The sequence below is a fragment of the Phalacrocorax aristotelis genome, chromosome 6 (assembly GCF_949628215.1).
Source record: "Phalacrocorax aristotelis chromosome 6, bGulAri2.1, whole genome shotgun sequence".
NCBI lineage: Eukaryota > Metazoa > Chordata > Aves > Suliformes > Phalacrocoracidae > Phalacrocorax > Phalacrocorax aristotelis.
The window spans coordinates 51,987,170-52,275,527 of record NC_134281.1 but is presented as its reverse complement, the minus strand read 5'-3'; the positions used below and the strand labels follow the sequence as shown (position 1 = coordinate 52,275,527).

General features: G+C 38.7%; 2 protein-coding genes across 5 annotated transcripts; both read right to left on the bottom strand.

Moving 5' to 3' along the window:
* Window positions 1-53,079: 53,079 nt before the first annotated feature.
* On the bottom strand, window positions 53,080-280,227 carry ST6GALNAC3 (ST6 N-acetylgalactosaminide alpha-2,6-sialyltransferase 3). 4 transcript variants are annotated; one of them, XM_075097885.1, is made up of 5 exons: window positions 279,959-280,222; window positions 176,294-176,488; window positions 130,824-131,233; window positions 62,381-62,488; window positions 53,080-60,772 (listed from the first exon to the last, which is right to left on the bottom strand). In XM_075097885.1, exons 1-5 carry the CDS (start codon window positions 279,974-279,976, stop codon window positions 60,586-60,588), a joined length of 918 nt encoding a protein of 305 aa, XP_074953986.1. In that variant the 5' UTR covers window positions 279,977-280,222; the 3' UTR covers window positions 53,080-60,585. The 4 variants fall into 4 exon arrangements, with proteins under 4 accessions (XP_074953986.1, XP_074953989.1, XP_074953988.1 ...); XM_075097888.1 differs by lacking the exons at window positions 53,080-60,772; window positions 62,381-62,488 and adding an exon at window positions 89,094-89,172 and having other exon boundaries at window positions 279,959-280,226; XM_075097887.1 differs by lacking the exons at window positions 53,080-60,772; window positions 62,381-62,488 and adding an exon at window positions 122,331-122,420 and having other exon boundaries at window positions 279,959-280,226.
* Window positions 194,694-195,814, bottom strand: RPS9 (ribosomal protein S9). The gene is given in 3 exon segments (XM_075095397.1): window positions 194,694-194,786; window positions 194,788-195,267; window positions 195,743-195,814. Coding segments are annotated over 3 exon segments (645 nt in total).
* Window positions 280,228-288,358: the final 8,131 nt, after the last annotated feature.

The window sequence follows — 288,358 nt, the reverse complement described above, 5'->3', positions numbered from 1 at the left end:
ACTGCCTTCTGATGATTTCATTGGTGGGAATTGCATTTGGCCTTTTGTTTTGCTGAATTTCTCCAGACACCAAAGCATTCCAATCAAACACTCAATCTATCTAATAGCTTTATTCTTCCTTTTTGTTTATGATTTCTTTCAGTTTAGAAAGGATTATTTTGATGTCTTCTATTTCTACAGTAGTTTTTGCTTGTATGGTAAGGATCTAATTTTATTTGTTACCAGAAGCCCTCAAATTCTGTAAGGTTTATTCAGTTTTTCTTGTGACCAGTACTTGAAACGTGAAGCTAAGCTCTGTAGGGCATGTGCTGTTCCTGTCCTGAGTTCAAATAAATGAGGCCTTAGGCCATTTATGGTTTAGACCATAAATTCAGATGTCAAAGGAACAGGTGGTAATGTGACACAAGCTGTTCTTGCTCATTGTATCAGTTTCCTCTGCTCAGTTTTCTACTGCTTCATCTCTGTCATAATCCTGAACCACTCTCCAACAATAGGTACTCCATTTTGGCGAGTTCAGTTTCTGTCCATTGATAAATGAAAGCTTCTCAGCTTCTAAACAATATCAGTCTGGAAAATGTGGAGCTTGGAATCCGAAAGTGTCTATACTGGCACATTAACTCAGGCACAGAACCGCATTACTGTGACTAAAGCCTTTTGGTATAAAGCTGGCTCACATTGCCCAGCTTGGAGTCTGTGCAGAGGAGCTCAGGTCCATCTGCACATCAGCTCCGGCTCACTAGCAGTCTACTAGGTTGAGGCACTGTGGGTTGTGGTTCAAGAACTTGCAAATAGTAAAGAACAAAGGCTTACCAGAGAAGTGAAAACAATGGGCATGATGCATTAGTATAAAATAGAATAGTTGCTAAATATTTGCTCAGTCACTGATTTTGGAGATACTTTTTCCAATATAATTCAATATCCTGCTGGTGAGCAAGTGAGGACAGTTGGACTTTCTTCATAAGTGAGGAGAGAAGGAATTATCTGCCAGTCTTGTTTGTGTAGCCTGCTTTATCATTTTAATCGAAGAAACTACTGACTTCGTCAGATTCTTTAGGATCCTCAGAAAATTTTATCCTAAGCACTCTTCATCTTCAAGCATTGCCTACACACTAACTAGTCCTCACAAGATCTATGTGACTTCATCCCTACTTACAGAAGACAGTGACGTAGTGAAGGTAAAGAATGCTGCTCACTCAGCTTCAGCTGTCACCTTGTATCTATGAATATTTAGTACCATGGGTATTGAAGTCCACAAAACCTAAAGTTTGGCATTGAAAATTAGAAGCCTCTTTTGGAAATCTGAACCTTCTTGACTTCTTAAAATCAAGAGTTCTTATTATTTCTCAGCATCACTTGAAGATTGCTGCGATAGCAACATCTCCCATCTCAGTTTGAAAAAGTTTCAGACAGAATTGGGTGGAAAGTGACCTCATGCAAATGCTGGCTTGGAACATTACTTGACCCTCTGATTCTGCACATTTCTAGCTACTGTAAGTTATGAAACCTCACAGTCTCTCCTGAATTACCATCAGCAGTTATCAAAAGCCGATGACATACGTTGCAGACTAATGGGTCACTGGAAAAAAAGCTGTTTTCTTCACTCTTTCCCAAAAGGCAAGATGGTCTATGCACAGGCTCGTTTCATGAGGAAAAGGGCCAGCCTCTATTAGCATATGTGGTAGACAGATGGTCCAGCTCTGGTTTTCAGTTTCTTCTCAGCTTCTGTAGGGGCTTTGCCTTTTTGCTTTGCATCACCTCTCCAACCAGCAATGCACAAGGACCTACAAGAAACTATGCAGAACTGACCCAGAAATGTCCGGGAGCCCATCATCAGAGCAATACTTTCAAATTACCCTGTACTGATTATCCCAACATATTACACCTACAACTAACACAAACCTTTCTCAAATCCCCCCACTCTCAACTAGAACCATCTGCACTAATTTCTTTCTTCCTTTCTTTATTTTTTTTTCCTTCTATCCCTTGTCCAGTCATTGAGTAGCTGGACTGGGTCCTCCTCGGCTACTTTTTCCTACAACCTACTCCACCATGTACTTATGCAACCCACGCAGAGCTCCATGATGTAACTGGCTAATGATGGGTCTGCTTGGCAAGTTGCTTTTCAACAGAGCACGGGGTGATTGCTGGAACAGCTACTTATCTGTAGCTATATTATTACAGCATGTCTTTTTGATTAATTAGAAATGCAGCACTGTAAGTTTTAGTTTCACAGTCTGAGTATTATTAACTAACATGTGGAAGAAAGAGTGCCCTATTCACAGCTTCACATATTTGAAGGTGAGAGAGGAAGAGGGAGGGATTAGAGCAGGGCAGAAAGAGTATATGCAGTAAATACGGATACAGTACAGGATGGGAAGCACTTTGAGGGATATGCCAGGGATAAACAAGGTCTTAGACATGCTCACAGACAGTCAAGAAGTCAAAAGAGATATTAAGAAAAGTGTTAAGTCTGATTTGCACAGTTTTACTCACACAAACAGAAAAGAAAGCTTTGGGGCCTAAAGGCTGCCTTGGGCTGCTGAAATTTCAAGCCAGCTAATTAGGATTTAGCAAAGGAAGTAGAAGATGGTACACAGAGAAAGCATGGTATGTAATGGCTGCTCTCTGACAATACCAAATATAAAGGAAATATAATTTCTAAATCTTAATAACGAGGTGGTGTAAAGGGAAATAACATCTCTGCCCCACCCTGCTTGAACTTCAAGATCCATGAAGAGGGAGACTATGTATTCAAATCTGGGTGATTAAATCCAAATTTAAATATTTCTATATAAGGAAGTTACTTCTCAGCATGCAGTGCCATCTTGAAAAATACAGCTCTAGATCTAAGCTGGATCTTTGTCTTATCTTTCATCTCACCCCAAGCTGCTTACTCTGTGTACACGTGGGCTGACCTTTCACTTTTCTAGTCTATTGCTACTGAATTGTTCATAAATCTTGTAATCATTAGACAAGGTTAGCCTCCACATTTCAGAAAGGGAACATCTTTTTTTTTTGCAAGCTGATGTTGGCTGTTTTTGTGTCTTTGTAAGACTAGATTATGCAAACCAGGTGCTGACCAGCAGATACTTCGCAGGCTGCAGGGTGCTGATTGTGGCAACATTGAAACAGACTAAAACCTATAAGAATATGTGTTACATAGATCCATTTTATTCCTAAATGCAGGTATTAACAAAATGGCAAAGTCATTGGCCAATTGACTCAAAGTATAAGCATTAAAATAATTCATCTTGAACAATGCATGGTTTTATTTTATGTTTATAACAGTAGGCTCACCTGCACGAATTTGCTGTGCTTATTTAATATCCTCTTTAAGATGAAAAATGATGCCAGTCCTGTGGTAATAGCATCTTTTGACGCTGAGAAAGCATTTCACTGGATTGAATGGCACTTTCTCTTTACTATGATGGACATTTTAAAATTTGCTGTAAATGTATTGCATCAGTTACACTGTTCTGAGCAAGGATGCATACTAATGTCACAATACTATCTCAATTTTGACTTTCGAGGGAGACTAGTCAAGGGTGCCCACTTTCAGTGCTATTTTTGCTAATGGAAGCAAACCAATGTTTAAAAGACTAGGGAGGTTGGGTGGAGACTCTAAAATAGAACACATTAGAGCTGACTGCTTGTATTTGCAGAGCTGCCCTTAAAATGGTGTCCCATTTGGTTATGTTAGTAACCCTTTGGAGACACTAAAACAGTTTCTGCAGGGAGCTACAGTGCCTAAATGACTTCCCAGATATGCAGTGGATTAGGATTCAGCCAAAGATTTTGGAGCTGAAATGATGATAGCTGTGGAATGGCTGCAAGTCCCTCGCTACTCATTAAACTGAAAAACTTGTGAATTTCAGTCTGAGGACCTTCACAGCGGCCTGCATGGGGTACAGTGGGGCTTCAAGTGAGAAGATACTTTACTCCAGGCTTGGGTTTTCACATGATTTTATGAAGGAATAATTCTTTAGAAGCGTTATGGACTGTTCTCCCACGTTGTCTGCGATCACGGGGCTGATGTAAGGAAGAAGTGTCTCCTTCCCTTGAAGTAAAGCACATCACCATGAAGGAAAAGGGAAAATCCTTCAGAATTCTCAAAAGACCATACAATTTCTTTATTACTTTTCCTCATTGTTCTCAAAGAGTCAGACAGAAGTACACCAGCAGTATTAGAATGAATAACCTCTGCCTCTACAGAGAGTAAATACCTTCCGTCAAACCATGAGCAACTGTGGTACAAGCTCTTCCTCCATTTCCTGGCTTCCTGCTTCCCCCACGTTAAATGTCAGAACCCTCTTCTATGATATTTTGTGCTTTTCTTGTACTGCTTTCCTGCATTATAGTCATATTAATAATGCTGAGAGAACATCCTCCCACACTGGTGCTCTTCAGTACACATCAACTCTTACCTAAGTCTTTTCCATCCCTAGTTTCTATTACCATTCTCTCATGCACCAGATGAGCTTAGAGCTTCTTGCAGATAGGTGTTGACAAGGATCCTTCCACTGCCAGCTCACTTAGAGCCATAACCTGCAACCTCCACACCAGTCTCAGTGCTACAGATTTGGGAAGCTAGAAATAGTCCCTATGGCAACAGAGAAATCAGTGAGGTACAGGTGAAGTGTTGAGAGGTACCTGATGAAACTAACTGAACAGCTGGTTCCAATTTATCACAGGCTTCTGCAATTAAGTGTAATCAGATCATCATTCCCACTATAAAGAAGATTGCAGATAACACTGCATAGCCAAGGAAATAAATTTCTTGGGTGGTATGTGATCCTTATGGTTGGATACAGGAGAACCAGAGAAGGTGATGGGACTAGTTAGCCCTGAAATCAGCAATGTCTAACTGCCAATAATTCTTGGCAACCCTTGTCTTTCAGTAGCTTGGTAAACTGAGTCATCTACAGGGCAAAACCAATCTAAAATCCTTAAATACTAATTTTCCATTCTCAGACCAGAAAGAATGTTGCAGCTGAAGGAACTCCTTGAAAATTCATTACTCTTACTTTCCTCTTAAGTTATTTATATTTATGGACTTGTAACAGCTTTAAATATATGGTAATGCAAATTAAATACCCATCAGTTCAAACATTTAGGAATAAAGCCCTCTAGTTACAAAAATTGAGGTTTCACTAAGTGCTTAGAAGTTAAATATAAGATAATAAATAAAGTTTAACAAAGGTAAATTAAAAAGCAAAATTAACCCACTCTGATGAGTTAATGTAATTCCCTTATGGAATGCTAGTTTCCCTACTATAATTAATTTTAAATACTAAACCAGTATGTCTGTTTTTTGATAATTATAAAAATGCATTCATCCGTGTCCTTGCAAATTATTAATATTTATTATAAGGAATATCCTGTAGACATTAAGAATCAAGGGAGACAGAGTTTTCAGCAAATTCTTACACAGCTTTACTAAATAATGGAGTTTTAAACACCTGTGAGTCCAGATCAAAGAGACATATAGAGCTAAATCCTCAAGCCTCCTTCCCAGCATCTACCTCGCAAATCACTCAAGCAAAACTTGCACTGAACCTCAAAATCAAAGGTTTCAGGACTCTGTGTGTGTGATGCTGCCAACTATCCTATGTGCTCACTTCATTTGTGTTCCAATCCTGGGAGCCAAGAGTATCAAGTGTTCTAAAGGGATGAGGCCATAATGATGTTATAAAGAGATTATGAAAGCCCCTGTAGTTCTCTTCCATTTCAGGGATAACTTCAGTGATAAGGAAACTGCATCATGACACTTTTGAGTTACTTTTTTGACATTTCAGTAACACTGATTATCAGTAGTTCTGTTCATGGATATTTTTAAGCCTCTTGGCACATTTGGACCTAAAGCTTCACACTTGTAGGAAGTCAAACTCATCATCAGTAGCAATAAGAAGCTTCCCTTAAGTCAGCAGGAGTCAACGGAGGTTTTGCTTGCATAGAAGCTGCTGGATCAGATGCCTGAGATCTAATTATATGTTGGCTTACTGGTTATGATAAACCTGAAAGGCAGAGACTGGAACGAAATATGAGGCATAACATTTTGCAGTTTCAAGAACTTAGGTTCCATCTAACTTTCTTTTCCATTAAAAGAACCCCAAACCCACATATTTCACTAATTTCTGAAATGAAATTTAACCAGACTGTGCTTTCCTTCAAAATATGCCCCAACCCAGAGGCAGCAAACAGAGCAATTTAATAGAGTAGCTGATTCTAACATACACACTGATATATATACACATATGTGAGTACACACATTAAAACTTCCTCGGTTGATAGGTTAGCTCTTAAATTTTAGATAATTTGTTATTTAAAGGAAGGAGAAACTTACCCACAGTAGCAGTGAGGATTATAATAGCAGTGGTCAATAAAACCCATTGTCCCCTTCCAAAATGATAGGCAAACATCAGTTTACACGTTCATGAATTAGTGGACAAGTGTCATCTCCACAGATTAGGAAAAGGTTGCTGAATATTGGTGGGAATATTGGGAAATCTTTGCAACCCTTTTGTGGCTAGTTCCTGCAACAGACTGAAGGTGTTGGGTTTTCAGAAGATACCCTGAGTTTTTCTCTTTTCATTTTGCTGAAGCAGAGCAGCTCAGCTGTGTTTGTGACGGGGACTGTGACAACACAAAGGAGCAGATGAGACAGAGCTAGATAAGAAAAGACAGAAGTGTATTCCCTTGTCCTATCCCTACTCAATAACTACAGGAGGCAGGACCACAGCAATGTCAGTACGGGCAGATGTGCTTTACTCTCTGGGCACAGTGATGATGCAGCAACCTGCGCTCCTACAATGCAAATCAACTTACTGCTGTTTCATGTACCAGTGGAAAGACTTAAACCAGCAAGTTAGCTAACACACTAAATATACCTATAGACTGAGGAAATAAACTATTCAATTTAGGCTAATCCAAAAGTATCAGAGCTGTGCAGGACAGCCATTGTGGTGTAAGGCAAATGGAACAGCTAATGATGTTTTAAGGATGAATAGTTCTTGCTTCTGAAAGTGAAGAGTTTTAAGTGGTTTGTGCTCACTCTCTTTGATCTGACATACCCAGTTTTGTTCACCTTGCTGACCACTGAGTGAGGAGTGAAAAGACTTAGAGTGTGTGATTGTAGGGTGCTATTTTTTATGTCAGCGTTCTTCATTATTGAGTTGGCTGTTTATGCTGCTGATGTGTAATGTTGTGAAGCAGATGAGCTGGTAAAGTATGAAGGGTATTCTCTAACCTTTGCTGTACTTTCAATTACCTTATAGTAACTTAGAATTCAGAAAGGCTGCTCTGAGCAAAATCAAAATACAATAAGATAAACTCCATTAGGAACTGAAGCACTAGGGCTGTTGTTGAAGGAGGGCAAAATGGTCTAATTAATAGTTATTGCATCAAACTCATGCAGCAGTTGCAGTAATGACACTGATGATATTGATGGCATTGAAGATGGAGTTTATTTCAGAATGGAAATGAGCAGAGTATTCATCTTCAACTGCGTATTGCTGTAGGCAGTGGAAGGCCTCAGAGCTTCTTTGTTTTGTTGCTCTGTTGTTCAGCTGGTTTTCTTTGATAGTGCAGCTCCAAGCAATTAATACATATATTTACACAAGATGGAGCACGTTCATTTCACTGGAGCCCCATGGCTGACAGTTGGCCATACTGAAGAATAAGAATTTATTGGTTTTTATTCCTGCTGTTTGGTTTTTCAGTGACAGCTAAATGTAGGTGGATAGTTATCTAAAGGAGTCTCCCAGCTTCTTTATAATTTTTATAAAACATTTCTCTCTCTTCTTTGGTTTGTGAAAGCTGTTGGCAGTGGGGAATGCCAACTCCTGCATCCTGAGATAAGGTTTCATTCTCATCAGTATTTGGTTTCCGTTCAGGCTCCCATTGATATGTTTTCTTTCTTTCACTTTACTGATGTATCTGTTTGGCTTGTGTTATTGTTCAGAAATAAACACATCACAAAGTCTTCCAGTATCCAAGCTGATTCATGTGGGTAGATGATGTCTTCATCAAATGTCAGGGTCAGTAAAGCTCCTACCCGCTCCCATATTAATGCCCACTGTCTCGCAAACACCAATTATTAATATGAAATGTCAAATCCCAGAACTGGAACAAAAATCACCAAATAGGACCAAAAGCTAACAAGGGAATCAAAAGCTTGGAATATACCTCAGGATTTCATCACAATACCTGACACACATAACAGCAGCACTGATTCTGAATGGGTCATGCCATACAAGTAAGCTCAAGAGAGCCCTGTGATCAAAAGAACTGAGTCAGAGTTACATATACTGGATAAAATCTTCTTCCAATACCATTGAATTTGATGGCAAAATTATTGACTTCAGCAGAAAGAAAGATTTATTTCCTTGCTTCTATCCAGACTTCACTCACCTGACATGTAAACTTCAAGGTTGCTAGTGCAATCCGGGTGGGACAGGGGTGCAACCGAGTGCCCTAGGAGTTAGAGTAAGCAACTCTCAGATACCCAGATGGACAAAAGTTTACTGCACAAAGAGTGTGCCAGGTCTTTGGATACACTGTACAAACCAGCTATAGCACCTCTTTAGCTAGACACCTGCAGATTCTGCTAATTAAAGCATAGTCCTCTGGTGAAGATCTGGTGTAACAGCTCTGAACTAGCCACTTCAGAAGAAACTATTAAGAAAATGGTATCCACTCTAAATACCTCCTTGGCTTCAGGAATGGCCACTTGTGATAGAGGCCAGCCTTTGGCTGTGTGCCGTACTTTCTGCCTTCTTCAGCAGCAGTAAAATGCTGGGTCACTTGGTGTTGAAACTTCTCTAAGTGAGTCTTATCTGTTGCCTCAAGGAGCAGACCTACTACGTGCTTTCTTTATGTTTTAATTTACTTTCCCTAAAGATAACACTTCAAAGCAGCAACTGATGCTCTGTAACCTCTTTATTGGTCCATCTTAACACCTGTTCATCCATTTACAAAGAGAAACTCTCTGTGCAGGAGGAAGAATGTAAATATGGGAAGTATTGTAGAGGCCTGGACATATTCCCAGGCTTTACCATTAATTTGTATGTTTAGCATTTAGAACAATCATAGGTCTCAGTCACCCTAAGTTGTGTATTTGTAGGATGCCTCACAAAAGTTATACAGCTTGCTCTTGATGCTGCATATCATAAAAGCTCCACAATCTTTTAGTCCAGAGTTGCTGATAGCACAGTTAACTGCTCCATTTCACTAGGTATACATGCCACAGAGCCTGAAAATTCACCTTTCCCAGGACCTTCCTCTGCCATTCCCTGGCTTTTGTCACGAAAACTTTTTCATGCATTTGCAAGGCTTGTCCAACTATTGGCACAGATCGAAAGCAGATACGATTGTTGCTGAGAACATAACACAACAGTAGAAACAGTGACGCTGAAAACTTTCATTTTCAAATAGCCATGATTTCCATGGTTGTCTTGGTTTGTAACCTCCAGTCCCAGATTACTGAGTACAGGAGAATCTCTATCCCAGATTCTCAGCAAATGTCAATCCACATAAGGCCATCAACTCCAGAGCAGCTACCAAAGCAAACCTTAGAGAGGATTCTGCTTGCTTTCCCCAAAATGGGCTTGTTTTTCATCAGCATTTTTGTCAGTACCTTGTCTCACTGTATATAGTCTTACACTGATATGTTAGTATGTGGTTGTTTATTCATGATTTGGATTAGGCTGGCAGGTGTTCAGTCTGGATTCCCCCATTCCTACTGAGAAAAAGTTATGTCGGCTTTGTTGTTCCACTAGATTTATAGGCTTACAGCTGAAATCAGACCTGGATCCAGGGAGTTTTATATTGTATCTGATCAATAACTAATGAACAGGGCTAATATTGTTCGTGTAATATGGGCACAATATGCCCATATGATAAGGGAACAGCATTCAAACAAGGAGTCCCAAGCCTAGTTTGCTGCGAAATATAATTTACTAAGGGAAAACTGAACTAAGACTCAGGAGTTTTCTGTTCAGTTCTTCAGCTCAACCAAACATTCAGTATCTGAGTGGGGACAAATCATGTTACCTGCCTTATATACATGGGAGTGGTATTTTGCTTGGTACAGGATTTACAGAATAATACCTTATACTGGCTAAGACAAAGTTTATGAAAGCCAAACAAGTATTTTATAGATAATGTTAGACCTTGAAAGATCTATGTTCTCCCTCAAGATCTGTGCAGAAGAAGTGGTGAAATTTGGCCTCCTGCCCTGACATGCTATGACTGAAGTAACCTTCAAACTCTCCAAAGCTTCCTCTTATGTGGAACTCAGCAGACGGGAAATATTCTTGCCTTTGTAACAGAAAGCTTCATTACACTAATTTTGTTAATTGGTTACTAAACCTAACCCTTCCTTTTGAGTTTACATCTGCTCTCATTTATCCCAGTGTCTTAGTATTTTACACAGTATTTTCTTTCTGGGTTTTTCTTTCTTTTTGTGGGTATCCAATGGACCTAAGGCTATTTTGCTGTACATGACCCTGCTTCACTGTTTTTTACCTTTCTGTGAACTACAGAACATTTGTGTGCAGAAAGCTTCATGGGTGAGTTGCTGCATTCAACAATATTTTTCCCCTCTTTTCTGCTACCACATGCAGGGTGGCCATTCTGTCTGGCCAAAGTAAATGCAGCAAAGCCAAGGCTGCCAAGCAATTTGTGTTCTGTTTGGCACTGCTGGAGCAAGTGGTGATGTGGCAGGCAGTGTGTGTGTTAGCTACATATTAAGAGCATCCTTCAGGGTCAAAAACTGTCTGTTAGAAAACAAGGATAAGTAAGAATGCACAAGTTACCCCAAAGTCAAATGCTTTCTAAAAGTGCATCAGCTTTAATAAGAAATGGCAGCTCCAGGCACCACACACATCTTTTTATACTGTCAAACATAAATGCACAGGAATGTATAGTACATCATTAGCAAGTGGAACCACCAGATCTGCCAAGTAATTGTGCACTTTGCCAAATAAATGCCAGTCAGGTTAGGCAGTACTGACACTGACTCTGGCCCTTACACCTCTGAGCAGTAAACCTTTGCCCTGCTAATAAATGGTAAAGCAAAAGAGTATTTTGGTTGACCAACATATGGTCAGGAACAGCAGTATCTCAGTCCTTGAAAAGAAGACTTACTCTTTTTTTTACTTCTCCATTCTTCTCCAATATTACCCTCAGTTTTTAGAATAATAACTTCATGTTCTCCTGTCTACCAAGCTAGTAGTATGCTCCTCTGTTACCAGTCACGAGCAATATTCTGTGCACGGGAGTGTACAACCCGTTTTAATGAGCTTTGGCAGAACATCAGATTCATTCCCCCTCCCCCTGTCTAATTACAGTGTGCCATTTGTGTCATTCTAGTTCAGGATCTATCAGCAGAACTATTAGAAATACCTATTTCTAGGGATTTATAAATAAGCAATCATAATGAGGTTAAAAATGACTGAAGAATGGCATGCAGCTGCAATATTTTTGGATTCTTTTTACACTGTTTACCCAGTTGGTTTAAGATGTTTTTGAGGTCTTACAGCCCTGTGTAAAGAGGAAAGTTTCCTGCAATTAACATATGTTGTAAATTAATTCATTTTTGTACTTGAAGGTGTTTCATAAACTCCTGTAATACAATTCAGTGACAAAACAATTTGTGAAGTTTCAACCATGGTTCAAAGCCCTTATCCTGCATGGACAAATACAGATATTTTACTTTCTGTAATTTAGCAGACATGTTTATATCTAAAGGATGACTGATGTGCTTAGAGTGAGGCCTGGTGAAAGTCTTCAGCAGACCTAGATCTGCAGCAACAGGCAGAACTACTTTGGCTTGTAAATATTGATAAATTACTCTAAAACAAAGTATTTGAACAATACTTTGAGTTTTACTCACTTGCCAGTCTTGGTTTTCTCAGGACTCAGATCCTGGCAGAAAGATAAAGGGTATATATAAGAGTTTTGCACATGGAGCAGCCAGGAACATAAATTGCTACAGTGCAATGTATGCTGTTCCCAATGAATTCCAGGTTTTATTAGCTGGGACAGCTATGTCCTGTTTTCTGCAGAACTGTCATTGTTTGATTAAAGGGACTGCAGGTGCTAAAAAGGTAGTGTTTCAAAATGAAGTTGAGATGTTGACAGAATCTGTTGATTTTGTCAACATTAATTTTTCAATTTCATTACAATTTTCAGTAGAAACCACCTGCTGCTTCTTGTGGGGACAGAAGTAGGATCCACAGTGGCACATCCAATTAATTTTTTTTGTTACATGTAAAAGCTACTTAATTTAAATTTATCTTCAGGTATTTTGTCTCTCAATAATCTGAAATCACATAAAAAGTATTGGATCTGTCATCGCTTTGTGACTGTCAGTTAGGGTTCCTATAGACCTGGGATAGCAAACCTTTATGACTTCAAGCATGACATTTACCTGGCACTCAATTTTCCTATTTAGAAAGCAATAACAGTGGCTTCATGGGAATGGTGTGTGGAAAGGCATATCTAATGGCTGTGAGACACTCCAGTACTGTTGAGAGGTAGCCACAGGTAAAATCTCTAATACCAATGGAGTGATCCAGTGAGGGTATAGTAACCATAAATACACTTCAAGCTGGCCAAACACTTCTGGATGACTAGTGCGAATTAATGACAGCCTTGATTCTCCATTTGGTTCTTCGATTTCTGTTCATTTGAGAAACAGAGTGTGAAAAATGCAAAGAGGGGTTCACAGTTTCCCTGTTTGTTAGCTGGCTGTGGACTCTGTCTTCATATTGCTTTAACTTGAATCCTATTACCCACATCAACAAAATAGTGACAGCTAAAATGAGCTGCAGTGTGGTTTTGGAACATCTCTCTCCTGACCTTCTCTATATGCAGGTAATATTTTCTAGGGCTTGGTTGTAGTTCCTGAATATATAGAGAAGGCTATATAGGGCCTGGATATAGCTCCTTTGTATTTGCAAGGTGGCAAAAATAATTAAAAAACCAGCCTTATGTAGTTTGACTCTGAATCTGAAAATTAAATTACACAAAAGACAATTTCATGAGTCATAAAAGTAAAGATTCTAGACAAAGAATGTTCATCATGGATCTAACTTTCATTACTACAATTTTTCATACTATGAACTGCTTTTAAATAATAGGGATGCTCCCTGGTAGTGCCCATTAGTCCTTTGGTGCATGCTAAAGAACGGATTCACAGAGCGTTGAAGTTCAAGGATGCTTTCTGACACAAAAATGCAAGAAGCCCTTAGACTCCTGAAAGGCATCAGAATACAATAGAATCCTGCTGATAAAGAAAGGGAAATGCCAGGCAGCCAGTACAGCTTCCCAAATGCCTACTCAAAGAATGGAGGGCAGCGAGAATGTTCCGGAAATGGAGAGAATTATATATAAATGAGCAGAGCTGGACAAAGATAAGAGCAACCAAATGTGCACTGAGGTAGTTTTAGTTAAAGAAGAAAGAGTGAATATAAGAATGTTTGAAGATGTCAAGAAGAAAAAATACACTAATGAGAAATTAGACGAGGTAAAAAATGATCAGGAGGATTTCCTTACTAATAATTCAAATAATGACTGAGCTGCCTGCACTGTGGGTTTGTTTTGGTTTCGTTTTTTTAAAGTTTGGTCAGTAAAAAAGAGAAATAAGAAAAGGTTATATGGACAGTTAAGTAGAAAAGAAAACTGTTCTCTCTGTTATCTCTGGGCTGGCTCAGGAGCCCAAACCTTTTACCATCCATCCCTAGGGCAGACTCACCTGGAGGCAGGTGTGTTTTCCCCAGATCTCTACCTTCACTTCAGAGCACGTTTGCTGAACCCAAAAAGTTTCAATGAACTGTTGCTATCAATTAAATTTGACTTCACTGTATTTCTACAACAAGCTACACTAACATTTGCAAGAGCAGTCCTGAACCTGGCTGGGGCATAAAATAAGGAGTTTACATCAAGTCAGACCTCTCTGGCAGTTTGGATTTCTTTAATTCTGGGAAGTGGAAACAGAACTGCACATAGAGAAATATGAGGATATGGAGCTAGACAAGACCTTAGGAGGAGTGCTGCTTGCTCTGAGACAGAATCAGGAACAGTTAGCCAATTTTCCTTTTCCCAAAATCCTGTGGAAAAAGCTTTCAAAACTTCCAGAGGTAGCCTGCTCCCGACCTTTCAACCTATAAATCAAAAGGTTTTCCTAACGTCAGAACAACAATATGAGTTTCAAACAGACCCACTTCTTTCTTTTTATTGTAAGTAGACACAGGGAAGTAAAAACCCTCTATCACTGTCCTCTTCCTTACAACATCTCTCGCAGGTGATTATTACATCCAGCTGCCTTCTTTAGCAATCACTTCTGTCAACCTTTCATTTCTAAACCTTGTAATGCTTTTGCTGGCATTCTCTCAGCTTTCTCAGAATTGTCCACATATTTAAGTTTGAGGTTGCAAATGGAGTACAGTGGTCCTGGAGAGCCCCAGCAGAACTAACAATCATGGCATAACTAGATCACACTCCTGTTACACGCTTCAGAATGGTATTTGTTTTTTTACATCCAGCATCACATCTGTGCAGTGACTCCTATTCAGTTTATGGGCAGATGATTATCTTCACAGTGTGTTTGTGTTTCCGTCTAGAGTTCTGTCTGTATCGGATGTCATCTTACTGATTTCAGAATATTTTCCCAATTTATCATCACTATTTTCAATTCTAATGTTCCTCTTGCAGACCCTCCCAACCTTTTGGTCTCATCTACATTTCTATTTTACCCTCGGTTTCACAGCCTCAATCAACAGTGAAATGCTTATACAACTGGACATAGGAAAGTTACTTGTGGGATTTCACTTGCTATGTCTTCATAGTTTGACATACCAGCAGACTTAGCAAAACACCTCTTACCAAATCTTATTTGAAACGTATTGAAATTATCTTGGATATGATCACTGTCTTAGCAACAGGATGCAAGCAAAAATTGCTATGAACAGGAGGCTATCATGCTTTATCTACAACAGTGGCAATTCAAAGAAAGCAGAAAATACATATTTCATACATCAGCATACAATTCTATAATACATTTGGCACTTTTATATTCTAGACAAAAACAGAGAAATAATTAAAAAACCTTCCTAGATATTAGAAATAAAAGTAAAAATAACTAGAATTAAATTCCTCCAAAAATCAAAGTAATTATTTTGTTACACTGTGAAGCACTGCAATTCTTTAGAAAGGACATACTGGGAAGTCCAAAGACACAGCCAAACATGGCAAATTAAAGCTTACAGTGAAGGGCTGAAGCAGCCAAAACAGCAACTGACTCTGGGTTGTAGAAATACTGTATCACAGCCCAAGGAGGTGATCAGCTTTCTCCTTGTGATTTTGGTGAGACTGCACATAGAATTCTGTACATAGCTTTTCTAGTACTCTGTACTGGAAAATGTCAGTGAACTAAACATAATTCAGAAAAAACCCTGAGAGATTATGCGTAGATTAGAGAGGATGCTGTTGAAGAAGGATTAAAATAACTAAATTAAGATTTGCTAAGGAATGACTATAGGGAATATTATAACATCTACAAATACTTGACAAGGAAGAAGTAAAACTTTTCAGAGTTATGCAATGGATCATAATAATGAGTTACAAAATGAAGGAAAAACCCCAGATATAACCAGAATACTAGGAGACACTTCCTAACTCCATGTCAAAGGTTCACATCTACCGGGAATTTATGTCCCCTTTGTTGGCAGTAGCAGAACTTGCCTGAGAAATTCTACAAAAGGTAGGAAACGGATATCATCTTAATGAACTTTCTGACCATATGACAGAGTGTTATCTAACTTCCATCTAACTTTCTATCTCACTTAACTGTATCAGAAACCAGACTCCAGATTCAATTTGGAGTATGGAGTTTGAAAAATAGGATTTCTTCGTAAACCTTTCTGGAAGGCAGTGAATGATGATCAAGTCAGGCAAAACTGCTATTAAAGATATCTCTCAGGCTTAATGAATAATCACTGCTTGCTACTGTTAATGGATAAATGGAATGCTTAGTTCTGTTCTTGTCTGAGCAGCTGACCAGCAAGGGGAGGAAATTAGTAAAGGGAAAAAGGAATGTCCTGCTCACATGGATGACAAGATTAGATCAGATTCAGTTAGACTACTGGGAATCATAGAAATCTCAGAGCCCCTCTCTTAGATGACTCCCACAGCTGCATTCATAGTAATGATCCTGCTTTTTGTACTTCACTGAGAATGTCTCTGAACATCATCCTTCTTTAGGAGATGTCCTATTTTCAAAATATCTTATTTACCTGGATCTACAGTTTGTACTGTTAACAAGCATCCTGCGCCAGTGGAATTAAAACCTGCTGGAATTTCTACATGCAGAATTTATACATTTAGCTTGTGAAGTATTCCACTCATTTGAGGCAAATGCTGCAAATGGTACTTTCACTGGAAGAGAACCAAGGTCATATTCATACCAGGTGAGCTCACCTGCTTCAACTTGAAATAAGAACACCCTACCAAATAAATGAGAAATGGAACTATGCATTATTAAAGCTATGCATTATACCCCATTCCTTCATTATACCCCATTCCTTCATTATACCCCATTCCTTCATCCAAAAGTGATTCTGCCTTGTAAGTGAATGTCAGCTGGTGTATGCCAGGTATTTTGATATCCATTATGTCTTTAATTATTACACCCTAAAAGTGTCAGGTGCTTTGTAAACAAATAAGAGGACAAGGCCTGAGGAACTGACAATCTAAATAGGTTACAAATGTTAACATGATCCCTAGCAAAGCATCCTGAGCTCCTGAGTAGGGAGATTGGCCACAGCTGATACAACACAACATAGCCCAGTATCTGCCACAGGGATTTTTGGAAGAGAAAGAATGAACTCTACATGAGTATGCAAATAGTTGGTATCACTGTCATTTTAGTCTGGGTAATAGGATGCAGTTTGTTGGACCATTTTCACTGAGATGAAAAGATTTGCAAGTGTTCCTTGCCTTTAAGATTTCACCTTTTGTAAAAGAAGCAATGACTTAAGTAACGGATGCAGGACTTAAACAGAGGCTCGGAGAATGTATATAAAATGGTTAAACAAAGGAAAAGCACTACCCTTTTAATAATGCACATTAACCCTTTCTTCTCTGAAGAAAGTAACTTCCAAGTATTTCCATTGTTTCTACCACAATGTGTTCTTTCAAAAATACTGCCCGTTTTTAAAACCTAAATCAGACTATGAAAATGTGTGTGTTTAAGTACACTGTAATTACAGTGTAAGTACAGTGAACTGCAGACCATACATATTTATTGATTTTTTTAAAAAAACAAACCTGTAATTTTTTTAAAATAACCAGCTTCAATCTTAGTTCTGTAGAAGCTCACACAACTTACTGGTGGACGTTTTCCTGAAAAACCTATATGTCTCTTTCTGGACTTCATCAACCACTGTTGATACAGAGAACAAGTGGAAACAAAACAGAGAGAAAGAATGGAAGTTGTGCGTTTTGGCAGATAGATCTGTATTACCTTATACATTATTATTAATATTCATATTGTGCCCTGGGAAGTCACACAATGCATCAAGAAAAATTTAAAAGGCATAACTTATCAGAGTTTTTTAATCTGTTTAAGAGATTTCAGTGAGTTATATTAAATTGGCAATGTCAAAATCCAGAGATTGCTCCCTGTCTCTGATGCAGTTATCAAAATCAGATGAAAGAAATCTGTGCTACAATTGTTAGGCAGGAAGCATGGCCAGGTTTTCTGCCATATTTGCTGATGAAACAAAAGCTATAACTTGTAAAGAACAATTGAATATTTCCATGTGTTATGCCCGTAATAGCTTTCCCTGTAGAGAAGTGTCTCTTGCTTCCAGCTAACAGCAATGCTAGCTACCTAAAATCTGACAAATGGACTCTGTTCAAAGTTGGCTAATTGGAATCTCAGTAGTGTGGACGTGACTTTTGTTGCTTAAAGCAACAGTTCATCTGTTCCCAATGGTAATTTAATAGAAAGCACAGGTTCTCCTTTTGTCATCCATTGCTATACAGTCACAAGTGCTTGCTGTCACAATTATCAATATACTTAAAACAGAATTATTGTGAAAATAGTTTATATGGATTCTTGAAGAATTTGAGCTGATTCAAAAAAGCCTCTCAAACATGAAGATAAAATAGTGCTAAAGCAACTTGTATAATGTTGTACTTGAAGCCTTAAAAGAAGATAAAATTGAATCTAATTTTGGAAAGTTTAGTATTTGGGATTGTCAGAAGTATGCATTAATTTCAATTTATTTTTGATTCTTAAAATAAATACCTTTCTGCAAAAGTACAAGATGTAAGATGTGGAGGAGCCACGCTTAATTACTCCATTTAACAGTACATTTACTTCTAAAATATGTGATAAATGTTGTCAATAACTGATTGTTTACATTGATTTTAGACTAGGCCCACTCTTCACATCCCTGACTGCTTTCAGATGGCAATGTATAATGGCAAATTAGCAGACAGCACTCTCATCTGGATTATGCCCATTGCACATGACAAGGAATCCTCATTAACATTTGGGAAAAGCATATTCACAGTCTACCACCCAATAAACACTGAAAAAACACCCCAGTAAGCTTAATTCTATTCTTACTATTAAGCAGTGTACTCAGATAGCACATAGTTTACGCAGGTAAGTAAGCAATGTCTTTGAATTCGGGGCTCCATTTGAATGCCTGCAGTTTGTTGTTTGCTTACATCAGACTTAGAACAAGAAGATGTAGGAAACATCTGTAGGAATCATATAGACAACGTTTGGACTTCAGATAGTCTGATCAGTAATAAACTAACAATATTAGATCATGGGTACTTATGTTTTCAGGATCAGCATCTTTTTATTGGTTAACTCCACTGCAATCAATAGCATTGAAGCAACCAAAGTGAAAATGTGAACAGGTATTTTCTTTGTGTAGCTTACATGGGTTTCTTTAGTAAATATCAGATGCCAGTCTGTTAAATTCAGAGCGTTCAGAAAATGGAAAAAACCCTCCAACCTTCCTTTAAATGTAATTTTTACAACCATTTAAAGTGTTCTACAAATTAGTTATAGCAGACTTCCCAAAACTTTGGAAGAAAAGATGCAATACATGTGTCAAGAGACTCTCTACTGTCTATTCAAACTGAGCTCCCACTCAGTCACCTTACAAATCTTTTCCATAAATTCATTTTTATCCAATGCTGTGGCAAATCATTGCTGAATGTATTAACAATTCCAGTAACCACTTACATAGGCGAGTTCTTTTTCATATGACTCATCACTATCAATATAACTCAAAAATGAAAGAGAATTAAAAAAATGAGTTGATTTGTAATTCATAAGTCAGTGAGAAATAACTTTTTTAAAAACAGATTGTGAAACAGTAGAATTTGTCATAGTCTCAAACAAAAAAATCCTTCACCTCGTTCTAAAAAGCATAAGCAAAATAAAAATAAATTTTTCATATTTTAAAGAATTATCTTGGCAAGGAGTGACTGCATAAAATAACCTTATTTTACTAAGTCTTCACTATTTCAAGGCAGTAATATCCACTCTATGTTCAGCCACCTCTGACTGCAGAACTAGTCAAAAACAAATCAGTCCAGGGATTTGACAAAAAGGGTACAGCATTATTTCCTCCAGTTTCTCTGAGCTGGCTTGGAGTAGTCTGAAGTACTGTTAGGTCTGAACGTGACCTAATACATAGCAAGACAGGTCTTTTTATCTTACCTCCTTATTCTTCTTGCACATCCAGATGGAAGTAAGACTAAGACTCGATTCACTTCTAGAGTAGTCCATCTTCCCTCAGCATCTCCCAAGAAGCCAAACCACTGGTGATAGAAACGCCATGTGAGGCAAAGCAATACATCTAGGCTGCTTGTGAGTGTGTTTGAGTCGCATGCTTGAGAAGCATTGCAAAAGTGAGCTGGCAAAGCTGCTAAGGATTATCATAACCCTTGTGCATCTATGCTGATTAACTTCTGACAGGCTCTCATGTTTGCAGAAGGCTCAGCCCTGTATGTATGCATGTACGTATGTGTGTGTATATATATGGGGATTCATTCCAGAGACCACCGGCATATAAAATATAAGTTTATATTAATTGTCCACTCTCTTATAGCATGCATACGCATTTACACCTACGATGCTAGGATCTGAAATAAAGATATGTGACAGCAGTGAGTCAGATCCTAATTTGCACTAAGGTAACCGTACCTGCTTTTGACCACATTATGGGGCTCCAAATGGGGGGTAAATCTCAGCTAAGTAGATCTTTTTAAAAACTCCTTTTCATTGCTCTACAGGTGTCCAAGATTTTATGTGAATTAGAATTGGGCCCCACCAAAAATCAAGACAGTACAAATTCAGGCGACTAATAACCAGGGTTTCAATGCGTGTCAACATCCATATGGAGATCAATTCATAATGTAACCAAAACAGTTCAGAAATTCAGAAAGTGAAACACTATATTTGCAGTTGGATTCACAGAAAGCCAGATTAAATAGTGTTATTTTTCTCATCTATAGAGAACGTTATTTACGTGTTTTTTGAAGATGTGTCTACATAAGCATCTTTTTTGTATAGTTCATGAAAATAACACCATCCCTGGAGTTGTTCAAAAAACGTGTAGACATTGTACTTCAAGGCATGGTTTAGGAGGCATGAGGGTGTTTGGCTGATGGTTGGACTTGATTATCCTAGAGGTCTTTTCCAACCTTAATGATCCTATGATTAAGGCCATTTATTAACTGGAACCTGACAGCATGTACACATGTGGTCTTATGTGCATAATAATTCAATTTAACTTCTGTGGAACTACAGACATGAGCAAGCAACTCATGTCTTTAACAGTTCATAAGATCCAGCTGTGTCTGTTTTCCTCCTTCAGTATTAAATTTGGCCCAGTGTAACCACATGTCAGTACTGGGCTGCATCATTTAACTAGTACTATCACAGAAACTTTTTAGGTCTGGATGAAAAATCACATCTCAGTGACTTTACAGAATGTCAAGAACTGGTAGGTTAATGTAACAGATTTTTAGCTGCTTGCTTTTGTTCTCCTGTGTATAGCTCTCACTACCCCTATTTTCCTTCATTTGATCATAACACTAGAAATAAAACTTCACTTCACCTTAATAAAATGGAGTCAAAGCACCTCATTTCATATATTTCTATTTTATTTTAAATAGACACTGATTACTGATCTGAAAACATACTATCCTATACTGTTGTACCTTTCTGCCTCATTTTTCCTTTTATAGCCATTGTTGACTGTGATGGAATTATACTAGCAAAACAATATGATCCCAGCCTTGAGAAGATGTCTCTCTGCTAGGTCAAACAATTTGCCGTAATGAAAATTGCAAAAAGAAAATAAGTGCATTCACCAAACAGTCAAGAACAACGGCCTTTCTTCTCCATGCCTCATGATAACAGATTGACCTTGCCAACTTCCATCACAAAAACATTTTCATCTGTAGAAGATCTTATAATTCTTGTTTTGAGTGATTGCTTTTAGATGACACATAGCAATAAATATGAACTTTATTTTATTTAGTGACCAGTGCTTCTGAAAGACTGCAAGCCAACTAGAGGAGCAGAATATTGAATACATAAAACTGCTATTAAAGAAGGTTAAGGCTGTGTCATAAACTATCTAAAATGTTATTATTATTTCAAGCTCAAGCTGATATGTTGGTGTATGGTTGGGGAAAAGGATACAATAGCAGGAGTGAAAGCACAGTCACAGTCAGAAAAAGTTGCTGTAATGACTTTGGGATAACTTCAATACAAACATGAGCAGATCCACTGTGGGTTACAGTCTACACCAATGATACTGTATCAAAGCCATTCAACTTCCACGTCACAGGAGATTTATTTTTCTTCAACTAACGGTGTAGAAGATGCAAGGATTGTCCTCATTTGCAATGAATACGATGTGAACAAGAGCCATAATTCAGAAACTAAAAGTTAAACTAAATTTCTTCTCTTTTCTCTCTCCATCACTAATGATTTTACAACTGGAATGTAGTTGATGGTGTTCATGCAGAACAGAAAGCAGAAAGCTCTGGTTAAGTCCACAGATATGTAATTCAGTTGTATTAACAAGTACAACTTGTTATACAACTTTACCATTCAACTAACATAAAGCCTATGTACACATGCACTCCTCTCCCACTCCCCAGCAGCCTGCTAACACACAGCCTTTTCAGGGTTCTTTGGCTCTTAAAGCCTTAAAAATGGTGTTGGGCAACCATCAGTGTCATACAAGCATGTTCCCAGACCACTGCCATGTGTGTCTTCATCTGCCCCCATGAAAGTAGGCTCAGCTCTGCCTTTTAGTACTAATTTCAGCACTGGATGGTAGAAAAATATGCATTGTTTACCTCATCCACGAAGTCGAGGAGAAGAATTTTCCACAGGCAGAAACCTTCATACTTTCACAGAGCTTGGCCAGAATAGAGCCTACCCAAGACAATTTTTCTAGCACATTTTAAAGATCATGATATTCCAAATCCCCATCCAGGACTGAAATCCCAAAGGTACAGCACTCTGGTCCTCACCTTAGGTAGAAAGGTGAGGCCTTCACGTTTCACTTTGCCTTCACATTTAGCTTGTGAATGGTCCTACTTTTTCAGAGAAATTTGACCTATGAACTGTACACTCAAGCCTTAAGAGAAATTTTTTAATTAACGTGAAAAAACGGTGCAAAAGACTTGCCATACTTTTCAGATTATGCTACAAACTAATCTCCCAACCTCATAAGCCTACCTACCACTTCTTACAGGTGTTAGGAAAAGCCTAAAGAGCATGGGCAGGTTTATGGGCTGCACAGCCAGCCAGGAGGAGTTTCAGAGTGTGCAGCCTTTTCTTGATAGCACTGCTGAGTTCGGCATACATATGACTCTATTAAGAGTTAAAAAAACAAAGTAGGTAATTGCACATAGGACTGGGAAAGTGCTATCCCCTTTTTTTGAGCATTCATAGTCATTACCTTATGGATAACACGAGAAGTTTGCTATTCTCAAAGGACATCAACAAGAATTAAACTTTTAACAGCTAGACAGCTTTCTGGGTTTTTCAGCAAAGAGGAGGCACCATTCTTGGGTGGATACATGGAGGAAAGAAGCCTCACATTTTGACCTTGAAGTAGAGTCAGATATGGCTGCACCCAGCTTTCTTGATCAGGAACCATATTCTCAGCTTGTTTGTTTTTCTGCTTTGTTGCAGCTTTTGAGTTCAATTCCATTCCCTGTCACTTGTGAGGATGCCCGACAGCGAAACAGCAGAAGAAAAGCCAGTATTCAAAGGCTGGGTTTTCAAAAATGGATTATACTTGTAAAAAATCCAAAGACATTGATCAGGCGACTGCAGTTAATATTACACAATTAATGAACACAACAGTGAAGGCCACCTGTACCAAGTTATTTAATCTAATTATGCAATCTTATGCTGGCAAGGAGAAAAAGTGTCTCCTTTTCCTTAGTTAGCTTTGGTCATTAATGTAATTTAATGTAATGTAACTTAAAACAATCTCATGGGCTTTATTTAGTCACTTTATCATCTCTGGAGTCCAAGCAGAGTGAAGCCATTGCACTCAGAGTTCCCAGATATACCTTGGTGAGGTGTCTACTATTTCTAGAAACCGCTCCATACAGCTGGAATACATAGCTGAACTCCTTGTCCTCTGGGCTTGGTAATGACCCTTCAGGAGCATTTGTGATTTAATTAGCCTTCTCCTGAAATCCCCACGGGAAGATGTCCACTCATCCATTTTACCGAAAATTTACATGATAAATATAACTCACAAAGATTTTGTAAAACAATTCTGAAACCATTGTCTCTTTACTATTACAGCATAAGAAGTGTTCAGATTTATGCTCAAAAAGAATGATGTATGCACTTCATGGTCTTCGTTTTCTCAACACTGGCTGGGATAAAGCCCAACAGAGTAATCCATGGTCTTTCTATGACCATGGAGTTTTTTCAGACTATCTTGCTTAGTAGCCTTGGATGGACCTGCAGCTAAATCAGATCCTACTGTGGCACCTCTGTTCTTCATCTCTCCAGACACTATTTCTTAGATCTTCTTTTTAGATGAGTCTCCAAATCAGTAATTTATCCAAATTTTCTGTTTGGCAAATTTCCATTGCTCTAAACTCAAAATGCTTCCTTGCAATCTATCCCTGTCAAACAACTTTGTCAGCTGCCTTGTTCCCAACACCTTTCCACCTTAATAATCTTCTCATTAAGCATTAACTAACATTGGCTACCTGTGTTAAGGGAACAATGTGCTAAAACCTATTTTAGCAATTTGCTTTACTCATTCATACTGCCAAATAAAATATAGCAATTTTATACCTTCACTATATCTTTGAAACTACATAATTCTCCAACCAGTCATATATACAACTTCTCAGTTAATATCAATGGGCATTGGCTCTAACCTTGAAAGATCACTGAAAGAATCAATCAAACTACTGAACAGATGATTTCGGCACAAACCTGCTGTTGTAGCCATGATGGTTTTTGGGTATAAGAGAGAAGATGATGATACTTATAACTACTGTAATGACAAATGTAAATGGGAACTATTTCTAGCCTGTGTGAAATACAAACTATATTTATTAACTAAGTTATATGGCTTGCAGAAGGACTTATGGTTTATATGTGAATTGCACATCTGGTTGAAATATCTGAAATTCACAATCTGATAATCTGCTGACTGTGAAACTCTGTTTTGGCTTGGATTGTGAATTAAGAATATGTTTCATTTTTCTTCCACCCAATGCCCCAAAGAGCTGAAAACAGGGTAAAATTAATTAATTAAATATTTTCTGCTACCTATTTGCTTACATTAACACTAATTACATTGTAAAATACTTTTTTTATCTTCCAATTTTCTACCTGGTTGATTTTTTTTTCCTTTCTGCTTTTATATCTCCTTGAGTTTTTCAATCCAGGGATCCTGGAAAGTGAAGCCTGTTCTGTAGCTGTAAAACTGACATTTACAGTAGAAATATGCTACATCTACTTCGCTCAAAAGGAACTCCCCCACAAGAGAACAGGCATCTTCAACACCTTGGCATATCTAGTATAAATGTAATCAAGTGCCAGACACTGAAAGAATTAATTACCCAGTACCTTGGTACTGAAAACATGATTATAACAAGCAGATAAATGTCATGTACACAGACATGATGTGGTAACCACTTTCTACTTTGATAATGATGTAGATTTGATCTGCAGTCTAGAAGTAGAGATGATGAGGGTTTCTCTGCCTTCCTCTGTGGCAATTCTGCCTCCATTCAGAAAAAAACAAGCTAATTTTTTTTTTGTGACCTCTTTTCTTTCTGTTTCTATCATCAGTATATTTTCTACAATATGGGAAGGAATGTGGATGAGAAAAATGTTTCTCTTTAAAAGTACTGAAATAAAAAAATCTCTGTGTTTTGTAAATCAAATATCTTTACCACTATATCATGTTATTTTTGTTATAATGTATGAGGTAGAAGATATGAAACACTGCATGCACTGATACAAAATGCTGCAATTTTAGATTAATCACTGAAAAAAATTATAGATTGACAATGAGGTTAAGAATGAAAATGTGGTATATAAAAAACCTTATGTGATATACATTTCAAATGCAGTTTTAATCAACCCCTGATGGAGGAGTGTGAAATGTAAGTAATAAAAATGACATACTGCCTATGAGAGTTTTAAAGTGACATGAAGTTATATACTAAAAAGAGGGTGGATAACCTCACAAATAGGGTTATTGGGCACAGTGTATCAGCTTTCCCAGGAAACTTATTGGGGCTGATAATTGTTGGTACTAGCAATTTCCAAAACAGCTCCTCCATGCTTCTCAGCAACATAAACTAATGCAAGTGTTAGCATAGGTGTCTCGAATCCATTTTTCAGTGTCATTATAAAAAGACTTATTAAGACCAAATAACACATGCAAACTATATAGATCATGAGTGTCTTATGAAAGAAAGACAATTCCTGATGATAATAGAGTGATAATTGTAAAGGCTTTCCCTTATTTTTACTAAAGCTTACGTATCAGGTCCAAATGTAACATTTCAAAACAAAAAGTCCCTCTCACACAAATAGGAAGTAAACCCTAGCATACTTATTAACTTATCTAGAAATGTCAAGTAATGAAGCAAGGGGCATTAAATAGATTGTTTTATTATGACTGTAGCTGACACGAGGAGCTAGGCTTCTTTTGCAACAAAGAAAAACCCCAACAAATTTAACATGACAAAAGATAAATCAGTGCTCTTGAAAAGCTATTAAGCCATAAGTGTTAATTTCCCTTAGTTAAATCTTTGCTCCATCACCTTGTTATATATGAATCATTTCATAAAATTGAAAAAATGGTGCTTTAGGAATATTAAAGTCACAGCTTTATGTCTTCCTGAATAGGTCAAGTTCTTAAACTTTTAGTAAAGGATACCTAAATGCAGCTATCTTTGAAAAAGCTAAAAAAAGATGACACACATAGTGCAGTGGAGAGAACCTGTGAAAAATCAAGAATACAGACATATCTCAAATAGATCTCATTGACTTTTAGAAACACTTTGAACAACAGCTGTAGCCACTGGGGTGCTGTAATGACATACCCCATTATAAAATGTAACACTAAGTAAATGTAGGAGTGGAAATTTAACAATTGGACATTTAATGGCTGCAATTATGGCAAAAGAATAATGAACCTATTAGACAGAAGAACTGGCAATTACTCTAAGGCTTATTGCAATACAGCTGTGAAAAAAGTAATACAGAAGCATGCTTAAAAATGGTTATTAAGAGGGGATAATGCATTCTGTTTACCTTGACAGAAGCAATTTTTCTTCTGAAATGAAATGGAGCTTTTTGGCTATCAGACATGGGAGCTCAGATGTGATGGATCCCGCTATTTAAAGGTAATGTATTTTCAGATATGCTTTTCTAGGTATAAATGATGTCTACACTAAGACTATAACGGCTAGATTTATCAGCCAACAAACAGACAGAGGAAGATGTTTAAGAACACACATAAGTGAAAAATAAATAGCATGCAAAAATTTAAGATACCCTCTAAGCAGTCTAAGTAGCTACTCTTCATGAATGGAAATGTTAAATGTTAGTTGTCTCATATCAAGACAGATTAGGTGCCGGACCCATTAGGTATGTTACAAAATTTCCCACACTGGGATTCAGATATAGTTTATTTGGCTTGCTCAATTTTCAGCTGTACACATCCCAGTGAGGGTATAAGTGAATGGAAAGAAATAAAGTGTGGTACAGAAGAAACAAGGAAAACTGTAGAAGAAAACCTCAATGGTGTTGTATGGAAGTATAATATTTGATTGTAGTAGTATATAATTTTTAAAATTTCAGTTTCCTTTAAGTAGCCAGAGTCAACAAGTAGGGGTAGAAAATCCATGAAAGTGTTAGGAAATGATGCAGGATGCATTGCTTGTCCACATAATTAGCAGATAGAAATTCAGAGGATAGTCCCATCAAACTTGCCCATGTCAATGATTTAACTGGTGATTCTATGTTGAGCATTGTGGAAAGTTAAATGTTCCACACCAAGTCATGGCAGTGTTCCTAAAACATATATCTCAAGCCTGACTAATAATCAATCTGTGTTCATCAGCTTTTTACTTCATTCAGTGCTTCATAAGGGATTTACTAAATACACTGCAGCTCTCAGCCATACATTCCCATGAAAGAGCTCAAAACTTAAATATAGACTAAATTTGGATGGCAGTTAGTGCAACTAAAGAAAGGGCCTCAGGGCCCATATCTTATCATTTGGTGCAGACAGTTAGAAAGAAATGAAGACTTGCCCTCAAAAGGCAGTGAAAATAGGATCAACTAATTGAGAAATAGAATCTAAGACACAAACCACAGCGCCTTATGAATGGCTTCATAAGGCCAGGAACCAAAGTAATCAAAAAGTTATGCACTAGCAAAATTCTCATCAAGCGTTTTGCCCTAAGCTTGCTTACGTCACAAAAATGAATATGTACAAAAATAGGTTTACTCTTGGCTTAAAGAGCATGACTAGCAATCTGTGTGTATTTGATTCAGGTTCTGGGACTGGCTTTGGCTGCTTTATGTAGCTGTGGCTGCTCAAACCAGCTGGAAAACTGCTATAATGGGACATAAAAATGTTCCAGTTTGCTCTAAATTATTCAATAGGTCATTCAGGCCCAGGGCCAGTATGTGAACATGGGTACGGAAAAGTGGCTTTGAGCTATAGCTATCAGTTTCCTGGTATAGGAATTAATTTTGAGAATGAAAGGGATGATGTTGAAATTTGACCCACTGACTTTAAAAGGTTTCTGTTTAAGAGCAACATGAAATGAAAATCAAGCTATTCATAACGTGTGTCAAATATCCACCTTGCACTGTGGTACTTTTTTGTTACATACTTTGGCTACTCTATGGAACTAACTCATTAGTATAGAAATTCCCAGCATACTTTCCTCTGAAAGTGACCGTTCCTGAAAATAAGTCCCCAGATCACTGTGAGAGCAGGAGGGCTATCAGTCTAGAAGAAACAGGCTTTTGAAGCTTAGGAGTGGGGACAATATAGTTTATGGAGAAGCACAATACAGAGACAGAAGCAGAGAAGACCACTAAGGAGTTCTGAGGTAAGCATAACCTTGTATTACTTGTCCAGAGTCAGAGCTCCATTACTTCTGAAATGCAGGCTGTTTATTTATTCTTAAAATATATACATATATACATATATATTTACAGATGACTTTTGGGTGCTATAGTGTGAAAATACAGTAAATTATTCCACTGAAAAAGATACTCTTTTTACTTTAAAGTATACCCTGAAGTTAGTGGCACTTATAGCATCCCTCCCTAAGCGTGTCTGCCAGACAAAATGCCATGATACTATAAATGATGTCTCTTTCTCAGATATACTTCCTCCTTGTTTCCCTCATCTTTGCCCAAGATACTGCTGTAGAGGTTTTAGACCATGCTTACACTAGCAGTGTATTGCATCAGTGTGCAAATTATATTTATCAATGTGCAAGTGGCTGTTTTACCAGTGTCTAAACTGTCAGACTCCTCTTTAGACTGCAATGTATCAGTGGTTTCTCTGGCTGGAAAGGTAGTGTTTTCACACATTCAACCCAAGCGTGGCTAGAGAATGTAGCTTTAAAGACACAGCCTGTTTGATTAGTTTTGACGCATGCGTCAGAAACTAGTAACAAACAGAAAATCCAAGGAGGTGAGTATGAAGGAAAGCAGAAAATGCCATGAAAAACTGCCATTAAAGCAGGATGTTATCCTCACTTGTCATCTGCTGAGAATATATTTGTTCACCAAGTAATAAATAAACATATCCTCAGGTTCTCTGCTTTGAAATGATGCTACAGAAAAGCACATTGCTACTGTAATCAAGTTTAGGCTGTCATTTGGTTTATGGCAAATAGATGGTATTAGTTAACTATCTCTGGAAGGAATGATTCATTGCAGAAGTGGAGCGGTATTTTGAAGACCTCCCTTCAAACTTCTCAGCTCCCCAGAGATGAAACATTGCATGAGACTAGAGAAGAATAGAGACTATCTTTGAAGAAGCATTAACATGCAGTGCCATCTTTTAAATGTTTTAATTGCTCGTATTCAGTATTTGTATGAGTAAGACAGTCTGTTTATATAAAATTTCTCTTTCTTGTTAACTTCCTTGTTCCTCGGAAATTGCTGAAAGGAGTTTGTGCTTTTTCTCTACAGGCTGTACATATTCATCTGGGTGCCCCTGTGCTCAGCCTCCTTCAGAGAGAAAGCCCTTGCTTTTATACTTTCTGAAAGTTCTTACAATATATGTGCTTTTTGCAGCATGGTTATCTTTCAAGTAATACAGAAAGTCCCTATTAAAAAAATATAGGTACTGTACAGAACGATAAAGCCAGATTGGTTAATTTTGAATTTTCTTGAATGTGGTGACATAACTGATTTCCTGAATTCTAAAAGTGCCATTCAGATAGTCAATACACTAGGGACAGACAGTCAGGATAATGATTTTCCTATAAAGCTTCCCTTTTCTTTTTATTCCCCCCCCTTTTTTTCTTTTTTGATTCTCATGCTACATCAGACCTTTTTAAATGAGCTGTAGGTTGTCCTGGTTCATTTAGCTCCATCTGTCTGCTTCAAATATGGTTTTATTATGTGGTAGACTTTCTACAAGTGTCTTCTTTCTACAGTAACCTTTTAAATTAAATATGTTTGCAGAGTATGAGAGCTTGCTAACCAAAGATTTGCCCTATTTTCCTGAGAGGTTCCTCTCAAAGAAAAATTCTCTTTTCACAAAAAAATAAAAAGCAGAAATTCTGCTTACTGTGTCGGGGCTTGTCAGCTCCATGCAGTGAAATACAGGACAGGTCTCCATATCAGTGGCAATCCAAGGCTGGTAGCAGCACCATATAGACCCAGTAGCTTGGATCTGGAAGCAGAATAGTGTTGATCAAGTGGCCTGGCGACCAAGCTAAGAATCCCTGCTGTGATACTGAGGGGATGGGATGGTTTGGATCCACGCTGCTTTGTGTACGCCTATGTAGGTGTTTTTAAATTGTAAGATAGAAACTCTACAATGTAGGATACATCTGTCCACATGGTTAAAAATGGATCCAAAGGTGTATCTGTGAAGACCACAGTGCATAGTGAAGAAATGCTTTAAATGGGCTACGTGGAATATCCACAGCCTTCTTGTCATTAACTACTCAGTAAGATGCGTGGGAGACATCAGCTCAAACGGTGCTGACATTGTGACAGACACTCTCAAGTCTGGTCCACAAGAAGTTAAACATTCCCTGACACCAGGCTATAGCATCAAATTCCTAACTGGAATAATTTATAAAACCCTGAATTCTGACTAGCTGGGGGAAATAAATATGAATAATTTGGTCACATATATTTAATGACCATCTGGTTTTTTTCAGACAGTAAAAGGTAACTCTTTATGTACTGTTACGTTAAGAGTGCAACTAGGCTGTATTATTTATAAGACAAGGACATTACTTGCTTAGCTTTTGGAAATCTTCTATGTTTTAGAACTGGATTGGCATCTTTGTAGTTAGCACTGAGATGTTGTTGTTTAAAAGAGAAAAAACAAATCATGCCTCCCAAAGACTCACAAACTTGAAGTACATCTGCAAACATCAGAAAATGTTTAGAAAGTTTTGGTAAACTCAAATTTCATGAGAATTGTTCATCCCTAATTTGCATGCATGAGTCATGTAATTGTCAATGAGTGATGAAACAGGGAAGCAGGTGGTAATGTCTGCGCACTGGGTTATGAGTGCAGCGTTCTGAGGCAGGATGTGTTTCAGTCTGTAGGAGAGCTACTTGGAAATGTGACAGACTGAGTTCTTTTGGTTACTGGACAAACAGAATAGATCTGAAAAAGCAGTTTAACAGGCCAGGAAGATAAATGCTCTGGCTATGTTAGAAAGTCTGTTATAAGAACAGAAAAATGATTTCTCAGATGACAGATGTGAAAATATTGCAGGCTTAAAAAATGCAAAGCACTCTGAGGGCTCCTATTATAACTAGCTCATCCAAAGATATGAGAATAAGGAATATCATTTGCACTGAGGAAAAAAAAATTCACACCCTTTTTATTCTGCCCAATGACCTTGTTAAAAAAAACCAAACCACCTTGTTATAAAATTGAGATCCACTGTCTGTTCTTTCACTCTAGCACAGGCTGTCATATTGCATGACATTGGCATATTCCCATCAAATTGACACTGCTTGCAGATCTTTCTAAGCAGCATCATATGACAAAAAGTAATGTACTAAATATCCAGTAATACAGCACCCTTTGGACTAAAGACAAGTAAAGGAAAGAAAACCAGGTATACGTTCTTCCAAAATATTGTTTTGGAAACTGTTAGAATATGTAACTATGTTGTACTTCTGGAATGTTTCTAACCACTAGTTTTTACATGCTGCTATTTTGGCTGCTAGAAGAACAAAAAAACCTGAGACCAATAGATGGAATTTCAGCTTCTCCAGTTCAGCTCAGGATTGGTTCAGAAACAGCAGCCTGATAACTGGAAGTGGATACACATATGATGTAGTTGCAAATCCTGGGAAAGCACTGAACAGTATTTACAGTGTAAAATTCTCCACCTGTCACAAATTCAGTGATCATGTAGGCTTGTTGACAGCCATACGACATTTCAGATTACAGTGGATGGAATTAAAGTTCTCTTAATTGCTGGATCACTAATGCAGACTAATGAAATTTAGTAGAAGCATTGCTGACTGCAAAAAACATTCAGAAGTACTCTGACATTGAGATCAGCATTTCCGACTTGTCCATTTTGAAAAATGATAGTTCTATACTGAAAGCTAAAGGCAAATGTTTTGTCATGGGCTTGTTGCATTACAAGCTCCATTTAGGACTAAACCATCCGTGCTGTGCCAGGAGATAGAAACCATGTAAACCACTACAAACTTGAGAGTCATTGTGAGATCTCAACTGTATACATGTCTTCCTCACTGAAATAGTTTCCTAGTAGCAAAGCCTTTGAATGGACTCTGGAAAGAAACCTGTGTGAGAAATAAGTCAAATTATTCAGTGGTTTGCTCTGAAAGCTGCAGTTTGTCTACCTGAACACTTAGGTTGAGGAGCTATCTGAAAAGTGAAAGCCATTTTATTGCAACTAGTAAGCAGAACTATCTGGAAGAAGAAAGACAGGAGGTACCTACTTGGACCAAGGGTGCTAAGCAGAATGAGAATCAAAGGTGAAGCAAGATCTATCAAAGAGAATTTTCTTGGTTTCAGATTTTCGGTGCTCTAAGCTCTTTGAGAGAAAATGTCTCTAGGATTAAGAAATGCTTCACCAAGCATGTTTTTGTCATTATTGCCTTAGTACCAACCTATGAATGTACTAAAGTTGCCAGGCTTTCTGGTTCTGTCATGTATTCCAGTGCATTAGCTGATCAGTTCAAAGCAAATTAATTAAGTCCTGTTCTTTGCTTTATATGTTCTTACATCTGTTAGTGAAGAGGTTAACAAAGCCAATTCATATCCAACAAAGAACAGCCTTACAAATTCTAGCATTTGTGAAATGTCAAGTAAATTTGTGTGCTTACAGAATCCAGAGCGTTTTTCTAGACACAGTAATTCCTCCAGGCTTTGAAAATAAGTTGGATCACAACAGCAATAGGCTTTAAGCAAACAGACAAAAAACTCACACTCCTGTTGTGGTTATAAATCTCCAGTACCGTATGTGGCCAACCTAAGTAGAATTCTTCTGCCACCATTTGCTTAATTTATGCATACATTCATCTAAGAAATATGTCTGACCTACAAAATAATCTGGATGGAATGATAATTCATATAAAACACCAAATTATTATCAATGTTCAATCATCTGCTCTGATCCTTTATTTCTGATTTCTTCATGGATAGACTTCTGTGACCAACACATGTAAGTAAAAGCAATTGTAACTATGTCTGCAGGAAGAGCAGCACTCGGCAAATAAAACATTCCTTGAGACAAGGTGGTGGTAAAATTGCTCTTCGCTACTGCTTAGAAATAATTCTCTTTGGCTAAATTAATTTCTTAATGTCAATCAATTATGGTACTTGTTGCTGGTTTATATTACATTTTGCAGATTTCCAGTTTTGTGCCACTGAGATGTAAACTTCCTGACCTTCAATACATTAAGCTAATGTACTCCCACATTAATGTAATCAGACAATCACAGCACTTCCCACCATCTGCGATTTACTTTTATAGTGATCGGTGCAGAAGCCATCACGTTTCAGTTGTATTGTCTGCTATAATAACAATCTCCTTGCTATGTAGTTTTTCGCTCATTATTATAGTGCAGTCACACTTGCCACAAAAAAAGCTGGTGGCTATGAGAAAAATGTAGCTTGCTGAGTACAAAAGTCAGCTTTTATGAAAAATGTAAATTTGACATGTTAGGGAGAGGTGATATCTTTTATTATACGAGCAAATACAGTAAAGACAAACAGACCACCTTTGGCAGTGCAAGGCCTTCTTCACATGAGGGTTTTTTTCCCCTCCACGATTATAATAGGTGATGTAACAACGTATATGACTTTTTCTTGAACACCTTGCCTTAACTGTATTCTTAGACCATCACAGCAGCAACAAATTTTCACTCTATGTGTATCCAAAACTGAAACTCTAGGGATCTCAAAATTCTTTGTATTTTTTTCTGCTTGTTGTAGTGTTTATGCACCTTTAAACCATAAACAGTTCCTGCATAGAGGCATGGGTGTGCAACACTGAAATTGCATCACGAATTTTCAATACAGGAAATAAAGAAGCGTCCCTTGTTAGAACTAGCAGAAGGAATTAGGTTAGAATGCAATGATTACAAGAATTGAAAACTTCATATTTTTCCAAAACTATGCATGAGGTCACACAGGAGAGGAAATCCTAAAGAGGGCTCGCTGCATGTCAGCAGTGTAACAGAATCAAGTACTAGCTTCAAGAGTCTCTAGGCATCTAGGCTTGGTTTGGAGGCATGTGCTCTTTCCAGTAATGAAGGTGACAGAGCTAAGCAAACAGGAAATGCATAATAAATCTGCATACTTTGTAAAACTCATAAGCTTATCTTACAAGCTGGTTACATGATATATTCTCTTTGAAAATGTTATAGATAAACTTGTGCCAGCCACAGTCCATCAATTTTATGAAATGATATTTAATGAATGCAGCAGATTCCCATAGCATAGGAATAACTACCGAACCATCATGAATAATGAACATAATGAAAGAAATATACCTCCAAGCACAGAACAAACTACTGTCTGCATCATCAGATTAAAAAAAAAGAAAAGAGGGTGACTTAAATAGTTACTTGCAAATATTCTGTAAACAAATTTGAATATAAAAGCCACACAAAGTTAGTTATTCTTCAAATTTGTATAAAGGATTTGTCATCTCTGAAATGACAATCCATTCAAAGTACAAAGGCAAACGTGCTGAGGGTGCCAGTTTGATTTACCAGAAGTACCAGGAAATAGGGCAGAATACAGCTGAGCATAAATTCCTACCAAAAGTTATCCTCAGGTGAGTGATCACCAGGGAGTAAAATGCTTGTGCCTCCATTTCACAGAGATATTGAGGAACAATACTGCACTTATCTCCAATCAGTACCATTGCCACTGTACTCCAGAAAATTGTATTTACAGAGGTTTATTCTTTCCTTTATTTTACTGACCCCAAATATAAGACAGACTTGGATCAAAAATGGCCCTCCCCTTTCCCCAAGCAGAAATAAAAATACACAAACAATCCTCAAATCACTTGCCTCCCTGCTCAGACAACAGTACGAAAATAAAAAGAAATGGATTCTGCTTTGTTTTTCAGTGTGCTGCATACCATATTCAGGCCAGTATCACATATTGAAAGATTGGATAACTGACAGTGTGTCACCTGACAGAGTTGGCCCAAAGATAACTCTAAAGCCTGTATTTGCTACCCAGCTTGGGTTGTCCCCCTTTAGCTGTGTTCAAGCTGAGCCTAAGAAAGGGAGGGTCTGAGACTGCCAGTGCTTTCTTGGCAAAATGTAGATTTCTCTATCATCTTGCTGCATTTAGCATCTCTCTGCCTGCCTGCCTGGCTCCTCATTAAGGGAGAAAATGAACTCACAGCAAGGAGGAGGGAGAAACAAACATCCTAAATAGGATAACAGCTTTCAAAATACTTTACAGATAGGGGAGAGGCAGCTCCCACAGCAGAGACTGGGTTAGAGTAACCCTTAAACTCCATTCTGAAAGTTAGCTGTGTAGCCCCACCTTAGTGAGAATGTAAGTAACCACCAGGGCAGGGCACATGAAAGGAATCTGGATTTATCTCTCCATCTCCTGAACTAAACAGGAACTGTGCTTCAGTGAGAGTCTGGGATCCAGAAGTTCCTCCCTGCTGCATTATAACATCATAAATAGCAATTTTTATTATGTAAAAGCTGGTAAACAAAACAGTAAACACTTAGCCTGAAAATGCTGGATCTAACTGTACTGCTATTCTTAAAGATAATTAGTAAAAACTTGGCAAAAAAAGAAAAGGCACACATACGGTCCTGTGTCTGGTATGAATTTTATAGACAGTAGTTACATCTCGGTTAATGAGTCTCTTGACTCAGCTGATGCATGTATGCTCCTTAGTGACAAAAGTACACGTACTCTGGATAGCGTAGTGTTACCCCCAGTACAGACAGAAATGTTTTCAGCTGGTTATAGACATAGTAAGGGAAAAGAAACTGACTGACTTTATTTCAAAGCTACTGTCTCCTGTGCACAAGAAGTATCAAGAAGGTATGAACTGATGAGTGACATGAAGATAGAATGAAATAATTGGCAGAGAAGTTGAAGGAATACAAAGAGGAAAGTAGGAAGCAAAGTATTACTAAATGAGTGATGTGGATGCTAATTTGAATACAGAAATGTTTACGTTTTTAGGGTGACTAAGATGTGTTTTAAGGAATCTCAGAATTAATCAGAGGCTTATTCATGCAATGCAGCGGTATGCATGTGGCCTAGTATCAGTAAGTGCTTCTCACTGGCTTTTTTTTAATGTTTCAGGAAGCCAATTAAAAAAACCACAATTATAAGCAATCTGGTTATGTCATTGCATTTCCCGGATGGTAAGTCTGTAAAATGATGCTTGGACTTTGTATAATTGGGCCCACAGATGTCTCCCGGAGGAACTGAAATGGACATAGAAAAGATACATGCATTTTTGTTTGGGTTCTTTTGGAATGAAAAGGCACAGCCCTACTGCAAAGCATATTTGTGAAGCTGGGAAAAAAATAAATGTGGTTGTTGCCATCTGGCCCTTTCAAAATGATCCCTACAGAGATCTGTCTCTGTCTATTTATACCATATCCATTGTCATCATATCTGACCGTCCTCTGAGACGACACTCTGGGCAAGAAACATATAGGATAATATTCTGAAAATTATGGAGATGATTCTCAGTGAAAATCAGCATAGCAAGATTTATGAATGAAGTATGTAGTTTACACCAAATGGGAATCTGCCCTTATGAATAAATTGCCCATTGTTAAAAGAGTTTAGAAATACACTTGTATTAGTGCACTCATCCTGCCTCAGGGACCGGGGATAAGGTAAAATGGGTTTTTGCTTTCCTCTTCTGATAAGCATTTCTATGTATGAACAAATGTAGTCTCATTCACTCTAGTATTCATGGACCCTCTCTAAGTGTATTCACACACAAATACATATTATGTTAGAAAAGCTTACATATCCACCTATGACATTCTCTGTAAGAAGCAAGGCGAAGAGGAGCTTGGAGGGGCACTGAAGAGAGAACAATTAAAGATAAATATCTGTGAATTAAATACAACTATTATATAGCTAACAATGAGGGTAGGTAGGTAGGGTTCACTGTTTTATATCTAATATTCAGGCATACAAAGAGAATATTGTTTTCTTCTGGAAGCTCTTCTGTTTGTAGCTTTTGCCTGTGTAGTTCCAGCTGCCCTTCCCCTTCATACAGTTGCCTCTCCTTTTTTAAGGCAAAAAACCCCTAACAGGCCCTAGCAAGGCTCACTTTCTGATTAAAAGCGTGGTGGGCACCCACTCAAGGAACAGGGACAATACCATGTGATTTAGGCATCCATTCACACAATTCAAATTACTATTATTCACAGTAAAATGTCCACGAGGAAGCCACAGGAAAATGTGTTAAAAATATATTAACAACAAAAGTACTAATAAAAGATACTTACCTGATTTGCAGGAGGGAGCTGGTTTCAACAATTAAAAGGGGCCACATTCAGCCATCAGTTAATTTTATCCCACCCAGATAATAAAACTGTTCAAAATATTTGACCAGCTAAGGGGAAAAACCCACATGAACTCCACTGGGTTTCTTGGTTCTGCAGAAAAAATGCTATAAACATCAAGTGTTTATAAGCAGTGTTCTATCAGCCCTTGTAAACTGTACCACCACCACAAAAAAAAAAGCAACCCCAAACCCAACCCAATCTCAAAAAAACCCCAACCAACCAACAAAAAAAAAAAAACACAAAAAACCACCCTGGCATAATCTTTAAAGCTAAAAAAGGATTCTGAAATTTTGTTCTTTCTTATCAAATCCAGTCTAATCCTAGGCAGGGGGCACAGATAGTTGCAATAATTACATACAGCATATTTCTCCAGATCCTACCCCTCCAAAAAACAGTTGCTCAGCTTTTAACTGTTAACAATTTCTGAAAGGTTTCAAAGTGGTTTTCCATCTAATATCACAGATCTAGCATTACTGCTACTTAGGCCTGTAAAGACAGCATTAAAATTGCTAGGTGTTCAAATATGAAGGAGCACCTACAGCAATACAGCACTGAATAGATTAATTCTGCTCCTATTTAACTCAGCTGAGAGCAATGGGGAGTAGCTCAGTGCTGGTTTAAGTTTCCACAACTCTCTTAACCCCCTACTCACCCAGCACCACTGCTAGTTGTAGGCAAAATACTGCTATGGAAATCCTTGCTAAGATCCAGGAACTTGCAGTGGGGTGAAGGACTGGTGGGAATCCAAACACCGTAACAGCATTCTCACTGAACCCTTCCTGGGCTCCACCTCACAGGAAATGGCCTGATTCTGATGTCCTACTTAGTGTAAAAGGGTATGAAATTTAAATTGATATTCAGCCATAAGATTTTCTCCTAGTGGCAAATCCACTCAATCGTATTTGAAGTAGGAGGTATTCCTAATTCATCCACCAGGATTTTCACCCTAACCACAGCTGCTAATTTAAAAAAAACCAACCTAGTTCAGGGAGTATGAAATAACAGTGATAGCTGATAAAGGTGCACAGCAGGTTAGTGTTAAAACCTTCATGGAACCCACTCCTGCAAAGGCGGCGAGGTGTGAATATTTATCTGAGCCTGAATAGACAGCAAGTCTCTAGTATATTAATTTTTCTTCCTCATTTTGCTGTGAACAACTCCTCTAGAGAAGCCTGGTAGCTGATTCTTTCCCTACCTTTCAGCCACTTCTTAAAAGATCCACTCTTTAGGGATCACTTTTATAGCTTTTCTTCTAATCACATCTAGCTCCTTTGTTGGAGGTTGATTTTTCTTTCACAGTTTTGTCTTCAAGAGAAATATAATTTTTCCAAATACAACCTTTTGTCCCTTTCTCTTCAAGTCACACAACTATCTCTGCAGCATCCTCTAAAAAACCTATTTTATATAATTACTCATAGGTCAAAATAGCAGAGAATGTCTTTCCTACTGTAGCTTTTTAGACTGTTTCTGGTATCTCTATAATGAGAAAAGGCTTTGCACTATACTTGTCTTGTGTCCTAGTTGGATATTACTTGTATTTAGAACTGACTTAACAAGAGCTTGAAATTAATATTCATGAATATTTGTTGTAAAAAGAGGACACGTTTAAAATGATAATATTTAGATTCTATTACGGTGCAATCGATTGGTTTGCAGACAGCAAAACAGAGGCTCAGGAAGAAATTACATAAGATCCCTGTAGGACTCAACATTCAGGGCCAGATCCTCTGTTTGGCTTCAATGGAGCAATGCTGATGTACTCCCACACACAATCTGGCCTTGTTCTCTGCAGTGCTGTTGCACCCAATACTTTTTTTTAACAGGTTTGCCTTTGTCTGATTCAAAGATTTTTTTTTTATATTCGAGCAGCTTTTCTTTATTTAAAAAAACCTTCTGTCTTTAAAAGGCCTAAAATGCAACCAATGAACTCTGTCAGCCTCTTGGCTTGATAATTTTTGGTTCAGTCTCCGTGTGCAAACTCAAAGATCTTCAATACCCATTTCCTTTCTCATGCATCTCCCACAGATGCATAATATTCCCAGGAAACTCTTCCAGAGATGAATGTGCTGAAATTTCACTGTCTAGGGGTAAAATACCATATTACATAATATCAAATTTTAGTCTCATATCAGAGGTTTTAATCTGAAGATATTATAGCACTCAAAATGTAATATTCCAACATCTGTATTCAAGCGTCAAGTATTTAACTGCCAAATAAATGCTTTGTCAGCTGGACCCCTTGGGAGCTGCAGTGATATCTGGAGCTCATCAGACAATTCTTAGAAACTTTTTTTTCCAGGGAATTTCTTGGGGAAGTATCTCAGGGTAGACTGTGCCTATGTAAAGTCCAAATGGAAAACAGTCCTTGCATCCCACATGCCTAGATAAAACATCTTCACGGGTTTATTGTCCAACGTTCTTCTGTAACAGATATGAATGGCAAGCAAACCCCAGAAATTAATAAGATCCTTTCATGCATGTGTCTACAGGGAGTCCTCATTAACAATAAAGCTGAACCTCTGAAGAAATGGCTAGACATTTTGCATGGCACTTCTCCTAGCCCTTTACTTATGTATTTTATTAGCATCAACACTGAGATATTACTTACGTAATAAGAGTTTATGACAGCACAAGTGCTTGTATGAGAGGACTGCACTTCATTAGAACATATTTTCTGACATCGTGTATTCTTCATTAACTTTTAAACATTTCACTAATTAGATTTCACTTTGTGAAATGTACACTAAGTAGTATGGCTTTTATCCTGGCTCCTACTCAGTGAAAAATTATGGGATTGTGGGCAGCAAATGTTAATTGAATATACAGCGGTAGCTGAATTCTGCTGCTGCCCTCCTCTTCCTGCTGCCCTTTTCGAGACTGAAGGCTGCCATTATTGTTTCATTCCTTTGACCTCTTATAAGGGCAGCAGAGAAAGGTCAGGCTGCTTTTTTTTTTCCTCTCTTCCACATCAGCTGGCAGTCTGGACATCTCCAAATCTCTTCCCATAGTTTTCTATTATACAACATCTCCCTACACACCTTACTTCTATTCTTACCTCTGATTTATTGTGCTAGTACTAATACCTCAAAAATTAGGCACCTCCAGATCTCCAGGCACCTAGATAACCTCTTAAAAAACAAATGAGTAACGCTTGCTGTATGATCAGATAGGAGCAAGAAAGACACCTAAAGCAAAATGTGATACAGCCCTCTAACAGTTTCACCAAAATCCTCTTGCTGCCGCCTCTCAACCCATCTACCTCTGTGACCAAAGGGGAAACAAACAATCTGCCTTGCAACTGGTCCTGAAGGTTAACAAAGATGTCCATAGGGATGGTAAGTCACTGCCTCCTCCTTCCCACTTACTTTTGTTTAACCCTAATGTCCCAGTCTAATAAAAGCTTATGTGATCACAGATACTCTGCTTGTTTGCAAGTCTGCCTGCCTCTGCCTAGTAACTTTGGATTTCACTGGGTAATTTAAAACCAATTTCACAGAAAAACAAAAGTCTCAAATACAGGTGTGAGTTTCATGAAGCTCAGCAGCCAGCTAATAGGAAAGAGCCCTCCTAGCACTTTGAATGAAGGAAAGGCAGGAACGATTTAAATTGTCTCTCTTTTGTTCAGCTTGGCCAGAGGCTTGGAGGAAGTAGCAAACAGGTGAGTCACTACTCATGTTAGCCAGACCAGAAGTCTATATGTAACTTCAAACCAGCCAAAGTATGTTTTCTTTTGACCACCAGACAGGGCAGAGGTTGACAGAGAACATGGGAAGGCACTCTGAAGCCACCTTAAATTCAGAAGTTCCTGCAGTAGAAAGTGCATCTGGGGGCAGAAGAAAGGGGTAAGGGTAGTGTGGAAAAAAGCAGAGCTTGCAGAGTATGAGGATTTTTAAGAGACATGGGAGAATCTAGAGCCAAATCAATGGAGAAATGCAGACTATTAAGGGCAAATCCACTGCTAACAAGACTTCATTACTCCCAGAACTAATAGCATGGCTATTTCTTTTGTCCCTTCAGTGACAATAAGTACAGAAACCATATCAGACAGAGCATCTTCTAAGGGTTCACACAGATTATTTGGCTTGCTAGATCAAAGTCAACAGCTCCAAATGAATCTGGAAGACAATGGCATGAATGGCCTTATGAGGTAACAAGAAACTTCAGCTTTTATTGCTATCAGTGAAATGAGATCAATAACTGTAGTCACATAACCTTCAAAAGCTCAGGCAAATCTACTTAATTCATTATAAATGAGTGTATCAACACTTGCTCTGTTCAGGTGTGAACATTCTTAGGTTGAGATAATATACAGAATTTACTGGTAAAATTTTTACTGTTATCTTTCCAAGTAGCCTGACTACAGTATTCATGCTGTTCCCTGAAAGTGTAGGGCTTCCAGAAGACCCTTGCCCAGGACTGATAAAGGCATTTGTAAAACTGTCCATAGAAATCTCTGCATATGGAATCAGGCTGATCCTGGACAGCAATGGCAATGTCCTTATTAATTCAAACATTTTCTTATTATGAGATTTTAGTACTCTCATTAACATTAACAGCATGAGAGCAATATCTTGTTAAGAGGAAATACAGTAGTGGAAGGAATAATGCTTCAGAGAGGAAGATCTCCATGGAGCTTAAAGACCCTTAGCACAGGATACGAATGAGAGTGACTTCTGTGCCTCAGAAAAGTTACCTTGCTTTGCCCACAGAAGAAACGTGGCTGACTCTGGGTTCAATTAAATATTGCCCCCAGGCTTGATTCCCACAGCCAACGAGTTTGATCTTAACTATTCCTTAAACATTACAAGTTATCCATGTACAGATTTTGTATACCTTGAATGTAGGTACCACTGCTTTGGAAAATCCAAAGCAAACATGTTGTATGGATTTCTCAGGTACCTGAATACAATTTGCAAACTTGTTCAATAGAAACAGATAAATCTGGAATAAAGTTCAGGAGAAGTTACAGGCTGGTTACTTGCTCATCTCCCAGCTCATGTCTATTTTCAGGCAAAATATTATTGAGTTAGATTACACAAGCAAATTTGGATCACCAAAGTAAGAAGACAAGCTTAATCTATCCTGAAACATCTTTTTGTTACCAGAAATTTTAAACCTTCAATACTGGGGAAAAAAGGAAATTCAGCAATTCATACTGGGGCCTGACGCCATCTATTCTAGTGCCTGTTGTGCCTATACTGGTAACGCTGCTATGAAACTTGACTCTAGGCATACTCAAAGGTGTGGCATGGAAAGAATTAAACTGCTTCTTTCATGTCTTCATAGCTAATATCTTTTATCTAGTTATTACGTAGTCTGATCAGAGGAAGAGAGTTTAAATACTTGGTGACTTGTCTCACTGGGGCCTTCAACTGTTTGAAATAGATTATTTTCAGACAGTTGCTGCTGCTCAATTATGCAGTTTTGGTTTGTGATGCATATAATCAGTCACCACATTCACAAATTCAAGATTTCCCAGTGGGAAAAGTTTTAAAGATAGGACTTCTATTGTTTTCATGCCTTATCAAAATAGAGGCATGCAACACATGTTTTCAGCAACAAATATCTTGGGAAATACACTAAGGGCTCAATCCTGCCGTTCTCAGAAATTTTAGGATTTGCTGCTGTCGATAGAATGGTTAAGGCAGCATGCTAAGCCCAGATTTATTCTGCGTTCCAGACAGAAAACTGTTTTGAAGGAAAAAATAGGGAGGCTATCAAACTCCAGACCAAAAGGGTAATAATACATACATCAAAAAATTTACTCAATAGAATGAATCTTAGTCTTTGGTTTACATATTATCACATTGTCAGCCATTTTTGTGATGAAAACAAAACCAAAAACCTGTAACCAGTGCTAATAACTCTCTTCCCAAGCACTAGAAGAACCTTTTCCCAATCAGGAGGAACGGACACTTTTGCAGCTGTCCTTTGCAGCATCTGCATATCCAAGCCTGTGGCATAGCCCATCAGCACTAACTGCAGACACACAAAATGGCTGCATGCCTTCTCTGGGAAACAACTGACCTTGGTGCCTGCATACACCTTTTTTTGCCCCTGACAAAGGTTTTGCGTTTTATATGAAGTAAAAAGCAGACCGCGTGCAGGAAATCCACCTAGATTTGCCCCATGCATTCCGCCAGGATCTTAGATTCCTTTGATATATTAAAATGAGAAATACATCAAGTCACTGACAGACTGAAACATAATTCTTGATGTGGAGATGTACAGTGATGTCACACCACTGGGCCCCAGACAGTTTTGAAATGTGAGTGGGAATCATAGGCCTCTTAGCTCGCTAGGTGAAGTCAAAACAGTATCTAAGACTTCAAGTATTTCAAAATTTAAGGGAGAGGAATACCAAAATACAGATCCAAGCTTTGTCTGGTACATCTGCCCCTATTAATGTTGTGGGGGAATATTCCCACAGGATGAGGAGAATGTCAAAGATAGGACAGCCTTGCCTATGCATCATTGCCCAGAAGAGAAGGATATCAACACAGTTTTGCATTTCAAATCTTTGTTTTGCTTAACATCAGTTATTTCCAAAGCCCCCCTGTGAGAATCAAGACATCATTACTCTGGGTGCTGAACAGACAGTTGGTGTATAGCCTGATTCTGGCCTGAAGATTTTTCCCTTCCCAGACAAGATATATGGAGCCAACTTTGACAATAATATTTCATGCAATTCTTTTTGATTAGAAATGTGCTCAGAAAACAGTCCATTAAAACTGAACGAAAGGTCAAGTCTCCATTTGGGTAATTATGTTGTTTTCAAGAGTGATCAGAGAGAACTATGGCAACATATTGTGCATTAGTATCTGCCACCATATGGCACTTCAAAATGACAAATAGACACAATGCATATACTTTGTTAAAGTAGCAAATTGTAAGCAATTTTAAAATCTATTTTATAAAATCAACCCTTGGTATTAGGTACAGGAAACCTGTAGAATATTTTGTTGTGCTCATTGCTGTTCAGGTACAGAAATATCCGAGACCACTAAGTCCTGGGCAATTCTTTTTTTCCTTCTGATTATTTTAGACTTTTTCATTTGTACTATCTAAAAAATGCATAAGGTGTCTCTAGGAAACTTGTTTAAAAGGCAAAGGAAAGGCACCCAAGTGCAAAGGTTGAGTACTCAGTCCTATTAAAATCAACAGGAAAAAAAAGTCCTAGAAATTTACAGGGGACAGAGGTTTCATATCAGTACTGCTGACAGAGAAAAAAACCCCAAATTTTTCCTCTTCCCCACTGCTTCCCCTTTCTGCAAATCATGAGATTGTCTTAAAAATTACAACTACAGAAAGAAAAAAAGTTTGGATTTTTTTACCTCTTTGCTTCAAACCACTGAAACATACACAGATCAGTTCTGAGGTTTTTCTGCAAGATGAGCTGCATTTTGTTTTCTTTTCAAAACGTGTTCTCATATGAACCAGGTCTTTAAGAAAAATCACAAAATCTTGTGAAACACAATATCTTCAAGAGCTCAGAGCAGTGTGCAATGGTGGGTCTTGGCAAACCTGGACAGCACCCACCTGGAAACTTTGCGCTCTGCTGCTGGAAGATGTTGAGCAGAGAGAGACAGCAGCCCTTTGGCACACAAGTTTGAAGAACAAGTTTTACAGGGGTGCTGTTTCCCCAGCACCATCCTTCCCAGCTATGCCCAGGCCAGGAAAGCTCTCGCTGGGCAACAGGGCAGCCCTTTGCCTGCAGCCACTCCACACGGAGCTCCAGGGTAGAAGTGGCTGGCTAGAACTCTCCAGAGCAATCCCTGCTGCCCGGTGGGCAGTAATGCACCCATAGCAGGTCCTGGGCACCACCCGGCCCACGTCGGCTGCCAGAGCTGGATCAGAGCTGCTGCCGCCACCCTCAGCCACCACAGCCCCCATCTTGTCTGCCCTCCGCTGAGGGATGTCTCTAGAGGCCAGTTACAGCCAACCCTTTGCTTCTCTTGGAAAGTGACACTCCCCTTCTCCAATGAAAGCCCACCTCTCTGTCAGGCGGGGAATGCCCCGCCCCAAAGCCGGCCGGCTGGGCCAGCTGAGGTGGCTGCCTCACGCCTCAGCCTTTCGGCAGGAATGCGTCTCCCTGCTTCGGGCTTCACCTCTAAGGCTGGGATGAAGTAGCTGAGACAGACAGAAACTTCCCCCAAACAAAACAAATGGAGCCATTTCGAGCAAAAACCTGCAGAAACAAACTGTGCAAACAATCACATAGAAATTGTGCAGTATCCCTCCTACCTTATCATTCCAATTACATTCTCCTAATCTACAAAATTGAAAGGTAATGAGCAGTATTTCCTTAAACCACATTAAATAACACTGTCAAAATGCAAATTTATTCATTAAGTATAAATGAGTGTGTTAAATATTCATGAATTGTTGCTTGCAGTATATAATTAATCCCATGGTCTGAGTGTCCAAAAGCATTTAGAAGATAAAGAGTCGAGAAAACGCTGCCGTAGAATGATAACATTTAAAGCATGTTTTTAAAAGCAAAGGTCACCAGCCCTTTGGATCCTAAACTATTACCAGTGCTTATAATTCATTGTAATACCTCTTCAGCATGTACACATGCTTTCATGATTCAAGGTTTGTATCCTCAACCCTTGCTGTCTAATAATCTATTCAAGGAAAGAAATACTTGAGAGCGGAAGGCACTGTTAAATTATCCCATTCACTACCGATGCACTCAAATTAATATGGTACTTTCCACATTTTAAAATTCCCAAGGATTGCAAAGCTGCCCTTGAAAAATGATGCAGTTTGACTCCCTGGCCCTCCGTTTTTTCTGGGAAGAAAAAAAAAAAAAAAAAAAGGTGTATTCTGAGTCTTGCTTGAACTGTCACTAAGGCTTGTTGCCATTTCAAGTATCATGAAAGATAAACCGGAAGCTTCAGCACCAGAACAAGACTGGCCTCTTTTTTTCTGTGCTTTATAGCCATTTGCAGGTATGAAGCACAAACCCTGAGTCCTGAACTAAGCTTTAAGTAGATGTTCCCATTGATGCCAATGAGAAGTATGGCACATAAAGCACTGGGATGTTATGCCTAAATGTCCTTAGCTTAAGTAGTCGCTCTTTTCTCTGCCTTTTTACATTCCCACTGCTTTCTTTCATGTAATTGAAACCGCTTTCAGAAATTCTTTGTCAGCCTTCTTCATAATTTTTTGTAAGAATCTTTGAGATACTGATGAAAAGAACTGTTTTTTTCAAGATAGCATGAAGTAATAACAAAAAATAAAATCATTATAGTGTTCATAGTTACTCCCTCCACAATCGCTTGATGATCTCAAGTTGCTTATTGTATACAGCTTTCAGCTACCGGTGCAAGGATAAACTCTGCATCTCCCCTTTCTTCCACAACATTTTCAGAAAAAAGTACTTGGCAGTGACTTGATCTATGACATTTTAGTGCATGAGATTGTTAATATGTCATTTTCTGTGTGTATGTGTGTGAATTAATCAACACAATACCAAAGGTGATTCACAGTTCCAAGTAACTCAACCTGGTGTTCGCAGCACAGGCCATAGAAACTATGTGTTTTTGAAGCTCTGTGAGGCTGTGCTCTGTCAAAGTTTTTTTCATGTTTTCCCTTGCAAAAAATGTAACAAATGGCATGTCATTTGTGTGCAGATATGTTTTGTTCATTCAGAGCTAGGAAGAGCATCTCTGCATGGCATGGGCTTGTACTGCACCATGTGGTCATACCCTGCAAAGTTAGGTGCTGGAGGATTTTCAGTTTCTGTACAGTATCTTCAGGGCACACATTTGCATAGGTCTCTTTCTAGTTCTGCAGAACTAATATATAGGACAAGGAAGCAATCAGACTTTTTGCTAGGTGACATCACCATACATCAAGTGTCTTTTATCAATCAAGTCACTAAGATGATAAAGCAATGCAACTTGTAGTGCATCAGAATGATGAAGTGAACATCTTTTCCGAAGTGCTGACAAAAAAAGGTGAAGTGAGACCAAATGGATTTGATTAGCCTTATTTCAAGGCCTGAGCAGTAGCACTTGATGAACTATACGCACTATAAGAATAGGTTGAAGGAAAAGTTGGTCACAGAAAGCAGGATAATGTTTCATCGTGTATTAAACAAGTAAGTCATCAAGCCCCACAGCCAGGCAGCTGCAATCCAAACACTGTTGACACTCAGTTTACAAAACATTTCTGATAAGTGCTTTTGTTGTAATTAAAAAGCTGTGCAAGTCTATCCAGATGTGTTGTAACCAGTACCTAATGTCCTGTGCCAAGATGAGGACAGACCTCACCTGTCAAAGACAATTTAGATAGCTCTCCTCTGGACAGGAGAAGAGTTAATCAGAAATTATCTAGTAGAATGTTTTGCTTTTTCCAGTGAAGAATGCTAGTTGGTTGCCATTTAAATCTCCCATAGAAAGATGCAGATTTTGATCAATCTTCTGACAAAACAAGCCAGTTCTTAATCTTTCATATTTTGACAGTTCCTCTGCTCACTTTACATACTGTCTCAGAACCTAGACTCTGTAGTTCCCAAATTCTGCCAATCCAGAGGCGAAATGGGAGGTGCTAACCCAGGGACTGGGCTGCCCATGGGGCTGTGGTTTTTTTGTATGACAATAAAAAGAAGGGCCCAAGCAGATGTGTTAGAACAGCTTATGTTTTCACTTGAAAACAGACAGCTTTCCCCCATCTCCCACTCACCACTGCCCAAATTTCAGAATCCTCCGGATGCAGAAGAGGTTTTCAAAAAAGGTCAGTTAGGGATTGTATGTAGACAAACCAATCTGGGGAAAAGGCTGGAGATATAAAGATGATTTGAAGGACTGTTTTTGCAAAAGGAAAAGTAGATAACAGTACAGTGTTCCTCCACAGCCTGAACTCGAGGTTTGTCTTTAAGATTGAACAGACATCCAGTGTCAGAGAGCAAGGATCATTGGTGATTTCACATTAAGCATCAGTGACTCTGCTTCACAGGGGGTTGTCTCACAGATCTTAGACAAGTTCAGGGAACCCTGAATGTTGCTGAAGGAGAAGAATGCCTACACAATCCTCTAGGATATTACCCTTGGCCGGCAAATCAAGGAAGACAGGAAAGAAAGATTCTGAACATGGAGCATCTGTCTTTCGATGCGGGTGAAAGGATGGCACAGTTTGGGTGGTCTCCTGTTCAGTAGAAAGGCAAACAGCCTGCTAGGGAAGAGGCTGAAAATGAGTGCTAAAAGGGGAATTGATTAAAAAAACACAAACCCAACCAAACAAAACCCCAAATGAGTCCTCATTCAGCATGAAATCAAGATGGCAAAACCAAAATTAATCAAGGATGTAGAGGTAGTAGATTTTCTATAAACCAGTACAAAAGAGTCTGGGTAAAAAAGAAAGGAATCAGAATTACGTACTTATGAAATTCAGTGTAGCTGGTATTACTGACACTAGATGGGAAAAGCTGCATAAGTGAAACATTAAAATCAATGGTTATAACCTATTTTGGAAAGATCAAGTAGAGAGAAGGGGGAGAAGAATGGAAGTCTACGGTAAAAAAGACACAGTCTGTTTTCAGGACACTGGCAGCTCAGAAGCAAATGATCTTGAATGCAATGGATCAATACTCTAACAGATAAAACACTAGATGGGATAGTAGCTGCTGCCTGCAAATCACCAAATCATAGAAGAGGGCAGGATGACTGGATGCTTTTGCACCTTCTGTAATGTGTAGGAGCAAAAAAGCTGTACTATCATCTGAGATTTCAGTCTGCCTGACATACGCTTAAAGTTTCATGATGCTGGTACTAAAACCTCTGCAGAATTTTTGAACATTATATAAGAGCATTTCTTAAACCAAAAAGGGAAACTCTCCAAAAATGAGAATTTTCTGTGAAATCTATTCTCACAAATAATGAAAAGAGATCAGAGGACTTGATAAGAGAACTAAATATTAGTGGCTGTGATGATAGCATGATTGCTTTTTAAGGGCATAAAGAGAATGAAGCCCAAACAGTAGTATGGATGGTGCAGACTTCTTACCAAACTAAAACTTATTGTAAAAGGAGAATCAGCTAGGAGAAAGAACTGATCAATAATTGGAAAATGCAAATATTTTATTTAATAGTTGCAAAATTAGGAAAGCTGTATGTGTTTAAAAATATCTCGCTCAAAGGGTTAATGAAAGTCTCTACATAATTGTAAATCAATGAAATGAAGAAAGAAAGTTGATAACAGTGAATATAGAGTAGAAGTAAGGAATTACATAAATAATTCCTTCAATAAGTGTAGCCAAGTTGTAAGGAGAAATTTATGGCCAGAGAATTAAGGACAATATTTTTCAAATACATTAGGGATCCTGACAATGGCACCAGTTCTTTATCAGATTGAAGTGGAAGATTTGTTAAGAGTAATGAAGACAAGAAAGAAGTGTTCAATAAGTATTTGTGTTCAGTATTTAAGGAAAAGACCGATAATTGGTGATGCCCTGTGAGGATGATGAACTACCAGGCAACAAAAACCCCAAAGAAAAACATTAAATGGAAGCTACTGAAGTAAGAAATATTTGCATAGGAAACTTCAGGTAACTTGTATCCAAGAGCTGTTAAAGAGCTGACAGGGATCTATATTGTTACTACTGCTTTTTGCTAAGTCTTGGAACAATTGGGAAAGTTCCAGAAAGCTGGAAGAATACTTATGTTGTGTTAATATTTAAGAAGGATAAACTTAATGACCTAGATAATTATAGTGCTGTCAGTCTGAAATTGATCTCGAGCAAAGTAATGGAATGGCTGACAGGGGACTCAATTACTAACTAATTAAAGAGGAGAAATATGGTAAATGCCAATCTAAGTGCAATATGGAAAATAGATACTGTCAAACACATTTGCTGGCTTTTTTTCCAATTGTGACTACAAGCAAAACACAACAGTGTTGACATACTTTGATTCTATATGACATTTGATGTGGTATTCTTGACATTTGAGTTAAGAAACCATGATAATACAAAATTGACATGTCGCACATTAAATGAATTGAAAACTGGTTAACTGACATTTCAAAATGTGAATTTAAATGGAGAATGATCACGGAATAGGTATTCTGCTGGGATAGCTTCCTGGGCATACTCTAGTTAACATTTTTATCAACAATTTGGAAGAAAACCCAAAGGTTTGCAGAAGACTCAGTCATTAAGGGAGAAGTAAGTAATAAAAAGAAAAGATCACTGAGACTAGTTGTCAAGAATTATTGTGTGATCTGGTGCAAACTAACAAAATAAGATCCAAATGTAAAGCCACAGGAGAAAAAGTCTTCAGGGGGATAGGCTGGCTATTCTATATGGATTTGAAAATGTCTAAGGTGGGTAATTCTTTTTACCTGAGTATCTGGTTCTATGACAAATAATCAAATAAATTCACATTCATATCCCATGCCACTACTATTATATGAGCCAGCAGCGTGCCCAAGTGGCCAAGGCGGCCAACAGTATCCTGGCTTGTATCAGGAATAGTGTGGCCAGCAGGAGCAGGGCAGTGATTGAGCCCCTGTACTCGGCACTGGTGAGGCTGCACCTTGAGCACTGTGTTCAGTTTTGGGCCCCTCAGTACAAGGAGGACATGGAGGTGCTGGGACATGTCCACAGAAGGGCAATGAAGCTGGTGAAGGGTCTGGAGAACAAGTCTTATGAGGAGTGTTAAGGGAGCTGGAGTTGTTTAGTCTGGAGAAGAGGAGGCTGAGGGGAGACCTTATCGCTCTCTACAGCTACCTGAAAGGAGGGTGTAGTGAGGTGGGTGTCGGTCTCTTCTCCCAGGTCACTAGCGAGAGAATAAAATGGCTGCAAGCTGCATCATGGGATGTTTAAATTGGATATTAGGAAAAATTTCTTCATAGAAAGAGTGGTCAGGCATTGGAACAGGCTGCCCAGAGAGGTGGTGGAGTCACCATCCCTGGAGATTTTTAAGATGTGTAGACGTGGCACTTTGGGACATGGTTTAGGAGGCACGGTGGTGTAGGGTTGATGGTTGGACTTGATGATCCTAGAGGTCTTTTCCAACCTTAATGATTCTATGAATGTACTTCAAGAGTAATATACAAACCCAAATGTCCTGCATGGAAAAAGGATGAAATGAATCCATATTACATCATGCTATTAATATGCATTCACAGCTCATGCTGTAATGGTTCTGAAGGGACCATTATAGTATATTCAGAGAGTACGTCTGAAAAATAACACACGAATTCTTAACAAGCCCCTTGGCAGCATATCAGATTTGAAGGACCCTCAAAGCTAAGCATGTGAATGGCATTTCTTCCCTTTATTTAGTTTTGGTCTTACCACAGAAATTAACTTTTTCCTTCCCCTCATTGCAGTGGCTGACAAAAGAGCCCAGTTTGTAAAGGAAACAAATTTCTGTGCCATGTGTACCTGAGTTCCAGAATCTGGTCCAAAATGAGACGGTAACTGTTGCTGCATTATATACACCAGTACTGACAAACACATCTGGAATCTCCAGTCCTTTCACAAACCCAGTCAGTCTCTATGTGTTTAATTTACCATGTAGAGACCAAGTTAAAATGTACACATTGAACCTGTTTCTTTTTAATCACGTTCTTAGCTGGGCAATAAAAAAGGAAAATCAGAGGCTAGTTAGAGGCTAGAGGAGTTCTAGTTCCTTTCCTCCCTTAGCTCCATTGCATGATGGAAGAGAAGTTATGTAGGTCCTCCTCATACTCTTGTCAGCATTGTAGCTGCAAGTAGGGGTTCGCACCTTTTCATGAGATGTGATCTCTCCCACAGCCGCTCAGTCTTACACAACTCTTTCAAGCATGTGCGGAATGTCCACTCCTAGGGGTTTTGATGACTTGACTTCTGAGTGCTCTGCTCTGAGAGAGTGCTTGAAGGACTTACCCTTTATGGATAGGATCCAATGTACCTTTCCTAACAATCCCCATTTCTGTGTGCACGTGTGCGCGCAACGTGTGTTTTAACACAAAGAAATAAACACGTGAGCTCTTGTAAGTGTAGGTTTTGTGGCTGAGTTTACCCGATATTACTGGATACATTTAGGATAGATACTTTAAAATGCCTCTAAAGTCAATTAAGAAATAATTTAGGCATAGTTTATGTTTGTGTGCGGCTGATTATAATACTTTCTAGAAGAGAGATCTTTGTTCTTCTGTGTTCAGTGAATTGTCAGGTATTATTATAGTGGCACATACGTAAACAAGAATAAAAGTGTTGAGGTATAAATCATGTTAGACAATTGGAAAATCATATACATTTATTAATATTTTAAAATAACCCAGGCACAATTTTGCAAGTACATAGAAGCACATTCTCCAAATGGGAGCAAAAACTAAGTAGCATATAGCAAGTAAACACATGGCAAAACATCTAAAATAAGTATAAATAGTATGAAAGTTTCCTAAGTCTACAGTGATATCTACTATGAATACACTTGTGAGCATTACAAAAAGGTAACCAAAGAATACATGTAATAAATAGCGTAACATGAACTTTCTAAATAAGTTTATGCTAGCAGCATATGGTAGCAACTCTCTGAGAATGGAATGCTTGTACACTGTATATACATGCACATATGCACACATATACAGATACAACTGGAAGGCCACAAGAACAGAAATACCCTGTGAAAATGATAAAGGGAATTTTTATGTGTGATGCAGTATATTAACCAATGCATGTGTTAGCAAGCATCCAGCGTGCTCATGATAAAATCACATCCACAACTGGAGTCACAGCTGACTCTTCATCAGACTAAGCACTTTCCGTGCTGTACCCATGCTGGATTACTCTGTCCTGTACCGCATTCCTGACTTACTGAGCACACTTGGATGCTAATCTTAGGAGGAGTTGGAAGCCCTTGATTCCCATGCTCTGACAGGAGGAATCAGATCTCAGCTATGAGAGAAAAATACCTATGGGGAAAAAAAAATACCCGTGCAAAGCCTGAGGGGGGAAAAACTCATTGAAGGACTCTATTTAGCCAAAAGATGGGCTAACAGGAGTTTTACTTTCCTGTGGGGCAGTCCAGCATAGAGGCCTCACTTAAAAAGCTTTAGTTTGCATGATGGAGTGGTCCTGAGGATGTGAACTAGATTACTTTTGGATGAAACTAAAAGATGTGCTGCAGTCACTAGTGGCATTCAGCCCGTGGGACCAAACTAGAGACTGCGCATGGCGTGGAGATCAGGTCCTTAGCACCAACAGTTTCAGGCTACAGATCTGATCCAGATGATCTAATTCCTCATTAATGTAGACATAAGCTTTGGAAATATACAGAATTAACATGAATCAACCAGTATTATAGCCCATATTTACCATGTAAGAGATTAGTCTTATTTGTCCTTATTTGCCACTGGAAAAAAAGACTTTCCCTATAGGCACTCTTTGTGACTGCAGCTGTGCATGCATGTGTCTGTGTATGAGGAGGGGACAGATGAACAGCCAAAAGAGCAGCAAGCACACAATTTTTTTTTTCTCCAGTCATCCTCAGAAATACTATTGTCAGCAGCAACAATACAAAAAAACTACAGGCATCTTAGCCAGTCTTCTACATGTGCAATTCCTGTTAAAAAGATACTCCCATAAATGTCAAAAATTTGTGATCGCTGCCCTGCCAACATCTTGACGCTCTCAGTCTCAATAAAGTAATTCTTGGTGTTACACTCAGGTATGAGATTTCCTTGTAATAGAACACAGAATCGTGACTGTGAGCACTAGAGTAAATTCACAAAAGCAAGTTTAACTATTTCTGATATTCCAGTGAAAAATGTCAAATTTAGTAAATATTTCCTGACTGGTTTCAGCAATTTATTTGCTGCCAGCTGCTAATGGCCCTTACAGAGCTCCAGCAAAGTGCACTGGGCAACGCAGGATATGAGAGACAGAAAAAGCACTACTTCCACTGCTTAAACTAAAGTTACACACAACTTACATTATTTATTATAGTGTGAGAATAAAATGTGTAACATGCTGTCATGCATAATACATGGTAAGAACATGCATTAGTTCAAGCTTACAGTCTCTTTATGGCCCGTAAATCAGAATGGCAGTGGCAGCTGCTGACAGCTGCATATCTTGAGGAATTCTCTGAAAGAGCAGCAAGCAATGCAAAAAAGACATGAAATCAGCTGTTTCAGACACCCATAAAATGGTGACTCTTTGTGAGTTAATCTTACAAACAGTAACAAAACCCAGTGATAACTTTCCCACCGCATTCAAAGAAGCCAAGTTCAGCACCTGAGGTGAGACTGTGCCCCAGGCGAGATCATGCTGCTGACTTGAGCGAGCATCCCTGCTCTGCCACCTGTCGTTCCTCACCCCCAAGTTAGCATCACCACTCCCCTGGCCCTACAGAAGGGGAGGATGGGGGACACTTATGAAGCTCACAGTCTGCATAAGTCAGCTGGAGAATGCACTTCATCTAGTGGGGCTGGAAAGGGCCCAAAGCTACGGCCGGGTGGGGAGCCTATGAAAGCTGCGGGAGCAGGCCCAGGGATGCCACGCAGATTATTACGGCATCTGCAGAAGCCCTGTCTTTTAATGGGGAGAGACCTTCTCTTTCTCCTTCAGCCCCTTCCTGGAGGGTTTGCCTAGGGAACTCCAACCCAGAACAGACACATGAGAGCTCTGTAGATAATGCAATACAAGGTTTTCAAAAAGCTTGCTTTTCTCTGTGTCATTAGCTAGTCATCATAGCGATAGCCAGAAAAATATATATGAATCTGGTTGTTGGCTGTTTACCATATCATTCTTTACTCCCCCATGATTAAGTCACATTCCTCTGCATCCTCTCAGGAAAGAGGGAACAGAATGAGACACATCTGCTGAAAATTAAACACTTTCTCCTCAAAAGAACTACGCCAAGTCAGGAAAACCAGGCCTTTTTTAGTAAAGACATGAGGCTGTTGTACGCAGTACATCACAATGCCCACAGACAGCTCTGGTGTCACCCTTTGGCACTAACACAGAGTTTCGCTCTTGCAGGAACCCTAAGGTTCATCATAAACAAACTTTACTGAAGCACAACTAAAGACATATGCTATTTCTGAGATACATGCAGAAAAAAAAGTCAGCAAGATATAGTCATCAGTATGTAAAGTGCTTCTGATTTTCTACTTGACTAAGGGCACAATCCAGTTATAATTCATGAGTGATTACTTATTTAATTCTTACTTACCTGGGACATATGGTCTGGTTGAGCACCTGTGCTCTGTTGCCAGCAATTTTTGTGTGGGGTCTTACTTTCGTCCAGCCCACGAGCAGGTGAATAAAGACCGTCTGCATCAGCCCTCCACTTGTTGGATGGGCTCCCCTTTACTAGCTGAGCACTGCATTACATGCACACGGCACTTCTCAGACAAAACACTGCTTACCTTAGTGCCTGGGAGTGCAAAATTTTACTGGGCTGGGTGCTCTGCTCATGAACTTGCCAAAGGGATTTCCATTAGTTTTGAATTAAGGCCTCAGAGATTCCTAAATCAGTGAGTCTTCAGATAATTTAAGTTGTGTCAGGCTGGCTTCTTCATCCCTGGTGGTGTTTATATAGAAATCTTTAACAGCACAGAATTTGCTTCTACTTTTTCCTCTAAAGGGCATGTTTTCCCATTGCTGGTGATTCCTACTGGAGAGAGTAGGACAATAGCTCTACATAGGAGTTAAAGGCATTTGAAGAAACAGAATACTTTGGAAAAGTATTTCCAGGAGAGATCAATGGGTACTCCTCTCCTAAAGCACTTTAGGGGCATTTTTTAGAAGTTGGAACACCATCTGCTCCTAAGTAGAGCTCTTCCTCAGTCCTTCCCACTTACTGATGTAACTGATACGAGCAGTCTGCAGATGGAGCCTCCCAGCCCAGATGGAAAGGGAATTTGGCTGGATACATAGGCTACTTTTTTCCTTCATGAAGAGGCCTTGGTATAAACAGAGGGATGTGATCTGGACACCTAGATGACGTTGGGAACATGTCTGCTGTGTCTGTTTGGAAAAACAAAACCGAGTTTTTTACATTATTCAGTTAAGTAGCTGTGAATTAGTAAACAGCCAGTCAAAAATAATTTTTTCTTAGGAAAATTTCTGCTCCTATTTAAAACTTTTTTTCCCCTTGAAAAAAAATTATATCAGATGGTAATGTAACATAAAACATAAAGTGTATTAAAATTTAAACATTTATTAAAACCAAGCCTACAGCACAGCAAGCCAAACAATGAACACCTTTGGTTTTCCTTCAAAAAGTATAGTTTAAAAAACTAAGAAAACATAAGAAAGAAAACGTTTGGTGACTACATAGCTGACTGATGGCAAAAAAAGAAGCCAAATTATTTGTGAGTATTCCTCTATTAGCAACAATGCGAAGATCTATTTTGAAAACCACAGGTAAACTCCCTGCTTGTTTTATACACATGAGTCGTTGATTAAAATAGGACTGCTTGAATGAATAAGCAATTAGGATCTGATTACATTCAGGTAAACTGTAGTTTATTCTTTATTTTAAAGGATTAATAAATGATTCTCAACTGATGTCTTAACTGCTCTCAGAAGGTGAATCACCAAGGCCTTTTACTACACAGCCAAGCACTGATATTCTTTTTTCAGTACCGCAATGCTGATTTTCAACAGATTTCTACAAAGTCATTTCTTTGTAGAATCATCTTTAACACAGCGGTCACAGTTCCTTACTCATATAATAAAAATCATGCAAATATGTGTTTAGTTTATGCTGAAGACAGGCTCATTTAAATATGGGAACTGATGTTCATTTACTCTAGTGTGAATGAAGCCTGCTGCAATGTTTCTAAAAGTGGATCTGCTCTTACTGCAAATCCAAGTAGAGAGCAACACTTTTACTTTGCTCTGTGACAACTGCACTCTAATGATGTTCTCAATTTTGCTGTACATTTAGCTGTTCTTAGAGATGTATTTTTTCTTAGCTAGCCTTTGCATGAGATATTGTTTCATACAGCATGCAAACACTCTACAAGAAGCTTCCGTAGGAAGCTCATATTTTGCAAAAGGTCTATGGTGATTTGCCAAGTCTTAATTATCTTAAAATTTTTCTCAGGCTTAAAAACAGTCTTGTATGTGAACACAACTCAGGCAGAATCCTTATTCTGTGCTTCTTGGGGAGAAAGACTGTGCTTCACGAGGACACTTCTCAGGTAAGTCTGTCCAGCCCAACTGCAATTCCATGTGCAGCACTTTCATAGTAACTCTCTATTAACCCAAAGACCTTCTAAATACAAGTTCAATTTGACTGATGTGCTTCTTTCCAGCTCCTCTTCCCACAAGGGAGCTATAGGTTTTCCCAGGCTGCCCTTTACAATATGTGTAGAACATTCTCCCTAGTTCTGTGTGTCCTGCATTTTTCAAATCCTGCATTACATTTTTTTATTAGCTTTCCATCTATCTAGCCATCCATCTGAACTGAGAAGATGCGTATGCATGTGGCGATAAATCTAGCTTACTGTATTTTGCTACTACAACTCTTCATCCATCCACGACCCTTCCCCTCTTGATTTCACCCCATGCTATATTAGCCTACAATTGGTTTTAAACTCCAGGGACGAGAAGCAGCCACTTTAATTTATCTGTATATTACAGCATTGCCTGTAGCCTTCAGACACTTTGGGCACCTCTTCCACAAGGCATTGTACAAATACATTGCAAATGAGAATATCCATCTGAAGAGCTTATAAGAAAGTCAGTCAAGACAAGGAGTAGGAAAATATTATTGTTCTCCATTTCCAAACAGGAAGGCAAGACATCAAGTCACACAGGAAGTCTGGGACAGAGCCTGTATTTGAATATAGATGTTTATCCAAGATCCTAAGCATGGCCCCAGCCTTTGTCTGACAACGAGCATGAACACTTACAGCACTAAAGTAAGCAGTGAAAGCTGAGCTATACTAAAAATAAAATCAGGAAGCTGCATTTACAGTAGAAAATAAAAGAGGCAAGAAGGGTGATACCCAGGCATCACCTACCAACAGGAACAAGAAACTAATGATGATGAGGAGGAACACTGGTGAAGAGATTTCCTCCACAACCTAAGAGTTGCAGCTGCTGCTGAGAGAATATATATGAAATCAACATATAAAATATAGATTTATATATACAAATATACAATAGGAAATAGTCAGTATACAAATACTTACATGTAAAAATAGCTTTTTACTTTCCCCTTTTCATGATTTACAAAAGCATACAAAGTTTCCTGTTGGTTAATGTTTAAGTAGTGTGAGTAAAACCTGTGTGTCATGTTCCACATGTAATTCTTTCAAGTGTTCACAGTATTGGCTATTACAGTGTTGAATCTGACGTTCCAGATGTTAAAATATTTGTAGGACACATTCTAAAATTAAAGCATTAATTTAAATACAGTTTAAATAAAACTCACTTGTGTAGTTGAATTATGGTCATATTACAGATGATCTGCTGCAGTTGAAAACTTTCCATGAGAGTAAGCTTGGAAATATATATTTCAACTAGAGATGAGTATATTTTAAAATTCTTGAACTGCCTCTTGATGTGCAGATAATACTGTGAGGTGGTGAGTTCTTTCAACTCCATCCGAAACCATGCAAGCTGAGAGAACTCAGTATTCCAAATTATCTTCTGCAGGAAGCAGATGAGCCAAACAATTCACCATCAGATCCATCCATACTGTCACTTCAGATACGGGGCAGACAAGAATAAATGACAGGTACCATTGTTTTTGTGTTAAGAATAAACGCTTTGTAACATTATTCATCAGGAAGGTGCTTTATGGACCTAAATTAATCCTCACAACTCCCTTGTGAATTAGATAGAGAGAAACTAGAGATTTAAAATAAATTACGATGGCTGCATGGGAAAGATTGTCAAAATACTGGTATTTGGATGTCGGAGCAACTCAAAGGCACAACTGGGGTAAATGGAGATGTTCATGAGACAACTTCATGTTAACCATCTTGGGTACTGAAAGCACGCTTGGTACAACAGCCGAAGGTTCAGCATGGGCCGCAAAATATAGTCTTTGCTAAGTGCCAAGCTGCTGGAGCTAAACTGTGGGACAACAGCCTCAAAAAGGACAAAACACATCATCCAAGATGGTGCAGCCTGACCAGGGTGGAAGGCAGCTGCATTTCAGAAGTTATGAACTAATCAGGAGCATTGAGTAAATAATATTTTCTCATGTGAGAGTTGTGTACGGTTCAAGAACCATATTTAGCTCATCTCTAATTTTACGATATATGCAAGTGCTCACATATCCATGTATTCAGGTGTTTTTAAAAATTTACTCACTCATAGACCTTAGAGGTCTCTATTTTTCCTCATATTTCTTTTGCGGAAAATTTTTACTAATGCCACAGATGGAACTAGTGCTGTAGTACTGCACATCAGTTGCAAATACTAATTTTAATTAACTAAGGTGATGGACAAGTTTTAAAGGACCACCATGTTCTCTGTGTACACCTGTATATACAGGAAATCTCATCTGTCTTTAACTGCTACTGCCTTGAAGTAAAATCCAGTTAAAGTATAAAGTGCATTGTGTGGAGTAAAACCCTAAGAAATAACAAACAATGTGTCTGCCTTCCACAGATTGATTAATTTTGCTTAACAGCTGAACCATCACCCTCTTTGTCTTCTAGTTTTTAGTTTAGTGTTACCTAGGCTGAGAAAGGCCAGCCATATGCAAGCAAAATTATTGTAAACTGAGACATTTTTGTAATATGCTGTTAAGGGAGAGTTAAGAAAACCAGTATCAAGACACTGTCCAGTTGGGGTGCGTAAATGTTATTGTGTGCTTCTTGGCCCATTTAGCAAATACTTTCTTTTCTGTGATAAACCTATGGCCTCCGTATGGAGCGTTTTCATGCAGAAAGTATTCTTCACACTCATCTCTTCCTGGCTCATAATAGTGGTAGGGAACTTTACGAAAGCCTTCTGACCTAGGGAGAAAAAAGATACACTTAAGAATTATTTCCAAGAAAAACATTAATCTATACTGAGCCTGAATTCCCTGAAATCCTTTCCATCTGTCAGCACCTGAGATCCTTTGCTAAATTGAGTAAGGGTTTTCATTACAGCATGATTTGTATGAATTTTCCAATAGAAAATGAAGCTATGTGTCTCTCAAAATATACTGATCTTCAACTTCTTCAACTTCAGTAAGAAATTGATGGGCTGGCTCTCATGGGTACTGCACATTTTGTGTAACCTGGGAGAACTCAGTCCATACGGCTCCATCTCTAAGCAAGTCTTCTCATTGGATAGTCCCAACTCTTGAAACTGGTTCTTGAACTGGCCGAATAAGGCAGTTATAAGAATAATATATGTTGTAAATAGGTAATGCAGTCAGAATTGCAGCTTTGAGAAAACCCATCCTTCTCTGCTGCCAATAGACTGAAGTGCTATCATACTGTTTACTGGTTTCACTTCAGGGCTATGTAGTGCCAGCTTGGCTGAACTGTGTGAGGACAACTTTAGTCCTGTCACCCCTCAACTCAGGGCACCTACTGTGTTTTCATAAACAAAGAACAACATATGTTCATTCCATCTGGATGACTCACTCAATCAGAGAGATCTGCAAGTTCTAAAAAGTCAACCTCTAATGTTAAGGCACCCTAATTAAACAGCTGTGACTCAAATTCCCCCTTTTTTTTCATAGGGTCTGCCAGGAATGTGTCCCACTCTGGAGTAACACAGAATGCAGAGTGAGAGTCTGCACAAAGACTTTACTCTAGGAGCTGGGGACCCAGTGGACTGGTTACATGCAAGACTTGAACCAGCCTAGGTACAGAAGAACAGATTTATACTAGTATCATACATTGTTTATGGTATTTCCTAATTTTCTGAATGAGAAATAGTTTCATTTTATATTTTGCTACCATATACTGTAGATTAAAGCATTTAACTTGGACCTTAAAAAAACTGCATTTAGAGTTATACTTCTGACAACAGGATTACTTCATTGTCACTGTAAGGTCACTAACAGTAGTTGTTTGGAATTTATGTCAGTTTACTGTGATAAAGCTCGCAGGACTTGTTTTATTATCTAATTAGAAACCCCCTACTACTCAAAACAAGCCATATATAACCTAGAAAGTTCAAGCAGGTTGCTCAATGGTGTTGAAATGTAATTTCAGGTAACTATCCTGGGCTAATCAGCTTCTTTCACTTCCAGGTGCATTTGGTATTCAGAGAACTAATATATTAGTATTTTCTCTATAGATTTGTTTTAGCCGTAGAAGTAAGTACATATTGTCAGAAGACTATGAATATACTTTGTTTCCAGCTAATTCAGAAACTGCAAAAGATCTTTGATTAGAAATAGTTCCTTATGGCATCTGATGTTAGATTTTGTAAATGTTTTGATTTTGTCAACAGCAAATGCTGTATCAGGACTACAGATGCTGACAGTAGTGTCACACCAATGCAAAACACTGGGAAATGACGGCCTGATCCATTCTTTGGATTTATGATATTAAAATCAATTGTGAAATTTTGACAAGACATCAGAATTGCAGATGCATGAAAATAATTTCCTGTGATCTTACTTGCAGTAGGTGTCATTTATCATCCCATAGACGTGAATTCCATAGCAGGCATCCATAGCCAAAATTAAGGTAAACCAACCCGTACTGAGATATGAACCTGACTGGACTCTGTAAAAATACAACATACACAAAACAAATTGCAATGAGAAATTATCAACATTTTATCAAAGACATATCATCTATTACCTGGGACAAAAGGCATTAAACAACTTGACAATCTGTCAAAACCATACAATTATTTTGAATTATTTATAGGTATGCTCTCGTTCTTGCCAGCTTGGGGCCTCAAGCTATTGTCCACAGAAAAAATACCGTGTTGAATATCCGAAGTCAAACAATTCATCTCCCATAAGGCAGAAAAGAATTTATTTTTACATCCGAAAGATAGCAATTAGCAGAGTGTGGAAAACGAGATAAAGCTCACCAAAAAGCAAACTACTGGTAGAGTTTGTGCTGTGTGCTTGTGAGTATGCACCTTCCTCTCCCACAGCAAAATCTTATTCTGCAGTGGGCTATCCTCAGCTTGGAAATTCACATAGTAATGAAAGTTTTAAGGACATTGTTGTAGAAAACCACCTAACACAAGGCTTTGAAAAACAAATTTCTGTGCACATCCCTTTACGAAAGTTTGTGTTATCATTCTTTAAGGTAATGTAGCAGAGAGAAAAATACAAGAGGACAGTGCCCAGATTGATAACCTTTGCTGAGTTAACTAGTTGCATTAAATCAGTCCAAAAGTATTACCTGCATGAGTGAGAACAAATGACATGGGTAAGGATTTGATTCACACATTGGTTATGTGAGCAAATGTATGCATTGTTAATTGCAGACCAGATACTGTTCACTCTACTCAGACAAGCATTACCAATGGGGGACTGGGAGTCAACAGAGCTACCCATATAACTTGGGCAAGTGAGACTTACTGCTTTAAAATCTCACAAATAATAAGAACACACTTAACCCTCACTGCTCACAGCCTGGTCAAGTCCAGCCTTGTGCATGTATTGCTTTCAGTTTGACTGAAATCAATGAAAATAATTACCTTAAAATTACAAGTAATATGTCAAATTTCCAAAGAAAAATATCACAAAAGTCATAAAACCATCTTAATAGAGCCTCAGCTTTGGCTCAGTTTGAGAGACTTGGGTGTGAGTGAGAGGAGGGGATAATTTAGCTTTATGCCACATCTTTTAGCTCTTAGCTTTTGGGTACAGCAGGGAGCAGTCTGTTCTCCGTCATTACTTAAAGTAGCCTAAGGTTTGCACACAATTAAGTTTTGCTGCAAAAGAACTCCCAAGTAGGCCTATGTGCGAATCGGTTATCCCCATCAACAAAATCTTCTGAAAACATTTTCGTCCTGGGGTAGAAATAAAGCTCCCAGCTGGAAGAAAAAATATCATATAGCAACATACCCAGCCTATAAAACCCAACTTTCCTGTGAGACAGAAGAACCAACCTCAGGTGTTTCCTCATGGTTCAATGCAAGAACGTACTACAGTCTCTTTCCTCCCAGGTAAATCTGCCCATCAGTGGCTTTTGGTTCACATTCTGTGTTACTTCCTTGCTCTTTCTTGTTGAAGTTTGACTAAATACTAATTAAGATGATGGGTGAAAAAGTAATTGTACAACCTTTATAATGACATTTACCTGACACATGCAGGACTTAGATTCAAATTCCTTCTGTGGTGAATACCTTTTATTATGGAGAACAGAAAAGGTCCAAGAGATTACATTCCTAAAGAAACTTCAGTACCTCAACTCTCCGAGAGTGTTATTGTACTTGAGAACACCCAAAATAATTTGGGCTTCACCTTGTCTTCCTTGTCCTTCATCATTTTTCTATCCCTAGCTTTCCTGAAGCATCCTTTTCCTTGGGGAAACTCCTAAGTGTCTGTTTAGCTGCTTTTGTAAAGGCTCATTCTGGAAACAATAAATAAAGGGTTAACTTAGTGCTGAAGAGTGACAAGCGGGAACAAAAGGCAGGGTGTCAAATACCCATGTTTCATTAGGTGAACAACAATTATAATTGTGCTTCTTTCCTTGACACCTTTATAGCCATGGAGCTGTACATCTGTTTATCTGCCCCGGTAGGATCTCCATTTCTTCAAATGGAATGTTCTGCTACTGTCTAGCAAAGAGAATTCCCAATCCGATTCATGTTCTTTCAGAGTACATTCTGCCATTATGAAAAGCTGCATTGCTTCTAACTTTCTTTCTGCTCTTACACCAGAACACCAGCCTTGAGCTTTTAAAGTCATTTAGAATCATAATAACCATTTATAAGAACACTATGAAGATCAGGACCCTTCCGATAATGGAGGTTTATCACAGAGTACTATATTGACAGTAGCATCTGAAATTTGCTATACTCAGGAGGAAAAAGGAATTTTAAAAAAGAATTAATCAATATTTCATGTCTTGTTTTAACACCATTGGACCTTAGTCCTCTCATCTATATACTACACTGGCAGGATAAATAAAAACAGCAGAGTGAGTTCCCAGGTACCTTCCTTGGGAGATGAAGTACATGACAGAATACAGATTATATACTTTAAAACAAAGCACTTACATTCCTCCCATTTTTTGCTCTGAAGATACATAGGGATATAAGGGAATATACTTAAGTGGTGGGGATTCTGGATGATTTGGTAACACCTTAGAATTCAATCTGATACCGTAAACACACTTTCAACATTCTAATGAAAGCAATATTAGAAATGTGAAAACAATTTTAGCTGTCCCTAAAATGTCATAAATCTCCGAATGCCTTTTAAAATATCATCCCATAAAACTGTAGTGCAAAGCAATGTCTCAGCCCTTGCTATTATGTTAACACGGTGCACTCAATTTCTTTCTCTACAGGAGAGTTTTACATGTTTTTTTGCCAGGGCTTTTTGAGACTCATTAGAAAGAGTTCCTCTTGTTACTGTAATTGCATACGAATGTCAAATTTTACACGCTGAAAATAAAAGAATCCTCTGTTTATGTGTAGCATAAGGCTATGTTACTGCACAAATCTGAGGGAAGGAGGACATTAATCCCAAAATAGGGAAAACAGGAGTGTGTTAAATATCATCTGTAGAACTACCATAGGCAAATCTATCGTGATATATGTGTGTGCAGCAAATCCAGAATTATTCCCTATGGCTCACAGTGACTTTTTTTTATACTCTGAAATTAATGGGGCACCAGATCTAGGCAGGAAATTGTCTCAACAGCTCAGGAGAAAATAATGCACTATTTTTCAAAAAAAGCATTTTAACAGAAGATGGTTTTGCTTTCAAGACATGATTTACAGCTGGATGCAGCAATAAAAAGGCAATGCTCACAAAAAGTTACTTTGTCTGTTTATCTTGAAAATGAAAGCTGGTTTTGCATACTTCTTACATTATTAGGATTCTTAAAGAAATGTTAGTTATTGGGATGTAATTCATTCTGCTAAATACCATCCAGCATTGCAGAAAAGTACAAAGGCATATGCTTAACATTAAACACACGGAAAGACCAATGGAATCAACTTAATTAAGATGCTTGAAACAAAGTATATGCTTGCCTATCTTGCTCTTAGTGAAGGTTTAAGAGCTTAAAATGTCATTATTTCATCTCACAATATAAAAATAAGCTCCAAGATTAATAGTTATTTGCACATTTCAAGCCTCAAAACACAGAATTTGCGTTTTTAGTAACACTTTCCATAAACTTCAGTAGAAAGAACTGACTATAGTTATTCACAACACCTTAAAAAGGAGACTCACCTTCTTTTAGAACGTGACATTTTAGAAGAAAATGGTAAAAAAAACATGTTTAGGAATGTTAGAATGTGTAATGTGAATTGCTAGAATTGTAATGAGTGATACATAAAGGTTTAATGAAAAATTAATTTAAAATAAAAGCAATTAGATAGGGTTCTTTAGCTTTAGCTTTCCAATGGTCTACAAAAAACATAAGAAATTGATATAAAGATGGAATAGAGAATGCGCCATAAAAGCGTTGGTGAGTGAAATTAATCTTCTTTGACATTTATAACCATGCTTTGATGTAGGCTAAATGAAGGAAAAACTAGTTCCTTCTTTCATCAGGGGAAAATGGAGGGACACCAAATGTTTCCTTAATGATCAGAGGCAGGTGAGTTCAAATTGGGCAGAAGTTTTGTTGGCACTTGAGTTCTGATTTTACCATGGAGTTCCAGGAAGTTCTTTTCTTTGTTCAATTGTTCCAGGATTTTTTATGTGCACAATCAATTCTAGCTCTATGGTTCAATGGACTGCCATTTCCAGCAGGGACTTCAGTGGTAAAACAAAAAGAATGAAAAAAAACAGGGAAAAAAAGGTTTCTTAAGGTGGAGATGATCCGTAGACAACCAATTTCAAGTCAATCTGATTGCAGAAAAGAATTTAGGAGGCTATTTTTTAATTCTTTACTGGGAGAAATTAGAGAGCGCAGAAGGTCAATTAAGAATGTTAATTAAGATGAGAAACGAAGAAGTTTAGGACTTCAAGAAGCTATTAAGTAACAGGGAATGTGCCAAAAGCATTAACTAGACACTTTTCCTTTTTTGCTTCATTTCAAAATATTGCAGTAAAATAAAATTCAACAATGACAGATTGATATGACAAGATTCTCCAGGCCAATTAATTGATTAAAAAAATTATCTTTTCATAAAGGCTGTTTACAGACTCTAATCCTCAGATGACCCTCCTACCAAACTACTGAATCTACCGCAGCTTTATTTGCAGCAGCTCATCAGGCCCCTTGATTAATAAATAAGTATAAATAAGGGTATTGGTCTAAACAAACTGAAAGACCTGTAACCCACAGAGTGGACGTCCTTCCAGCACACTAAAAGATTTGTAAAAGTGATTCAAAATAAATAGAAATATTTTCAAAAACTGTGCCAAGTTTAGCTTAGTCTGTGTTCAGGTAGACATGTCTCTGGTACTTCTTTGCATCCACAGTGCATTGAGATGCCAGTAATCTTCTGGGAGGGGGTTAGTATGCTCTGATTTTGCCTGGCACTCTACCACTTGCCATGTCAGCCTCGTCTGTGACTAACCCTCGAGAATGGGGATAGAAGGGACATGGTCCCTCTGCACTCCCTCGTTAAAGACAACCAGCTCTTTTTCTCCTTGGGTTACTGAAAGTTTAGGCATTGATGAATAACAGCATGTTTCCTTACAAGTGAAAATATGGAAAATTTATCTACCACCACAAACTGGTCATCTGTTACTTAACTCTATGCTAACCAAATTAATGCTACCATTGTACTTATGTTGGCTGAGATTTCTCCTTTATTTTTCTGGGGAAGCATCTCTGAATATAGCTGCTGAACAACTCTTCTTTGCCAAATTAAACGCCCACATTCCTCAAGTCACAGGTTTGGTCTATGCCTTCCTCTTCATATAAAAAGCAGACTCGTAAATGACAGATTAGAATGAGCTCAAAGAAAAATGCCCCCACCTCTGAGAGAAAGACAAGGCTCATTTTCCTAGCACCTCTCCTTTGAGGAGCACATATACTTCTCATGCCAGAAAGCTGTCTTCTTGAGAGGAAAAGGAAGTACATTTGGTGCAGGAGAAGGGCAAGACTCTAAATGCTGAAGTGTGTAAGCACTAGCCCAGATTTAGTTCTGTTTTCTGTAAGGTTCAGTGCTTCATTCCTAATAATTTCATTATATACTTTCTGCAGAAAAAAAATAGCACAAGAGCAGTGAAGGCGCAAGCACAGAGAATTGATTTCACATGGTAAAAATGGTTGCTATTTCTGCATTATAAAGATACCTGTTAGGCAGTTGTTTATCATAATTATTCATTCTTTTGTATGAGTGCGTGTGCACACGTGTGCTTGGTTTGCATTCCATAATGATGCAGGACCTCTAATAATAAACTCTCAAGCCCCTCTAGCAGTGAGCAGACTGTCTCACACATTCAAAAGCCCACGCGGTGCTTCAGGTCATCCTGAGAAGTGAAACGTTTATATATGGACAGATGTTTTATTATCCATCATGTATGGTTTTATGCAAAGCTTAAACAAGTGGAATGCATTATGAACAGCACAGACCACATTCCAGATTCAGACAGTGGCTGTGCCCAGCAAGATGTACCTGGGAATGGGGAGGTGAAGCACTCCCGCCAGCCCAAACTCTTGGTAGATCATCCTTGCTGTGGATCTTGAAAATAAACTGCAGTCAGGTGGCACACTGTCCAGTTAATCTCCAGAAATATAGGTTTTCTATCTGTATTAATACTGCACCAATGGAACAGAGGACAAGAGCCAATTTCAGTTGAATTTGCTACCAACCTACAGTAAAAGCTACGCCTAGGTCACAAACTAGCCCATGAGAATCTCCCCTCACAATCTGATTTAAAGAGAGATGTAACAATTAATAAACCTTATGTCAAAATACCCTTGAAAAAAGGGCAGGAAGGACACTTCTGAATGATCACAAAAGGGAACAGAGAAATGATATCTGTATTTTACTGCATCTAATTGAAAAAAACAAAAAACAACCAAAAACAAAACCCAAAAAATGCCAAACAATTATTTGACATACTACTTACAATTTTTGGCAAGACGGGAAAAACAATATTAGAAATAAGGAAGAATCTCTAACTGCAATTACTGAAATCCATGTGGCATCTGCTTGGGTATGTAATTTATGCATATAGTTCCAATCTTTGTGTTGCATACATATTTTTTTATTTCTTTCCTCTCTTTCTCTGCTCTATGCAATATACTCATGGAAACCTGAAACAAAGCGGGGTGGGCACGGGGAAAGTAGCTTAAAGAAATTCACTTCTGCTGCCCCACTTCTGTAGTTTCCTTATTTCTGATTCCTTGACCTGACTTTGATGCATCTCAGCTCGGTTGTGAACTCAGGCAACACGAAAAGGAAGTTATTTCATCCAGGCAGGGAGGGCTCCTTCATATGACTGTGCTGCTGAGCTCAGAGAAGAAAAAGAGAATTCCTGTTTATTGAGAGTAATCATAGAGGTCCAGCTTGCTGCAAAGCACACAGAAAAGAAGCAAGACTAAAGAATTATAATTAGAACCCCAGCCTTCCAGCCAGTTTGTGTATATATATGTATTATTTTGATGTGATTCTCATGCAGGAAAACCTGTGCTAATCTTTCCAAGTTGAATGGCATCCCCCATAGAGAACAAGAGTTGCTAGATAAATTTCTTACAGCTGTGGGGCTTCTGTAGCTTGCACTGACTCTTCAGATACAAATTGTCCTCTTGGTGCAAACCGTTTATAGAAGAGTAAATCCGAATCCCAGACTTTTTTGTTCCCCACTCTCTTCTCTAATCCTCCTGTTTCCAGAAATACATATTCTCTTGATTTCTCTTGAATCAAGAATTCTTTTTATCCCTTTCTTAAGTACAAGCTCTGGGCTGAGGCACAGCCCATGCTATTGCATGTGCTCAAGTTATTAGTAAAAGAAGCCTTTTGTAAGTGCCCTGGTTGCGGTTGCCACCTGGGATCTGAAGTCAAGCAGTTTATGCATGATTACCAATACCCTTGACCCACTGGAGGTGTATTGTGCAGAAAGAGAAGTGTATGGCTCCACACATCTCCATTTACACTTGGATTTCATTGATGAGCAAATGGATGTTTGAATCAAAAGAGGATCCACAGAAGTGTGGACCATTACAACCATGCACTTATGTTTGGAATTAAGGAAAACTAAATTCACATAAGCAGATTTTAGGGCTAAGCTGCTGGCATCTTTACACAGCCATTTTTCTCTTCAAAAATCACCTGAGTAAAATTCACTCCCCCCCTTAGAGAGACGGAGCTTATCAGGAAATGCAACTCCTCTGGTCTGTGCCAGCACTGTGCTTCCTCCACAGTACAATTACTTATGCTCGCAGCGATTGAAGCAAATGGGAGGTAATGCCAAATCTGCTTTCCCTGGACAGTACTCAAGCCTGCAAGTTAGTTGTGGCACCATGGTGTACTCCCATACCACCCCACTGTTCTCCACTTTCAAATGGCCCATGCTAGGCCAAAGACTTACTGCAGCCCCTGATGGCTGTGACAAAGGGAGCGACAGCTGAAACCTTGACACAGGTTTCACGATTTGTGCCACAGGCCTCTGTAGGGCAGCTTTATGTGCTCTTCTCTTCATCAGTAGCTGCATCCAGTTTTCTGAGTGCTGGCTCAACGTTTTCCCACAGCATGAAAGGGTGTAGAGAAGGATTTAGATTTTCATCCTTTGTAACCAAAAATAAATCAAAACTCAAAAGTGTGCCAAGTGGAAGAAAAAAGGACAACAGTGACTTTTTCCTGCATCTACATTTAAATCAATACTTGCTGTCTTGGGTCTGCACATTTTTCTCCAGGGAGGATGTAAACTAAACAGAGCTGCAGTTAATCCAGGATCCCTGAAGAGAACTAATTAAGCAGGCTTTCCCACCCCTTTCTTTTGGTATTAAAGGGCACTTCCTACTTCTAGCTGCATATTTTAGTGAAAACTATTGTAGTTGAATACAGAAGAAATTTCTTGATTAGCTCTTACCTTGTCAAGACAAGATACTGATGGGAGTTCATCTAACCTTGGCTGAAAGCAGCTTAAATTTTTCATACAAACATTTTCTATTAGGCTTTTTTTTAATGTTTAAAGCAAAAAATATGAGACAACTTTCTAAAGGTGCACATTGTGTGAAGTTGGGATGTGAACAGAGGCTTTTAAAAAGGTATTTTGTTCTACAGCTATGGTGAAAATGAAAGAGCAGCTAGCATGAGACTGTACCCTAACTCTGTTCATTTGAGTGGGGAGAACACTGGACCAGTTGCTCAGCTGATAGAAACCACACTGATGTACATCAGCTGATATCCTTTTACATATTCGACAATCTGCAGTCATTGTGTTAGTTCAGTCATTGCCTCTTTAATGTTAACATGGAAGGGAAGGCAGTGTTACATTTTTCTCCCTTCATTTCACATTTTTCTGACGACTTTGCCTTTCACCAGGATGGAAGCTCATCCAGAAAAAAAGCATATGGAACGCCAGACATATTATTAAAGGGAAGTTTCATTTCTGAAAGGAAAATATTCACTGAAAAAAGAGAAGTCAAACCCACAGATAAAGCCTTCATCAGTGCAGATCCCTCTATCAACCACTTGTCTCTCCCCAGCTGTGGTATTCATAAGAATGTTTCCAGGTATTCTAAAATTAATTCCTAATTTTTGCTAAATTAGTCGCTGATTATTTACATTACAGTAGCATGGCGAATTCTCACTCTGCAAGGCACTACACACCCAGTATATTGTGAGCATATGACAGTCCTTGACCCAAAGAGTTCAACTGTCAAATAATCAAGAGAAACAGATTCTTTAGAGAACATACATATCCTTACCCCTAGTTCTCACAGGGAACAGATGCATACTGAGACTTCCTCCCTTACATTTAAGGCGTGTATATAAGTAGTAATTTAACATGCATGTGAAAGTCTCTCAGCCAAGTATAGCAGGTAGAATGGAATAAAATAAATGCAAGACCTTCTACTACTGTTCCATAGAAACTTCCTAGAATAGTACATTGTGTTAGAAAGACACATTCTCTGAGATTGAATCCAGAGCCACAGTGCTCTTCACTACACTGCCTATTTGCACAAACCAAAAGTTCATTTTAGATTATGGAACATCAATATTTTTAGCAAAAATGAAATCTTAAATCCAGACAAATTATTCTGATGTGGAAAAAAGGAGGTAAAAATAGAACTTGCGTGGGTCTGAATTTTAATTCAAATGCAAGAGGCCATAATGTAACCCATCAGTCAAGCTTTGAAGATGAACTGCTAATTAACACAGATGTTGCCTTCTCTTTTACTACTGTAACTTTCTCCAGATTAACTTTTCCTTAAAGTAAAAAAGGAACAAAATATTTCTCTTTCCTTTTCTTTTTTTGACATGCAATTTCATGAAATACACATACATCTATAGATATCATATTACTGTTTAGTATAAATATGGTCTTGCTTAATCTCTATATTCCATCCAAATGTCTCCAGTTTTTCACTGCTTTCTTAATTAACCCACCTCTGTTCAACCATCTAGAAAGAAGCAAATAATCCTAGCCTCTGAGCTATTGAAACTTCCCCTACCTTCTCCATTGCTCTGTTTACATAGTAGCTGGCTTTCTGATGGGCACCTCTCACTGTGGACAGAAGAGGTTGAGGTCTAATTAACACCCCACTTGAAATATAGGGTCCCAAATCCTCAGGATATACAAGATTAGCTTTTGTCTTTCCCGTTCTGTTCACCAAGAGCCACTACATTTATGCAGCAGGGTCTTCTGAAGGCCAGATGCCTGCAGCCACTGACACTGAAGGCACCGCCTTGATTGCAGACAAATATATTTGGCAGAATGGACAAAGAATGGTGCATTTCTTTTCTCTCAGATGGAAACCTTTAGAAAAAAACACGATACAGCAAATAATTTAGAAAAGCAGAAGACTGCCACAGAGAAGCTCATAGGAAGAGGAACTATGGATCAGAGCAGATTCCCTTCCATCCCACTGCACAGTTCCTTCAACACTGGACAATTTCAGACTATTTTCTTCCCATATTCATTGAATAGACTGCAGGAGGGTAATCGTACAAATGGAAGCGGGGAGAAAAATCTCCATATTTATTAGAATAGCAGTGAAATACCCTAAAAGAGAATTTTTATGGCTTCCCTGCTATCAACTGAAGTAGCAAATTAGTTAATTTTCTGAGTCTTTCACAATCCAGCTTTTTGAGAATAGTAAACCCAATTATCAGAATAATCATCTAGCCAGCTCACTGTCAGTGTAAGGTACTGCCTAGGTACCAAGTACGGTGAAGAATTCATTTAGCTTCAGGGATTTGACACTTCCAGTGAACCAAAGTTATTAGAACACAATCATGAAGCAGGACAGTGGTCCTTTGCCTTATAAATAAATGCTCTGATTTCTCCTCCACATATTATGTTGTTCTTAGTCACATGATCTTCTGAGTGATTCCCAGTATCAGCTAGTTAAGACTTGGATATGTTGCCAATGAAGCTCTGCAGGCAAGCAGCTCTTTAGAAGGCCACGTACCCGACAGCATACATCAGAGGAGGCTGTTGCTGCTCAGTAGGCATCAAAATCCAGGACGTGACAGTTTACTGAATTCTTACCTATGAGATCTGCATAACAAACATTCAACAAGCTAATTAATTACAACTAGAAACTACAGCCCACTTGCTACAACTTAGATGACTGAAGACTACATCTTTTTGTCACCAAACTGTAAAACTTAAAACTGCCAAGAATCTGTTATAGTTACATTACAGAGAACCTCAGGTAACACTAGTGGCTACATTGCTGGAAGGAATACCACATTAAAAATTAGGAGTTCAATCACACACAATACCAGAGATAGTGTCACAATTAGCTTTACAAAACAACATCATTCTTTAGGAAGCTTTTTCTTTGCCTCTTCATGCTATTTGCCTGATAAGCCCTTGCCAACAAAGACATTATACTAATTACAATTAGTTATACAAAGTGTGGGACAACTGAAATGATTTATTGATCTTTCCTCACAAAATAAACCTTATTTTGAATTCCAAATATATGGTAAGAAAAGTAAAGAAGAAGCCCCAGATGGCATGTTTACTCCAGACATGTATGAATGTGAATATACCTATAGAGACAAAAAATCCATTTAAAACTTTAGTCTTACAGTAGTTGTTTGGAAAAATCAGTGCAGAGTAGGTTTTATGCAATTAAATTCCTTTTCCCCTGAGCAGAGACATTTAAGATACAAAGCCAAAAGCTGAGCTGTTTTCAAAAAGACTTAGAACTAAGAGGATCTTCCAACAAGTTTAAAAAAAAAAGGGTCCAGGCCCACAAATAAAAGTATGCACGTTTGTCATGCAATATTAATGCAACAGTGACTATGTTTGCATTTGATATAATCTGCATGCATGCAATCTGAAGGGATGAAAGAATAAGATGCTGTGTTTAATACCTTTCTGTGTTAAATATCAATCTGTGGTAACTACCACTTTATATCTAGGCATGGAATTAACAAAGGAATCTTCTTGCTTCAATTCTTTGGGATCTCATTCTAAACATTTCTACAAGACCTTCCTTTGTCCTCCATCCTGCAACGTCATGAATGCTCCTCAAATCATACTGAGAATTTGCTTATCCTGTGAGTAACCCCAGAGTTCAAATGTACTTCCATGAAGGATGTGCATGGACTGAGAGTCTGAGCAGAGTACCGCGCTTGATCCTTCATGGGGACCCTCCTCACAAGTCCGTATCTTAAATTCCTTTGAAGTTCCAAAAAAATACCTAGACTTACTAAGAAATGAATGGCTGACCCAGTTTTATGTTCTCCTAGTCCTTTTTATATGCCCCATCTCCAGAGCTCCAACTCACTCAAGCGCTTAGATATGAACTTTCCATAACAAAAACAATTAATATATACAAGTAAATAGGCTTAGAGGCAACAGCCACACTCACAAACCAGCAGGTTTACTCCCAGATCTCTACAGTGCCTTCTGCCATTACACTATCCATTTTGTCCTCAGTCTTGACAAGAGAAGGCATAGCACTTAGGCAAAATACATTTCTTCTCTTTTTTCTAGTCTGCAAGTCAGCATTATCTGATTAGGTCTACTTCCTACAGCTTGTTCAGTCTCGCTTATCAGACACACTGGAAAATATTTCCAATAATAAGCCACCAGAAATCTGCCTCATATCCGGTGTCAGGCTACATATAACAGAAGTCTTTTCATTTTAGTCTTAAAGTATTGCTTCATTCAACAAGCCGACTGCTGGCTGACACACAATCTAACCTAAAGGCTATGGATCAGCAGGTAAATGCAGAAATTCCATTAGTTTTCAGACCTGAGGTTTACGCCTTTCATTTCAAATGAAATCAAAATCCTACACATGAATAGGTAAAGCACAGAGTAAAGATCCTTTCTTAAAACCATCCATTACCTAATACATGAGTGCGAGGAAGAAAGCAGTTTCTGCATCTTGTAGATACTGAATTTCTTGTGCTCAATGACTGGCAAGGATGGTAAATAGCAGACATAAAAGATCCGTTTTGAGGAAAAATTAAAACCATGACAAACATTATATTAGGCAATGTGAAATCCTGCAATGGTACAAAGACAGGCATATCCAGATATGCTTGGTATTAACAAAGCCTCTCCAAGCTTGTGTAAATTGGCCTCCTTTGCCTAAATCTGAATCTAAAAGTCATCGGCAAATTTGTCTATGCTTTAGAGGTTTTGGAAATGAGCATACTCATTTAGCACCAGAGGAAGGAAAGAGTGCAAATGTGCGTATTACAAAGTATCCAGAATGTTTATGAAAATATTTCTTTTTCCAAACTGAAACAAAAAAATCAACAGAGATTTCATTCCTTTGTTCCTTCTGTAAGTGTACATACTCTTGATATGTAATCAGAATCAGATTTCCTATCCAGCTTTATATATAAATACAAGAGATTTATGAATGATTGACACCTGTCTTCATTTTACCATTTGCTCTAAAGAGATTTGTTCACTGGAAGGTCTCAGAACACGTGTCAGCATTTTGACACAGTATACAGACTGAAATTAATAGCAGTGCGTATAATTCACTTCTGGTGTGGTCAGGCCAAGTCAATGGAACCACTTCTGCCAGAGCTGAATTTCTCTGTGAGGTGGGTACATTGCCTGGTATATGGGCAGAAGTACCTTTTGGAGATAAGGCCCCCTAATTAGCCCCACCCTAAACCTGTGGAAAGGACACATCTAGATTCTAGCTTTATGACCTAGAGGTTTCTTTATTATATACACAGTTTCTGTATAATTATGCCACACACTGTTTTTCTTCAAAAAGGTGGATGATGATTGTCTTAGAGCAAGAAAACGAATTGTGATTACCTAATCACAATTATGATCACAGTAATAGTGGTATTTTGATGTATGTCTCATTCTGTGCATTCAGTTCAGGAAATTGTTCCATGGTTTTGCTATTTATTCAGGAAAAAATACAGAAAAAAAGCATGACTTTTTCTTCTTTGAAAAATTAGCTGAAATATTTATCTTTGGAGTATGGCATTAAACAGTAAAGAAGCTACTCAGCTTGCTGGGCTCCCTCTTTCTCGTTATACAAGCCTACTCATATCTTTCATTTGTATTTTGTGCTTATTTGTACTTAATCTGTATTTTCCTCTGGCAATAAATTTCATAGGCTCTTGTTTCATTTTGCGCTGATGCGATCTTATGGCTTGATGATTACACGTGAGTTGGTATCCTTTATCATAGCTCTTAGCTATTACAGTATTCGGTCTTCATGTATGGATTTCCCATACTTTTTCTCCAAGAGAGGTAGAACTGTAGCTGTTACACAAAACTGAGAAGAAACAGACGTCTACGCAGTGTGAGATTTCACTGTACGTGTTCAGTCGGATCAAGTAATGTTACGTCAACTGGCTTAGAGTAAAAGCAAACAGAAAACTCAAGATGCAATATCCAGGTCCAGCTCTCAGTTAAGTCCAATAAGCCAATTAAATCACAGTTTACAAAGGAATAAAAAGTAGCCATGATCATTCTGTTTTATCTCACAGAAGATGGTAATAGAAACGCTGGCTTATCTTGCCCTTCTGGCAGGTATATGCCAGCACTTCTGATTCTGCCTGAGAACTTTGGACAAGGAAACAGTGCTCTGTACTTTCCAGTCAAAGCCTGACCTAAATAGTTCTTCAGAATTAACATTCTGTTGGGAAACACTAAAACCAGGGCTGCAGAAGGCTAATATAAAATATAGCATCTGAGCTGGCACCATTGCTTATGTAGTATGTTTCATCCCAAAAGGTTCTTGGTAGACTGAACACACACCAACAAATGTGGGGGAGTGTGGAAGGTGTTTAACAGCATGGCAATGATAAAGGACAATTTAGGATGAGGATGAAGAGCCATGTACCAAGTAAACTCCCCAACAGCATGGGAGATGCTTGCTCAATGCTGGCAAGAGGGGATATGGAGCAGTTTCCTACTGCATTCTTGAATTACCTTGGAAATAGCTCATCTAAGTATTGACCAGATCTGACTACATTTAACTTGTTTGATCTGATGAGATCAGGTTGTATGACTGCAAGTTTGTGATAAGAAGCCAGTGTTAGAAATAAACTGCAGATCTCAGAAAAGCAAGGCAAGAAAACCCACAACCCTCAACAATTCATATGGAAATTATTCAATATAAACAGGTAATTTCTTCTTGAACTGCTCATATAATAGTCTATATCCATCTATCATTATGAAAACTACATGGAAACACAGATTATTACCATATGAAACAATGCAGATGCCTTACGTCTCCTCATAGGTTTACTAGCATTGCTCAGGGCTTTGCTATTTTAGAGTAATGCCATTATCCTTTATCTTTATGCTGTGTAGTATTGTCCTCCATCGAGCAGTATTCATTATTACACACTTTGTTATGCACCACCTCTGCAGATGTATATAATACACACAGATTAAGCTAACTGATTTACTGATAGCATAGATGTACATTGCACTTAGATCTATCACAGGTATTCCTTGTGCTTACAAGACAAAACAAATGCATTATCTTTTATATACTAGAGGTTCACTCTTTGTAAATGTTGAATGATTTTAGTGGTAACATTACGACTTTGTTTTCCTTCAATTCACTCCTAAAAGGATGTAAGAAATAAAAATATACTGGTGGGGAGAAAGAATATAAATCAAACTATTTTATGAAGACCATTTCTTAAAATGACTCAGACAATAAATTTCAGCAATTGTTCAAGAGCAAAAGCTTTCGTGAACACCTGAGAACAACAGTACAGGTGGAGGAAGAAGAGAGAACATCTTCAGCTGAGATCATTCAAGTTTGCCATTTACTTGTACAAGCATAATCAGAGAGCTGCTCTTGAAATAGGGAACTGTCACTTCTCCTCTGGGCCATGAGTGATGCTTTGCTCTTGTTTTACCTTTCTAGTTTTATGTGGTTTCTTTAAGTGCATTCAAAGGATTTGTTTGAAATGATGCTTGTTTTCACACACTGTGGAATGAGATGCCCGTTTCTAACTTGCAAACTACAATGTAGAATAGACAGCCTCTATAACATTTAAACAGAGTTTATAGAGGCTGTAAGAAGCAGCTGCAGTGGGAGTGTTTTGTAGAGAGCAGTGTTTGAAAAGGTGTTAGATATTATCTCCCTCAGTCCTCAAATACCACAGTAAATGAATGCATAAGACAGACCCTGTTTCTCCCAGGAAGGGGTTTTTAAACTTACTTTCCTAGAGATTTCTGCAGTTTCCCTTTAAGAAAAGAGTCTAAAATGAAGGTATAACAAATAAAAAATTATCTCCTCTTGATAACTTATTTCACTAGTGCATAAACTGCATGAAATGCAATTCTGTATTGCATAAATATGTGAAAATTAACCATGGGAAAAATGCATTTTACACTGCAGTCCAGAAATGAAATGTACATTCCCAACATGGTCCTTTCTAAGCAGTTTAATACTGCAAATAAACAAGAGCTCACAGTGCTATGCAAGGTATGCAAGGACAAATATTACCAACAAGCAGAAAAGCTAAGACTTGGTTCAACAAAGCTAGGTCTATACAGCTTGGTTAAATCTATGCTGAGCTTATGTACCACCCTCACTCATGCTCAGCAGCCTGTCAGACACCGCCTGACTCGAGCTGTGTGGTAGATAATGTTACTCTTCAACTGTTTATCGCCACCAAACAACTGGAGGTTACTGATCCCGCAGTTCTGGCAGCACATGATCCAGGTCTCTAACCTGCTTCAAGCAAAATAACCAGACTAGACCAACTCACATACATTGGAAGCATAACAGCAGATAGCTGAATTTCAATGGGCAGTTAGGAAGTGGCTGTGTCTTAAAGCAGTCCATCCAGGAATATGCATCTTGACCCTCTGGGAATGAGCATTCATGAGCCTTGATAGAGCAGCTTCCTAGAATTTTCTATTAATAGGAACATGGGAAAATAAACGCATCTGAGGAAAGCAAACTATCTGATATTTTGATTATTGACAGGTAAATAGCTTCAAAAAAATTTTGTGCCTATAAAGACAATTATTGGAACCACATCTTTTTCAAACCTGGATTGAAGCATGCCTAGTATCCATGTACAGAGATCATCGTTGTAATGGTAATTGCTTTGCCACTCCAGGAGTCCACTCCAGGAGCCTGAGTAGCAGACAGAGCTATGATTAAATATCATTCAGTTCACCTCTTTGTATCTTTTACCTGGCACCACACTGTTATTTACCTGAACAGTGGTTATGAAGCCCCACAATTCAAATATTATAAAATGCAACAGAATAGCACCAACTTGAGACAAGGCCACTAGTGAAACACTCCTCCCTAAGCAAATAATGGTGAGAGCTTTTCAGTACTTTGCCTTAGGTGCTTAACTTTGTTAAAAAATAATCATGTGGACAGGCAGAAAAGGTATTTGACAGAGTGGCTATGTGGGGTTTTACATTACTATAGATTATCATCCAGAAGCAGCAGGTAGAAGAGGAGTTCAATGCACCTTCTAGAAAATGATCTATCTGTTTCTTTCCTCCTGTTTGTTAAAAAAAATAAGTTTCAATCCAAACTATTTTTTTTCCCAAAATGCCATAAAAATTAAAGTGTAAAATTATTTATGTTCTTTGTGGTCTCTTTTGGTTTTTGGTCTGACATTACACTATACTGTGCTCATATCCCAGTGACTTTGTGGACAGAGGACCTCAGGTGCCCAAGTGCTAAGAATAGGCGTTTGCACGAAGTTGTACTGAATTACTAAGTAGCCTTCACATTTTGGAGTGCTCCAAAATAAATAGCAATCTTTCGGTTTCTGTTCAAAGTAATTCCCAAAAGCAAAATAAATTAAACTATTAGCACACCTGCAAATTAAGTAGGCATTCTGACTTATTAATTGAAGCACAAAGAAGCTATGCGACATATCCAGACAGCTTGCTCTTGCTCCCATTGAAACCACCAGCAGTACTCTCATTGTCTTCAGAGTCATAAGATCAAGCCCAGAGTAAGCAGCAAATTGACAAAAGATAAATCTAATTCTCAATCGATTGCATTAACAATGCATAGCAGACTATAGGAAAACAGGAAGACAGTGTGCTTGGCAAACACAAGTTGCACAAAGCAACAGCTAATACAGCATATCCCACAACGGGTGTGCAGGCATTTGCAACACAACTACCTGGATACAATTTGTCCCAGCAGTCCTTGAATGTCTCCCTTACAGGTGGGCAATGTGCCACTAATCACGCAATTGTGACGCAAAAGCAATTGGAGGCGATTTAAAACGTGAAAGTCCCTGTCTGCTTCTGCCCCTGAATCTCAAGCAGACCTGATAAACCTCATGACTCCCTATTAGGAAAAGCATATTCCACAAATTACCTTAAATAACTAAGTGGGATGTATGCTTAGTTTTTGCATGCAAAGAAAAACCTTCATCCTGGCTTGAATACATGCAGAACTTTTCAAAGAACAGAATTTCAAACGAGCTTAAACCCCAGTAAATCCTCTTTTTGTTGTGTCTCGCTGTGCAGGCTGTGCTTTCACTGAACACAGGTTTGAAATACGGGGAACTGATTTCCCAGAGTGCCATCCTACATTGGCTCAAATTCTCACAGAGGTTTGTTTTCACAGCCAACCCTGCGCATCCCTCCAACGGAGTGCAACTGTACTGCAAAACAGACATCAAAACAACTGCCATGCCACAGAATCCAGGCTCCTACAAACAAGAAATAGAAAAGAGCCAGATATTGTTCAACCCCAGCTCCTGAAAAGGTGAAGAATTCCCATCAATAAATTGACCTGATGTTCCTGGTGGTCTTATATTTCCTGTTGTCCACCTTTTCCAAAATGTCCTTATTAATAAGGTTTGAATAAATCTTCAAAAATTTAAATGAACTGCTCTGGAAAGGGCAAGCAATCAGGTTTGAAGCCAAAGGAAAATACCTATTTTTCATTATAGAACTTATATATCATTCAGACACTGTATCTTAATTTTAACCTATATGGCATCCACAAATGAGCTTGAGCCTCACCTGAAATAAACAAAATCTTGCTGAAAGAAAAAATGTACCAATACCCTTCTTCCAAGTTCTAACAAAAGACAGGAATTATTTAGAAGAAAAACAGTGCAAGTAGTGTCAATACTGCAAATATTTCTTTGGTAGGAAACAGAAATTATTTTATAGCTTTCCTGTGAAACCCATTTTCTTTTCCTGCAAAGAGAAGTAAAAATCTTCTGAAAGGCTATAACTGTTAGACTCTAAAATATGTATTAGGCACAGAGATAAACTCTCCTAAGAAAACAGTTAGAAGAAAATCTAGTCAAAATTTCGAGCCATGAAGCTGTATGACTTTACTCTTCTGGTTTCTTCTGGAATAAAAATGAGCATCACAGTGATTAAAAGCATGAACACCAACAATTAATTAATTGATTTGTCAGGGCAGGGGAATAAAATCCTTAAAGTCCCCGACATATTCCCAAGGGTTTTGCTGAGCCATTTTACACTCTCTGAGTCATCTGCCAAGAAACGGTCAGTTGAACTAATCCATGCTTACACCTTGGCATCTCCATTGAAACATGTCATCTCTCCACTGTAGAGTTATTACTTGCTGCCTATGACACTAAGTCTCAGAAACAGGCTAGACTTGATCTGAATGGAGGTGTGACTGATGTGTCTTTCATAAGCGAAAGAAATCTATACACTGGGTGTCTCGGGAGACTAATAGTCCAACTTCCTTTGGAGTATTTTCCTCTTCTGTCTGGCTTTCAGAGCACTCCTGTTCTTGATACAGTAAATACGGAGAGGAAAAGGAATCATCATCAATAAAAGTTCAACATCAAACAATTAACTTTGTGGGATAAAACTCAAAGGAAAGTCAATTTTATTTGCTTATGCTCATTTACCTGAAAACCAGGGCTTAAACATTCACTACTAGCTGTGAATTCATCTTCTCTAACTGTGAAACCACAGCTTCCCTGGTTGGTCTTACAGGCTTTTCCCACACAAAGCCATCCTAAAATCTCACAGTGAATGCCTGGCAGCAAACAAACAAATGAAACAACACATCACAGAATAAAAGCAGCCATAAAAAAACCCTCATGTATAAAAATTAGTTGTCAGATAGCTGACAACTCCATTCTGTCTTCCTGTAGCTTCTAATACCCAGGAAACAACCTCTTCACATTTATCACTCTTTACCAATACCACTCTTTCAGGTCTCAGAACTTGGACCAGCTAAAATTGCCACCCACTCCATATTCATGGAATCCATCTCCTTCTCATGCCATCTGTTCTTTGTCCTGGACTAATCATGATATATAGGGCAATATGATTGCTACCTGCTCTGAACGCTGTTCCTAGTAGCTTACCATAGGTTTCAGCAGAATCACAACCACGAGGCGATGTGCATCGTCTCTAAACCCCTGGTGTAAAACCGCTGGAGCAGAGAGGCAAGTTTTAGGACTAGTACTGCTTCTTACGCTGTTATCACTCCTTGTTCAGTGTTGGAAGAGAGATTCTCTCTGATTTCTTACCACTACTATCCTTCAAAGCTACATTTGGTGTAAACAAATCTAGCTGATAATGGCTTCTCTTGGATAACACAGGATCATGTTTTGAAATCGGACTTTGAAAGGACTCTAAGATTTACCTCTGAAAATTAGGCTTTGATTGGTCTGTTTGGGACTAAGGCAGGTTATCAGTGATAACATACGTATTTAGACTCTTAAAGAAACCTGACAGGTGCCAGACATAAGAAATTATCATTTTCCTCTGTGAGTCTGGCTCCATTACACACATGTTCAGATCCCATTTTTGTTAGCCAAAGCCCAGTTTAAAAAATCGTTTTACAGGTTTTAAAAAGCCTGTAGTAATTTAGTCAGAATTTTTCCTTTTTATTTCAGTCAGATATTAATAGAACAGCACAGAAAAATGTTCCTGTGGTTTAAATAACACATTTTTTTTTCTATATCTGCCTCTGCTTACATGTGAGGGGGAAAAGGCTCTGACAATCTACAGTACAAGCAGGAAAGGTGACAAGGGAAAACTTATCTTTTAAAACGCTTTCCTGTTTTACTTCAGGTGAAACTGGCAGTTAATACGCTAGAGGCTGTTTTCTGTGTCGCCTGGAAAACTAAAGAGAAGCAGCATGCTAAATATCATATGTAGAGCCTGCGTCATAACATAGCAGCTAACTTACCACAGGAAAATCTGTGACAACTTGAGACAGATGGACAGGAATAAAAGTTTAATCAGTTTTGAAGTAAAAACTTAAATACCAGTGAGAATGTTTCTTACTGTCTGTCCAATATTAAGAACCCTATATCGTTTGAAAAACTACAGTGAAGGTAATATATGCAGCAAACCATACAAGATGTTACTCTTGCAAACAAAGTTTGGGAGCATTTTTGTTCACAGGAAAAGCATCTTAGTTTGAATTTGTATGATAAGTAAATATTCCCACTTCTCTGCTGGTTTGGAAGAGAGGTTAATAGAGGTGAAACATTCAACCAACATCTCTAACATACACATTTTTCTGTGCAAGGAATCATTGTTACTCCCGCTTCATGATTTTATCAGCCTGGATGTAAAATCTGCAAAATTGAGAAAGGTTTACAAAATATTAGAATGACTTTTAGAGCAAAATAGAATTATATATGTATGTTCCTGGTCAGAAAGTAAGCTAGGGCAGTCATTTCATTGAACAAACAAAGACCAAGTCATCACCTCTCTCTTTGCTGTGGTCAAAACTGGGTTTGCAGATCTCATTCACCTAGACTTGGATCTTCAGACCTACCCAGGCTGGTAAGATTCAATCCAAGCAGTACTAACATTTAAGTGGATTCTATTTCTGTTCTGCTTGAATTAACTGTCTGAAAGATTCATTAGTTACATCGTTCAAGGCTCTGAACAAATCTGAATTAACTTCAGTGGTTCACTTTCATAGGACAGAGTTAGCACACAAGCGCAATCAGAATTTTATCAGTGACTTAGGCTGGTTTGATGTGGATGGGACAAAAAATCCTAAGGTACCTGAGTATGTTAGGACCTGATTTCCTTAATTCACATTAAAACCAACTGTACAGAGTATTGTAGTTTAAAAAATCGTTGATGTTAATAGCACAAGTGATAAAATATGGGTCTAATCAAAATGACTCAGTATTGCACATTAAACCCTGCAGTACCCAATTACTCATTGCTGTTTCCGGTGAGAAATGTGAGATTCAAGGGTATAACCTAACCTGCAGCCATAAATAACACATATATTAAAAAGAAGATTGATGGCAGGGCTACTAAATGCTGTTCTTTCACTGCATGATCTTAGCTTTGAATCTATCGGTTGTAGTAGTAGTACAGTAGTTGCATGGTACAGTCTTATTTAAAAGCAATCAGACCCACAGACTCAGCAAAACCATAAAGTAGTTGTGCTTGTCAGAAGGCAACATTAATAAGCTTGGGCTTGGTGTGGTGATGATCTTCCTTTTAAAAAAGGACTCATATTTCGTTTTGAACTTGTCATTTTGATTTGTCTGGGGGTCTCTTCTTGATTTGCCTTGAAAACCCTTATGAGGGACAAAGAGAGACCTTTTTGGGATGTCTTGTCACATGAAAAGGCTTTATCTTACTGTCCACCCAGTTTGCTAAATAAGCAACCTGTCATGCCTGTATTAAGTCACTTGCTGAAATTCATTTTGAGCTAGTATTTCAGCATTTTTCCTCTTGAATCTGTTGAGGTTGTTGTGTGCAAACACAAAGCTTTCTATCACAGAAAAGGAAACCAACCGAAAAAAAAAAAAAAAGAAAAAAACCCTGTCATATGCGCTGAGTTGGTTGTTCCCCTGTTTCAAACAAGTGTCTGTTTTGTGCTCCAGAGATTGGTACAACACCTCATCCATTGCAAAAGAGAGACTGCTTTATGAACTCATGGAAAACGGTTATTTTATACAGCAACTTGCAGATATGATCCTCTGACAAGCAGCGCTCATTAAAAGAGCATCAGCTGGCTCAAGCAGTAGCCTTGGTTGTTATTGAAGTAAGTCAGACCCTTGGGGATTTTAACACCATTTGTTCAACAAACAGTCTCATTCTGTCCAGCTGTAAAAAAAAATTCCAATTTAAAAATAAATCTTTTGTAATGGGCTCAAGGAAATGTATGTTATGGGAGGATTGAGAAGTTATCTATTATACAGACATTCTGTTCACATCCAGGATGATTCTGCCTTGATAAACGAACAGTGGCACTATTGGCAAACCTGGGATTTGAAGTAATGGTTCATTAATGCAACTGCACACTGAGTAATGTACTTGGGTGTCAGCATTCTGCTGGGTTTTCTTCCTCATTGTAATGCTTTTTTTCCTCCTGGATATGCTTAAAATATACCCTGGTACTCCTGTCAATATATTAGTTTGAAAAATGTCACCATGGGCCTGGAACTGCAGCGTGTATATGTAACTGTGCATTGACACATGCATTGGCTTGATGCATTCTGGTGATGCGAGTTCAGCCTCCTGTAGAGATCCAAATTATGATACGATTGCACTGAGCTTACAGACTTCTCTCATGCTGGGATGGAGATAGTGTGAGGAACGAAATTCACAACGCAGAGCAACATGCTCATATGCATGGTTTGAATAGCTCTTCCAGCTGCACGCAGTGCACATCTTCCTTTTCTTTAGAGGAGTATGGAGATTAGACATGGCTGAGCTGGGGATGTGAGGTATTCAGCTCTTCCTCTTCACTAACACGATCCTTCTCCTTCTCATCTGAGCTTCCACCATTCCTTCCTTCCCTCTTCTATTTTTTAAATCATATTCAACAGTTCCCACATCGACCTGTCAGGGAGCAAAGGTCTAATGCAATGGTTTGTATAGCCCATGGCTCTGTTCCAACAGGGTGAGTGCTCAAAGGCCCTGGCAACAATATTTTAATGCATCATGTAGGATTTAGGATCTATTTGAAATAGACAATTGGAATTGGTACTGTTAGTAAGGCAAGTTTTTAAAGTGCACATAGAGTAGGGAAGGATTCAATATCAAGGGGAATGACATCCAAAAGGGACAGACTTAGTAGTTCCTTCCACCTGTCACCCATAGATGACAGAAAGTTGATTAAGCCATCTTTGTGTGATCAGAGGGGAAAAACACATTTTCAGCACGATTATGTAGTATCATAATATTTGTCAGCATAATATTTGTCAGCAAGAATTGCTAGTCGTTGGATGGCTTATATAAATTTATTGTGCAAGGAACTCAGACAAGGTGTGTGCAATTGTTTCAAACATGTTTCATTAGATTTTAATTTGTAGACTGGTGTGGCTGGTGCAGAATAAAGTGACCTCATGCTTCCTGCCCCAGGGAATTCTTGGAAATGAGATATTTCAACTCAGTGGGATTCAAATTGCAATGTATTTTAAATTACAAGAAGTGAGTCTTTTGCTTGCTGTTGTCCATCTGCGTTATATTCTTTGATTTACTCCTATACACAGAATGTACAGATTTCTCCTTATCTACATAGCTTAGTGCATCTTACACAGAAAAATCAGGAAGGAAATCTCAAAGGCAATTATGTTGGAATTAAACAGCTGCAAGGAATCGTCAAATGCATTCTGGCCAGTCCCAGTGGGAGCGTTTGAAATAATTTGCGCTCATGTGAAAACTCACCTCACGCAGATTTTTTGAAGGAAGGTACAAGTCTCTGGTCAGGACTTTTCAAATTTTTACAGAATTGCTCCGTTTTCCCCAGCCCTATGAAGACATTACTAACAGTCAGCAGAGCTCGCCTTTGCTCGTGGCTACTGACTGTAATCCCTTTCCCCTGCCCCCACAGGTATCCACTGCAGTTAATGGGATCATCTTAAATCCTTCAGAGGCAACTATCCTACTCCATTAACCCACCGGGAACCGGTTGTAACGGAGGCCAGAGTGTGGTTCAGTTCCTAACCTATCTCAATTGCCACAATATTTCTTAGGGCACCATTTACCAATGCATCTTTTCACACAAATGAGGCCGAATGCACTGAACCAGTGAAGATTACCTACTGTTCAAACTGTAAAGCACATCAAGGAGCTTGCCTAACTAATTCCACCACTGGGCTAAGATCATGCTGTATATTTGACAGTAAGCACAGCCTTTCTGGCTTGCCCAGGGGAACCTCCACTCCTATCATTTTGGCTTTTGATGCGCAGCACCTACGGAACAAAAATACTTAGCAAGTTGCAGACATTAAGGGTGCACTTGAAAACTTCTTGTTCCAAGCCCAGATATCTGATAATGAATGTGCCCATGGCACAGTCCAAGCAAGAGCAATTTTAAAAACTAAACTGAACATATTATTATTGATCTGATTTTGTCTGCTGAGCAAGGTGCAGCCTTTCCCCTGAGGTACCTATGCAGTTCACACAGCTGAAGGCCACTGAACTAGAGAACAAGCTGATTGATTTCCTATTTGTGTCCAACAGCATTTTAGTGGCATTAAATATTATTTAATGGCACTGATTACGTTTTAATGAAATTACCAAAAAAACCTCAACCAAAAATAACACCAACCACCTCTCCCCTAACTGGTAGCACTGTTCTATCTCTGAAACAAGCGCACTGTCTGGTTGCATTGGAGGGTCACATCTTGATTAAGCAGAGTGTCAAGAGTATTGATAGTATCTTTTCAGCATTCTGGGGAGCAGCCATCAATAAAACCCTAACAGAGTACAATGACTTCTACTCTCTTTTTATTAATCATGAAAATATATTTACAGTTGGAGCAGAAGTGCATTGTACAGAAGCATCAGTCCTCTCTGCTCACATCCACATCACAATCCCCTTTCATTTTATAGGAATTGAAGTCTAAAATGGAAGTCAGTTCACATGAATCTTCCTGTTGCAAACAATTATTGTTACCAGAAATCTTCAAGGCAAATCAAAACAAAGCTCACAGGCAAATCAAAATGACAAGCTCAAAACAAAAGCACATTAAAGCTTAAAGAAAAAAAATAGATCTATTTCCTTTACCAACTCCAACTTAATAAAGAAGATTCTGACAAGCACAGTCCTGTTATATATACAGCTGCCTGAGAGTTCACATTCCTGATTGTTTTATATGAAACGGTGTCAAGAAACTACCCTTTCAATAGTACCAAATGGGAAACATCTCAAGTGTATTTACTTTAAAAATCAAATTCAGGTGAGCAGGACACCAGTTTAATTTCTTTTTTATGGTAAAATTCCCTTCTCATTTCTGGGCTGCAGCTGTCAGGTTTTTTTGCAGATTATTTGACTTGTCCAGAGGACGCAGAATGTGGACAGAATCTCAAATTTTCAGAGAAGAGCAGAGGGGAGAAGTTTCCTCCTGCAGACCAGCAGTATGTGGTGTGGGTCAGATGGGCACCTTTGCCTGTTCATGAAAACATGCAAATACATGTCTTTCCCCATACTATATGGAGAAAATCTTTCTGGACAGAATTCACTGCAACCACTCGCTGCCTGATCTCCAATTTACTTGTTTTACTAATGCCAGGAGCTGGTTGCAAATCGCCTCCTGGGATAAGTCAAACTGCTCATGTCCCACTAGGGCAGGCAGCTCCCCATGGGAGATATTCAGAGTCTCGTGATTTGGTCCTTAACGCACAGGCAAAAAAAAGAAGAATGATAAAACTAAAATAAAATACTTGCATGTGTCATGTGCATGAAACAAGGAATCCTCCTGAACACATACTGCAGAGGGTGAGCAGCTACTGAAGTGGGGCTCCTACCTGGAAAGGGAAAAAACCGTTCTATTCCCTGTCAATCCCATGGCAAATATTTGCAAGGACTAAGCAAGCATACTTAATTGGCTACTCTTTTTGTAAGCAGAAGACACAGAAGATGTTTATCTTCAAATCTGATTTCATACCTTAGCTGTCACTGAGGAAATTAAACATTCAGCAAGACACTCTCTCTGTCAAATATGGAGACAGTTGGCAAATGTAGGCCATAAAGGTAGAGACTAATTACTGGCTGTATGAATTGTTGCTGTTTTCCTCTGTCAGTTACGTTATGGTTAATCATGGAGTGAAGTCCTGAGAGTTTTGTATTATTCCTCCCTGCATTTTTCTCAAATCAAAAGTAAACAAATGTAACCACAGGTCATTCTAAGTTCTCTCTGTCCCCTGGCAGGAAAAAGTTCTGGGAGTTGCAACCTGTCCCTCCAAGAAGATGAATTTAAAAGTTTTAATGTCACAAGATGATTTAAAACCACCAGATCAAGATGTCTCATGATTTATTTTATAGATTTGAATATTATTTATACACACATTTTTCTTCTGGTAAATGAATTTTCTGGTTACTGTTTGTGGGCATTTCTTGCTCTTTTGGGCTCAGAATCGTTTACATTTGGGCTACATAAGGCTTGTCATAAATAGTCCAGAGCAAAGAGTGAAGGAAAAGAGGAGAATAAACGGAATGTATATATTGTAGGCCAGTAGTTTTAGTTGCAATTCCTGAGCTAAGCATTTCTCCCTGTGAGACCACTCTGGACTGGGTTTCCACTAGAAGGATCAGCTATACCAGATAAAGCTAAATTTAATAAAAAGGTAGAATGTGGTTTACTATTAAAAAACGCAATGTAGCTGCCTATTTTGGGCAGCCAGCAGCGTATCAGTATCCCTCTAGAGCTTTAGGAAAGACAGGCATCCCAGTTTGCTCCACAGTTTTTTTTAGAAAATGTGCTATTACAGTTGAATCTGTTAAATAAACCCAGATATCACCGTTAGCCAACATCTACACAGAATTTCCCACAGGAGACTAGATGACAAGACTATTGTAAAAACGTCATTAGGTACACAAAAAGGTGAGGGAAGGAAATGTTCACAAACACTGATGTAGGACACTAGAAGCACAGTTTGAGGTAAGTTTGCCTTGGATCACAAGGACAGTCTAATCCAATTCCTGTATTAATTAAGGGGTGTCCTTCTGTCAACTTTGACACATAGGACTAAATCCACCATAAGCAGATAGACAAGGGAACTAGTCACACCTGTTAGTGTTACCCATCAGTTCTTGCCTCCCTACAGATAGTTATGGTCACACTGTAATTAGCACAATGTCTACCAATGCTCCTGAAAGGACCCAGCAAGAGCAAACATTATTCTCACTTCTACCCTATGCATCCACAAATACCTTTACAGAGTATTTTCTTCCTTTCATCTGACACTATGGAATAAAAAAAAAATTAAAAAGAAAAACCCTGCTCTGGAATAAATGACAACACTTGCTGACAGAACCAAAGAAAGATCTCAGTAATGTTGACTTCAAGTAGAGGAAAGCCCTATGTACTACACTCTACTTTAAAAAATTGTTAAGACTGTACATAAGCAAAAACATATGAATGATTGCATCTAATTACAGGACCAAAATTATCTTTAAATGTAGTAGTTGATTATGGTTTAGCACTTGGCACTGCTCAGAGACATAGCATGGGTATAAGACAGCAGTCTTCACACAGTTCTGTGTCAGAACAAGCCATTTGTATAATTTGAATCATTAGAATTGACTAAGATAACAGCGTGTCAGTCCTATACTGGAAAGACTGGCAATGTGTGAGATAAACAAGAAATGCTGCTCAGATAAAGAATAAAAACTAGCAGTTATTGAGGGGTTGTCATTTGAGTTTGCTAGACATAGAGCTGATTAAGAACATCACCATCTTTCTCTTCTGCATCATAGAACCTGACTGGTGTAAGATCTCTTTTGTTTCTTGCCTACTGATCCAGGGATATTGCACTTCCAAACTGTTGCAGAAATAGAGGCCTGCGAATACATTTGCCTTCAGCTGGAAGGTGAATGTACTGGAATATGTTAAAGATGGAAGGCTGTCACAGAGGATATGCGAGTTCTGCTGCAGGGAGGAAGAGGTTATAGGAAAGAGGGGACTTTCGTTGTATAAACATAGAAGAAAGAGGCTCAAAAAGTAACAAAATATTTGCTAAGTTTAGACACAGATTTACCATAGTACACAGACCCCCATGTGTTTTGCTACCTGTGTTTCAGTTCAGCTCCTTATCATCTGGCTAGCAAGCTCCACTGCTGTGTGGGATCCAGCAAGATTACGGTTCTGGCACTTGTTTTCACTGAAGGGCATCATGATCTGACATGAACCTGCTTTTCATACCTACTCTCTTTATGTGATTACAATTAGATCTACACCTCCCTGCATCTGTTCTAGAAATTCAAACCTTGGCATAGATATTCAAAACTTATACACAATCTTTTGCTAAAGGCTGTAATTCCTGCCTATGTAGAGGTTGATAACCTCAATTTATAGATAGGTGTGTTATAAAGCACATAATTATTTTAATTCTTCACAGTTATTGAAAAGTAAACAAATAATGGGTAATAGTGCGTTTAGAGTAAAGAGTTTGTGTTCTGGGCTGTAAGTGATATCATGAAACCCATCCACTCCTGTGAACTATCCCCAGTTTGGCAGGGCAGGAAGTGTGTGTCATTCAGGCTACAGCCAAATGAAGACTGGAGCACTCCTGTGCATGCTGTTATGACTGTAAAAATAATTAATTGCTTATTAACCTACAAAGGATTATCTTGAACCAATAAGATTCTGCTAGTTGGACTTGAGCCATTTGGTTACTTACTACTTCTGTTTACTGGGAATTGGGGACTACCACTACTTGCCCTATCAGTCATTGTAAGAAAATTAGTTTTTCCAGCCAAGCTATTACGGTTACACGGTTTTACCTTTTCTATTTCCTGATAGCATGAATTACTATAATATTGACACAACTAGATTTTTTTTGTTGTTGTTGTTATCTTATTTTAACCATTGGGCAGCTTTTAGGCTTGGCCATAGGGCTGCTAAAATTAACTGCAGTATGACAATAGATGTCATGGATTTGGCATGACAATACAAAAAGCAAAACACGGTAATATTGGGTAATAAGGCTGAATTACTGTGGTAAATTTGCATCATATGCAATCTGAAAGTGATACCCGGCTGCTTAGATTCCTGATAGGCTTACGCATAACAAATGTTCAGTCCGTGGTGGACCTCCATTTCTGATATAACACTACAGCAAACTGCCTCCTCATACTTCTTATACACCATGGAACTGGTAATATTATAATATTTGGTAAGGTGCCTGTGTTTTAGCTAGAATTAATACTTGTGAAAAGGGAAAAGCTTGGGAAATGTCGCAGTAAGCAATGGCAGGTGAATTTGTCCCAAGGCTCATAAAAACTACACTACACACATTTGTACATGGATTCTTATAACTGCAATGAAGGTAAGCAGAACTATTTTGCAATTTTTCAGATTGTTTTTGTATACTTGTGCTTATTACCATTGGGCTCACAACTCTCTCTTATTCTGAGCAGATGCACTGAAGTAGGTTTAACTACCTGCAGGTTTCAGATAAGAGTTGTTCCTTTTTCCAACTCAGATTTGAATTCCCTCGACTCATGTAAAATTTCTGTCTGCAGTCATGGTAAAGACAAAGTGCAGGATGAAAGGAATAGCTGCCTGCAGAGTGGTCCTCGATAACTGCATACCACAGGATATTGTCGCCAGCTGGAACAGCATTCAGGATTCAGGTATCATTCATAAATGTGATTTTTAACAAAACGATAGTCAATAGAATTGCCATAACATTCAGTGGGGAGAGGGAGAAGATATGAAACATTCCAGAGCTGATCTATGCTGCAATATTAAATGAATTACTAACATTTTGCAGTAGGTTTGTCTCAAGGAATAAAAAAATAACTCGGCTTTGAAACATCCCAGTAGTTATTTAATAGGCGCAAAAGATCAACAGATAATTACAGTGTATTTTGGTAATTACAGTGGATATGATTTATGGTATATTTTAATTACCACAGAGAGACTAGCATGAAAGATGAACACTTAAAAGTCGAGATAAATATATGAATACATTGCCTATAAAAATAAATCCATTAAGTAACATGTACTTCACTGATATTTGCAAGAAACAGCAAAGTTGCATAAGAATAGCCCTTTTGCATTTGTTATGCAAATGGATGAGGTGTTACAGGGCCCTCTCTCACTCTTCACCCGACTCGGTAAGCCAAGTTATGCTCCCCATCATCAGCGTATACCTTTAAGAAGTCCAAAGGAAGGAAAACACCTTGTGCTTCAGTTTAAATAGGTGACACCAAATGCTATTTCCTTAGCATTATTTCAGCCTTATGCTAATGTATTCCAGCACTGTTGTAGGTGAGCCTCTCCTCAATTATGCAAACTTTGGTCTTTAGTATAGAGGTCATTATGTGACACACAAAAATTGTATAGTAATGAGGTTATTCACATTCTGTTACAGTGCATAAGAATGGAAAACCAAAAGTGAAATTAACTTTCTTCCTGGTCTTTTTTTTTTTTTTTTTTTTTGTCTTCATAGATTTAGGCTAATATTGTGGTATGGTATGACTGGGATACGAATATTTTAGAACACAGCATCATACCAATATCACAAAGTAAACATCGTAGTCGGGAGTATTACATTAACACCCTGTTTCTGAGCTCTAGCAGATGAATTTTGTATATAATACAGTGTGATGTTTACCAATTCATTACAATGACCTGGCTTGCTACTTCCTCAGAAAACTGCAAAAATGAAAATGTCACACATATTTGCATTCAGGAGGTTACTGTGTATCACTGTGCACTTCTCATGCTTTCTAAACAAAAGCCTGTTTGCTGCTGTCAGTCTAATGGCTCAGCTGCTGACCCAGTCTGAACTGCCTTTGGAGGCATCATGAGACTCTGGATACCGGTAGCTTGAGGCATGAATAAAATGAGGCATTTTGTTCCCTAAAGAAAGACAAAAGCTACTGGCAGGACAGCCAGTATCCCACAGGATCTTCCTCTGGAAGTTATTGGAATAGGCTGGAAGTGTGACTTAGAGGCAAGGAGAGGTGGCAGAGGGTGGCTGGCGTGGGAAGCTGGAACTAGCTTGTGTGTTGGAAAGGGGTTTGAATTGATGAGAACAGGATTTCAGATCAGGAAGTTGCCTTAGCTCAAGCTGATCCAGAATATATCTTCAAGGATAAAAGACCATATTTGGTACATATATGGATAGAGACATCCACATGCTGGTATCTTAGCTTAAACGCTCTGTTTCAACTCACTGTTTTGTTGGATCTTTTTATACCTAACAGAATAACTTTATAAAATGTGTGTGTAATGTACGGTCCTGGTGTCTTTAAAACACATCTTATTCGGTAGCTACCAGAGGAGCTGGATTAAGACAAAAATAGGTTTGGATTTTTCCCCCCCTAAATGTTCATTAAAAATCTGCTGAATTCTACAAAGCCAAGCAAAGATAGTAACGCTCCTTCTGAGTGGCATTCCAGTCTGGACAAGGCAAACTGCCCAGCACCCTGATTTTGTAGAGTATCGACAGTGATGTAGAACACTTAGTTCCCAAAAGAAAGAGAAGAGCTATGGCCTGGCCAGCTTACATCCCACGAAGTGTCTGGCAGCGCTGAGGATGTGCTGGAACAAAAAGACAGGGCTACAGCATGATGTCCATTTTTCACAGTCCAAAATTCAAGTTCACTGCAAACTAATAAAGATAATTTCCAAAGCAGAACTCTACAAGATGCATCAGCCATAATTTTATCCTTAAATTTCCATTTCAAAATGAATTTTGAATTTTCGTTTATTATTTTCCAGTAAAACAGCAATAATCTGTGTTATGTACTATTTTGGGTGTACTGCAAATATGACCTATAAGAATCATGCTGTGTTCAGAAAATGGACACAGCTGATTAATACTCAGTATTCCTCTGCTTTTCTGAATGAAGGATACACCTATGTAGCACAAAGTTGTGCAATACAAAATAGAGATATTCAACTTTAGCTAGAGGAACAAAGTGCAAACAAGTTCCGTTCCATGCCTCCTGTCTGCATAGTAATAAAAGAGTGCAAGAAATGTCTATCCAAGCGGCCTCACCTTCTAAAGTAATGAATGCCCAGCAGCTACCAGTGAAGTTGCTGTACCTCAGAATTCATTTAAACTAAAGCTATTTATTAAGGGGAGGATTTTCACAAGGAAAACATGAGTTATGGGAACGGAAATGCCGGGTGTACCTTGGGAAATCCCGTTGCTGTCAAACTCGAGAGTGAACGTCTAACTTCTGGTACCTAAGTGTAGAAATCTTAGTTATATTTTCACTGTGTTTTATACACAATGGATGACAAATTAAAAGTAATTATTAATTTGTGGTGACACTTAGCAACTCTTCTGAGCCATGCTGAAGTCAAAACTCCTAACCCAGCATTTATCCGCTCCCCGGTTCTCCCTTTGCTCCTTTTCCAGGAGAACTGTGGCTCTGCCAATATATGCAAAAAACATCACGACATAATGCTGTTACATAAAGTGTTCTTTAAAAATTAGTTCTTCCAAAACAATCTTTTTTGTGACTTTCTGTGGAGTCACAAGGGGAAGAATCCCATCATGTCTTAATGCACCTTCCAGAGTTTCTTAGCTTTTGGGAGATAATAGGCGTTCTCTGACTCCTTTGTGTGAAACGCCAACATATTTATGTTGAGATTCAGGGTCTGAGGTTGAAGCATTATTACAAAAGCAGCGAAGTAGCAACAAGTTCTAAATGCAATTTTCTGTGAAACAGAAGTACATTCTGTTCCACGTTTACATTCAATGATCTTTACATGCTGAATGCAATACCATTATCACATCTATTTGAATTCTTTTTCTGCTACAGCACAAAAGAAGTAGTTCTTAATCACACAGCCAACTTAGACTTGCAAGTCATTAGGAGACCAAAGTTTCCTTCCGAGCTGAAAGGGCTGCATCATAAGAGACGCAGAGGTGAAGGAGAGCTATTGTTTAGCTGCAGGACAAATCCTGTACTCTACACACTGCGGATTGGCAGAGTGCCCAGCACCGGGCCGCTCTGCTCACACGATCGGTTCAATACAGCTTCAACCTGAAAGAATAACTCTGGATCCAGAAAAAGAAACTTCTTGTGAAGACTCTGCCAATTGTTTAGCATCCTGCCAATGGTGCTGAACGAGCACTTGAGTGAGCACTTGAGGTCTGGAGCAACAGTGTGTAAAGGACGATACAAAATTAGTTGTCTCATTCGACTGCATTATTTGCCTTAACTTGGCCCAGGCAGGTTAGAGAAGGAGTTTACCTGTTGTATTTGCAAGAAAGGGTCACTCTCCCTTAAGGAATAATGTCTGACATCGGCTTAAGTGCAGGTGCAGCTGAAATTTGGAAATGAGAGAATGTGTTGTCATTGCATCCAACACTGAGGGAGGGTCTTCCAGGGAAACATCTGCCTGCACTCCTCGTTCTCATTGCTCTCATTCCTGGGGATTTTTGAGCACGAGTTTGAGAAGGGGTAGGTCCTCTTTTCTGCATAGAGGAGCAAACATAGCTTCACCGGGACAAAATCCTGGTATAAACATGCTGTGTTGTAAAAAGTAACTTGGATCAATGTGGCTTTCTGTATTGTCGAACACCAGCAGTACTGCATTGCACCATTTTCTCTGGGTGATCCAGCACAGGCCAGATGCTATTTCAGTACTACTAGAGGTAGAACTAAAGCTAATGGGCCATTCTGGTATTGTGGAGGGTGGTGAAACAGCAAGGATGGTGAGTTCCCATAATGAGTGCCCTCAGAACTCTGGACCTAAATGAGTCTTTCCCTGAAAATCCATGGGACTGGAGGTATAAAACTCATCTCTCCAGAAATGAAGGTACCTTCCTCATCACAGAACTGAGTTATATTTTAAATTACAGTTTTTGGGTGAATGGGTTTAGTGGCTCCTAAGCCTAAAAAATTCTTAGTTCAAACTATGTTTCAAATTTGCTAATCATTCACTTTGTCATTCAAATTCATATGAACGTATGAACATATGTAATCTGAAACATTTCTCCTTCAAATGACTGTGACATTTCCAGTATCTTCCTTACAATTAAAGAAACTTTTATTCCATCACACAAGAAGGGAAAGACTCTACACCCCAAACATGCACCCTCTTTTTTCAAGACCACGCTCGTGGGGCAGTTTCACTACATGGTTATAAGAGTGCAATCTTGAAACCTCTGAGAGGAACTCTTTCCCATAAATTCTGAATTCTACCCCACTAGTGGCATTAACATGCAAAGAATCTGCTGGAACATACAATTTTTATCACAACTATTAATGAAATGCAACATCATAAACAATAAAGTTTAATTAGTAACTAAAGTGTCTATGGCAATTAAATAAGAAGGAAGCGTTCTGGAACACAGCAGGATGGATTATACTTTGAGTCATTTACATTGCAAATGGATTTTAAAGATGTTATTGATGGAAGTTTGGGGGAAATTAAGATTTTTAGAAAATAAGACGTTGACTGTGACACTCATGCGTAACTTGGCTTAACATGAACTTGGTAACTGGAACAGCAGGTGGAACTAATGGGAGCAGCTAACAATATGAATTGCTCTGAAGAAACATTAAAAAAAAAGCTTAAGAGAATCTAGTGCAATGACATGACTCATTAGCGTCAGGGCAAAATAGCACTTAAAGAATACATGCTCAGTTATATAGCAAGGAAAAGATGTTAATGTATTTCATGCTTGAGTATCTGAAACTGAGCACAGCTGCTTATTATTTAGTCATAACTCCACCTGAAACACTGTAATCATTTCAGATTCAGAGCAAAGGTCCTATTTCAAGACTGTTTGTGAATAACTTAAGTGGACAAATGGTGGAACACTCTCTACTTGTTTCAACTCACAGTTCATTCCACCTAAATTATTCAACCTACAGCAGCAAAGTTGGATAATCGTCAGAAGGTTGGGTAAGAACAAAAATAAAGAGGAAAAGAGCCAGGCGGCCATGACTCGAGGCCAAGGTTTCTCTTCTGTGACATGAAGGTAAAGAAAGCATCGGTATCCGCTCTTCAGCAGGATAAGTCAGTGAAGGCTAGATGGAGGAAGAATTACCAATGACAGATTCACCAGGAAAGTGAGTTTTCAGTTTTGCACAGGCTGCCCTGAAAGCAAGCGAATTCCCCTGGGTTTGCAAGAGGACAGGTCACCTCCAAACCAGGCTTGTCCTCCTGTGCCTCGCTACACAGTCTGCATCAAGACTCGCTAACTCTGTGATCCGCCTGGGAATGGGCGCCCAAGCAGGCTGAAACGTTGCTGGTCTTGGTACAGTGACTGCCACTGTGTAAACAGCACCTGTGAGCCTCACAGTGGCTATCCAGCTTTTGAACTCTCCATGAGGATATATTTAGGAAGAGGCAATTTTGGGTCCTTCATCTGCAGGGTACAGGAATTTTAGTTGTTCCCACTGACAGTAGCCATAATGTGGGCAGTTGAAGATTAATTTTTGTGAGAGTAAGTGTGGAAAAATATTGGCTTTTGGTTCTTTTGTTTCACAGGTTATCATGAACTTGAAGTGGTTTACTTTTCAGACCAACCCAATCTTTAAAACACTGTTTGCCATCTGCAACTGCCCTGATGTTCAGGGTATTTTCCTGTTGTTTTCTCATGTCTCCTCCACTATCCCATGCTCAGCATATCAACCTTAGTAACATTTAAGAGACAAAATTCTAAGCCTTGGTGCTATATTAGAATTTCAGTTGATTTCATAAAGATCCTTGGCATTATCTGTTCTCTCCTTAAGGGAAGAAGTGAGCAAACAGAGCAAAAGGTATTTGTCAATAGCTTCATAAATAAAATCCCTTGACACTTCTGCTCCTACTCTTATCCCTCTTTGTTTGCATATTTACGAACAACCGAGCATCAAAAGATAGGATTTTCAAAAGCATTCAGGTGATTGCTTACTTTGCTGTTAGTGCAATAGGAAGTAAAAGTGCCCCTTACTGAATGGGACCCCTGACAAGCCTTTGCTGATAGTAAATCCCATCTCCAAGGTTTTATTCCCCAAGAATGTTTGTGGAATAAGCACCGTAAGAAGGTCTTAGCCACGGGGATGTCTGCTTTGCAGCATAGCTTCTGCCTGGAATATCTGCTGCTCTCCAGTGAACCGCAGAGAGGGCTGTTTCTGCTACACAGCTTTGGCAGGTGACAAACCTCTCTCTCTCTTGCTCCTCAGTATCACAGGAAGATACTGCCAGTAGTTGTCTTCTGTTCTGAGATACGGTGGGCAAAGTGAATAGCCACATATACTTCTGAGAACTGCTTTGCACTCTAACGCATCTGTGCGACATGAAAGAAATGCAAAGGCATGAAAACACCAAAAGCAAAAAATCCAAATGTGTTATTCAAAGGCTTGGAGTTTTTGCTTTATGCTTTTCTAATAGCTCTGAAATGAAATGACACTAGATCTTTTTAACTGCATGCAGAAAATCTGATCTTGCAAGCACTGGCTGCTCCCCTCCTGGTGCTGAGTGCTTCTGCGGTTGCTTTAGATCTCTGGTGCTCAGTGCACGTGCTTCGTACCTGTGGGACCAATCTCATAGTTTATATTTGTACTGTTGCAAGGTGAAAGCAAAAATGGACCTCTCAGAGTTTGTATTGTTAACGTGTGGAGCGGCCACAGAGCTGACTCTTGGAGCAAAGCTTAGCAACTGGAGGGCACGTGCAAATGTCTGCATACTAAGTGGCTGAGCTTGTTTTTCCTTGAGCCCAAACTTCAGTGAAATGACATGACATATGGAAATGGCTCCTTCAGGACTGGCTCATTAGTGCTCTTAAGACCTCTGATTCACCTACCATTTTAAATGCAAAAACTTCCACGTTTTGTATATATTAAACAAAATAATAGTGTGCGCACAAATATATAGGAAGGTTTTCAGACAGCTTGGGAAAAAAGTACTCTGTGTTTGTTGCCACAAAAAAAGCACCTTCTTTCCTCTGTGAATGTCAACTTGTTATGGGTGGTGGTGAATTCTGATAACCAGAGACCAGTATGTACTTTTTCAGCCCTGCGTGGACAAGGAAGGGCAGCAACATAAGAGATCTAACCCAGGGAACGTTGAAATTTTGCAAAAGGTTGCGGGTCTTTAAAATGAGCCAAAGCTAAATCCTGACTCTGAAAAACATTTACCTTTGAGATATTTGTTAACAGGTAGGCTCAGATCAGAGCTCTAGAGTTTGCATTTTTTTGTTCCCTGATACCTGTTTCTTCCCTACGCATAACAATGCAACAAATAGGGAAGAAAGGCTGCCTTATAATTAGAGCACAAGATGCAGCATGGGGAGAAAGGATATTCACACAGCTTAATTGAGACACTTTTCCCCAGGTTTTCTACAGCCATTGAAGAGAGAGAACTTCAGAAGGCAACTCAGGGCCCCTAAGTAGGCCTCTATTTTTAATCACCTCTCTCTCCGATGACTCCAGAAAGGACTCCAATAGCTGTGAAAAGAGGCTTTCTCTCCAATGAATAGGGAAGGAGCAAGAAATTAAAATCCCCTAACATAGGTTTCTGAGTAGGAGTTTAAATATCTTCAGTTCTGGTTTTGCTTATTCCGCAAGACTCTGTGCCTGACAAAAAGCAGGTGCCTCGGTTTTCTCATCTGCAAAATGGGAGAGCTGGTGCCCCTTCCATCCACCTGCTCCAGGGCTGTGAGAGTAGTGGCGAAGCCTGTAAAGCACTGCAGCTGTGCGATGGGAGTACAAGGGGCAGAACAGAGAGGATGTGATGCTTCACATTGCAGCACACTGGATTCTGTCTCTAACATCAGATCTCCACAGATAACCTAACTGGAAGGAAGGTGGCACTACCAGTCCTTAACTGCTACGTAGAGAAATGGGAATATGAAAAGAGGTGCTGATATAAATGCTGTGTGTTTTATTGAGAGGCAGTTTTCCAGACAGTAGTGCTATCGTGGATGTAGCGTAGGTATTTCAAAAATGTTTTATGATTTTAAAGCATCATAAAGGTCAAAGGTTAACAACTGTGGTGTATAATACCCTCTACCTTTAGCTCTACTTCTAGTGTTATTAACTTATCCACAGTCTGGACATAAAATGCAGTGCAGCAGTTCGAGCAATGCTCTGACAAGCTGACAGGATCAGCTTCTCAAGGGATGTAAGGGCAATTCACCCTCCAACTTTACTGAATCCTCTTTGGACCAAAACCTGCTAGTTGAACAAAAGTTGCCACAATGTGTCATATGCTGCAGCATATAACAGGCGTGAGATGTGGTGAACATTTGTAATTGAAAACACACAGTTGAGTGCAGAAGGAAGCTAGCTGTATTTCAGTAAATGAATGAGATTGTTCCACATGTATAAATAGCAGTTTTCAGTAACGTTATCCAGCTCCTAAGAATAAGAGGCTTGCTTTTGCTTCTACTGGAAGCAGATTCAGGCTCTAAATTGATTAAGGTAGCCACTTCTTGTGGATTACTAAGAGCAAAACATGGTTCAAGTCAACATGTCACTGTGGAGGAATCCACATTCTTACAGCATCAGCACAATCAGTGCCCCCAATTCAATTAAAAACACAATTTATTCAATGAACTTGGTCATTTTTCCTAGCTCTGGACTTTCTCAACTGCATCCATGAAGGACTGATCTAAAACACACCCAAGTCAATGAATGACTACTGCTGGCTTCAATGCATTTAGATCTGCACCTGTTTAAATGATCCTGGACACCCTTTTGCTCTAAGAATTGATCATAAATATTTAGTAACAAAAAGCCCAGCATTTTTAAGTCATTATGTAGCAAAAGTGATTTTTCACATAGGTCACAGAAACTTGTGTCTTGCCCACAACCAGGTGAGCATTAACATGAATTTTTGCACTTTCAGAATTAAAACTCTGTTCCTACAAAAACTCGTACATGAAATATTGAAATTTACTTTCTGCAAACGTTTATACCAGATGTGATTGCTTGACTGTTTGCAGAGTTAATGTGAGAGTGTGAAGTAGATTAATTCAAAAATTAAGATGAATATTCATAGAAGTTTTCAGTTCCCATTATTCATCCAGCTTTGTTTAATACAGAGGCCAAGGAACAAATGTGCATGGAGGCAAGAACGTAATACCACTCTCCTTTCATTTGCCCCATTCTTTTCCACTTTCTGAGCATAGCCTGCTGCTCTCCAGTTCTGGCAGTCAGCAAACCTTCATTAGTAATAACATTTATATCAAAAAGAAAGAAAATACCTTCATTTTGCTCATCACAAGACACGAATGTGGAAAAAAAAGTGGCATTTCTTAGCTGTAGAAACATTGAGAAACATAACAGAAAATGCTGTTCCTGTGCTTGAGTCTATCTTCAGAATTAGTATTAATGCTGTGACACCATGCAACAGACATATGGAAGTGTTATTTGTTTCTCATTTACCAAACAGATAAGAATATGGAAATAGTTGCAGTCCATTTGTTTGATGAGCTTCCTAAGCCAGTAATAAACAAATCAATACAATTAGTTTTGGCTCATCATCATTAGAAACCTTCACTACTGGGATACAATTTAATTATACCTCTTGTTCCACAGCAAAGGAAAGCCTTTGAAAATGGACTACTTTGCCAACTATCGAACCAGGAGGGAGGAGCGAGAGGATACATCAGTGATGGAGCAGTTATTATCTAAGCAGGGTGTACAACATATAAAGCATATTGTGCAATACAATTTCCCTGATTGCAAGTCTAAAATATTCCTGCCATTAAGTGCTTATGAGCAACCCAATGTGAAATCCAGCTGTAAAATGACTGTGTATATGACACGTTTCACGTGAATGTTGCAATTAATGCGGCATGCATCAATCACTCTTGGACTTGATTACCAACTGCACTAATCCTAATTGATTAATTAAGCTGCAAAGTTACATACAGCAATGTGGGTTAAAAAATCCTCACCATATGTGCGCTAATGTCCCAAAATACATTTTCATTGTGGAGATTAATGCTGTTGCTTTGCTCTCGGCTGTGCATCTAGAGTCTAACAAGAAGGGCTGCATTAAACACGGATATCCCCCAAACTAGAAATTCTTCAGTATAGGAACGCAGCGAGCTATAACAGAGGTAAGGGACATAAACATCCACATTCAAAACCTCAGAAATACTTTTGGGGGGTAAGGAGGAAAGGGCTGAGATCTAAACCTGACTTCCCTGAAGAACTCCTGAACCAGAATTCTGCTGTGGCAATGCCTGCTGCAGAACAGTCCTCACCTCGGGGTGACGCAGCAAATCTCGTGTTTTAGGTGCACTGAATGCACAGCTAGAGTGGCAACTCTCCAACACCGTCAATCAATGCCTCAAGACTTTAATTGGTATTTGCGCACCATCTCTTCATGCCACAGTTGCAGTCAATCTTCTCTAAACCACGTCTGACAGGCTTGAAAGCAAAGATCACTCCAGAGAGGGGGCAGCTGAGGTAGAACAGCGCCAACCTGCACAGGGAGAGGGGCCCAGATAACCTGTACCTGGAGATGAAAGAGCTACACAGGAGAGGAAAGAAACCTCTAGCAATCTCCCCAGCATGTCACCTTATCAAAGGCTAGGTTTGCCAGGCTTTTATTTGCCATGGTTTAAGCCCTCCAGGGAAAATATCTTTGTGAAATCTAAGGCGGCTCGAGACAGAAATAATGCAATTGGGATCACTCAAAAACCGTTACATTCACTGCACATCCCGTGCAAAGCTCACTATTGTGTTTATAATAATACATCTTTGGATGACACATTTTAGATTGACTTGTAGGAACTTTTTACACAATCAATAAAACGTTATCTCCAAACTAACTGCTTAGATGTTTAAAAGTCTATTTCTGCTCAGTACCCCGCACCAGGCACTGCTAATCAATGCATTCTACTGTATAATTATCATCCTAATTTTAATCTTATTTTTGAATGCTACTAAAAAGAAAAAAAACTCGTGTTTTTAAAATACAGGACCTGTTGCATGTGTACTTTGAAAAACTGGAGTATATTTTAGGTTTCTGTATGGAGGTTTAAGATGCTAACTTCATACAGCCTTTTTTAGGTTGCTGTAAACAGACATATAAAAATTACAGTAGGTTTTCTTAGCTGTCATTCAAGTGTCATAATGACAACGTGAGCACTGCGAGCCAGTGAGATGTAGTCCATCTAAGGCTCTGCTTTCAAAGCATGTGAGGTTCATTTTCAGTTTCAGCTGGTCTCCAGTGTCATCAGAAAGGACCGATTCATCCTGGAAGGTAGGTGTGAAAGGGAACTTACACAAAGCTTCCCCAGTAATGCCGAAGTGATGCTGTCAATGCAGTATATCAGCAGTGCAGTCCCAGAGTAAGCATCTGAAGATTTCCAGAAAATAACAGGATTTTTAAAAAGCCTCTTATACAGACCTCTACATTTTGCTTGGCAAAGTCTGCGAAAAATAATATGGTCTGATTTTTTTTATGGTTACGTTTGTCAGCAGGACATGATGCAGTAATGTATTTTTGACTGCATACATGTATACATTTGCCTTTCCTAAGGTTTAACACTTTAGCTTCTCTTTTGTCAGGTCCCTGGATCATAATCCAAAAGTAATGGTCTAGTATCACTTAAATTGTCATCTGAGTACAAAGCTATTAAACACAGCTGAGCTGATAAAAAGAAAGAAGCTACTACTGGTGAAATGTATTGATGGCTGAGCTCTGTAACAAATTTATCAGTCTCTTCTATAATGCATTATCACTAGTAACTGGTGTGGCAGAGTAGAGAGGGCACTGTGTTGTTGGAGCTATTAAAAGCCCATTTTTTCTGAGGAAGTTTGCACTGTTCGGATTGAAGTGTTCCATTTTGCTGTATTGTCTTTGTAACACCTTCCTCAGCCTCACAGGACATGACATTGGCTGCAAGCCAGTAAGGCATATCGTACAAGAGGCTACAGTTAAGATGAAAGGGATGTGAGCTTGGGGGAGGAAATGCAAGTTTATTAGCATAGTCATACCTGAAGAGCACAGGGAGTTGAACCTTTGGCACAGTTCAAGGATCTCTCAACAGACCTGTCCCTGCCTCACTCATTGCCTCTGCTGAGAGTCCAAGGGAAAAGCTGGCAGCAACCTTAACTCAAATGACTCTACAGCGAGAAAAGGAAAGTTAATCATGTATGGGCTGTTACATTAAAAACGTAGCAAGACCATTTTCCAGGATGTCTTATCCTCTACAGTGCAGTAAACCATCCAGATAAATATAGGAAAACTTGATCCAAACATCTTTTGCTTCTATGGCAAGACCCTCAAGCCGTGAGATTTCACAATTATATTGCAAAGTTTACAATATCTCTAATTCTTTGAGCCTTGCTTTCTGGAAACAATTGACTAGATGGGAGGTGTCACTTTTGCTAAAACAGAATAAATTTTCTAGGCATCATTAGTTCAGAGAACAGCTAGAAAACAAACTCAGGAAGCCCAAGAACAAGAACACAAATTAATAGAAGTCCATATTTATCCTCCTAAAATGTCACCAACTTGGGAGGCTCAGCTCCAGCCTTGAACACCTGGGAATGATGGCATTAAAACACTGACTGACACCTCAAACCAGCTCCTGTTCCCAGCCCAGAATCTACACCAGGACTCAGAGGAGAAGCTCCACAATATGTGTCAATGCAGATGTGATGACGAGCACATGTGGCATTTCCAAAGAGACTCCTTGCAGCACCTGGGTTTTTTTCCCAACAGTGCTGTTTCCCTGCACCAAAGAGCCGAAGTTCAAAAAGCAAGAAAACCAACACACTTTGGGACTTGAAGGTAAGACAGCTGACTGAAGCTGTGACCCTGCATGCCAGTGAAAAAACGTAAGGCTTGTTACTACAGGTCTAGAAACCCTTTCTGAAAAGAAAACACAAGCGCATTTATTTCAGTGGGCATGCATTCGATAGAGTGCACGCATTTTGCGCTTTTATCTCAACATCTGATTATATAAATGCAAACCAATATTTGATTCTGTCATCAAGTGGGTGATTTTGTTGTTTTATTTTTTCTTTTAAAACAGATGATAGCCACAAACAGTGAAAAATTAGGCTAAAAGCTTTAAATACACAAAAGCTTACCTATGCATTTTCTATGGTGCATCACTATCTGACAGCTCTTCACTGATCGGGTCATTGAGATCCACAGTTACAATGTCCATTAGGATCTCGCAGTGAATTCTACTGTCTGATGTTCTAACAGTTCTGCGAGGATAAAGCAGTATGGCCAAATTCTCTATTTCTAGAATGCAATTATAATAATAGGCCCATAACTCCTACAGCAACCACTTAGCAATACTCAAATGCTGTAAAATACCGTAGCTGTGAAATATAACAGTCCTAACTTTGAGACCCTTCAAAATCGCTCTGCTTTCCAAGATTTAGTTAAGCTTATCTGGGAAATTTATGCCAATGGGAATCATGCATGTTCATCTGCAGATGCTGGTTCAAAGGACAAGTCTTACGATTTCAGAATATATTCTTCCTCTTTAATTGAAGCCAGGATGTTGAAAGCATGCTGTAAAACTCAGTCCTTTTCCAGTGTCATTATTTCCTTCAAAACTGAGTGGTTTGAGTGGTTGATTGTTATGGAAATGAATGAAAAATGTCAAGAGATTCTGAATTTCGAGTGTTCTGCTCCTGATATCAGATCAGACTGCATTGTAATATGTAATTAATGGTGTATCTGCCCAGTGTACTCAATTACACTGCTTTTATAAATTGAAATAAATATTTCTTGTATGCATACACCCAGATGGTTGACTTACATTAGCCGTATGACCTATAACATTGAATATCTTTATATGCAGTTAAAATCTCAAGCATACTGTTCCATCACCATAGTTTCTTGAATTTAATAGGATATTAATTCAGCAAGTCTCTTAAAAAGCGTTTGAGATGAGATAAAACAAACAGTAAGAATTATACCTAATCTAAAGATCCAGTAACAAGGGAAAGCACTGGTTTTATAATCTTGCTTCATCAGAGAAAGTCTTTCACATAATCACTCAAAATTTTAATTTCTCTGCACAGAATGAAATTCCAAATGGTTTTTGACAGTCGTAACTCTTATGCAAACCTACTTCAGTTTAGTAGCTGAACATCAATTCATACCATAATGAAAAACAAATCTTCAAAGTTGTCTCTCTCTCTCCCCCCAGCATTTAATACAAATCAATGACACAACGTGACCGCTATCACAACATCTCTCCTTGCGGATTGTTTCCTTAGTTAGCTTCCCACATTTAGTCAATGATGCTAAGATACTAAAATCACTTTGCTGCCTTTTTTTCACTTTATCAAGACTCAACCTCCCTCCAACTTTCAGTCGACATGTAAGTTAAATAATCCTGGTTGAATGTGGATTGATTTGAGGGTAATAGTTATATGGAAAATAGCATACACTGTATTTAAATTTAGTGATCTAATTTAAGCAGAGGAAGTTTTGAGAATGTGTATCACAGATGGTAGTTTATCTTTCAATAGGTCTCCTGTTATAAACTGCAAACTTCACTCAGCAAGCTCCGTAAAACATTTTATATATATAAACTGACTCCTAATTGTGTGCTGACATTTGTAATAGTGCAACAATCCCACGGATCTTTCTATTTTATTTGGCAAAGTGCTCTTTACAATATCATCCGCTCTCTTTCTCTCTTGAGATATATAAAGGTTTAACTGGAGCTCCAGGATACACTGCACACGGTCAGAGAATTCATCAACAGCCAGCCAACCTCTTTATTACTCCTTCATTCCCTGGGTTTATGAAAAGGGCTGTTAATTCAGGAGGCAGCACTCTTACCTCTGTCCCGGTGCTGCTGGAGTGACGGCCCCGATTCCTCCTGCACTTGCACTGTTCTAAGGCTGCAATAACTCCAGTGAAATCATCAGTAAAACTGGTCTTTGTGAGAGGAAAATGAAGCCCTTTATCTTTCAGAGAGTAAGTGTTCTTTCTTACTGCAAAGTAAGTGCTTTTTCTGTATTGAAGCTATTAAAAATATCAGCACGCGTGCTGCAAGGCCAAAGGCATTTTCCTTTTATGACCAAATTCCAGTTTGAATAATTACAAGAGCCAGTTAAAAATACGTTGTCAACAAAAAGGGACAACATTTTTATGAAAACATTTTCCTTCCATGCCGCAGTTTCCCCACTGTGTCAAATGTACCTTTCGTCTTTCCCTTCTTTCTTAAATGCCTATGTGCTGTTTAGCAGCCATTGCATTTCATCCCAGAGGTGGCTGTATTTCACAGTGGATAGAAGAGAATCTTTTATAAATAGTAAAGTTAATTATTTCATCTTATTTCTTCATTTCCACCAAGATTAGCTGTTATAAATAAATACATTTACAGTCATCAAATACTACTGCCTAATTTCCCATTAGATTCATTCTCTACACTTCTTTTCCATAAAATCAGACTCAGCTTTTTTATACAAAGAGGGCACATGATTTTTAATTCCACTAGGATTATGTCTTTGGGTCAAAGCATAATTGCCTACAATAAATAGAAGCACAAAAGAGTGACTTGGAAATGGAGAGACAATATGCTGGACCTGTTTAAAAGACATCTGGTGCCCCAATTCACTGACAGCAATGCTGAAGGGCATTTGTTTTCCCCTGCTATGTGAAAATTCAATTTCCTTTGAACGAGGGGGAAATCATATTTTTATCGATTAAAGGGAATGAAAAAAAGCAGATAGATACCCGTTTTTGTGGGTATCACACAGAGCATCTCTGGCCCTGCATATGGTGTACTACTGCTTTAAATATAATATTGTTGGTCTTAATTTCTTTAGACAGTGGCCAGGTCTAGGGAGGCAAGTGTGCATCTGTGGGAAGGCCAACAGAGAAACAATTCTAAAACTTTACATTTAGAGTTAGCCCCAGGCTCTATTAGTCAGTAGAGCAGCTTGGCAGGGAAGGTATATAATGTTTTGTAAGGTAAGAAAGGGTCTCCATTCCCACCCTGGCACCAGATGGAACTAATGAACTACAATTAAAGTAATGTTTGCTCCATTCACAGATGAATTGACAGACTAAAAACCACAGGGGGTGTATGCTCGATATTGCTCTGGAAAAGGAGGTGCAAACAGAGCTTTTAAAATCCTAACAGTCATGTGCTAGGTACCCTCTGCACCCCTCTCACCAGCTCTAAATTCTCCTGAGTTGCTGCAGCTACCTGCCAGTCCCTAAAACACCACCAAGCAGCTCTTCTTAATGGCTCCTGGACACACATCTTGCACTGACTCTATGTGCTTTGAACAATTGACTTCCTGATCCTTTCTGAAGGTTATTCACATGAGGGGAGTAAATGCCTTTTCAATCAGCTATAGAGCAGCTGTGAACAGCTGGAACAAAGAAAGACAGCCTGCTAGAGCTGGATCCCATCCATTCAACTATCATACCACTGTGGCAACACCTGAAGCTCCCAAAAGCATGGGAAGGTGATGGAGATTCAAACAGCCCCAACTACTCTGGGGCAGCTGCCATCCACTGGGCTGCTGGAACCCAGCAATGGCTCTACACTGTGAGGGATGGGCAGTAGGGGATCCTGGGCCCACGTGCAGAGAAGGCAGCAATGTCATGAGGACTTACCGCAAGCCTTTCCCGAGGCCCCAGCCTGGATGGTGGGTGCACTCTTGTTAACAGCTTTAGCACTGTTGAGCAGCAGGAAACATTTGGAAGAGTAACATTCAGAGCTGAAACCTGCTCACGACAGATGGGAAAGTCAATTCACTCCTGGACGGCAGACGCCACAAAAGGTTAGTCACAGAGACATGGGCCTGAACAGGCACTGTAAATACAGTCGAGCATCAGCTTAAGGCATCTTACTCCTTTGCAAAGAGATTTGCTTTCCTATTATTCCCTCCAGCGGGTTCACTGCTGTGCCCTTGGTCCCACATCCCACGGGGGAACAGGTAACAACGCTAAGTGTTAGGTAGAGTCACACAACAGTCTACAGACAAGTCTGACCCACCTACAGCTCTACAGGTCCCACAGGGTAAGATTACGCGGTCAGGAGAGTATGTGCTATAGAGAAAGCGAGCTCTGTCTACACTCGTATTGCCAAATTATCAACCTACTGGTATACTAAAGGCTTACAATGTGAGTTCCTAAACAAACACGCACCTCTCAGTGCAGATACTTTGGTCTACCTGTTACAAAGAAAAGGCATTCCCCCAAACAAGCACAATTAACTTTTCCCCCTTCTCTTTGAAACGAAAATGCAAATTTAGTGAAAAATAGCCTGTGTCCAACCAATGCTCTAAGAACTGAGAAGACCAAACGTTACTGCACCAATGGGAGGAATGAATTTCAGAACAAAAGGCAGTCAACTAAAACTGCCAGCCATGCTCACATACGTAAGTCCACAGTACTGCTGGCCTGTATGTCCCAGCTGAGTTTAGTCACTACAGAACTAGAACGAAACAATTTCAGCCATTTCTAAACTAAGTTTTTGCACTGGAAGGATTCCAGATAACTTTGGACAGTAATCTCACTGAGTAGATATGTCAAGACTTTTCTATATCCAAGTGAACTCTAATACATCTAGGATGTTTGTAGGACTTCTCTATAACAATTAAAAGCTTCCCAATATTGTTCCCTATAGGCACTTCCATGAAAAAATACTTAAAAGTTATTATTCCTACACTTGGAAAAGGCACTCCAGCTATCTGGCCAAACTTCTATGGGTTTTTTTAGCCCTCTCACTCCCTTTTTCATGTCATTTTTTCCCTAGGTCCCAGTGTGGAATTACTTTTCAGACCCAGTTCTATGTTGCCAGAAATAAATAATTCTTAAGAACCAGGGTGGTAACCATCCCAAAAAGAGGGTGATATAGCAGACAGACTTTTTGCTGTACTAAGAACGTGAGAGATACCACCTCTCTTATGCCTTTTCTAAAACCTTGAACTAAGTACAACAGCGTGCTAAGATAACTGCACATACCTATTAGAAGATGTAATGCATAAACAGAATACACTTAACCACAATTTACCTCACCTTCCTTTGTGAATGAAGGGTTAAGTGTCTAGGTCAAGCTTCTAGACTCTCTTTAGTCAACAGAGAAGGGGCGGAAAATTTGTTTCACCTGTCTTCAGACAACTCTTTCAGAAAAATACTTTTCAGAGGCGCTTACTGAAAACTGCCTGAAGGGAGGTGAGGGAACTACCTAAACCAAATGCCTGTCCTCCACACTGCACAAGCGACCCACTGAAAGTCTACCTGCATTAGGGGTTTTACATCTCAACCTTAAGTCCTTTCAATGAAGTTCTCTATATTTTATATTTAACATGTTAAGAATACAAATTCAGTCAGTTAGTTAACTATGTTTAATGCAAGCCTTTGGTTTTTACTGGGTTGGGAACTCTTGCCTGCAGTAGCTGTCTCCTTTTACATTAGCATTCTGTGTCAAGAAGCTGCACCCTATGACATTAAGGGTCTAAAAGTTTTATGACTGTATTCTGTAGCACTAAAATCAGAGAATCCAAATCACTGCTACAGATGACAGAATGCATCATTGGGAGTTTCTCACCATTAAAAAAACATGTCTCACGATCCATGTTGTAAATACACACTCAATCAATTTTTAAAACTTGTATTGCTCTGAGTGTGTAGTGATGGTAATGGGGATGGCAGGGATGTCACCGAGATATTCCTGCCCAAATGTGTCCCCTGAGTGGAAGATGTTTTATTGAACTGATATGTGAAACTATCAAGACAGTTGTTACAAATACAGATACACACAGTTTGTTAGTTTCAGCCAGACTCTTTTGTAGAACTGACGACTAAAGTTATGGCCACTAATAATGCTAAAAACTGATTCTGTAAGCCAATACTTCTATAATCCATAACGGTGCGGATCACATGATGAGATACAACTTATCTTCATATAATCTTCCACACAGCGGCTGAGGCGCAGCACAGAGCACAGAGGCTACATTTTCCTCTGATAGATAAGGTAATGGTTGAGCAGAATTCTAACCTTTTCCTGAAAACTTATTCAAACAATGATGAAAATCAGGCTATTGTATTAGCCTTGATATTACATGGGTGATTACAGGTGATTTTTTAGGAATCATACAAGAAGGCAGAAAAGAAAAACCAACCCATAAGCCTGCCTGAATTGAAGCAAACCATAGCGTTTTGAAATCTCCTGTTCTGCTGCCATGCACAGCAATGTAAGAAATGAAAGCATCAGTTAAGTACAAGGCTGCTGATTAAGGAAAGGCTGCTGATTGGACTCCTTAGCATCCAAAGGGCATGAAACAAAGAAGTGAAAAGGGTCTAAACTTTGTGCATGCATCTGCACCCCACTCGGTACCGCTCAGTGCTAGGCTGATATGACTTCTTAAACTGTAACACTGTAAGGTAATTTGGAGTTCAATTGTACTTTAAATAGAGAGGGTTCCCCTAGGAATCAGAAGAATCAATTACTGCAGATTAGACGCAGCAGATATAACTTTTATGTGACCCTTTAATTTGAAACCAACAGGCTTGGTCCTCAGCATGCACTTTGTAACTTTGACTTTAAACAGTATTTTCTCAGAAGTTTTTCAGCTGAGGTTCTCTGTATCACATTGCCTACCTAGCCACTCCTTTCAATTCATTCCTTTTGCACATCAGAGACTGAGTTACACTTTGGAGTCTTTCACTTTTAACGCAATGATGGAACTGTATACTGCAGATTTCTTAAAAATGTTTAAAAATATTACTAAACAATAAACCTCTACATTCATTTACTATATGAGTCTTTCATCACAGAGCTTTAAGGTCAAGTCTAGATTAGACAAGCTGGTGTAACCTTGTAGTTTCACCAGTCTGTGGCAGTGCTTCATGTACATAGGAAAAGACCGGTTTACATTAGTTGGACCAGCGATCTTTGCTCAGGAGAGAAGCCAAAGCTGGGACTGCAGCATTACCATGAACTGGGTCTCATGCAAACTCACAGAATTGGAAAGGTTTTACCAGGTTGTGGTGCAGGGAATGTTCATTTCACAAAATTATCATGTCTCTCAACGTACACTTTGAAAAGGAATGAATGGGCAGAGAGACCAAGACATTAGAAACAAGGTTTTCTGCTTGAAACATAGTATCTAGATATTTGAATCTGCTGTGATGTTGGAGAACATTATTTTTAGACTTGGACAGGATACACTGCAAAACCTCAGTCTTCAGTATACTCCCAGCATCTTTTATTTACTACTACTACTACTAGCACATGATAATACTAAGATACCTGCAACACCAGGAATCATGCAGAACTTCTTAATCATGTTTAGGAAAAACAGCACAAGAGATTTAGACAAATGTTACCAGCAAATGTCCGCTTCTTCAACTAATGAAAACAGCCTACAGTAGTGGTCCCAGTTCTGCTTTCTAAATATTTCATGGGAATTCCAAATACTTGAGTAGAAAAAAAAGTCAAGACACTGAAATTACTCAGGGAACTGTTTCATTTTCAGATGTAATACAGGCTATTTGGTCAAGGAGGTGCTGTAGAAAATGTTTTTACCCGTATTTGTGCCATGTCCACTGATTATAAACAGTAGTTACTGATGATCAAGAAACGTAAACAGGAATAAAACACTGGCAAAACTTAGCTGACAGCTCTCAGATTTCCTAGAACTAATTGAAACATTTTGCTCACTTGAAGAGAGAAACCAGCTCCTGATGCAGCAAGAAGTGCAACACGGCTGACCTCCTGACTTTGGTGGGGGATGTGCATGTTGAGAACCAGATTAAAGATCTGCTGCTCAGACCAGGCTTGGATTTCCAGGGATTTGGTGGCAGAGAGGAGAGGAGAAGGTGGTAATGGCTGGCTGAGAAAGCTGTAACACTGTTCAATTCACAGTGCAGGTGAAGGGAAATCCATAGCACACAGCAAGCACAGCTTTTCCACCTTTCCTGAAATGAAGGTTTGCATCAGGTTCTGATAATGCTATCTGGATGCCACCACAAAGGCATCTCAACTCACAGGTTACTGTGTTGAGTAGGAAGAATAGCAGCATATTGTGGACTATTTTCATCAGGTTTGCTTCGGTTGATTTCATTCCTTTCATGCTATAAGATCACTCTTAGCAGCCCAGAAATGCCTAATGAAAAGAGAAATAGTGTATCTGATTCCAGTCCTGCTGTTCTAAGGAAATTAATCGGACTCATCATTATCTTAAACACTTCCATTCAGAGTGGGTTTTATGATGAGCTCAAGAAAAGTAAATGCTGTTTCAAATAGGTACCTCTATATATTAAATCAAATAAATGAATGATAAAGTGCTAGCACTTTTTGGCTGTAATCCTGTTATTGCTTAGAGCCATTTCTAATGCAAATGAAGAATGATGTAGCAGAGCTTTTTAGTGATTTTCTTTGATGGGCAGTGCTGACTGCTGGGAAGTGGCAGGAATGCAACTGCTCAAATGTGGAGTACTCCAGCATGTCTTGTAAGATTCCTTCCCAAATCTAATGATTGCCCCTCCCTCCTGCAAAGTGCGATCTTTAAACAAGGCTCAGCTAAACAATACAAGCCCATCTTTGCACAGAGGCCAGGACATAAAAGCTGAGTCTAGTCATAGAGAATTTCAGGAAATTCAAAATTTCTAGTGAATTCACTTAGGAAGTTCCACTTCTCCCTGTTTATAAAAATGCACTTGATATGGATTTGACCATCACTGGGTCAACCAGGTCTGCTTCCCAGGTAAGCATGAATTACATAGGCAAGAATACACTCTTGTGCTTTCTGAACATCAGGGGCCATTTGGGAACCCTGGCTGAAGGATATCTTCATAGCTCTGCCATAGGCTTGCAGGATGATACCTGTGCATAACTTGACAAATGATTCCCTGCATGAGTTTTACAATCAGGAAAATGGTGAAATTAAAGCTGATTTAACATCCTGCAGTGCTTTAAGGTCTGCAGATGACACGCATTATGCAATGCAAAATATTATTAATGAAATCAAACTGGAGGAAGAACACTGGCTTCAATCTTAGGAAGCAAGATGGGCTTGGGACCCGTCCCTCTATTTAATAAAACATTGCATTGCATAAGACCAACAGGAGGTTGTCATCAACTAAGAGCATACGTACGAAATGTGGTAGGTTGCATGTCTACTGTAAATTTAAGCACAGAAAACTTCTTCAGAAACTTGAAACTATCTGGACAATGTGAAATGGTGCATTAACATCAGCTTTACAATGGAATAGCATGGGTTCTCTTCAGGATATATATGGGAAAAGAATAAGCCACAACTAACCTCAATATCTTGGGTTTTTTTGATGTTGTGTCTCATGAGTGTGGGACATGGCACTAAATGGAAACCCCAAGCTATCAAGAAGCAACACTGCTGGTTGCAGCCCAGCTCCCAGCCCTTCAGACCCAATAACACAAGATCAGAAGAGGCAAAGTGTTACAAAGAGGTAGTGAGGAAGCAAGACAGGATCCCCATGTCTGCACTAGCCACCCCCAAAACACAGAACAGCCCTCTGGCTGACAATATCACAAAGCAGATGTAGTCCTTCATAGAGTGTGTGGCTGGGGGCACTCAGAGACCCAAACGTACCTTCCCCAGCCCTTAGCACACAGTGCTGCACACTTAGGGGAAGCAAAGCTATACTGCTCCATCCTAGGGAAAAGTGAGACATGGTTTTCTGAAGTGAAGGAAATCATCAATAAAACCACTTCTATTAGGATAGCAGAAGGTCTGGAAAACTGGACAGACCTTACTGAAGAAAATGGCCAGGAAAAAAACCCCTCAGAAAGTTGCTTTCCAGTCAAACTGACCAGGTCTGAAGGATGCTAACCAGTATTTTTGCAACAATATTTCACTACTTTTTTGTTCAGACTTTTCCACCTGAGGAGTGATTTCAGAATAGAGAAGCAGGGCTTGCTGAGATCCATATGTTGTGATGAGAAGAGATGTAACTCTGAGCTTTTTCCACAAGACTGGGCAGGGCAATCTGTCCTCAAAGGGCATATTTACAGGAAATCATCAAAGATAAATCTGTGGTTCCCACTTTCCTGATTGGGGCGGATGGTACTCTATGATTGCTGTTCCAGGTCCTCTGGTTTCCTGCTGTTTTCAATACTTTGCGCTTTAAACTGTCTTACAACCGACTTTGGTCTTTTTTTTATTTATTTATTAAAAAACACTTCCATCCATTTAACTAGTTAATGCTTTCACAGCCCTTTGAAGTTGTAAAGCACTGCAAATTCAGAAACTGTTCTTAATAATCATTTGAACAAATGGATCCAGAAAATTGCATATTGATGGAAGGAGTTTATGTTCTTTGCAGTCAAATATTTCCTCACTTGTTTCATGCAAAATTGCTTGGCCAAACAGATTTTCCCAAGGCTCTTTCAATAATGAATGTAACTTTCTTTTGTTTCTGGCTCTTCTCCGAACCCTTCAGGAAAGGGTAAAGTATAATGACATAGGTCTGTTGTCTCCTGTAACCCTCTGGGACTGTTTTCTCTAATGCGATGGTTTGAAAATCAGCAGTTTTTTACTGGGGAATAAAACAAGCCATTTTCCTTCTACTGAAAAACCTGAATGCCACAGAGCCTGCTCAATCATGCAACATTAATTTTTAAAAGAATCAATTTTGTAATCTTTCAATTATGGTTTATTATAATGATAATAATCACTGAGAAATCAGGTTTTTTTCCACTGCTAGTGGTGGTGGCTGTCATCAAACCACTTTCAGCAATGCTGAAAACACCTGGACTAATAAACCAGGCATTATTTATTTATACTTTAGTTTTACTTATTTAGAAAACATATTAAACATCAATTCCCTTAGCAGCTGGTGATGTTACAAAAACTAAAAGCAAACAAATTATATCTATAGCACATAAAGACCTGAAAGTCACTGACAGTCTGGCTATCTTGTACCATCATAATTGAAAAGTACTTACAAAAAGCCAAAACAAACCTCGCGGACCAGCTCGTTGCTAGCACTACGGAGCACATGAAGTGAGTCTCTGTGCGAACCCTTCTGGTGCTGGAAGCTCACAGAAAGGCTGCCCCAGATCCAGTCGGTCAGTCGCATACCAGATCCCTTTGCTTTTCATACTGAAATCATTGTGCTGGATGTTTGGTACACTGGAGCATGGACACAAAGCATTTGTGATAGCTCATGTATATACGTATGTATAAATTGCTGTATAACAGCTCCGAGCCTTTATCAATGCTTGCATATACAAAGCTGCATACTCATGTAAGAGTCAACATGCACTGTTCATACCGGAGGTCATGCCAGAGCTTAGCATTTAACACCTTGAGCACAATGGGTTTATATTATGTTTTCATTTTACAATAAAAAGTGTACAGAAAAATCACTTGGTTTCTGATCAAAATCTGAGCTCCCTGCTGTTTTAATTGCTGTAACCAGCGATCATCAATAAATAATCATGCACAGCTTCTACATCCCGCTGTGGTATTTTGTTTTTGTTTTAAGTACTGGATGTACTGAGTTGGGATCTGCAATTCCAGATCAGGCTTTCAGGTGTTCTGTTCCGGGAACAAGCGCAAGGGCAAGGGCAAGGGCACAGAGGGGAGAGCTGTTCTTCATCAGATACCTTGCAGGTCTGTGAGCTGTTTTAAAAGAGATTGTGCTGAAAACAGGAGGTGTGTTTGAGGCAATATGTTTCACAATAAAAGGACAAAAGGCTGAAAGAAGAAAGTTATATAGGTGACACAGTTACAAACAATGAGGCAGGAAATCAAAGAGGAAAAATTGTGGAAAATATCAGTTAAGTTATGACAGAGAGGAAAAAAAGTATTTGAAGGAAAGCAAGAAATGTGCTGAATAGAAACAAGTATCCTATTAAAGAGAAACATGAGCAAGGAAGAGTTTGTGACCAAAGTACAGCAACAACATTACAGCCTGTGATTCAAGTTAGCTAATCCAAATGGATGAGTCCGAGATGGGCATAAGGAGAAGGCATGGAAGACAAAATGCTTCAGGAATTGCTTGGGGCCAGGCCTCAGGCCTCACAGACAATGTATGCCTTAGTACGTACCGTGCTCTCCTGGCATCCAAACAAAGACTCAGACAGTAACCAGCCTCTGAACACCACCATAGAACCACATACACTGTGGCTCACAAACCCAACCCACCAGTTAGCTCACTGGAACAGAAAATCAAACCCCACCTTTGCAAAGACACAAGAACTGTCACGTCCAAGGACACAATCCTGTAGGTGGATGTACCAAATAACTAACCTGGCCTCCAGCTTCACTCTCTTCTGTAGCGCTCCCACCCCGGCAGCCTGGAGGTGCCTTAGCCTTCCCATCGGCTATGGGCAAGAGCAGCAGGGAATGTGGTAGAAAGGTGGAAGTCCACAATCCCCTCCCCTTGACAGGAATGGCAGAAGGACAAGTCATTCATTCATTCATTAAATAAAGAAATCAAGCCATTTGTTTCTGAAATGTAGGCAATTAACATAAACTAATTAAATATCACACTGTTAGACCAAAGACATTTTCTATCGATATGATTTGGTATAAGACCTAGAAAAAATCAATGCAATTATATTTTTAATGCCTAGTTCATAACTGCTTAATTCATATCTCTTAATTCTATTTTGGAGTGAAATGGATTAGATGATATAATTCCCACTTGCATGAGCCTGGCATTTAAAGGTAACATTCAGCCATGACATTATGTTTAGAAAATACACAAAGTATTGAAAACTAGGGAATGATCTCGTTGCATCTTTAAATATCAGTGTAGTCTGATCTGGATATACAAATACCAAAATGTTCTTGACATTAAGATAATTTGGGAGCTCTATCGATGCATTCCTGAACTAAGCACTTTTAACTTTGAGCTCAATATCCCAACATATAAGATGAGAGGCTTCTCTACCCATGTCAAAGCACTGTTTTCCTGTTTGTTCTTGCATGTTCCACCTCTCGACACAATAGAAAAGGGACTTGCTCACGTGGCTGACAATACTACTCAGTAGTAGACAGTACTAAAGCACAATTGCCACAGATCATAATGCATACATTTAACATTTCTCGTTCACCTAAAGAGAGATGATATTCTACTGACTGACTCAGAGTCTAGCTACCTTCGTTTTTCTAACATATCAAACCTGAAGGACATAAAATTATTTTAAAATCTTTGTTTAACGCAGACATGTTGCAAGATTTGTCTCCCTCTGATAACTTAATTTCAAAAGTGTTCTTTGTGAAGACTGTATGTACCATGTGATAAAAAGAGCTTGTAACCGTTGGTTTTAAAACAGTCGTATTTTGAAGTACATAGTGAGTGGACACAAACTTTACTGAGGCACGCGTCTACAGTTCTGTGCAAAATGTTCTCTCTACAGGAAACGCAACAGTATTGTAAAATATAATTAGATACAATCTTCCCTCTTTTCTTTAGTTCTTAACATTATGTAAAGATAAACTAAAGCATAACAAGTCTTTTCATTATCACGTAATTGTTATTTTAATGGTTACATTACAAGCAATATAATACTATACATACTTCCACCTCTCATATTAGTGGGCAATTATTTTAAAACTTTCTATTATAATCTACCCACAGAGACCAATGTATTAATGCCACTATTTTAGTATAATGATGACCATGGTTTTGAAATCAATATGATAGCCTCAGGGAAAAATGTGAAGTAATAATGAAGAAAATGTTTATATTATATGCCTCAGTCTGGTCACAGACATTTAAGGAAAACGTGGAGCTGCTCTCGCTACTGCTATCCTGAAACTGGTCAAATACCTATGAAATCACTGGTTTTTATTTCAAAAGCAGAAGAAAACTTTTAAGTGATCCAGAATTGAAAGCTTGGAAGTGAAACTGGAATAAGCCTTCCCTGAATATATCACTCCCGAGTACCATTTTAAACCATTGTGGGATAATTGCCGGAGGTGACTTAGAAATTAAACCTATGTTTTTAGAAGGTACAGCACTGAAGAAGCTGTCAGGGTGAAGTGCAGCTGATATGTGAGGAAGCCATTCCACGGAAGTTCCCTAGTAACCATAGCTGTCAGCAATGCCAGGAGAACTTTGTGTACTGACTCTAAGAGGAGTTGTCCGGAGGGTGGAGAGGTGTGGAGGCATCGCAGCCAGGCTCTGTGATAAATGGGAACTCAAGGTACCATGGAGCTGGCACGCTGCATATTTGCCACCCTGGGCCAACAGTCCATCATACATACTTTTGACAAAATGCTGTCCTTTTGGTGAACTTTGCTCATTATAATATCATTATAATACCAAAACACACCTCCATCCCAAAAGTTACCCACCTCTAAGGTGTGACCACCCCTCACTGGGCATGGGCTTTGAATTTCTTCTAGTCTATGCTTTTAAAAGTAAAGCGAGGAAATTCTACACCAATCATAATAAAGGTATGTATGACTAGAGTCACTCAAGCTCCACCTGGAAGGTAAAAATTAGTATAAAATGTGTGAAGAGAAAGAGGGTTTGGGGAAGATACCGTCGCGTACCACTCTGACTTCTGGGACCAGTCGACGGGCTGAGCCTCCTTCCCCCCCTCACTGGGATGCCTTTGGGTAAGATCAAAACATCTGGGTATACTATCTGTTTCCCCAGGAAAACTTAGAAACCTCTCTATAGCTTCACTTTAAATCTCTAATGCTTCATATTTGCTTAATGCATTTGTAGCCTAGCAGTGTTACTCATCTTCTTAGTATTTTTGTGTGTCTTATAACCAGCAGTCTGATCACCGGTAATCCAAAGAACCTGTGTATCTGTTGCTTTAATAAATTGTACTATTCATTACTAACAACAAATACTCTGATGAGTGGTTACTTGTATAACCCTTAGAAAATAAACTGTTGACCAAGCCTGAGACTAAAACTGGACTTAGCTGCACCTAGACTCATGTCTGAGAATGAGTTTAGAAAGCAAGGGGGTCCTGTCTGAACCTCATGACTCGACGGTAGGGTGTCCCCCTAGCCACTCCTCAGACTCCTACCATTAACGCAACAACCATATCCAGAAGTATTGCCTGAAATACTGTTTCCCACTGATATACGATGACCTGGCCTTAGTAACTCATCTATTTGTTGCTTCTATCCTAACCAAGCAAAGCAGTGTAGCTTGGCAGGAAGCTTAGACAGGTCTAAGCAATACATAGAACTTGAGGATATCCTGAGGATATCCTATGTAAAGTTAAATCAAGTTTCATATCCGCAAGGCACTCCATGAGTGAGACCTAAAATACCTCTAGGAGTGAGAAGGCTCTAGGATGATGCTGCAGATGAGAGTCCCTGGCAGGATCTGTACAATAAGGCTGAAATCCAACTCTGTTGAACACTGTGCTTTCTTGGAAGAGAAGGTAAAGGCAATTTAAGACCATGAAATAAGCCCGGAGGAGCTAAGGACCACTGCTTTTTTCTACTCCAAATATGAAATATATTTCAACAGTGTCATCACTAATATAAAATCAGAGCAGCAGAGAGAGAAAGCACAAAAAAAACTCCCACCAAGCTCCAGCACAGACACAATTCTTCCTTGATAAAAGAGAACGCTAGCAACATTTCTTAACGGAGAGGAGAATGGTGTGGAGGCAATGCTAAGATGGATGGACACAGGATAGGAAAACAAATAATACTTGAACAAATTGAAACTAAAATTCTTCTTTTAGAGGAATACTGCTTTGCAAATACTGTTCAGGTTGTTTTCTTTCCCTAATATTTTGATTGACTGTAAAGTGTCAAGGGACTACCGCTAATTTTACTTGGAAGGAAGTGCCAGAACATTACCCTGCTTGGCCGAAAACAGGGTATAGAGCAGCAGAAATTGGTTCCATTTTGCAGTTCCAGACCATTCCAACCCAAAATTAGCACTGTAAGAGATGGAAATACCTTCATGGTAAGCACACAGCATTCAAAAGGCCCTGTGGGCATGAATATCTGCACAGCAATAGCTTCTGCTTTCCCCAGTGTCCTTTTCTCAGGGAAGTCAAGTTGTAAAAACGGGATAAATATTCCTCACCTCACAAAGGCATTTTAAAGCTTCTGTGATATCTGCAATATTTTTGGAAACGCTCTCACGGAAATGTTTGGGATGCTCTTTGGAGACAGGAGCACTAGCGTCTCTTATGAATGTACTTCAAGGAAAACTCTGAAACAACATATGGAGAGCAAACTGAACACAGAGCACATATTTCTGACATTTATCTTTGTTTTGATTGCTAAGATAAAAGCATGCTGTTTGTTTTTTAGGATTTCATCTCCTATTGCTTTCTTTCCTTTCTTTGTGTCTTCTACACTAGTGACATCATCTGCAGCAATATTAAAAGTTTTTCTTCAAATCCTGTGCTTTGGAAGTTTTAATGAGTCATGTAAAGAATGCTGTTAGGGAGTTCATGCCTCCTTTCTGTAACCAGTATGACTATAGCAAAGGGGATATGCTTGCTGGGATGACTGACTTTTTAAAAAATAAAAACAAAGAAAAAGGAGCCTCCGAAGACCAGGACGGGATAGTAACAGCAAACTTGCAAAGCATATATATGGGCATTTAGAAACCTTTTCTTCTATTGCAGTTGCATGTTTACTGAATACTAATGTACCTGACAGGGTTGGTCATGTTCTGAGATGAGTGGTGTCTCTGGTATGCAGTCCCAGCTGTACTGAAGGCCACTACAAACAAGAATTTCTTACAAAATCTTGAAAATAGAATGGCTGAATCTTTGAACATTGTAATCAAAAAGTGTTCCCTTTCACACCCAAACTAAGCTACGTGCTGATCATCAATATCCAGGACGTCAGACAAACTATTTCAGGACAATCCTCAAGATTCATAATAAATCCCCACAGTTGCAGCTGTTTTTCCAAACTGTTATAGCGTCCAAAGCCTGCTGAAGATGTGAATGCTGGAGAAAAATTGTACATGCTGCTCTTGCACATGTTACTCTTTAAATGCATAGCTGCCTCACTGTTAAAAGCTCAGAGAATTTGAGTATCACAGGAACTGTATAGGATGTAGTCAGTGATTGTTTTCTAAATGTAGGTTGTAGCATATCCCAGTCGCACATCATGTTGTCCAAGAAGCGTGGCCGTGAATCCTGAGTTACCTGCAAAGACATGAGCTATAAACCCATGTGTGCATGTATATATAGATCTGTACAGTTTCACCCTTCTGAAATTGCAGCCTGAATTCTTTATATGGGATACATGATAACAGACGTATAAATAAAACAGTGTAGAACATCTGTTTTGTTTTTATATGGATAAAAATACACACTGAAGACGTGCATAAGCAAGCGCCTAGTTAACACCGAGTTCTGAACTAATTTAAAAAAAATAGTCACCATTTCCCCCCAGTTTGCCTCCCACTTATATGTATGAGGTTTTACACAGGCTTGATTTCTTACCAATTAAATTTTCAGTGCAGCATTTGTTTACTAATCTTTCTACATTTTAAGGTAAAATACTCCAACATCAGTTCAGGCTAAACTCTTTCTACTTTTAAAAGATTTTTCTTTTGCAGTGTTGCGTACTTGTTTAAAGCTTTGAGAAGATAAACTTTTCCAGACGTCATTCACTGAGATATTTTAAATTAGTTCTCATACACCTTTTCTTATAAAAGCCTTTGCCAGTAAGTTTTACTAGCTAGTGGGTGGACAGATGTACAGGAACTCTTCTCTGTCTGCAGAAACAAATCACTGACGTGTTGTATTCCCCACCTCCTAAAGCCGCTATCCTCACTTGAGTGGCAACTCTACAACACAAAAGCTCCCAGTGCATCTCTTGCAGTTTAATTGTAGTATGTTGTATTTTGCTAAAGACTGTAAATACGGCTCAGTGCACTTCAGGGAGCTTCCATTAGAAAACCCACAGCTATCAGTAACCAACAGGTATCATACTAAAGTAATAGCAACTTTGCACTTATTTTTCTATTCTACTTAAATATCTTAGAAAAGTGTTGTTGTGTGACAACTGGTGATAAGTACAGACTTCAGTGGTAATCACTCTGTGTTTTTAAAGAACTATTTCAGCTGGCAGCAAGATAAAGTAAAAAATAGATTAATTTATTGATTTTTTAAAAATCAGTCCTTTTCCTTTAAAATGTTAAGATCCTTTAGGAAAAGCAAGGTCTATTTTATACACTGTGATCTGAAAAATCAAAAACATTGAACTATGGAAGATGATCCAGTGGAGCTTCTATGAACACCAAAAGCTTCATTCAAATTCGATGCCTTTACTATTTTTTCCCTCCAAGACTTCTGCCTTTGCAACCATAAAATACCTTCACCACCAGCAGCAAAAAGTGGAACCACTGCAATCCACAGCGCTACGCGGATTGCCAGTGTATGAATCACTGACTTACATAATCCTTTCAAAAGGTGTATGTTCATGGGATGTGAGGAAAGTCAAAGCAGAAGCTCACCTACATGTGCAATCCCAGTGTTGCTCATGAGAGATATCAGCAATACTCTCTTGACCATAAAAGCTGCAGAATACTTAAAGGGCAGGGTGGAAAAGGAGTGCATGTAATCAGGACAATACCAAACACTGCTACCAAACACCACACCAAAGATTTAACATACGGCTTGTCAGGAGCAGAAAACAGATTCAGTGGCACTTAAAGAAGATGTGATAAATTAAAAGCAACAGATGTTGGATTAATTCAAAGGACATGTGAAAATGCACAAAGATAAAGTAGATCTGATTATGTATTTCTTTACTTAAATTATTAGGTAAAAAGAAATAACACCATGGCTAAAGTCAGCAACCGCCACAGAATCAGTAGGTCTCTAAGCCCACACCAATCTATATGCAGCCATTTTATCACAAAATATTAGCTAATATTGATATTTTTAAACAAAGTTTCACTCTACTATGTAATTAATGTAATGTAGTAGAAGCTGTGTCTCTTAACAAAAGTGCTGGTGCTTTGTACAGCATTTACTGGCATGTTAATAAAAACCAGACTTCTATTGAGTTCCATCTGCCTAATAGAGAAGAATGTTCAACTTAATTAAGAAAATCTTCATAAAGAAATATAAATGCAGTTGATAATGGGCGGCAGGGAATAAATCTAGGACACTCAGGAGCAACTGGTGTTTTACCAGAAAATGGAAAAGTGAATATAAACCCCAAAACAGTTGTTAGCCGTGCAGTGATTGACCACAAATAGCAATAGATGTTGAGGTTTTAAGTGTTTTATAATGAAAAATCTATTTATTTCATTAAGGTTTCATGCTTTCAACCCCTGTTTTTTCAGGTAATAAAGCAGTCTTAGCTAACAATGAAACTATTTAAACCCTCCATGAATTAAGATGGACAAATCCTTTAGCATTTTTTTGAAGGAATTACTTTATGAAAAGAAAGAATGGAGTGCCAAGCAATGGTTCAAGAAAGATCCACTATCAAGCACTTGAAAAATGGTCACTGTATCAAACACATATTTTGGGGTTTGCTGTGATGTTCACAGGAAGTTGAAAACTTTTTGCTGCCTTGGTGCAGCAGCAGCCACTACATCACCATGACGAAGACCATGTCAAAATGTAAACTACAATTCATTTTTGTCCTTAAATACGTTTCGACAGGCATTATATATTTCCCCGTCAGTCTGAACCAGTTTTTCCACCATTTTCTTCCAAGGGTTCTGTGATTTAAAGTTGCTGATGTACTCTAACTCTGTTCATTTTCCTTTCTAAATGAAATGAACTTCTACTCACCTTCCAGAATTTATTTTCTTTAGAAAAAAACATGTTAATACAAAGCACAAACAGGAAGTACTTCCCAAGTACCAAAATCTAACTCTCCGAGCCAGATACAGTGTCAGTGTTCACAACTTCCCAATGAAAAACTGCTTTCTGCAAAGAATACCTAACACTAGCTAAGTTTTTATATTTTCTCTGAATGGCCTTGATTGGGAAAATAATACGTATATGTAGGCAAGTGCGAAAGTGGAAATAGCATTACTCTAATATTTCATTCAAGCCAACAACCAGAAATATGGCATAAGACTGATGTTCTGGCCACTGACAGCTCTACTACCTCAATTCACAGAGAATATCACCAAACAATAGAAGTTGCGACTACTTGAGCCTTAGAGAATGTAATTTCATTTATTCATTTCACTGACATTTTTACTAGACTACAGCTTCATGTAGATTAGTCAGACACATCAAAAACCACATATTAGCTGAGGTGAAGCTGCGATGACTGCAGTTGTCTAACAGTGTCAATCCAAACTTTAGATGAATATAATTTGTTAGCCCTAAATGACAGAGATATAATATAGATCTCTTATATCGCCAAAGTAATAAATGATTAGTGAGCAGAAGTGAATAAAATAGCAGGTTGAGCACACCCCCAAATTCTGAATCTTGATGCAGAAGTTGGTGATCAGAATGATCCATGTTTCTGCCTTGAATGATAAAACAGCTTTCTCACAACCTAACACATAGCACCATCTGGCACGAACAGAGAAAACTAAGAACTTCTGGAAGAGAAGCACAAAGGCAATTTAGTATCTTCAGAATTGTCCAAGATATTAATAAAAATCCTTCAGAAATAGCCACCTGACTGCAAAGGTGGCTCAGTGAGCCTGCCTCCTGTAGACATGCTTGTAGAGCTAATAATCTCAATAAAATGTTGAATTGAACTGAAATGTTTGGGTATGGGATGGGTGTCGTCAGAGTTAAGAGAGAGTGTGTGGAAAGTCAATTGTCGACCAAACTGGATGGGTTTCAGAACATTATCTTATGTCTCTCAATGGGAATTTTAGGAGCTCAGAATACATCTCCTCAGCAAAGCTCAGCGGGCTCTTTTTGGTGGTTATTTATAACAAACGTGACTAGAAACACCAAGGTAAGCTGTGCTTTGGGCGGTATCAGCACATGCATTACTGGCTGTTTGCTGGGGCTCAACATCCTCCACATTCAGTGGGACAAGAGTGGTCTGATCACACCATCAGCCTCAAGAGGGGATGTGAAGCTGTGCCATCAGAGGCACTGCTCAGATATACCGTGCTGAGTGGTTTGTCTGAGATGTTCGTAGTATAAACACAAATGGAGCCTGCTTCCTGGATGACATTAGGCTGTTTCACTGATATTAACACAGATTTATTTTATCTTCGCTTTTTGAAAGTGACTTTTAACGCAGACTGTTTTCTAAATGATCCTTAAAAGACACTCCTTTCTTCCTCATCACCTTCACCTAAGGCAATAACATCCAGTAGCATTGATCTATTTGCTGCTAGTTTTCATTAATTTTACCCTCCCCTAAGGGTGGTGCAGCTTTGGTGCCAGCTAATTAAAACCTATTTAGGGCTGTTCAGTGCACTTTATCAGACCAGAATTAGCTCTGCTGCTTTAATGAAGACTACAGTTTTCTCTGTTATTACCAGTTAAATGTTGCTATATCATACTGCATTATATTTCTAATGCATGGCAAAGATATAGATGGCTTTAGAACCACTTACCTGGACTGAGGTACACAGATGCCACATTTAGTAATTACCTAATGTTCCTTTAAATCCTTTAGGTTGTCTCAGTACATGTAATATACCAAAACATCAGTGAAGTAGTGGAAGAAGCTGCCAGCTTTATGCTCCCTCTAGGGAAGTACCAAGTAAAATGCATTAATGAAAAATTGTGAATGTCTGGTAATGAATATTATTTATGTACAATAATTATTCAAAGTGGATGAGCATTCGCTGCCTTGAACTCAAATGCTTCACTAATGAAGAGTCTCAGAAAGAACATCTGTCCCCCAGATTCATAACACCGCATGCAAGGTTAATTCTCCAGCGTGGAAAACCCATATCAGAGGGTATTTTGTACTGTTGTAGAATTAAAAAATGCTTCATTGTGAAATAAACCAACTTGTTTGTTGGACATTGTTTAGATGCAATTCTTGTTCCTTCCATGAGCCCATAATAAACCATCTGTCAATGCCAAAGCTGAGCATTTTGAACCTGCGCTAAGTGAAGTCAGGGATGAAGCTCTCATGTCAGTGGTGCAGGACCAGAGCTTTTCTGCAGCAGAGAAGTGACTGCAGCACACACCTGTTAGCTGCTTCTCATAACATCCTTTAAAACTTGAGCACCACTATGATGAAACTACTGAAAAGTCCCGCTAATTACCTAAAAAGATGGTACATCAAAGAGCAGAAATAGAAAGCTCATTAAAGGCTTGACAGACTAGAAATCTGTTGCAATCTTACTATGCATTAGTAGCATACACTGTACATACGGACTGTATTTCAGGATTAAACTAAAATAGATGTGGTTACAATCCACTCGGTACATTTTAAAATATGAGTTGAACTTGGTTTCCTTCCAGAAATTTTGCTGGGAACATGTTGAAACAGACCTCTGTTCAATCTAATACTGCAAGCAAGAGTTGATGTTTCTCTGAGGAACTGAAGGAATATTTGGCTGAGGAACCTGAGTCTGTCTCAGCATCATAATAGTCTGGCACAACACATGAACCTGTTTTCATCACCCACAAATCTCTTGTGCTCTCCCCTTTACTGCTTCCACAAATGCTGCATACCTCTACCAGCCTCATGACCCTCCCTGGAAACAGCAGATGGGTCCTGTGAATTGAAGATGTTACCGAAAATGAAACAGTTTCCAAATTAGGTCCCCTGATTAGGAGGGAACTGCAGGATGTTTTCTTGTGATACAGAAGGTGTTGGCTGGTGACACTTCAATTGTTTCCCTTGTTTCTGGCTGACAAGTGCACTAAATGATGTTAAAAACACCACTTAGTATTTGATGTGGAAAAGTAGGACTAAAAATGAAAGTTGCAGCAGACACAAGATGTTATCTGATGGCCTCTGTGGGAAGCGGTAGGGGTTTTTTCACAGTGTTAAAGGGAGGCATGTGCAAACGCAATGGGGTGTGGGTCATGAGGCAGGCTCGTTACAATTTGCCCCTGTTCACAATGTGGAACTTTTAGTCGTTGTAACAGCTTAAGGAGAAAGAAATTGGGCCACTTTGACATCAGGCTGCTTAAGAACTTTGTTCATAAGCATTGGGAGAACAGAAGTTCAATCTGCCTTTGACATGGAAAGAAGCATTCGTATTGTATTAATTGCATAATAATAAAACCTTGAGATGTGTTAATTTGTTGAAGAGGAATGGATTAGGCTGGAGATGAGGACACTTTGACATTGGATGATGAGGTCTTTTTGATAGGATATACCAAAGACTGGTCTTACAATAAGGATTTTGATAAAGTATTGTAAAGTCACTGTGTCCTGGCTGACTGTTATTGTGGAAGAGTAATATATATAAACAAATTTATGTTTAGCAATGCAATAATGTACCCATGATCATATTTAGCTTTATTAATTTGTAAACCAGATGACTCGGATAGTTCAAGGGCATTTTTGAAAAACAGAGCTTGTGTATTTTCTCTGTTGGCCTCTGTTCATCAGCTGGTTCAGTTAAACTAAAGAAGCCATGATAACCTAGATACCTTTGTGACATAGTTACCCTCCAACTCCAGAATCAGAGCAGCAACATGTGCACATGGTGAACAAGGCGAGGGGCAAGTTCTTCCCTATGCTCCAGCAGTTTAAAGAAAAAGACAAATCAACTCTAACCAAGTTTGGCAGCTTAATAAAGAAGTGAATTAAGGAAGTTTGAGAGAACAAGCTCTTCTACTTCAAAAGCTAAGTCAAAAGTTTGGATTAAGTTAAACTGTTTGTCAATACCTATATTTTTAATTTGGTCAGAATATCTACAGTCCCTCACAGCGCTAAATTCATGATGTGCAAATTCAAAAATTAATACTAAGGCACAGCAGTGATCTGGAAACTCCTTCCTAGTTAGCTCCAGTGAGTATGTGTGACAGGTGCTCTTGCATGCCAAAACACAGATGATCAGAATTTTTGCAGCTTAGTTACGAATTCCTGTAATTTTTGATCTTAATTCTGCAAATCCAATTTCTGTTCTGAACATGCTAGCCAAAACAGTGGCCCTCACACTTTCGTCTCCTTACAATCCCCTCTTGAGCATCATAAACACACATTCTCAGGCATGGAAGATAGAATTTCAGCATAGTTCCAGTAAAAACCCAAATCTGTTACAGTATCACTGATAATCCATTTTTACCAAATAATACAAATAATGCATAACCCTGAGGTTGGTGTTTGAAGAAAAGCTACAGTGAATCTCAACAGAGGAGAAAATACAATATCCAGAGTTATCCTGAGGTTGTGCATTTGGAAATGTTTGTGTAGGATTATCCTCTTCAAATAAAATGTCAATTTAATCAATAGTAAATTGAGCTGAAAACAACACACAGCTTTGAAAATGTTTCAGGAAGACATCCAATATTTTTGGGACTCAAGCCAACAGAAATGGAAAGAACAGAAGGTAGCGTAGGTGGGGTAAATGGGGCCTAGCTGCTGCCTCATCAAGTGCTTATAACAGTCAAAACCATATAACAATCCATTAAAAACATATCTGGCGACTCATTTAGTAGCTGGCATCCGGCATGGACTTCTCTCGTGTATCTTTTGTCAAACATTATAATTGTTCTTCACATGTAGGACTTACCGGTCTTTTCCTGTCTCCTTCTTAAATACTGCATCACAGTAACTCATGCGCTTTTCTGTTGTCACATAGATTTTGGCAGTTGGGTAGCTGTCAACAGTTTTCTTCAGCATGTTGTACACAATGCCATTTCCATCCTTCCTCATGTTTCGAAAAGGTCCCCAGATCACGTAAACGGTGTTGTTGGTTTCTTTGAAAAAGTATTCGGGATTCTTGAGTAGAAGGGGCACGCTTGTGTGAGAGACCACTCTTACAGTTGTCCTCTTCCCAACATCCTCCTCATAGCCCTTTGTGGGAGCATTGTTCATCCTCCATATGCAGGAGGACTTGTCTATCTCGGCTCCCACCTTCTGCCCAGCCATCTGTCCCGAGTTTGAAACAATGGCACAGAGGTCACAGTCAAGTTGTAGAGGCTGGAAGAAAGAAAACAAAAATATTGGCAACTCTTTCTCTGTAAAACATGAAGACTGAAAATTCAGTTAAAAGAAGGATGGGCACAGTCCAACAAAGTGACAGCAATACTTCTCTTTAGAAAAGCCCAACAATCCCCATGGGTAGAGCTGATAAAAAACCCTAACACTACAAAGCTCTGAATGCAATCCTTTTTAGTGAAATAGGTGGCAGTTCCAATATTTTCCTTTGTTCTCTACCTTGCAAAGTCAACTAGAAAAACAGTAATTCCTTTTTTTCCTCTAAATGTTACTCTTTCCACTAGAAACAATGAAAGAAAGAAACAGCAGAAAACAATATTTAGACCAATGCCTTTTTCTCTTTTAACAAGGTGTTGTCAGCAATAGAAAAAAAGTACAAAAAAGGTAATGCTGGAAATATAACTTTACACCGGCTGTGTTTATGTGTCTGAATGAATAGTTTACAAATTTGTGATAGAAGTCAAACGTAAGATTTAACTCTAAAAATCAATCTAGTAGCATGAAAATCCTACAGTTGGAAAGACATAGACAGGGAATGGTTACGACCCATGAAAAATGAGAGGCAGATGGACTGGTGACATGTGGACTGGGAACTTAATCCTGGGCAAACTGAAGTCAAAGACATTTTTCTGAGCATGTTCTAGGGTATTATTTCTTCAGTATGAATTGAAAATAGGAACAGTTATCTGTCTAACAGAGATATAGGGACCCATCTGACGTTCTGTTTGTCAGAGTATAAAGTATATATATCTTTTGGTTCTTTTGACCAACAGACTCAAAGGAAGTGCCCTGTATTTAAGTTGGATTGTATCAAAAGTTTGGTTAGAAATCTAAATCAAATGAAAAGTAGATCCATCGAAAAAACCTACAGAAGGCGGTCCAGGCCACAGATCATCTACAATTTTTTGTACAGTTACAGACTTGATCTTCTGTCATGCTCCCAGTTGGGAGCCAGTGACTTCAGTTTAATGCTTTTTAGGAATAATTCCCTTCACCTTTTTCAGAAATTAAGCCTGACAGGATGCTAGGTGCTTTTCTGATGAGACTTGTGGTTATTTCCCTTCAACTTCACACCTCATTTTGCTGATGTGGATGAATATCCTGTCTACATTTGACCACCCTAACCTTAGGACATGGTAGCTGACAAAACACCTAATTTCTTTGATAATGGAGCATAATATAAGGACAAGAGATAAACATCTGAAGAGAGCCAAATTATAACAGCTAAAATATCTCATCTTCAGGAGGCAAATATTGTACAGGACTAAGGTGCATCCTGCAAGACTTCTGCAATAAATCTCACAGTTGCAAAGGTTTGATTTCTGTATCGTGATTGGTTTGATTTGTGTATGTGAGTGGTTAATGAAAATGCTCTTTCCTCATTTCATCAGGAGTTAAAGATGCCTGACTGCATGCAAAAGCATTGGTCATGTTTCCTTTACAGAACACCACATATTTTTTTATAGCTGTTGTAGTTTTAGAGAGCTGTCCTGCATAGCTCTCTGACAGCAGGGATGAAATCCCAGGAGATGCAGCTGAACACAACAGTCTTTCTGTTTACCGCTTAGTTACAGAAATCCTCTCTAAGATACATTATGGAGACATGGCTGGGTGACCTAAACAAATCCATAAGCATAACTCACATCCTAACATGAAGTGAATTGGTAAAGTCCCAGTAGATTAATTTATAGCTTTCAGGGTGAACTTTCAGACTAACAAGTGCTGAATATGAAACTGCTAGATAGGAAAAGCCAGTTTGGTCAAGAAACTGGTCCCATTTAAATTTGCCTCAACCTTGGTGTTCTTTTTTGTTTTGTGGGTTCTTTTCCTCCAAATATTCTTCCTTCTCCATTAAAATTGAGCTGCTTTCTTAAATTTGGAACTGTTTGATTTTTCTGACCTTAGTTAGAAATGCATTGCACATTTTCTATTCACTGAGTGTAACTGTTCTGCTCGAATAAACTGAGTACACTCACTCTTGCGATTGTGTCCCCCGGTTTTCTAGCTCTTTTGTTGTGATTCATTTATCTTGTTCCAATTTATAAAGCACTTTCATAATATTGAATGCTTGCACTAGGTCAACATATAATCTGTGCTTTTTCAACAGAGGCAGAGGCTTAACCCCTTCGAGCCCTATCTCAGACTAAATATATTTTACAATGTAGAGAAATTTTACATGTTGCAGTATGCATATTTCCCAACAGAGATCCCAGAGAGAGTTAGGAGACTGACACCGATGACAGACATTCCACTGACTCCAGAATCATCCACTGACTTCAGTATCTTTTTGCATCATATCTTCTCCAATTATGAGGAAACACACATCAATATTAACTCATTGAACCCCCATATGGAGACAGTCTGGAAGCTTGTGGTGTTGGTTTATAAGTGTCACAGACAAAAGGGGCAGTTTCAGTAATCCACATACAACAGCTTTCTCATTTTCCTCATTTAATGTGACATACCTATTTGTTATGACACCCTAGCTCAGGTAAGGCTGTCCCATCACTTTAAGACTCAAAAGCTGCTCAAATGTAGCTCCCCTGCCAGGTGGCTCCCACAGGAACTGTTCAGGCACAGAGATTTGTGTGCCTGAGGGGCTAGAACTGGGAAGCACCTGGGTAGTTTGGGCTGCTACTTCTGCTACTGAACCAGGACACAGCTGACAGCTCCCTATGGCTCTTGAGGAGCTGGAGTAATGTGCTGTTGTTCCCTCACCCCATACGCTGGGCTCCTACATCCCTCACACCCTTTTGCCATATGCAGATGTTCGGCTGCAAGGTTGCCCACGATAGCTCTAACCTGTATAAGAAACTATCACGTTTTCACTTAACTTACTGTATTTTTTGTATTAAGGATTAACAGAAGCAGGGAGAGAATTCTTACACACACAGAAACTGGAATACAGAGGAATGGAAACTGGAGAATTAGACAAAATGTGCCTTCTTAGTGATCTGTTTTACAGTTAACAGTAAGTGTTCAGAGGTGTCCACATCACAAACACCAGGATAGCTATTAAACATTAACTTATCAGCAGACTTATCAGAGAAACCAGAAATGGTTCTGGCAGGCAGTCCGGGCTGCCCTCTTGTCTGTAGAGGCAGTCCAGCAGCAATGGGGTTGATACAGATTGGCAGGACCGTACAGAAACCTGTGCTGTTACTGTTTATGCTCTCTGGACTGAGAATGTCAGTTAAGGGTTTACCTGTACTTTTCACAAGAACTTCATTCACTTGCACGGTAGATATATGAGCTAGAGAAAAAAAACATAGAACCATTCACTTTTTCCTCTCCTTTCATGTATTTAGATGCATATTTCACCTCTACACACCACTTGGGCTGAGCTGTTATTACTTCTAGAAAATTATTCATTTTGTCACTGGCCAGAAAGATGTAGAATTCCTCAGCAGAGCAGCTGGGCATGATTCTGACAAATTGTCCCATCTTTTTCCTGAATGATACATTGTAACTGCTGAGGAGCACTTATATTTTAATCAGTAAAGAAAATGAAATGTCTGACCTTTCCATTTCCTGTGCAAGCTTACAGACAATAGAAAAGATAATTAAAACTGTGACTTAGAACTTGCAAAACAGTGCCGATTCTCTAGCAAAGAGAGATAGCTGTGTAATAAAGGTCACTTATCAAACAGTTCTAGTTATTAAATCTTTGCATTTAACACTGAAGTGGCTTCACAGAATCAAAGGTCAAATCATTAAATAACAAAACCAGCCAGAATTAGAAAAGGTCACAAGCAAATCTAACTAGAATTAGGTCACATAACATGATTCTCTTCCACAGAGTATTTAGATATTTGGAAAACTGGCTACTTTCCAATTTGAAAAAACTCCCCCATCATTTCAAATGTTTCCACCAAGAGGCTGAAATTCCAGCTACAGGACTGTTCGTATGGGTGGGTTTCCCAGCGGCACGCTTCCCGGATCACCGAGTTGCCCAGACACGGACCTGTAGGTCTGCTGAAGTCCCAAGCGGGGATGATCTCAGGCCAGGTCTCAACCTCTTGGCCAAAACTTCAGCGCAAGTCAGTGGAGTCCAACAAAACAATGTCCGGATGGACCAGTCACACGCCGAGCTCCCGTCTTAGCAGAGGCTGCCAGATTCCCCCTTCAGCTGGACCACACCTAACTCAGGACTGACACAGATGCAACTTACGCTAATGAAAAGCTGAACTTCTCTGGCGACTGCTCAGCACTATAGGCTGGCGGTGCGCTGGAGAGCTCGCTCCAACCACCAACTCTGTGAACTCTCTCTGTGAATCCCACAACTAATCACACAGATAGGAAATTCAGATTAAACTTTCCCAACTGTTACTTTAACAATATGATTGTAATTTTGTAAATTGGACGCAATGCCCATTCACTACATAATGAGGCAATTATTAGCAGCTCGTCACATATTAATTTGCTCCTTTAATGTTGAAACAAATGAGATCTTTTCTTATAATCATCCTATTTGAGTGAATTCTAACAAAGCCGATTGAACAAAGCTCCAGAGAGACTTTCTTTATTTCAATGCCATTTATTCTTCTGCTTTTCTTGGATGTCTTTAGAGTTTTAGAGGATACAACATTTATAATGATGCCAACAGGGAATAGATTTTGCCTTTATTCTTCTTGATGTTCTTTTGAGGTCTTTGAAATGAAAGGTACAAGAGAGGCATTAACCGTCTGGCATTGTTTTTATTGCTTTTCTCTACTTTGCAAGCAAAAAAATGTATTTTAATTTTTTCTGTGTTTCAGTGATGATTAAGCAAGCTGGTTTTATCTACACTTACTCACTTTCTTCAAACCTCTGACTGGGAGAAAAGACTTGCCAAGCTTCTCTAAGACAAAATTCAGCACATTTAAAGATAAGAAAGATAGTACTTGGGTGTTCACCCAGCAAGAGCTATCAGTTTAATACAGCACTCAGAAGCACTGTATATAAATCACATTATATAACTAACATCAAGCAATAAAAGTAAAAATGATAAAAAACCACAGGTCTGATTACCCTGAGTTTGTGGTTGTACCCACTTCCCTCCTGTGTTAGTGCTGTGTTTTTTTAATCTTCAGCAGTTGATTTTGGTCCTAGCCCCCGGCATCGCATCCCAGCAAACATCTCTGTCTTCATAAAATTTAATGTTAAGATTTCATAAAGATTTTAACATTTTCACATTATTTTGAAATAAGCCTTATGTCAAAATGCATCCCATTTCCAAATAAATAGAATATGATCTGCCTCTTCATAAGACTGTTCCTGAGACTGAAGTGGCTGGGATATTTTATTTAGATGACTGCCACTACTATGTACATAAGCGCTAGCAGGAAGTTTTTCTTTAAATTGAGTGAATTGGAAAGGAATGCATAGGAGCCGCATAACGGGACTAATCTTGCAGTGAGAGACTGAATAAATAACCATCACTGAAATTCTTTCTATATACACTGACCCAGTTGTTACAGAGCTGCTATTCTTTGATTTGCAGCTCATGTCACAGCTCCTTAAAAGGGCTGTTATCAGCCCTTTGCTTGAACAGTATCTTGTGGATTCCTGATGTCAGCAGTAAAGAGACAGAAAGGGGAAGGAAGCTCCGACTTCGGGCAGAGGTTGAACTTGCATGCCAGAGTCGCCAGCACCATCTAAACTTTCATGTGGCAAGCGTATTTTTGAAATGTTTTAGCTTTCTTTCTCATGGAAAGGAAAAAAAAAATAACAAAAACCAAATCTTCCAAACATGAACCACAGTGCAAAGTGATGCAGTCTCATCTTTTTCACTTTCAAGACAGCTCCAGTTACTCAATGCCAGCTTGTACCTCTTTCAAGATACAGCAGAGCAAACGCTCACCAGAATGCTGTTGATTTTGCTGCTTCTGTTGGGAACAATGTAGGCAGCTTTGAAACAAGGCAAGAATCAAGTACATCTCATGATACTGAGAGCTGAAAAATAAATGCCTCAAATACATGTGAGAAAACTCTGAGCAGCAACAGAATCAAGTATCTGACCTACAAAGAAGAAAACAGAAAAACAGGTCTTTTTATGTATTTTCCTCTAATATAAAGGAAAAATTGAAAAGTCAAAGATAATACTCCTCTTGATAATCCCATAAAATAATATTTAGTAGAAACAGGTCTGGCTTGATCAAAATATTTTAACTTTCCATATTTAAAAATCATATTTAAATAGTTTTCTAAAATGGAATTAAAATGTTTTTTCAATTGAACATTTTTCTGTATCTGAAAAGCTTACGAAACGCTTGCATTAACAACACTCCCTTTCAAATTTTTCCTTTCTTTCTGACTTCCAGCTGAAACTTCATTGCAACTGACACCTTTTAAATAAGCCTGCACTAGTATTTTCTTCTGGAATAACAAACTATTGAAAGATTCCTGGTAGCTCTACTGGTAAAAAAAGACTCAAAAATAGAAAGGCGGTAGAGAGAAATAAAGAACAGGAGGAATTGTTCTGTGCCTACATGGAGGGCTAATGAAGGAAGGAAATTTCCAGATTCAGTGTTTCAAGTACAACAGAAAGACCCAGCAGAGGCAGAGCACGGGGGGACTGACTGTCAACAGCCCTGCGGGACTTTGAGCTCGGAAAGAGTGGCAGGTGAAGAAAGTGTTGCCCTGAGGCATTGCCTGAAGGATGTGTGAAGGCCTGGCCTGCGTGTGCACTCTCAGTCAGTTGAAGTCACATTTTAGTTTGCATCTCAGGCAGTTGGTAAATTCTCCCATCCCGATGTATGATGGCAGAAGGGACGTGCTCTTATTAACGTGAATGAATATGTCACAGAAGGAGAAGGAAAAAAATGGAAGCAGGATACCAAAAGAGAAGAAAGAACAGCAAAAAATCCAGAGAAGAATCGAAACAGGCTATGAAGAGGTAGAATATAGGTTAGTGTTTACAAAAGAGACATGTAAGGGGACAGAGGATTGGAGGAAAAGTAAAATACTGATATACAGCCAGTAAGATAAACTGCGATGTTTGGGAATGAAATCTAGCAAAAGAGAAGAATCAAATACCTAAAGATATTAAGATACAAATTAACTTTTTCAAAGAAAGCTTTATCAGATGCGTCAATCAAATAACTCAGCATTAAGCGGAAAGAATACCTTTTTTCTGTCCTTTAAACTGCAACTGCCCAAGCAGAAAACAGATGGAATCAGATACATTCACTCCAGCGCACAGCAATACAGCTTGTAGGTAACCAGGAACCCTGACATCTGTAGACATACAGATGTCTGCAGTTCCAGATCCACTTAATTAACACCTGTGAACTGGGGGGGTGAGAGGGAGTGGGAGGTGGAGAAAAGCAGAATCTTCTTTGGCATAGAAAATATCAAGATAAAAATACAAATATGCCCAAGAACATATGTAGAAATGTTCATGTCAAACACAGTTGAGGATTGAGTGCCTAACTGGTACGGGAGGGAGGCACTCACTATCATGCACACCCTATATGGCAAGTTCACAAGGCTAAAATAACACTCATTCTGAAAAACAGCCTATGAAACAAGTAATTTCCCAGTTGCTCAAAAAGGAAAACCAAACAAACCACATTAGTTCCAGAGTACCCCTAACTTCATCCCAGCGGTTTAGCTGATGACCGTAAATAACTGGAATGTTTGTGACACTCCATCTATCACTTATTTGCAAACACACAACCTTTGAAATAACATGGCTTTGCAATAGTTCAAAAGCCGGGAATCCTTCCAACCAAATGCTGCTTGCTGAATGCTGAACCCAATTAAGTCATTTATCTTAACATCCGCCACATTGCTTGCTTGCCCTTGTTAGCACTTGGTGACTCTTGAATTTTGTGCACAAAAGTTACTGGAGAAACACAATTTAAGCCAGACAGTCCATCAAACTTCACAAACATCTCCAAACACAACACAATCAGCTGCTCTTAACTATGGCACCCCTTTCATCACTCTGCTGCAAAACTGTATTAGCAACAGCGTATTTGTTACCAGCAAAAACCATCGTCACTTGGTCCACGAAGGTATTGGTATCATAATATTTAGGTTTACTTTATCTTCTGCAATTCTGTTTATATTGCATTTCTTTTCTAGTTTTTTTTTGTATGTAGCAATAAGGAAGAGAACATTTGTTTCTTTTCTTTACAGCCATATTTGCTCAGCAAACAATAAAAAACACAAGGAGGTAAAATGTCACTTACAACTCAAGGAGACATAAAAGGGGGGAACATACTGTTAGCACATGGGCTGAGCAGCGAATGAATCACAGTACGAAAGGACAAAAAACAATTTCTCACATCCAATACCACTTGTAGCAGTAGAGCACAGGTAACATGTAACACAAAAGCCTTCCTTACAGAGTAGACTTTAGAATGATGTTCTTCAAAGCAACCAAGGCTAAAAGGGCTCTCTCAACAAAAGCTGGTCTTTCATTGCAAATAATAGTAAGTGTCTGTGCAAAAAAATTAATGAGAATTCTTCACTACGAAGCTGCCTGCTTTAAGACTATTTCCAAGGAATTCTTTGTCACATATGCAAAACATTGTAACCGCTGTAACCGCTGACTTTAATTTGTATTTATTATAAATGCCCACAGATGGCGGTAAAGTATATAATGTACACAGCAGATTTGTTCCAAGTTTGCTTTCTCTAATAACCTCCTATTATCAGCACTCACCATTAATCATGGGCCGTTATCTAGGAACTTGTTTGGCTGAATCACAGATGCAGGAATGCCTGTTAGGCCTCTAATCTAAATACATTTGGAAAAATTACACTCACAAATTATGGGACTTCTAATATAAAGTTCACATCTTATTTCAGATCAATTTATTTGGGATCATATATGGGAAAATTATATTGAGGTAAGCAGCAAAAACTGTCAGAAAAACTACCTTTTATTCCTTTTTTTTCCTTTTTTTTAAAATGAAAATCCACCTAGTAGGGTGGAAGTCCAACCTCAAATTCATTTTGGTACCATGCTGTCTAGAGCTATTATTTAATTTTGTCTCTCTTGGTGGTCTATCTATCAAATTATTTGTATGCATGGAAGGAAAGTGATAAGCTAAAATGCTAATTATCCATTTTTCTGAAATTAAAAAAAAAAATACCCATGCCAGGAATAACAATAAGTTTTATTACAATAGCATTAAAACCAGTAGCATTTTTCATTTGACAAAATAAACCTTAAGAAGCTTTCTGAGTCCAGTGTTTTTAATTGCAGGAACCCTTATCTAAAAAAGAATACATACTTGCTTCTGGCCACATTAATTTCTTTTTTTCCTCATTGGTATACTGGGAATATTTGCTCTACCACTTTATGACTGTCAGATTTACAAACGTTTAAACTCTTCTGTAAAAATGTCATTTCAGGTTAAAACTTCACTTACAAGGTCCTAGTCCAAAAATTAAATTGTTTTAAATATCATTTATTTTCAGATATTTAAATCATTTCAGTTGCAGAAAGATACAAGGCTAAATCACCACTTTTCAGATATCTGAACTTTCAAACACTATGGCACTGGGCACTAGAACAGGCATTTAAACTGGATTGGAGAGTTCTGCTTAAATAATTAGGAAGATTTATTTTAAGGTCTTTTAAGTCATTAATGGAAGCTGTTGAAGCATAGCTGCGTATTTAAAAACCCTGAAAGTAAAGGTCTGTTTCAAATGAAAAAGTCATTGTACATATACTCTCTTCTGATTGCTTTTACATGATTGCCTCAGTGCATATGTCAACTAACTAAATTTTCATCAGTGCAGATTTCATTGCAGGCACTAGTTTGTATCATGGACTAACATTACCTGCAATAACTTCGTAAGCACCCTCAAGTGGGAACTATTGGGTTAAATGATTTGTAAATAATTCAAAGATCATTCTGTATCAGTTCTCCTTCCTCATGGAGCTCGACGGTGTAGTTTCTGCTACTACCACATCCCACGCCAGCCCAATTTCCCCTCACTTTAAAGCCTTCACTAAGGAAAAGAGCCTGAGCACAGTGGCCTCTGCCAAATCTTACTGAAGTCAACAGGGCCTTGTGCAGGTCAGTGCCTCATCACTATGGAGCTCAGAACAAGGCCTGAGGAGGTGCTGAATAACACACACACACACAAATGAGGTGGCAAGTTATGAGGTGATGCATGCTAGAAGCAACTGCAGAACAAAATCATATTAAAAAATGAAAATAATAAACTCTATCAATCTTTCTCCACCATATAGTCTGCCCTGACAATGATATGGTTGCAAGATATAAACAACACTGCCTCCAAAATGGGTAGTTATAATCGTATAGCTCTTCTACCTGTAATTTAAATTTTTAAGAGAAAAAATAATTTTTAGTCCTTCACATATCTTAGGGAGAAAAATGCCACTGTAATATACCTGTACGCTGACTTTCTGGGAGAATCAATGGCACGTTCATAGCTTCCATTACAATCAAAAGCAAAACTCCCACTGACATCATTGGAGCCACGACTTCACCTAATGTCTGAATTTTAGAAAGAGAAATTTGGCTTCCCAGTTCATATATGGAAAAGCTTTCTATCTGTAAACAGACTCAGCTCAGCAGCAAGAGAAACAACAAGGAAACTTCTCACATGATGTGTCCAGCTTAGGGTGAGAGTCTGTGCAGGGCTGGGCTCAACAATACATACTCTACTCTGAAGAATAAATTTAGACATGGGACTATAAAATGAAATAGCTCAGAAAAAGATGTTCTGTGCGATTACAAAGATGATGGTGCTGCTCCTTTGCCTGGCAGAGGGCGCTCAGCTACGATTCTGCTGCAACCTATCAAAAGGATGCAGGGTATTTTCTTGATGTAAGCGATCTACTCCCAAAGCCAGATGACGGTCTTCCTTCTTTGTATGTGAGCATGCATATAGATGTTCTGCGCTATATGGACTTACTTCAGTGACTACTGAAACTATTTCCCCCCTGAGTCTGTTCCTGGGATGAAGACCTAGGAGGCCATGCTACCTTCCTGCTCTTGCTAGCATCAAATGGGTTAAGCCAGGTTCTACATTTCAACCCTGCCTGTGAATGCACAGGGTTTGTGGAGGTTTGTGATTTTTTTTTTTTAAACCTGTTGACTTTAATGGAACTTGTGATTCCTTATGCTTCCAAGGACTGTAATGACAGCAGGATCTTTATTGCCTGACAACTTGAAAAGCAGTCTTAAATGTCAACACCAAAGCTCATCAGCTGTTCTGTAACTCCAACTGATACAGCAATGAATACTGTGGTTCTGGCAAAACAGGTTCTTGGGGACAGCAATAAGGAGGAAAACTTGGTGCCCTCTGATACCATCCACCTGCTGACAGCTTTGGCTTGCTGGCACTATGGATATGGTGAAATATATGTCAACTGATGGCCTAGCAAGGGAAGAGATAATGGAAGATTGACAACTGCCTTCTACAGCAAACAGGCCGTGCCTCTCCTTTCCTCCTCCTTCCAGAGCAATGCCGCTCCACACTACAGGCTCCATTGCACCTCTGGGTTCCAACTGCTCACAACTGCACACTGGGAAGTGGGCAGGCTAAGTTCCACCTCACTGCCGCAGGCAAGGTCCGGGGGACTATAATATGCAGCTAAGTAAAAAAAAGAAAAATATTCCACTGAAGTCATCAACTAATTATAAAATTATCATCCAAAAGAAATGCCCACCCAGATTACATCTGATGTTGAGGGAAAAGCCCAGAGGACAGGAATGAACGTTGGCTTGCATAGAAATCGCATTTCTTCATTTCTATGAATGGTATATATTGGAAAATTTTTCTATAGTAATGTCAGTTCTATGTTTTCTCATCTGCTGAGTGACTTAAAAAAAACCCATATATATATATATATGTACTAACAAAACTAAAAGTGGCTAGAAAGAGGTTTATATGGAGAGTTTAGATAATGTATTAATTTTATTGTAAGAAAATATTTACAAAGTAAATATGAAAGCTTTGGCACCTCCTCTCTCTGAGCCATACTACTGCGGAATTATAGACGCGGTATGAAGAAGAATGTGTGTCTGTGTGTGTTCAGCTACCCCATTGTACATGGTCTCAGACATGCACAGTGGTTTTTGGCTAAATAGGACTAAGGGAGATGAGCTGAGGAATTAACACTGATGGGCTACATATGTCCCATAAAAAAAGATCCCTTTTTTTTAGGGAATGCACCTTTCAACAGGGCATAATTAAGCTTTCGAACAGGTGCCCAGAAGATTATGGAGTCTCCATCCCTAGAGATTTCCAAAGCTTGACAAGGTGCAGACCTGAACCTAACCTTGATATTAGTCCTATTTATAGACAATATTGGGTGAGATGGACTCCAGAGGTTCTTTCCAACCCACTTTTTTTGCAATAATTCTATTTTATCACTTTAAGGGCCAAGAGAAAGTTGGATGAATTTTAATGAAAAAAATGACATACATTTTTAGTAGTGAGGACTATTCATCACTAGGGGAAAAAAACCCAAAAACACAACAGAAGGTTGAAAGTTGAATAATTAGTGAAAAATAATTCTTTTTCCTTGTCTGTTCTTGGTTCTTTCTGCTGCCTGTCACACACAAAATCACATATAAAATACAGCAGGAGAGAGAAACATTCCTAAAATGAAAATGGGATGATAAGATTTGATCTGCATGTCATATCACAATCCTGCACAGAACCTACGCCTAATAAATCTTATTCCCGATAAAACATTATTAGGTAGAGTTACAAGACTGGAATCCAGATTGACCATAACCACCAGTGCACTCCAGCCAGTGTAGCACAGGGTATGGGCAGGCAACACAGTGGAATTTCATTCCTGGCATATGTGAATGAGCTCCAGGATGGCTAAACTGGCTGTTTCAAACAGTTTAGGTTCATTACTGGTGTCCTCCTCCTAGGTCTTCTTTCTAAGATCTGTTGGCAATGAATACAAGGTGATATATATCGCGTCATTCCTAGAGAACAATGCTGTGAGTTCTTGTTATTACTTTTAGCTCTACGAAGAGTGGTGGTTCCACCAGTGCTGGAACGTGGCTGAGATGCGGAAGTGTTATCTCTAATGGACTCTGGGGTTAAGAGGGGTAAAAAGAAAGAAAAAAACCCCACTGATCCAGAGTGAATACATCTTTTCCAAAACAGAAGTCAAGACTGCTGTCATGTGCTAGTGACCACTGAGCAATAAGCTGTAGCTTCACAGCCAGAGGGCTGTGGAGATTGCAAAGTCCAGGCTGGGACAGAGGGGAGGAGGAGAAGAGGTATGTTCGAAGAAATCAAATGCACTTTGCATTCTAGAAAAATTGGGAAACTCCCATATAATCAGACCTGCAATGCTCCAACCTTAACACCGACTTACAGTGGCTACGAAATGTAGGATGATGAAAATCAGTTCTGAAAAAGTGTATCACGAGTGAATACTGTATTTATCCCCTCCCCTTGGAATAACCCCACTGTAGCAGCAAAACCATTGCTAGTTCTGTGACAAGATCCTTGCAAAAATCCTGCAGACCCTGTTTTTCAAAAGAGCAATAATGAAAAAGTAAAGTCCTGTGGTGCTTTTCCTCTATCAGCCCTGTTTATGAATTCATAGCACAGCATGAAGGTTATTAAAATCCCATATGTGAGAACCACACACAGCACAAGGAGATATGAATTGGCATTCCACAGAGATAATGCTATCTAATGGGCAAAACAAGTAGCATGGTTTCATTCTTATTCAGAGTACATTTGGAATAGGCAAAGCATCTGGCTGCTGCTCATGGATAGCTGGCCAGACACAAACCATTTCTTCTTCTTACCTGTTGATTAATAAGTTAAATGTAAAGAGCATGGCTGTTATCTTGCTGGGCCTTGATATTCCCAGGACACCCCTTTACCCACAAACCATTTGGCGTGGGGTGGATTAAATGCTATTTGGGCAACCCTGACACAGTAACTATTAAACACATTGCTGTGTACTTCTCCATACAGGCATTTCAAATCAAAATATAATTAGCCGTGGAGATAACAAATACACCTCATGAATTAATGCTAGGGTCTTGCCTATCTAATAGGCAAAAATTATTCATTTATTTCCAATATTTCCCATTTTATTGTTGAAACAAAACTGTTAATGTTGTGCTTTATTTTGGTGCCAATAATGTTTTGGTCCCAGGCAGCACAGAGCTATTTGGGATATTACCAGCAGCTGGAAAAACTTCAAGGAGGAAAAAAAAAAATCTGTCTTGGAAAAAAGTTTTATGAAAAAACCCCAAACTAACAAACAATAAACACACACAGAGTTTCCCCAGTACTCAAATACTCTGAAACTTTTGTTAAAGAGAAAGCAACCCCCAGTCCATGTTTCTAAAAGCCTTGACAAGAGTTGAATTTAACATCTCAAATATACTCTACTGAAGGACAACAAACATTTGGAAGGCTGTTTCTCTGTCTTGCATGTATGTTCAATCAGCCATCACAGTGAGACCACAGGTATCTGATGGTAGTCATCACTAATGACAGAGATGGAGAGCACTCCAAAATAGGAAAGGCAGAATCTGCCATGAAGCAACATGAGACAAAACCGTCTTCTGGCAGGATTAAAATCCATGAGCTTGCTTGGTACTCTGCCATGTTGCTGAGGAAGGATTGACTTCTCATCCCTACCACACACTGCTGCCCAGCCTCCCTCACTTGAACAATCATTGCTGAAATTCAGAACTGGGATGATGCTGTGAAGTTTGTGTTTGGATCTGAATTTTCTCTGATTTCAGGCGTGTTCAGACTCAAGATTCCCTTTTATACCAAATAATACAGTCTTTTGGCTGTGCCTTCCAGCCTTGTCACTATGTGATAGGCCCCATCACAATATTGTATCCCCTGTTTCAGCTATTGGATACTACTTACATGCTACAATCAACATCACTGTCAGAAATCATAATCTATATCAATATTTTACAGAGGAAAAGGAGGGAAGACAGTGAAAAGAAATTAAGTTTCATAACCAAAATGAAAATCCTTTCCCTCTAATGACTCCTGCCTTCCAAACTGTCTGTCTTTATGCATGAGACAATTTGACTTGGGATTTGCTACCTGACTAGGATTAGCTACATACTTTGGAAGAGAAGCCCCACAATGAAAAATACTTAAAACATAATAATAATTTTCTGTAGCATGCCATTTCAAATAGAGACGGTTATCCTTCCTATCACGCTCACAACTAAAGCTACAGTCAGGTATTTAATACTCTTCCACAGACAAGAGAACTTTGGCTTGTATTCAGCATGCAAACATGAGACTACTGGCTACAAATTTCAGGGTCTTCGCTAGCGGCCAATTCCTTCTGGATTTTGGGTTTGGCTTTTGTTTGGGTCTTTTTTTTTAATCAAAGAATGGTGAATAACAGATCTCAGGCAAGAGCTGGATAATATATTGCACTTGAGTGCCAAGATGAGCTTTGCAGAGGCCTCCATGATCTCATGAGCATTGCCTCATCATCTCACAAATGCTGATATATCTAAGGCTAAATCTGAAAAAAAATTTAGGTGATCTTTAGATGGCAAATCAAAAAATGCAAACCCTTTCAATCCCCACTACTTAGCACACATTCAGCCTTAGACATGGAAGGTGTCTTCCTTTTTAGACTGAAACATTTCTTTGGTAGCTGAAGTTCCACATGGCGCCCAGGCTAGGATCCTCCTGCAGCGCCAATCCAAAACCTCCATCGCACTGACATCCAGGAATGAGACTGTGTTGTAAAAAAACTGAATGCAGCAGATGAGATCAGAGAAGGGCTGTCAGAGATCCTTTTGGATCTTATTTCTGCCTTCCTGCCACCTAGTAAAAATTGACCATTTGTTCTTAGGTTTTATTTCCTATCACATTACCAGCTAACTTGCAAGATAAACTTCCCTGTGATGCTAAGACATTTAATCTTCTTCAGAATCTTTAGGATTCTTAAATGAAAAATCTGATTGTGGTGAATATTTACTTTTAATTCATCAGTTTGTTTTAAATGCCTTCTGATTTTGCTTTCTTAGGAGAGTTGGTGTTTTTGGGGTTTGTTTGGTAGAATAGATTATGACTGTTCTGAGCCTCTGATGTGGATACTGATTTGTATTTAGATCACTGTCCAGAGAGTAACAGCTGACATAAGTGAACACAGGAGACCTGCTGATATTGGAGCTCAGGAAAATAGTTCCATAGGCATTTCCAAGTCTTACAGAAGCACTCAATATGCAAAGTGGATTCCTTGCCACATCACCTGATGAATGAGACATCTAGTTTGACTTTGGTGTCAAAGGAAAACATGTTTATATCTGTAAATATGTCAACTTGAACTTTAGTCTTGTTGCATTTTTAATGTGGACACCAGAACTTTATCGCTCAACACAGAAATTTATGTACACTTGCACCTCTAGGACATGCTTCTTTATTTCATTATTTTTACTATTCCCACCTCATAACAGACTGCGTGTTTTTCTTACCATAAAGTGTTTTGTGGTTTCTCCAGTGACAGCTGATTGGCTATGATACAGGGGAATTCAGAGCCCAAATGCCGTGACTTTGTATTTTTACAAAATAGTCAGAAACACAGAGCTAAATCTTCAGCTGTCCTGAAGAGAGAAGCAAAGAGGGGAAATCAACTACTCCTAATCATGGCTGCAGCTAAAGAATGGTCCAGCTTCCCCTGGTGTTGTGGTTCAACCCCAGTTGGCAACTAAACACCACGAAGCTGCTCGCTCACTTACCCAACCCCTCTGGGATGGGGGAGAGAATTGGAAGATCAAAAGCAAAAGAAATCTTGTGGGTTGAGATAAGAACAGTTTAATAATTAAACTAAAATAATAATGATAATAATAATGATCATGATAATAACAACAATAATGATAATTTAATAAAAAGGAAAAGGGAAAAAGGGAAAAAAACAGAAACACGAACGATACAACCGCTCACCACCCTCCGACTGACGCTGCCCGTTCCCGAGCCGCGATTGCTGCCTCCCTCCCCCCGCCAGCTCCTCCCAGGTAACGTACTGGGCACGACATTACATGATATGGAATATCCCTTTGGCCAGTTTGAATCTGCTCTCTTAGCTGTGCCCCCTCCCCTCCCGGCTTCTTGTGCACCCGGCAGAGCACGGGAAGCTAGAAAAGTCCTTGACTAGTACAAGCACTGCCCAGCAACAACTAAAACATCGGTGTGTTATCAACATTATTTTCATACTAAGTCCAAAACAGCACTAGGCCAGCTGCAGTGAAGAAAATTAACTCTATCCCAGCTAAAACCATGACACCTGGAAATTGGAACAGCTCAACAGAAGCTTAATCTTGGGAGATTTCTGGTAGGGAAACCAATTAGTGACGGCTGCCTGGAGTGCTTGGTCTAGGAATATACATGCAGTGCATTTGTTCCATGAGGATGCCAAAATTTTATTGTCTGAACAGGAAGTGAAAAGGCTGGTAATAGTAAGTAATTTTTTTCCAGATTCATGAAGGAATGATTTGTGGGTTTGAAAAGGCACAGCTACAGTGTAATTGCATTGTACAATGACAGTTGCTGCACTTTGGAGGAGGTGGAAGGTTAGGTCACCTTCCAGAACAGTGCAAACAACCCTTTTTAAAGAAGTAGATAAGAAGCATGTTCTTTAGGGTTGAGGACATTTTCTATATACAGTTACCCTCAGGTTTGAGTTCGGCTCTGAGGATACTCTGTCTCTGCACAATCCTTTTGGGTGATCCCACAGCAAGTCATGTCAGTTTAAGGTTCTGATGCTGCAGAATACTTGAGGTCAGCCATTCTTTTTCTTATGCTATTGAATTATTTTTGCTTTAATCAGAAGCTCACAAGAGTTTTGTTCTATGCTAAAAATAAGAGCCCAACCTTGTATCTTTTTCACTGCAACCACTGTTATAACAAATGAGAAAACTCCATTTTACTTTTACCTTAGCCCCTCAAAAGAAGCCTTACTGCAGCTCTGTTGAATCAGAAGAAACATAAAATTAAAAAAAAAAAAAAGGAGAAAAACTGACTTTTGTTCTCCTGACCTTGGGAAATAAAAATTCACCAGAGCTTTCCTTCATCTTCCCACTTCATTTCTGCCAAGGCACAGAACAAAATAAATATCCAAAAAAAAAAAAAAAATCTTCTATCAGTCTTTTGAATACTTTCAGGACAGAAATCACTTAGAAGTGATGTGTCACGGCACCCTATCTGTTTCTTCCTCTCCTTTTCACAGTCTAAGGATAGTATTGAAAAAGCAAAAGCACTTATAAGTGCTGTTTGGGGCATAAAATCCCCTGCCATTCATCTCGCACTAGGACAAATTTTGAAAAGAAAAGCACTTAGAAGTCTCTTTTTGTCTCCACCTACATTATTCCTTTTCTCAGATGTGTTTTGAAATAAAAATAGAAATGAAATGCTATTTTCACTGTTTTGATGTTCAGTCAGGCATGTCTCCTCTAATTTCTTCCTTTTGCATTTGCTCTGTAACAAATAACAGTTTTGGTGTATACTTCATTCTGTTTCTCTCTCTTTTTACTCTCAACATCCTCCTCCCAATTCAAATAATGAGATTATGATGCCATAATCTTATTCTGTGCATGACCTTTGATTTCTATGGATTTCTACTCCAAAAATTACACATCCGTTCTGCTGGCCAGGTGACAGCAACACAAACATTTAGCTAATTTAATTGATGCATTAACTTTCTAAAGCGGGGGAACCTTCACTGACAATGGCAATTATTTCCTGAGCTGCAAGTCAGAAGTATGAGCTGAGTGACAGCAAAATCATCAATAAAGTTTTTAATAACTAAAAAAGCAAACGTAATCCCAAGACATACATAGAGGGTTATGAAATTATCTTTTCACTCTATTCAGCAGCAGTGACAGTAAATTCAGTCGGGGCATTTGACTTCAACACAGATTTGGATCAGCCGCTGAAAGGCCAGAAAAACCGAAAAGAATAATCCATGCCCTAGAAAACTTAACCAGCAATGGAAGAACTGGGTTAGTGCAGAGAAGAGAAAATGGAGGAGATGTGATAAATGTTTCCAAGTGCTTAAAACATGCTGCAAAGGATTCTCCACATCTGTTCTACAGGAGCAGGGTGGTAGCAAGAGAGATTTGGGTTAGACTTTAAGCAGCTTTCTAGCAAGCAACACACCAAAATGGTTATAAACAATCTTGCCAGGGTCACAGGTACGAACTAGATAACTCCTGAGGTCCCTTCTTATCCTGTTTTCTGTGATTCAGTGAGTTTTACTAGGCTGATATACATACATACAGCACTTCACAACTTAGCCTTCTTGGGTGACACTAAAGAAAGAAGGTGGTACTTGGTGCTGTATAGAAACAGTCTCTAACCCAGCACTGTGCTCTGCCCTGCATGGGAAAGTAGCTATCCAGGCATGCTTTAGCGAAAAGGTAGCTGGGCAGGTGTGTGTATGTGCATGCATGTCTATGAGTATAACTCACATACTAGCAAAGCAACCTGCAATTTGACAAACCCTAATCCCCAGATAGAGAAATCAGTAAAATGAGAACAAATTTAGTCCTCCGTAATGTAGTAGCAGCAATAATAACAACTTCGTACTTTTTACAAAGTCAAGAATATTTTGCTAAATATTAATGATTGTTTTAAAACACTGTCATGTGCTTCTGACTTTCAAGTTCAAGCTACAGCAAAATAAAACTGAAATGGAGGTATTCACTAGCCCATCACCTTCTAAGATTTCTGCTGAAATCCTGCTTAGATGCAACAGAAAAGTTGCAGTCAACGTTTCTTTCCTCTAAATCTGTTCAAACATTACCTGAAGTATTCCTAGCAAACCCCTGCTTCTTGACAACAGTAGATATAAAGCTGTCTTTGAGTAAAAGCCGTATTTCTTCTTAGTTCATGATAGCGTTAGACTTGCTATCCTTTTTTTCTTTTCAGTAAAAAGAATAGGAGTAATTGTGGAATAAAGTACCACTCATCATGACTAAGGATGTCAAATTCTGTTCTATTGTGAGCTCTGTCAAATGATAAGCAATTAGACCCTGCATTCAAGGTCGCTTAAATAAATAATATTTAGTATGAGTTACTTTACAAATGCTGCCTAATGTACATACCACAGTCTGGAGTAGTGATATGTCTACACTGACTGTGGTGTTAAATGCATATTTCAAGTATAAAAATTTCTATCTGTGGAAAAAGAAATGTTGCTTTTAAAGTCAATCTCAAGGTGTGCATTTTCACATTTCTGATCAACTCTTCACTGTTGCTTTTCCAAAATCTTTGCTGTATTGTCAGCATTATCTTCATATATAACTGCCAGTGGAGAATGGATTAGATGCTACAAATTGCTCAAGGGCAATGAAGCCTTGAAGGAACCTGCTGCAGAAAGTTTCTGAACACAGAGCCTAAGCCTGCTGCGCTCTAAATTTCCTTGGTAGGATTCTCCCGTGAAGGCAAACCTATGTTTGTTTACTGCAGAGGCAGCATACATGTCTTGTGGTAAAGAAGTGCTAGTTTGTGGCTACTACATTCGATAATTTATTCAAGAAAAATATACTTATGAATGCTTTAAAAACATTGCCAAGTGACTGAACCTACTGACCTACAAAACACAGATTAAACCTGTGTTTCATGTGTTGGCTGGGTTCCAAGCTCTTGCAAGCTTACATGCTAACCAAGTAAATGTTTCACTTGAAAAAAACAGATAATGGGGTTCCAATGACAACAAACCTTGACAAAACATGAGTGTATTGTGTGTAACCTCTGATGCTCCCTACATCAGAGAGGTATTGTGAATCAGTGACATTCAGTTTACCATCAGAGAAAACCCATCACTTGTGGAGACGCACATGTAGAGATTCTACTGCAGTTGATTTCCACATCCATCACTACAGCTGAACTTGTCCAGTGAACTACAGACTGGCCTCAAATGACATGCAAATCAATTTAAGTACTGAACAACTCTCTCTGACAGAGATCAGTCTGTCTGCTCCATTTCCCGTATGGCAAGCAGATAGTGCAGTCACACAGAGCTCACTGGAAACAGAACCACTTACACATGGCTACACAGCAGAGGGGCTCTGCTACAATACGAATAAAAGATTATAAGGCAAAATAAATCCTACAAGCTTGGGAAAGACAGACCGTAAAAGCTGATGTTCTTTAATTATTGGCAGTGGGATGAGAGCCAGATTCCTGAAGATTTGTGTGTGTGTGTGTTATCTTTGACTTTACACTTGTAAATATTAAATGTAATAGCACAACAAGGTCGCTCTATTCAGCACAATGATGCTGAGATTTTCTCTAAGACGCAACCTTTGGACCACTATTCTATTTATTTACTTATTTCTTCAGGAGGGTTACTCGTATGGCCAGGAAAATCTAGAATTATACCACAGGTAATTAAAAAAAAGAATCCCAACTTTGTATGAGTCTGCTAATGCACACGATTTCATTGCAGGGAGAAGGAACAGAGGACCTCATTCTCCCTTCACATTAACATAAACCTGAAATCCTGGGTAAGCCATTTATGCCAGTGGCAGAAATAAGAAATCTGCCCTGTGAATTGTAAACCACCATAGAGAGATCTAAACAAAGGAAGGTAAGAAGACTGCACAAGTTTCTGCTGAAAAACCACTGTGCTGAGGGAGGATATTGCTTCTGGCTCATAACTGTACTTTTTACTTTTGTCCTTGTTGTTGAGCACAAAAAATACCAATTCTGTTCCCCAAAAGCACGATACATGAGAAATAGTAATGAATACAGATATCCCTTAAACTTGTTTAAAATACCTTTGTTAGAAATAGGTGCTATTGTTAAAAGGGTATGTAAGAGTACAGATGAAGTGTAATTAGGAGGGTAATGAAACAACCGCTGTGAAGAAGCAATAAACAGCATGGAGGGGAAAAGTTTGCGTTTGTCTGTAGATGCATTTTCAAATTTAGGAGTCCAAACTTTGGCAGCCATATCCATTTCTGAACTTCTAAATTGGTGCAGTGGCCATCAGCGCTACTTCTGATATCAAGTCCTTTCTCAAATATGAATTTTTCCAGTCTTGAAGCAAACGCATAACAAATGGCTTATAACTCATACTCCCTTGGACTCTAAGCCTGACAGTGTCACCTCAAGTAGCCCTTCCTTCTGAATAGGCTTTCTACAATCAATAGCATTATTCCTGGAGTGAGCTATTGCTTATGTTCACCAGACCCCAGAATACTGCGGTCGAGGCAACATTTATTTTTATGCAGTTTTGTTTGTGCTGTGTAACATTTGCTCTCTCCTACGGGGAGGCTCCATAGACAGATGCAGGGAAGAAGAAACAGCAACAGAAGTTTAACAAGGTAGAAGGTAAACAGCGACAGCAGAGTCCATATGGAGCCAAAGTCTAAAAGACATTTAACAACATATACCTTGTGGATCCTGGCCCACGGAAGCAATTCTGAACAGACAACTTTTAATGGCAAGACCAAGACTTTGGCCTGTTCAAGGATCTGGTATAAATACCTGACAGGGAGTGGGTGAGAGTTAAGAAGGTGGAACCAGACTTTTCTCGGTGGTGGCCAGTGATAGGACAAGGTGTGACAGGCATGAGCAGAAATACAGGAAATTCTGTTCAAACATATAAAAAACTTTTATATTGTGAGGGTGGTTGAACAGTGGAACAGGTGCCCAAAGATGCTGTGGAGTCACCATCCATGGAGTTGTTCAAATGCAGCCGGACAAAGCCTAGACAACCTGCTTTAGCTGACCCTGCTTTCACAAGGGAGGTTGGACTAGATGATCTCCAGAGTTTCCAAGCCCAGAGGCAAATACCTTGATCAACCCCAACTGAGCTATGTTTACAGGAAAGATCAGTCACAAAAGCTTGCTTTTTTCTTTTTTTCTTTTTTTCTTTTTTTTGAAAACAAAGAAGGCTGTGTGTAAAAAGCCTGCTTGAAATCCTCTCACTGTTCAACAAAGAAAAAGGTGTAAGGCTGAACATATTTTTTCTGGATCTCAAAAAATGATTTGATACTGCTTCATCCAACAGATTGATTTCTAAAGTGGGAAAGCATGGCATTGAGAAAGACAGAAAACAGAGCGGGTTATAAATCTTTCCATGGAGAAGAAAACAAGGATGTCTATAAAAGGAACATTTCAAGGTTTTAGTGTAGAGAATGCGTACTGCCATACAGGTACCTACTAGAACCACTTAAGCTTTTTTTTTATATATAATTTGTCACCATTACAAAGAAACATAAGTCAAACATAAAAATAGGAAAGGATAGTAAAAAACTTTATGCTAAGGAGAAACAAATCAACTGCAACCTGCTATGCTAGCCAGTGGGCCTTTCTTAGACACGGTGGCGTAATTTCCAGTCTAACAGAGTTTCTGTCAATGACCAGCAATATATATCTTAGATACGCAAATAGCACGTAGATTTAAAAAAAAAGTCTTCATTACATATTAGTTTCTGCTAAATGTATTTTATTGCTTTTAAATCTTTGCATAGAACTAGCAATATGCTGTGTCTGTACAGAAAGTTGAAGAGGAAGATTCAGGTCCACAGCAGCTGATCTGAGTTGGCTGCTTTTAAATACAAGACTACGGAGAGCTGAAATCATAGTTTTGGGACAAAATATCAGTAAGCTCTATGCAATCACTAAGCAACACTGGCAAAGTACTACAGTGTCAAAACCCAAATAGTATCATCTTCTCTGTACCCACAGTGCAGGTAATTACAACAAAACCATGAAGACTGAGGGGTAACAGTTTATACAGATTGACTTCTATTATTTTGCTTGGTTGGGTTTTTACTGTAATTTAAAATTATGTATAGGTATCAGCCCACGTTCTGGGCAACTATCCCAGGAATCAAAATATGTAAAGACCACACACAGCCAGGTTCATTTTGACAGATTAAACCCATGTTTTACAAAGGAGTTCAGAAAGAATGGTATGGTGAAGTGTGAGCTCCTGAGATGGAATGGTGGTAAAAATCACATAGACTAAATCATAAAAGGAAGGAATGAACAGTACAACACCCAGAACAAGGAAAGGATTTGGAGATGGTGATAAATTATACACTAAGCCACCTGTGCAGTATATTTTAAATTGGCATTACTTTCTGAAACCATTATAGAGTAGGACCACATTAGAAATACCTCAGTAAGCAGCCCGAGCTCTGTTATTTGCAAGAAGGAAGTTTACAGTGGATGAAAAATACCGCAGGAAATCAACCAAAAGCAGATTTCTGTGGTGAAAGCAAGTTGTTTAAAAAAAAAAAAAAAAAAAAAAGGATAAGAAGGAGAATAGAGGGAATTCTCATGCAGTATAAATGTCTCTTAGCATCACTCCTTCTCTGTACACCCATTGACTGTCTCCCTTTAAAATTTTATCTATTACAAATTGGAGGTAATTCAGCCAATAGAGAATTTAGCATGTGCTTAAATGATTTGGGATCCATTCCAAAACACATGAAAAATCAATGTCTTTATCTGGTTTTGGATGAGGCTTCTGTTAAATATATCTGGTGCTAAGCATGAGCTGAAGTGTTTTGCTAAACTATCAGAGAGAATGAAAGGTCTCACAGAGGTCATTTCTGTCTGTATATAAGCACTTCAATGCTACTAGTCTATCTGGTATACCAAGTTTTAAACAATGTAAGGCTAAAGCATTTGGACACTTCAAGAAAAGCTTCTTGAAGAAGCCTAAATGTAGCAGCAGAAGATATCATAAGTTCTGGATAAGCACTGAGCTGTGCATGTCCTTTGGCTTGACCTGCCATCCTTATTTGTTATCATCCAATCACCTATGTTGTCCACGTTTCTGATTTTAATTCACATGAACAGGGTGTTACAGGAAAATACGACTACAAATCCTTAAGTAAAAAAATGAAAAATATGTCACAAAATTCCGATATGGAGTAAAAATAGCAAAGGATCCAAAAAGCTTCGGTAATTTGCATATATTCCAAGACTGTCAGAGCTTGTACCAACCTAAGTCTTAAAAAATGATCCCAAAGGAATTTCACAATATGAGATAAAACAATCATTTTAGGCTATGCTATAATGTAATTTATTGCCAAATGATTTCCATAGAGTTTCTAAAAGAGAGAGCTTTATAAGAATAGAAAGCTTTGTAGAAGTCTGGTAAAATGGATATAAAAACTGCAATAAAACAGTCAATATAATTTCAGAGTTAGCCATCTATTTTCACTATGACTTTAGGTATTTTCTGAAAGGCTTTCATGGTCTTAGAGATTTTTTTAATGCACCATTCCTGAATGCTAAACAATCAAAATTAAAAAATGCAACTGAAGTCAATTCCAATGGAAAACTAAAATAAATATTGAGTATTAAGTGCAAGTAAAAGGTCACTTGCAGCTTATTTTCTGTTATAAAAAAGTTATACTATGTTTCTTTTGTTCCATTACTCTACTAAAATTCATTTCCTTAAAGGAGAAAAGAAAAAAAATCCCTGTGTTCCTGTGCATCAATGTTTAATTATAGCACATTTGACTCTAAGTCCAAGAACTACTTGTTCAGGAAAAAAATACAAATAGGGCTTTAAAGATGATGTCTGTATGGCTTGGTTCATAATGTAGACACCTTCATTCATGATTTCTTGTCCCCATGATGACAGCTTTTTATTTCAGGTAAAATCTTAGGAAAGGGAAGGAAAATAATTGAGTTAGGAGTTTGTGGAAAGACCAAGATGAAAAAGGCCAAGTTTTTCAGGCTTTCTAATCCTGAACCTATCACCTTGGTTTCTATTTTGATACTATTACTAATGCTGAAGATTACCTAACAGCCCCAGCTGTCCCTTTGGTATGAAGATAGATTTAGCATGGGTAAGAATATAAGAACATAGTTTTACAAGGAAACGAGACTGCTTTAACTCTGCAGGCTCCTAGGGACAGAGTACTGGCAATGGAGGTGCCTTTTGGAACCCATACCTGCAAAGGTGGCTCTAACAGAGACATCCTTACATTCCAATATCCCCCCTTCCACCCCTTTGCTCTGACAGGTAGGTAAAGGGGAAATGGCCTCTGACAACAGCAATTTAGACATCCAGGCATCTCACCAGGAAGCATAGGGAACAAAGCCCTTGCTCAACCCTTGGCCATATTCATATTCAAGTGAGGGCATATTTCAGCATAACGGCATCCTACTTCAAGCAGACGATTACAGTGCAATTGTAGAGGCACAGCTCAGGAGTGCAGCACTGCTGAAGCACTGAAACAATTTATGTGCATGCACAAGACAAAAGGTCTGGATAAACCTCCTTTACTTTCCTATCCATCACTCTCCTGTCCCAGTGCCTCCATCTTTCCCATTTTATGTTTATTGTTCTTCACTGATATTCTGAAAAGTTCCAAATCACACAAGCAGTTAATGCCAATTAGAAAGCTGCACTTTAGAACAAAAATATCTGGCTCCAGGTAATATTTTTCCAAAGGAAGAAATGGATGAAATAAAATTATCTTCTAAAATGAGGGCCATAGCTAAAGACTGCTCACACTCAAGGGAGAAGAGTCTTAGGAAGACAATTCTCATTAAAAAGATATTTCATCCACACCTTCATCAATAAGCCATGAAGAATAAATGCAGAAACAGAACTAGAAGTAATGTAACATAGTGTGTAAGAAAAGACACTGCACTGAAAACATATCTAACTTCTTAAAAATAATTAAGCAAAGAAAACAAATTCATCACCACTAATGTAAACCCTTCAAAGCTCTGACAGCCTGAAGTCTCCTGCTCTGCAGCATGATAGCCAAGGTTCATTGCAAACCCGTTTATCCAACTAACTGCATTTCTCAGTAGTTCTACCTAATTAACAGTTTGGCAATGAAGGAGGCAACGGGGAGCATATATATGTAAATACACCAAAAATATGCTAGGGAACATTAAATGTGTAAAATCAAGCATTGAAAATTTAGGAAATTGTCAGAACTAAGGTTGCTGTGCAGCCCTAATTGGTCAACCCCGTGTGCATGCATTATGATACTGTCTTTAATTACCCGACCACCTACTATTTTTTCCACTGGACCCCTGCCTACACTGACTGACATAATGAGCAGCTACTCAACGCTTTGTTTTCTTGTTATTAGTCAACGTGTCCCCATGCCTCATTTATTGAGCACTATTCACATCCTGCTCTGAGACTTATTAATTTCTGCCTGGGCTGTCATACAGTACTTAGATTTTAGTAGCTCCTCTCTTCTCAAACACCATTCGCTCTAAAAGAATAAAAATTCTAAAGAGAGGCCTCTTCAGCAGAAGGGGTCTGAGAAACTAAAGTGAAAGTTATAAATTAAATTAAGAAGTATACACTCACTGACACACAGAACCTGGAGCAATTAGAATTCTTTGGTAATTTGTATATTCAAATAATTTTCACTGACTTGAGCTACCTCTGTGAAAGATCAGTTCTTCATAAATCAGACCCAAGGGTCTCAATCTAAGTGTTCAGAAAGTAAGCAACACATAATTAGTAAAAACATGGCTTGATTAGTTCAGAATCACACAGAAATTCTGTAACAGAGGCAAAAATAGAATCTAGCAGCTAGCATTAATGCTTAACCATGACAGCCTTGCCTTCCATTTCTGTAACATCCCGACTCCTTCACACCTTGCTGTTCCTTCAGCAAATGAGACAGCAGTCCTAGCAACCTCCTTTATACATTTCCAGCTGGCACCAGAAATAGTAACATCTGGACAATGAATGAGGTTGAAGTTGTCCCACTATGTGCAGCCATGAATATACATTAAAGAAGTCTGAATCAAAAGTAGACAGGTGATTTCAGTTATGGCATTTCCCAGTCCCTGAACCTTGACTTTCAACCCTACTAGAATTATGTCAGCTTCAAAGGTGCACCTGTGCTGTCGGTGGCAGGGCCAGAACCTTCCTATCCACCACACAGATTTCAGTCAGGTGAACTAATGTAGTAATAGTGGCAGCAAAAAAATACCACCCTCTACTTCAGTAGCCACATTATTTTTCTTTTTTAGTTATAACATCATGATTGTTATGGCGAAGATATCTTTCCACCCAGCTCTAGTGAAAATAATATATTTTCCCCAGCCAACAATATGTAATTAAGAAATAAAATATTCATATTAAAGAAGCATCCAAAATTTTGAGACTAACAGGCAGCCGTAATGCAAAATTAATTATGTAAACTAATTAAGAGGTATTTAACAAGATTTTATTATAAATCACTTTTTGTGTCTTTTACCCACCAGTTCTCCTTTTGGGAATACAAATTATTCACTGGACATACAAGCCCACTGACCCACCAGAACAGTGAAATAAAAGTCTAGAGGTCAGAAAAGTGGCCTTGGACTCAGGAAGGCTGAGCTGCGGTCTGGCCTGCTACCGACCTGCTTTGTGGTATCGGGCGAATGACAACAAGACCTCACTTTCCCAGTCTGCAAAGTGGGTTTGATACTTGACCTCAAAAAGGACTACATGGACTTGTTGTATCACTGTTAATGAAACAAAGCCTCCCTTCCTCAAATCTCTCCACATGTAAAACTGCATGAAGGCAAAGTATTTAGCATGGCCTGTTTAGTTAGAGAATTATCATGTGTCCTGCAAAAGCCCCATTTGCTCCCTGCGCACGGAGAGCAGTGGAGTTACGCCTCTGACCTTCCAGGCGTCACCCTGCAGGGACTGGAGAACAGACGGGCAGATCAGTTCCAGGGAGGCGCAGCAGGAGAAACCTGAGGCACTGGCATGCCCTCCCATCAGTCAAATTTAAAAGGAGCTAAAATTTCTTTTTGCTAAGTCCTCTTGACTTGATGTGGATTTAGCTACTGGTCAACTCTCGACGTGATGCAAGTAAATGCAAGGATCCTAAATGGAATGATGGATAAAGCCTTTCTCAGGTGCTCACTCCCTGTGCACAGCAGGTGCTCAGATATTAGGACTGAAAATTTAAAATAGTAAAACCTAAAAATCTATGTAAATATATGTTCTAGGGAAACGATTTCAACTGGCTATTCAAAAGTATAAAGAGGTCATCTCACTGCTAGTAAAACAATCAGCAGAGTGACATAGCTTTTACTTATTAATTATATTTCTTTTGTACCAACGCTACAGGAACTGCAGAAAAAAAATTATAATCAGCAAAAATCTTTTCTGATGATAGGTTTTTTCTCCTATTAGCTCTGCAAAATATATTAATCCTGAAAGAATGGTATTTCCTTTCAGTTTTGCATAGCAGTGTGTGCAAATAAAAACGTTAACTGCCAGGAGATAATTTTAAGTATGCTTGTCTTACTTCAGATGTGTGTTTTCTGTTTGGAGCACAGCTGTTCGTATTTCCCAACATGAGCTTCGGTGCTGTAAATATCTTCTCTATTGAGGGCTTCATTCCCAAAGTACTGCACAGGGGCCACATGTACAAACTCTGTTAATGTAAGCTGTACGCATGCAAATCCATTCACAGCACTTAGAAAACGCAGACCACAGACCTTGACCCCACCACTTTGCCACTGAACCAGAATTGCTCTATTTAATGCTGTGACCATGACATAAATCAGGTTTTCCAAAAGGCTTTTATTCAGCTAAAAGAACTCGTTCTGGGATCAAATTTAAATAGATCATGCTGCAGAACTGCATTAATGAAGCAAATTACTGCCAGCAACCTGGAAAACAAAATAATTTGGAAACTGAAGGTAAGATTGTCTGGGGTTTATTGCCACAATTTTTTCAACAGTACAAGTCTGTGTTGTGTTTAGCTCAATTTCTTTACTTCTGGATTTCAAAAACAAGTCCTTTGCCTGTCAGCATAACACAGCTGGCAGCACTATTGCCTCTGTGCTAGAAGGTCAGAGATGCACATCTCTGGCTGAGACATGGGCTTGTATCCAATGCTGACGCTGCAACAGAGCATTTGGGGGCTGTCATTGCACAGTTAGAACTGCCTGCCTTCAGATGAGACATTAAATCAAGGTCATTTCTGCCCATCAGTGGGGACCACCTGGGTGAAAGGTAACAATCCCATGGCAATTTTCACAACAGTAGGACATAACCACAATGGTCTTAACAATATTTGCTCTTAACAAACGGCTGCTGGTATCTGAGATTCTTTGGAAGCAATTGTTAAGCAAAAGAATAGAAATCCATGGGACTATCAACAGCATGTCAACGATATTGCCCTCCTTATTTTGCAAAGCTCTCTCTGTTTAGGAGGAAGGGTAGACTACTTCTAAACACAATGAGAGTACTGAGTCCAAGTACACATTAATACATTTTGTATAGATGTAGCATATACTTACAAGTTTTTAGAACCATGGATTCATGAATTTCCAGTTTCCTGAAGGCAAATTTACAACAATAATTAACAAATTAAGTTTGTACCATTCAGTCAGTCTGCTGCTTTAGGAAGAGGGAAAAGTGCAAGAAACATAAGAGGATGGGAAATAGAAGCTGTTTCTGCACCTTTTCTTCTGAGCCCAGCAGTCAAGTTTGTTCTACTGCTGGTGACAAAAGTGGTGGGTGGTCATCTACCCACCCTGCTCCCCAGCTTTGTCACTCAGGGAGAGAATCTGATGAACAGATATGGGTGTTTTTTAGCTTTCATAGGATCAATCTATACTGTAAGATCAAGAGCAGAAAGAATGGTACAACTACTGATGGATGTCAGGCTGTCCCTCTGAAAGTGGTGAAACATCATATCTTTTAATAAGAGCTAGAACAATACAGAGATGACATGAAAGCATGGGGGACTGCACGTGGGGAACTTGGGCAGTCGCAGAGATCTCCCATTCTGACCAAGGATTTCACCTATTCTTCATGGACTATAATCAAGTAAGAAGATTTCTTTTTTTTTTTCCCTTTAATCAGACACAGTCTGAATCGAAGATGATGGGGAATCACAAGCCTATAAAGAACCCTTTGGGTTCAGCAAGAGATTTGATGGAAAAAAAAATAATAGGAATCTGAATTGATTTGCAGGCAAGAAATTATAAAGCATGTTTTTCTTTCCAAGGAAGCCCTCAAAAGGAAATTGAGAGGACTTACATCATTTCAGGTACTGATAAAATAGGGCTTTTCATTGTGTTAATTTGAGCAATCCTACACAGGTCTCAGGGAAGGAAATCTGTTGCTTTATTCATTCATGTGACAGGGGAAATAAAAATGGAAGAGTATCAGATAAAAGGCAGGCTGGACTAAAGTTATCTTTGACCACAACTGAAAATGAGAAGCAAAACCTAATATATACATAGTACACAGTGAAATAAAATTAAGCATACAAATACAAAAGCTGCTTCTATAAAAATAAGAAATACGCATATACTTAACATCCATCATGGGAAAAATTCCGGTGAAGTTACAATTAGATTTTGAGAGTAATTTCAGTAGAAACCTATTTCATTTCTGTAACACTATAATGATTTCATCAGTAACAAATTCTCTAGGTAGTATCACACTGGAAGGTTTAAGGATTGCACCATTAAATAGCATCCATAATTGTTACAATCAACTGCATATTACACAAAAGGGTGCATTTGTGGATAACTGTTAAATGTACCAATTTCCCAGATTAGCATTTTGCTGAAAGTAACACTCTGAGCCTTCAAGAACCTATTACCTACAGACCAAAGCTTGTGTCAATTCCATTTTCTGCTGCAAAATGAAACCGGGCATCCTTTCACAGTAGAATTTATATTACAGCCACAAATACTACTGATTACCATAAACAGTTTAGTTATGATGGGGCAAAACATGGGTTTTTAAAACGCCATTGAGTATAGGGCTGGGTATAACAGCTGTTGATATACAGGTGTTTCCTCACCTTGTTTCAGTCCCCTTTGCTCTTTAAACTATTGCAGGAAGCTGTGACCAGTGCTTTGCAAAGGGCGACAGAGTTTGGGGTGTGAACCTGATAAAACTCTCAATCTGTTTAATGGGAAGGGAGTGTTGCAGACACACACAGGTTCCACAAAGCACAAGAGCCTGAGGTTTCGCTTACAGTGAGACTGGGAACAAACCTAAACAAGCAATCTAGAATCACACTTGCCCTCCCAGATCCTCTAGGTTGTTTAATAACAGACACCACCTCTGTGTAGAACACTTTTTAAAGATTATCCTATTTCAAATGCAAAAAAGTAGTAGAAATCTAGGACATCCTTAGGTAGAAAAATACTTCATTGCATCCAGAAATAACTGACGGTTATATATAGAGATACTCAACTCAGAAAGAAACAAAAAAGCTACATTCATGAATACTCTAGCAATTTAAAAATTCAAGCAAATTTTAAGACATATTATGCAATAATATCTACTCACATCTAACGTAGAAATGCTTGTTAGTGATATGTAGTTGCTAAAATTATATTTATGTTTATAAAGACCTTGCCAGACAAACTAGATTTTTGAAAGAAAAATGACATGCTTAGTGAGTGAAGGGAAATTACTAGAGGCATTTTTGCATTTAGTAAAGACTGACTTTCAGGAATTCAGTGTACAACTTCCTATATAATTGGACAATTAATCTGAATGTACAAGAACTACAAATATATATACAAATCAGGTGTTCTGAATGTAAAATGAGCCGTTAATTTCTTAACAGATCTGGCACATTCCATTATGAAAGCTGTTCCTCTAATGAACAAACACATTTAAACTGCAAGAATGCTACTGCAGGCTGAATGGAAAAAATGATGGCCAAAAATCCTATTTCCAAGAATAACTCAGACCACTGTAAGATTTCTGACATGGACAAACAAACAAACAAACAAACCCAAATCAAAACCAAACAAAAAAAATCACTTTGCCTTTTTTAATTGGCCTCATACAACACATATCTTTATGATCTTTTCCTTGTTAAATCTGCCTTATCTTCACAAACAATCTTCAGGAGAAAATAAATGGTATTTGCAGAAAGAGAGGAAAAGCGTGAGGAAAGTAACAAGCTGGGCACCATCCTGGGAAACCATGAAGTGGTTCATCTCATGAAAAAACATCCAAGACATGTTAGGAAAAATAAATCCCAGTTAATTTGATATCTAGAAGGGAAGGTAACATGTTATGTCATCTCCTCTCTCCCATTACAGCTGAATCCCAGGCCGAGTTCTAGAAAACGGAGACAGTGAGAAGTGAGGAGGGGATGGGCTTTTGCTATGGATGAATTAGTAAAATAAGGAAGAGTTTTGCTTGATAACATGGTAGAACTGTGAGTGTCTGTATACACTGGAAGAAAGAACAGAACGAGAATTAGAAGTATTTAAGATTTTTAAAAGAAGCAGGAAATAAAGAGGTATAAACAGCTGTAATATTTTCCGTACCTCAGTCTGAGGAAGAACTGAAGTGGTGGACTATTAGTCCACTGCAAGATCTTCCAAGGGATGTGGGCAAAGGCCCAAAAATTGTAAATATAAAAGCAGACAGGTTAAAAACTGAGTTAACGTGGAATATGGGTTAATCACGTATTAGTGGGGAGATGAGCAGCCAATTGTTTTCTTTTCAGCTCTAGATCTTATTTTTTGTACATGCAACTATTTAGCACACACTGAAACTAGGAGAAAAATATATGCATTATTCATGCTATCTGTGGTAGACATGCATTGTAGTTTCAGTGAGCAGGACTGGAAGTAAAACCAGAGGAAATAGAGGCCTTAAAGGAAGACACTAATCTCAGAAACCTCAGAGTGTCACTGTAATTTTTTTTAAGGATTCTGTTATGATAATAGTTAGGTTTGCAGAAAATTATTTCTGTGCTATTCAGATAAACGACCTCAGAGAAGGCCATTTCTTCCCCAGGAAATGAAGAGTGGATAACACCCACCAGAATGGAAGCAAGCCATTTAAAAGCAAGTGGAGGGAGCTCCACAATGCTAGTTCCTATGTGATTATCAATAGCCCAAACATAACAAATATTTTAGATTTCACGACAGAATTTACCTCGTGTTGTGGCCAGCAGAGGTGGTAACTCATTTTAAACAGGAAACAGTATCACCCCCATCCATTGCTTGAAAATGACTTCTCATCTACAATTATGTGTCAGCTTTGCCTTCTCATTTTCAGCTATCACCAGCCTCCATACCTACAAAAGTCCATTTCTCCTTGATTCTTGTGCTCAGCTCCAAAATCATTTATTAGGAGTTATGCATGCTTATCAAAGACAGACAGAATTCATGCAGAAATTAATGGTCATCTATGGAATTTGTTATATATCATTATGTACTATGTGCCAACACTGGTGTCACAGTACCTGGATTGCCTCATCCTTTGTCAATCAGAATAAAGCATTAGCGTAGCGCAATTATTTTTGTTGTTCTGACAATAAAGTTCTGGCTGTAATACAATGGTAATAAGTGATAATCTATCAGGGGTAGTAGATGCCCAATCATTTTATGACAGCCAATCTGACTGCCCCTGTTTTACTTTTTGAACATGACCAGAAGTTGCTTCATTCAGAAATGTTACTTGTTCTGATGAACCTGAAGCAGCGAAGAGTACTTTGGTCCACGCCAGCAGCAGGACAGAAATTGAGGCTAGTTCATAAGCGTTCCAGCCTGTTCCTCTGCCCATTCTCTTGATTAAAGTTCAACACCAATCATCGTTATTTGCCTTACAGTAATGTTATCAGCTCCATCAGTTGTCACTGATACTGGTGATCACAGAGGGCATCCAACACCAAGGACCAGCTGGAGTAGAAAAGAATAGGACACCTCCAGCACAGGCTCACCTGAATGGGAGATCCCACAGGACACTCCTTCTACCTCCAAGGCACTCTCCTGTGGGACTCCCTAAAGGTCTGCCACTTAGAGATTTAATGAAGAAACACCATCTATTATGTGTTTCAGAAAATTATATTTCTCTGGCTTCTAACTAGAGAGCCTGTTTTGCCTTGAAAACACTGAAAAGTCCCTATACTGAGCCTTTGGGAGATACTGGCAAGACTGCAAATAAACTTTTTAGGGACTCACTTCATTTGAGAAAGAAGTTATGCTTGTGAAGACATCAGAAAGAAACTTAAAAATGTACATGAACTCTGACCTGAGACAGAATTTTGCCATAGGTTCTTCTGGTTTGAAATCTATTTCCAGTCGCTTTTCCAAAGCTTGTCACTTGAAGACTGGATCAATATAATGCATTCATCTTGGGGCTACATCTTGAATCCGTTCTGGAGCCAAACCTTGCACAGAATGCAGCAGTAGCTGGCTTAAGAACAGCCTCTCAACTCCTAAATCTCCAAGCTGTGCCTTAGAAGCTGTCCTAAATGGTAGTATATTTTTGGAGAAGAGGTAATCTGATGATCCAGTGAAAGAAATTTTGGGCTGTGAAGGACAAGCCAAATTGGAGAGAACAGAGCCTGAAGAAAGAAATCAGCAATTTTGGACAACATGCACTGGATCTAAAAATGAAGAGCTAACAGGAAATAAAATAGACATTATAAATCTTTTACATGCTAGAAATAAGATGACATGAGAAACTGTACTGTAAGCTAGAAACTGTTAATAAATCAATAAAGTTAATTACACAAAGAACACCTGAGAACAAAATTGTCAGTCATTGATCAGTTCCATAATATACTGTATGTCATCAAATACAGGGTTATTGTTTTTACCTAAAGGCCAAACTTTTTTTTTCACCTTGGTCTTTCATTCCTATTGTGGGGTATTTCTCACTGCTGATCTAAACTTCCAGTGTACTGCCCTGGAACTACTTTGGGGTGACTCCTGTGCATGTAGTCAGGCACTTCATAGGAGTCCGAAGGTATCTGAAAAAAATCTTAGAAAAATACTTTTTCAACTTGATGCACTCCAGAAATTATATCCTCCTCTTTACAAACATGAATCCAAGGCACCAGTAGTCAAAAAGATAGAAGGGAGGCAGGGAGGGCGGTAGCATCTCTGAACTACAACCAGGGAAATCAACCCAAACCAACTTGCACTTTGACTGGTATAATATTAATAGGAGGCCCTTGAGCATCCTTTGCAGTCTCTAACTGGAGCGAGCAGGTTCTGCCCCCTGGAGAAATATTGATCTAAGACCAGTGGCATTTCCATCAATTTCAAATCCAAAACTCTGGGTCCTAACTACAAGAGACTCGAGAAGCTGTACTTCAAAAATGATGCTATTACTTGCAGAAAAGAGGACTTGACTGGTATGAACAAGGTAAAGCCAGTAATGTGCACCCCTGGGGTTAGGGATAAAAATGGAGGATGAACTGTTGTTGTTAAGTGGACAATGCCAAAATCACTCTAGTAATTTCTCTGTACCCATTTTGGGAATTTCATTTAACACTGTATTTACTCATATAATGGGCATGCCAACTGCTTTCCTGTGTGACAGGAAACAGCAGATTACTGTAATGTATGACTAGCTGCATATGAAAAATATATCAAATGAAGAGGAGGAAGAATAAAGATGGAGGAAAGCAATACTGCAAATAACGCAGAACTTCACTGACTCTCCACCCCTCCCCAGACTGAACTGGTTTTAATTTTAGGGTGCAGCCCAATGGACACAATTTTCTATGAACTTTTCAATGTTGATGGTAGTATCACTAACTGGTTTAGAGGTAGTTCAAAAATGGTTTATGATGAGTAGACAAAATTTACAGCTACAACCACAAAAAACGTAGCTCTCTGTTACAGATACTGTAACTCTATCAAGTAGAGCTCGAAGATGCACACACTGCCGACACAGTAATGCCAGTAAGGGGCATGAGTTTTTTGATACAACAGCCATACAGGCCCTCTTACAGACCAAACAACACATTTGGTAGTACGGATTAATGTATTCAGCCAGACAAGAGAGACTATCCCAAGAAAAGCAATCATCGCTGGTGCAGTCTGCATCTGCTCTAAGAGGGTCTCTGAGCTCATTTCTCTCTGTGCAGCAGTTACACCAGTCCACCTGTTCCAGCCCAGTCTGAGAGCAGATAGCACAGATTAACAGCTCAAAAATGCATTTAAGGTTCACATTTTAATCTAACAAAAAGCCTGAGAGAAAAGGCTCACATTGTAGAAACTTTCCATTAACTCAGAGAACAATAAAAAAGACAAAACTATGTATTCAATCCACAGAGCCTTGCAGCAGAACCTGAAGCTGCCAAATGCAGGCTATGACAGATGGTCATGGGAGCAAGCTTGGAAAGCAAAGGCTTTCAAGGAAGATGGCTGTGGCTTTAAAACTAGCCAGTAATTGGCATGATTGTCAGTGTTAGGAGCCTGTCTCCTGAGTACGTTCTAGCTGCTGTGCTTATGTGCGCACCCGTGCACGTATGTGCAACTGTGTGTGTGTGGCGGGCACACTGCTTCCCTGCAGGGAAGTATTAATAGCCTCAGGTCAGCTCAGTGCTGCACATCTCTGCCAGAATAGCTATGCTGGGCAAGAGCTCAAAGAGCTAAAATCACTGATTGCCATAGCCAGCAGAAACCCCTCGTGTAGAAACAATTATATGAGCAAAATTCCATTTTCACTGGCTCTTTTTACTCTGTGGTGTATTTTGTACACCACTACAAAGCGTACCTCAGCCATCACCACTGCATCCAAAACTAGCAACGCTTTGCTGCAGAGGATGCCTTGAATCTCTATCAGAAATAGACTCCAGATATAAACTCGGGAGAGTGACATTGAACTTCTTATGATGGAGGCACCTTAATTTTTAAACAGCAGTAGTGGGAGAATATTCTGTGAGTAAATGGTAGGGCACTGCTCTCCCAGCTGAAGAAATGGAACACCAAGAAGACACCTTGCCTGCTATTAATCCAAACCAGCCCATCCTTCATATAGCAACTATTACTGACAAAAGCGGAAATCACATCATGATAACAGAATTCAGTTCTTATGCAGAGTAAGAGCAGTAAGTTCTTCCTTCCTCGCTTTGAGCACAAGCCTCAATCTCATCTGCTCATTACACCAGAGAGCCCACCTTTCCTATCTTTCCCGGTGGTTTGGTCTCATTCAAGAAGTTATTACACCAAACCTCTCTGCTTTTTTCTTTACCAGTCCAAAGAATACTCCATTCAATTTGTCTTTTCCATCTGCCGTTTAACTAAAACAAAACTTTACTGATAGAAGCTCGTCTATCAGGCTGGCTAACTGCAAAACTTAGGTTTGTTTCTGCTTTCCAAATGGTCTCAAGTAGATTTTTGCAGTGTTGTCTCTCTCATTTGGAGAGGCATTTTTCACACTTCTCACATGGAAAACACAACTGGCACCTTCTCATAGGGAGTCTAACTTTATCTAATATAAAGCTCCCCTTCACTAGCAGTAAACAAATCCTCAAGAAGGTGGGAGAAATCTCTGGAAATTACATACAACCAAGGTGGATGGCAAATCTATGACACCAGGCACCTTTTCCTGTATAACCTGTAAGCTCCATTCAATAAATCAATCCAGCCCATGACTGTGCATCGTAGACATTTATTTCTACCAGTCCAGATTCTTTGGGGATTGACTTTTGATGGCACAGCTCACTGGCTGATAGTAATCTCTTCTCAAGTCCCTTAGTCTTTTTTTTAAAAAAAGCAGACCTGCCACACAGGCAGCACTGCTTGCCTCATCACATTCAGGCTCTGTGTGGAACAGATTTAATTCCTTTGTATAGAATACTCGATATATTTATCCTGGCACTTGACTTTTTCCTCATGAGACACCGTCAGAGTTGTGGCAGCTTTAAAAACCTAAGCTAATTCCATATATACAGAAGGAAAAAGGCTGAGCTGGCAAGTTTTACTCTACTGAGGACACACATCATCTGTGCTGCCTTCTCTCCCGTAAGTTCATAACAGTTTGAGTGGTTTCAAGTGGACCTTACAGCTTATTCCAATGGTTCTCACTTCTCCCAGGCAAAAAGGGTGTTGGAAAGATAAAAGGGCAGTGGGGACTCTGGTCATAATTTGTTTAGTGAGGTCTATTCCTGTAATACAAGATGTGTTCCTGGAGTTGCTCATTTGCTGGTTAAAGTCTTTGGAAGGAATTTTATTTTCAAGTGTGAGCCTGTGGCTCCCAGAGCCAGGAATGGGAGCTCTGGTATATTTAGCAAACGCAGAGGGGTGGGGGGACAGAAGCAAACCCCCCACCATACAAACATCTCTCAGAAGTGTAACAATGTGATTGTCATTAAAAATATTTTGTAGCCAATCCTTCTGTAATACTCCCAAGAAAGATTGTTCCTGAAAATCTATATAGGCGAAGCAGAAAAATATCCAGAAAAATATGTGGCATGTTTAATTTTACTTCCATTATTGTTACTATTATTATTACATGATTGCTAAGGCTGTAATGATGTAACTGAGCAATTGATATAAAATTGTGTCTTAGAAGGGATATAAATGATAGATGACTATGAAACAGATGACCTTTTCTTAACAAAATACCCTATGAATTCTTAAGCTGTAACAATGAATAAGATCCCAAAGGAAAAGACAAGTTGGAAGCCATGAATTTGTCAGAAATTAAATACTAAAGCAACTTTCTGTCACAGTGAGTTCTGGTCGATGCAGCTTTTTATTCTCTTTAGGACCCAGTTCTTCCCATCAAGAGTATGAAAGAAACATCTCTGAAGTAGGCTGAACACACCATCCAAGTTGTTCACAGTCTGGTGCCTTCTGGTTTGACATGAAGCCCAGTGCTATTCTCCAAGTTTCTCTTTGTAGTAAGTGTCATTTTGCTTCCACTGCTGACAGAGGCAAAACTTAAACCTTCCCAGGTTGATCACTAGTTTTACTTATTTTTAGTATTTCATATAAAAATTTCAGTTTCTAAAAATTTTTAAAATTTTTTTTCTTACTTCCCATATCTGGAAAGAAACTAATATTAAAACATCCATCATATTCTTCGCTTTCTTTGCTTTCTTTGTGCATTTTTAAATTTAGTTATTCAAGTTTTATAAGAACATGGTCTCTCATGATTGGTATGGGTCTTTCCTATGATTACTCCTAACATGTTTGACAACTATGCTTTTGCTATCCTTGCAATGGTATGGGCCTCATCTTATGGTCAGATAGCACATCACAGAGCCTGTATTTCTGCATGTCGTGTTTGTTTTCCTGTATACTTCAGGTGCTGTTGTTTTTTAATGCAATTACTTTATTCTGTTAAAAAAAAAAAGAAAAAGGACTACACACAAATATGTATAAGGTCTGTATCCTCCTCTTATTTTTATTAATATCTGGGATATTTCATTTCTGGAAACCTCCAGAAATGGTAGAACCTCAGCTGAGTTCTACCACAGAACTTCTGGGGGGAGTGGGGAAGATAGAAACTAGACTTAGGCTGTATGTTCACACATTGATGTGGCTGTGTGCACCACAACTGGCAAGCAATTACTGCTTGTATACTAGTTTGTTGAGGTTACAGGATAAATCATCAGATCATTAAGGTTGGAAAAGACCTCTAGGATCATCAAGTCCAATCATCAACCCAACACCACCGTGCCTCCTAAACCATGCCCTGAAGTGCCACAACTACACACCTTTTAAATACCTCCAGGGATGGTGACTCCACCACCTCTCTGGGCAGCCTGTTCCAGTGCCTGACCACTCTTCCAGTGAAGAAATTTTTCCTAATATCCAATCTAAACCCCGCCTGACACAGCTTGTAACCATTTCCTCTCGTCTTATCATCTGTAACTTGGGAGAAGAGACCGACACCCACCTCACTACAACCTCCTTTCAGGTAGTTGTAGAGAGCGATAAGGCCTCCCCTCGGCCTCCTCTTCCTCAAACTAAATAAGCCCAGTTCCCTCAGCCGCTCCTCATAGGACTTGTGATTCTATGATTCTGTGGTATCTGATAATATGATCCAAATTTATTTCTTCAATATCAACACAGTATTGATGGGTTTTTCAGTTACGATAGGATTTTTAAAAAAGTCTTAACTGCTGCAACACAGTTCTTTTTATCTAGTGTTCATCACTATACTGTGAGATTCTTCAATGTTCATGACACAAAGGCTCTTCTCTCCCTCAGAATTCATTTTAGATGAAGCCATTAGATCTCACAGTTGCAGTTTAATGTAGGGATTTTAGGTCATCTCAGAACTTACCCTTTTCCAAGAACAGTTTTAATCTTTGTATAGTACTTAAATATACTTCTTATAATTATGTTTCAAGTGTTATTGCAGCTATATTTCAGATTTTACGTATGTAAGAAAATGCTATATTATTTTAATATTGGTGGTAGAGTAAAAATCTGTTCAATATTCACCTTTCAGGAAGCATAATCAAATATCCAAGAACACTATTAGACTTGCCTAGCATAAAGTTTCAAACTGCTAATGGGTTTTAAATTGATGTCATAATGCTGCAATTTAAATACATGATGTTCATTAGTTTTGTCAGAACTCTTTGTAGAGTAGGAGTGGTACGAAAGGAGGAAGGTTATATTTTCTATACCTGTTTCTTTTTATCTGCTTGCCCATTTTTGATACACAAGAAGAATCAGCTTGGGGTGGGGGGTGAAGTTTACTCAAATGACAATAGGTTTCAATTAGGTAACCACTGTGGAGTTGTATCAAAGTAATATTTCCTATGAAAAAACTACCAAGAATAGGATAAAAGTAACATAACACATGATAGGCGTGATATTTCTTAAAGATGGATTTCATGGGAGCCGGCACCAAAAATCCATAGGTACTAAGTAGAGGAAGTAAGGACAAAAAGGTCATCTTGTCCACACACCTTTTCACTGAAAGGTCAAAATTCGCGTATTTGGTCAAAACAGACAACCATAGCCTCTTGCAAATCTCAGGGAGTCCCCTCAGGTGCGGACATTGAAAAGGGAAAAGAGATCACATTGTGGAGGACTACCACGGGATCCTGTTCTCCTGAGGAGAGGGAGGGTGGGCACTGGATACAAATTTTGTAGGTGAAGAATCATATATATCAGAAATATCTCAAAAGTCAAACTAAAATGTGTCTAGACATAATGGGCCAGTATAGTACAACACTTCGCATCTATTTATATTTTAAATATAGTATGTTTACTGTACATAAAGTGAGTTTTTCCAAAGCTGTTGCTATAGCTACAAATGAAGGAAACCATAGCAACAACCCTGTTCTATGTACAGCCTTAATTAGGGATTAAGTTATGTCTCTCTTTGCATTTTATATGAAATAGTCCCATACAATCCAGTTATAGTAATCTTAATTTTTTCAGACTTTTAATAATAAAAATTCCATAGTATTATACTGCCAAATCAAGTATACAACACCCTTGAAATATGTCTTTACTGCAGTATTTTGATCATACCCAGTAATATACACGTCACTGTTTTTTACTTGAGATAAACACAGATGTTCATATCACCATATTTCCTGATCTTCTTTAATACAAATCATTGATCTCTTCAGCCTTAACCACCAAGTAATTGATTTTTCATAATCTCAAAAGGTTTTCAAGACTCATCCCACTCACCCTTACCCCAAAAGAAATCAGCTCCTCCTAACTTCAACTTTTTTTCCTATGGATTAAAGTTTTGGGTATTTTTTTCCTCAGAAAGTAAGTATACGAGGAAGGGACAGGAAAGGTAGAGTAGTAGTTCATCTAGATTTTCTAGCTTCCCTGTCTTGTCAGATGACTGACTGGGTTGCTAATAAATTACTCACTCCATTTTGTTGACCTTGTATATGTACTATTTGAGTACACAGATAAATTGGGATTAGAGAGCCCTGGCATCCTGCATGCAGCCAGGCCTCAGAGTGGAAAAGAGGTAAAGGGGAACAGAGAACAGATGTGAAGAAAAGGAGAAGGATGTTGGAAGTGGCTGAGGAACAGGAGGGAGTGCTATTGGACAGCAGGAGAATCATAGGACCCAGTGGGGTGACAAGATTCAAAGACAACATAGAAGACTATGAACATATTCAACAGGTGTGCATAGATTCTCCCAGCAAAAGAGAAAACCAAAATTATGTCTTTAAATGCCCTCTCTCCTACCTGCCCTCCCATCACATAATCTTCTGACAATTCATTATGGTATAGTTTCCTCACCTTTTGGTCCTTGCCCGTTGATGAGATTACACGGGTCCCATTTTGCAGAAACCTTGGCCACATTTTTTTAGGGCATTAACTACACTCACAGAGTGGACCTTCTGCTTATCATACATAGAATAGAAGCATAAAAAACTAGAAAAGAACATCTTGATTCTATGAAAAGAGCAGAAATTCAATGTATTTGGCAATAACAGAAATGAGAGGTCTGCAGTTTTAATCTCTACGAACAATTGAGAATTGCTGGCAATTCTAATACAAATAGTGTACAAATGTATATTTTATAAAGCAATCTGTGTCATTAAAATTGTCGTCTCAAAAAGCTATGAGTGTGAGTTAGGAACATGAGCCATGTAAAAGCTTTTCACATGGGCAGCACAATAAAACTTCCCTCGCACGGGGAATAATTAAGTCAGAAGATAGAACATTCACAATTAGCAAGACATGTTCAGTTTCTTCATTATCATTTTAATTAGCAAATATTAATGTAATCTGCAAATACAAGGGGAAAAACAATTAAAATTACTAAGTTTAAGGAGTCCTTCATGTCCTAAGCTAAATTGAGACAAATGTCTTATTAATCGATACTGGTCACCAACTTTCAGGACATTCATTTCCATTTACTGTTAGAACTTCCAAGCATGTTAGCAAATTTAAGAATGAATTAAGGCTCCTACAAGCTACATCTAACCTCTGATGAAGGCAATGGTGAATAAAAATGGATTAGCATGCTCCTCTCCTCTCCAGTTATCAGTTCAGACTGATAGCGATCAAATGACTGTGGCAGCCCTCTCTCATTCAGATTCCACACCTGCCACTGTGGTAATAACCCAGGGACATGTAGAACACGCTGCCCTCTTATTTTTAGTGGGTTCCTGGTCCTTATGTACTTAAGATATGCTGGATGAAGCCTTAGCCCTTTTGAACTCAACAGCAGCTCCCATTCATTTCACTGGGACTAGGATTCACACCCTGATTCAAACGGATTTCCTTTCGGGTGCTTGTCCTTTTTCTGCTCTGTAGATAACACACTTTGGCCTCCAATATACTCAGTGCTGCACCTCACATGGACAACAAGTAAAAGACACAGAAGTTTAAAAGAAGCTACCTCCTAAAAACTATAACCCTCTCTCATTCTGATTTTCATATTTAGCATTCTATAAGTAAAATAATAACTAACTTGTCAAGGACTGACTATCATGGAATGGTAAAGTATTTTCACTCTCTATAAAAGCTGTTAAGTGAATGAATTTCATTCATTAATCTAATGATTGCGATTTTATAAAGAAAAATAAGTAGCAGTAAGTGGAAGTCTGAATGTATTTCTCATGACTGACTGTGCTGTAACTGATTAGAAACAATTTTTAGAAAGTTAAATTTTTGACATTAGCTTATTTTGCAGGTTTACATCCGTAAGATATAGTACATGGGGTGGGGGGGGAGTGAGAGTCTGGGGAAAAAGGACCACTACTGCCAAAACCCAACAATGTCATCAGATATTTTGCCAGCTAAGACAGTTTAAAGCAGGAGTCCCTGTAAAATATAATTCTATCATACGAGTATTTTTATCACATAGCACGTATTTTGCAAGCCAAAGCATTTTACAATACAGACTGGAAATATATATCTAGCTTTCAAATAGCTACCAAGTGTTAATGCAATAGTTTCTGAAAAATCCAGTAAACCTCTAGCTCTCAACTTTTCTGCACTCACATCTGTTCTTTTTACAAATCATCCCCTTTTCCTCTTCCATGTGTGTACGAACACAAATAAACTACTTCTTGCTTGGGTATTCCAGGCAAAATTAAACATTTTTAGGACTCAAATACAAACACACAAGAAAATTTCCTTTTGAGTTAAAGGGTCTGAAGGCTTGAAATTAACCTGAAATATTCTCTTGCTTGTATAAATATCCGTTTTCACTGCAACCAAGCATGATTTTGAGTCAAGCTCACTGCTCTCTCCATTGCAGACATGACAGAAATTTTAAAAAACTCAATGGTCATTTAAATGGTAGCACACATTTAAAAGACACTTTGCTCAGAAACATATCTTGCTTTAGGTTTTTTACGCTGGGCAGGTTGGTAGAAAAGCAATTACGTGGGATCAGAGAAAGGGAAGTCTACTGGTCCATTTTACAGTGCTTTTGATACCAGGTCTTACCTCTTGTGTTTTCACATTTATATATCCATAATGAGCTCTCAGAGGCTGTCTTTGGCCATTAGAAAATGGCACCCATTTGACACTGATTTGTCCAAAGCAGTTTAGGATCAAAGGGAAAGTCACTTCATTTGTGAGACGAACGATGATCAGACAGAGGAATGCTGCAATGAAACTCACAGCGAGAATGGACTTTCTCTGTAATGAAAAGAAGAAGAAAATAAATTATTAAAATGAAAAATTGGTTTTACTAAAAAATACATACCTTCTACTGTAGGATGAGGGAAAAACACTTTAGAAAGCTTCATGTGAAATTATTTTTATGGTAGTGACCTTGCTGCAGGAACACAAGGAGACAGGTGACTGGACCATTTTGTTTCAAAAAATTCACATTTCAAAGGTTTCAAGAGTTTCTTTTAGAACTGGTTTAAATTTTATTTGGTTTTGGAATGAAGATTTTTTTGTAAATATCCACAGCAAAACCTCCATTCAAAATCATCAGTGCTGTAGGTACAAGACAAATACACAAAGTGAAAATGCCATTTGCAGCCATTCCACACAGTTCATTGTGAACATGATCACTATAGATTGTATTTATTCAGTGTTAATTTTAAATCATTCCCATGCAACAGAACTCATATTCTAACCTTAAATATTTCAGAATAAATGTGAAATCAGCATACTATTCTGCCTTATTCCAGGTTCATGAATTTACAAAGTGAGGCATTATTATCTTGGACAAGATGACCTCCATTGTTAATAATGTAACAGATCTGAAGCCTGTATCTAATTAACCTTTGCTTTCCACCTTTAACCTATCCAGTTGGTTGGGCTGGTTAATGTAACCACACCATGGGATCACCTTTTTCCGTGGGTAACTACCCATTCTGCAGGAGAGAAAACTTGTAAGAAATATGATGTCATCCTCATTTTTAGCTATTTTTAAAAATACGGCAGTCAATTACTTCTAGACAAATTAGTTAAGGACAAAACATGTTATTTGGCATATGTAAAGATTCTAGGTATGATACTGTATTGTAAAGGTTATTTTTAAATTTTCCCTGAGGGAAGGGAACAAGGATCATTTACAGGTGTTTTAACTGCACTTTAATTACATTCTAGCTTTAACTAATTTGCCACAGTTTAATCACCCTACTGAATGTAATTCTGTCCCTCTAAGCAGTAATATATACAGAAAATAGAGGGGGGGGGAATTATTTGCCTAAGGGCCTACATAAGTATATAGTAACATTTAATACTGGATGGAAGAATCTGGTCACCCCAATCCCTGTCTACAAATACCACCAAATAACAGGAACCAGTAGAGCACACGTTTACAGCAGCTTTTGTACATGATGGCAATAAGATGGCATATGCTGCAGTGGCGACGGAGGGGTGAAAGGCAGGCTCTGACTGCAACCATGTAAGATGAATCTATTCTTTGCCTGGGGATTCATTTTACAGTCCACAGAAACTGAAATTCAAAACGTTGAGCAGAAGAAATGATGATATTTACACAGCAAACATATTGGGAAAGATGTAGAAAAATTTTTATTAAACACGAGCACGCAAGGCCTGTGTGCCCATGCACAAGGTGTGTAGGCACTGCTGCCATGCTTTCGTTCAGCTTCTGGACACAGAAAACAGCAAGAATCACAAAAAGCACACAGCAGATTTGTGTATTCCCACACACAAGAGTTAACAAAGTAGTATATTATGGGGGTCAATTGCATGGCTCTATCTGTTTTGATGTACTAGGAGACTGCAATTTATAAGACAAAAGCAACGAAAGACTGAGATGGAAAACTTGAGTGAATGAGGTCACTGTGAGGAGAAAGGGAAGAGGGTGATGAAGAGGAGTACTGTGGCAACACGATTCAGTGAGGAATCTTAGTCAGCTAATGGCTGTGCAATGTAAAATTAAACCCAGCAAATCTTCAGAGGGCAGCGCAGCAGTCGCAACCCAATCACAGCTTTCAGAATTCGTCGAAGCCACTGCACTTTTCATCAGCTGCATTATAAGAGATTTGCATTAAATTGCAATAAACTGGCTGGGGAGCACTTCTGTGTCACTTCTCTTTGTGCCAGATGGAGTCAGAAATGTTTAGCTATATATCAGGGCCTTGTAAGTGTTAAGGGCAGCCAAGATGTGCAGTGCAAGTGATAATCATAAAGCAATGAGATGGAGCGTGGATTATTCATATTATTTATTGCAAATCAGAATTAAAATATTGCAACTATTTAAAGGGGAATCTAGAGCTTCATTCCACTACATGAACATGCTTCAATCTAAATGTCCACAGCAGGAAGCAGCAATACTGCCCTGTATGATTCCACTACCTGATTTCCACATATTCTGTCTTCCTGGTTTGTTGAACACCATTTTTTACTTCCTTTATTTTGTGCTGATATTTTCTGAACTTGAAAATATTGCAATCAGCTTTGTGTGCTTCTCACAGGGAGGTGTTCCAAAGAGCCTCTGCCCTGAGAAGAATTCGGATTGTGTAGCTAGATTTCTTGGCCTTCGTTAGGATGCCATCTGATTTTTATAATCCCTCTCTTTAAGTACACTGTACTATAGGAGGAAAGAAAAAAGTATGGCCTTCTTTTCTTTTGTTATGTAAGAAAATATTGTTTGAAAAGGAAAACAGCAAAGATCTGTCGTATGTGTTGCTTAGCCAGAAAGAATCTGCACTAACTAGAACAGTGCAATGAAAGAAAAAACACAAAGGAATCAAGGCACCTGTTATAATTGTTTTGGAAAAATAAAAATCCAGCCATATGCAAACACAACGTCTGCTTCTCAACTTGTACAAAGGCAGCTTGTGTTAGGGATTCAGTTCCCCTGCAACTTTTGTAAAAGACATGAGGTCCAACAATATGCATTCTCTGAGGGAAAGGCTATTGCAAATTTGAATTTCTGTGGCTCCATAAGTTTCACTGTAAAAATACTGAAAGGCAACAAAGCACCCACTTGTCATAATTTTAGCCTTCTTAAGCATCAAGTAAGGCAGTCTGCTCAGTGGCCAAGAGTATTCTAAAGGGCACCTCTGAAAGTAATTTCTTTCTCTTAAGTTCCTCCCTCCTTCACCGGCTCAAGAAAAAAAAACAAAACCAAAAAAACCCAGATGCTATTTGTCAGTAAACGCTTCTTGTAAGACCTCCCTTTATGCAGATAAATGGGTTTGGTTATCTTTCCTCTGATAAAACTTAACATTTAGCATTGGAGACTCCAGGAATTGTACATGACATTAGGATATGACAGAGAAGTATGAAGCTATATACAGGGATGAATACCAGACTCTAATTTGTCTCAAAATTTGCCTGCATCAAGATTTTAAATACTTATACATCCTACCACTTGGGAGAGCTAAACCAACATTAATTAACAAGTCTGCACAGAAACAAATCTAATTCCTTCTTAATTTTCAGTTCTCATGAACGCAAGTAGTGTCTTAACAAAAGAAATGTTTCTCTAACATGGAAACACCTCCTGTATAAATCTCAGTCAATCTTTATATTTTCCTAGCTAATTTAATGTAGATATTTTGATGTTTCCAACATTTAAATAAAAAATGTATATTCAGTTATAAACATTTTTATACGTATACAGTGAGGAGAAAATAATAACACAAATTTTAAACAGTTTCCTAGCTGGATGACTTGCCCAGTATATTAGCTTTTGTAACATTTTATTTCATTCACTATAGTACATGACTAGTCTAGATGACAGTTGCAAGAAGAAAATTACCATACTTATGGATACAGGATCCTATAGCAGAAGAGTGATGGAGTTTACTATTTTTTAATGACACTAAGTAGCTGATAATAAGTGGATAAAAGTGGACACACTTCAGATCAGAGTACATGTAGTGTAATACCGGGGATCCCACTGGGCAGAAAGCACTCACTAGAACTAAACAGTTTCTTCTCAGCTCTTTTTACTCAATACCTACAAATATAATCCCAGTTTCCATTTCAGTTAGTTCCTAGACACCAGGCTCATTTTGCCTAGTGTGTACATCAAAATAAGTAAGCAGTAGGCATGATTCACACTTCTAATGCTTCGATTTATATTTACATTGATAAAATAAGAATCGAAATAAAAACAAGAGTGTCATACTACTATGGTGGTTAGGATTTCATGAAAAACTTAATGGAAATAAAACACTAACAACAGTACTTTTGTGGGTGTGCGTGCTTGTGTGTGCATATAGATATATATATTTGGCAACATAGTCCCTAACATTATTTATAATCTTCATGTCATCTGGTTTTGGCTATTTACCAGTGCCAGGGTGATTCATTAGCTTCAGTTTGGCAAGAACTTGACAGTCTGAACAAGTTTTAGTCGTTTTTCTTTCATAATCTGTTAAGAAGTGTGAGATGACAAGACCATTTTTTATAGCACAATAATGCCTGGTAGAATAATAAGATACAAATATTTTTTTTGTGTTGTATACAGTTGTCTAGCAAGGAGGAAGAAAGGAAATATTTTCAGCATAAGAAAATTTCATGAGCTGTAAATTTTACTGATGTATGTACTATCTTTATTCTACTTTCTAGCCCAAGAGCAACACCCTGCCACTTAGAATGTATGATATGGCAGAGACTATCAAACCATTTAACAAGCAGTAGTAAAATCCCATCCTAGTAAAAGTAACAATAAAAACCCATCTCACAGATGCATAAACTGAGGCTGAAAGCAACTTTCCTAAGATCACAAAGAAATCAGCAGAAGCTACCCCCAAATTTTGTTCTAGGACTATGTTGTTTCTCAGGGTTATTGCTTCTGTTATAACCAACTGCCTGAATTTAAGTGCCAAAGTTAAATATGATATTATGGAAGAGTCTAGTAAAGAACCATTGGAACCAGTAAAGTTCCATGCCCCAAACAGCAATTGAAAATAAACCTTTTTTCAGAAATTGATATTTCACAGTATTCATTTGTTCTGTTATTTTCACGGATACATGATAACACTGCGTTTGGAAGGACAAATCAAAGGTAAAGACTTACATGAGGGCTTTGAGTCTCTCAGATGACACAATATGCAGTAATACTGTATTAGTTTCACAATACCCACCTTTATGAGCATACTGAATAACTCAATCACTTTTTTAATATCTCTGCACATTATACTACTTGTATTATAGGACTGATGCAGGATTTCAGGTTTTTTACTCAAGTATAATATCAGTTGAAAACAATAATGGCTACACTTACTGAATTTGTTTCATTTTGTAGCCCACTATATGTAAAAAATAGTTTTATTTAATTTTGTCTTTTATTGTCTTGAGCATCCTCTTTGAATGTTGCTTTCTGTTACAACAGAGCAGAAAATGAAATTCTTTCAGCACACTAATTCAGTATACCTTCCTGATTTCTCTGGTATTGGAAATAAATATGCCTTCCAGCTATCTCTTTTGTCCTGAACCTCCCTTTAACAGAGCTGCTGGAGGGATACTCAGGCAGGGGTCCTAGAAGTTTTCAAAGAGCAAGCAAGACTATATAGTAAAGATCCTTTTAGAAATAGACACATGTCAAACAACATTTGCATAAAATCAGTAGCTGAAGATTTACTTTCTTTTCCTCCACAAGTGAAAGCTAACCTGAATATGTTCAAAGGCTCCACAGGAGATGGCTGTCAATGTTTCTCTACCAGGAGAGGAGAACAAAGCAGGCAAAGAGGTTATATCAGACATTGGGTTGAAAACCCAGTACAATTAAGATTAAAGCTTTTTTTTTTTCCTGGAAAAGGGCACCTTTACTAAACTGGAATATAAGCAGCCAGGAAGCTGTGGAGTAAGAGCAGAAATAAAGTTTAGTTTGTGATGGAGCAGCAAGGCAAGAAATGCAGCATGCATAAAAATAGATAAAAAGATACAGTGAAAGAAACATGACTTCTAGCCTTCTGTATGGCCTGGAAAGTATTTCTTCTAAGAACGTACCCTGAATCAGGACTGTGTTCACAGCTTATGTTTTTTGAGAAAGCGTGAATAGGAGACATATTACTTCTTCCATGCCTCCTTTGTAGGAGCTCTGGCCTTTTTATAGCTAAGGCAGCTGAAGAGCTTTCAAGCACACAGCTCATTGTACCTCTTTTGTTGTTGCCATTTGTTGAAAACTTGTTACATCATTCAGTTTTCACCATGATTCACAATGCAGTCCCATACGAATGGTGGTGTATCTAGGTTTATAACAGCTCAACATAGTGTTTTTCACAGCAAAATAAAATAATATTCAAACACCTCCTTCATTAAAGCCAAGAATCTGCAGAAAATGCAGAGAGCAAAGAACAAAAACAGGAATCAGCACAGTATTGTCCAAACAATTGATGTGGCGGCAGCAGCAGTCTATATTAAAAGCCTTCACTGCTTACGTATAGGAGGATTGTCGCTATTGACATTTAGACTCAGGTAACTGCATAACTTTATTGCATACAGGATTCCTGTCAGAAATAGCAAACATATTGGGTAATAATATGAAATTATGTAAGGTGAAGAACTTCAAAGTTTCAAAGAATAGCCACTGAAGTATTTTGAAGGTCTCCCATAGACCATCATACACAAGAAGTTGTTACTTCTGAAAATTCCCAGTGATCCTGAGCCCTTCAAATTGCAAAGCATTGCCAGATTTCAGGAATTAATCTGCATCACTCTTCCCTCTTGCCCTAAACTCTAAGCCTGATAAGAAGGAGCATTTTTTTGTCTGGATATATTCTTATCCCTTAAAGTGATTTCAGGCTCTCTGGCGCTTTGAGTTCTCCATATCCTGTAATAGTTTCTCCTGCTCCTTTCCTGCTTACTCAAGGCTGAATTTGTGTTTCCTTCAGCAGTCTACTTCTGGCCTGGGGTTCCCTATGCAAACAGCCTCTACTCCCAACAAGGCACAAACACATCATCAGCACAGCTCCAATTTTCACAAACCACAAAGCCACAGTACCACTAAGGCAACCTAAACTTCTGAGTAAGGCATGCCTTTAGCCAGTCTGCTACTTCATTTTATAATTTAACTGAAAGCTGTCCAGCGGCTTAATAGATCTAGCCCATTAAAATGCCCATGGCAGAGAAACACACTTGAAATAAGACTGTTGACTCTAAGATCTGTTAAGAATATTTAATCTAAAACTGCTGTTACTGATTCATTGATGTCCTTCACAACTAGGGTGAACTTCATCAATAGCTGTAGATGCATATTATATAAATATTAATGTAGTCTCTGCATGATAAAGTAGTATTAAAAAGGAAAAAAAAAAGCCTCTGCTGTAAAACTCTCACATGGTGCTTTTATTTTTTTTCACTCTGGATTATTGCCCAGCTCTTCTTATCAATAGCTTGGCAAGCTTTCAGACACACACACAGGCTGACGTACGCTTCCCTATAATAGAACTGCTGGTACAAGAATTTGTGATCTTTCAGCCTGGCAGTTGGTTGTTACTACTTATTGAAGCACCGCCTGATTGTAGCTATTTTTCACCTGCTGAGAAAAAGTTCAAAGAAAAAAACACCCATATGCGAGTATTAACTCTTACCCTGCCAGATATACCTCACATAGATGACCTCTTTCTCTCCTTTATAGAAATATATAAAGATTCATGATAGGCAACATCATGACTCCCTAACTGAGGGGTTTTCACAAGTATTCTGAAAGACACCCTATAGCTGCCGACATTTTCATGAAAAATCCCTTTCAAAAAGTTGATACTTTCCACCAAAAATAGAGAAAAAATACATAAACCAGAAGAAAAGCAACAGCAAGAAGCCCCACAGATGAATCAACAAATATTCTTAGAAAACAATAAAATACCAGCAGACCTATGCTCTGCAGATCTCTGTATATGAAAAAAGATGTAGTTATTAAAAGAATATTGCATTTCTTTGTTATTTTATACAAAATATCAGAAATAGTCACTTTCTTGTTTCAAAAACTCACAGGAAAAGGAATATGATGGCTTCTAAAGTGGAAGTGAGATAAATTCAATTTCTGCCCCTGGCAGTAAAATCATCAGTGCATTTGGTACACAGCAAGAGGAATAGATGTTAATCACATACCTATATGGTTACCAATAGGTTGCACTGGGATGTAACCTCCGGAAGTACTAACTTCTAGATAATGAAAAAAAAATCAAACAAATAAAATTAAACATATGACAGCAGCCCAGGGGCAGAAGAAAAGAAAGTAAATAAAATATTGTAACAACCCCATATTCTCAGTATTATCAGGCTGCACATCTGTGAATAAAATGCCTTTTGCTGGAAACCTTCACTTGCCTGCAGCTCACTTCTACCTGCGGAGGAAAGTTAATGCTACAGAGCAAAAACTGCATAAGCAGAAATTCACACAAGTGAAACATAATTGTCTACCACCATCTGGACAAGCCCAAACTTCCTCCATCGAATTTTCTTTTGCAAAGATCCCTGACTGTCATGCTGGACTTGAAGCTAACAAAAATTGGCCGGATGCCTCAGTTTCCTTCTAAAGGCCAAATAACACTGGAAGACCAAAGAGATCTTGCCCGGTCTGTCACTTGGCAGGAGTCTTGCTCTGGCCCTTCACACCAGCTTCATCCATACTTTTCTTTGCAAGGCCAGCACTTTTGGGAAGTTGCTGTGGATGTGCTCTCTGCCACAGTGTATGCAGTGCACCTGCTGTTCAGAAGCATGAAAAGGGAAACAGAAGCAGGTGGTCGTTATTCACTTTAGTCTTGTGTTAGGCGCCCTCAGACAGCCGGTGCGCCCTAACACAATGCAGATTAATGTCTTGTTCCAGTAGCAGGGATGCAAACACGGTTTAGTGTGAGGAGGCATATGGGCTCTTTCAAGGTCTGGCTGAATGGTTGGCTCTTCTCTGAAATATGAGAAATTACAAGTACTGCATATAAGTGTTAGAAACTTCCTTCACAGCCACCAGGAAAAGGTCCAGACTCAGAGAGCAGCAAGACAAGTTTTTTCAAACTGGTCTTCCCCCAAATAAAGGAAGACCACAGTGAATTAGGAAGAAGATATTCTTAAGCAGAGATGATTTTGGTGAGTTTTTTTGGTTTTTTGTTTGTTTGTTTGTTTGTTTTTTATTTGACCAAGAGATTCTCCAGCAGTGCTGTAGCCACGTTGTCCTGGGTTGGCAGAACACAAGAGCTGCCTCTGTGGACGGCCTTTTACATAAACCCACAATAAGCCAGGCTCCAAATTGTTTTGGCAAGGCCCTCTCCCTTCATCAGACACAAAAATCTTCCTGTTTTCTTTGGATAAACCTGCTCTAGCCTACATCACATGTGGTTGGCACATATGTCGTCAGAAAAGCAAATTTATTATTCAGTGCCTTCAAGCATTTTCTGCTTCTGGCACATAAAGTAACATTTCAATAGGCATAATCATTTATAGCTGATAAAAGGCAAGACCTAATTACAGAGAAGTCTAGGCTGAGACCAGCTATTTTGTAATGGGATTTTAAATTTTCTGCCATATAGCTGTGAACATACTATTTTAGTGAGGAAAACACACTTTCCCTGCTTAATTCTCGTTCTTTTCTTTATGCTGTTTTCTCTATTGGAAGATTAGAAAAAGGGGCTTTGGGGGGAAAAAAAAATTTATAAAGGGCTGATAAAGAAGCTAGGCACCAGCATGACTGTGTCATCTCTGAAGAGATGTTCAAAGCCAAGATTTAGATGTAGATGTTAAACTATTTCTGTGGCATACAACCCTTCAGGACAGCAAACGTTTGAGCAGTTAGAGGCATGTGAAGGATGTGGTATTTGCTGGGATGGTTGCATTGTTTCATTCTATCTGATGAGTTCATTTTTCCAGTGCAAAAGCAACATACCATCTGTAGGATACACACTGAATTAATTTCTAGGGTTTTTTAGGGGGTTGGTTTTTGACAAAGGTGTGCAGACCTCAGTAAGGCACTTTTTATAGTATACATTAACGATCATACTATTATCACAGCACTACAGCATAGAGCTTTCCATCTAGGATGTAGATCAACCGTGCTAAACACTGTACGCTCATAGGGGCAGACCCAGCAATGTTATGATCCAAATGAAAAATAGCAGGCCTACACTTTAAATCTCATTTGTAGGAGGGGCTGCACTGAGCAATGCGGCATCCGTACTGACACAGAGGGGAGAACGGCCGGTACATTTTTGGCAGAGACTTTCCTTTCAAGTACTAGCATGATCTGACCCTACTTTACTTGCTTCTACTGATACAATCACAGGAAAATGTTGCAAACCAGCAGGAACATAAACCATATTTCTTGCCCATTGAGTGAAATGGTATTTCTTCTACATGTAGGAGTCTGTTCGCTGTTGATCCTAGGATAACATGAGCAAGAGATTATCAGAAGTTACTGCAAGGGAGGCTCTCCAGATAGCAAGAATATGCACCATTATAGTTACCGAACATAATGACTGCTCACATACTGCACAAGAAGTTGATGACATCCCTCAGTTGACTAGGGAGCTCCTTAAATCAGGGCACTGAAACTCAGTAAAAGCACTGATCAAGACAGTGGCCTCATTTTAATTATGAGCTTTATTGATCATGTCTTCTCTTTATTAAAAAAAAAAAAAAAAACAAACCAACCCACAAAAAAAAAAAAGGTGTCCATGAAGCACTGAGCTTGTGGCAAGCCCTGGTGGGACACTGCAGAACAGACTCCTCAGCAGTTCTGACAAAACCAAAAACCACAGTGGGGAATCTTTGCCTTTTGTGCTGACCTTCCACTTCTAAGAATTAGGAAAATAATTCTATGTGAACTATTTTTCATCAGAAGGAAGCAAAATACAATTTCACATTTACAATAAAATCCATGATCTGAGACCTATTTTGTGAATACGCGCAGCTGAGTGGTACACCTGCAGTAGATTAGCACCCAAAAGCTACAATCAGGAGCCAATCTCCACTGTGCTAAAAGCTATAAATTCTTTGGATTCATTATTTCTGCAGAGCATCTCAATAGGAGCTGGAGGAAATCATAAAAATTGATAGTTTTCCAAAAGAAATTCTTCCAAGCAATAAAATTTAATCTCTCACTGATCTGTTATCCTGATAGAATAGTATAGGGACAGTAACATATATATCCTACCCAAACACACATTCTATCATCATACCACACTCCTCTCATGCTGGGTGAGCTAACTGAATTGAACTTGACCTTCAAAGCCCTTGGAATGCAACAAAATATCTCTGTTTTCTGACATTTATGGGTGGCTTTTCTGCATGGCTGCTTTTATTGCCTAGAAAATAATGGTGAAAGCCATGTGTACAAACCTACTATAAACACTGACAAATCAGATGAAAGGAAGACAGATTTATTTGGTGTAGATTACTCCAGAGCTAATCTAATCAAATCCAAGATTTACATTTTTAAAGCAGATCAAAAATTCATAGAGTTAGCATTTTGATAAAATAGATATATATTACAGTTCTATTTTAATCTGCAAGTGTAATTGAACTGATTTGGATTGTCTGTGCTTTTATTTTTGCTTCATGTGTTTCATATGAAAATGCATCAATCAACTAGCACATGCACAACAGCCCTATGGAAAATTCATACAGAAGATTATCAATCTCTAATAAAGCTTAGATAAAAATACATTTGGACATGAATCTATATTAAAAACTAAAAGTGCTAGATGTGAAAAGGTGAATATATCCTATCTGTGGCTTTCTTAAACTTAAAAGAAACCAATCCTAGCCAGTCTAGTAGAGCTGATCCAGAACACTTTGATGAAAGAAGTGTGACACAAACATGCACCTAGCAGTTTTCCATCCTTTAGTCCATGGAATATAGAGGGACTGTAAGGTGTCAGAAGTAATTCCAAATCCCTGTTCCCTTCATGCATGTTTTACTTATTTGCATGCAAGAAATAAACAAAAATAGTAAAAACCCCCAAAACGTTCAAATAGAGCTTACTTTTTGTATGGTTCTAAATGAAAATTACAGTGGCAACAAAGCCTCATACAGTCTGTGGACTGTTCTCTAGAAGGCATGATGGACTCATGATACAAAGGATGCACCTCTACTATGTGAAGGGCACAGATGGCTCTTGTTCTGCTGCCTGACCTTGGGCAAGGCACTGCTCCTCTGTTCCTCATTTTCATTGTCTGTACCCTAACATCCACAAGCGCATATTGTTTTCAAACAACAGCAAAACTTGATCCAATTAGAGACAAGTATTTCTACCAAGTATTTTAGTCAAAGACATAATCTACTGCCTGGGTACTCGGTTCTATCCCAGTATATCTAGCTGCTTGCACAGAACAAAAACAGCTGTTGAATCCGGTTCCTCCTTCATTTAAAGATATCTCTAATTGGTTTAAAGGAGGGCAAGAGAAAGCCAGAAGCACAATTAAATTTGAAAAGGAACAGTACAAAAAATATTTTATTATAAAATTTCATTTTTAATCCTTCCCAGTGCCTTTGCATATCAGTTACTCAATTTGCAAACTCAGGATCTCTCAACTACCGCTTGTGTTAAGTCTGGCATCACAAAACCTAGCTCCTGAATGATCTTGTCGAGGGCTGTGGGACCAAATACTGCGTCTTTGCAGCTTACAGCCATCAGGAAACTTCCTTAATTGCCAGCTGTGCAAGCCTTGACCTGGATATGAGAAAAAAGTTCTCATCTTCAGTTTTGCTGCTGATGCAGGAAGCAGATTCTGCCCATAGCTTTCTGTAGGATATAAATGTCTCCCACACACTAACAGCCCCGAGACCATTTATTTTCAATTCTCTTTAACAACACTCTGGTCTAAAGCAGTAGAATAAGGCCACTCAGACCCTCGTGAACTCATTGCAATGTCCCAGAGGTTACAAAAGGGTGCTTTCTTTTCCGTCAGGGAAGCTGCCAGAAACATCACAGAGATTAAATAATATGCCCCAAGACCCTTTGGAAGTACCAGGCAAAGCTGAGTTTTCCTAAAGTTCATTTAGAACTAGAATCATACTCAGTTATTTCTAAAAAAGAAACATTTTTAATGTTGGAGCATCTAGGATCTATGATATTCAAAAAGCGTGTAGGATGAATGCAGTAATGTCACTCTTATATTTACTGTTTTGTCTGTTTTCAATATTCTCCATTATTTTTCTCAAAGGTCTTCATTATTAGGAAACAGTTAACAGGTTTTATCTCTAGCTTTACCCCGGTGCTGCTTAAACAGCAGTGCCATAAAAGAATAAACCTGGGCAGGACAGAGTAGCCCACTGTCCTGTGGCCACATGTGACCAACCACCTTTCATGGTGCCCTCGTTCTCTGTCAGAATATTTGGGTTTGTAGTAGTTTGTACGGTCATTACAAGTTATGAGAGTTTATGATCTGTTCCAATCACTACAAGTCACAAAAATTACCCCAGTGCTCTGAAAAAAGCAGTAGAAGATTTTCTCGGTGAACCTCTTTCAGCCATAAATCTCAACAAATAATTCTGTTTTGTTTAACTTAACACTATTATACAGATTAATGAGACAAGTTGTCTACCAGTCGGCGGAGGAACACAAAGATCCATCCTAACTTACTTTATTTCCAGGTTTTTTCATTGTAAGTGTTCTATAATGTGACATTCACACATTGCTGAGGAATTTAAAAGAACAAAATGCACATCACTAGTCAGCTGATCATTTTTCATTTGATTTTAGATGCCAAAATTAATGATGCCCTTCCTTTTTTGATAGTTTTTTTACATACTTTGTTTCATTAAATCAGAAACAGCGTATGTGAGCAATCAGAATATTTCTTTGCAATTTCTTTGCTGCTGCACATGTAACTAACCCCACAGTGCCAGGAAATAGATTTAATTGGTTTAAACCCTAGGTCTGTTGGGACTCCAACAAGCTTTTTGGCTAGAAGATCCAACTTCAGATGTTAATGTTCCAAGACATTAAATCCCGATATTTTCAATTTCTCATTCTTGGTTATTCAGCATTCACCACAAATGTCACCAGTCGAGTTTCAGCTGGTCTTACTCCATTTCATCTTGCCTGAAAGCTTATTACCTCATTGAGTGCCACAACATCTAATTTCATACCCTCTGGCCATTCTTGGATACTCTCATCCTCCAGAAAGTCACAAGGTACTCCCCATTTTGCTGTGCTGGATGGTGCCTCTGCTCCAGCAACTTCTTGCTACCCAACGATACTGTTTTCAAATTCTCCTCTTTTATTGACCTTAAGGAATTGCCATCTTTAATTTTTTAATCCCATATTTTTCTACAGTTATGCCCCAGCTTCTCATTTAAGTCTTAAACCTTCCTGCCATTTTCTCCTTTCATAATTGCTTTTAAGAATCAGGTACTTAACTATTCTTCATTTATACATACTTCTCTGTCAAGCTGACTAATTCCATCCTAAATTCCCTCTCAGAACATCATCTTTAATTTCATATTAATTCTTCTTTTTGTCATATTAAATATGCTTTCTCTTTCTGGAAACAGTCACTTTCCCTCTGCACACCAGTGCACGTGCCCCTTTTTCCTGTAGTTGTTTGGCTTTTGTTTTTCTGTTATGATACCACACCTGTGGTTGCTGTAATGGTCATGGGGTGCTGTATTTCAGCCCTGCTAATATTTTTTAAGCCCTTGTTACTGAGATCCAGATGTTTTGATTGGTGCTGTGTTAAGAAAAAAGGTGTTGTATTAAGAAAAAGAAAGTACCGTTCCACTTAGACCACATGAAGGGGCAAGTAGTACACAGTTGGAAGTATATAACGCTATAGGGAAAGGATGTGCTTTGGGGGATTACTGGGGCACCACCTTTTCATAATGTATTCACCTAGAAAGTATTAATCTCACTGAAAGGCCAGTAGACTAGAAGCTGTTTTCTAAACAACACACTGCATTTAACGTATCTAATCAATCCTATCCATTCTCAGAAATTTACCTTTGATGTATCTCCTCTCAATGAGTTTTAGCAAGCTAACTGAATCAAATTCTTCTTGTACCTTCCAATAAGCAGGGCCTCCATTCTCGTGATACAGTAGCTTCTCAACCCCTGTTCTTCTGCCTTCAGGTCATCTTCCTTAACTATAGGCATTGAACTCAGTCTTTCAAAAGGGATCTCACTAGTGTGCGTGTATCAGCTATGAATCTTCCCTGAACTAAGGTATTTCATGGTTCAATTTGATTTAGATTTCTGATGACTCCTGTGTCATTTGTTTCCAGCTGATAAGTTGCCAGTATATCAAGCACAGCGACCGCTTGATTCCTTTGTTTTTCTAGGGCTTGTCTAATTGATAATTTATATTTTTTTACATCGCATAACATTCCTGGAGTCTTCTGTAACTACAGCTTTGGTATTAACTGCAGGAGCCATACAACCTTCAGAAAGCTTTTACAAAAAGACTTTCAGAAAAGCTCAGGTCTCAGTAATGCCAGGCAGGACAGAAGAGGTTGCGGCAGCTGGAATAGGAGCTATTGGCTTTAGGGTCAGATTTTTGGAAAGCGCTCTCCCATTTCTGACAAAGAAGTTACAGAAATGGGTCTTGAAAACAGTATCTCAATCTATTTTTAAGTCTTTAAACACTCCTTCAAAAACAGTTTGCAATGGCCAGCCTTAACTCACATTACCTGGGAAGTATCTCAAGGAAACATATTGTGCGCAGACTGTACCGACAGAAAACCTCCAACAGTCAGGTCACTTTACATAAGGATATTCACTATGCTTTTAAACATTAAGAGGAATTTTCACAATAAATGATTTAGCCTCTGAAATGTTGACCAAAATTGTACAAAGGAATGTCATATGTTGTCCACTGAAGGGTGAAGTGTGCAAAGCATTAGAGGATGAAGTAAAATACTAGGGTTATGCACATTTTATTTTATCCTTGTGCCTTTTTTATATTGAGCACCAGAGCTGTCATCTCCTAAAAGCCTCATACTGTCAACTCAAAGAGACAGCAGCTGACATGTCCCTTTAATGTGAAAGGATAAAGAGATTTTGTGACATCATAAAGCTGGCCGTGATAAAATCAGCTCAAATAACAATAGGTACAGAAAGATATTTGCTGCTTGTCTTTCACTTTTGTCTCTCCTTGTTATTGGATGTTCATAGAAATGGAGAAGTAATGCAGCCTCCTCTCTTACACCCAAAGTATTTCCCTTTGGTTATCCAAAGGGTACAGAAATCTGTAGGAAAGCTCTGCATTGGTTAAAAATTGCAGAGTTTTCTCTGCCTTCCCTGACCACAGGACAGATTGTCTACATGATATTTATACAGAGCAAAAATCATGGATAAATTACTGGATTATTTTACTGCACGGAGACCTAGGAGAAATGAGAATTAGAGATGTTTTGACAAATCAGCTATGCAGCCATACAGCAATTAAAAAAACAGTCCTGGTACACAAGGTCAGTTAGAGAATCTCCTCTGCACCACAAAAAAAAAAAAAAAAAAAAAAAGACCTTAAAAGACACCCTTCACTACCTGCAGCAAAAGCATGCTACAGTGCGCCAGGCTGCTGACTGGGGTGAAACGTTGTTATTCCGTTATATAGGGGTAAAAGGTTTGCTTTTGTTTTAACGACATTATAAACCTAATACAAGTGCAAACAAGCTGCTCCAAGAATCAACAAGGTCAATAAGCTGAACTAAAAGCCCATTAAAAATTGCATCAGAGGGAAAGAAATGCTACAATAATAGTCCAGTAAGGCACAAAGTCTAAAACAATCTGATCAAAATGCTAAGCAGCTCAGAATTTGTCAGTTACTCAAATTACCTAAGATTCAAACCAGGTAAGGTAATTGCATCACTAAGAAAGCAAAATTTGATTTTTTTTAATTGTGCTATTGTCTAGTGATGAATAAATTACGTTTGATTCGTTTTATTCTCTCCTTCTTTGCTGCACAATTACAAGAGTACCGGAATGGGATTTTTTTAAAAATTACAATTTCATCAAAGGTTTTTAATACCCATCTATGATTTAATTTCATCGCCAAATTTGATCTATAATGATATTAATAGATAGAAAAATCCATAGTAGAGTCCATTATTGTTGAACTTTATCATCTTTTTAGAAAGTACAATAGTAAAATTATCTATTAATTAGATTAATTTCAAGGAAGTGTAAATCATCCTGACCCATGATACTTGCTTGCAAAGCTATTGTGAGAGAATGAGTAATAGGCAATAGTCCAGGAATATTATTCTGAGCAGATGCAAACTTTGAACTTGAAGTCACTAGACTTAAAAAGAATACATCATCTTACAGAAGCGCCAACATTCTGGAGAGCTGCAAGGAGGAAAAGGAAAAAAAAAATCCTAATTAGATTGTTGTTGTTCTATACAGTCCATATTACTGCTTAACATGACCACAAATTAAAAGTTGAAATAAGTGAAAATCTCTGAATTTTAGAACTTCAGGGTGAGAAGGACTGTGCCACTCAAATAACAGAGCCCCATATAAAGAACATGTCTTACAAGTAATTTAATTTATAACCTATTCTGCTGGCAAACTGTATGGCCTTGGGCAAGTATTTAACCCTAACCAGTAGCTGGCAGTAAATACATACAGTAAGGAAGAGAAATAAAACACTTAAGCATAGGTTTGCAATTTTTCTTCACCTTTCTATCACATGAAATCAATTTCTACGGATTCTGGATTAGATCTGTCCCAAACATATATCTGATTTCTAGGTCCTAGGTTTAAAAATTTAATTGTAAGGTCTTCATGGCAGCAACAGCATCCACTAAACAAAGAATGGGAAACTGTCAAGACCAGAATCTTGTATTCACATGTAAATTCTCAACAGAAACTAGTCGCTGTGTTTTCTGGTGAGCTGTATGTCACATTGCACTGTCTAATAAACTGTAAAATGTTTTCAGTTGTGATAGATGGAGGTCTTATCTGTAAAACCTCTTTATAACATACTGAGAGGCTACCAAAACTTTCTGTTTCAAGAGCTGAAGAAAGGACAGAATTGGTTTTATGCACACACAGACTCCCAGGAACACCCGGTAAGAAGGGGTGGACGGAAAGCGCTATTCTGCTCTATGATGGCATTCCCCCTTGTGATGATTCCTATACCATGTTTCATAACATCTAGGCTTTTAATACAGACACAGTGCAGAACAAAAGCAGATCACTAAAATGAAAAACCTAGAATCTTGCATCCCAAGACTTCAGTAAACATCAAACTGAACAGATGTATGTTTAGAATCATAGAATCATTAAGGTTGGAAAAGACTTCCAGGATCATCAAGTCCAACCGTCAACCCAACACCCCCAGGCCTCCTAAACCATGCTCTGAAGTGCCACATCTACATGTTTTTTGAACACCTGCAGGGATGGTGACTTTTTTTTTGGGGGGGGGGGGGGGGGACGGGGGGGGGGACGGGGGGGGGGACACAACACACACAACTCCATTTATTGTCAGTGACGCCCCAAGGTACCACCCCTGATTTTGGATGTGCTCAGTCCTCCTCCTTGTCCTCACCCCCCACCGCGGCACCCCGCCACCCCTTCTTGGTGTCCTTGCCCTTCACCCAGCCAGGGCCACCCCCCACCCCCATACAGGGAGTTCGGCAAGAAGTCGATGTGCTTCTGACAGTCCAGGCACACGATGAAGGAGGGGATGTTCACCACTTGCTTCTGCACCTGGATGTGGTGCTGGCGGGTGTGGACGCGGGTGTGGTGGATGGATTTGACCAGGCCCAGTCTAAAGACCTGGGTCTGGAGGCAGCGCTCGAGGAAATCCTCGATCTTCAGCCCCAGGATATAATCAAGCTTCCTCTTCCCCTCGTCCAGCACGCTGATGCACACCAGGTGCTGCAGCAGGGTGTTCCCCTCAAAGAGGTGCTGGGGGTCCTTCTCGTTGAGGGCAAGTGGCTCCTGCGCCACCTTCGGATCTTGGCCAGGGTCAACTGGCAGGTGAACCTGCCAGACCTCCCGCTTAAGATTGTAACTAAACAAGGAAAGTGGACAGAAGACAGAGGAAGAATGTTCTTCCCATCCCTTGAATCCCCAGTGAGTTTTAACTCCTAGGTACTGCAATATATTAAGTAAGAGAACATGATAAACATCATTGCTTTAGCTACAATTTTATGACAGCTTATAGCACCAAGCAAGAACACTTTTTCTTGAGGAAATACCGGATGTTTCTGACAGACTATTTAGCAGATGCTAAACATGCTGAATTCAAATGAAATGTGTGCACCAGAGTGGAAGAAGGACCTTGCAGTATGGGCCTTGATCCCCAGTCAGAAGTATTTGGTGTGACATTCAGTAAGGCCTGGAGTTCTTTTATAACAAAGCTTCAAGAATAAACTCCACCAAAACCACCACCGTACTTCTGATATCTCTCTGGGAGATCTAGTGAAGTGAAATTGATTTTCTTTTTTTATTAGCGAGGCTATTAAGCATAAGGCACCAAGAGATGAATGGAGAGCAAGCCACATAAAGAGATAGAAGCATCTGAAAATGCTTTTTATTTGTTGCACAGTTGCTTTTTGAGAAGAAATACCTGCATGGGTGGAAGATCAATCTCTGTCCAGACTCCAGTGGCAATATACACCATGACTCGAGGAGCCTCCATGCATCCAGAAATCTGCAGGTGCAGTAAGTGGCCACTACAGAAATCTGACCCTAAATTTGTCAATAGCACAAGGACATTTCTCCTAACTTTGAGAGACATCCTAGCTCACTAGGGACCGTTCCCCTAAAAACCGCATATTGCCAACAGCCCACTTCAACTGTTCAGTATAAGGAAATTTGAAACTGGGGCTTGCAGATGGGGTTAAGAAACTCGTTATCCACACCTCCTCCTTTCCATCCTTTTCTTTTAAACTCATGTCCTCATTGCTTTTCCTTTGATTTTATCCTGCTTTGATCATCCAGAGCTGACCATACAGATTTTTTCTCTAAGTCATCTTTCAACAGAAGCAGAAGTGCTAAGATTGCTGGAAACCAGACCTAAAAGGTGTTGGATAGCAGCACATTGCTGCTGTAGAACAATTGGTTCTTATTCTGATCTCGTTTCTTCCTGATGCACTGGTTTCCTGGCTGGTCTTTTAGAAAGTGTGATAAAAATATAGTAGGCATTATGTTTCATTTTCTGGTAGTGGAACTGTTTGGCACACAGTGGCAAAGAGAACAGAGGATACCCCCCCAACACATGCACAGTTTAAAATGCACTTATGGTCCTATGAGAGCGGAATGAATTCCTACAAGCAGAATTAATAGGATACCTTATTCTTTAACATCTGAAGGAGGCAGGAGTAAAAGAAAAATGAAACTTAAAGTGTCTTTTATTTCAAACAAAAGGAGGCTATTTAAACAGGAGAGTCTCATGGGAAAGATTTCGTATCGCTACAAACAGTGCACTTGTTCAGTATATAACGGCAATGATAACATTGCTAATGGAAGTAAGATGTCCTCTCAATTTTCATGTGGATTGTAAATTAGAGAAACAAGTACGAGAGCTAAGATATCCATGTATGCATGTGCACGTGCATGCACACATACACCGCTCACCCTCTGCAATTACTCAGTTGTAATGTCAGACCAAAGATAGAGTAGAGATGGATGATTTCTCATCTGCATCTAGCTGTGGACTTTCTGTTTGTCATTGGGCCTAGGCGATAGCATGAAGCAATATTATACTCATTAGTCCCTGGAGGTTTCTGCAGTTTATGATCAAACAGAGATGAGTTTTCCATCTTCCCGCTGCTTGTATATCATTTAGCATTACAAGATGTTCCATGAATAATGGAAATAATGAAACTACGTCCTCTAAGGCACTCTCCCCAGGCCAGAGACAGCATACACTGTAGTTATTAACAAATTATATATGCGTTGATTAGCTGGCAGCTGCCACCAAGAAGAGTGTGTATTACAGCTCAGTTTTGCCTGACCTTCCTTCACCTGGGACATGACTTTGGATCCTCCTCTTCTGAATGGTCACCAATGTTCACAAAACTTGACAAGAAAGAACGTCAATGCACTACCTGTTCTTCACAAGCATTTATGAGCATTTCTTGGCAGTCTTCATTTCTTCCGAACAGGACAACAGGATCCAACTAACTGAGTGTTGAATAATTTTTTTGTAGTACTTAAGTACACTGTAACAGCAAATGCCCTTAGAGACTCATTTAGTAATGTAAGCTGAAATACTCTAATTCTGGATCTATGCTGGCTTTAGTAAATTCTGTAACAAATCCTGGGCCATGCAGGAATTCACAGTTGTAACTATATTGAGCAGCATGGCCAGAAAAACACTTTAAAGCAACTAAGATGGAATTTAATCCTTCCGAGCCAAAAAGGATTTTTCTTGAATTGTTGCCAAAAACAATTATATGTTACACAATTTTAATTCCATTTGTTGGAAGTATATAAACATTAACTAGTTCAAGGTTACATGAAAAGTAACATTTACAGAAACAAACATCTTTAATATAAGAACTCACTGCTGAAAACATGCTAACATTGTTTTTTTGGGCGGTTTATTTCTTTGGTTTCAGGTTTTGTTTTTTATTAATAACTTGAACGTGACTTATCTGCCAGCTATCCCTCCTTTCTGCTCCTGGTAATTTAGGTATGCATTTGCAGGTTTTGACAAAATCAGAAAAAGTGCTTGGCCGGTCTCTTATCTCAAAGGTAACTAAATCCCCAAGAGAAAAACCAGCAGTGGATCAGATCAGCACCCACATTTGAGGTCAGATAGGCACAACTCAGCTATTCAACATTTTGCTTGACATTTTGCTGCCTGACCAGCATATGCACGTAGCTCCAGACTTGACAGATCGTTTGCCATCTTACATGCCAAGAGTACAGCAAGAGAGCAGGTGAGCAGGAGTGTACAAGGAGGATAAAGGGCACATTAGATCACCACTCATGGAGAAAACTTGCTTACTCAAATATCACTGATCTTGTAAAGAAATTCAAAAATTCTCTCAGTATCTCAGAAGCTAGAAGAACCCTACATGCCATTATACATGCGTACCTCAAATTTACTTCAGAAGATGCTTTAATGTAACAAAGCTGGAGAATGCAAATATTGGTTAAACCATGTAAGACAAATAGTTCCACAACCACCCTGCAGTGACAGAGCCTGATTTTCTCTTCATACACACCGGCTGATGTGATGTGTTACAGTTCATGCCGAGAGAACTACTCCTGATTTTCACCAGAGTGAAAATAATTCAGTTCAAGATTAAGCAACAATTAAGTTTTCAAAATCCCATGAACTAAATGAGAGGCTGAAAGATGCATGTACTAGAGCTTTAGTAAGTCACTGACCTTCATTGGACTGTGTTACCTTTTATATCAACGGTAAAAGTTAAAAACCGATAAAGGGACAAAAATACATTATTAGACAATCATGCTGTTCTGGCATCTCACTAGAGACGAAGGGCAAAATACATTGCATGAGGTTTGGGTGTATGGGAGGTTTATATAAAAAGACAAGGATGGGGTGTAGGTGAACAAAAGAAAAAAATATAGTCCTGAAATTTGGGGATATATAATGCATGTGGATAGAACTGCACTGCTCCTATTCCCAGCGATGTGCTTAAATACCTCCTCAAGGCAGCAATGTGATTACAAGGAATTGGTGCATTGAAACGTCTGAGAACGGAAGCTGATCCAGTGCAAACAAGTGAGAAATGAGGATGCTACAATGTTGAATATTTAATTAATGAAAGAAAAACAGAGAAGATTCACTAGAGACAACTGTTCTGCTTTCCTGGGCTTTGGCTAGCTGGCTTGAGAAGCATTTCCATTGTTAAACTCAGTTTAAAGAAAGGAAAAGAGATAGGGGCGTGCAAGAGTGTGATATTGTTCAATTAACATTTATTGTTTAAGATTTTTAACAATAGCATCTTGAAAAAGCCCATTTAATTTGTAGGAAAATGTCTGCTCCAGATTGGTTTGGCATGTTCCAGAAATGCTGCCTGATTATACCTCAGCCCAGAAGACTGAAAAAGCTGTCTTAAAGGATTACAACGTACAGACTTACATTTCTGATTTGTACAACTGCTGGAGGGCATCGTTGAGTGAAAGCATTTTGTGAGGGTATCGTACAGAATGTGCATCTTGAGTGTTTTACACACATGAATTCAGCAAACCTGCCTTCCTGGACAGCAGTAAATCAAGGACCCAAGCATCTTAGGAAGGAAAAGGGGAGAGCAATACATTATATAATTTTTCTCTATTTTGCCCTGTGAACACACTCTTCTGATAGTGCAGAGGTCTGTTTGATAAAGCAATTTGATTGATAACAACTGTGCCATTCCTCTGAAGAGTCCACATGAGTATCACAGATGGTGAGATAACTTGCTGTAATTTTCTCACCAAAGAACACTGAATCAGACTTTCAGCCTACATAGCAGTCAATAATTCCCAATAAAATTAATTAAAGGAGGTTTGGGGTGGAGGAGGGGGGAGTTTGGGGGGTTTTTATGGAGGTAGGGAGAAAAATTGTACTTGCACTTCTCAGATTTCGATTATGCCAGCATCCATGTCTCTGCTGCGATACTGGAATGTGTTCTGCGCTCAGCATGTGCCCTGGTGACTCTGAGTGCACATGTGGGCTGATGTCAGATTTTGACAGTGATAAAGAAGTGAAAATACAGAAGAGCAAAAGGCGAAAAAAACCAGGCATAAATAATACTGGATTACAAGCGACTTAGATGAGATGCCTAGAAAACTACAGTATCCTGAGGGTCTAGTCTAGTAATTGCTTTGTAATATCTTTACATTATACTGTCCTAGCTGGGTAACACAGTGTCATTGTGTCCTGCTGCTCAGAGCCTAACTAGAATAACTGGACTCAATTACATTTTGAGTGGATTTGTGGGGTATGGCACCTAAATCTACAAATAAACCAACTGTATTTCACCATACCAAAGGATTAGATAAATTGAAAAAAAAATCAAGTATAGCATTTCTACAATCCAAGCTACTCAACTGCAGCTATCCCTTAATGTTTTAAAGAGTTTTTAGCAAATAAACTGACCACAGAATGGACAAGCACAGAGAAGACTGTCAATTTGCAGGTGCACTGTGGACTGTAAGGATGTGCAGGAGTGTCCCGCAAGATCTACCTAGAAACATTGGCAATTATGGGCCTTCAAAATATCTACCACTCTGGACCTCAGACAGCCTTCTGCAAACTGAAAAAATAAGCCTCCTTCTTTAAGAAAAAAATTATTCCTAGTTCTCTAATAAGCAGTCCTTCCTGTTTCATCAAAAATACTCAACATAAGGCAAGGTTATATCAAGCCAACCATCTATTTCCAGTGACTCTTCACATTTTCTAATGTGAATCAATGGGTGAAATCACTATCTAGCCACTGACTCAAGAAACAGCACACCTGGATTCTAACATCTCGCTGGACTTGGGTACTTACTGTGGTGGGGGAACACCATACCAACATGGATAGCTAGCCTGGGTTTGTTACCTGGGAGGTAAACAAGAAACATAACTCAGTCCTTATAACTCAAATGCTGTAGTAACCTTACTCCCATTAATCTTGCAGTTTCCCTGCATAGCACAAAACTTGGGAGTGCTGGAGTTTGCCTGCCAGCATTTGTCTTGCAGGTGTATTGCTCCACTGCCTCTTTAAGTTTCCCATGTGCTCCCTTTTCACACAGAACCCTCAAAGCATTTTCACTGGCAGCATTCTTGGAATATGCACAGACCTGGCTGCTTGTCTGCAACCCTCCTTCCTCTGCCATTGCGTCAGCAATCTGTCTGAAGAGCCTGCTTTAATTTCAACTCTCACACCTTTCATTTACTGGCATTTAGTTCCATTCTCAATGGCTTGCCTCTGGAGAGTTCTTTCCCTCGGGAAGAAATGCCACAGCTTCATTGATCGGCCCGTGCTCTGTATATAGCAATTTCACAGGAGTAGGCTATATTGCTTGAACTCTGTGGCACAATTTCCATTGTTTTGCAACAGCTTTAAGGCTCTCAAAATGGTCTCATCAGCAACACTATTATCTGTTTAAAAGGCTGCACTGCTCTTTGAGTGCTGTCATTCAGTAAGCCCACCTGCACTGAATGGAATAGTATCCTTGTTGCAAATCTAGATCACATTTTGGGTCTTGAAAAACAAACAATGCTTCAACTCAAATATAGAGCTCCAACTACACCACCAAGGCATCTTTTCAGCCCTTGCTGCTTTGACTGTAACTGATAAAATGCCAGCCACATATTTTTCCCTGTAATACAGCCTGGGAATTTGCTTCAAAGTAGTTTCTGCTGTGACTAACTCCTGCACAGAATCCTGTTCAAACTAAGATGACTAGCTTTGTTGACTATTTCCTATGCAAATCTCACTTCCAATTCTATGAACCAAATTAAAAAAAAAAAAAGGAAATTGTTCTTTGCATAAGGAATTGTCAATCTATAATTTTAAAATCCCTTAAAGATTCAGTTCTAGGAGTGGGAATATCCAATCTTTCACAGAAGCCTGGCTTTTAATTTCCTTCCTGCTTTCTTGCAGTTGTCTTTCAGATACCTTTTTCATAACACTGTTTCTGAGTTGTCTGGTTTTTACTTGTATGAAGTGAATCTACTCTTGTTACTTTAGCACTCTTGTGCAAAATACACATTTTTAAACTCTAAAGAGTACCCAGTCTCCTCAGTTTCTACCACTGAAAAAAAAATACTCTATTTTTCATATTCTTTTCATAGTCAAATAGTGTTTTGCTGTGAAGTGCCTAGAATTTGTCCCTCAGCTTTCCTGCCATTCGCACTCTCCAGGTAGAGCAGAAATCCTTCTCTCACCGAATGAAAGCCATTAGTCCTTTCCTAGCCATAACACTTGCAAGACTGAATCTTCCATGGCAGTTGCCGTCACCTGTAGCCTATAGGTAGATTTTTGGAAAGGTCAGATGTTCACATCTGGCTTTTTCTGCCTGTTGTGGTACATCATGTTACAAGGGTTACACTCCCACACCGGGAAAGAAATATGTTAAAGTTAGTATCCAAAATAACTAAACAGCATTAATAACCATCTGCAAAGGAATGTGCAGAGGCAATTTATTTTGTATTTCAACAGAAATGACACTTACCAACTTGACATTACCTAAATGAGCAACACACAGTGGGCCACCCCCAACATTTCTGTTGTTTCAGTTACAGTAAATTTCAATGACAGAAAAATTTTGAGTAACACTGGCAGAAAATTGGCCAGCTGTGCTTTGAGCCCTCTCAGCAAAAGGTAAGTTCAGAGCATCTTTAGAAAGTCATGAAAAAGGAGTTAAGCTTTGACCTCTTGACATCAAGAGGTACAGGATAAAAATGTAGAAGCAAGTAACGTTAACTGTTAACAGGATCATCATCAGCATCTCTCCATAATTGTATTCACTGTATTAGACATAGCTGTAGGTGAACAGCAAAAGCATAGCCTGACTGGAGCAGCAACACAAGTGATCTGCAGCCTTGCCTCTGCCCAGCAATTCCTGTGTCACCCAGCCACAGAAATCAGAGGGATCTGTCTGACTCGGGTCCCTGGCACGGCAGAACAGTCTCCTTCCTATGGAGCATCGTTTAAAAGCAGACTGAAAGAATAGACTTTGATAGCAATGTACACGTGAAATAAGTGAATTGCGGCTTTTGGCAAGCACTGTGTCCGTTCTATGGAGCAGGCAGACCCTTGCTCAACACTGTGCAAGTACAGCCCCAGAGCGTCTTATGAGGATCTTGGGGACCTTTCAGAGAGCACAACATTGCAGCACCACTGTCAAATACCAGCATTCCGTGTCCTATTTCCAGAGTGTTAAGTTTTGTCACATCAGTCAAGAAAGGCAAGAGACACCACTCCACACCTTCAACTTGGTTTATAAAGTTTCCTGTCATTACAGCTGAGTGTTTTTGTTTCTAAGACAAAATATTTCTCATAAGAGTTAGCAACTATGAAGGCAGCTGTGTTGAGGAGGTAGTTAATCAACGACCTATTCAAGCATTCCCCCTCCCAAACAGAATGGTTTGGGTACACTAGTAGCATGCCTGTTTAAGGCTACACAGAAGCACAGAGCTTCCCCAGAGAAGAGGGGAAGCCTTTGTTCATGTGATGAAAGAAAGACCTTATATCCCCTGAGAAGGGCACTTACTAGACTCTTACACTAGGGAAAGGATGTCTGGTTTTTAAATTCCTATGAGTGTTTCCTGATGCTACCTATGCAATGATCCAGTTTGTTATAGTGTTTTCTAAATCCTAGCCAACAGTTTTATCTCTGCAGGTAGAGAGTAATGGGGTTCTTAACAAATGTACTTATTAAAAAGTCAGAAACTGTGCTACCAAAGTCTGTGTGCGTAAGCGGGGAAACATCACCCTTCATGCAAGCTCAAGTTTTTCTCAGGTTACTCAATAGGAGCACAAAATAATTCTATTTCATATTTCTTCACAGAAGCTCCAGACTTTGAGCCCAGCTCTTGTTCCTAACAATAATGGCTGACAGGTAGACGGAGGTTATAATGGCTCCATTATAAAGGAAACCCAAAAGGATACAGAGTTAAAGGTTTCACAGCTCACCAACTCTGTCATGGCTTGATGTTTCAGCTTTTGAATTCTTGTCTTTGCTTCTTCCTTTTAACATTTTTATAGGATTTTCTAAGCTGGACTACCTAATAAAGCAGCTGTGCTATTTGCTGGATAAAAATCTAATATAAGAGCTCCCTCTTTAAAACAAATAAAAATAAATGCAACAAATGTGTAGTTCTGCTTTTGCCCTGTTGATTTCAAATCCCACAGGAGTTTCACTATTGTATTATCATTTACATAATAACTCGGGGTAGAAACCATTCAGTGAAATGCACTGAGGTTCACCTTGGGACCTGACCCTGGTAGGGTTCCATCCTCCTCTATTTTCATTTTATCTTTAAGTTGAGAATTCATTTTTAAACTGCACCAAAGCACACATATGGCTCACAATAATATTCTCAAGAGGAGGCCCACTAGTTTTAGGAACAACGGTGGAAAGAATACAAACAGAGCAGTGTGAAAAGAAATCTCAGCAAGGCTGTGCCTGACTGAAGTCTCTTCTGCATTCAACATTTGAATTTTTTACATTATTTATTGCCACCATCAAAAGTTTAATCCTTAAGGCATCATTCCGCACGCAGTCGCCTTATAAGCACATGAAATCCTAGGTAGCTTAATTCTGATACAGTTATATAAATTATTAACCTCATCTCCAAATATGATGTGCATTTCATCTGAGGAACTGTCTGGGATATAGAACTTTAGTGTGGAGACCAAATTTCTCATATTCAAGCTCATTTTCAAGAGCTCTGTTAACTGATCTTTCACTTGAAGATTATACTGCAAACAAGCGCCATTTTGTAAGCGGCAAGTAGGACCAAGAAAACACCTCCAAACACACGTATTTACCTAATGGAATCTTATTTTCAATCTAAATTTCTGAATTTTTCTCTCCAGCTTACCAGACAAACATTCTCAACGCTTCTTCCCCACCCTACTAAAAACTCCAGGCAGATTAACCTACAATTGTGGCTAATTGTAAGGTACCTTGAGGTAACCTACTACTTTGAGAGCATCAAACTTGATTACTTAAGACGTGACAGATCTCACAAGAGAAAACTCTCTGCATGCACCACTTCTATTATTCATTCCCTACTGTCACCCTGAGTGTTCTCAGAAGAGTTCTCCAAATGTCACCTTCCCACTAACTTTCACATAGCTATATACTTGTGGTTAGAAATACTGTTTCAAGTATATCCCAGTGTAAATGTTCGGTTACCACATACACAGAAAATGCATTAGTTTCTTCTAAAGAAAAAAAATAGGGAAAAGAAGAAAAAAAAAAAAAAAGCCAAAAAACCAAACCACACTGTGTCCACAGAGCCAGTATATCCTTCTATGTTATCCTCAAAACTAAAAGTAGATAGAATGAATAAAGTTATTTTTAACATCACTACAACTCCAAAGAGCTTCCTCCAAGGGTCTCTGAAGTACACAGAAAGGCATGTGCTGGCTTCTTTCTGCAGCGGTCCTGACCTTGCATTCAGTCCATGACTGCCTGCTCAGTTTGCCTATATTAATGATTCAGTTGTTATTTCCATTATTTCCATCCAAAATTCATCTGAGAAATAGCAACACATTGTGCAAATATCTATATTCTTAAACATGAGGAAATATGTATATTCTTTGCTAAGATTAGTTTTTATTTCCACTTGAGAAGTTTCAGCCATCTATCTAAGAAAAAGAAACAAGATAAAACAAGCAGTTGTCCAGTGGAATGTTATACATCAAGCAAGGGACAGTTTGGTTAAACTGCTGGTTAATACCACTGATAAATCAGCACAGATCAGAATTCACTGCCCAAAATGGGAGGAAAAAATCTTTGTGTTTTGAAGGAGTGAAATAAAGCAACTACAGTGTCTAAGTATCTTCTGTAAATATCCTTTTAAGCAGAAAGACAGAAAGCATTCTAAGGTTCCAGAATAACAATGTTGACAACATCTCAGCTGAACCCATTTTAGGACCTGATCCAAAACTGAATAAGTAAAGACATGGTGAGCTGCCATAGGGCATTAAGCTGTGGTTTCCATAGGCAATCACTAGTAACATTGCTGCTAATAGGAAGGGAGTGGTTGTGAAGCAGGCAGTACACATCCAGAAACTGCACTGCCAATAGGTGCTTTTAATTTTTTATTGTATTTTTTATTGTCCCCTTGGACATAAGGAATTTTGAGAATCCCAACATTACAAGCATTTTAAGTGGACTTCTGTGTCTCTTGCGCTAGCCTATTAAAACGGTTGTCTGCCTTTCAAATCCTAGATCCATTGAAGTCAATGAGTTCATTCTGCCTGAGTAAAATGGTCCATCTCCTCCACCCATTTCTTTTCACCTTTGTCTTCCGAGAAAAGCTCAGGTTCTCTCAGTAGCTTCCATTGTCAAGATCTTTATTACAATTAGAAGTATTTATAATGTCTGGCTAGGTAAAAATGCTTTCCGCAATCAAAGCCTTTTTGAACATTTTTAATTTTGTTCCATTCCAGTATTACTGATATATATATAATATATATATATTACCATCTGTATTTTGAAATGAGGGAAACTAATGCAGATAGATTAAGTAACCCAGATAAGGGCGGACATCTGAGCACGCCACATTCAGCACACAAACCACAAGATCCATTACAGTTTATTAGTTTAATTGCTTTCAGAATGGCCTTAGCTACAAAACTGTCTTGTAAAAGCAACGCAAACACCACCGATTTCTCTTGCGTACTTTCTTATTAAAAAAAAAAAACACAAAACCTTTTCCCTTCGAGCATAAAAGAAACATGCTTCTTAGAATTTGCTTTTCATTAGAAACCAGGAGTAGTATCAACTTCTCTTCAAACTACCTTTGGAGGCCACATCTGGTTAGTTTAATTCTTCAAAGATTGCCTTCCTCTGTCTTCTTGGAGCTTTTTTTCTGTCACACATTGGCTCGTTTTGTGTCTGACAGTTCTTTTATTACCAGATTTCATTTTGAATCCGATTTCCCCCCTGTCTCATTACTTCTGTCTTGCTCTCTGTTTGTTCTCTTTTTCTTTTCCTGTCTGACAATTCTCTTATTAGTGGATTTGGTTTTCCTTTTGTTTCATGCTTTCTGGTTTTATTCTCTTGTGTCTTATTTTTGCTTTTTTACTTATTTTTCTCTTGTCAAGGCCTCCTTTTCTTTCTGCCTACTCTGTCAAAAGATATATACTTAGCTTTTGTTTAAGGTTAAGGGATTTCAGCATGTTGTGGAGTTGGTTTATCATTAGATATTGCCATGCAGAAGGAACCAGGTTTAAATCTTAGTGCCTTCAGCTGTTCACTAATCTAAGTACCAACCTATTTACACAGCCATTAGCTCTGCTCCTCAGCTACTACAACATGCCCTAGATCTAAACTTACTGGGTTAAGAGCAAGGACACTGCTTTTAAATTCATTACTTTCTCCCAGCATTCTGCATAAGCTATTAGGTTTCCTCCAGTTAGTACAGAGAAAAGGCGACACACAAGCCACACCTTCACTCTGCTCCCTGCAGGTTCTCCTAACATGATTGCTACAGTAAATGAATGGTCTCCTGAAGTGCATTAACAGGCACCAATGTCACCTGCAGTTCCTTGTGTCCCAGCTCCTCCCCAGGTAAATGGTTGTGTGCACACACCACACAGTCTTGCTGTAAGACATTTCAGAGAGAAAATGAGAGCTTTTGTGTGATTCATTGGGGAAAAGGTGGAAATGCTGCTATTAGTGAGCTTCATCCAGCTGGTCTCCTAATCCTTTAAAGAACTCACTGTACCATCAGGATTGCATGCATCCTAGGAGTTAACAAGCGCCTGCTGGAGCAGAGTGACCATTTGCAAGCAGTCAGGGCCCTGAGTGAAAGCCAGGGAGACCTCACTTATTTGCCACCCGCATCACTGATTTGCTTCAGGTGGCAGAACTTAAGGCAAGACCAAGAAAGCACTGCTGGGACAGGGAGCTGATCTGAAAGGAGATGCTTGGCCTGTACTGATACTTGGGGATCCACTTACCAATGAGATATTTATTTTTATGGGAGTAGAAAACACAGTTGGGTGAATTTGCTGCCATTGACTGCAAGGAGGAGGAGAATATTGTCTCACTGCCCCCTCATATTGTTGTTCTGGTGTTTTTCAAATTAAAAGGGAAGTATTGCAGTCACAAATTTTCTCCTCCGTGCTTATGGATGGAGAACTTCTGCTTCCAAAGTGTGTTGGTTTTGGCTGGGATAGAGTTAATTTTCTTCACAGTAGCTAGTGTGGGGCTGTGTATTGGATTTCTGCTGGAAACAGTGTTGATAACAAAGGGATGTTTTCATTACTGATGAGCAGGGCTTACACAGAATCAAGGCCTTTTCTGCTTTTCACCTCACCCCACCTGTGAGGTGCTGGGGGTGCACAAGGAGTTGGGAGGGGACACAGCCAGGACAGCTGACCCCAACTGACCAAAGGAGTATCCTACACCATGTGATGTCATGTTCAACATATAAAGGGGTGGGGGGAAGAAGGGGGGACTTTCGTAGTGATGGTGTTTGTCTTCCCAAGTAACTGTTATATGTGATGGAGCCCTACATTCCTAGAGATGGCTGAACACCTGCCTGCCCATGGGAAGTAGTGAATTAATTCCTTGGTTTGCTTTGCTTGTGTGCATGGCTTTTGCTTTACTTAAACCGTCTTTATCTCAACCCATGAGTTTTCTCACTTTTACTTTTCTGATTTTCTCCCCCATCTCACCGGAAGGCGAGTGAGTGAGTGGCTGGGTAGGGCTTAGCTGCTGGCTGGGGTTAAACCCCAACTCAGAGGCACCAAGGACAGGAGCTTCACTAGATTTCTGGGTGAGAGCTCACACTGACGTATTATTTGTCAAGAGACACATTAAATAAACTTGGCCTTTTTTGCTGTCATCAGCTGTCTGAAAGACGAGCTACAAGCATTAGAATTTCTTTTAATGCCACAGCACTTACATTAGAGATAGCACAGTAGAAGCATCTTATATTTGGAAAGAAGGTGTGATGTCAGGGGTATTACTTGCTGGGGCTCTTTGTTCCTCAGTGGGGCAGTGGCTCCTGTGCAGTGTCTCCTGTACATGTTTACACTGGGGGTGAACAAAGTAGTAAATTGTCTTCGGTAAATTAAAATTTGGTGATTCAATAGGAGGATGAAATGCCATGTCATTTTCATAGCCTATAAAGAGGATCTCTATAAAGTGACTCAGCATTACTTTAAAGGTCATTACTGCCCAAGTGCAAGGATCATGCTTCCTTTCAGTTATTTTCAGAACACAGCCTCACTATTGCCACCAAAGAAATTTTCAGGTCATTTTTTTGTTGGCAGGTCACAGGACTTTCTCACAGTTTCCCGTTCTCTGGACATAAATATCAAAAGCAGTACTGCATACAAACAGCAGTGCAGACTATCAAGACAGTGATTGCTGCTCAAGTTTCTGAAAATTAAAGAAAAAACATATCATGTGTCATGCACTGTGGGCTAGGCATTCTAGTGATACCCTAAAAGGTATCACTAGCACCCTGTTCCATTTGCTAATAAAAGCTAAGAAATCAAAAGGATATATCGCATACAGTGATATGGGGCAGTGCAATATAAAATATAAAGGCATGCAGCATTATTTGCTCTATTTAAATCCCGTGGCAATACTAAAAACGGCAGCTGTGTGAACCAGACACCAACACTTCCTTGCTATGCACAAATTCTGTATTCTTGGACCCGTATCAGATTCATCAAACTGAATCCATGATGAGAAAAAGAAAGAATACAAAGAAAATGCTCAGACACACACTGTTGGTGGGATAGGCTTTTTTTTCCTTTTCTTTAAACAGACACATCTGCACCAATTTCTCTGACTAAATGGTATTAATCACACTACCACAGCAAGTCCCACAGCACAGATAATTCATCTGATCTAGTGATAAGGAAGGCCATCTCTGTTCCTGCAAACCCCACTCTTCTCCACATCACTTAGTTTCCTATCTCATGATTTAAATAGAATTGGGACTAGGTTGCACACCCTTGATACAGAATTCCCACTAACATTTCACTAACTGTTCACCACTATGCATAAAAGCTCCTATTAGTGGTCTTTGAGTGCTGCTGAACCTGACATAGCAGTGAACTGCAGCAAGCAGACTGGGATTTGAAATTTCAAAGCCATTTAGATGCCTTAAAGATGCACTGTCATAATCTGCCTTTGGGAATGATCTGCCTTCATAGCAAAAGCTAGTATGTTAGCAATGTACTCCGACTCCCACAGGCTCTCCTGCAGCCTAGTTATAGCTACCATAAGCCCTGTTTCAGCACTCTCCACTGTCTGTGCTGGATTTAATCACAGTAAGGACCCCATGCACCTTTCCCTGGACAGCCAGAATCAGGTATTTGTAGACACATGCTGGTTTTAAACTAAAACTATGTGGCAGAGCTTCCCTGTTTTCCAGCATCTCTAGAAATGGAGCAGTCAAAAGACAAATAATACATTTCCTGAAGTCAAACCTGCACCCCGCAGAAATCAGAGACTGATCTGCATTTAAATGCAAGGCAAACTCTGTAGGCCAGCCCATAACTCTACTGTACCTGTTAGTCTTGTACTCCAAACTGAGGCAGGCAAGAAACACCAAAATTTGCCTCTGCATGGCAGTTCTCAGCAGAATCCAAACAATCCCAGATGGAAGCTGCATAAGGGATCCTGGGTCTTCAGTTTCTCAACCTTTGTGGCTTGAATTCAGGCCAAAGCAGTGACTGTTTTGAATATGAATGCTTCTCTGGAGTCATGAACTGCTCTTAAGTTCCTGCCTGGAGCCTATCTATACTACGTTAAGAGTAACTGCACATGCCAGAACCATCATGGACCCTGCACACTTCTGCCAAAATTCTATCCACTTCACTGGAACTTAATTTGGCCCAGAGTCTCAAATTACTTAATTCAAACAGCATCTTGTTATAAATTTGCTGGGAACTATCCCCCAGTTGTTTATCAGCAGGAAGACAAAATTTAAAATACAGTTTATATTTTCCAAGGCCAAGATTTGTTGGCTCTATACTAATACTATTGACTTGTAAATAAACAGTAAAAAGGAGGGTAAAATCTATCATGCAGGATACTGTTCCTCTCATAAATACCCACATTTTATCTACCTAGCAAATAGAGAGCAAGCAAGGCTTCTTAACTACTTAACACTTCAGCTGTTCAGATAAACCCTTGGATATTGTTAGCAGATAAAAGATAACAAGTTGTGAAACGAATATCCTTTCAATTCCCTTTCACTTACTTCACATTACTTGAGATAAGAGTAAATTACCTCAAATGCATCCCTTATCAAAAACAAAACAAAACAAAACAACCCAAGGATACATCTCCATACCTTTAAAACATTCATATTTTCAGTTTCCATTATTTCCCCTCAACTTTTGTCAAAGATGCACATAGTACCAGTATTTTCCTTCTGTATCCCATCCTCAAAAAAAGCCTATGGTGTACAGAAAGCAAGTGTCAAACAAGGACAAGGTTTGACCCAAATGTATGTAACTTAATATTTTACCATCCACTTGACAGTTTACCCAGAGTTCAGAAGTATTTAGATGCAAATGTCCAGTTAATGCACATAAACAGAATACTTCAAGCAAGAAGGAAAGCAACCTATGGGGAAAACACAGTATTAAGCCATCTATGTATTTCAGACCATACTTCAGGAAAGCTCTCCCTCTTAAAGGCTTGAGTTTGTCAGTTTAAAAAGGCATGCAGCAAGTAAGCAAACTCAACTATTTCAAAAGCCAAAGACCAACACACTGGCAATTTCAAAACCTTGTAACTCCCTACCAGGAACTCTCATGACTGAAATATTTTGTTAATTGTATTTTTTTTTTTTGTTAATTGTATTTTTCTACTGTAGAAGCACTTCATCTACACATACATGAGGTGAGCACAGGAGGCTGACTGTGAAGATGTCACCCTTAAATGAACTGACTCTGGTAGGTGTCCCTTCCAACATTAGAACACTGCTTTTTATCATTGTTGTTTTAAAAGTTATTCCAAAGCTTCACTGGTTTGAAAATACATACAGAGAGACAGAAATTGCAAAAGAAATGGGGAGGGTTATACTATTGTTATAGGACAAGATGAACTGATGAAAAAACTATGCTCTGGCTTTTTTTTAATGTTCTTACTGTTTTCAAACAAAAACCTCAGTCTTTTGTGGAAGATAATTTCTGATCAATCGGTTCTAATCAATTGTTTCAAAACCAGTGACTGAATTTTGTACAGACCACAAGAAGATTGCCAGTGAAGTCTATGCCTCACCCGGTAAGGCTGTTTTATGAGCTGTCATATTCAGCAAATCTCATCCAGAACCGAGCTCTGCCTCTGAACTATTTAACAATTAGATGAAATGTTTTGGTACAGTTTCACTGTAATTCAATTGAGATGAGAGTTTAAGTGAAACAAAACTTCAGAATGCCACCCCATTTATACCCATCCCTATATTGCTTAAAATACCCAAGACCACTTCCAGAGAAAATTTCAATTGCTGCAAAAACTTAATGGGCCTTAACATTTCATATACCACAGAGCCAAACACAGACAGACAAACTACAGGTTGATGTTATTTAGAATACTGTAGGACACCAAAAGAGCACTCCAGGGTAAAAAGCTCCCTGCTGCTAATGGTCTGTGTTTGAGCTGACAGCAGTGACATACATATACAGGGTGAGAATTCCTGGGGGCAAAGTCATGATATAAATGAAACACTGTCTTCAGAAGGGGGAGGCACAGATGCACTGGTAATGTCTATTGTGAATTTGCACACATACATGCAAATTTAAAAAGGCTAAAAACCAAACTAGGCTGAAGGTTAGCTTGAGGAATAAAGATGAAAAAGTATGAATTTAGGATACCATCAGAAAACAGAGAAGGAAATGCATGCATGCAGAGGGGAGAAGGAAGGGATGCTCAGAGAGAAGGACAACCATCACTTGGTCAATTGGTGGATGTGTCATATTCACATCTGGTTGCCTAAATATAAAGAAAACTTCTCAGTCCTACCTAGTCCTGCCTTTTCTATAGAGCCATCATTTACAAAAACAGGTCTGTCACTACAACCTTGACTAATACAGAAAGCACTACATACCTGCATGAAAGAAATAACAACTGACTGAGTCTGCACCAACACGAGATTCAGCTGATGAGCCATTACAAGTCATGAGCAACATCCTATTGTTTTTCTAGCATCTTCCCTGTCATTTGTTATTTTTAGCTTGCTGTTGTAAGAAAAGAAGTCACAGACTACTGTGTCCTCCCTGTCCGTTCACCACGTTCAAGAACCGCATTTCCTTACAAGTTTTCTCAAAATCTGCTTCATGGGGTATACTCAAAAGTTATCCTCACTCACTGCACTTCTGGTCCATACTAATACACACAAACCAGCCAGCTACCCAGAGCTTTTGTAGCTCAGGATCTGTCATAACATTGATTTGAGAGAGCCCTGCTACTAAGGAAAAGAGCTAGACAGGGGGACAGGGAAGAAATCAGAGGTACTGCAAGGAGATGCCATTTCATAAAGGCTGAGGGAAAGCAGCCAGAAAAGCAAAAGATATTGTGAGGTGGAGGGAGGGAAGCATACAATGACATAAGAACCCCACCCTGAGGCAACCAGGTTGTATGAATTCCACTACTGATGGAATGACTTTTTACTCATTAAGAAACTCCCTTCAGATAGTCTGTTGGTGTCCGTTTTGATTGTTTCCAGGGCAGAGGACAGAGAGATTGATATGTCCATAAGACAAATGAGTCAATGTAAAGGTGTTTCAATGTCTGCATAAGGTCACAGGTAAAACGCTCTTCTATTAGCGGTGCAATAGCTGCTCAACATAGGCCACCATAAAGCAAGTTCCAGTGGCACCATGTGCATACAGCAGCCAGGTTCAGGGCTTATCATGGCCAAGCACAAGTCAGGAGAGACTAATAGGGCTTGTACATAAATATATTCTTACCTATTATCAGGAAACCAACTGTTTCCATGGAGAAAGTGTAAGAGTTTTGCTTACAGCAACCCTAAGAAATGAGAGCAAATTCACAGAACTCCTATTTCTGATAATCCATTTTGACAGAATTCATTAGCCAACTTGGGATTCCTGCAGTTTATTTTGATCAGGATAAAAAATTCATGACGGATCCAGGTATCTCATGCAATCCGCCTGCTAACCAATAAAACAAAAAATCAAAACCAGCCAAGCAAAACAACCCCCCCAGACTTGCCTTGAATGCAACAGAGATTAAGGTAAAAGGAGGTATTTTCTTTACTCACACAATGCCAAACTTTCTAGCTGACATTCAGTCCAGAAGGATTTTTTGGCTTTTCCTCCGGACTAGATTGCCAATGATTTTGTGACTCCAACCAGTGCTTTAAATACAGCCCCTCTCACTGCTCTTGTACTCTTTCTACCTTCTCTAGCCCATATATCCAAGCCTTCATAAAAATCACATGCAATGAAACCTTCTGCCCACATGCACCCTGTGCTTGCTCGTGTTTGAAGTGGAAGCTGCTATCACTCTGCCATCTGTTCTGTAAAAGACCATCTCTGTTTCATATGGTTTTCCCAGATGAAGGGCAACTATTGTTTCCCCATTGGTAGCAATATAGTTTTAGTCCAATTGAGATCAATATCTAGTAGCAAAAAAACAGGACAGAAACACTGCATTATGACTTAAAAAGACAAAAAAAATAGTTTAAATAAACTTGCCTGGAGAGCAGCTCAAAAGGCTCTGAAGAAGCTAAGGAGAGACAGTAACATTACACTCAAGCATGTAGGTCTGCCCTGTTTTAAACCCTTTAAAAGGAACCTTTTTGATGTTAAAGAAAAGCGATAGCATGAAAGTGTTTATGGTAAAAGGCCAGCTTAAAATGTCCTTGGCTCAAAGGCCATCCAAGGCCACCTGTCTTCACCTTTTTTAAACATAAATCTCCACACTTTGTTCATTTCTTTTCAAAGCATAACTGGAAGTACAACTCAGTTGTAGTAATCTGAGAATAAATTTATTTTTAAGAAAGTGTTTAAATGTAGAGTGTCTGATTCTACAACTTTAGTCCTGTATCAAACAGCCAATTAAGTCAGCCCTTTTTTTTTTTTTCCTGCAAAACAACTGCCCTTCAGTGCACTGTTGTGGTGTTTCACACCCATATGACCATTTTTCTCTCTTGTTCAGACTGGTATCTCTGTTCAGCCTCAGTGGTTTTCCTCTCTGATCTATGAGCAGATATTATGGATTCCAGGCACTGTGTGGTTGTGTTCTTTGGTCCCTCGCTAAAGACATTGGATTTTTTCTTTTTAAAATTTTCTTTGAAAAATTCTGATTTGCTGTCCATTTTTAAGGTCAGGCTTACAAAACATGCACACCCTACCTGTGCTTGATATAGCTTGTTAAATATTTTATTTTATTTGTGTTTTTATTAGCTGAATACAGCCCTCTAGGGCACTTTTATGAAGGATGCTTTTGAAATGTAAATGTGATTGATTTGATATTACAGCTTATATTATTCTACTTGCACAGTGCCTTTGGGAACAAGGGAATGGAGTTTCTCTTTTTACTGATGAAAAGATCCTATGGTAGGTATTTTCCTCTGTTCTACACACAAACACAAAGCGCCTACTAACTTCTAAAAGAAGTTAGCAGCGTTCATAGGCTCATGCCAACCAACTTTTAGTGCTTCTTCCATTTTCTGAACTGTTTTACATAATAAACCCAATAAATTTCATACTCCCATTTAAGAGGCAAGTTAAAATATACACGTGATGCAGTCACAGCTCCACCTTTAATAGGCTGAATAGTACAAGCCATATCATTCTTATCACAGTTCCTACTAAAATGTGCATAAAGCAGTACAGCTAAGTGGTCTAGGACATGCTGCTGTGTTTGCCATTGCAAGAGAAAAGGTGTAAGAGCAAAAGAAAAGTTTGCAGAACACTGTAATTAATTACTCATATTGTTAGAATGATTTAACTACCTTTGAAAAGCAGCTTTTAAAAATGGCCAATTCCTTTATGTAACACCAAGTCCTTTAAGAAGAATGTATTCCAGGAGAACATTCAAACATCTGGACATGATGGGCTAGCACACTCCCATTTGAAGTGCTGTGTTCCACTTCCCCCTGCCTGCAAGGGGGTAGAATGGACATAGCAAATATATTTCACTGTAGTTCTGCAATGAAATCTTCTTCAGTTTCAAAGGAAGGATATTTGTATGATTTCTACAACCCATCAAATCCCAAAAATTTAGGAGAAATAGTTTTGACTGTAATAAACAATGGAAATGATTTGAAAATAGTGATGCATTGTCTGGGGAGATATTAAAAGTAAAGCAAGTAACTAAGAAGGTATCTGCATGTCACATGCACAGTATTAAAACACACCCATAAGAACAGAAGGCATTTGTGTAAAATTTAAGCAATATTAAGTGTGCAGTTTTTCCAGTGAATTGATAAAGCTCAGAAGATGTAACTAATTAGAACAGAAGGCTGCAACAGTTAGACTATTTCAGAAAGAATAGTTAAGGTACGCTGCCATATGGTTCTGAAAACTCATTTAATGCAATCCAAATAGAAGAACATGTGCATATACCCCTGTGAGTTGCCCAAGCATTAATACTGCCTTTTAACTCAGCCATTTAGTACAGGCACAACTGTTACTGAGCTGCATGACTTTAGACAGTGAAGGTAAAATCAAATTGGGAAAAGATTACAAAAGCTGAGAAAACAGCATAAATCAAAACAAATTAAATATTCACCTATGTGTTACATGACACACGATTTTCCATTCTGCTGAAATGAGTAGCAATGTATGGCAATAAACTTTGTAACTTCAAAGGAGTGCCCATATCTTTGCACAAACTCACACAGTGATTAGGTTAGGATGGTGTGGTCATGCAGCGGGTCCTGAGGTAATGGACATAATCTATATAATATTTAAAATGCAAAGCTACATGCTCAAAATACAGAAAGAGCCACAGGTAAAAATCACTTATAGAAAAGACATTCATGTTTGAAAGTATCAGGTGCCATCTGTTCTTATTCAAGTGTCCTCCTTAAAAAAAAACAAGAAGAAAATTTTTGAGTTTAAGACAGACACTGGCATGACATTTATGAATCTAAGAAAGAAGTAGTGTTAGAAGTTGAGAAGATAACATTTAAGACCTTGACCAACAAAATCTGGCTGTCATTCACTTCTGTGAAAATGCAAACTCTCTTTTATTAATGAAGAAGCAGCAATGCGGAAAGTCTTGCCCTTAACTAGGATGTTGTACTATTGATATTGATCCAGAAATAACACCAAAACCAGAACTTTGGCTCTTCCTCTGTCAAACTCTGAGAAAGTTTGGACCTCATTTAAATACCAAAGCTTAGTTCACCACCTAACAAAGAAGCTGTTCATCCTACTACCCTGAAAAAAAGATTAATAGAAGAATTAGTACTTTGAAAACCTTATTGTCTCTTTTCCTGCTGGAGTTATTCTTGCCAACTGTGTCAAGATCTATCATCGTATAAACTCTTTGACTGCTATTTATTTTTACCATTGCACCTAGCATGATTTGGGCATCAAATAATACACAAAATAAGCCCTTTTATTGAATCCAAAAGAAGATTGGAAGAGTATTTTTGCTACTGTTTAATGAATAAAACTGTCTTATATCCATAATCCCTGATTTATCCCTTTGGAGGCAGAATATAATCCTCTGGGAGGTTTCAGTAAAGACGGAACTGGGCTCCAGTTCTCTAACTGGTAATTGCCTTCCACAAGCTCTGTGCTGATGCAAGGACACCGCGCACAGGAACAGCTGTTCTGCTTACACCATCGGAGATAGAGTAATGGCCCTGTATTTGTACCTGTTCCGTTTCCTGAATCTTAATCACCTGGGGGCTGAAGACACTCCCTTAGTTGTGTATATTTTACAACCAGTCAATGCAAAATTAATTACTAACTCTCCCAGTCCTCTAAAAGACATTTTAAAAGATTTTTAGACCTATACATTTTTAAAAAGTGTCCTCCATTGATCCATGTCTCTGCCATAGATCTGCGTGCTGTTTTCTGTTCTCTTCAATCTGAGTCTTGAAAACAAGGTACGTTTTCTGAATCCCAATGCCTAAATGTATTCATTGACATTTAGTAATATGTTTTACTACTCTGGCCTTTGAGTAGGTTGTATTGCGACTACTTGGTCATCCCATAGTTTCCCCACAGGTCAACGACACTTCTAAGGAAAGAATAAGCAAAATGCTATTTGAGCTGATGGTATCACTTTCTCATTGAATCAACAATTGAATCTCATTCTCATTGAATCAACCTTTGAATCAAAGGTTGTGAATAACAGTAACAACACAAGGCAGCTCATTGCTTTTGGTGTCAGCTCCCTTCAGAAAATACCTTATTGCTACCAGTGAGGCCACACTCACAACAATGGGCTACAGAAGAAAGCTGCGTTACCATCACTTTTAAGGAGGCAATAGATTTTGCAGAAAGTTACTTCTGAAAATAGGGTTGTAAACAAGATTTCTCAAAGCTGCAGAACGTATTTTGGAGAAATCTGTGTGAGAGAGAATACACAGAGAATCTACAAAGTGCATTACCTTAAAAAAAATCATTCTTTTATGTCACTTCCCCGATTGGTAATATTTAGCTAGTGTGAAAAATAGCTGTTTAAAAACCCATACTTAAATGCGTAAGACAGATATTCAGAAATTTTCATAATCCTCAACACTGAAGATTCTTACTTGCAAAGTAGAGCTTTGCATCACTGAGCAGTCTTCCAAGAAAACAACATAAATTTTATATATGAATTAATGATTTATTTATCTTTACCCCAACTGCTTTAGAGACTATATTCTTAAAGCATGTTGAAATCCAGCCATCCAGCACCAAAAACCAGTACATTTTGGGAGAAAGCAGGCAGAAAAGGTGGCAGAACAAACATTATCTGAAAAAAGGTGTCATAGGGATGTCAACTCTACAAAGAAAAAGCTATAAAGGTCTCATCTGAAAGCCTCCAGTTTTAGGGGAACAGATGCAATGAAAATACACCACGAGGGCACAAATGTTAGAGCAAGGGACAGGCTGCTTAATTCTGTGTAGGTAGTTTTTACCTATATAGTGGTCAAAGGTTTCTTCCTTGAAATCAGCAGAACTCCTGTTGATTTCCATATGGGCTGCATTTTCCCTCCCATAGCTATGCTTCAACAAGGGAGACCTTAAGGAAGGGTGAATAAAAAACTGTTTCTAAGAGGCAAATGCCTCTTTTGAAAATAATTATTAAAGGCCCTTCTTTGTCCTTATACCATTTTCCTTCTCCCTCCACAGAAGAAATCAAAATCTGTTTTTCATCTTCTCAGCATCGCCTGTTGTTACAGCTGCTCCAAAACTGATGGATTTGCTTTGATTTTTCGGTCAGCTGTTTTCCATCAAGAGTCTATGATCTTTGTTCTGACAAATACTCTAGACAAATTAGCTGGACATCAGCTACCTAAACACACGTGTCTACCACCATTTTGCAAACCTTAGTAGAGACTCAGCTGACTCTCTGGGAAGGCTGTGCCATACCTACCAGATGAATGTGCGTGCTTTTGTTCTCCCTGAACACACGAAATGGCATTAGACACCTATGTTGAAGCAACTGAATCCCATTGTTCAGTACAGACTTTCCCAAAGCAGGAAATATGATATCAGTCTGATAAGACCTATGCCAAATTCAGCACTTGTGTCGGGACAGATGAAGAGGAACCTCAGAGCTTTGGGTACTTTTGTACACAGTTTAATTCCACTGTTGTCTTAAAGGACAGATTCCCAAAAGACCTTATTGATCTTACAGATTTAAGAGTGGTGTAGCCTATAAATTCACTGTACACTTGGGTTTACATATTAGTCACTGCTATTTTGTAACAGTAGATGGTTATAATAATAGTTTCATGTTGTTTCACAGTTAGGGAAGATAGAATAATCATTTGGGAATCCACAGGGGGCCACTGAAACCAAGTAAATGTTTTGGTATTCAAATAGTGGCATGAAAGCAAAATTTTTCATCAAAAGTGTTGGTATAGATTTTTCAAAAGCTCTTTAAATACCTTTCATACAAACTCTGTCATAACACATAATAGTGTTTTCTCCTGACTCCCGATCATGAATTTAATCACTGAAATACCTAATGATTTCTCAGAAATCTTTATGATGTTTAGCACATCCTTCCTACACCTGATTTGCCTTTGCATTTTATAAGCAAGTGATTGCAAGGAAATACTTAAAAATATGTGTTACTTAAGAAAACATCTTTGGTAAGAATAACAAATGATCATTTTCTGCTGCAGGAAAACACTGCAAAAAGTTACAATAGTTTGACTGAAAGCTGAGGGGAAGTTTGGATGACAATATTCAGAGTTAGGCAGAAGAAGGCTGGGTGAATCAGAAAAGAGGGGAACACAAAATGTCTGGGAAGAAGTCAGGGACTTTCTTAGCCTCCTGTTCAGAAGGAAGCTCAGCAGCTCCTTGAAATTTGAATGTATGTTTACAATAAACACCAAGTTGTAATTTGTTGTGTGTACTTTAAGACCAAAAAAACTCCAGCAAATTCTTCTGGAAGAGAAATATGTTAAATCATATTTCAAAATATTTCAAAACCTCTGTTCTCTTAGACTAGGGAGACCCTGGTGCTTTGTACTACTAGTTTTGGTGCAATTGATTTACTTCTACAAAAATCATTCATCTGTCAGCATGGAAAACATAAATGTCAAAGCAGCTACAATATATGTGCACCAATAAAGTCATCTGTTATGCTTTTTTTTTTTTTTAACCCAGAAAAGATGAAAATACTTTATTAACTTTCACTGGAATTAAACATGGATTTTAAAAACAAAAGATCACTGGGTGACTTCCACCCAGGAGTCCTTCAGAGGGGACAATGAGTCTAAGCTGCAGCCCAGTAACCAGAAACTGCCAATGTATTTTCTGGCCTTGACAGTATCATTTAAACTCCCTTGCCTCAGTTTCTCAACATGGAATCATAAATGACAATATCATGGTGCTGATAAGCTATGAGGTCAACTTATTCCCATGGCTAATATTATCAGTAAATTTAGCTATGAAGTAGTTTGAGAGGAATTACTTGTGTGAAGACACACATACGCATACCTTGAGAGAACAGATGATCCACAAACAAGCACAAGTCACTCACGTCCTCACTTTCTAGCTGCTCCCAAATCACTTTAACTTGTTCAACTACCTCCAATTCATTTTCCCTTTAGCTAGTTTGACTAGATTAAAACAGGCAACCAAAAAAACCCAAAGCACCATACAAAGTCTCTGCTCAAGGTCTTTGTGTCTTGAAAAGCAAAAAACGAAGTAAGAAAGAAAAAAAAGAAAAAGTAAAAAGAACATTCCTCAAATAGAGTAGCTCTGTCTGATGAGTTGATAGATGAAGTTAGAAAGCAATAAAAGCAATAAAGAAATCCACCTTCATCAACTACGTCACAAGAATGTGGCTCTACCAGGGTCTCATCAACCACGCTCCACATCATTAGGCATTCCAGTAACAGCCACCTGCTGAAAGGTAGAAAACGTGGAAAAGAAAACAGGACCATCTGACCACTTCTGAGAGTGATGTGATTGAAAAGCATCTGAGAGCAATGGAAGTTCATGTTGTTCATGTCATTCTGGAAAGACTCCATCCACCCACTCTTGTTACCAGACTGCACACATGTAGACCGCTAAGTGATACCACAGGCTGAATGCAGGCCCTTGGCAGAACCCCCTGAGGAGGGTCCATAGGATTTCGTCCTATGTTTAGTTTTAGGTCTCCCACACATCTTTGGTGCTGAGATCAAGAGGCTGTATGTCCAGCCTAGGAAGCCTAGGAATAGAACATGAAGATCCTACTGCAGGCTAGGGAGAAGGAGGACAAAGGCATCAGAGTTTTGTAGTATGAACAATAAAAATTGCAACAAGTTGTTACATGGAATTTATTTGATGCTATGATACTGTTCTCTTTAATTTTCACTCCAGTATGCCCCCTGGCACCTTACTATAGATGCAGAATGCCCAGGAAATATTTTTTGCCGCTTTTGTAAAGTTTTGGTGGGGATAAGACCCCACTAACTCCAAGGTAAAAGCCACCCCTGTCTGGGACACTCAGTATAAAAAAAACAGTAAGTTTAAATATTTTTCCACAAGTGCAAATAGATTTTTAAACAGTTTTACCAAATATGTCAAAGTTCAGTTAGTCTAATCATGTTCCAACCTAATTTAGTATTCAAAATCCATATATTGTAACAGTTTAAGAACTAGTGTCTTTTTCAGCACTACCAGTTCTTTCTGGTATGCAGCTTCAGGAAAGCTCTTATTGCATCCCACAAGATCATACCAAAAAGCTGACTTGATACATCACGGCCACATATACAAGAAAATGCAAAGCATAACATTAAAAGATATTTTAAATACCTAAGTTTTTAAATCCAATGATCTACTCAGAATATAGTTTCTACTCTGGAATACCATACATCCAGTGCAACCCATTATGGCTGGCTGTCTGGGGTTGATGCAATATTGGGGAGATATTTTTTCTTTCATTGTCTCAAACTAAACCCAACAAATGCTACAGGAACAGCCTGTGTTATGTACCTCTTCATTGCTGACAAAGAAAACAGGCCCAAGTCACTGTAAGGTTAATTTTTCTTCACGGCTATATCTCTCATCCCTACAAAGGCTGTATTAAACACCTTCCAACTGACGAAACAAAGAGGTAAAGCAAAAACAACAAAAAAAGATGGACATCAAGAACAAGAACATGAATTTGAATTTTGTATCTAATGCCTACACACTGTGGCTTACAGAAACATTAAAAATGTATAAACAGAATTTTTAAAAGCTTGAAGAACCACAGAACAACACATCTGTTAACCCAATGGAAAGTATCTAAAAAATTAAAGAGGTTGTGGAAATTATTTGTTTTATTCTTTCGCATTGCACACAGTCATTATGTGTTCTTCTCTTCTAATTGAGTCCTCTACGCTATAAGATTTTAAATAAATGCAAGTGTCCAGCCATAATGTCTGCTTATATCAGTCTTTGATCAAGCCAAACTGCAACAAATTAGGAAGAGTCTTTAAGTAGTAATCACTAGCATTATTACAAAAGAGCGACAAAATACTTGCATAACGTGTTTCTCTCCAACCAAAGCTACCAATAGTAGTAAGGGAGGGTAATCTTAAACAGCCTTTGAAGACCTCACAGTATGTAAGAACATGAATTGAGTTAGGTAGGTACCAGGATAAGAGAGAATACAAAATGCTAAGTCTCACACCAAACTAAACCATTTTTGATGATTAAGGTGTTCTTTGTGTAGCGTTTCCCAATCTATTGTGAGGAGGAAAGAGGGACAGGCAAGAGGTCAACAAGAAAAGGAAATTGACTGAGTGTAACCACAAAAAGAATATAGGAAGAGGGAAATGTCTTCAGCATGAGTGAGATGCCTTTAATTTGCATTAATGACATACCTAACAGTACTCTTCCATGCTCCCCCCTCCCTGCCCCCAAAAAACCAGCCCCAACCAACAAGAACCAAAACCAAAACCCAACATACACTGCAAAGCACATTTTACTGCTTGCATAGGTCCTGTTTTGAGGTTGTCAATACACTAAAAGAATCCTCAAGAAAATTAATGTGATACAGCAAACCAATGAGAAAGGTGTATTTTTCTTCTATGTCTTGTTCTACTTCATTAGCCAGAAGGAATAAAGTCTTGGAGCGTGCAACTGAGCAATTTGTCTGTTGTCTCACACACACCAAACCTCTCTCCTTTACTTCCTTATTGTTAATCCACATCTGGGAATTCATGCAGTTTTCATGCATCTGCACCCAAACAGCCAATCCGTGAGAAAACTAGATGCCTATGTCCTTTCACAATATAACCAAGTATTTCCATTATTAAAATAAGATAAAATAAAATAAAATAAAAATTTTTTAAAAATCTAGAATGAGGCCCATGGATCAAGAAAAAGAGAACAAGTCTTTTGTATAGCCCATTACCATTTCACAACTGAAGCTAAGACAGACCCTACCATTTCATAAAAGAGAAAATAATTAATTTCCTATCACCAGAAATGCTCTTTCTAGAAAGAGATCTATTTTTACTTCTTCAATACCATTAAAATATGTCTACAGCCAATCCTTATTCAGAGCTAAAGGCAGTTTTTAAATTACCAGTTATGATGTTAATTCTTTGCTAACAAGATTTGTGATTTATATAGCAAGTGCAGTTTAATGTAACTATAATTTGCCCTCCTGCTGCTAATTGATGACAAAGCACTACGTATTTTTTTAAAACTTTAAAGAAAAATTAAACATCATTTTCTAGTCCGTTACTGACCTTTATTGTACACAAATTGCTTGAAATAATAATGTTATGATTATCTACAATCCAGTTCTAGATTACCTTTAACCTCCATACCCGGAATACCTCTGTTACATCCCATCAACCAATTAATATATTCTCTTTCTTTGCAATGTGAATATTAGTGGAGGAAAATGGAAAGCTAATAAAATGTATAACCAGAATAATGTAGGTTTGAACACATTTTCTAATTTTGAGGTTTTGTTATTTGCAATTTCGGAAAAAATTATACTGCTACATAGGCATATATAATAAATATAAAACAAGCCTTATTTTTAAAAAAATCAATTTCCTTTTAGTTAGTTTGCAGAGATTTCCACTTCCCTTAAAACATTGCTTGCTATTCTAGCTAGCAGAAATTCTGGTAAAAGTAGCCAATGTTTGTTCCCTGACATTTCTGCTGAGAAGAAAAACAAGGATTTGCTCATCTTGCTCTCTGAATCCACAGTACATGTGTGAGAAATAATCAACAGATCTCAGTTAATACTGCAGAATATTTCAGCAAATAATCACTGCAGTTGTACTACTTGGTCCCATAGTCAGGGGGACATCTTTGACTCTTCCCTTTCAATAAACCCTTTCAGTGTCACAAAGCTACTTCCTATATAACATTCCCAAAGCACATTCTTGTGTTGTGTGCACATCAATACAAACTAATTTGCATCCCTATTATTTTGGGTTTGATGATTTTTCCTTCCCACAGCTGTTAAAAACGTATTCATTTCAAATGCCCCCAAAAAGCTGCTGCCAAATTTTTCTAGTTTCCCCAAGGCTTCTATTGCTTTGATTATTTCCATTGGATCCCCTTCCAACCAAATAAAAAAAGAAGCTATTGTTACACCCTGCAGAGCTCAACTTCATCCATTCCTTGCAATGTTCACCCCAGCTTTTCTTTCAGAAACCCTGCTGGCAGCTAACTCTGCCTGTTACCACTTGCAGTTCATCTGACCATTGCTTCATTCTCTTCAGAACTCCGCAGCATTGAGGTCTACAAAGCCTTGTCTGATAGAAATTAAGTATAACATCTTCCTTCTCTTTCCAATACTCCCAATCTGCTGTTCCTTGCCCTGCCTTTACACAGAGGTCAAGTACTGAAAAAAATCATCCTCTAACCCCCCACTAGGTAATCCAGTTGGCCAGTTCTTCGCAGTTTTCCATTGTAATAAGATAATTTCAGTCACACTTGGCCTCCTTTGGTTGTTCTGCTTTCTGTCAGAATTTCAGAGATTATCTTCATTTGCAGAAATTTTAACAAAAAACCACCCAAAACTGCAGTTTTCAAGGTTGCATACAACAGCATTTGTACAAACCCAAGTCTGTCTTTGTATGCATGCACTGCAATGCTCAAATTGTCATAGGGACAGAGAACAAAAGTGACAGCCTGTAACTCCTATGTCATCATAAGCAATCTATAGGTCAAACCTGAAAATAATGTCTTCAATATTAAGTGCCGGCACAGAACTAAGTGATCCAGTCTGGGGAACATTCTTTAGTAGCATGAACAGGTTTTTTCCCTCTATCAAGCCAAAAAAAAAGGGGGAAAAAAATGGAATAAACAGATTAAATCTATTACAGAGGTCTTCCTCTCTGGAAAATATTTTTCATAAGAAGTCCAACATTTGTATACCTGTAAAGAGAACTTTGCTAAAAAATTCGTACTGTGAATATACATCCATTTTTAATGGACATATGTTTATAAAGTTTGCTGTTAAACTCCCTGGAACAAGCACTGCATTCCTTGCTTTTTACTTGAAGACCAACTTGAACAAGAGGTTCTTGTCCTTAATTAAGCTGCTTAAAAGTAAAACATAATTTTTCGTACCACCTCAGTTTAGATGGATAAAGCCTTAGCATAATTAAATTGGTAGAGAACTTCACCCTACAATCCAGAATATAAAGATAATATCTTCAACATATAATACTTCACGTAGTACACGTAGTGGGAGAAATCCAGAAAATTATGAATGACATTTACATGCTTGCAACTATGTGCAAATTTTCGGCCACAATTAGTTAGGCTTTTTAACTAAGACATCTTTACAAAACACAGGTACTTACTTAACAAGTAAGGTTAAAGCAATTGTCTTCAGTGAGAAAGAAGACTATCCCAGTTTATTTCTAACACACTATTGAAGATATTATTTAAAATTAGGGGGATACCTGTCTAGAAGGGCACTAAGTCATGATACCCAGGTAATGCATACAATTGAGAAGAGAGATTTTTATAAACTGGATCAGGCCAAGGAAGACTCCTAGAGTTAGTAACAAGTATAATTCTATCACACAAGCTTATGTATATGCCCTAGGGAGCCAGAGAGTTTAGACAAACTTGAATTAAGGGAAAGTGCTCTCTTAAGATCAAAAAGAGGAACAACAAAATTGAATTTGCTTCATTAAAACAAATTTGATCTATTTCCAGAAGGAAAAAAAAGCTCATCTCTGATCAATTGAGATTCTTTGAGGATACTGCCAAGATGAAAATCACAGCGTAACTCAACCTATTAGTTTTTAACGAAAAAAGGAAACGGAGACACATCTCTGAGATGAGCTCTAAGGTGAGAGCTTAATTACAAAGATAGGGAAATATCTTTAGGAATAACTAACATTAAAATTTGAAGGATGGCCAAAGGTTACAAAGTAAGTAAACTTTTAGTAAAAACAGCATCTCCTTCTTTCCCTTTTCTGCTCATGACCACAAGTGGAGGAAGACCTATACAGACTCAGCCCTGCTCAATGGGAAACAATGGGGATTAGGCAGCCAAGTAAGGTTTAGTGTAGGAAGGCAGAAATACTGTGTCCTCTCCCCACCTGCCGCACTATGATCAGGGCCTCTGCATGTGGAACACAGGCTTTGGACCATATCCTCCAGCAAAAGCTGTCTATCTTTCCTTGTATGTTGCAGTTGTTATGGACGATGTCTTGTCCTCATTCACCAGGGCACAGGGATCCTTGGAGAACTGCTTCTGTAAACCATAGGGTCACCTTGGCCTTTAATCCAAGGAAGAGCTGAAGCTGAAATCGGTGAGAGCTCTGGTGGAGCACAGAGAAGGCATAGAGCCTGGAAACTATGACAGGGAACAGCCTACAGGCAGGACCCTGCTAGGGATCCTGGGGCCCAGTCAAGAGAAGTGGACACAGGCACTGGAACAGGCTCCAACCTTATGCTCAGGTGAATCACTGGGGAAACCTTGGACCTTTCTGGAGATTAACCTATGCACAACATGACCCAGCAGTTCTGTGGAATCAGGATCAATACTGTCAAGTGGGATATCAGTGTTAGATAGATAACAAGTAGAAGTAGAAGATGATTTGACTTTTAAAATACTCAGTGGTCATAAATAAGTGAGCACGGCAAATTATATCAAACGCAGAAGAAGGCAGATCATTTAAGAGCAGGTGCACAGGCTAACAGAGAGCAAAGCAGTTCAATACTGATAAGCTTCAACAAATATATCTTAGAGCAAAATAAGGAGAAGTTCTTGCAAAAATATGTCCATAAACAGATGATAAAGGAAAGAGGCAGGAATGTACCTCTAACATCCCTAAGCCAGTGATGGTGGATGCTGGGGATTAAAAGGGAGTGCTGCTGCTATTGGAACAGAGCAACGGGCTCCATGGACCATTGGTCTAACCATGCAATGTATATATGTTCTTTAAAAAAATACAAGCTGTTGAGACTGTTGTGTTCAGAGAAGAAAAGGCTAAAGTACAGGCAAGGAAGGGAAATGGCTCAGTGTGCAGCTGCAATAATAAAGCTGAGTGTGAACAAAGACAGCCATCACTACCACCAATTTCGCAGTTCAATCAAGTTTTTCATTCACAAGCCTCCAAGGATTATACAAATGTTCATTAATGAGGTAACCAATCTCTTTCCAACTCATTTTCAGATGAGTTAACTAAAATTAAAAAAAAAAAAAGATAATAAAAGCTAGTTTCCCAAGCTTGCTGTTTTACGATTATACTGCTACCCAATGGGAGATTTTATGGCATATTCACATACAAGGCAACATCTAGAGAGCTCTGCATTTAAAAAGTGTTTGATGAGATGGGATAATACACAAACAGAAAGCAAAAAAGCTCAAATGCTAGACTCCTTGGCTCCATCTCCTTTTATTCTCCTGCAGTGAACTTGGTGACAGAAAGGAGTTAGCTCCTACAGCTACCTGATATCAGAAGCTAAGTAATACTGAATCACCCTCCTGCACACGCACACAAAGAGCAAACGATGATTATGGCAATGTACCAGAGTCCTGTCCCTGAGCAGATAAACATGAAAAGAGTCTAGTTAGAAATTGGAAATCCTTCCGATCACAATGAAAAATTGCAGTGAAGCTAGACAGAGAGAACTAGAATAAGAGCAGCCACATTATCATCTGTAATGGGCAACGGCTGCCACAGGCTACAAACAGCATTTGGATTTTTCAGCACAAACCGGGAGGATCTATATAAAATTTTAGAAGCATTTTCAATCCACAATGTCCATCATATGCCAACAAAGCATAATCATGAATTTGGAGAAAAAGCAGGTTGGTATGTTGCCAATCTGCATGAAACGGCCAAGTCATGCTACTATGAAATCTTAAAAAGATGAACTAATGTGCAATAGATTAATAGGAGGAAATAAAAATATAGGAAACAAATAAGAATACTCAGGAACTTTATTAAGACCTTCAGATACATGCAAAGCTAGGGTGCAAGACCACATCCAAACAGAGATGATGTGTGGTACAGGCTTAGAGTCCATTCATCCAGTATCTCAGAAGGCAACAAAGCAAGCAAAAAGCAAATGCACAAGTACAAAACACAGATGAACTTAATACAAAGACATGTGGGAATCGGGAAGAAAAATACCCAAGATAGTAAAGCAGTGTTTTCTATAACGGGTCATGTGCACTAACTGCGCTAAAGGGAATAATTATGTCACAGCTTCCAGACAAGAAAATAATGGACCATATTGAAGTAAGGAACAACAGGGATCAGTTGCTTGGAAGATAACATCTGACATGTATAACATTAATGCAGTGCCCTGTTTGCAAAGCAAAGACAGGACTAGGTATAGAGAAAGAGACACACATACACAAAGTCCAAACAATTAAATGCAATATGAACAGCAGTCCATGTACTATACCACGCAAACTTCCTAAGAATTACTCGAGAACATAATGCAAAGCTACAGCCAGACAAACTGAATTAAATAATCATGAAACCAAAGGAAGTACACAAGTTATAATTATATACAAAACCACCAAAGAATAAAGATACACACTGAAGGTTCAGAAGATACACATTCACTGCCTTCAGTTAAAACAAGTGAATGGGTGATTCTAGCAATGCTAAAACAAGTAAAGTATTCCTATGAGAGATGCAGCAGATGCAAAGTAAAGATGCAGCCTGAATATGTCTCTTTTAACTTGATACAGCCATCAGATGTAGCATGAAGCTTATTACCAATCATCCCACCTTGAAGCACTACATGAATGAAAAGGCAATCACACAACGTGATGCCAGTGAGATGAGACTTGAAGGATCATTCCCATAAAAGGGTCAGTCAGTACCTTGTGTGTGAAGGTCACTATCACCAGAGGAAAAATATACACCTGACTGAAAAGAAATGTCTTGCAGTAGTGTTTGCATGTGAAAAGTTTGGTTCAAGGACAGGAAACCATTCTATTGGAAAGAGATCATAAATCACCAAAGGCCTGCTTTTAAAAAAAAAAAAAAAAAAAAAAAGTAATGACAAGAAAAAAAGACTGAGATATACATAACTGACTTCCCATCCAGTACAACCTTGTAGCATCAAAATATGGCAGCTCAACAGTAATAGTAACTCTTTAGTTTGACAGGCTCAGCTGAGAGTTTTATGCCCCTATCAAGGAAGATGATAGAATGAATTAAAGAAATCATGAAGAATAAAAGTTTACTCAGTCTTACATCCAGCATCTTTTCAGGATGATGCTCCTTCCCAATACTACAATTTCCCAAGAATAGAAAGAACTTCCTTCCCTGCATACCCGAGCTATGAGGTAAGGGTACAAGGCACAATTAGATGTGGTTGTAGCAGAATCTCAGTAAGAAGTTATCACTGAGAAAAGAAATAATCTAAATATTAATTCACACATCTTTTGTGATACGAACAATAGTTGCTGCACAGACCTCAGGCACGACAAAATACACCTGAGCCTAGTGAAGAGCAACAACTCCTACAACGGTGCCCAGCCTAAGCAGAAGGAAAGACATGACCACAACGTAGGAAGAGCCCCACAGATTCCTGTCTAAATGGTTAGACATTGTAAAATCACTCCATACTGGGCAAGGAGCAAAACCAAAACCAGAAGTTGAAAATTAGAACAAAAAAATTATTTCCTTTGTTTAAAGGCATTATGTTGAATGTCAGCCCTTAAAGGAGAAGGCCTAAATTCAACTACCTTTGAAGACAGAGTCAGTCATTCAAGGCGAATTAAACAGCAGCAAAGCTACATCTGTTTAACAGGCACTAATTTATTCATAAACAAATGGCAGAGGACTGGAATATACTTTACAAAAAAGCAAGTAAATTTATTAATGACAAACCAAGGTATAACAGGGAATACTGAAGAGGATAAAATATGCTCTCGAGACTTGATCAGCAGACCACAAAACAAAATGGCAAAGTTTTCGAGAATCCTATTCTGCCAAGAATTTCTTCTTGTCTGAAAGGACAGATTGAGACTAGCTAAAAAAAAAAGTTTTAAAAAAATTTGTGTCACTAGAGGTTCACAACACAAATTAAACTTTGAAAGACTAACACATTTAAAATCAGATAGGTTTCTAGCCGTTCTAGCCACCGATTTGTTTTGCCTTTCCTTGACTTGCATTTATTGTATAAATACACAGACAACTTTTAAAAGCGTAATTAAGACAAAATGAATGATGGATTTTTTTCAGATGAAACTGTCATTTCAGATGAAGCAGAACAGTAGGACAGGTTCCCAAGGGAGGGTGTTGTTGTAGTATAGTATGTCTGCATTCATGGAGGGGCACAGGGATCTGTGTCCAGTCAGGGCTCAATGGCGGGAAAGCCTAACACCTGGCTGGTACGTGGTCTTGCCAATCGGTGTATCACCACTGGACGTGGTGGATAACAGATGCCACCACACCTCTCTCTGCAGCACAGGTCTCAAGTGCAGTTCCGTCCTCTGCCATTGGCAGGAGTTGGTGATAACGGCTGACTACTTCTAGAGGAACTCCTCTTTTGCTTGAATTATAGAGATGGTGCTTTGGGTGCTAGAGGTGCCACTTCAGTCCCTGCTGACTCACATCGTGTCTTTTCTTTGAGCAGCTATGGTTCATTAGTCAACAGTCTGCAGGGTTCTCCGCTCACATCCCTGACTACTCATTAAAGCATGCTAATATGAAGATTTACAAGAAAATGGACTTCACTGCCTTGGATAAAAACAGTATTAATCATACAAAGATCTGCTCTGTGCATTTGTAAATGTTGTGGGGAAACCAAGAAGTCTGGCTGTGTCCCAAGAATGTGCTTATAGCAGTAGAGCTATCTAGTTTAAAATCTCATTTTCTAAGTACTAGATTAAATAAATACTGCAGCCCACAAGTGCAGAAATTTAAAGTCTTTTCCAAAGCTTTTTATAATATTAAAATGTCATTTGTTATTCAAGAAACCTTGAGTCTCTGGAAGGAAGGACAAGTAAAGAAAAAAAAAAATCAACTTGCCATACTCCCCGAAGTACCCAAATAAAACAGTTTAGGCAGAAGAATGAATTGAAGCAGAAGTAGCTTCCAATAAGTCCTCCAGCTTCTGCATGTGGCACAGCTGCAAGAAAGGACTAGGTTTGAGAGTTTTAACCTAGCAGAACCTGCAACTATCGTGTTTCCTATCCCTTTAATATTATTACAGTGCTAGAGGATCCTCCTCCTTTTGAAGCAATTTGGTTCTCATCCATTCAAAATTGCTTCTGCAGTGCTGGAAGAAAGAAAAGTCCAACTTCAGAAGCAATATGAATGCTTTCATATGAGTAAGACACAGTTTTCTATTTGAAAAAGTTAAATGGCTTTCTCAGCCTCTTTGGTTGCTAATTTAATCCCTCTGTTGGCGGATATTTTTGGCTAAGTTGCTGGAAGAGTTGTTCTGCTTTACAGTCAGGTGGAGAACAATAATTCTTTGAAGACATCTCAGTCTGGAGAAAACACAGGCAAGACACTAACTTTGTCCTTGGAATCATGATAAGGGTTGCACATAGGGGGCTACTTGAGAGAGACTAATTCTAATTTCAGCTACTTGAACACTGAGAGTCAGACTGGTAAAACATTCAATTCTTGTTGCATAGTGAGGCACACACCTTAGTTGGCCAGAACAAAGCAAATCCTTTCTGACCCTTGATCCAGTCTGACCTCTATGACATACAAAACTATGTTTCACCCAAATAACCCATATCAAGCTAAAGACTTGAGTTATGTGTTTTAATTTAGGGCTGGAATACTTAGCCTACTGTAACTACAGAAAAGCCAAAGCACCGGTGTTACACAAAGCCTTTGCAGTGGCCAGAAACTAATGAGCAGAAGGAAGTCTAGATAGTTCCAAAAGCCAAACCACACCTCTGCAGCACAAAGTTGAAAAGCTCCCAGAGCTCCTGCCAGGCTAAGCCAGAGGAAAAACCTGAATGATCACAGGCCTGCAAGCAAATCACTGCCGAGACACACAAGGGAATTCTCTGCACCAGCTTCCTGGAGATTACGCTGACCTGACCTACTTATTACCCAGATGCCAGCTATGACCTGATTTGATGCTCACAGGGAACCCTGTTTTCACCAAAATCAAAATATGTAAGGGGAACAGGCAGAGTGCAGAAGAGGAAGTCATTCCTGGCAGGCAATTAGCAGAAACCCTGATGCATGAAATATAATGTAATCATCATATTAATTCAGAGTTCTATGTAATAAAAGCTGCCCCTAATTTCTTTCAGGGTTCACTGAAGGAAACAGGCCAAGGAACCTTTAATTCAACACCTCCAACACATACAGATTAAAAAGCATCTCCTGAAACTGGAGAAAAGCAGATATTTCAAGAAAAGTGGCCATTTTCTCCTCAAATACTCATGGTGATGCAAGTCCATTGTCTCCCTAGGGCACTGTTCCAATGCTCCATCCCTTGAGTGCAGTGAAAACTAACAAGAGTCACTAATGCTGTTTGCTACAAAGACTAGGTCTGTTCTTGATAATATTACTAGACTTATTAGCAGCATTTGTTACTGTTCAGTAGATCCTGCTGCATCGCTGACTGGCAGTGATCAGTTACATACGGAGAGTTCTGTTCAGAATTGGCTGCAGTCTTGCTTTCAGTTGGTGAAAGCAAATTCATTCTCTCACTTTGCTGGGTTTATGCACGTAGCTCACTTCTCCCCACATTGATTTTAAGGCCTAAGGGCAGAACATATTTCTTTTATGACTTTTACTTGTTCTACATGAATTCATATGCATAGTTGTAAAGTGTATCTGAGATGAATATATAAACACATTATCTAGTAAACTGTGTGAGTGCTAGCAAACTATGAGCAACCCAACTGAAGGGTGGCAGCTCTGACAAGTATCAGATACATACAAGACAACTTTCCCAGAGTCATGTTTCATTTAGTTTTCCATCTTTGCTTTCCTACTTTTATTCTGTCACTAAATTGCCTCACTTCAGCTCCCACTCTCACATCCTTTAGCTCTTTCTCCTCCTCTCTCAGACTCAACCAAAAGGCCACCTACCTAACTTGCGTACTGGGCTCACAGCCTTTTCATATTTCTGCTGCATCAGTTATCACTCGATCTCTGCAAGGATGAACAGTGCCAAAAGCACCACTGTGAAGCAACTAAAGTGAGAAAATAGGGAAGAAAAGACCACAAAAAAACAGAAAAAAAGAAAAAAAGGGTGATATAACAGCCCCTGTTTCTATGTGAAACATAAGGCAGCTAAACTCAGCATTGTGACGTAAAATAGTACTGACATCTGCACTCTCGGAATGTGTGGTCTAATATCCGTTGGAATCCCTAGTGCTTAATCTGTCAGTCACCACACACAGATTTAGTATTTACTGCTAAGTATTAATTCTCAACTGTTTCAAGCATAAAAATCATCGTTATTGGACAATACATCCAAGAAAACATGTTTTTTATCAACTTTTTTCACAGAGATGTCCTACCTGGTTTTAATTAATAAAAAAGCAATCCTATTGACTAAAAATTTAATCTTGCCTTAAGTATTTTGCCAGTGTGACCACAGAAATACCTCTGAACCAGACTCAACTGTGAGGCTAAGTTCTCCTTAAGAACAAAACCAAAATAAACCTCACACAGTGGCAGATTAGAACAAAATCTCCTCTACAGTAAGCGGCAGAGGACTTTGACAGGGAAATTTCTGGGAAGGTTTTTCACCTCTGGACCATACCATTTTCTCTAGTTCAGAACAGCCTTGAATTTTTACTTCCTGGGTTCCTTTGATTACTCCGGATGCAGACCATGAGTTGTAACAAGACAGTCTGCTCCTTAGCCACATCATGCAGATGCCCATTCACTGCAAGCATTTGCAAAACAAAGGTGGTTTCTTTTTCCTTCCTACTGTTCTTGTCCTTTTACAAAGTGAAAGAACAAATAAAATAGATGGCTGTACAAAGGAAAAAGCAGGAAAAGATTATTCCCTTTAGGAAGGACAGAAAACAGTTAACCTGAAACGAATGTAAATAATTACCTCTGGTCTCCAGTTCCTACAAGTAAGATCTAAATTGCATACAGTTCAAAGGGTGTCTTTGCTTTACTGTCACTAGTGTCATACAAATATTGGGCCAGAGGCCCCATTCCTCCACTGCACTAATGAAGCATCAACTACATTGAGAATGTGATGCACTGAGCACAGCTCACTGGCACCCACTTGTAAGAACCCAAAACAAAAAGAGAAGCACTTTGGTAAAAATACTGGCAGCCCATGATTGCATGATTGATAGTGGGAGAAATTAAATTCCGGGTCCATCACCATACTCAGATGTCCAAACTTCCAGGATGACTTTCTTTAGTATTGTCCTGGACTATGCACAGCATATTTTGAATATGCTATATGACCCACTCTATACTGGTATTTCAGGACAAGAGTTTTGAAACTTCCATAAACTCAAAAAGTACCTTTATTTTATGGCTGCATCCCACATTAGACAACTTAGCACTGTCATTGGTCAATAAATTTCTTCCCCCTTCATTTACATTTTCAAGGCAAAGGGCAGTTTCTTCACCGACTAAGGCAGTCTCCCATATTTTATTCTGCTAAAGTCAAATCTCTTCTCTACTTCCTCATTTCAAAAGGTGTGAACAGACAACAAGCATTTTCCAGCCCAGCCAATTCTTGGCAGAGCTCCTTTAAACACTACAAAGTCATTCTGCTTGCCAACTCATCTACCAAATATTTCCTTTTGAATTGGAATGACCCTCACTGCAGTAAATCTTTAAGTGTAAATGTAGTCGACAGACTGCTTATATTTGCCAAACTATGAGCTATATATTTATGAATACTTCTGTTCAAGTAAGCAGAGAATGCAAGACTAGGTGTTTATTTTATTTTTATTGACGATAATGTTTCTGTCTGATGGAAGGCTAAATGCTTAAATAAAAAACCTCCTTGAAATGAAGGTCAGCACAATCAGATACTTAGGACTCAAGGTTTAATTCACCATATGAAGGTTAGTAAAGGAAACCATCAGAGACTACTTTGCACAGTGTTACTAATGCAGAAAGGCTCGCATACCAGTTGCAGCAACAGATTTTTATATAGGGTTGCTGAAACTTTTAGAATGTCAACACAGGACCAATTAAACTGTCCAGCATCCAAACAATTATAAAGAGTAACCCTGAGCAAACCTGCTTGCTAATTGTGAGCTAACACAGAACCTCAGCACTGGATCCAGACAAATGGACCTTTTTATCACTAGAGAAACAAGAGAGAGGGTTGTGATATTGGTACCTACTGAGAAAATATTTTCCTTGTGCTAGACAAGTCTTTTAAAACAAATGGATTTTAAAAAATTATAAAATACAAACAAGATGACTATACAAACTACAAGCATGGGCTCAGTAAGGACTATATTGAAAAGTTTCCTTCAAACACCCTACAGTTCCAAATCAAATTTAAAAGTTATGTGTCTAATTCTGCTCTGAAAAGATTCCAAAATCATTATCAACCTTATACAAGCCAGATTTTCACAAACTCAGGCTAGTGCTGTATGTAACCAGTGGACTTTTGCCTGGAATAGCAAAGATAGATAGCAATGCAGTGCTTCAAGATGTCTCAGGACTTAGTTACAAATTAAATAATACATCACCTTCTTCAAGGAGAAATCATGTAGCTAGAACTCCATGAAATGTTTGATCTAGCTACAGACTAACTGCAGACAGACATCTCCACAGTGTTATTGTTATTGACAAACCTTCGGCAATGGGGACACAACCTAATAAACCAGAAGGATCAATTATTTCTGCACTATATTCTTTACCATCTCAGTTCTCCAAGCCCTTTAAGTAATTTCCTTAGGAGTAATTCAAAGCAATGGCAAAAAGTCCTTGGAAAAGCACGTTTTTATCAGACTTCTTGAGACTTCTATGAGCTAAGATCTGTTATTTATCAATATATTCTGTAGTCTGTATAGCACATGCTTACATTAAGTGCCAGTTTCTTTTCTCAGCAATTCTTCTATGAAATTGCTTTTCTTTTGATAACATGGGATCATTTCAGCATCCCAGGAGAACAGCATCCCCTTCTCCCCCCACATCCTTCCCCCTGATTATGTCCTCAGAAGCTTGGTCCAGCAGAAAGAGCCCCAGCGCAGCCCATGCATCGAGCGGTAGGAACAGTCGGTCCCAGATTCCACTACTTCAGCCAGCCACTGTGCCCGCCTCTGTATGCCGATGCATTACCTCATTAAGAGCTCCTTCAAAAGCAAAGCACTGATAAAATACTGGCAGTATGTCATTAAATACCTGGCTTCACTAAGGTATCTGATCCTACATATATAAAATGCTGACATTTTGCCCCAGCATGTACTGGCTACTCCAACCACTTCATTAGAAATATGAAGATATTTTAAACAATTTCATTTACAAATCACACAGTGGCCAATTCAGATTGCAATTCTCTTAAACATCATCTTTTATCAGTACACTAACTTTATGCCTTTTTTTACCCAACAAAATATGGAAGCCCTCTAGACACTGTGTCTTCACTGGCTCTCACAGAAGACACAACAGTAGACAAAATTTTCTGGTTTATTGGCAGTTGATCTGAAATTAATGTGATTTTGGTCAGCATACCAATGAAAGTAGAGCTGTTTGGAGCGGACAACCTCCCACACTTCAGATCTGATCACTGAAACATCTATCCAGCATGTGCATAGTTGGATATATTTCCAACAAGAGCATAGTTGGAAAGACTGGAATCAGGAAGCAAGCTGAAGAGCACAGGAGCAGTGGATTCTTGGAGACACCCTTCTGGATGGCATGAAACTACAGCAACACTGTTTCTGATCTCTGAAAACTCCAGAGGACGAATCCCGTACCAATGCATACTAATTAAAACCTTAGCTGATCCTTTCTTTAACAGAGGCATCAAATTTGCATTTTCTTAACCAGTAGGCCAAAGTGGATATCTGGTGATGAAAGTGTTAGGTCTTTGATATTCCTCAGAATTACAAGCTTAGATCCTATCAGCAATCTAGTCAATATGCTCAACTTCTTGAAATTTACTGCAAGAAATCCTTCAATAGAATAAAAAAAAATAAAAAAGAGAGGGGTGCCAAGGAGGTGGTTATAGAAGGTAACAAACTACATTTGCCAAATTTTACTCAGCTTAAACTACCACGCTACTCACATTGATATATAAATGAATTAAATAATTTATCATCTTCCTAACAATGCCCAAGAATTATACTGATTGTGCCATTTAAAGAGACAAAAAAAAGCCATCTTAATTCTTACAGTGAACATAAAGAAAGAGTAATTACAGAACTACTGGATGGAAAACAATCACAGTATTTTAGTTAAAGAAGCTGAGACTAAGTAGTATAATGTACTCATCTGTTGTCTGTCATAATGAAGGCAGTAATTTGTTCCAATACCATTTAAGTATCTTAAATCATTCGGAATGCATTATAAACTTCACAACGGCATTGCAAACATTTAAAAAGCTATAATTTTGTTGGGAATCTGAGTTCAGGATGAAGGTGGCAACAACAGGGTGTGATTAAAGTGAGACACTTCACTTTCAAAATTTCCAGGAGGGGTTCAGGGCAGGGGAGGGGATGCCGTTTCCTTGGTAACTAGTCTACATGTATAGTCGCAGTGTTTAGTATGGAATAGATGACATAGTTACTACGAAGCAAATATAATTATTCTTCTTTAAACTGAACGAATCTAGAATACAAAAATTTCCAATCTCTAAGAAACATAAAAGGGTGCTGAATAGGAAGGATCAAACAGCCAGAGTGCGCAACCAGAGCAGAAGAGCACAGTCACCAGTGTCTGGGCTGTAAAGTAATAATGAGAATAAATTCCATGTGTGTCCTCCTTTGTGATGAATGACTGCCAAAAGCACAGTTCAATCTTCTATTTGTTTGTTCTCCCTACAGTCATTATTGGTAGGATACGTTTCACTTGGCATAGGTCTCGGAAGCAGGCTGCATTTCAGGAGAGCAAACTCATTTAAAGGCATTTTTGTTAACAAATACATCTTTTATTAGGGCCACACACAAGATATTTACCAAGAAGCAAACTTTCAGGGAGAAAAAAGAAAGTATATATAAAATATTGGCCAATCAGCTTTGGTTGTAGCTTAGCTAATATTTTACATGTGTTCAGGAAGCCCAAAGCCCTCTGCACTTGAGTGATCAGCTAGGCAGGACTGCTCATGGGGTAACATTCAAGTGGTTTTTAGGCAGAATTTCCTAACTGAGTGGCCATAAGACCTTCCATAAGATACAGTTACAGAAGGTGTATGTTTTAACTGGATATATTTTAACCCTCAGAAACATCTAGTTCTGACCTGGAACACACTTATGAATGCCCTTGATTTTATGTTCACTAGGGGTCTCTAATGTCAGCAGAAGTACTGCAGCAGTCACTTGCCCTGCAGACATCCATGCACATGGTTAAGTCTTTGAATATGCACTCAAGCACAATCTCCACAAAGAGCACTAGTGGAAATCAGCTGAAACTAAAGGCTATAGCTAAAGGCAAAAAAATCTCATACAGTTTACCCTGAAGTCAACCACAGGAAAAAGAAAGAGTTTGCACAGTTTTCATCATTTCACCTGTACTGTTGAATTACAGGAACCAACAAAAAGGTTAGGAGAAAGAGAGTATTTAAATCACTGTGGTTTTTAAGCACTTGAAACTATTACACCTCCGTGAAAGAAAATGATAGAAGGATAAAGCTGTTTAGGTTTTAAGTCAGATACGATCAGAGTCAGCCCTGGACTGAAAGTCTATTTAAATCGGTTCTTGATACAATAAATTACATTTTCAGATACAGAATGCAAAAATTCAATAGAAAAATTGATCTACAAAACCAGATCTGTTACATGAAACATTCCCTGATTTCTAGGCACCTAAATAGCTGTCAGCTCACCTAACAACTCCATGCTAAAAGACACATGCTTGGAACAGAACAAAACCACCACCATCAAGTTAAATCCAAGTTATAGGCCTATATGCAGATAGTGGCTTGCCATTCCCCTTCTTTTTTCGAGACACAGAGTTATTTAGCAGAAGGTAGGTTTTTTATCCTTGCAGGTCTCCATACAAGAAGAATTTATATTTCAGTGTGGTGTGAGCTTTTTGTTTTCAAAACAAACAGGTTTTTTGTTTCATGACCAAAGTACTGCGTTTTAGTGCACTGTATTAATGGCGCCAAATTTCATTAGACTGTGAAATTCAAAGGGCACCTCTCCTTATGCAAGAGACTCCATGAAAAAACATAAGCAGTATATCTCATGATTTGGAAAATATCCTCAACAGTCCACAAAAATTTGAAGTTTCCTATCACAAGTAAAGAAAGAAAAAAACTAACTACAACCTTTATTTAAAAAGTGTGTTGACAGAAAAATAAATTATTAATTTTAAATTAGGTCTCTATAATCACAGGATTCATCAGTAAACATTTAGATGTACTTTTAAAAATTGCTAGCTTTTAAGCATGTTATATACTAAAATCTAATTGTAGCCAGGTAAATGTTACAGACTTGCATAATATTAAGGAAAACTTTGGCAGCGTTTAAAGCCGCTGTCCTGGCGCAGGGGGACATCAGTAGGAAAACTATATTTTAAACACAATCTATGTAGGGTTATTGTCCAGTTTATTTATTACTGTTACCATGATACATGGTAGCATGACGATGGTCCTAGTCACAATGGTGTTGTGTCATACTACTAAAGAAAAACATGATTTATAGTAACTACACATTTCTTATTTTTAGCAGTGATCTAGGACAAAGTCTTACTAGGGTATAACTTTTGAAAAATACAGCACTGTTGATGTCAAAATCTAATGCAAAAATTTCCGGTGATTTAAACTTAGTCTCAGATGGCATTGAGTAAAGAGCTGTAAATCAACTGAACGCTCCTCTTAAATAGCTATCATTTAAAAACAAGACCACAAAGAGGAGGAAAAAAACCAAGATCTATCAAAGGTAAATGGGCTTCAGGTAGCTTCAATACTCTTTGTGCTAGAAAGATACCACCAAGCTGGATATGTCATATATAAAAACAGAGTTGTTATTTATAGTTGCTCCTTCTCTAAGTGCAATGCTCAGCCTTCTGATGCAGAGTTGCCATTTTTCCTCTTGTATGGAGACCTGAAAGGATAAAAAAAATGAGCTGCACTGAACATGTGCTTTTAAACGATCCTGTTCCTTCGACATGCCCATGCCCACTGGTTAAATCCTCTACCACCAAAACAGGAGCTAACATCGTTGCTAGAGCAATAGCTGCACTTAAACAGCAATTTGTTTATTCCACATATAGATCATTTAAATATCCTTCAGGATAATTAGCAAAAATAAAGAAAGATTTTTAAAAATAAAGTCACAAAGACAGTAAATCTGAGCAAGACACCACTTGCTCACAATGATAGAGTAAATTAGTAGAAAAGACAGTATGCCTGGTAATAAATGGCAAAGCTCTTTGAAAGGACCGTATATGGTCAACTTTCATTTCCTCCTCATTCTTAAAACTTTTCTGTTTTCTGAGAACAAAGTGGAGAAGGTAGAACAGAAGTTACTAGGAAGGTATACAACCCCTTACAAATGGATTTGTCAGCCACATCTAAGTTTTTATCATTTACATATACGTAGCTATAAAAAGTCAAGCCTATGAAATTGTTCTGTCTCAGGTTTCAAAACTTCTTCAAGCATTTCCTTCTAGTTTAGTTTAGCACCTTATCAGGCCTCTCATTGTGTATCAGTCTGTCATAAAGTCATTCTGCTGATTCAAATGTAGTAGTAGTAGTAGTAGTAAAATTATGCAAGAAGTCTACTTAAACAAAGCAATTATTAAAAATAAAGGTAAGTAAACCACTATAATTTATAGGTACACACTGAATAGAGAGTAACTTACTACCCACAAAAAACCAAGCAAAGCAACTAATCTATCAGTCAATAGTAATCAATCAGGTTTGCTCTCTAGGGTTTTTGGTAATGTCAAAAGTACTTAGGAATAAATCCAGTGACGGAGCCAGAGGAAACCCTTCCAACTTGCCTGTCTAGTGAACATATCTCAAGTAGTAACAACTAAAACCTTGCACAGGCAGTTTATTTTTAGTTCAAAATGCACATAAAGTAATAATCAAACAATGGACAGAGAAGGAGAACAGACAGAACAACAATAATTCAGATGATGTTCCTTATACCTTACTAGCTCATGATGAAAAGAACAGGTTTTCCTGGCTGCTGGGAGCAGGACATGGAGAACCAGAAGGCCCCTAAATAAAGCCTAATGGAAATTATAATTTTTGTTTGTCTGTTTGCAACTTCCTGTTTTCTTTAGATACCTTGTCTCTAGTTCAAATATTTATGGGCTTTCACTTTATAAAACTGGAAGAAAATTTCTAAATGAGGACGTTTAAAAAATGAACACAGTCTTGTAAAATTTGACTTTTTCTGGCTAGTCTTTAATACCATCTCCCCTCCTACCCCTCATTTTACCATCCCACATCCATTTGGGAAAACACATACAAGCTCACAAGTTATTTCACTATCATTAAATCTGTAGTTTTCAATGAAAAGTCAGCTTTTGGCAAAAACATTCCCTAAAGGGCGCTACAATTGCAGGGAATTCTGGATATGCAGAGAAATCCATGCTCTTCCAATCTTTGTCCATAGGTGAGGCAGGTTCCTCACTGGTGCCAGGGAATACAAAATGCTTCCCCTTACGATGCCTGGAGTAATATTTGAGGTCATGCCTCTGCTTATGCCTCTTCCTTTCTCCACTCTTCTTACTTCAGCGAACCTCCCACTGGAGTCAATTAGAATTTTGCTTGAGTAAGCACTGCAGGGTATGGCCTGTTGGCATTAAATAAGTCATAATTTTTAATTGGCATTTTAAGTTCCATCAAACTACAGACTATACCTCACGCTGCCTTAGTAAATGTTTGCATAGGGTAACAATTTGGATCATGTTAATATTCAGGAGTGATCCAAATATACACTGTACAAATACTGAGGTTAGGTGAGTTATTTCATGACAAAAGATACCTAGATCTATTCTTCTTAAATTAATATGTATTTTGAAAGTCATAAGACAGCCCAAAGTTATTTATTTTAGGGCATGCACATATTTCTTTTAGATCATTTGGTCCAGCACTTAAGTACTGTGTATACCAAAGACCTTATAAAAGCTTATTTTATCAGTAAACTCATCCTAAGCCTCTTTTTAAGTGTAACATTATTTATCTTGAAAATGCTGTAACAGCATGCTCACCACTTTTCATTATTACACTAGCTGCTATCAAAAGCACCCAAAAATCTCTCATTACTGGGATTTCTTGTTGGGACTTTCTCCCCAGTATCACTCCTCCTACCCCTTCAAATGGGGCATTAAAACAAGCTTTTGGTTTATTTTATTCACTGTATTATACACGAAGGATGTCTACAAAAGTTGTTGTAGGACATAATGTCAGTTTGGTTTGTTGGTGGGGTTTTTTTTTGTGTGTGGGGTTTTTTTAGGATCCTAAATCACTTAGCATATCATTCTGGATACATGAAGGACAAACTTCACACTGATGAACAGTCTATCTCACAAATCCTATTCACATATGTGCTTCTGTTAACTTCTATGGAAATACACAGAAGACCCCTAAGTTACTCTAATCTTCAAAACCTAGTTTTTCCCCCCAGTGTCTTCAAACAAAGAAACACAAACACTTCATTGAGTCTTATGACATATATTTCAATCCAGAAAGTGGTTTTTTTTTTTCTTGTCCTGTTAACCCTTTTGCAAGCCTAAATCATGCATTTGTTTTTTTCCCAAAAGGAAGTCCCCATTTCTTGGAGCACTGATCTATTTCAGACATCCCCATGCTCAATTCCTGATGCAGCTTCAGGATTAATGATAGCTAAGAGACAGAAATTATTGAGTTTGTGTAAGATTAAGTCATGCTTACAGAGAATGGGTAACTAGAAACTGAAAGGAACACATGAGCTTATGTAAACTATGATTATGTACAGGCAGAACAAAAAGTGAAAAGAAAACATTTTAAGAGCCAAATCAAGTGGATTGTTTCTGTACCAGGAATTAAAAGGCAAATTACAATCAGTCCCTCAGTAAAACTGAATTTGACACCTCTTTTCTATTGAGATTAGGAATTATCATCTTGCAAACCTGCACTTTGGAGCATCAGTGTCAACCTGTCTGGAATGTAATTTAGATTTTTCAGTAACATAAAATGCCTACTCTTCTGTAGTCATTAGTGGCTGGCATAAACATTCTGACAGTATTATAAATGAAGGCCCCGACAGTTTGCAACACTAATCTAATATTTTGCCAGTAGCTCTAGTGCTCTCTGAGAGGAGGGAAAAAAACACACCTCTTTAATCAGAATCGGGTTTTTTTTATTCCTGTACTGATGGTTTGCAAGTCTTTTTGTGGGACCAACCTGATTTCTGATGAAGAGCTAGAAAACACACAGTGGTGTCGAGAATTACAAACATTTATGCACATGCTTAATGCTCTTATAAAAAAGTGAGCTAAGATAGATTAGCAGTTATTTCTTAGAGATGAATCTAAAACTAATGAGAAAAAACAATTTTTTCTTTTGAAATGGAAACAGTCTGGGATCTCTCATTCCCTCTAGTGGCCACTGGAGCTTAGACACTGGATTCGAGAATGTATGTGAACTGCATCCTTTCATTTGATATATGTAACCAGACTGAGTTCTGCCGTGATGTTGCATTTTAAGTGGAACTCCCTGAAGAAATCAATGGCAAGTTCTGCTTAAAAACCGATGGCATATTATGGCCTATAGTTGCCTAAGGAAGATTTCTTCCCAGCAGGGACAAAAATGAAGGTCATTCTCTAGGAACTGGGAGCACTAGGGCTGGACTTAAAGTAATTTAAAATTTCATTAACATTTTGATTGTTTCTCATGTGTTGTGCTTGCCTAAGCCTCAGATCAGAAATATAAAATAAAGACTTACGAAACATGAAACGAGAGAACTGGTGCAATTCATGGCAAAAAGCAGGTAACGTAAAACAAATAGGAAAAGGTGAGCTGCTTTTTAACAAAATCCACTTCGATCTGACAGATCAAGAAGATGAAAAACCTTCTGTCTCCTCCTCCCTAAAAACATAAAAATCTGTGTTTATTGCTATGTTTAAAACTCCATTGAAAAGGGAAGAACACTAGTCTAAGTAAAGTGTAGAGCAGCAACACACAAATATAGCAACTAATTATTTAGGTTAATCAAAGAAGATGGATAGGTACTACAGAAAATTCAGTCCCAACCTCAATAAACCCCATCAAGATGAAGGAAAATTTTGAGGAGTGTAATACACGCAGGAAAAAAAAATTAAAAAGAAAAGAGTAATTCAAACTATTATTGCTTCCAGGTTAACTACAAGTACTGACAGGAAAAACCCAAAACAAAATCCTGGATTTTACACTTCCGTTCACAATGGATTCATGATTAAAGATAAATAAAATCATCCATTTACACTGTGCAAGGAGCGGCAACCACTGAAAGTATTAAGATGCTATTAAACTGACAGCAAATGTTGTAAAGTCAGTTCTGATATCCCCATTTTAGAACAAATGGAAGAATTGGATTTCTATGGGTGGAGCACATATAACAAATTGAGAAATTTCAGATTAGTTGGTTTATAAAGGAAACCTAAGACTGGACTCATCAAACTGGCAGTTTGGTTAAGAGCATGAAAATAGCAAAACTGAAATATACTTCTATTAAAAATCCAAATATTATTTTGGAATTTAAAATGTCTCTGTTTACCTTGGGGAAAAAAAAAGTAAACATCATATAGCATCTCTATACAGAAGTATATACAAAATTTTTGTTCTTCAAGATGGAAAAATACTGATTCAAATGTCATTCTCACTTCTGACCATCACACATTAAAATAAACAAAAAAAAAAAGGAAATGAAATGAAATGGGAAACCAGAGAATGTTCAGCAATGATGATGATCAGAGATTTTTAAAAAACCTGAGGAAAGGCAAGGAGAAATACTTCGATTAATTCAAAGGAGAGAAGACAAGGTGATATGCTTCAAATACATAAAAGTCTACTGTTCTTCGTGCTTGTTGGACAGTACAAGTAGTAAGGGGATTAAGTTTCGGCAAGACTGATAAGGACATTTTCAAACAGTAATGAAATACAGTAGTTTAGCCTGCAAAGTCTGTCTTACTGAAGGTGTTAAGAACTAGTCAGACAACCATCCTTCCAAAAGGACCAATACAGCTGATCTTGCCCTAAGGCAAGATCACAGAGGTGATCACGGAGGCCATTTCCAGACCTGTAAGTCTATGAACAGGGGAAGAACAAGAGCAGTCATTGAATCTGAAAGACAGAAGATAAGAAGCAAAACAAGTGAATTAACAGCAAATAGTCTTTAACACATTAGCTTACTAGGCCACAGAACTCATTACCAGGGAAAAATAGAGGTTGAATGTTAAACACCTTACTAAAAGCAATCATTCATTTTTATAGACACTGAAAAATATCCTCAAATTTACCCGGACTGTGCAGCTCCAGCACTAGCAATGTGATTATTTATGGCTGTTTACATGGCAATTTTGCAATACAAAGAACAGTCCATGTGGAAGGTAAGGGAGGTTGAGACTGATTCCCTCCACAACTTCCGGTCCTAAAAGACAGAGCACCAATCTGCATGCCCAGACATTAAGAGAAAAATATTGCTTGTCTCAATACTCACAAGAGTCCCAGCATAATACTGCATTCCAAAACAAATGCATTAACATCTGGTTTACTATGGTTTGTACTCTACTTAGCAAGTGTTCTCCCTTTAATAACAGTGTAGGTGGGAGGCAAGAAACACAAGGGAAAGTGTTTGCATTTCTGGAGAAGTGAAAGACCTGCTCCCATAAGGTCCAAAATGACAGAACCAGATTTAACACATTCATCTTCCCAGAAAATCAGCGTTCTCTCACCAACATTTAACATTTCTTACCACAGAAACTGGATAGCAGAGGGCAATCCTAATGACCCACACTGCCTTTCAGCTTCACACCATCCAGTTCTAATCGTAACCAGGCTAACGAGCATTCAAAAATCATCATACCTAAGTGACAACAGATGAGATGTACTCAGTAAGAAATGGAATTTCCACCTTACGCAAAAGTATCACATACTTTGTTAGTGCACTGCAAGTTCTTCAACTACAGGCCAGATGTCTTACCCTGTTTTAACTGTACCTAAGACAGCGTTCTTGGCTGAACACACTTCTTTGGGGGGGGATGTGGAATCCCTTACAGAACAACCCTCTCACTGTGATATTCAGCAGAGAGTCTAGTTTTTCATTAGGATTTTTTTCCTACATTAGCCTAAAAGCACATGCTTTTTTCCAGACACTAGAAATGTAATAATACTTTCTCAATACAAGGATTTGCTTTGTTACTAATCTAAAACTAGGTCATATTTCTGACTGACGCTATTCAAATATTACATCTTACAAAAGAGTGATCACGCACTATTTACATAGCTGTTACCAAAATCTGCATGGTTATGCTGTTCATCCCTTCTCACTGAGTGGATTTGGTGGTTAAAAGTTGCAATATGAATAGTTAGATGTATTAATCATTGTGAAGGTAAATATAGATGGGAGACACCACTTTCTAGAGTTCTGAGGCAGAACCTGAGTAAATCACGGTAGCTTTGAAAATGCCATATTAAAATATACGTGCATACAAAAAAGGGCCTAATAGAGCCTAATATTTCTTTTAAAATTCCAAGAGCGCCCTCTTGTGTGAAAACTGATAGGCATCGCGCTGCATGCAATGGTGAGGCACGTAAAAGGATGTTTTGAAGCCTGCAACATAATTACATTCCCTCTTATCAGCTCGTAACTTCGCCTATTTCTGACATGTAATTTTTTTCTTCCAACCTGTTTCACTGGATTTTTTATACTCATGAACACATGAGCAGGCAAAGTCAAAGCCAAATCAGTGCAAAATAATCTATTCCATATCTTGTCTCATAAATAGAGTTTCCTCCAGTGTTTTCCTACTCAGCTCTGCGGGAGTGATACTTCCTCCGGGCTGCAACACTGACACATACCAGACCCTAATAAAAAGAATAAGAAAATGCCAGCCAACACTTTCAAGCTGATAGGAGAAAACTAAAAAAAATGTGACTAGAACCGCAAGAGGTGAGCGAGCAGGGGGCTCAGCTTGCCTTTTGTTGTCCATCTTCAAATCAGACAGTTTGCAATGGGAAATTTCCAGAAAATAATGGCCTATTTACACCAGAATGTCAGTAGAAAATCATCGTTTGGCACAGAGGAAGATGAAAACTGAAAGGAATCACAGACACTTGCCCGGAGGTAACATATTGGCTAATGCCACAGATTTCAAATTGACAGGTGCTCATTAAAAGCCACAAATTCAAGCAGCCAGAGTGAAGCCAGATTTACTAGGGAAAATGCACATATTGCCTGTTAAAGCTGCCATAATTAGCAAAAATAGAGCAGACTCAGAGCTACTGAGGAAGAGTGGGTAAAAACAATTAGGGAGAAAGGCAGATGGAAAAACCTAAAGCAAAGGTAGAAAGATGAAGGAAGAAAGGGACAGGAAAGGAGTTTACAAGTTGAATCCACATAGAACATGAAACCCTCATCACTTCCATTATTCATTCTTTTAATTTTGTACTTGCCTTCCCCTAGCAATTAAACTGAATGTCCTTGACAGTCTGTCTTTTGTAGCAGCACAGAACTGAAACTAGACATCAGCTTCAGCCCTTTATGGTCCCCATAGTATTTTAATTTTCTAAACTGGAGATTTATGGAAATGCTGACATTCATCTCTCAGTTAAGATTCTAGCATGTTGCTTACAAACACAGACTTCTCCTTTTAGCTAGAAGGTTGACAAGAAAGGCTTAGCTGCTTTCTAATCATTATCCACAGCACATGATGGGCTGTGAATTTTATGAGTTTTATCATCTTACTGCTTACATCTCTAAAAGCTCTGGCCACAGACATGCTTTTGCTCTCCGTATTCTTTAAACAACGGTGGTAATAATTAACAACTGTGAGCTGCCTGATTATCATATGAATGGAGAAACAATTGAAAATGCAGCAGAATTAGGACCCAGCAAACATCTAAGTCTTCAAAATGATAGAATCTTTTAGCAACAGATGTCGTTCAAAATTTTACCTGCCACCACACCATTACATTAAATACTATTAACAATAGGCTCTAAATTGCACTGCAAGACTTCAGGTTTGACTGAAAAGACTTCATAGCACTGATGACTTCTTTCCCTATGTAGACATGTAATAAGGAGACCTGAAGTCAGGTTTGTATGCTTCCAGCAGCTGTATTTATTATTATTTATTTAAAAAATTATGCTTTTTGTCTTTCAGCTCTTTTTTTTGTCTCTTCTCAGATATCAGAAAGTAAATCTTCATGTGATTAGCTCTGCTGTTGACAAAACACTAAAAAGACCTTGATATCATTGAGAATGTACTGTTATTAGAAACATTACGATCCATTAAAAGTGAAAGAGAAATGACAAGCAATCATTTCTTCTATTGTAAAGAAAATTCTTAACACACATGAACTAGAATGTTAAGCTGTCCTACTGAAGGGCAACTACCTGTATTTATTCCTCGTGCTTCAAGAGGCTTCTATAGAAGAAAGTTTTTAAAAAGACAAAACTGTAGCTAAAACCAAATATGAAACATCAGTACTTCTAACTCTGCTTTAACGATCCTCAACAGAGTTAAATAGACTGTCATGCTGCAGAACACTGGTAAAGGGTTAAGAAAGGCTACACAAAATGCAAGTTCTGTGATTGTTGACATTCACCTTTATAAAAAGGCAATGAAACCAGACCAAAACCCAAAATTACTGCACAGACACCCTTTCATGCAAGAGGCTAACCACGAAAATCAGATGGAAGACCACTGCGACTGAGTATGGGCTCTTCTAGATCAGAATGAACATGATCAGCTTTAGCCATCAGTGTACACAGACTGGATCTAGTGAAAAACAACACACACAGAGCTTCCCTAGAATATGTTGTGATATGGGCATGTCTGTCACCAGTGCGATTCCCAGAGAGAAAGTACAATGCATAAACACCAAGGTGTGTTAAGAGCTATTTATAACAAAAGGTGTTATCCATTTTACAAGTGTCTCCATATGCCAGACCCACTCCGTGCCTTCCCAGAGTCCTACTTCAATAACAGGAGATTTCATTAAATCTTCCGATAACTACTAGCACTGCTGGCCATAAGCCAAGGCACTGAGACATTCCTCTCATCCTGCAAAAGGAAGGAATCCTAACGGAGCGTGAGTGCAATTGTTAACCCATCAACAGTCTTTTCTCTGTACTCAGATCTTCAGTGTTTTAAGTAAGCCAGAAGTGGGCTGAGATCAGCCAAAGTATTTACCTACCTTTCTCTCACACACATATCCTTTGTCCTTTACTACCTGCTTCTCTTCCAGACCATGGTAATAGTTACATTTAGTGATCCCTATGTGAACACCGAGAGGCAGATAACAGCATATGCAAATTATGTCTGACAGAAAGAGTACAACTTCATTTTTTATTAGTGAATTTATCATCTTGCTTTTTTCCATAAGCCAGAAATTCAATCCATTTAGCAAACTGTAAATCATGTCCTCAGAACTTTCACATTTTATTTGCAGAGGTATTTAGTCACCTGAGAGTTATAGCAATATTTTAATATACCTTTGAAAATGGGTCCCTGCTTTTGCTTACAGTTTGAGACAACTAAAAAAAAAAAAAAAGAAGGAAAAGCACACTAAAAAAAAGGCAAAAAAATAAGAAATGCAATGGTTTCCCACATGATAATTTGTGACTTGGTTTCAGCTGCTGAGTGCTCCCATTCCCCTTACAGCTTCAGCAGTAGAAAAAGGAGGGGCTCGGGCAGGGCAGACGAGGAGAAGAGAAGAGAAAAAGAAAAAGAGAAAGAAAAGAGAAAGAAAAGAGAAAGAAAAGAGAAAGAAAAGAGAAAGAAAAGAGAAAGAAAAGAGAAAGAAAAGAGAAAGAAAAGAGAAAAGAGAAAAGGTGTCCTTCATCACACAGCACTTCTGGCATATCTCCAAATCCACAATAACATTCCTCCAGGACTTCGGGGATTGACAGCACACTGCAAGCAGCACCCACTGCTTTTTCTTCTAACATTTTTAAAGCCCAGCAGCACCACTGTCACCCGTTAACATCCCAATTGCCTGAAGAACAATTTCCCTGGCCTCAGGTCTCTTGCAGCACAAGGCACAGAGCTGTCACATCTCTTGTAGGTTTGCTGCCTCAGCAAATTCAATTTACACTTTTATTTATTTTCTAAGCTAAATCCAAGCTGGATCACTTCCCCAGGAAGGAATATTGATGTTAAAAACCACCTGAATTTGTCTCTCCTGACAATACTCTAAACAAGGAGTTAAGAAATAATGTTCCCTTTATAAAAAGGAGGGAATTTAAGGCTTTAGTAGACAGCAGCTTAGATCATCCCAGCAATCAATCCCAACCAGCAAAATCTAGGTCAGTGAAACTGAATGGAAGTCAGAATGCCCCAAAGACTGAAACATTCAATTGTTAAGAATTACAGAAAAAGCTTAAGATCCGGTTAGGACAAAGGTCGTTATTAAAGCTGCCAAGTGGAAATACAGAAGTTATCTGGAAAATAGCCTCCTTCCAAATCCTACATGCAACAAACTACTTAGAGAGTTTATCTTGAAACAGCACAAATAAGACTTTGCAGAGGAAAATAAATAAATAAATAAATGCGGCCATCTTGGAGCTATAAGTAAATATTTACCAAGACCTTCTCTGACATGATCTCAAGATTAATAGAATTAGGTCCAGTATTTTACAGAGTTATGACATTTCTACTAGGGCAGACAGGTCTCCCTTGGCTAGAAACAATGCAAGACTTACAAGTTAAGACACACAGTAAATAGAAATAATATGCATTAGTTCGTTTTCCTTCCTGCTGCAGCAGGAACATAAAACCTTTCAATTCTGTTTCATATAAAGGATTACAGACCGCCCTGTGGAACTGCTCTGAACAGTCTCTGCTCAACTTCTCTGGGCACAAAGCTCCAACTGACGTACAAATCCGCATGAATATTGCAGATCTCACACTGATCACAACTTCAGAAATCAGAGCTGTTAATAGGGCTGTTGACAGAACATCAGCTACTGGAATTTTGTTAGTGCTCTGAGTACCTTCAAGGATTCCCTGTCCTGGAAGGTGAACTGAGTGAGATAACTGAAAATCCCAATTATATACTTATGTCCTAACTGGCCCCTACAGCCTTTTAACGATTCTTAAGCACGACATGGAAACAATACCACACCCACTGCTCTCCCACCCTCCCAGCTAAACCTACAAGTTACAGTTAATTGCTTATGTGTGCTTTTGGTGGGGGATGCCCACCTACAGCTATCTTTAAGATTTTCTGGTGGAAAAATGGTAGCTCAAAGAGCAGCCCCCACAACACCACCAAAGAAAAGCTCTGAACCCTAAGCACAGTATGTACAAAGGCTCCTGCATTTGTCAGCATGGAGCTCGTTCTGCTTACCACGTGAAAGCAAAACAATAAAGCCTGTTGTGCAAAGCCGAGTCCTGCTGACTGTTCCTCATCTGAAGACCTGTGACAGCTCCAGAACTCCTCCAAAAGCAATCTGGATTGCAAGGACAGGTTAAAGGGCAGATTTTCTTGAACCTTCATTTTATGTGGCATGGAGAAAAGCTTCGGAGTAGGCAAGAAGTGAGAAATCTAGGTCACACCTTGCAATGAAAAGTTTAGACATTTAAGTAATAGAAAGATTTTGATATGTTCCATACTATTTTAAACCATGCTGCTCTGTATGGACTCCTGTGAAAAAGATCTTTAGCCTGCTCACAAGCAAGATGGAAAGATGCTATTACTTTGCACTGACCTTGTGCTATTCTCTCAAAACTTCCCAGACATTTGTTTGGGGTTTGAGTTTTTCTGGGGTTTTTTTATGTTGTTTCTGTGGATTTTGGAGGGATTTTTTTTTCCCAGCTTTGCATTGTCCTCTGTTAGGGACAGGAGATAAAAATTTTGAGACCAATAATAGTCAAGTCACTTGACCCCATCCATAGAGATGGGATTGGAAGATGCCTCTCCTTGGTCTAGAGCTATATTTTAATAAACCTAAACTTGCCATGGTATTAAAATAAATGCACAGCTATACCATGTTATTCAATTGGAATGGAGAATATTTATTGTGGTCAGGGGAGCTTCAAAAAGTATATAGACAGATCTGGTCAGTTAACTACAGTCCTTCTGCATTATTTCAGAGATCCTTGCAACATCCTTGTTTCTGGACTGTATTTCTCATCAACAAAACTCTTCTTCCAGGGATGTGATCCAATACTAGTGGGTATAGTACTAAGGATTGATTTCACAGCAGAAGTTTTTAATTTTCCTTATATGCCTGATAATGTCTATGTGCTGTCTGGAAAGCTTAAGGTTTTGGAACACTTAGAAACTAAAATCCCTTAAGACATCCTTTAAAATCCCTTAAGACATTAAGGGATGAGAAAATATAAATATCTTTTTCTAGACAACAGGAGACTATGAACAACTGCTCACAGGCAACAGATATTTATGTTTATCTCTTTATTATGTCCAGCACTGAGGTATCTAAACTATTAAATGCCACAATTCCATCTTCCCAACCAAAATGGGAATTGAAGAGACATCTTGAAGGTTGCAGACAGTACTTGCAAAAGCGTTCAACAGAATTGTACCTTTTAAAGTATTCACTAATATTTAAAGGTAATACACTGCCTTTGTAGTTCTATACTACTTACTAGGTTTTCTTAATGCAGGCATGCATGTGAAGAGTTAAACATCAGCATTATCAAAAATACTAACATTTAAAAATAAACAAAAAAATAGCAGTAGCAAAATTCCTTAAGGAATGCTCTTACATGTTTACAGAATGCTGGCTCATTGATTCTTATGGTAAGAGTTTCTTTAAACAGTATTTTAATTTTTAAAATGAATTTAATTTTTTAAAAAGCAAGAAAAGTGAATACAAGCACATTGGCTCACATTTGGGAAACTAACCTGAAGAAGGATTACAATGCAAGAATTCCTGTCTCCCAGGCTGTTGCTCGGGTAATCAGAATACAGGTTACTAACACAGCAACAATTACTTCACCTCTCTAATGGCCATGTTTGTGACTTTAAAGCACACCAACAGATCTACAGAACATCTAGAGATGTTAACCAGATGAGTGCCATGTTTAGTCACACAGAACACTGTAGTTTTCCACATTCAGAGTTTCCAAACTAAGTTATTTAGTGAAAGAGGAGCTTCACTTCATGTAATGTTAGGCTGCGCTGGGAGGCTATGCTGAATATCTATCTTCCTTCCCCAAGTAGCCAGGGGAACAGTATTTGGAGTGGTATGGAGAGGATAAGGAGGAGTAATTTTTCATTGTCCCTTTCAAGAAAAGAAATAGGGGGCATCAAGTGAAGTTAGAGGTGTTTTCTGTGTGTGGCTTATCCCTGCTGTAGTACACAATAAAACTACATGTGTTCACGAGAAGACAGCACAAGTTCACAAAAGAATTTTGTTATGGAGTAAACGGAAACAACGGCTGGCTCAGGGGGCCTCTCCTTCTAAATTGCTAGAGCTGGGAGAGAGCAGGGGAAGCACTGTCTGACGCTTTCTCTGTTTTTTTACTTCTGACAAGTAGGCATTTGGTCTCACTTTTCACAGCCACTCTTATACATGCATTAGTATAATTTTCATCCTTATTTTTAGAACAATATTCAAAAGTCCTCATGAGAATCGGAGCATCATGCTGCGCGAGCACAGGACTAGAACTGCTTACAACATGAAAGGGATCAATAACTTGCTGGTAGCCCTAAAACACACCTACGAAGAAGTGGGAAAGGGAAGGCTCAGATCTCCAGGTTTCACTACTCAGAGCACCCCTTACAGCAGCTGTAAAATGTTTTGTCGTATCTACAAGAACCTGTTTAAACTATCTCCTTCAAAATAAACACCACTTCAGTAAAGATACTTGAAAAGCAACTCAGAGGCCTTGGGATCCTTACAAAATAGCACGCAGACTCCTATGACCTGAATTCTCACTGATATCAAAGAAACAGAAATCGGGCACCAAGTATGCTTCTTATCCTGTGCCCAAATGCTTAAACTGCTTTTCAAAAATGAGACCGAGTCCCAGCAATCCTGCAAGAATTTTTAAAATCCTGAGCATGACAAGCTTTTGAAATGTTACCCTCTGGGCCAACATGATGCCATCTCCAATATTTAATGCTTAGCCTTATCAGTCCTGGCAGGGACCTGGCTTCACAGCTTGAAAATCTGTGCAGAGAGAAACATCTGGCAGCAATCTGGATGTGGCTCCTCTTCAGCTGCCTGATTAACAGTGCAGACTGGGTTTGGAGAGCCACTATCTTAGACACCTCCTCACGCCTCTAACCAGACTCCCTGGGGGAGGACAGTAGCAAACCACAAAAAACATATCCATAGAGCAGTCTCTGGAACTGATTAGTCTTTTCAGTCAATATTCTTCATTTGTAAGATTCAGGGCCTGGATTCCAGTTCTTCTGACAGCAACGTGTCAGATGCATGACTGGCAGAAGCAGGTTAGCAAAGGAAAAAACCAGATCAGTTCCCCCTGCTCTCCCTGCAACTGCTTCCATCAAGAGTCTCTGGCAAAAGTGGGTGACAGATGACTGGAGAAAAAAGAAAAAAAAAAAAAACCCAAACAAAAAAACCACAAAAAACAACCAACAGAAAACAGAGATTGCAGTTACTGTGAGATGTGTCCTACATAACCCAAAAAGACTGACTCTCTTAGTTTAGCCAGTAGGTCTTCTTGTTAGTTATATTAGCCCAGCAATCTTCCGGGCTGTGCCATAGCAGAAAGGAAGCTGTTGTGACACAGACACACATCTACTAGAAATTGGACAAATGGGAACAATACAGATTTTACCATTATACTGTATGGAATGGGACCCAAGAGCTTTCACCTGATGGAAGTTACCATGCTCCTGTGTGGTCTCTACCATCAGAAATCAAGGAGCCTTTTCTCCAAGACATCACCAACCTAGTTAATTACCACATTGTAAAAAAGCAGGATTCAGGAGGGTGGGGGTGGGTTTGCTTTTTGTCTGTTTTTGATAGAAACATGGTGAGCAATAGAAAAACCAGATCCAGGGAAAAGAGCAAAGTGGCTGAAAAATCAAATTGAAAGTGAGAACAGCTGCTAGGCAGACAGGCCTGTATCAAACAAGAATCTTATTGTAACATCTGTCAATATCACACAGTCAAAAAAAAAAAGGGAGAAAGCAAGGCAGGAGCATAAAACAAGGATCAGAGGCTTCTGAGATAGATGCAGAGAAATGAATCTAACCCACAAGGCTAAATCTAACCCAAAGCATCCCAAATAATGTGAAGCATTGAAAAGAACGGTGCACACACAGTAGTGTTGACAATGCTGATAACACAAGCTGACAAATCTCCTAATATATTAGACACAAATATTTTTTCATGCAATATCAGACACACATGGCTTCTTATCGCATTGATTCCATTCCTTTTTCTGCTAGCGAAAGGATTAAGTTAAGACACAGTCCAGTCAATGAGCTTCTTTCCATTGACTTTTGTGAGCTCTGGCTCAAGCCCATACTTGTCATGGCCAGTGCACATTTACAGTATTTGTCTTGTCACTGTCCAAAGAGAAAATTATTTCAGTGTTTTGCATATCAATTTGCTGAATCAGAGAGAAAGCAGATTTTTCTGACAGCAGTAGAAAATAGCTGGGAGGAGAAGTGGCAGAATTAATTTTGAACCTTAACAAGCCAAATTACTAGGCTATTCAGTCAGTAATTAACATGTTGGAATATAATAAGGGGTCCTAAAGACTCTGAATGCACCCAAGTCACCTAACACAGCCTTTACATTCCAGCAGGAGGGGCAGGGGGAAGGGAGTCAGGATAGAGCAAGAGAGCCTTGCACATGCATAACCAGACTTGGTATCAGACTTTCTAAGTCTGGACATTTTGCTTTAGCATACCAGGCGTGGAACAGGATGTCATGGATTAATTCAAATTATGACTAATACAAACAACAACAGCTCTAATTATTTCCCACGTGCAGGCATCATAGTGCAGCTAAACTAGAATTCAGAGGTATGCGAGAGAGTATTTCCCCTCCTTGCTTGAGCTAACTCATTAACTTGGAAGAGCAATCCAGTCTTTTACAATGTTATTGTACTTAAAGCACTTTCCTGTAGGTAGATTTCAGGACACCACAGTCTAGAGTCATTAGTTTAACAAAGGGCGCAGGAAATCTGTACTAGCAACACTGTACAGCAACTGCTTACTTATGGGAAATGCAAAAAAGAGGGAAAACTAAAAGGAGAGCAAAAGCTACTGAAGAAGCTTCTACAAACACACAGTGATTAGTTGATGCAATTATGATGGCACTGGTTTGTCATTTTTGGAGCTTTTTGAGAAACCACAGGACGGAGGCAAAAATCTCTAATACCTCATTATTCGGCTTAAATTTATAGATTGTAAACCACTTGTTGAGCACCAAATGGTGTTCAGAACTGGATTCGTCTTGCCCACCTGTGCTTTGTATTCTAACATAACCTACCAATACAAGCATCTTCACTTTTATCTGGTTGACTGTGAAAGAGTGAGCAACCTCCTGCTCTTGCATACTCCTCGCCAGTAATGATAACAGTGCAACACAGGATGCTTCCAATGCTACCACTGCCGGCTGCCTTCCTGTTCTTCCAAGGCACAGTTAAAGAGAAAAATATTTTTCAGGTTTACTCTTATTTCTTCTGTCACGCACAGAGTATAACATCTTATACTTCCAGTTTTTTAGTGCGCTCTCCAGATATAGTCCTTGAGAAAATATTTTGGAACTTGTTTACATTTCCATACTACAACTCTGAATGAATTGTCATCATATTTTGGTTTGTTTAAAAACAAAAACCAAAACCAAAAACATCCAGGGGACAATCCACATTCAGCTGTACATTCTGAAGGTACTTTCAGCTAAGCTTTCCAATTATATTAATTATTTATACGTGTGATATACCACCATTTTGCAGAACAACAATCAAAATAGAAAAAAAAAATCACACTTCTGTTTTATAGGCTGCTTTAAAATACCTGTACTTGGCTCCGTAGTCCTTTATCCTTGCCTCAGTCAAAGCCTTTCAGTGAGTTTTATGATGTCCACAAAAACGCTTTTTGCATCCACAATATGCTTAAAAGCTCTATTTCAGATGCCAGCCCCACATACAAAATCCTATTCACAGAGCTTTAATCAGACCTAGTTAGCCTCCACAGTGAGATAAGGGCACAATGGCACGGTGATGAGACCAACTGGCTGAGAAACAAAATAGTTTGAGGGTCAGCCAAGGAAAGTAAAAATTGGACATGTTAATTCATGACACTGCTGGAAAAGGAAATGGAAAACCACGAGTGCTAGAAAGGAATAAGGACCATGGCCCAAAGCAGTCACCAGGCAGTTCCCAGTCCCATTTTCTGCTTGTGTTTTTCTCTATAAGTAGTTTCTCTGCTCTAGGTTCTTGTTTCCTCCACCAGTGTAACTCTGCCAGACAAACTAGCACTTTCAGATATTCACAGCCCAGCTACCACTAATGTTAGCAACAACCATGAAGATTAGCTTTAATGGAGGAATATGCCCTATTTATTCTTTCTCTAACTAAAGATTGCTCCAGCCAGTAAAGCAGAAAAACTCTTCTTCGCTGACAGGCATGTTACATAAAAAAAGAAAAGTAAACAATCCTCAGAAAAAGGTAACAACCCACCTCCAAATCAGTCTTAAAACTTACCAAGCACCTGTCTTCATAGAATCATAGAATCGTTAAGGTTGGAAAAGACCCTTAAGATCATTGAGTCCAACCACTAACCTATCACTGCCAAGTCCACCACTAAACCATATCCTCAAGCACCACATCTACCCTTCTTTTAAATACCTCCAAGGGTGGAGACTCAAAAACCATCTTAGGCTGGAATATGAGGCAGGATAACTTTCAGAATGTCACAGTGCCACATACGTTGTTTTCCTAGATGGATGGTTCCTACGAAGTAGGTTTTACAGTCATCTTTTCCGCATGCAACATTGAATTCATGGTTGCTACATGAGAAAACAATACTATAGTATATGGGGCAAATCGCCACAAACTGCTTTTACCAGTAAGTGTGAACCACAGAAAGCACCATATGCTACAGACTGAATGTAATGTTTTAAAAGTCATCCATGATGACTTCTAAGGGGCTGTGCATAAATAAACGTTTTTTTATTAAGTTTCAGTAACTTATAAACACTGCTCAAACAATTTACAAAGCGTTAGCAATACCAAGCCCTACTAGCAATGCATTCATTTTAAGAGACAGAACATAGCTTACTAAACTGGTTTACATATGTTCAATAAATCATTTATAATGAACTGTGCAACTCTTGGAAAAAATAAATACAATAAATTAAGTTCATTTGCTAAATGCAGCTATTGACTAGCTATTTAATAAAGTACTCATAACAGTCTATATGAAGCATCTGTCTATAGCACCACATGCTTACTAAACTATTCACCACTGAAACAGGCAACCTTTAATAAAAAGCCCACTAAATTTAATTTTAAAGATTATTGACCTGCTCTGGTTGTTAAATAAATCATTCATAACACATTTAATGAAACATTTATTCCGAGTTATGCATCCCTCAAAACAAATACATTTTCACAGCTGTTGAAATAGCACCAGTCTTCTATTCAGTAACTACTTCATAGATTAGGATGAATGTATTAACAATTTATAGGCTATTCTGAGTTAAGACAGAAAACATCAGAGAGGACATGCATTTGGATATCTAGCAAAATTGAACAGCCAGGACAGAGAAACACTACATGAGCACTATGCCCCTGGGGACTTGTGGAGTAAAACCCCTGCTTTCTTTAGTCCCGGAAGGATCCTCTAAAACATGGGACTGGTTCTTAACATGTCTTTGAAGTTTTGCAACTACCTTAAGACTTGCTAGTTTCACTTGCAGATTTTCAAAGCTTACCTTCTGTTCTACAAGTATTTATGTCTTCACTGTGAGCAGTGTTTTGGACTCAGTGTGAGAACGGGACTTGGTGCAGTACCTTTAAATAGGACATTTACTTTACAGTTAAAAAATCAAGATCTCAACACTTTCAAGCAGCTTAAAAAGTTAACCAGGACAACCACTTTTCTCCATCAAGTAAGGCAGAATAAAATACCTTTTTTCCTGTTTTGTAAAATTATGATTTGCAGGTAATAATTTGATTCTTCAAATGTCATTAATGTCCTAAAAGAAAAGATGCAGGTGCAACCACTGCTACACTTTCTGACTACTGACTCCCGCCCACCTTGGCCTTGGGACATAGCTTTGTCACTACACCTGGTTTCAATTAAGCTATGCTTTTTCTTGCAAATGCTGCGCAGGGCATTAGCTTGTTACTTTGCAGCTTCAACAATGGCAGAAGCTCTGTGGAATTCAATTCCATTCGTTCTTACTCCAGTAAACACTTGCAGATGTTAATTAATTTGTGCCACTTTACCCTGCAACCTGGTTTTTGGTAGCAGATAAAATATGTAAAGCAACAAAGTTTATCTGCTACATTTTTAAGGAGCTCTGTGCTGCATCATTTATACCATGGAAATGTATTCTGGCTTATAGAAGCACCCAAGCCTGTTCGCAACACCTCTGCAGGGTGACTCAGTACCGCTCAAAATACCTGTCATATTTATTTCTCTGTCCCAGCACCATTCTCTCCCTATTCTTTTCCTATTTCAACAAAAAAAAAAAATCATATTAAAATCACTCTGTCTTCTGGAGAATGCAGTTTACTTCAAAAGCAACACAATATGGCTCCAGACTCCTGTATGGCTAGTAAAATGGTTAAAGCAAACCAAATTCCCTACACCAGGATCACCAGTAGTCTCGTTACTGAAACTAAAGAATCCTTCACATATCTGCCCTGGGAAGTCGTTGCTACAGTAAGACAATCCTGATGATTCAACAGTTTTGAATAAGAGTTATCAGAGCAGCAGTTTTTTAAACTTTTATTTTTTTAAACTTTTAACACTGCTCTGTTTTGATACTCCTGTAAAAAGCAGTGCTTAAAAAAGAAGTAAGATCCTTTCTTCTGGGCAGTATAGGTCAAGCCTCACAGAAAGCAGACTAATTAATCCCATTTGAGTGCAGTCAGAGCTGACCTCGCACAAGTTTCATAGAAATATGCAAAAGCCTAAACAAGAAAAATTCAAATTAACAGAAGAGACTGAGACTTCAAATTCTTGTGGCTGATCAGAAGTTTCTGTTGCTGTGAAATGATCTGCAGTGAAAAAAAATATCTTATTCCATTAGAAAAAAAATGTAAATAAAATATCTGCAGTCTCCTATTTTCCTGGATTCTAAATTTAACCTGATAGCTCAGAAAGCAACAGATTGTTCAAAAAGACCACTCTGAGATACTGTCCTTGACAGCCAAGTTAGACTTGTGCTTAATATAACCACTTGGCAAATTACACCAAACTGTTGTTTTGCTTAGATAAAAACCAAACAAGAGAGAATAAACTGGATTTAAGACAGGAGATTATTCTGATTTATGTCCAGTCTCTGCTTATTACTGTGTCAGAATTTTTTCTTTTAGTAACTATCCCTTAAAATACCCGAGGGTGCTGAAAAAGACAACAGTATTGTTCAATCCAGGTGTAAGTTAATAAAGGCAACAGAGCTGTTTCAGCTGTCCTTTAGTTTATATCCTTTATTAAAAGGACATATTAAAGATTCTGGAGAGAGGACAAAAAGCAGTATCAAAATCTCTGGCTATAGCTCCAGAGGAGAGAACCCAACAGGAAGTTTTGCCTTAAGCCAGAGCAGAAAAAATTCTGATCCACTAAGCATAGTGACAGCAAGTAAACCAACAAACTGACAGAAAGGACTGTTTATTTACAGCTTTTGTAAGTTGGAACACAGACCTTTCAGTTGAAAAAGCTGGAATATTTTGTTGCTTTTGAATATGGTGGTCTGAACTGCTGAAAATGCAGCTTTATTCTAGTTATGTTTAGTAATCCACTTATGGCCTCCAGTCTATCAAACTCAGAAAGTGTCAATAATATTGTGTCCATATCAAAGTCTAAGAAAGAAAATTTAGGAACTGGGGAAGTATTGAAAAGCCAGAAACTAAATCCAGAAAGACAGAGGATATGAGATACAAAGTCAGTAGTTACATTTGCCCTCTGTCCACCAGAACATAGACATGCATTCAAATGCACACATTCTAGGCCAGACTTGCAAACAGCAATCGATTTAAAATTGTGCATATTTGCCACTGGGAGTGGGCCTGCAATAATATTCCCAGTAATAAAATCGATTCTAGGTTGTGGGATGCTTGCAATAAACTCTAGAACTTGTGTGTTTGTTTTCCACGGTTGTACCAAAGCAAAAACGCGTCGTTTACTTCAGGAGTCAGAGGATCCAAAGCCTTCGACATCTACCATTTAGCCTTGAACCCAAAATGATGAAACATGGCAGCGTATTAGATGTAGGATGGTCATCTGAACCTTTCCAGATGACAAATAAGTACTGCTACCAGGAGGACCAAAACCACACTAAAGTAAAGAATTGTGACCATAATGTTAGAGTGGATTCACTTTACAGTGGATTGACCTTTGTTTCCTACAGACATTCCAGAATAACTTTATCGGTAAGCGTTTTAGCAAACAGTTGATTTTAAGCTATGGTGAACAAGTGACAAACAGAAAAAAAGAAAAAAAATAGTTTGACAATACATTTGTATCATAATCCTCAAGAAAAATGTAAGATAAGAACAAAGAAAATCACTTCTCCAACCGCTCTGAAACCTGTAAGACTAGGTTCGGGCATACATAGCGGATGTTGTCTAAGTACAACATTATTTTTAATGGAATGGCAGAACATACAATGTTGAGAAATGCAAATGGCACAGTCTTACCATGCACAGTTTGGAAGGGCGGAACTCAAAGTTTACTGTGCCTGCACTACAACCCTTGAGAAACAAAGAAAGGTGTGGATTCTGGCAGAAACAGCCAGCTGGAATAAATCACTCCTGTTCACCATACTTAGCTCTATTAAAGGCATATGTATCAAACATTCCCTCATTCATCCTTAATAGTGAAAAAAAACCATGGAATTTTCACATCAGTAGTAAGCTATAAACCTCACTCCAGGTAGTCTCTCTTGTACAATTACATAAAGCAAAAAAGTTAATAACCCTGAATATAGGTTTTAAATATGGCTTTTGGGAAAAACAGGGCAAGATGAGTCAGTGAACTGCAGAAAGAAGAGCTGAAAAGAGGTGGACTGAGTCTGCACTCACCCTCTCACAAACTATTGAATTACTAGAGGCTTATTAGTTTAGATAGATTTTCCTCTCTGGTTGAACATAGGCAGAAAAAGAAGAGTTACTCTCCACCACTTCAGAAAATTCTCAACTGAGTGCATTATGCATGAAAAAATTAAATTTAGGCTCTAGGACAAAATCCCTCATGCACAATAAAGTTTTCTGCCAAATACAATCCTTCAAGCTTTCTTAAGAGTATTGCAAACTGCACTTCCTTTCAAGAGAAGCCTGCACTTAATTGCAGAGACCTTAACAAAGGATCAAGAATGCTACATTCAGAATAACCAGTCAGTAATTCATGCCCTAAGACAATTGGTAAAGGGTTCCTCTACTTCATGACTGAGGGGCCACCATTTCCAGCACTTCAATCTAGCCTTCTACATGTAAAATAATTAAACTTCCAATGTTTTTACGTTCTGGAGGTAACACTACACCACCTCAGTAAGATTAAAGAGAGAACCCAAAATGCTTGACCTGCCCATAGGTGAGGATGATTCTGTTAACACAGCTATTAGACACGTTTCAATGAACCTGCTACATATGGTGTACTACAATTATCTTTATGAATAGCAGCATTGTAGAAATCATAAAATCACAGAATAATTAAGACTGGGAGACCTCTAGAGATCACCTAGTAAAACCTCCTGCCTAAAGTAGGCCTCATTTCAAAGTCACATCAGGTCCTCAGGGCCTTGTCTTGTTGAGTTTTGAGTATTTCCAAGGCTGTATATGCCAAACCCCTGTGCCAGTATTACTCCAGTTTTAGTGTAAATTTTTTCTCCTTATATTTAGTTGGAACTTCCCTCATTGCAACTTGTGGCTGCTGTTTTTTTCCACTGTTATCCTCTGAGAAAAGCCTGTCTCCATCTTCTCTAACCCTTCTGGAGGTAGAAGACTGCTAGTAGCTACTCCCTAGGTATACCCTTTTCCAGGCTAAGCAAGCCCAGCTCCCTCAGATTCTCCTCATAAGATTTTTCTTTCCTAACAACTAGGGCATTAGTGGGTGGTTATCTGCCTCCCACTATTCTTTGCGAAGGAGAAACCTCAGCCTTTGGGATTTTTCATTTTTAATTTTAGTTCCTATAGAAAGAAAGCATGCACAGACCAACTTCCCATACACACAAAGACATACTTGCTATTTGCTTTAGGGGATGAGGACAGGGGACACACATTCCTAGCAATTGATCTAACAAATCCTTTCCATCTGCTTTGTCACAGTTCAGAATTACTCTTGACTTGTGGCAGGAAAAGAACAGGAACAAGCCCAGATCACAACTGGGTGCCTACATTTACCAGGGAAGAGACAAACTTTAAAAATCCATACACTAGTTAAAGACCTCTCTTTTGAAGAGAGGCTTTAATTAAGGCAGATGACAGGCTGTCATCACAAGACACACCTTCAGGCACCTCGCTTATTCAGACAGCTCAGGTGCAATCCATTTCTGGCTTTCAGAGAGGCAGCAATACCCTCTGTGGTTCTGCTCCCATGGCAAAGGAGCACCACTGCTGGCAGATCCCTTTCCAAGAGCATAGTATGTGACCCAACCAGCCCTCCCACGGCTGGCTTTCATGGAACAATGTTTCTCTCAGCAGAAGAAGAAACAAACAAACAAAACAATTGTTTGGATCCTTTTTTTTTTTTTTTTTTGTCAACCAACACATTAAAAAAGTTTAGTGTTATAACATAGAAAGGAGAAGTCAACTTTTCCTCCCTCTCACAAGGAAAAGAGATCAGAGACACCTGGCGATACAGCCTATTGCATTATGCATACATTGCCATAAAATTCCCACTTGTGGCAAGAATTACCAACAGTCTAAGATACAAATTAACCCCAAGAAAGCATTTGAAGTGCAGTCCCTCTAGCAGTTCTGCAGTAAACCTTACCCTACTTACCCACACTTGTTTAGTGCTTCAGTAGCAACAATGAAATTAAAAGAGAAAAAAAGCCCAGGCTATCATTCTGTTATTACTTCCTAATGGTAGAAATCTCCCAGTCTGCATATTGCTAATCCCATTTTACCACTTCAGTGCTGGAGAAGTCTATACCCTCCGCATCCATATGCAGCCAGGGACAGCCCCTGCTTTCTCCTCAGTTCCTACCACCACACTCAGCCCATCAGCACTTCAACCATCAGCCAAATTCAGAGAGGGTCAGTTGTCTTTCACAGCTCTTACTCCTATATTTTTCCCCTACTGTGGGTCTGGGCAGGAAGGATGTACTCACACCTAGCTACTTTGGAGTTTGACAGAGCAGTTAGTCAGTTGAGATATTTGACATCTCTTTTTATTTAGAATCACTGTGCGGGTGGAAAGAAATTAACAATTCTGAAGCACTAAAGAGTAAGAAAACAAATTTTCGGATTTATGTTAAGGTTCTCCTATTTGCATCAGTTCTGCAAAGAAATAAAGCATGCGTGCTGTAAAAAGTAATTTTATCTTACCTGGGTTTTTATGCAAATTTCTTATTCAGTCCCCTACACAACAGCAACCCGTATGTTTTCCTGTTTATTGCAGAAATAAGCCTGATTTAAGCTCCTGATGTAAAACTGACTGGACCTTTAAAATCCCTAACAATATTACAGTACAAAGACACAAGAAATCTTATACCTTCAGAAGTAACATTTCTAAATACAATGTAATTTGATTTCACAATTATTAATGTAGTTTTTCCTATAATTTCCAGTTGAGGGCTTATCGCAGCTGATGAGGACGTTGCCATCACAGAATACCTTTAGGGATAGCCCTGGCTAATTCACAGTTCTGTTGCAGTTTGATAAGATGTGAACAGCACTTCTGGGGTTGCATTTCTGACTGGCAGAATGTAATAAATTAGGAAACAGAAGTGACATTGTTTATCAAAACTTCACCCAAGTGTCTATTATTAGACCTGATCTCCAGACTCAGGTTTCAGAAGACAGTGTCATATAACTTTATTTAAATAACGGTAATACTTCTCTGTTTGCAGGTTAGCATTTCAAAGTATGCATTGCCTAATCTGCTTTGAATTAGTCCTTTGCATCTGCTATTATACTTCAAAGGAATGACTTCAATTAAGTTTAATTACTTCCTTCCACAGCTTTGGATACAACTCTTATTGTATTTCATTACCTTTCCTCATGGACTGCATGTCAAATAGATGACTAATAAAGGTAAAAATAAAGAAGCTATTAAGCAAGTACATTACATATATGTAACAATACTGTACATGTATCACACTAATTAAGTTTTTATCATAGTCTGCAATCACGTAAATGGAATATTAAGAGAGAACTTTTCGCACAAGATCAGCAAAACCTGGTTCATTCTCTGAAGTTTTTAATACCTTTCTTACCTAATTTATAAATAGTTTTAAATTCCTGAAAGGAAACAAGCCTATTGAAGCACAAAAATAGTTTATACTTTTTACTCAGGAGCATATTAAAGAACATCATCTAGGCAGCAAGTCAGTTACCAATTACATTCCTCTGTACCCTGCTTGTCTAGTAGTTACAGAGGCATGCCAAATAGCTCTATCCTTTCCAGTCGCCTGGAATACCATACTCATGATTCAATACAGATCCTATAATCTCAATTTTTTCCCCAGCTACAGATGGTAGGAAAGATGAGGTAAAGCAATGATAGTGCTATGTAAGTAAAGCAATTCTTCCCATTTCATTTGGATGAGAAGGTCTCAAGTACTGACTTGAAAAACAAAGCATAACTCTTTTATATAAAACTGTTAATTACTACTTTGAACCAAGGTTAAAACAGTCCTACGTCCACTAAAGGGAAATACTAGGTCAGTGTTATCATACCGTTTCTGGTCCAAGCAATGAGATAAGCTTTAAAGGTCCCTTCCAACACAAACCATTCTATAATTCTACAAAGAGAGCAATTTTTTTGTTGTTAGTAATAAAATACCGATAAACAATATAACTAAATATTAATAAATTGCAAAACTGTTTATGGAATTCTTTACTGAGTGAAGAAACATGAATAGTCATCACACATCTCGGGCTGCTAGAGTCATAGACCTTGAAGACTGAACAACAATTTGAAAACACATTTTCATTTGGTACAGTAAGTGTGTTTCCTCCCAGTAAATAATTTTAAATCAATTGGATGCTCAGGTTTTTATTATATTTTATTTCCACACCCCTCCCCAAGTAGAGTTCCTGCAGTTTTATCTAAACTACTGATGATCTTTCCATTTTACTTCTTAAAAGGATGTTTATTTCTGTAAGTGGATATACTTTTTCCCATAAATGCTTTAGAGCACTTGCATGCAATGCTTCACAAGACACTTTACAAATACAACAACAGTGGCTTAATGGTGCCATTAGCAAATCACGACAAGCTATGGTACCTTGCCTTGAGGCCCAGAAGGAAATTCAGCTCTCTGGCCTTATTCACAAGGGCCTGAGAACTCCCCTTCGAGAGCAAGATTTGGCAAACCACCAGAATAAACTAAAAAGGAGCAAGACCATCAAGTTCAATTTTCCTTTCAGTGTCACTGATAATGTTTTCCTGCAGATTTTGAAGCTAAAAAGCAGATACAATCCATTTCCACATGTCTGTGACCTGCACGATATCTGCCATTTGGGGGATGCACTTTTCACTGTACAATTGTTCCTCACTGCAATGGCCGCAGGCAGATTTCAAACTGATGATCAGAGGTAAAAGGTAAAATAGGAGTCTGTAGCTCTAACAGCTCTTGCAGTTTGCATTCAGAACAAGTACTCCAAAGTCAGCTTCTCCCACCAGAATCAATGATCAGTGAGTAGTAATAAGGTCTCATGCAAGACCTCAGTGGGGAAAAAAGCACAGTCAGTCTTCTGGGTAATTCGTAAGTGCCATCAAGCGTAACATTAGTTTTAGCAAATACTGAAAGCTGAATTTTCAGAAACATTCATTTTCCAACCCTCACCTGAGATATCAGACACACCAAGAGGCAAAGAAATCTATGCAAGCAAAGCTTTAACAAAATTCCAGCTGAGCTTCATCTCACATACCTCAAACACACAAGCACCCCTGGGAGACAGCAGACAAACTAACACACTGCCTTCTAGACACGTGGTCAAACCTGGAATACCAATGGCATTAAGTAAAACAACAGGAAAAACATGTAGACGTGGCACTTCGGGACATGGTTTAGGAGGCATGGTGGCATTGGGTTGACAGTTGGACTTGATGATCTTAAAGGTCTTTTCCAACCTAAATGATAGTATGAAACAAAATATCTTCAGAAGTCAGCAAGATGCAAGACCACAAGGAATTTTCTTTATTTGACAGATATTCAGTATCCCTTTCAATAAAGGCCCACTACGGTGCAGTCACTGTTGTCTCTAGCTCTCGTAGGATCCAACACGGGAAAATTCTGTCTAGTCTTATTTGGCCACATTATGCAACAAACTAAAGAGGACTTCAAATGGGTTCTTCAAGGTCTCTGACTGATGCCATTATGCATAATATTTTAATTTTAAAAATTTGGTGAATTTTTCCAGTTTCTCAGAATTTCCACACAGTGTTGGAAATAAAAACTATGACCTGCACAAATAGGAAGTGGAAAGAATCAAAAATATTTTAGGGATATAGCCATATATGCATTCATATGCTGAATAAGAGACCACATCTGAAGAAATAAAGGGCCTAAATCCATAAAGCAAAAATCCAACATCCAACATAAAGCAAAAATCCAAGCATAAATCCAAGAGATAAGGTCACTAACTGTCTATTAGGCTGTTTGAGTACCATTACTATCTAAAAATACAGCAGTACTGCTATCAGAATACCGTACTGCTTCCTAAATAGTTCAGACTTAACTTCTACACTTGACTGTAGATAAGCAACGTAAATATTATATGATACCTGGAGTTTGTGCAGGAGTGCAGGTTAGGAGGTGGTGGCATATACAGGCAGGGAGGTGGCCCAGGAGTATTGCTCAACGCTAGCAAAGCTAGATAGCATGCAACCAGCTCAGCTGATAATAGCTGGAAAAAATTAGAGAGGCATCTACAAGTCCAGGAGAAACAATGATCTCCATCAGGACTAGATGAATTAGGGAACAACTGCCTTTTTCCATTCTAGGCACACTAAAAACTATTCCAGTGCTCAGAAGACACCAATTTATCAGACTGGGCAAGGGGACTTGCCGCCTCTCTAACTCAGGGAAGTGGGACATGCACATAATAGGGCTGAATTTCTGCTACAGAACTTCCGATATGGCTTCTCTTCCCATTTAAACGGTGGCTAGAGCCAGACTAGGGTTATTGGCTACACAAGCAATGGTTGGTTGTCAAAGGGTTGTCTGTCACAGAGGGCTACCGGCAAGCAGTCTCCTACCTAAGGGCAGGCAATTAACAGAATGGGCTACTACTATTGCAGGAAGTTTTTCGGTGGCAGTACCCACATAAAGATTTCCTGACCCTTTGTAGACTACTCTCTCATGCTTGTACCACCTCCTCAGCTGGGGCCAATGCAATCTCTGCAATACTCAGGAAGCTAATTAATCTTAAGATTCTAATCCAGTTCTATTTTCTGCTTATGTTACCACAGCCCCCCATACAACTCTGCTGGCACAACAGAGGGGGAATTGAGTAGCTATAGGTGACTCATGAGAGATGCCAGTCTCTGAAGCCAGAACTTCGCTGAGGAAGGGGTGAGAGGCGCTGCTCCCTGGGACAGCGACCGCACATTGACGATCTGGCTCTTGGATTATGCATTTGGCTCTGGGATCCAGGTCTGTTCTTGTGGTTAAGGCAGCAGTTACAGACAAGGAGACCAAGTCTCTATATTTAGATTTCTCAAGAGGAAGTGTGGTTAGGTGGGGGAAGCTTCTATGGCATTTCAAGGTCCTTGGTTCTCCTGTTCCATTTGAAGTGACCTAGTAAAACCACTAAGATACCTTAACCGGCTAAATGAAATATGAGTGGGCCAGTGGCAGTGAACACGAAGGAAACACATAGTATGAATAGCATTTCATAATAACAGCTGTGAGCTACAGAGACAGACTGGCAGGTCTCGACAACAGGTACAGAGCAGTGAGTGCTGGCTGAGAGAATATGCACACTGTATTTAAGGATACTGTTTTATATTAAGGATACTGTTCTAGAAGTATCCCTAAAGATGCCATTTTTTTTCTCATTTGGAATGTTCAATGGCTCTTTTCTCTTCCCATTTCCCTGCTCAAGAAAAACATTTAGCAGGGTAAAACTAATTTTTCTGTAAAAACATTTTTATGCCCTGTGGACGGAAATGAAGAAAAGATAGAAGAGGGTTAGAGACATGCAGAGACAGCTGTCTGAAATTCTCTCAGTAATCATACGGAAAAAAAAAATTACAAAACATTTTCTTTTGGCAAAACTTCCATATCCCAATTACAAGAGATGTGTCTTCAACCAGTTTTATTCCCCACGTTACACATTCCACAGCTCCTGAGGATCCCACAGGAGAATGAGTCAGCCTCATTCTCCATTCCATTTTTTAAAATGCAAAGGGTATTTTTTTTGTCTCCACATAAGAAGTGCTAATAGAAAGCTCTTCTCTGTTAACAGTCAACCTGACTAGCTTACCACAGACAAAAGAAAACACAGGAAAATTACATAGATCAGCTGACACACAGCAACTTGTAAATAACTTATTCACGTGTGAGAGGCCTAGGCTAGAAAAGTTTAGTAAAGCTATAATGAATTTTAATAATCACATAAGACCCAGTGTGGACACTTGTAAATTGGAATTCAAACCTTTATTCCTCTGCCAGATCAGAACAAAACAAAAATGTATAGGAAATTTTTTCTACTGTAACTGCCTCCCACAACAGAACACAACACATTAAAACATGAAAATCTACTAGCCTTTTTGGATTAATTAAAGAAATAAAGTGACTTCCAGTCATGAAGAAAGGCCAGATCTTAGGAATTTAGAGGCGTACATACATAAACCACAAGCACATAATTTCATAAGCTAGAGTAAAATAATATAGTAATAATTATTCAAAGTACACCAGGTGGTGTTCTACTGGCCGCAATGGGTTTGTAATAAAACCAATATGTATATTAAAGAACTAATAATTATACATTGTTATTTCTTAAATGTAATATCATCCTATCATTCCAAGAAGAAAATTATGTTCAAATCTGAGTAAACAATAGATTTGGAAGAAACTAAATACTGATGATTAACAAAAGGTTGTGAAACTTGAAACTTGCTACAAAAAGATAAGAAAAGTGGTGTTTGGTTTCTGGCTTTTCCTATTTAGAATTAAAACACCAAACCTCATGGAATGATGTTGTTCATGTTGTTACATGCTCGGGGGGACATTCCCTTTGCCAAAGACCTGACAAACTTTTGCTAGTAGTGAGATTATCTATAATTTTAAGGAAAAAATTTAGAAAGAGACAGAAGATACCTAATCTTACACCAAACCAACATGCAAGGAATGCATCATTAGAAAAGACAGGATCTATAAATAATTCATTCTGCATTTCTTCTGTACAAATTGCTATCCCTATGAAATAAACATATTTTTCTGATTACTTCCAACTGCTCCACACCTGAATCTTACCTGCTGAGGCTAGCATTACACTGCCTGTCGTTAATGCAAATTGCTGCAAAATGTACCTTGCATAAGCAGCTACCACTTCATTTAATTATTAGCACGTGTGGTGCTCCCATGTCACATTTTAAAATGTCACATATGCTATACGGACATACAAGAACGACTTAATAGGACTGCCTTTAGACAACACAAGCCATTACTCTTGAACAGCATCACTTACAAGATTTCCTCTCCCAAACCCTCCCATTTCAGTTCCTGCCTCACCTTTGTTCGTCTCAATAGTAAAGATGAAAAAGAGTATCCAACATGGTATCGTATCCAATTTCAAATATGTAAACTGGGAATTATCCTGTTTTCCAGGTGCTTCTGCTAAAATGATCAGAAGCAAAATAACTGTCATTAATTTAAATGCAAACCCCATTTATATAAATTTTGTACTGATAACATAGTTTCAGTTGGTTGACTGATTTTAAAAAATAAAGAAAAATACTGTACTTGTACAGCTCCTGAAAAGCATGTAAATGCACCAGTATATCTGACTCAATAAAACTTGTGACACTACTACCAACATCATATCTGTAACAGTGTAAAGGCAATATTTGCATAAATATTAGTGGTGTTGAGGGGGGTGGGGACAATATTCAATTTAATATTCAACATTTTCTGCAATGGCAAACACCAATTCACACCTCATCCAGCCATGTTTTATTCTGTCCTCAGACTTGGGAACATGACATACATTACAATCATGCATTGTCTGTTTTTCAGTCCAAGTTCCCATTCTGCAGAAACCAGTGAACCCACTGGAAAAGGGTTGGTCTTTATCTCAGCAGCACAGGGGTTATTTGCAAGAACCACCACACAAAATGCAGTAGATGTAGTTTTTCCTCCAACAGGAACAGCAAACTCATCCCACATGAGTATTTGATGCTGACAATAGTGAGGCAACTGCTCCTTCAGCTTTAAAAGGTGACAGGGCCCAAGGCAGGTTTTTGCCTTGTTTCTTGGGAATATGATCAATAGAGTTGCCTTTACCCACCTTGTTTACAGATCCTCACAAAGAACAATTCTTCCTAACTCCTGGAGAGAGCTCTCAGAGTGGTCTCAAATACCAACAAGATAGAAGACATTTCCACCTCTTCTTTGTTATATATGTGCACATTTCTAAACTCCTATGCTATAAATCTGACCATGGATAGAAAGCAACTGATAGGCAGAAGAAAGTATTAGCAAAGTGTCCTGATAACAACCACAAAATAAATTATCAGTTTGGTTCATAGGCTGGCTTTGTTCTGGGGACAACCACCTTGCCACACAGCAACACCTATCTGCAGCAATTAAGGGACCGAACAGCAGTAGCCAAACCAAGGCCTCCCAGTCTTTCCATGGGCTTCCCACAGAATTTTCAATCCATTTCACAATGTCAGCCATTTATCTGTAAGCAGCTCCATGCCCCAGACCCATAATATCTGAAAGTCAAACTAAAAATCTAAAATAAATTTACAACTAATAATTTCATTTTTCTTGCACAAAGTAGCTCTTTTATTTTATGGTAAAAGCCACGCTGGGGAGAGAATGGGTCGAAAAATGGTATGCATCCAGTAACCACCAGGAAGACAAATTCACTTTCCATTTCATGTGTGAGCACTTGACCTTTCCTTTCCTAGCAAATACACAGAAACCTTTCCCCCCCACCCCCCCACCCCCTTCCTTTAAGCCACACACAAAAAGGCCCTCTTAAAAAAAGTCAAACTGCTGCATAGGTATTGCTTCTTTGGGAGAAGATGAAAGAACAAAGCCCAGACAGAGCACCGTGTCCAGTACTACACTCCTGGAAGGTGCACAGATACTGCTGGAATGAAACATGGCAAAGGAACAGAAAAAATGCTGCAAGCTCTGCCTTTTCAAATTAACTAAGCAGATGTCGTGACAGCTGTGACTAAAGCCTAAAAAATAAAATTAAAAGTGGGATCTTTTAAACCACATTTTAGACCCCTTTAAATTAATCATGAATGTTTAGCTACTGTCACAAAACAAGGTCCCCTTTTCTTTTGATGACCATCTCACTAGAAATAAGTAAGAGCACATCTGTCCTATATTTCAAGGAGTTTGATATGTTACATCAAAGTATAAGAATTTGCCGTTTCCTATAATGTTTTGTCATTCAATGACATGCCAAGTTATCTGTCATTTGTGACATGTCAAAATGAAAATTTAAAAAAGAACAAGACATAAACCACTGAAGCTCATGCACAAGTCTACAAAGAGGCTGAATTTTGAGAAGCCAACTCTACCTTTAATATGCGATTCCATACCCGTGATAATGAGCACAACAGTTGCATATCCCGGGTGGGGGAGAAGCCTAAATCATCTGGATGACACATGGTTCATTCCTTAAAGATGAACTGCAAAACAAAAACCTTTCCCCCATTACTGCTTTACCATGTAACTGCCTAAATGTAAAACTCTAAGTGTGAGACAGCTTCTAATTTCATGCTGGTTTTGCAGTTTTAGTTTTTATACCTCTAATGAATTCAGACAGGAAACTCCAGTTTTAAACCAACTGAAGTATGCTTACACTAGATATTTTCTTGGTTTGGCTACACAGGCATCAAAATCAAATTCATTCAACCAAAGCAAGTCCTCCTGTAGGATTAGACTGACCAGCCTGCTGTCTCCTGCTTGGGAAAGGGCTAATATATTATCTTTAAAGCATAATTAGTTTAATATCATTGCAAGCAAAAATGAGAAGTGTTTCTATATATCTTCGAATTTAATTTTCCTTAAATTTTCAAGAAGCAAATGTAATAAAAAACACATTACTATATTCCATGTACTACACTCCATAAAATCTGACATAGTAATTAAGCACCTCTGGGCCATGATACAGAAAATCCTAGCCCTGCACATTGCTGGATTCATGAATGCAGCTTCATTCGCTTTGGAGCAATTTAGAGGTAAACAATATAGAACAACAAAAGAGTCTGTTAGTTAGAAACAGAATAATTCTAAGACCCGTATTTAAAATAAAAATATCCAGTGTAGAAGGAACATCAGAAAGATTTAACTATGGAGTTTTGCTAGTTTTGGTTGGGGGGGAGGGGGTGGGGAGGGGGTGGGGAGGGGGTGGGGAGGGCGGAAAAAATCAGCCATAGCAAATAAGGATGGAGTGATTCACAAAATACCTGGTTACCACCTCAGAAATCATGATTCTTCTCTGTAACTCCTTGTTACATCTGCCTGTTACTTTCCAACTCATTGTGCACACTTCATTTGGGACACCTTTGCCCATTTACACTTTCCATCCCTAAAGATATAACTACATATTCCCAGGAATTATTCCAGTCACAATAGACATACCACAGCCCACAAAACTGTTGATCATCAGGTTAAGACAGGCTGAGAAAAGAGCTCACGTTACAGTGAACCTGAATCAAATTTAGATATTGCTGGGAAATGACCCATCTGATGGGCATCCTCCCATGAGGATGGAAGGTCACCTTTGTTCCTTTCCCTAGGACATCTCCATCTCTTGTCATTTCAGAGGAAAAAGCACAGCATGAGAATCAAACAGGATCCAAGTACAATTCTCAGCATAGGAAAAGGGATGGATGCCATGCATAAACATCACTGCAGTCAATTTAACAGTCAAGGGAGTATGTGAATTATCTTGGAGCTGATTCAAACAGGACACAGAGGCCACCACCACAGAAGGCCCCACATCCTGCAAATCTCTAGCAGTGAAGGGAATTATGGTGAGACACAAAACCTACCCTGCGAAACAGAGCAGAGGTGAAACAAGGATTGTGCCTGTGAGGACATAGAAACTTGGGAGGAAATATCTACAATCTTCATCATGCCCATAGGAGTTTAAAAAAAAATCAAATTAATAACTAAATATCCAAAATTATAAGGGTCCAAACACCAGGACCAGGTCCTTTTAGACCTTCTGCATCTCCCTCTGAACAGCTACTTGCCATGGTGGAAAATTTAATAGAATGAGATCAGCTTTGCTATTTTAGCCTTAAAAGTGCAGATGAAGAATATGCCTCAGATAGTAATGTTATCTGTATTACTGCAATGTCTGAAGACCCCAATCAGACACAGGCCATTGAACACTCAGAGAAAACTCTAAAGAACATTCCTGCCAAAAACAACTTACCATGTGAACTAAGCGTAAAATGCAACCTGTGGATTCAATTAAACCAGCTGAGATAGCCACAGAGGGGAAACATACAAAACGATCATAGGTGAACACACAGATAAGGCCAGCTTAGACAGCATCTTGCAGAAAACTGTTACAAGCATGTGCTGAAGGGTTTTGTTTGGTTGAAATCTCTAAGTTACATTTCGCAAAACAGTTCTTTTGATCTTTGGATTAGATAAAAAATATTAAAGAAGCTACAGATTTTAGTTGGCCACCTGCTTGCTTTGAGAGCAGAACTCAGTCAGCTGCAGTAACAAGAGTATTGCCTCATGTTATACAAATACTATTTCGACAATGGAATTTCACTGAAGGTTTCAACTCATTTGTGATTTCTGCTGGTTCAAGGTCATGTCCAGCCTGTCGGCACATGAAAACTCTTTTGTTCACCACACAGGAAATACACAGCACACAAAACACAATGAAACTTCTTTCTAGATTTCACACTTAGTCCTCATTTTATGGGGCCATCACACACGGACTTTTTAATTAAATTTTACCACATTAAGCCTACACAGTTAAAATTGTACTATGACAACAACATAATTCACCTGCATCATCATCTTCAAAATCTCAATTTAAAAAGAAGAGTTTGTAAATCGGGGAAGACATAATGCCCTGCAAAGTGCAGCACACGTGAACTGAGTTACCTATTCTGTTTGCTTTAAAATATCACGGTCCAGTCCTCAGTGGGGGATATCAACATTTTACAGAGTATCATTATCATTCATGCTGTATTTATTGTAAGATGACAGGTACATTGAGGTATCATTTTTCAATTTTGCAAAAACAGTGTTTCTTTGAAGCAATTTATTGAACAACATCTGTCATCATTTTAAAGGGTCAGTGGCTGATATAGTGGAAGTTAGGAAGTTCAACATCTTTAGGGATAAGAGTGACTACATAAATATAATCACTCTGTTAATCTAGTAATCAGCAAGATGGCTTGTAGCTACCATAGTAACAAGCATAAGATCAACTGTTTGCTTCCAAGAAATGCCTACGCTTCACTCAGCTATTCTGCCATGATTTTTAAAGACGATGGAAAAAATAACACATCCTGCATCTCAGAATTTGCCTCTTTTTCTGCATTTCCTCAACAGAAGAGAGAATTCATCAGAAGAGAGTTTCACCGGTTGTAACAGGAATGTCCATTACTGATTGGGAGACAAAGTTTGTGGAGCCCCACCAGTCTTACCTAAAGATAGTGCACAACAGACATCACAGAGGCAGCACACACCCTGGGAAGAATCTCCTGCCCAAGCATTTCTACAAGCGCTACACAAAGCAATTATTTCAGGCTGTAGTCATAGTAAACGGAGGCCTTGGTATCTAAAGGTTATACACTTTTTCTAATTGCTCTTAATCACAGCAAGTAACTTCAGTTAATTATTAATAGCCACCTCTGTTCTTTGCCCTTTTCAGACATCTCTAACCAATCTCATTTATATTAAACTCTCACACATACAGAACTCCAATATTCAAGAAGTTTCAATAACTACACAAGCAAGAGAGGGGAATGAGTGAGAAGGGGAGTGGGGGGAAGTTTAAAAATCTAGGACCAGAGGCAGGGCAAGCCACATGGCAGTGCCACAGATGAACTCGGGGCTGAAGCGTCAAGGACGCACAGTTGTTCTGGCTTCCCAACCACTGTGCCACCATCTAATTAAAATATAGACCTATAGCACAGATATTTTTTTAATGTTTCCACACAGGCTACTGACTGAATAAACGAGAGTCAGGACAAACCTGAGAGAAAGCAGGAGGGTGTAGCTAATAGGTTTGGATTTGGGGGAAGGAATTAGCCTGATGTCACATCAAAATATATATATTATTCTGAATTTCCTTGTTATGGTAAAAGCTTGAGGAGTACCTGTAGGCATTACATTAAAAACTTATACACTGTTAAGTATCTTGATCTAGACGTTTAAATTACTCCTGCGGGATGTCTGTCTAAGAAAGTCCAGCCTGCCTTATGGCAAAGCTAATCTTCACATATCTGTTTCACTTTTTATCCTTGCACCTGCCTGTATTAACAAGATTAAGAATTAAGCTGGCAGAGGGCTGTCTGTCAAGGAATACCAATTTATCTATTGATTTAATCATCAGAATTACAACCAAATGGACCTCCAGGCCTGGGCAAAGGGAAGGTGTTTATTGGGTTATAATTCAGACTCTAAAAGGAAGTCCATGCAGAAGTCAGGCTTGTGGCAGACTGTGTCACCAGACTGTGCAGAGGAAATGATTGGGAGGGGGAAAGAAACACCAGAATTTTCCTGTAAAAGGTTATCCTTATTTAACTGTTAGGGCCAGAGGGAAGATCTTGCATGTGATCTGTCCATATAGTAAAAAAAAAAAAAAAAGTAGAGAGGTCTGGGTCACTTGCAGATCCAAGCTAAGTTATTCAGGGAGTGTTTAAAAAGGAGTGCACATGCTTATCTTTGTGAAGCCAGGCTCCATTCACAGACCCCATGTCTCCTCATCCCAAGTCACAATTTAACTCTTGGTGTGTCAGAGCTGTCTGCTTAAAGGAGTTTGTTACCACCCACCTCCAAGCAGCAGCTGCTAGTTCAGGGAAGTTTCTGTGCTTGAGGCAGATTTCACCATACTTATTAATATAAGCTACGACAACCTACATGCTCACTAAAAAAAACTCAGAAAACATCCATGTACCACAGACCCACTAGTAGGGAATGAATGGAAGGGGAAAACAGCGCAGCAAAATAAGAAGTTGTTTTTAAAGTTGAACTCCAAAAAAAAAGCTGTAAGAATTGGGTTCAAGGAGATATAGGAACCTTTATTAATTGGGGACTGTTTTGAAGCTTTGCAATTTATCCATTTTGCTGATACATTGAAGGCAACTGCTATGAGAGGCCATCCCAACGTTTGGGATAATCAACCCCTTGTTAGGTGATGAGGCTGAAAATAACAAAGCATTCACAGGTAAGTTTTTATTTACTAAAAGGAACAGAGTGCAAATATATTCAAACTATACACAGAAAGGAACAAGCAGATAGCAAATGAATCTGAAACCAACCACTTTCAAGCCAGGCACAGGAGAGCGGCTCCGTGCAAGTGACAACACTGTAAGGAAACAAATGCTGTTTGTTCTCAACTGACTGCACTTCCGCCTCCTCCCCTTTCATTCAATACTTAGTGCTAGTGATGCTCCCTCCGTCTCCATGGCATGCTGGTTGCAAATACTTTTATCTCAGTGAGGAAAGCAGGCTGCAGAAAGCATATGATCACAAGGTAAGCTTACACTTATATTTGCTGGTGTGAAGGGGAAAAACCCTCTATCAAATAGGTTGCTTAATCAGCAAATGTAATTAAATATGAAGTATAATTGCATGGAGCATGTGGATCTTGGGTAAATTCAGCAGAGGAGTGTGTGCTTAAAGAGCAACTGGGACAGCTGTGTACATCTGCAACCTTTGCTTTAAAAGCAGTAAATGCTGCACGGTCAGAAAAAGAAAATTATTTCCCCCGTTTTGTCCTTTGTGCTGGAAGTCTGTTGCCAGAATGGTATTGCTCCTGAAGGAATTCAGCTCAAAGTCAGCTGAGACAAACCAGAGCCCCTCACCTCCCCCCCCTATTATTCGGTACACAGTTCCCTTCCCGCTAGCCGATAGCTCGCAGTTCTGACAATGCAGGGAACGAGGAAAAGAATGGCAGAGGGAAGCAGAGCACAGCTGTACGTTGCAGAATCTCTCCATGTTCATTTGCCAAACAAAGCCAGTATTCAAAAAGACAACAAAGATGCAATAGGACCATGCCGAATCCATGCCTCTGAGCAGCAAGGGGCTCTCTAACAATGCATTCAAGCAACAGATATAGATTTACCTTCAAAATGCAGGCCATGTTCTTTCTCTATCCTTCCTACCACAGAGCAGCAGGATTCTACTTTGTGAGCAGCAATTCCAGTGTCAGGCAAAAGGCTGGTAGAGCTGCAGAACTGCTAGAGCCTACATTCCTGTAGATCCAAATAAGGGTACCACGCATCCAGGATCCGTTAGTCATATTAGTCTCTTTTTGCCCCGTTTGTTCCACCCATCAGCTCCTACCACTGGCTGGGAGCCAGCCCGGTACCTCCCCTCTGTCACATGACCGAGTTTGATTCATGGCTCCAGCATGTATTTTTGTAAGCTCCAGGACACTCTCGAGCAATACTATACGTACAAATAGCAATTTATACCTTGCAGATGTTTTGCAATGGTTGGAAATCAAGCTGCATGTTTATAATTAATCCCTGTGCAACTCTGTAAACATTCTCAGGAGACAGTTGCTGCCAGTTGGTCAGAAAAGTCTTAACTCTGTCTATTATTTGGGCTTTAAAAATCCTTACACTGCTTGTTAGTGTGAAGTATCGTTTTATGTTCAGCTGTTCTCATTGTACGGCAGACTTGCCTTTGTCTGAAGGCTGCAACTGCTTCCCTACAAAAGTTAATCATTATCAGCAACAAACACAAATATCCCACCAGAGGTGCTTGTGTTCTGCTGTGCCTGTGTTTGTCTGTGAAGGGCTGGCACACATCACAGGGAATGGAAAGGGTGGGCTTGTTTGGGGATTTTTTTATTTGTGCAAGTCTGATAAAGGCCCTCCAAACTTTTTGGGGCTTTCCTACACCACAGTGGGATTAACCACAGTTTAATACATTCAGCTGTTGAAGAAATTTTTCACTTTACATCATCTCATTAAATTCAAATTCCTCTCTTGATATATCATGCTCTGTATATTATAAAGATTTCACTTCATATTTGTCGCTTCTCCTGCAGTCTCCTTCTCCCCCTTTTACACTTTCCCAGTACTTCTCATTACTACCTCTTGGAACCCTTTGCATTTTCTGTACTTGGCACCTTCCCTGTATTCCTTGTGTGCTACAGTGCTTCTTTCCTGGTGCTTTAATACACACCAAAGCTCTCCCTCTCCCTTAATAAGTTCCTTTCAGTGGATGTCTTCATCCTCTCTGCAGCGACTCAAGGTACCAGTTTACATGCAGCTAATACACTCCAGTTAATGTTACAATACTGCTTACGATGGGGGTCCTTAATATGTAGAATCCAGAAGGGGTTGGTACAATGCTGCATATTTAATACTGAACACTGCTCCCTGCCTGTCAAGCCTCTCCTACCCAGGTGCAACCCCTCAAGACAGTAAGTAGGTTGAAACCAAAGGAATTAGCTGTCTTCATTTTTATCCAGGGGCAAATAATCCCCAAGAGCAGAACAGAAAGGGATGGGGAGGTTTTCCCCAGCTCACGCTCCTTGGCTGCCTTCCTGTGCCATTCCGAGGAAGATGCCAATTTGTGTTTGGCCTTTGCACCACCCCTCCAGAGTGCTGTAGTTTTACACAGGTCCTGCAAACTCCTCTCACCACTGGAAATCCATCTCTTTGCCCAAATATAGCCACAAGCCAAAGCTCTTGAACTGAAAATTGTAGTGTTGTTGGGAGACTAATGAAAAAAAACTTCCTGAAGTTTCTAACTATGTGTTGTCTAACATAAGGAAATATCTAAACAACGAATCACTGGAAGAAGCTTGTGAGGGAGGGACTTATGGTCTTTTTTTATTAGAAGCTACCACCAAGCTGTGTTACATCATTCTGGATTGCAGCTTATGCCTCTCTAAGGACTCATTATTCATAAGGAGTTCTGTAACAGGGCTGGTTTTTAGTGAATAAGATACACAAATTATTCTTATTTTTTGCCTGATTAAAAAAATAATTGTCTATTTTTCTCTCCAGCAGTCAGTCATCTAGTTTTTCTGGGGCTGAAATTGTTCCTTCCATCTGTATAGTGGGCATGGGAAAAGTTTCCATCTGAGACAAATAAAAAATATTCCACCCCCTTCCTACCCCCTGCCTTACCAACTCTGTAAAGAACAAAAGGAATAAGACTTGGAGAAAAACTGTTCTGAAAAGGTCAACCATTTCAATATGTCCAAAGCATTGAGGGATTTCCAGTGAACGATATTCCTTAAGGAAAGGCAGAGATGTGGGTAGGTGTCCTGTTTTAAATATTTCTCTAACATGCTTTCATTCTAAACACCATATCAGATGAAATATGGTGACCTTTAACTTTTACACTTTTGTAAATGGACATTTATCTTAAAGGTATTTCATCATTATTTAACTCCAGCAAGAGTCATCCTTCCCTCCCTCCCTCTGTGACTCCCCAAAATCCAACCACCTCATATTCACCTGCCTGCTGGGATGCTTATATGACACCTTTTTAAGGGCATAACAGAAGTAATTTCTTGCATTGTCCAACTGGCAGCTAGAGCCCCTCTAAGTTTTCTTAGTTCAGTGAAACACAGTCAAATAGATTTTCAGGAATACTGAAAGTGCTCAAAATGTCCATGGGTTGCTTACAGTGTGCAGAGGGTCCCACAGTGCCTGTTGGCCATTCCCGGCCATTCCCTGGCAGCAGCAGCAGCTGTTTAGACAATGGTCTGCTGGTGCTTGTAAATGAGCCATGTGAAACACTGTGTTGTCTGCGAATACAGGCAAAGCTTGAATTTTTTTCTTCCAGAACTTAATTTAGAGAGAGGAAAACCTAAAGCCATGCCTTTCAGACAAATACACACTTTTCTTTAAGGACGGATATGAGATCCCACTTTATTTGCTCCTGGGGACAAGAACTGAAGGCTCTAGCTGAGATCACCGTGAACAGCAGCAGAAGCCCAGCCTTAGGCTGAGCTAATTTCACCTCAGAGAAACTACATGAAGAAATACATCCAGTAAATGATAAAAGCAAACAAATATTGTAAGCACATCTTTTCCATGAGCCTCATGAAATGTTTTACTTGAACTTAAAATGCTCTTGAAATCAGCTTTAGGTCAAACAAGGCTCACTCAAATTTCAGTCTCGCCTGCAACTTTCCATCCAAAATGAGCACAGTTGTTGCCTAGTAGGGATGTCAAAGGCAGTATGAAACTGTCTTTCAAGTCTGAGTCATTGTGACAGGCCACACAAAGTCACTAATTCTAGTTCTGAGGACAAAGACCTTGCATATTTACCATCTAGTTCAAACCCTGCCAATAAATTCCTAAGGAGATGCAACCTTGGGGAAAATATGGTTGTTTGGGCAGCAGCCCTTTTCAATTCTAGTTCTTAAAAATTAATTCTGTCATAATAAATCAATCCTTTGTGGAGAAGGCTGATTAAACCTTACTTTGCAAAGATTAATACAGCTACACAATACCAGCATTCAAGCAAGAGTTTCTCTATGCTATAGACTGCCACTATAGGCTGCGTTAGGCTGTGCCATGAATATTGCTCAATTGGTTCATTAAGTGAACAGGCATCATGTAGCTGATGAAGCTGCACTTATACCTATTATAAGAACTTCAAAGCCAAAACCTCACAAAGAGGTATCAGACTTAAACATTAAGTTACTCTGTTAGTCCCATACTCTGTGTTTTAAAAGCATCTGTTAGCAAAAGTCTGAAAACTCCCATCGTCTCACTAACTCTTGAAATCACATACTATCTCATCTAGTGAAAACATGACAAAAAGGAAGAAACTATTTTTTTATACTTGCTGTCACTATAAAGTTTTATCAGGTAGGGATTACACAAGATGGCATCTCTCACCCTTCAGGTGCAACCTGAGTGAGTGGTGGAGTAAGAGATCTGCTCCGCTGTTATCCAGTCCACTCACCTTCCCAACCTTCTGTATCAATTTTTCCATACTCACCATTGGAGATAAGCAATATAAGCTACTCGGCAGACCCATGGCATGACAGAGGTAGAAGATGAGATGACAGAAAGATGGCAGGCTGTGATTTGAACCGGAAATCTTATCAGGTTATCCAAATATTACACATAATCTTAATTTAAAGCTTTCCATGTGCCTGACTTTTCAGGTGAGAAAAAAGGCTAAATCAAGCTAGTGTACTTCACTAGAGGTGAATTCCTGCTACACTCTGTCTGGAGTCCAGAAGCTGAGGGGAACACATGGGGTTTGATACAGCCTGAATTCTACCTTTACTTTTCAGAAGATCCTTAGAGCTTAAAACAAGCATGCCATATATGCATTAGTGACAGAGCCCAATCAGAAGTGTATATTTCCCTGCCCAGCTTCCTTCTCAACACAGTTCATCTGTACCTTACTCAGCTGCAGGACAACCATGCCACATTAAAAAAAAAAAAGAACAACAACAACAGAAACCCAACATTTAGTTGTGGAATACTTCTGCATGTTGTACTAGCAGGAGACAAGGACTGTTCGGCACCAGTAGTGCTATTAGACATTCAGCTCATCACCTCACTATTATTCAGTGTCATGGTAACAATTTAGCGTAGCCACACAGCACTTTCAGACCTTGCATGTTCTTGAGTTCCTTTCCCCCACCCCCTCCCCTTTCTAATACACACATACAAACACACTCAAATCCATGCCTCCCAACTTTTCTTCAAATAAACATTCTTTAAAAAAAAAATATGTAAAAATCAAATGTTGGCCAAACAGTTTTAGAAAAAAAATTTTCCCTTTATTCTCTAACATGAGACAAATCTTTGAATAAGGTAAATGCTACGCTATTTTATATCTATAGAATATAAAGGATGTAGTCTATCCTATATCTGTAGTATATGGCTTTTCTATAAAGCACACAATGTTGTCAATAAATATTTACTATTCAAAAGAAAATTAAAAACCCACAATATTTTTAAATGCATGAATATTCAGAGATTACAACGCAGAGGTCTGTAGAAGTTCCTGGAAACAGAACAAAGCAAACCCTACAAATCAGTAATCTTTTCAGAATGTTGTCATTTTATTTTCAGACCAAACTCATCTGAGCACTTCAGGTTTCTGCTTTCAGAGTTCCTTATTAAACAGTAATCATTTTACACTGAATTACAGATTGTTCTATTTTATATTAATGAAGAAGCGTATGTCATATCTTACACGTAAATTTCTTTTAACAGAACAAATGGAATTTAAATGGAATTTAAAATGCAGGAAAAAAAAAAAACAAACATGCAGAGAAAACACTGTCCATCTTCCCAGGCAGCTTTCCTTTAATTAAAACAGACTAAGCAACTCTGAAGAGTGCAATGTCTGCTTATGGCACCACCTGTTTTCCCTGTATAAAAATAGTAAGATAACAAATGTATAACTTACTGAATCTTCAGGAGAAGAAAGCCCACCAATAATATTCTGAAGGGCATTCAAAAGCTAAATGATGTGTTTGAAAATGCACTGCCATTGAAAGGTAATGTTGCTGACTAGAGAGTATGGTCGGTTGATAGGCATTTCTTGCAAGTTCTTCAGCCAAGGACATAATTGGTTTTTCCACTATTAACTTTTTACATTCTTCACTCCTATTATCAATGCCTTATGCTCCCACTATTTTTATAACATATAATTCTAACATCACAAAAACATTAACGTTATTTCACACTTAGATACGTCCATGTCAATTTACCCTCTAACAAGATTTTATCTTGGAGAATACAGCTGTTCACATAAAAGGAGCTTAGGAAAAGGAACCAGCAATGACTTCAGTCACAGTACTGAAGGCCCTAAATTGGAACAGAAAATTTAAATCCAGCATTTCAACTTAGGAGAATTCCTTCTCCTGAACTGCAAAAGCAGAGACTGTCCCCTGCTGTGCTTTCTCCAAAGATCTAGTCAGCTACTGGGCTAAGCTCTGTTATTATCTAAACTGCCTGTCTTTTGGAAAAAAAACCTGTCCCTATCCCTTCCTGAGGCTTTATCTAATGCTTCTTTGCACTTGAAAAGAAAACCTTAAAAGCTCAGCAGTAAAGATAGATTTGTTTAATGCAGGAGTGAATTAATTTTGTTCTGGGGATGGGGGGGGGAAAAAAAGTGGGGTTTTTTGAGTCTCTCATGTAACATGTCTAGAGCAGCTCAGCCTCAGCACTGCCAGATCCGAGCCACCTTGCTCAGCAACATTGTGCTACACATCATACCATCACAAACTCTGAATCCCAAAGCCCTATCTTGTTCTTGAAAGAAGAGTTGTCCTCCAGGGAAAATAAGTAGGTAAATCAATCCATCTGTATTCTGGGAAGGGATAGGAACTTGAGAATCCTATTTCTGCCCAGGAGGGGGAAGGTTGTGAAGAACTGGAGCCCATCTCTACTGTGCAGTCTGGAAAATAAGGAAACAGAGGAAAGACAGCCCCTGCCACTCACATTGTCTACCCAGTGCCCCATACGTTATCCTTTTAGGTAGCATGTAGACCCCATCACTGTCAGCATCCTCTGGGGTTCTTAGAGGTCTTCCCTTGCTCTGGCTGGCAGCAACAGGGCTCTGGGTGGGGGCAGCAGCAGCCACTGCCTAACAGGCTCAGCTCTGCCATGAACAGAAGGCCAAATAAATGTGCCATGGCACCAGGGACAGCAGATTCTCCGCCCCACATCTTCTTAAGAGGCAGAGAGAGCAGCATGACAGCCAGGATAGAATCCAGGAGAGAGGCTGCTCATGGCTGGGGTCCAGAAAAGTAAGATCCTGAAGGCATATTTGGCCTATGGTCCAGAATGTTCTATTTCTTATTAAAACCAGCAAAACAGCAAAACAAAGAAGTCAAAGGATTTTTTCTAATCATTGTCTCAGGTTTTAGAGTTCTTTGTAGTAACAGGGTGTAACCTTTTCAACAGAAGTAGGTTTTTTTTGTTTTCTTTTTCAACAGAAGAAGAGACAAGTGTAATCAGAAATGGGTCTGATTCTGCAACAATTTATCACCTGTACCAGCTCTTCCAAAGCCAGCGGCATTCACAGGATATAAAATAGCACCAAGTGTTACTTGTGGTCTTGTTTCAGTGAACATTATGAATTAGCATTATTTTAGCATGCTATAAATGGATCTGTAACACGATGACAGTAATTTTAGGAACAAAAACTCTTTCACCAATGTTTCCTGGCTTGAATATATTTTATTCAGTTATGGCCCCAATGTTTAGACATGCAGCAAAATAATATGATTTATATACCAGAAAACTAAGCAACTTTTTCATGTTAACAGAGGTGTCGCATGGAGAGATTTACAGACATGGTCAGAAACTCACTAGAACCCACGCATTCCTGTTTTTAAACCTCATTCTGTACTTGATTCCTCAGTTATGAAATCAACCAAACTATCATACTGAAATCCAACTCTACTCCTTCCATTAAAGACCTCTCAATGAAATTCCCTTCTTGGCATATTTAAAATCTTACCTAGCCTCAGCCTAAGAAACAGAAACAGTAAAAGCTGCTTACAGATCTTGAATCAAGAGCTTTACTCCTCTGAATCTGAATAAACTATATACTCTATAATACAATACAATACTCTACTCCCCTATTAAATTCACACTCTTCTTGAAGCCTTTAAAGACACTAGCCAGCCATCATGCTGTGTCCTAACATCAACAGACTTTGCTCCACTACATCTAAAGAGAAGAAAATATCTACCTTGTTATTAAAGCTACTTTCACCCATGAAAATTGCAAGTAGTAAAACTTTGCTGTACTTTGAAGATTCCATCTCAAGCCATAAACATATATTACAAGAAAAGGGCTTTTATATCTTCTGAAACATCTCACAGCTATCGTACCAGACTTTCCACATAATATTTTTCTATGGAATGCTTTTAAATAACAATGTTACAAGTTTATAACTGACAACAAGCTTCCTTCTGACAGTTTTCTACACTGCTGTGTAATACTGAGCTAGAAGATAAAAAGATGCAGTTATAGGAGGAGTTAAGGTGCCTAATGAGTTCAAGAACTTTTGAATATTGCCTTTACTGGAATAAGCATCAACCCTGACTTTAAAGATTTAGGGTACCAAACACAAAAATTGTATTACACACAAATTATATTACAGAAAACATGCAATTAAAGCTGTAGAATTGAACACAAGAATAAAGAAATACAGGAATTCAGTTTGTCTGTGCAGCTTAAACTTAGCCTAGATATAGAGATCTCAGAATTTTTAAATTACATGATCCCAAAATTCTTTCCCCAAAGGAAGTTTGGGGGTTTCTTGCCTGGTGGGTTTGGTGTGTCCCACCTCCCTTTTCTAGTTCAAAAGATGGAACTTGCAAAAGATGAGAGTGAATCAGCATTACATGAATATGCTGTTTCCTGCAGGATTACTGCTTCACTTACCGGAAAAAATTAAACATTATACAAAGAATGAGAGATGCTTTTAAGGAAAAACTGCAGAAGTAGTCTGATGATTTCACAGAATCCCAGGTTGGAAGGGACCTCAGGGATCATCTAGTCCAACC

Excerpts from the sequence above, each read along its gene's own strand:
- ST6GALNAC3 (XM_075097885.1), bottom strand. Across the intron at positions 62,489-130,823 it reads AAGGAGACAGGAAAAGACCG|AGTCCAGTCAGGTTCATATC; the intron begins GTAAGTCCTACA and ends GTATTTTTACAG. Across the intron at positions 60,773-62,380 it reads ATAAATGACACCTACTGCAA|GTCAGAAGGCTTTCGTAAAG; the intron begins GTAAGATCACAG and ends TTTTCTCCCTAG.